At 41.5% G+C, this 243,793-nt stretch overlaps 2 long non-coding RNA genes across 4 annotated transcripts; both read left to right on the top strand.

The window, feature by feature from the left end:
• Positions 1–2,664: 2,664 nt before the first annotated feature.
• Positions 2,665–132,380, top strand: LOC116965917. 3 transcript variants are annotated; one of them, XR_004409806.2, is made up of 12 exons: positions 2,665–2,825; positions 25,315–25,468; positions 36,045–36,428; positions 94,818–94,917; positions 97,487–97,722; positions 98,243–98,499; positions 98,590–98,722; positions 106,045–106,127; positions 106,615–106,715; positions 117,979–118,370; positions 120,933–121,120; positions 127,964–132,380. It is a non-coding gene; the product is annotated as an uncharacterized LOC116965917 (long non-coding RNA). The 3 variants fall into 3 exon arrangements; XR_004409804.2 differs by lacking the exon at positions 25,315–25,468; XR_004409805.2 differs by lacking the exons at positions 25,315–25,468; positions 106,045–106,127; positions 106,615–106,715 and adding an exon at positions 101,008–101,038.
• A 46,734-nt stretch (positions 132,381–179,114) lies between these two features.
• LOC116965918 lies at positions 179,115–203,120 on the top strand. Its single transcript, XR_004409807.1, has 5 exons — positions 179,115–179,258; positions 180,289–180,344; positions 190,161–190,255; positions 191,766–191,860; positions 202,941–203,120. It is a non-coding gene; the product is annotated as an uncharacterized LOC116965918 (long non-coding RNA).
• Positions 203,121–243,793: the final 40,673 nt, after the last annotated feature.

The raw sequence follows: 243,793 nt of genomic DNA, 5'->3' as shown, positions 1-243,793 counted from the left end.
TGCTTTAAGTACGCGATGGTACTTCTGGGGCTTGCAGGGATAAAAGACTGAAGGCCCGGAGGAGGCTCGGAGACGGAGCGGGCGAGTGTGCAGAGCAGCCGCGGTCACAGCGCAGCGGTTGGCTTTCAGCTGGGGCAGGGGAGGAATGTGGGACGGTTCCCACAGCATCTCCTGGCTTCGGGAGCCTCTTCCCTTCCAGCGCCGCGTGTGCCGCGCTGCCTCCGAGGGCACGGTTGGATGTTTGCTTGAGAAACAGCTGTGGTGGTTTAACAAGTTTCTGCTTGATCAGCTATTTGTTTCTGCTCCCCTCTGCTGAGGTGCAGTAACTGAATCCGTGGGCTCTTCCAGGCTGTTGCAGCACAGAGAGGAACAGGCTTTGCTTCAACTGTTTGCAGGTACGGACAGTTGCCCCGTCTGAGCCATGGGGGCAGCGATAAATAGTTAAGGGGCAGCGACTTTTTAAGCAGAGACAGCTGTCTCCCAAACAAACGTCTGACTGTGCCATAAAAGACACTCAACACCATTAAACATTGGGCTGTCAGCAATAATTACAGAATGTGTTCACACTGTTTAAAAAAGCAAAAACTACAGAGAGAAGAGAAGTGACATGAAAATTCAAATGTGAAGAAACTAAATAACTACACTTGGAAAAATAAAGTGTTGCTTATGTGACTAGAAAGTGTTGTTCCAAAAAACCACAATTTAGGAGCAAATTCTGTCAGTGAGCCTTTCATGTAGGAAGTGGGAATGATGAAGAGAAAAACTGCTTGGCCCTTTTGCTGCTTGCCCCTTTCTTTCTCTTTCTGGGACTAGAAAGGTAGATAATCTCCACTGCAGTTTTGTAGTGCTGATAGTTTAATGTACATAAAGTAACGTATCAGGCATATATAACCTCACCTGTGCACTTCAGTGTACATATGAGAAATTGTATATCTACACTGTGGAAGCTGAACAATCTGAAGTCCATCACTGTATCTCGTTGTAAATGAGGGAACATCTTCAGTAAAAGAGTCACACTTTAGGCAACATGTGGCTTTTTACTTATGGTTGTCACAAATAATGTCTCCAAGGCTTCCCAGTCAAAGAAACCAGTGAAAAAGTGTGGATTCTCAACTGGTTTATGCTAGGTGTTTGCTTTCATTCAAAGTCAGCTTTGAGTTTCTTCATCCTTGTCACTTTGCCTTGTCTGTATGACTCTTTAAATCAATGGGAACGTGTGATTGTAAAATCATGGGCCCTTCCAGTGGACACAGGAGGGGGTGTAGTGCTGCAGATGTATTCTGTTTAAATGATTAGATTTAAAACTGCTTCTGGCTCTCCAAACAGAGCATCCTTTTGATGCTCTACAGCATTCTAGTTCAAGTAATAGTAAAAAACCCCAAAACATTTCTAGACGTATGTGTAAAATGTTATGGAAGTGCTATTCATATCCTTTGGTTTACTGGCTTGTGTAGAAGCAGTTTAGAAACACTTTTTGAGCCTTGAATTCTTGTGTTTCTGTGAACCCTTTGTGGAGCCATTTGGGACTACCTGTGACCATGCTTCTTGCCCAGCACCTTGGTTTTGGCACCTCTGTCATCGTCTGACACGCTCCAACTGTTTTTTAACACATTCACATGAGCTTCAGTAAGGTAACAGGTATTCACTTTGGCCACATTGTGCCAGGTACCAGCACCAGGCACCCGCTCTCTCTGTACCAAACACACCTGGAGTAGAGCAGCCATGCATTGGCAGGACTGACAGTGCAAGCTGTTACAAATGCTTCTGGCATTAAACCCTATGTGGTTACCTGCCTATGCCTGCCAGTGCCCTGCAGCCTCCCATCATCTCTTGCAAATATAGTTTAGACTCTCTCAGAAGGACTCTTGGCTTCCCCTACGCGCAGCAGCAAGGATTTGGGAACAAACCCTTGCTGTTGTTTGGAGCAGGGTGTCTTGACTGGGAAACACGACTGAAGGCTTCATGCAAATTGTCTAGAAAGTGGTAAATCAGTTCACTAACCCATTTACAAAATCAATATATCACACAAGGAGCTGAACAAAACTTGGCAGCTCTGCTTATATCCCCTTTGCACCTGAGGGACTACTGACTGAAAAAATAAGAGCCCCTTCACTCGGCCTTTAACATTATAGGGTATCCATGGACCTCACCAGGATCTGCAGAGCAAGCCGTGCTTGGTAAATTAGGACTTGTGAACTTTCGTGCATAAGATGAAGGAAGATTTTTCTTTAGTGGTACCGGATCTTCATGTAGAAGTAGATTGATCTTCCCGAGCCCCTAAGTGACATGGGTCCCAGAGCCCAGGGTTACATAGGGTCAGTCCTCCTGGTAGTTCCAGCCACAACAGAGAGGTAAGAGAGGTATATCTGTTATCAATTCTCAAGTATTTCATCTGCTTTCTTTTGTATTAACCATGAGATTAAAAAATTACATCACAGGATAACCTGTGCTTCACAAACGCCATCATCATTTTGTTGTGTGGAATGGCTGGTTGAAACGTGGAGCTGGAAAAGCACAACCCCCCATTTAGTGGTTGGTAGGCTCCTCTAGGTATTAAGCATTGACGTTAGAGGATATGTCTTTCCTGCTGACTTCAGCGAGAGGTAGGGCTGTTTAAACAGTTTTCCCTGGCATTGCTTTAGTCATACGCTTTTCCATGTGCAGCAAGGTTAAAAGACTTGGTGCGCCTCCTGACTCTGTGCTTCACCCCGGTGTTTGAAAGCAGTGGCAGGGGGAGGCGAGGGGAAAAGGAAGACATCAGTACACAAGGAGAAGCTGAAACCAAAAGACCAGCCCGTGCTGCACGTTCCCACTTCTCGGCAACTGTGAGTCACACGTAAAACACATTTGCGCACCGGTTGTGCGACTTGTCCCTAGAATGCTTCAGACTTTTTATAGCTGCTCCCACTTGCTGCAGTGTCACCTGCTGGTGAGATCAAAGTACTCAATAGCACGCTCCCCCGCGCCACGCTAAACAAAGTCACCGAAGCCCTTGAAAACACCTACAGATGTTTCCTCTCTGAAGACAAAAGGATATTTTTCTCCCCTCCCTTCCTCCTTCACACCAAAGAACAAATCCTATGCCTCGCTGAGTTTGTACCACCTCAGATTAATTGGCACTAATGCAAATGTTCGTGGCTGTGTGGGGGGATGTTGCTGAGAGCATAATGGTTGTCGTATTTGCTTGCATGTGGTTACTCCACTTCAGCTGTGTAATTCATTGCTTTATAAAGTGCTTTACAATGCACTACAGCACAGGAAGCTAATCATATGCTATGGCAGACAATACAGCAGAGATTCAGAGAGTTACTGCAGGTCTCCTAAGGCCCGTGCCCTGAAGTCCCCAGTCCTTTTTCATCAAAAGTCCCCCTCGAGTGTATATTTTGCCACCTGGAAAAAACTCTTAGAACCGCCAGAATGTCTGGAGCTTTTCTGCTGGCTCCCTGTGGGATTCCCTTTCATTCCTTTTTTGTCTAATTCCCCTTCCCTTCACTCCCACCCTGAGTTTCTCTCCTTCTTTTTAGGCATCTTATTGGCAGAGTACTCCAGGCATAGCAGTATGAAGGATGTACGAGTTTCCATTCTAAGGGGGTTATTTTGAGTTGCTTATGTTTCTGGCTGCAATTTTAAGCATTTGATATCAAGCCCAGAAGCAATTTTTTAATTGGAAACTGTAAGCTGAGATAGGTACAAGAAGAAAGATTTCTTAAAATATTAGACTTCCAACTGTGTAATTTTGACAGTTTTCGTGGATGTGGGGATGGATTGGCGTTTGGTTCTGAGGTATCTTTCAGCCATTCTGGTGCAACTGATTGTTTCTGGCTGATGTTCACAGGGTGTTTTCTGTGTATGCAGACTGTGCTCTCTAGGTACCAAACCATGCTGGTACCATGCTCTCATTTGTAGCTTAGGAAATCTCTCTCTTTGACCAACAAGGCACTGAGGAAGAAAGGTGAGCTCCTCCACTAGACAGTTACAATAGAAGAGCCATTGTGGAAGGAAGCAGTGAATTTGCCTGATTGGTTGCACAAGTTTTTGCCTTGGTTTAGTGTGTTGGCCTAGCAGAAGCTGAACCATGTAGAAGTTCATCATTTAATTTATTTTCTAAAAATGCACGAAATTCCATTAAAAGCCCTACATGACAAGACTATCAAATTGCAAACACTTAAAGGCTAAGGAAATGACAAAACTGAGCTCGCCTACCCAGCCTTTTTTCTGTTTCCTCGCTTGTATAGTTACAATAAAGTTTAATTAGATTGTTGCATATTATTTTGGGGAGGTGCTGGAGCTGGGCTTCTGCCTTATTCATTTTGCATGCTAATGCAGTGCAAGGCAGTTTTTCATGAAACACTGAGGGCCAGAGTACCTCACTTACTGCAGGGGCTGTATGATGTGTCATAAATAAGATTGGTGTTCGTAGCAGGCAGGAGCTGTATGGCACACTGTGGACGTACAATGATAATGAAGAGTTTAGATAGTGATGGGGTAACCACTTACTCCTTCACCCTGACAGCCACTGACTGCTATTCCAGTCCTTCCAGTCCACAGCTGAGGAATACCAAGCTGATACTTCCCTACCAGCTACCTTAGCATATATATATGCCCATGCTCCAATTGTCTGGGAGACATTCAGCAGATGTCAGGGTGTTATGAGTCCTAATTCAGAGACCAGTCCTGAGGGACACGCTGACCCTCTTAAGTGCCCCATGGTAAATTACTGCTGTGGGAATGACAACTGCTCCACATCTCACTGGGTCCTTTGCTTTAATGATTCTAATCTTGCTGTGTGGTTCTTCATAGCTAGAGAAGTTTCTTCATAAACACAGTAAGGACGCATTCTCTTTTCATTCTTAGGCAGTGGTAAACATGAAATTCAGTTTCATGCAATAGAGTTAATTCATATTCAGGCAGTCATTACTGTTCCCAGCAGATGAAAGGTTTATGGCCATTTATTTGAGGGGTCACCTATCAGTCTTCCCTGTTTGCAGTTAAGACTGGCAATTGCTCCTCTGATAAAGATTGTGTATTTCCTCCAAAATGTTTTTCTCTTTATTTCTGATTGGTTTTAAGTGCTGGAGTGAGTTTTCCTTTTAGCTACAAATGCTGCTCTTTGAAATCGGAGTGAATGACAGTAGGACTTAAGCATAATAACAGAAGGCATCTCTGCTCTTGTAATTTCACTTGCTTCCCTCCCATGTTCGTCTGCAACTGTAGCAAAATGCTGAATAGCTTCAGTATTTCATCCTCTGAAAGCTAGAAAATATAGCCAAGGACGCTGAGCCACACTGAAATGAGAAAGGGCTCCCAGAGCACTGAGAAATGTTCCAGTTCTTTTAGGTTCAGCCAGCCCTTTTCTGTTTGTTGCTTCAACTTATGTAAATTCCTAGAGTTCAAGTAGATTTAATATTTATCATCCAAGACAGGAAGGGTCAGCCCTCCTTTCTTCTGCATTCCCTTTACTGGAAAAGTGTAGTTTCAGTAAAATGTCACCATTTGTGATTTAAATACATTTCAGCAAGATTTGCAAATTGTTATTTCTGCTGTCCCTCCCCCAAAGTGTCTCCTATTTTTTCTCTCTCAAATAGTAAGATCTAAGGAATAAAACAAGATGATTACAGTTGCTACATAACAAGGCTTAAAGTCTGTTTCCTTTTTTAAAGCTCTTAAGGTTCTTGAGAGTCTTTGGACAAATTGCTGAATAAGGTACATCATGTTAATAATGGTAGTCTGTGAGTGTCCAGCAGGATCCCTCCATGAGATCCCCCTTTATAAGACAAGATCAACAGGTGAAGTAGCAAAATTATTTACTTGTTCGTATTTATTATTTGGAGACATCACCGTTTGCACTGAAAGAATGTATACGCTCCATTGTGTCACATGCTGAGCACCATGAACTCCTATGATCTCTCCTTATTTCAATGATACATAAGAACATTTAGCAACTTGTAAAGCTAGATGTGATGTCAATATAAGAGCCATACTAAAACCACATCCTTGATTTGCTTCCAAAAGACCAAATCTTGGACTGGCCTGGAACATAGTGTATTGTCATACCAGCATTTTCTGGTAGCATCATCAGTTCCTGCAGAATGTGGGCTTTTGTTAGAGCACTACCCCCTTCGGTTGCATAGATTACATTTTCTACAAAGCAGGTTCAGCACGCCTGCACAGGTCCAATTTGTAAAAAAGCAAGTTCTGTGTTATTTCACTCACTTTTCTGGCCTCCTCTTTTCAGGATCACCAGGGACTTGTCTTTCTTTTTCTCCGTGCCTCAGCTTTCAGAATATGTAGGGGGTTCTGGACATCCATGTATCCATGCCTAGCTTTTTAATGGCATCCTTCAGCTGCTCTCACATGGTTTTATTGTGCAGGTTTTGTCCTGATGTTCATTCCTCATAGTCATGGCTTCTCAGAGGACCACAGGACCTGTTTCCTGAGCACCTTTCCTGGTTCTTGCTGTCTTGCAGGTTAGTCCCTGCCTGACAAGTCCTCCAGGGCTCTGCACTTACACTCTCTCCAGGACAGAGAAGTTCATTAATGCACTTCTCACCTTGTATTAGCCTCCATTTCCTTCTGTCATTCATGATGCTCATGTAATCAAGACTTATTTTTTTTTATTGCAAAATGACAGGTGTGTTTATCCTATGGCTTACATTTTTCTGGTCTTGGTACAGTTGTACTCTCACTGAAAACCTTATGTGGAGAAGACCTAGCTGTTACTGTTTCAAATAGCACTGTAAAATCTCATGCATCAGGTATGATACATATCACTGACTTTTTCGTTGTGTTTCCTATATCTCACTTCTTTGAGATATGGCACATAACTTGTAGCCTGCTTCCTGATGCTGGGTCTTGCATGTAGCTACTAGAGGAAAGGATCTTCAAGTCAGAACATTTGGCATGGGACAGGGGTCACGAAATAAGAGGCTCCAATAGTAAATACAGAGTGACTGGGACTGATCTAGCAGGCCGAAAGCCACGCTAGATGTTTTACCAGGTGTGGTCTGGCACTTTGGCAGGTGAGTTAGGTGACCTGGTACATGAGAGGACTTGGGGAATGTTATTCATTGGGAGAGAAGAAAGCTGAGACACCTGCCCTAGCCAAATTCATAATATATCACCATGACTCTTCTGGACAGTTGGTGGTGGGAAGAAAAATTTCACATTTCTTCCTCCCATTCAGCTCCTTAAAACAACACATTAGGGCCTTAGAACAACAGAAATGTTCAAAAACCCATTAGCTCCCCCACTAAGATTGATTTTTTTTTGTTTTGTTTTCTTAAGCTTTTTGTATTTTCATTTTGCTTGAACACTTCAGCTGCTCTCATCCGTTTCACTTTCAGTTCAGAGCCCCTCTCTGGTGCTCCTGCAGTGGGCTGAGCGCTGCGGTGTTTGCATTTCCAGGGCTGCAGAGGAAATGATTACCTTAAAAAACAAACAAAGCAGATGTTTTCTTCTGATAGGCATCATACTGTAAGAAAACTCCAGAGCGTGCGAAGAAATGAATATGAATGTACATGTGCAGTTGTCCCTCTCTGATCAGTCACAGCTTGTTGAGGGAAGGCTGTGCGTGAGGGAGAACTGATTGAGCTCAGTGCCACAGCTGGGCTGGCGAACTAGTGCCTGCAGGGGCAGCATGAGGGAAAGAATTAAAATCAATTGCAGACAAAATCTTACACTTCCTTTTTAACCCGCTGCAGCTGGGGAAGTCGGGGAATGGAGCTGGTGAGTAGAGTGAGGAGATGCACACCCAGGGTGCAGGAGGGAATGGTGTTTGGGAAGGGGAAGCTTTAGTTAAGGGCTGATGAAAATGGCAAAGGGCTGTAGGTTTATTCCTGGGTGGAGTCAGAGATTGAGGACACCACTCTCACCATCAGTGGAGAAGAGCAAAGTCTTCTGCCTCTTCCCAAGAGCTGTTTGGAGAAAGTGGAGGAGATACAGAGGCAGAGCATGGTGGCTAATATGGGTAGGAGGCACTAGTGTAGGAAAGGGGCTGGAAAGACATGATGCTTTACAGCAGCCAAAGAAGAGGTATTTTCCAAGCTGGCTGCTCTAGTACAGTGAGATAGGGGGAAGGGTTGTCAACAGTTGTTGTATGTGGTTCACTCAAAAGCTGGGACGTTCTCTCCCTTTTGTTATCAGTACAAGTGGTCCAAAGCACTGCTTTCTTAAGACTGCACTCTTTTGAGCTGTAAGAAGACAAAGAATAAAACTAGTCATATGGTGGCTTTGAATTGCAATGAATCCATCCAACAGCTAAAAGAAGTACTGCAAATAAGAGCAACTAATTTATGAAGTGTACAGTATATGTTTGCAGAATGGCAGTTCCCCTTCCTCCTCTTTCCTCCACATTTTTCCCTTAAAATCTTGTATGTGACCATTACGAATATCTGTTAAATAAATGATAACCATTTGCTTATTGCTGGCTAGGAAATATGGTCATTACACTTGAGGACCCATTAGGAGTATACTGGTTTTGTGGAAGCAAATGCAAAATGTTACTGTGATTGCAAATTAACTGGGATCACCAAACACTTAACAAGTTTTCATGTTGGACTTAAGTGTCCTCCAGGGCCAGGTGGTCTTTCCTCTGAACTATGTGTACAGGGCTGGGAAGACGGAAGTTTGCACAGCTAGTGTAGTGGTTAAAAAACCCCTACACCCAAAATACGATCTGAGTTTAATTCACTCATTAGATGGTGTGTGTGAACATAGATACTAAAAGTCCTTTAGGTTAGATGTTATGCATATCTGACCTGAGAAGTTAGCCAAAGTTCAGGGTACTGCTGCTCTTTTATTCGGAGAAGAGATGGATGAGGCAATCAGGTGGTCTTGATGAAATCTTGTATTATGACAAAGAACGCACAAGGAACTACTCCCTTGAATCCATGGGGGATCAGGCAGGAGATAATCTCTACACACAGGGTCAGGTCTTTCTGCCCCAGCCCCTGCTCATCCAGATGCTTATTCTTTCCTGTTTTGTCAGAATAGTGACGGAATCCTTTTTAATCTTCCTCCTCAGCTTTTCTGGTCTTGCTGTTTCTGTCACGCACAATCCCTCACAACATAATTGCCTGTGAAACCTCTCTGTCCACATGTGTCTTTGTTTTGGGAGATGGCATGTAGTTATGTTTGGGGTGGAGATCATTATTGTTTCAAACATCTGGCTTCATAAAGAACCTTAATGGCTTCTCTGAATTTATTCTGAATGAAAGGATGAAGTGTTACACCCACCATCTTCCACTAACTTTTACCCAGCTCATAGCAATAAAATGACTGGAAGCTGCATAACCTGTCAGGCTGCTTATTAAAGGAGATGTCAGGAGAGGACTATTCAACTTCTCTACTCAGAGGGGCACATATGATGACGGACCTATGCAGCAACTCGTTTTGCTTTTTTGGAAAAACAAAGTTTAGGAAACAGTTTGTCTTACAGAAGGGGGTAGACACTGTTTAGATGGAGGAGCAGAGAGACATTGCCCTCAAGGCAATGGCAAGGATTGCCCTGAAAGGCCTGTGTTGCTGTGGCCTTGACTGCACTCCTCCCTGGCAGCAGACTGTGGGCACAAGGCTTGGAGGAAGCGGCCAGCACCATTCCTCCAAATCTGTGGAGGTTTCAGGCAGGATCATGGCAGCTTGACCTCTCCATGTGCACCGTGGGGTCATCTGTAAATCAAATCCCCTTTCCCTGAGAGGTGATGACTTTGTGTGGTGTGAATCAATATATGCCCTGTAAGAGTGGCCTTGAAAGATGTATCTCCTTAATGTGTGTGCAGATGGGGAATTATATCATGTAAATGCTAATTTACACACATCGGAGACACAACTGGGTAGTTAGTTCATCCCCTGACACAAGAGGAGAGTCTTGGATAGAAAGTACATGAGGTATTAAACAGACATAACACTTAACCTTAGCTGGTGATGCATGTGAGAGTGACACCATTACTGCTTTGATGACAGTGGGAGAACAAGACTCTCAGTGGTGCTTCTGAAGGTTTGCAATACAGTGCTAACAGGACGTGAGTGTCAAAGACCTTGTACCTCAGCCATGGGAGCCCTTTTACTGGATTGAAATTAAAGAATAGGAAACGTAGGAAAGCTGCTGTGAGGATAGCCGACTAAACCGAGATAAAAGATGATGGGTTCATGGGCGGCCATAGCCCTGCTTCTTATTTCCTTGCTGTAAGGCAGCGGTGTACTACCCTGCGGAGTCTTAATTTCTGGTTGTTTGTATGGAGGGTCTTAGCGGTTTCTGGCAAGTTGTTCTTTCCAAAGTGAGGCTGAGCCAGTGGAAGAGAGCTGCTCAGCAGCATGCTATAGAAATGCATTATACATGACACTGTACAGCAGGGCTCCTGACGGGAAACAAACAGAAGAAGTGGTGCCCCATTAATAGGAAAAATGGATAACAATATAGTTTTATAGGCCCTGTCATCCCTGGGTCTTACGAGATATTGTAGAGCGAGGCATTAGGTAAAATTAGATAATATGATGCAAGGATTATGGCCGTTTTACAAACAAAAGGTGCACTGAAGAGTTAAAGCAGTGTTTTCAAAAGCCTTTCTCTGTGCTCACTTTAGTATGTTCTTTAATCTTAATGGTTTTTTATTTGGAGAGTACCAAAAAGTGTGTGTGTATGTGAAAGTAAAATATTGTCCGGACTATCTACCAAGCACATCGGCAATATGGGATTTGCCACTGCCATTGTGTGCCCAACCCTCTTATGCTGTAAAAGTCAAAATTTTCTCCTCTGCAGCTACTGTTGAAGACATGGGAGACTTGAATCGACCAATGTTGAAAACTCAGGCTGAAGTCACAATAAATTTAGACCCCAAATGTGGCAACTGCATTTGAGAACAAAAAAAAAGCAGCATAAATGATGCCTTTTTCACTTCAAGGTGAAAGATGAGCACACTGCAATCAGAGTGAATACAGCAGTTTTAGCCTCTCCACATTGCTGCCCTAAATGTAAATTGTACCACCTCCCAGACAGATACCACTTTTGATTTTGTCAAATCACTTGATATAAACATTGATCCATCCATGGCTGAACATCTAATACTTTCCCTCGAACATTTTCCTGTGATGTGGAGTCACTTGCTGTGTTGTAATTCAGAGGTGTGCCATTCTTTTACAGATGTGTGAGTGTTCATGTTTGTTCCTGTGTTAAACCCTCTGTGCATCAGGTTTATGAGTCTAATGGTCTTCTCAAAAGAAACACCTCATCAGATGGAGCAAATTAAAAACCACCCTCGGCTTTGGAATATTTTTTATATTTCTGCGAACATCAGTTTTGCTATTTAAATTAATGTTCTATTGTGTTTTATTTTGTCCATAGTACAACAGAGACAAATTCTGCAATTTCCCAGAATAGTTCATTACAGATGACACTAATAATTGAACAGAGACATTGGAAAATATCTCTTCTCTTTCACAGCAAGCATGCACGATTGTCAGAAGGTTATACTGGATATAAAAAGTCACATTACAGTAAAAGAAGTGCATGAATCCTTAATCTGGATGATGGCAGAATGTTCCTGGCAGGAACAAAGGCCATTTTAGAGTCCCAAAGTCTAATGAGTGGTGGAAAGAGTAGAAACTAAAAAATAAGCCCCTGAACCTATGACAGTGCTATAGGTTTGGCTGAGATATTAGGCTACAAGTTACAGGGGTGTTTAATCTTATGTCTGGGGCCAAAAGACCTGAGGAATATTTACTGTTAGCACTCTTATATCTAGACTTCACCTTAGTATTTCTTTCTGATCTCATTTTTGGCAATTAATGTGTAAGAGAAGGACCACATTAATTTTCAATCCAGAAATATGTGGTACCTTTGTTCTAATATGCATAACTTCTGTGAAGCTGGAAAGATATGAAGGAGAAGGAGACTACCATAGGGAAGGGGGACAAAGTATTTTTGTAGGCAGGCTTTAAAATACCTTTTCCACTAAAGCTAAGAATTGCCATTTAGGCCACATTCACATTAAGAAATAAAATATAGTGTGTCTTCTGCAATTTAAAGTTGCCATTTCTTTCTCTCTGTCCTGCTATGAACTCTTAGAAGTTACCTAGTGTAGTAAGAGGAAGGAGAATTAACCTGTACTTTTTGCTTGAAGTTTGAAAGGCCCACATTAAAAAAAAAAAAAAAGCACAAAGGAATTACATCAGCAAAAATGTTGTTATGGGTAACATTTTCACAAGTGCCCATCTGGGATACCAGAAGTCCAGTAACAGCTCCTCTGCTTTTGAAGGTGTGTTGTTTTGCATCAGTCTGTCCTCAAGGTATGTGTATGGCTTCCACTGGCAGGAGCTGCAGCTGCATGGTGTAAATGAAGGCCTGTGTAATTTATTTCTTACTGACTATTAACAGTTGCAACCCCAAATTTACCTGCAATGACTTTTTAATTTTTCTAAGACACATAGCTTTTTCATGTGCAAATACTGGCACTGGAAATTTAAGGGATTTCAAAGCCATTTTTGCCTTGGCCACCATTTTGGGGGATATGGGCAAGCTACTTCTCTTGAATTTGTGCAGCCCCCCTTTAATGGGCATTGCAGTTATTTGCGTCCCAAAGATGTGTGACTTGTGAGCACCTGGGAAAGTATTTGGAGAGAAAAGACTACATATAAATGTCCTTTTCAAAATATTAATATATTCACCTTCAGAACAACTGAAATATGGGGAATTTGCTATATACTAAAATGAAAAATTAGAGTCGGTAATTCACCACTAGGACATCCTGCTTGTTCCAGGCTGTAATGGAGACAAGTCTCAGGCATCTTACTATCGCACACTTAAATTTTAAACAGATTTCAAAGGAAAATATGGTGGTAGAAATGTCCGATATGCTTTATGTGATACCCTTGTGTACAGCTAATTACAGATTTTGGAATTCCTTTTCCTGACACAGAATTTTGCAATGACAGCTCTCAAAGTGCTCCATAAAGTTCATGGCTCTTTTTCTGCATAAGTCACCTGGGGGTTCAGGGAGTGATGGTTGGAGAGAGCTCCTGCCTCCAGAATCCCAGGGGAGCTCTACCCAGAAGACTGTTTTGCCTCTCTGAACAGGAATTTGAAAACCTCTCCAATTAGCATTTGCCTGAGCCCTTCTTCTCAATCCTTTTCTACTTTCTTACAAGTGTTAATTTTGCTAACATTGTTCAATGATATCTTAAAAATATCTTTGGCACTGGAGGCATTTTTCACTTCACTGTTTTGTTGTCTTTCTCAAGTACTTGCAATGAGTCCTTCTCTTCCTGAGATAACAGCCTTGCTGAGGTCTAATAGTTCAATTCCTAAATATTACATCCCTTTTAAAAGACACACCAAAAAGAATACAAAATCCCATGTATAAAACAATATTTTGGAATATAAAGAAGCTTACTTGGATTAGTATTCCATAATAACATGATTATTTCTCACAAAAACAGTGCTACTTATGTTGTTTCCTATTTGAAATATCCTGCTTTGCATTTTTTTAAAATTTATGAAATAATTGGTTATGCACAGCGATATACAGCAAAAATATTCAGAGACCCCTGTGCATTTCTGCCTGATCTGCTACATATCCTCTCTCCAAAAGAAAAAGACCTTGGATGTTTTAGATACAGCAGTCAGCATCCTTCAAAAGACAAACTTAAAAATTGGCTCTGATGTGATATAACTAAAATGTTGATGGTTCAATTTCTAGATATTCAGGGTTGATGATAGTTGAAATAAACCAGTTACACAAGTAGAGCTTCTTTCAGGAACACATTCAAGCATATGCTTAAATTTGGGCATACATGTAAGGTCTAAGATTTTTAATATTTTCCTAAATTAGATCTTTAGTTTCCGGAGGGTATATGTACAAGAGATTTCCCTTAGCAATATGGGTATTTCTTTGAGCACTGCCCAGGCAAAGGGGGATGCAAGGCTAAAGTTTAGCAGGGGGACTCTCACTTCCAGTTTTCATGAGGTTTTGCCTGAAGCGTAGCTTCACTTCAGAAGGTTGCATCTTCTTCACTCTGGCGTTCTCTTGTTTGGTTTGGAAGATGTAGCTGTGTATTTCCTTAAGTCCTTATTAATGTGGAGAAACATTCTTTTCATGCTCTTAAAAAACAGACGCATCCCAGCCAGGCCCAGAACATATGTGACTGGTTCCATCCTCTTTACAACATATTGCTGTGTGAAATAAGGAACATGAGACAATCATCACTTTCCAGTCTCTCCGGACTGCGATGCCAGATAGAAGGCATCCATCCATTTTTTCCCTCATCCTTTTTTTAGTCCTTATTCTCCCATACTGATTAAATTTGAATAGCCATTTTATTGCCAATTCTGCTAGCTATGATCATGCCTTATTATGCTATTTAATGAAGTTAAATGAAAGTAGCAGAATCAGGCCCTTTGCTTGCTTCTTCTGGCCTGGAGGTTGAAATGCTTCACCATTCCCTTTCTTCTCTTGTTGTTAATAAATAAGACATGTAATTCTTTAATTTAATAATTTTGATCTTGAGGTTTGATGGTGACAATATTCTAAGAATCCAGAAGGAATTAGTCATTTTGCAGTGCCAAAGCTCACAGTGCATAGGAGGGTGTTACTAGTGATGTGAAAAAAAAAACAAACCACACAACAAGCCAGGCAGCAAAATTTTTACGCCTTTTTTTTTTTAATGCCTTTTTTTAGTTGTTTTAATATAAGGTGGTATATTGACTGTAAGTGATCATATCTCTGGCTGCACAGAAGAATGGACTCAGGTCTTCTCACATGAAAAAATCTCTGTGTAAAGATTCACACTTTTGCTGTTTAGTTTTCCTTTTTCTGTTTCTCTTTTTTCAAACAGAACAACACTTTAAAAAGCATTGGACAGGTGGACATACATAAACCCCACACCTAACTTGCATCCATAGTTTACCTTTTTAAATCATATTGTTATTTGCATATAGTTGACCAATTTACATGGACATATATAGGGCTCTGGTTCTGCACATTTAAAATGAATAGGAGGTTTGCCATTGAATCAGTGAGTATCAGGTAAAATCCTCTATGTACAGATTAGACATCCAATTTCTTGTGTCTTTCACATTTAGTGATCTTGAAAATACAAGCTCGACTTGGATGCACTGGACAGCTGAATGCATTATCCAATATTTGTCTGTGAGTGATCAGTCATTTTCTTATGCCAGGAGAAGATGTCTAGGTCTGGCACACTGACAGTAAAGAGAGAAAGAAATTTTTACCTTTTGTCTATTGGTTCAAGTCAGGGGTGAATGAATAAATTTGGTGAGGCACATAAAAGACAGAAGTTGAGAGGAATTAGGTTTGCATTATAGGAATGGGATACAACTTTGAAGAATCTGTTCTTTATTTCCCTCCCGTTCTTCATGATTTATTTACTGACTTCTGGGCAAAATTGTTTGCCATGTGGTGCAAATCGAATTGAAACCACTGAATTTCCCTGACTGCTCAGGGTACCTACTGTCAGAAAATCTGCAGAACTTTTAGAATTAGCAGACACACAAAATGTTTATCTCACTTATTAGGTTGGTAAAAGCCCACTGCCTTTCTGAAATCACAGCAGCGAGCTGTAAATGATGTGTGAAATGAAAAGGCTTTGCTCACCCAGCAAACACATAGAAAACATTGAGGAAGCTGTGCCATTGGACTGGGCTTGGTGAAAAGCAGGAAAACAGCTGTGATACAATAAGAATTAAGTCTAGAATATAGGGGCAAATGCAGAAAATAAATCAAGTTTGATGTAATTTTTTATTTTTCTATGCACTTTTTTTTTTTTTTTTTTTCCCTTTCTGTCTTGCTGTTTCTTTTTGTACAGAATGCTGCATCAAGGACTGTGCAAAGCTGAGTGGTTCTGGTTTGTGTGACTTGCATGAAGTTTTAAATTTGAAACGATCATTGATTTGTGCATTGTGTTCCAGTATGTTTTACTGCATCAGGCACTTTGTTTTGTTTCTGTCCATGTCTATGTGTTTTAGTGGGAAACAGCTTTAGCAGGGAGCCTGTGATAGAAAGCTGACTTGGAAAACAAGTGCCAGTTCAAGGGCAGGATCATCTGTCTTTCCTGCCTTCAACCTTCTGATGTTCTGGACAGGAAGGGGAAGCATGTGGGGGGTTAGAAACTTGAATGAGACTGAAGTTAAAGGATGGGCCACACTTTCAGGTTAGACAGAGGCATACACTTTAAAGAGCATACCCTTGCAGAGGAACCAGATGCAGAATCCGTTGTGGCTATCACCATCCTAATGGGAAAAGGAGCATAAAGGGGTCAGGTGAGAGCCATAGGATCTCCTCACCAGCGGGTGCTAGTGGGTGCCAGCAGGGATCACACATTTCTGGCCCTCCCAAAGTTTACTCTGTTTCCATACCATCTGCCATCCCTGCCCCGCATGCTTGTTGGCTTAACCCCATTGAGCACATGTGGCTCTGCGCTTGCTGGAATAAGTAGATACAGACCATTGTGTGACTGCTCCATTTAAACATTGATCCAGGGGAATATGAATACGTAACTAGAGTAGTAGCTGGGGCTTGACACCGTGTGAGTGTAGTAGCATGGCTTCTGGATGGGACATAGCTTGCACTGCCCTGTTCCAAGTGTGAGGAGAGCAGGTGTGTGGTAGTCTGTCAATGTAAATCTACTTTAAATAGTGCCTTGCTAGGTACTATTAGATTTCAAACCCTTTGTGTAAAGATGTTAAGTAGCTATACCTGTCCCAGGATCTGAGCTTTGAATTGGGACTTTTTGTTGTAATAACTTTTATTTACCAAAAAACCAAGATGCTCTGTTGCAACAGTTCCTAACAGTACAGTTTACAGTATTTTTTTTTTTTTTGCTGTGTTTTGGCTTGTTACTGTAAAATACTGTGACAGATGGAGCATCATCTGTCAACAATTCCTATCTGACACAGATAGAAATTATTGCTGTGATGAAATTATTGATCCTGTATCTTTACATTTAGGAGCAAGGAGGATCTTATACTAGACTGAATAAAATCAAAAGCAGTCTAGTTTAGGATCCAAAAAGGATTTTACTCTAGAAAGACCCTTAGTGACTGGAGGTGGAAAATATTTTAGTCTTGGCAGACACAGCTACATAAAAGCTAATTTCTCTTAGCTGTCTTACTGCTTTCTATGATATGTCAACACTAGTATGGATGTATCCATGAATCTTTTGTGTGTATTTTTCAGGCAGATAGGAACTAGGGAAGATTTAGGATTTTTTTTTTTCTTGTGTTCAGTGCGTTCTCTTTGCTGGGAGCCAACACACTTCTCTCTATAAGATCTCGAAGGGAGGAGAGAGCCTGACTAGACAGGCTTGAAGTCAGGAGAATCATGAGAGACAAAAGCATCATGAAAAACAATTAACAAAAAAGATTTGGGTTTCCAAGACTTGGCTGGCACAGATATGGATGTGGCACTAATGTGGCCTAATGTGGCAATAATTATAGTGCTAATGCCCTCTTATTAGTGCTTAAACCCAGGATGCCTCCTCCTTTTAATGACCAGTGGCTTTTATCACTGATTTGCTACATCATTTGCTAATACTCTTGCTGTAAGTAGTTATGCTGGAGAAACAAGAAAGGGCTAAGCTGAAATAATAATAAGGAAGGGAATGTGAGGATGTGGCTCTTGCCAGTGATGGTCCTTGTGCCCTAATGTAATTCCTTAAATTGACCCTAGTACTGGAGAGGAGAGATTGTCTGAGCACAGGCGAATGCAGCCAACATCAGCCAGTAGGTAAAATGTCTTGTTGGCAGTATCCTGAAATTGTTGGAAAGGTGAGTGCGAAGTCTCAGGCTGTTCTCCATGAATTTTTGCTCCATTTGTGTGATATTTAAGGGTCTATACAGGTTATAGTTGAATGAGCTCATTCCTTAAAGCAACGCTACCTAGTACTTATAGGAAGTGACCATTCTTATCCCTTCAGGAAATAGTGATGTCTCTTGGTGCTTCGTGTGATTATTCCCAAAGAAAATAGGCTGAACATCTTCAGCCTTGAGCTAAAGCACCTGCAAACCTTATTCTGTAAATCTTGACAACAAGGTTTTCTTAGGGCATTTCTTATTATGGCTTTTTGCAGAGTCAGGAATACAAAGAAATAATTAGTTTTTCTCTGCTTCTTATTCAAACTAGAAGGATACAAGCCATTTGCTTTCTACTGAAGAAAAGTCCAGCCACCTTTGTGGACAGTGATTTGGATTGGTTCTTATTTTTTTTTCCAAACCTTTCTGTGCATTCCCAACAATGAAAAGGAGACATTGTTCATTAGGTGATTAAAAAAAGTTTAGAGTGGCTTGGAACTGCACTGAGGTGGTTTTTCCTGCCAGAGAGTCTATTAGTAAATGCTTTTATGGGACTCTTCACTCCTCCAGAATGAGTAAGTCATGCATCCACAGTCTTGCAAAGCAATCATCTGTGAATTGTACATGAAATGTAGGGGAGGCATGTGTGGTGTGTGTTCCAATGGGACTATTCCCCAGCCACCACTTGCTTCAGAAATTGTATTAAAAAGTACAATTGTTGGTCATTAGGGTTAGCCTTGCAAAGCAGGCATGACAGCATTAGCAGGAAATGCTTCCTTGATTTCAATTATAATGCATAAATTATACTCTTCTTCTGTCTTATCCGTGAAATATTCAACAACAGCATTTCCATCTTGGTCTGGGGAATAGGATTTTGCACATGGTATAACTTCCATTGCCTTAAATACAGCCTCCCCAATTTTATCACTGAGCACTCACAATCTTCATTATTACAGTTCAGCCAGCAGAAATTAGTTGTATTTAGATCCCAGTAGGCCATAAGACACATGCAGCTTTGAGATTTGGCTTCCATTTAGCCTTGGGAAGCAGTCTTAAAGCTTGATGATTGAATTACAAGAACTACTCTCACCCCTCTGCCAACATTAGAGTATAAAGAAGAGCTGTCCTGAGGTGTGAGAAGCAGGGAAGGAGAAAGATGGGACTAATCATTCCTTGTTATAAGACTGAAGCATCTATGGGAAAATCCAGTTCCTTTGATTTGCTTTCATCTGGCAAAATCATTGCATGGAAAAAGAGATTGAGATAATTACATAGTGGTCAGTTTATTATTTACAGTGGTTTATTCATGAAACACAAGTATGTAGCTTGTTGATCTTGTTGTCCACACATGTGAGACTTTATCTGCCTTTATCTGAAACATTTATAGTCTTTCTCTGGTTGGTTTTGGTAGCACGAGCTGTGAAGCCTCCCTGAGCATGGTCTTCAACCATGCAAATATACATATAAGGACCGTGATGGGCTTGCACTACTCTCTCATGCTGTTGAAAAGTCACTTGTCTTAGTACCTAGACTAGTTACTCCTCCCTTTGCTATCATCCTACCTCCAGTTATAGTGCAAAACCAGCTCACAAGTACTAATGAGCATGAACTATTTAGCCTATCAATTGTGTAAAATCAGTATTTCCTTTAGCTTTGGGGTGTGTGTAGGGGGGGAGGGGTTGTGGTGTTGAAAAAATACAAGACCATGAATTTTCTTCCAAAGAAGATCACTTACCACTTACAACTCTACCATTCACATCGTTTGACTACATCATTAATTGGAATTTTTCCATATTTATGTTTTAATTAGTTCTTTCCTTATCAGAGGAAGAAGCCATTTTCCAAATTTGGTCCTGAAATTTTAAAGCCTTCATGTGCATTACAGAAATGGCTAATCCAGAGAAAACTGTTGTCTGCTTTTCTGTTTCCATATATTCACAATTTCATTGTTGGAGGAAATGCACGTAGCACTAGTGAAACATTAACACTGAAACCTTTGCACAGTGGAGCACTGATTTAAAATAATTTTAAGCTCTGTCATGAATAAAAAGTTAAAAAAGGATAAATACCTTGGAGTTCATATTATGAGTTTACCTTTTTGTTAACTAGGATAATAGAGACAAATATTCCTTGTGATCATGAATCCGAGAATCGTAGAATACCAGGTTGGAAGGGACCCCAAGGATCACCTGGTCCAAACTTTCTTGACAAAAGCACCATCTAGAAAAGATGGCCCGGCACCCTATCCAGCTGAATCTTAGAAGTGTCCAATGTTGGGGAATCCAACACTTCCCTGGGGAGAGTATTCCAATGGCTGATTGTACTCATTGCAAAACATTTTCCTCCTGTGTCCAGTTGGAATATTCCCAGGAGTAACTTGTACCCGTTACCCTTCAACTTTCCCGTGAAGGGATAGGAGATGCTGCATTCCCTTTACAATTTAGAAAGACAGAAATCTTAATTGTGCTGTGACATCCAACAGGTGGTGACCAATGGCCAGTACGTTAAGGATTGCCATGACTGAAACATTTTAATGCTAAAATAACCAAAATTGGCTTTTCATCCCCATTCTTCATAGACAGGCAGCCCTGTCTGAGTTGGCTTGGCTGCAAATCTCTGCCTTTCTGAATGTCCTTTTGCTACAGTAAAGAAGGAAGTTAATGCTGTGCACAAGGAGCGTGTTATCTACTGTATAATGTTATGGACCTTGCACAGAGTGGAGGAATAAAAAAAGCAATATTTTACATTCATAAAGCACCTTCTGTTTGTCTCAGCTCACTATGAAAACATGAACTCTGAATTAAGAAGCAGCACTATCATTATACCCAGCCTACTGATGGGTAAACTGAGTCAGTAAATGCTGTGAAATCATGAACTTGGCTAGGAACAAAATCCAGGAACAGGAAAAATCTGCACTCAGAAGACCAGAAACATTTCCCCTTGCCCATTTCACTGTATCAGTTGAATATATAAGAATGCAGCATTCTCCTCCCCTTGACAATTTCTGATATGGTAGACAAACCCGTGTGTCATAAAACAAGTTCAGACTTTTTTTTTTTAAATGTAGTTGAGTAGTAAATAATCATGTCAACATTTGAGGACATAAGCCTCTGGGCCTGGGAATATATTTGGTATCCCAAGTCTTCACAAAACCTTCCCCATGTGTGCAAAACAACTAGGGGCTTCTCCCTATTACCGTTTTCTTGCAGCTATTCCATCAAGCTTCCACTTGATGGCTACAATTGGTGTGACAAAGAGTGAAGTTACTCTACATTATGTGTTATTTACAAGTGGCTTGGGATATTACTTTGCACTTGAATGTTGTGTGTGTGCCTTCAGCTAATAAGCAAGTGTTTGTCTCTGAGAGGTCTTAATGCTTTTCACAACCAGCGACCATAAATAATGGTCGTTGATGCACAGAATCCAACTGTCTGCTTGGCTGTTTCCTTTTATTACGAACCTTGTATTTTCCATTCTGACTATGCAGAACATCTTTATGATTTTCAACACGCCTTGTTAATCTGGGAGCAGGAGTGTTGGAGAACCCAGGGTGGAGATAACCCCATACCCACAGCCCACATCTTGGAAACATAGAGAGTAAGTCCATCAATGCTGTAGTTGCAGGTTGCCTGGAACTGAGGTGACCTGCTGCTCTGCACTTTTTGAACTTTTTCTCCTTAAGTATTGGGCTAGATCAAGCCTGTAAACAAGGTATAGTATCTTACAGAAAAAGGCTGTGGCTATCCTGAAAATTATATGGGCAGCTGAAATGTTGCTCTATATCTTTCAGTAATGGGACTGTGCTGCTTATTCACTTTACCCATAATCCTGAAGCCTCATTCCTAAAACAATACTTCTCTTCCTTATTTCTTAACATTGCAGCATTATTCTAAGTTTTATAATCTCTCCCACCATTTCAGTCATACAGAATTCATGTGCTTTTGCCCACAATACACAGGATGGAAGACCTGGAATGAAAATGTAATTAAATCGTATGCAAATAAAAAATGCTGCAGCTGACTTCATAAGAAGGAGACTGTCATATCAAATACCGTATTGTATTTGATTTCAATATTAACTGATAGGATTAGCAGAGATGAAATTTACCTTAGAAAGGTGAGGCTGCCTAGAGTCACTGGTGAAAGGATTTCAGTGGTTTTGCAGCTTTTACACCCAAGAGCTTTTTTATTCCTTATCTTGGTGCACAGAAAGAGAGCTGTTTCATGGCAGCTGAAGATTTCACTGCCCGGGTGCTGCTGTACCTGTATTTCTGTCCAGTCTGGTCCAGCAGCTGGCCTGATGTCTGAATATGGCTGAGGGGACACGCCAGCCTGCTGCCTTTCCCGTGGCAGTGCCAGGGAAGGGCCAGGGAGTTTGATGCTTCTGCTAAAAGTGGGCTGTGGGATGGGCGGCCTGTGGCGACCGTGTGCCCCAAAACCTGGCTGCTGCCCAGGAGCTGCTGGCTGCAGTCGTGGGCTGCGTACCCTGGGGCAATTTTAGGGCGTCCTTGTCTTGCACCAACGCTGTACCCTGCAGATAAGGAACGGAGGAGGCACGAAATGCCTCTCCTCTCTCTCTGTTGGTCCTTGTGCGGCAGTTAACCAGCTCTCCTGTCGTCATCTCGCTCAAGCCTGTCTTTTACAAGGCCCTGAGAATACGCGGTGCGGCTCGCGAATGCCCTGCGCCTCACGTACCGGCCTGCACGCTGTGGCCCCGCTGGGCCCAGTGTCCCCTGGCTTTCCCCTCCCTGTGGGAGCGCAGAGCCTGGCCCCGTGGCGTGGGGACCCCTCAGCCAGGGCCTTCTGCTGCTGCTGCTGCGCGCCCAGCATTTACACCTTGGCTCAAGGCACGCTCTTATGACCTGCTGCGTTCATAAACACTTGAGTGGCTTTGCCTTCTGTGTGAATCGCCTTGGGAGCCCGGTATGAAAGGTGCTATGGAAATGTAGGTTTGATTTAATTTGGTTTGATTTACAGTTTGAAAAATGAAGATCTTTCTGCAAAGCTAAGACCCCTGCACAATTATTCCAGCTTGCTTCTGCGGCTTGCAAAGCTGCTCACATTCCCTTTTGGATCACTGGGGATTTCCTTGACACATTTACACTCCTGTTCTCAATAACTCCATACCCAGCCTCATGCTGACACTTTCTCCCTTTCTCTCTTTTTTTATTTATTAAAATTACCTGCTCCACAGGTATTAAACATAACCAAGTCAAGCAGAATAGAGGCCAGTCACAAAAACATAGATGACTACGTTTTCCCCTGTTATGATCTATGACAGACACTTATTCCTTTAAAAAACTTCTACACCTTCAGAACCTGGAGATCTGAAGACACCAATAGCATCAGAGGTTTAAAAAAACCTTACAGAAATTTCCTTTCAAATCCTCGTACTTCCCAAAATTTCTGTCCTTATTTTTGTACTATAGTGTCACTTTGCTTGATGCTGGGATCCTGTACTATCAGGCACTCTACAGACCCACAGAAGTTTCCTCTGAAACCACACGCTTAAGGAAACAAAAATACTGACAAGAAAACAGAAGTACAAGAGAGGTGATTTGTTCAAGGCCACAGAGCAGCTCACTGGCAAGGCTCACTGTGGAAGACAGGCTTTCTGGTGCCATATCCACTACAGTTACCTGCCCCTAAATCTCTGAATTCATCTTTTAATCCTCTGGCATTCATGAAGATTAAAAAAAAATTACTTTACTGGACTTGAAACCAGATGGTCCCTGAAGTCAAAAATATCAAAGAATACAACCAGCACTTGTAAAATTAAATTGGGTTATTTAATGTATTCTTAGCAGTTTGTACCTCTGTAAAGAAGTACAGTAACACTGTTTCTCTTGCCAGTATTTCCTAATGTGTGACAGACTTGTGGTGAAGGACAGGAAAAAAATGGAAATGATTTCACTTCTTACCACAAAGGTTTGCCAGTGCTTAATATATAGTAGTAAATGGTGAAACTACACTTAAGCCTTGTCAGATTGGGCACAACTTTGGAGTTAAAACAAGGAAGCTGTCTTGTAGGTTTAAACAGTAGAAAACTGTTTTGGGACAGAATATGACTTCTTGGTGATATAGTAACCAGAATAAAAAGCTCAGTAATTAATCTTGCAAAAATGGGGTGCAGTTTTGACACAGGCGGTTTTTCAACGGAAGCACTGCACTTCTCAGTACTGTTAACTAATCCATTCTCTGCTGGCTGATATAAACTAATGAGGCATAAAGATACAGCACGTGGTGGAACAGAGGACTGAGCTGGGTCATCCTTAGATGACACTGACATTGCTTTGAAAGAGTCCCTTTGGGAGGGATTAATCTCATCTGGTTTGTAACAGGCAACAGATCCAGGCTCGTGGTCTGAGGCCCCTCTACAGTGTCAGGGGGATTCTCTCTGTGCAGAGAGAGCCCCTTCAGAGGGTGATTCATCCCGTCTGTCTCAGGTACCCGCCTTAGGAAGGGTATATTCCCTGTCTGGAGGGATCACTCGCTCTCCACTGAGTATAAAGGCAGCCTGGCTTCCAGGGAGTTACAGCGAGGGGAGATCAGTCCCACGTCTTCATGTCCTCCTTCATGTTGCCATCAGAAATGGTAAAAGCTGCCAGGGGCAGGCTGACAGTCTGAGCTTGTGAGTGTTGCACACTCTAAGTTTTAGGAGTATGCCCTATGTCCCTCTCCCAGGTGACTCTGGAATGCTGTTGGCTTCATTCCTGTTGCATCCATGGGTTTCTTTAAAGCCTCAAGGCAGGCTGCTAGCTAGGGGGAATAATTTTTTATGTCAAAAAATGATTTCTTGGGGAAACGTAAAGAGGACACAGCTGCAACAAAACAGAGACAGGTGGGGATGCCTATTTATATGTTTAAAAACTGCAGATGTGTGTGTGTGTACATAGAACTGCTCAGGTGAGCCAAGATGCATGGATTAATTGAAACCTACACTTTTCAGAACTCAATTTGAGATGTACTTGGTTTGATGTTATATTTGTAACCAACACTATAGTGTTTTTTTTTTTTGTGTGTTGTTTTTGTTTTTTTTTTTTTCTGCTTGGGAAATTTCAAACATGGTGCTTGATTTTGTTTGGAATGAATGCAGGTTTTGGGGGACAGAATAATTTCTTGCAAAAGAAAATTTGGACTCTCAAAGGCTCCAAAACTCATGTAGATAGTTTTATCCTGCTGCTCTATTCCTGATGCACTATTTATCTTCCTTCTTTGTACGCTGTGCATGGCAGGATCCCATCCTCTTGTCATGCATGTGTCAGGGGAGCCTTGGTTCTGACGGGGAGCTGCAGATACCATCCCATTAAAATTAATAAACACGAACAGTGGAGGTTTCTGGAGAGACTATGATAAACATTTGACCAAACTTATTCTGGTTTAAATTGTGTCAGCCTTCAAAAACCAATGTCTTCACTATCTCATCCTTCATGCCTTTCTATCATGTCTCTGTCATGTGCTGAAGTTACCCATTCGCCTCTCAGCCCACTTTCCTCCCCTTGTCACACTTACAAGGTGGCTGACACCTTTGCTTGTCCTTCACCGACTGACGGCTCCGAAACCAGGCCTGGCTTTCTGTGCCTATCCCTGGGGGGGAACTGCTGGGTATTCTCGGAGTACACGTCGGGATGCAGGCATCCTATGCTCTGCAGGTGTCAAGTGGTGTCAGGTGGGTGTAGTGACTCAGAAGTAACCTCTTCAAAAAGAAATTATGCATTGTTCTTATTATTTTATTCAAAAAGAAAAATACACTTTTTTTTTTTTTTTTTACACAGTTTATAAAAGCATGTTGTTTGTAAAAGCAATAGAGGTCTATGTGTGTAGCTCTGCTCCTTAACCTTTAATCTTCCGTTGCAGGTTTCTGAAAGTTCTCAACCCCACCTTGGGCTAGCGTTCTCTCCCTGTTTCCACGTATTCCCTCACCTGCTGAGGAGCTGCATGTGACAGTATGTGAGCAATCCTCCTGATGACATCCAGTCTCCCCTGCTGTATTCCAGACTCAGGATCCTGCAGCGATTTAGCATCTTTGTTTCTAAGCTTAGCTTAGGAAAGATTAAACTGTTCTTAGCATGAAGACAGCCAGTCTCCGGCAAAGTCTTTTTTTTTTTTTTTTTGGGGGGGACTCTCATGTTTGCTACTGTTTAGTCCTTCCTGGTTGCTTCTTTTAACAAGCTGTTTGACTTTGCTGAATGTATTGAGGCAGGAGAATGTATGTTTACTGGATGCATGAGACTTACTAAAAACAAATACAGAAAGTCCCTACCTCCCATCTCCTCTCCTAGGGCAAATGGCTGGTAAACCAGGGGACGCTTTCATGGTGAAGTGAGTTGTGGTAGGTTCATCATTTCAGATGTTCCCCTTTGACAAACTCTAGTCCCTCCTTCTTGCCATCTTTCCTTGGAGCTTTCACCTTTCAGTTTAGTCCCCTGTTTTTGTAGGTAGTAGCCATGACTCCCCTTGCTGGAAATCCCATATACGGGGAAGTGAGTTTCCTTGTGCTATAACCACTTTCCCATATGTTCACCCACTGTCTCCTCATCATCCTCTCCCTTCCACAGTCTCTACCGCTGAAACCTTCTGACCTGAGAGAAGCCTGAAGGAGGCAAGTTACAACAGGATGTCCACGCTGGGGAACTGCCATGGTTTTGAGAAGTGCCTCTGCTGTGGTGGGAAGAGTTTGTAAAAGCTAACATGAGCCACATTTATGAAGGCCTTCTTCCCCTGGGAAGACCTTGGACCCAAGCTCCCTTGGGTTTTCAGACTGCCTGAAACAAGTCTCTGGAGAACCCAGTGGTGGGTGAGAGAAGGCCTGATGTGAAGCAGAAAGAGGAGGAGGTCTAAATCATTCACCTCTGAATGAGGTACCAAACAGACCTGAATCAGCAGCTGAGACTTTGGAGAAACCAGTCAAATGTATTGTTCCTTCTCTTGAGGAAAAAAAAGAAAAAAAGGTGAAAAAAATCAAGAGGAGCAAAACATTTCCTTTGCTTTGCATATTACAAAAGACACCAAATGTAGAAAAGAAGAGGAGCAACTAGGCTGATAAGAGATTTCATTTCATCCCCCTCAGGGTGCCAACTTACCAGTGGTAACCTCATGGTCTGCTGATGTCATTCACACAAAGCAGTTACTTCTGAAGAGACAGGTTTTCTCAGATTTTACCATCTGAGGAAAAAATAGAGGAAAAAATTGTTTGAAAGGGAAAAAAATGTTAAGGTGTCTGTGTTTTACCAAAAGCCTTTGTAGGAGGTTATTAACTTCAAAAGAAAACTAAATTTATCGTAACTTCTCTCCCTGCTCCCCGTGTTTCTGAAAAGAGCCCTTGCTGTGATTGTCTGAGCCATTAAGGGCTCCTGGAAGGGCAACCAAGACTTGCGCTCCCATGTCTGTGTGCTTACTGATTTATAAACCTCTCTGTAGGTAGACAGAAGAAGGTGAAATTTTCCCTTTGGTGGCAGATGGGCTCCAAAGGCTAAAATACAATTATTATGCAGACTCTCAACATGTACAAAATGGGAAGAAATATCTACCTCTAAGATCAGTATGAGGGAAACTTTCTTCTCAAGCTCACAAGGGAGCAGAGACTTCATCACCCCAAACTTTTTCTTCTTTTTGAACAATGCTTCTTGGAAAGAAAGACAAGGTTTAAAAGTAGTTTCCAGAGGTGAGCCATGGATGCCAACTCTTCATTTTGAATGTTAGCCTGGGATCCACACAAACTTGCTGCATTATCCATGTACCTGCGTGACATTTTGAAGAAAAACTTTTTAAAGTGTCTGCACTGTGGGACTGGCAGAAGGGAGATTTGTGTTTTCTCTGTAAAAAACCTGTAATCTGAAGGAGACAGAAAAGTAGCTGAACTGCTCACGCCATTGCTGGTGCAAGAGAGTTAATCTGTCATGAAGCAGAAAGTGGAGGATTTTATAAAAAGCTCCTGCCATGTGGTAGTGGTTTCTGGTGCCCAAGTATGCATTTCCTACCAGTGTGACATGTGCTGGCTTTATCTTCAGGTCCACTTGCTGCTCCGATCTATACGAACACAATCCTTACGTTCCCTGCCAATGCCACAGTTTGGCAAAGCTTGCCTCTTCCCATTCCAGCCCTTTTCTCCTTGCAGCAGGGAGGCTTGTGTTTGGCGGCCAGTGACCTTTTTGGGAGGTTCAGGATTAAGATTCCCCAGTCAGTGCTGACCAGCTCTGATGGAAGCAGTGCTGGGTTCACTGCTGGCAGGCAGGCAGGTTGTCCCGTGCGTTCTGTTCAGACTCGTGAGGGTGCTGTCAGCAAGGCTGGGTTTGGTGCTGTAGAGCCCCACGGTATGAGGTGAAACTTCAGGCAGTTTCAGGGCGAACAAACACTCAGCTGTGCCTGACGCGGCGAGCGCAGGGTGAGAAAATTCAGGAAACATTTTCTGGGGACAAGGGCGTTTCAGCTTGGACGGCGGCTGCCAGCCAGCGCCGTGAGCACCGCCAGCTACTCGGGAGAGGACGTGCAAGGGCAGGAGACCAAATTGGGAGAGGCTGGTGGAAAGCAGGTCCCGCGGCGGCGGCGGGGGAACGGCAGGGAAGCTTCTGGGGTACTCACCACCCGTGGGCACCCTGCAGCGGGCAGGGGAACAGCGGGGGGAGTGTGGGCAACAAAATAGACTCTGTGCACTGGTTTGTGGTTACCCCTGCTCCAGCGTGTGCCCCAAGTAATTCCAGCGGTGTTACTGGATGTGTACCGGTGCAAGTGACAGCCCAGCTGGACTTGCTGTTTTCTGTGCCTCTGAAGTAATAGCAGTGCTTAGGAAATGGGTAGTTAAAAAGCCCACATATCCCTGAAGTAACCTTAGCTGCAAAATAAGTCAATTAATTAGCATACAGTAGATACTTATTGTTAAGTGAGAATGCCATCCCCTCCTGCAGGGATTTGAGTTAAACATGATGATTGATAAATTGTTATATTCACACAGTGTCACTCAGTGATATAATCATGGCTTTTGTAAATATTTAGTCAAGAGAGCAATCCAGCTGTTCCCAGCCAGGTTTCATCCAGTGTCAGCCAATGTTCAGTGCTGCTGATTTATTTCATGTGTTGCTTAAGCCTTAGTAAGATCACATTTTTATGAGTCTCGAAATACCTATGGTAATAAATAGTGAGAGTGCCGGAGCTAATGACAACAGCAGAAATAATTATACGGAAAGATATTGCCCAGGGTCCAGAATATGGCCAAGCACTTAACTATTTGTAGTTTTTCAGGACAACTGCTTAGCATCTTTTGTCTAGATTTACGCAAGGCAGCCCCCACCGATGCCATTGAAAAGGGGAGCCGAGCAGGAGCCTTTTTTCAGAAGGATACCATCATGTCCCAAAGCTTGACTTAGCTGTTGACAGAGAGCTGAGGTTTAAATCAGTGTTAGTCAAAGTCTGGAAATTCTGTTTTCCAAAGGAATTTGAGATTTTGAAATTTACATTGAGTTCAATTTAGAATGAAAATCCCAAATTTTGAAATTACTCCTGACAGAGGAGGGTTCTAGGATGGATTCACTCTGCCTCAACTGTGCTGGTTTTGCTATGCAGTACGGTACTAGAATGTAAAATATACAAGTATATTTAAAATGAGAAGTCATTTTAAGATGAAACACTGACACTGTTAGCTCTGAAGGTGTCCAAACCTGACATATTCACAGTGTTGGAGCCTTCTTGTGTTTTTTCCCTAAAACACATTTCTGCAAAACTGACAATTTTGTGAGGCATTTCAGTTTTAATGAATCTACATTTTCTGATATCTCTTTTCTGACCATGTTCTTGTTTGAAGAAACACCCATGCAACTTTTCCTCACTCATCTGTCTCACTTTTATTTTGGGAACTCTTCAGGAATAGCTTTTGTTCTCATGTCAGTTCTTTGTTGAGGAACTGTCTGTCGTGATGTCCTACCCCCAAGACTTGGAAGTGATTCATAAAAAAAGAAAGATTAAAAAAGATGACACCCAGTTTGGGTTGTGTTGCGTATTTGAGATAGCATGCTTCACCCACAGGACAAGATGGTAGATGCTGAATTTAACTTATTCCCAGTAAAGAACCTCTTCAGTGACCCATATAGACACCTCTTACAGCAGAGGAACAAATTTTCTTTACTGCCAAAGTTTCACTTGCAAAAATATCAGCTTTTTGTTCCCTTTCCACAATTTACATTCTTTCTGGTTCAGAAGGAGGTCATAATTACAGGGTATTTCTACTTTTCCAGGGGACATGGACATTTTGAAAAGAAATAAAGTATTAACAGCAGTGGGGTGAGTGCCTACAAGAAGGTAAGCTTAGATCAATACACACACAGCCTTTTGCTAACGTGGATCTTAAAGAAGGGAGGGACACACGACACACTCCAGGAAGGGAAGCAAAGTCTAGGAGGTGCCTGAAAGCAAGTGTAGCTCACTGACAGAATGAGGTGAGGTCGTCCTATAGCACCGCAGACGGAGTGAAGCAGGGACTTTTTATTCATTGAGTGCATGGAAACATCTGAGGCAAAGGAAAAGCTATTTCAAATGGGCATTAGCATGCCTGTTGGCACTCTCGGGATGATATCAAGGGCGCCCTTGAGCTCAGAGCCAAGTGGAGGTACACCCCTTGAGAACCTGAGGTGACAAAGTGCAGGTGGAAGTGCTGTTCAAATGTATATTTAATGGACATGGGGATAAGCTGTGTTCCAGCCAGAGAAGGTAAAAAAAAAAAAAAAAGCACACAAAAACCCTCTAACAATATCTCATGGTCGATAGCACTAATGGGAAGTAGAACTTCGAAACCAATAGAATTACTCTAAATCCAACAAATTCAACTGCAGAAATGAGTGGACGACTAGCAATTTTTAAACCCACTGGCCAGTGGGTTGTGTGTGTTGCCCTTTGTGCCTGAAATGTGGGGGAGGTAGAGCAATTAGAGCCTTCTGCTTCAGAGTCCAGCTCAGGTTGTGTGGATTTGTTTGGTTTTTTTCCCTCTAGGTCTTCATTCTGATTTTCATGGTGGCTAAAGGGGAGTTACCCAAACCAGTAATGAAGTAGAAATGGCTCTTCCGCCATTTTCTGGCAATAATCACCATTTTCCAGTAACTGAAAGCTATAGGGAGAATACTTCAAACTTTCATTGTCAGCAAACGTATTTTAAATGCTCATGTTAGTTGCCTTAGCAATATTTATTTGGTTCTTATGAAGACCCCTTCATGCAGCTGTAGATGTTTCTGGGTATTATAAACCAGTTCTTGCTTCCGCGTAGAAGCTGAGAATTTGAGGTTTATGGTTTACTCTTTCTTATTCCCATCCAGCTGTGATGTGAAGTCTTCCCACTCACTTGTTTTTTGCGGGCTAATATTCACCGAGTTTGGCATTCATCTTGCCTAACAGTAGTTATTAAAAAATTACATGGTTATCTAAGCAAGTAGTCTGGGCCGCCTCTGTAGTCAGTGGTGAGACTCGGGCAGGGTGATTCATTCCATCCTCTCAGGTATCACCCTCTGGAGGTGCCCAAGTCTCCGCAGGGAGACAGATGGCTAAGGTTAGGTGAGGTGAACCTCAACCCCAGTGCTCAGCAATAACTGCTTGGCGCATGCCCAGGACACCTGGGGTTCCCTGGGGAAATCACCCATCCAAGCGCTAGTTAGAACTTGCACCTTTTAGCATCCAGAATTAAAGGAGTTTATGTGCTTTCTTTTGGTCCAGCGTACGTGTAGGTTTTGTGTGTAATAGGAAAGACTGCCCTATGTTTGACCTACATACTTAAAACACAAATACAGCCTTAAATTGCATATTCAATATTTTTATACATCTGCTGTCTGTGTGAACATGCACATATTTTCTGCATAATAATATTCAGATATATGGTTTTCTGACATTTTATTATTAAAGTGCTGGCAATATGCTCAAAGCTTTACAAAATACAGATAAAGGCAATTCCTGTCAGAAGGAGGTCATAACAAAGATGAACATTAGATTCATAGGGAGTGAGAGACCAGAAGATTCTGGCTTTACTGTTTGTTTTTTAACCTTCCTTAGAAAATGAGGCTTCTGTGTTGCACTGTGGGTGAGGTGTGGTGGGTAGCTGTCCTCTCAGTGACTTTTGGACTGGTTGACCAGCTGCAGCCAAATATAACCAAAGAGCAGGTTGTCTCAAGGGACAAAGCTCTCTGAAGAAAGGCAGCTATTTAGAAGAGAGCATGCCCTCACTGAGGAGAAGGTACAGTGTGATTCAGTATTAGGCACTAAGGGATCTGCATGGGAATCTTGTGTGGAAATCTGCATGTGGGAACAGCATCACCTGTCAATGATGTTGTGCTAATCCCTAGGCAGTCGGTCAAGGAGACCCATAGGAAGCAACACATTGCCAATTTTGTTGCTCAAGAAATGTATTTTATGCTAGCAGTGGCCTTTATCTTTGAATCTTCCTTAAGAATGGAAGATTTAAAGAGTTCTCCCAACCATGGGGACAAAGCTTATTAACTGGGGAAAGAAGCAGTGGAAGACAGAAAAGAGATGAAGCTGAGGGTTGGTAGAATGAAAGTGAAAACAAAGCAGAATTTAGTATTTCTACAGGCCTCTGCCATTTTCTATGTGCAGAAATATCTATCAATTCTATTCAATATTACATTAAAATTAAAAATATTTTTCTCTTAAGTACTGTGTTCTTGGCTATTCTTAGCTGGTGAGGGCATCTCCGATTAGCTGTCCGTTGTGGATTTCTACCTTGTTCCCTGTGATAGCTCCGAGTGACTTTGTGGGAAGGAGGAAACCTCCCTCATCTGCTCCGACATTTTTTAAGGTACAGCTTTATCAGCTTATGAGAAGAGGTGCTAGATACAACTGTCAGGAAAAGCAGAGGAAAGAATTTGTTGGCCAAATAGGTCAGTTCCTGGCCTGGATGTTCCTACAGGTACAGCTTTATCAATTTGCTTTATCAACAACAGGCAGTTCCAGGGTGCAAATCGTTTCCACCCCTGTCTGCTGATGGTAAAAATTAGGAGTATGTTTATGAGCTATGGAGCATTCCTCTGATGTACATGAGGTCTGTTTTGATTTTGATGCTGATGCAAACTTCTCTGTTAGCTTCTGACTATTCTGAAGATGAGAAGAGAGGGTCCAGGTTTCTAATTTGAGATTTTCTTACTACATTTCCTTGGTCTTTCTCAGCACAGGGACAGGTAGGCTTAGGTTGTTGAACTGGGTGGGATGAAGCAGGTGCTGTGCTTCTACCCCACACACAGCCTCAGCTGTCCCTTGGGGCTCTGGGTCATCCTGTGCAATGCATGTTGCTCAGGACTATGTGTGCAAGATGCTCTGTGGATCTCTTTCCAGCCCAGCTTGTGGACTTTTAGGCAGGCTATTTACTCTGTCTTGATGCTATTTTGGACTTGATCTTCCCAGGAAGCCTTTCCAGAGATAGCTGGAGGAGAAGGAAACACCCTGGGAGATAGCAGTGAGAGTGTTTTCAGTGTGCCTGCCCACCTGCCCCACAGCAGCCCCTGGAGTGGTGGAAACTTTCTGATCAGTGGAAGAACTGGCTGGGTTACAGACTGCAGGGAGTAGAAATGTCTGCTGCTTTCTTCTACATTTCCTCTTCCACCCTAGTCATATCTTGGGTGATTACCCAAGATCGTATCACCCAGGACATGCTGCGCTTGCAGTTGGTGAGGTGTATCCCTAATTTCCATCTTTCTCTAAAAAGTGAGGTACTGGCCACTAGATTTGATTTACAATTAAATAGCAAATCCTACAGTATATTCCCAGGACCTCAGGAGTGATAAGTCATTTGAGTTGTATTTTTAATAGATTGTTATAAATCATTTTTATATTGCTGTAATTGAATGAGGTGCTTCAGAGAAACAGAAGATTGTACATTTTCTGCCCCTAGGAGTTTTCTTGCTAAGTATATCTTGAGGTACAAAAGGTACTTTGTGTAATTTTATGCAGTGTGAGCCCTTGCTACTAATGACAGCGCTATAAATGTGGCCCATATCCTGAAACAACTTAATGTGTGCTTAACGTCGAGGATTTAGCGTGCCTCCGGATGAGTACGGTGATTCATGCAGGAGAATACAAAAGGCTGCCTTGTCGGCTGCACCACCTGCCCTCCCGCCGGAGATGGCTGCCCTGCCGGAGCGCCAACAGATGCAAGGGTGTGCTAGCTTCAGCGCCGCAGCAGCTCGCAGGCCAGCGTATTAGCTCAGGACTTAGGAACAGCCATGCTAGGTCAGCCCAAAGGTCCATCCAGCCTAGTGTCATCAGGTTTCTGACAGTGACCAGGGAAAGAGCAGAAGGAATAGGGCACACGCAAAGTGACCCGTCCTCTGGCATATCATCCCAGCTTCTGACAAAGAGCATTTTAGGGACTTTGTGAGCCAAAGTTTGTTTAATGGGCTGATGGACCTGTCTTCCATGAGTTTAAGCTTAAACTGAAATCGATATACTTGCAGTGTGGTCGTATTCCAGCCTGGTTAATTCCATTCTGCATTTTCAACTTCCCTTGATGCAACTTCAGATAAAGCATTTGTGACCTAAAGCTGTGGTGTAGTGTTTGCTAGTGCAATTTTGTAGCAGCTGCATTCCACCCCAAAGATCGGTGCATTTTGGCGGTAAGTGATCCTTAGATTTAAATAATCTATAATTCTTTGGAGCATGTTTTGGGCTTGTAAAAGGTGTTATACAAATCAATGAATAATTTTCACTCACCATTGTTTGTAATATATTCTTAGTTCTCAGCTGAAAATAAAATTTCTTTTTCTATTGATTTTCTTCTTTTATGTTTTGCCAAATTGATTTTTCTTTTTCCTAATGGAGCAGAAACTAACATATCTGGATTTCAGTTACTTCACCCTTTCTGCTTTAGCATCGTTTGGGATATCAGAAGGAATAAAAACAGCTCTAAGGAATAGTATTCATTCATTAACTTCAAGGGAGCTGACACTGTTTTAATCCATTTTAAGGGAGAGTGTATCTTTCGGGTTTTTAAATTTCATCAGTGGATTTGTAGGTGCTCTCTAAACAGGTATTAAAAAGACAAGTATAAATATGATGTTATGACTTGGGAGGGTGAAGTGGGAGAGTTAAGCAGAGTTTAAAGCAGGACAGATTGCTGGGTATCAGGAGAAAGGTTTGGAGCTCTCACTGAAAATGCGGACAGGGTTTTGCAGGGTTTTGAAGATGCACTTCCATTTATGCACACCACAGCCCTTCTCCATTCAGCCAGAACAGCAACAGGGTAAGTATTCTTATGGAATTTTCAGATCAGCTTTGATCAGGAAGAATCACAGTTGTCTTGAAATATGCCATTCCTGCCAAAGTATGAACCTCAACTTGGGGCTTGGTTTTGTAAAACGCCAAGCACTTCTTTCTGTTTAGGAGATTAAGGGGTGCCTTTGAACATCAGGTGGCTGAGAAACAACCTGAGAACTTCTGAAATGTTTAGCCTGAAAAGTTTGTGAAAGACTAGATTATTTCCCCAAAATAAATAGTATTATCTGAAGTAAATAGTGTTATCAGCTTCTGAACCAGTGTTCATTAAGAAGCTCAAGTGTGATTGGAGGCTTAATACAGCCAGTCACTGCAGGATAATAGCTCAGGCTACAGTAGAGAAAAATGAGATCAGAAAATACTGAGATAAACTAAATGTTTTTGAATTCATTTGGTCTAATGAAATTCAACCCAGGGTAGAGAGAGCCAGGGAACTGGATGAAACAATCCCAGAAAGTTTAGTGTTTATCTCCAGAAGTCATGGAGGACAGGGGAGGTTCTGGAGGACATAAAAAGTGAAGAGACAGTGTCTACCCATAACAAGGAGAAAAAGCTGAATCCAGGGATTTGTAGTCAAATCAGGTACCTGCCAATACATGGAATAAACAGTCAAACAATCAAACATAAGCACCTCAAAGGTAATGAGGATATGAGCAGAATAGCCAGCATGGATTTGTCAGTAGAAAATCATGTGAAACCAATCTCTTTGCCTTCTGAGACAAGGCAACAGACCTTGTGGGTAGGAAAAAAGCAGTGGGTGTCATGTGTCCTGATTTTAATAAAGTTTTTTATACTGTTTTACAAGACACCGTCATAAACAACCGGAGAAACCAGGATAAGAAGAAACTATTAGGTCAGTGCACAGCTGGTTGGCAAGCTGTAGTCAGAGAGCAGTTACCAATGATTAACTGTGAAACTGGAAGGGGATTTTGAGCAGGGTGCTTTGAGATCTGTGCTGGGCCAGTGTGTTGTGCTGTTTTCATTAACAGGTGGAAGAGTGGAAAGCAGAGGGTTCTTGTTCAGTTTGCAAGCTGCGACAGGCTGCGGGCCAGGTGGAGAGCAGGTTCGGAACGCAGAGTGGCCTGGAGAAGTCGGAGGAGTGGCCTGGACAGACTGGGATGTGGACGGCTGCAAGGCTCTCCTCTGTTGAGGTGGGAACACTCAACGGCGTTAATGCAAGGATAAGAGATGACTGGCTAAGAAGCTGTCCTGAAGAGAAGGATCTGTGTCTTGGAATGGATCGTCTTAGAAGAGGTTACATGTGAAATGTGGCTCAGTAGAGTGACACGCTTTAGAGCAACTAGAAACATGATTCAAGAGAGAAAATTGAACAAATTGGGATTGCCTAAACTAAAGAAGAGAGAAGCAGCATGGTAAGTCTTGAAAGGTGATTGAAAAGCAGAAAGAAATAATCTGTCCTCTTTGTCTACTGGGACAAGGGGTAATGGGCTTTAACCCCAGTGAGAGACATATCTTAGATGCCAGCAAGATCCTTCTACTAGTGATAATTGAAAAAAGGGGAAATAGGCTGCTTGGAAGCTTACCAAATGTCCACCCCTGGAGGTTAGACAGATATCAGTCCAGAATAATGTGGGTCTAATCCATCTTGCCTTTGGGAGATGGAGATGGACTAGATGACCTCCTGAGACAACTTTCAGACTCAGTTTATTTCTTGAACTTAAGAATCTTTTAATTTCATTTTAATTTATTTTCATTTTAGTCCAGATAAGCCCACCTAGTCTATGAAGAGTTAAGATTTTCTCTGTTCCTTGGTATCTTACAGAATATTGTTAGCATTTAGCATCAATTAAAATGGCAAAGTCTTATGATTCGCTCTCCACCTTTGCTCAGCCTTACCCATTACTCTTGAACCAGTTAAATAAATATGGTTTAACTGCAGTCTACTGAATAAATGTTCTCTCTTTCTTTCTCTGTATGTATGTCTGTACATATATAATATCTATATATATATATTTGAAATTATGATTCCATTTATCCTAAGTTTCTGGAATTTATTGATTTTTTTAACAGTGTTTAAATTACATCCACTTTTATGGAGACAAATCTGTTGGAGAATTAAACAGCAAAGTTTTCTCCAATCTATAAACATGACAGGGGGATGATTTCCTCTCATTTGCTAAATATACAGCTCCTTAGTCGGAGACATAAATAAGAATGTTGCCTAAGTAGGTCAGATTTGAGCTAGGGCTTTTCAAAAGACTTGAAAGCACCCACCGTGAATATATACTTCAAAGCCAGAACCCATTTTTTTGTGCACATTTTGTTCCCGAGAAGTTTTCCATCTGTTCTAATGTCATGGCTTTGCCACAGTGGCTTGTCCTCAGACTCTGTATCTCTGGCAACTCATATGCTTTACTTTTTAATGCGGCAGGTAAAGGAGATAATTGGAAGACCTTCAGAGCCAGGGTGGGGGGGTGGGCGGGAGGGAATGGGTAATCTTTCACTTCTAAATGGAGACGAAGGACAGACTTCCTCTGCTCCTTGTTGTTAGATAGCTAGTTTGATTGGATGCCAGGAGCTGAAAGGAGGGAGTGTGCATTTTGAAAGGCTTTTCGAGGAGCAAATCTGAAATTAAAAGACAGATAATATTTATAGAGGTTAGTGAAGTTCACTTCACCCCGCTCTCTGTAGCAGAGCAGTTCCAAATTCAAGATTCTTGATGGATTTAAACCCTTTTTCATCAGCAATAGTCCGACATGATCTGCCTGTCACTTTTTCAAACGATGCCTTTCTGACTTCTCCATGTAGCTCTGAAAGGGGAGGAAGCTTCCTCACTAATATGTCACTCAACCCACCCACCCAGACACCCACAGCTTGTTTGAAGCCAGCATAGGAAAAAAAAGCCCACCACACCACACGCCCTGGATTGTAGCCATGCTGAAGAAAGCGCTTCTTTAAATATCATTATCAGGGATCATTGGTCCTAGGGGTGAAGCCAGAAGTAAACCAGGTACTTACTCATATCTCAAGCCACCCCTCAGTCTTACGAAACAAACGGAGCTGTGCTTTTGCTATTTTACCTGCAAATCAGTGACAGCATTACTGTGTGTTATATTTGCACAAGACTTTTTATTTATTTGAAATGTAGAGTGCCCACCACTCACCCAGGAACTGCTGGATCACCGCTGGGTGCTGTGCAACTCATGTGTCGCCCTACTCAGCGCCCAGTTAGTGACACCTCTGTGAGGGCCTGAGGAACAGGGGAGATGTCCATGGCTCCGGGGCTGGCTCTGCAAGGAGCTGGCTGCTGTGCCATGGCTGATGCAGCAGCGCAGAAGATGACACAAAAGGCAGAGAATGGTTTGTGAAGGAACCAGATGCCAGCAGGACAGTGATTGCTGGGGTAACAGGAGGGCTGCAGACCTAAAGACCAGGTGCATGTGCCTGAGTAAGTCCATAGGGATGGACAAAAGGGCTGAGCTCAGCTGTGAAGGTCTGCAGGTCCCAGGACTGTGCCTGGAAGAAGACTTGCATGAGGCATAAAGAGCCCCTCTAGTGTCTTTGGCATATTGGCCAGGCTCAGTGCCCGGGGAGCAAAACCTCTTTCTAAATGTTTGAAGAAGGTCTTCTGGGGCTATCTGCATCTTCACACCCTGCAGCTGATAACATCCACCATTACCACCACCCTCGGTTGCAGACAACCCTGAGACAAATGAGTACATTTAGTACATCACCACTCACATATATAGCAACTCTTTGGGCAACGCTTGTATTTGCTGGTCTCTTAGGAAAAGGCAAATGACCTTTCTTCCTGCATCTCAAAGTGCCTTCCTGACACAGACCTAGCAAACCTGTGAAACAGTCAAGATTCAGAGCAGGATGGCCTGTCACCTGGTTCACAGCAACACCTGGCAGAGGGATATGTGAAAACATACTGTCATGTACAAAGAAGTTTATCTTTCACCCATTAGGAAAAGAAAGAACAGCGTAAGAATTTACTTCAAGAGACTGGGCAATTAGGAGCAGAATAAATATGAGTCATCTGTCCAGCAAAAGCTGTGCCAGATGCAGACACAAAGTAATTCTGCATGTTAATACCACTTACGCAATGCTGGTCCCGTGACAGGGAACATTTGCTGTCAGTTTGTGAGGTGGTACATGCACATGCATGCATACACATGAACTTTGGTGTAATTTAGGGTTGTTCAGTTTGCTGATCTGCCAGCTATTCATCATAGGACATTTTTAATATGTCTCAAAGTCAATTGGAAACTTACAAAATTGGCCTCTTAGCCCACAGTTTATCAATATAGACACTGAGCATAAAGCTGGCTAAAAAATGGGATTTCAGTTTGAAGGAAATGCCATTGTTTTGAAATGTGATGTGTATTAAAGCAAGCAAACGAAAGACTAAAGGAATTTCCAGCAGCTCTGCAGGCTCTACCACTGCTTAGTGGAACAGAGAGGATGGTGGAATGCAGCCCTGCCTGTGAGCCGCTGCTGGCAGCTCCCGAGACCCCTGGCTCCAGGGCAGCTCTGCAGAAAAGGAGACCCTGAGCGCTGAACCGGCATCCCAAGTCCCAAGGCTGACCTCCAAAAACTGGAGTGAGGTTCCCAGATTGCTGAGATGTTGGCTGAGTTTGGGAAAGCAGCAACTGTTCAGGAAGGAATGAATTGGTATTTTTTTGGTCAGAAAATATCTGACCAGCTTTGCTTCAAAAGGCTTTGGCGTTACTTATTTTATTTGTGTAATGGGAAAGCTGCTGAATCCTCTCTTTCTGGAATCGAAGTCCTTAAACAGTCTGGTCTCCATCTGAGCATCAGAGCCTTTGGAGGTTGAGTATGACAGGCAGTACTGCCGACGAGAAATAATGGCCAAAGTATCCTCTGTTCTGTCAGCTCTAGGCTTGCAGATGATTCCCCAGGTGATGTTTGTAGCCAGTCAGAGAGACCTTATCTTGCTTATAAAGAAGCCCAAAATGTGAAACTGGGGGCATTTACACACCTACCTCCTTCTGCCTTGCAGAAAAGTGGCTTGCTGGACATTGTGAGGGAGACATCGAGGTCCTGGAAGTCAGAATCGGGCTGTTTCAGTGCGGGTTAAACATGAGTTCTGTCCAAAGCACTGCTAAATATGTAAGTGTGGAGGTACTAAATGTACAAGGTGCCTCAGGCTGCTTTGAAGAAGGGTGGTAGTAGTGGCAGACTTTGTGGTGCTGTAATGTGATTTACTCAGCTGTTTCGCATGCTTACTGTGACTTCATTTACCCACAGTTCCTCCTAATGTTCAGGTTGTCCAGATTGGGAAATTTGTATACTTGGGTGTGGGTATGACTCTTGAATCATAGGTCCAGGGTCACATGGAACATGCACGGTGCTGTTTGGATTGTGATCAGTTATGAAAATGCAAGAGGATGAAAGGGTTTTTTTTTGCTGGCCTGCTAATGGATGCATGTGTCTCCTTCTTCATGCTATTACAATGAAAACACCTGAAAATGAACTGGGGGTTTGAGGATTCAGGGAAGGAAAATGAGCTGCCAGTGCTGAAGGCAGCTGAGTTGAGTAGCAGGAGACAGCAATATGCTACTGCTCGTAAGGCGCTGCTGGGAGATAGGGAAACAGGGGAGCACAGAGGTCAGTGCTATTAACTCTGTGTGTTGTATGTGTGAGTGAGAGTAGGGCTAGTTCAAACTCAGCTATTAAATTTGTACTGTATTTTGCTGATTTTTTAATCTTCATTTTTAATAAAGAAGATGCACTTTTGGTAAGGGCTTGCAAGCTGCCCTGAGAGGAACTGAGTGTCATCACACTGCTGGATCTAGTGCTGATCTTGCCAAATTCAAGGGGTTGGTCCTAGTGACAGGCTCAGGGGAATGGGAGCAGCCTCTTGGGGGTCCAGATCTGCCTGGCTACTTCGCTTGACTGCTCCACTTGCCTGTGAAATGCATGAACTGTAAGCACCCAGAACACCAAAGCATAAAATAAATTCAAACTCCTCAGATGCCCAGCTCTAAAAACTGCCAGCAGCAAAGCAGGGTGAGATGGTAATCAACTTCCACGACAGCAGCTCTGTTACTTCACTACACACTGGGTGCTGTGGGAGCTTTGGTGCAATGGACTGAAAGCGCTGCTGAGGGGGGCACAGGCTGGCAGCGGGGCCCCCAGGGCCGGCGAGCACGGTGGGGTGCTGGAGGCGAGCAGCTTTGTGGGGAGGAGGTAAATAAAAGGGCACTTTGGTGCCTTCTGTGTTCCTCCTGCACCTCCAAATGTCGCAGCTGCTCGGAGAGGCTGTGAAGTAAGAAGTTTGCTTCTCCTGAGTGTTGCTGTAAACAGTGCGTACAGCAGTGTTGATTATACATCAGCTTGCTGGGCTAACTATAGCACAGTAATTAAAGGGGTGAGAACATTTTGGAGTACTTTCCGCCACTTGTTGTCTGTGTAATCCCCCTGTGTTTGGCAATAAATAGAACTTTTAAGTTTAATTAATATACACTTGGCTGGCTATCCATTTAAAAGCGTGCTTCGGTGGCCCGAGACGTTATCCACTTAGGCGTAGCGTTGCTGGTGGAGCTGCTGCAACGCGGGAGAGGGAGCGCAGGGCCGGGGCGAGGGTTGCCGGCAAGCCCCAGAGCAGCAGGCTCGGCTCCGCGTCCCGGGGAATGTAGGTCAGTGGGCAATTCAGAGCGCGCTCTGACACAAGCACACAGGCACTGCAAGAGAAGACAAAGTAAACAAACAGCTTTTCTCCTGAATGCGGGGCAGCTTGGGCTATTTTTAAAATTTCGTTCTGAACGCTGGGTTTCGTAAGTGAGTTCCTCTCAGGCTGGGGTGTCAGAGGGTCAAATGAGTCTTGAGAGAGAAACGGGGTCTCGTGTCTCTCTTTCTCCCTCAAACTTCTTTTGTGTAGGCCAGTTCGAACCATTGATTTCTTTAATTTTCTTTTTTTTTTAGCAGAAACAACAACAAAAAAAATGGTTTGAAATAGATCAAATATACATTCCTTCCCTCCTTCTCCCCTCCTGGGATGAAGCAAACAAACAAATCATGCCGTTTAGCACCATTGTGTCATTTGCCCTGAAACGAGCCATTTCATTTTGTGCACTTTTTGAAAAGCAGAGACAAGGAGCAGCTAGAGTTTCATAAAAATGCCAGAGGACTTGGACTCCAGTCTCGGCTCCAGAGAGTGCCGAGTTATTTATCTGCAATAGCAGGGTGTCAGCAAGAGCTATTTCAGGCTCCTCTTCTGCTCCAGAATGCACCCCAGGTTGATATTTGGAGGGTTTTTCTGTGGGTGACGATGAGTCTGTGCAGATGAAGGAGTGAGCTGAGCTGCAATGGGTGCAGGAAATGAGCCACAGAAGAGCACAAGTGAGGGTCAGGGAGTGTGGGGAAAAAATTTAACTCTGAGTGGAAAGAGAAGGGTTCCGGAAAGAACCAGGTCTCCAATGCTGCAGCTTCTGCTTTTTTTTTTTTTTCAGTCTCTGATACTATTTTTCCACTGCTCTTCATGCCTCTCCTGGTCTTCTGCCCCATGCCTTCTCACCCCCTATTCCCAGCCCTTTTTTAGCTTCCCAGCCTTTCACCCTGGATCAGGTGCTTTGATCTGGGAAGTCAGGATGGTATGCCATGGTGTAAACTGATTACTTGCGCTTCTTAGCGGTGAGCGTACATATGATTGTGTGTCTTGAAGACCCAGTTGTATGTGATCAACTAATTTTCTCAGGGTTTTATGTATTTTTAAGTCTTTGTGTTGAAAAAAATGCTTCTTTTTGGACTTGCTCTGCTAGAGAGGATTCACTAGCCTATTCTGCAGGGTGGAGGCCATGAGAAATGTCCTTTCATCAGACTTCAGAGTGGAGTGAAACAGTCACTTGTTGGGTGCAAATAATTTGTCCTATTTTCCATCATTTCCAATAAGAGAGGAAGCTTCCCCAAGGAAAATGTTTCTCTGCATTATCTGTGAAGGAGCCCAGGGTGGTTGGCTCAGCTGCAGGCATTGGCCGTGTGGGTGTCCACCTGTGCCCTGAGGAGCTCCATGCTCTCTCTGCTCAGCCCGGCCAGTGGCAGTCGGACTAGTAACAGTGGGTCCAGAAATAAGCAGATTTAATAAAAAAAGCTTCATGGCACAGTGGTTGGGCCCGTGCTGTGTGACTAATTAACTTGCTAACCCTGTGAAAGCACTTCTAAAGACAAACTCCTGTCCTCCGCTCCTGCGCTTCCTGCATTCGGCTTCCTGCTCTGCTTCGGCTTCTGTCCCCTTCCCTGGGAGGACAGCATGGCAATGTCACACACTTTCTGCTGTGCATACAGGGGGACATGTCACATCTTGTGACTTTCCTGGGCTGTCACTGTGACCTTCTGCCATAGCTGAGAACATCAGCTGCCCCCCTCTGAAACAGGGCAGCTCTCTGCTGTAAGGAGACTTCTCCTTTCTTTAGGCTTCCCTGTTATATGCAGTAATTATCCACCAATAACTACATGTAAGGACAAGGTGATGGGTGCTTGTTTGAACCATGCTTCCTTTTCTTCATGGAAGGCAGAGTGTTACCCCCCTGCACATCAGTGACCAAAGGTATAGACGTACTTCTCTTTCACATTGTGAGATTTATTAGCTATGCATGCAAAACATGACTTCATTTTTTCTAAGTCTTTCTGTTTTCTCCATTCTCAAAAATATCTTGATTTTCATGATGTGGTTTGAAATGCTTGGCTCTGGCTTTTTGTACCTGCTTTGTAACAACCCTACTTGAGAGGTGAAAAAGGAGGCTCTAAAGCCCAATTCCTAGATTACGACCTGCACATTATTTTAATTTAAACTCACCTCCTGTTACAACAGAGAATCAAGGTGTAAGTGTGTAAAGAGCTTTGGGAGCCTTGTGATAAAAGGCCCTATAAAAATATAAATGTAAGCAGATGGCAGTCCCAACCTGCCTGGTAGAAGCAACACAGAAAAGGGTGCAAACTCAACCCCTTCCCAGGGTTATCTCATGTAATGATAAATTAAATCTTTGCCAGAGCTTGCTTGTTTCTAATGTAAACCCCCCTCTATTTCTCACCAAGTTGCCTTGGCCTCAGAAGCTAGCTAAATTATCTGAGTTGCAGCTCCAAGCATATTCAGACTTTGTGTGCCTGTCTGCAAAGAAGTTAATGACTGTGGCACAACACCAATGGCAAAGCCATGGCCATGGCTGTATCTCAACCACTTTGACATTGGTATCTTCAAGCAAGGAAATGCATAAAATGTCAAGTCCTTGGATGTGGTATCACCAGTTTGTAGTTAAGATCAGTCTGGGGCATGATGCACAGGAATGGTAAGAAGTGAAATCTAATGAGTGGAACATGCAGTGACACATGTTTGCTGAGGAAAAGGGAGAGCTGATCTTTTTCTACTGTTGCTTGTTCTTCTAAACACCATTTTTTCCAAAGGATGGATTTTCTCTTTATCTAACTTGGCTTTTTTCCCTGCTGTGAAATGTTTTGGGTCAGATGATATTTTTCTGGGCTTTAGAAAACTGCTAAGAATTAATTAATCTGTAATTAAATTGATGGGGAAAAGATGTACAGAACTGTTAATAGAATTACATCCTCAAAAGGAACAAAAATAAGACAGTTTCCTTTCATTTCTCTTTTTTACAGTTTGCAGTCTGACAGATTTCTGACCAAGTTCGAGTTTAGACAAAGTGCATGTGGCAAAACTTGGAAGTGTTGTAATGCTGCCTACTGTGATTTGTATAAACATTTAGGATCCCCTGGAGAGGAATGTAATCCAGGGTTCCCTGCTTACACAGAAGCGCTCAGAACAATATAATATTTGAAAGAAAAGAAACATTTTTAATTGGATTTGTACTGACTATTTTTGAAATACAAAGAAGACACTTTATCCAGTAAGCTACAGATTTTGTTTGCAGTCACAGGGAATCGGCAGGCCTCAAATTAGCTGCAGGACAGGCCTTGCTGTTGTTCCGTGAGCCCAACAAAATGCAGATGTTTGAAGGAAAAAGACTAATGATAAGAAAAGGCTATAAAATTCAAGTCACATTTTTCTCTAAGTTTATGTGAGTTAGGCTAAACTGATCATGTGATTTCCTCATGCATTCCTCAAATGATAAATAGTTGAAGGGCAAAATTGTCAAGTTGGTCTTCCATCTGACTAGAGATTTGCTCTGGGATGGGGCAGTTACTGATGTGTGCTCTGCATTGTTTACCTGGGGAGGTGCTGCCGAAGGGTGACCTTGGCTTGCTCCACAAGACCTGCCACCTCACTCTGAACCCCTTCTGCCTTGGGGGATGACCTTCCCTGCTCTTAGCAACCACCCCCCTCTAGCTAGCAAGAGAGGGGGCAGCTTGAGGCACTTCTCATGGTTCCATGCTGGGCTGTCCTGTCTCCCTTTCCTGTTTGTATTGAAGGCCGAGAGAGAAGAGTGCTGTGGTTTGATTACTTTCAAGCATAATGAGCAGCAACAAAGAAAATGAAATTGCACTCCAGAGAGTATATCCAGATTTACAACATCCCTTGGCTTTTGTAGTAATAGAGGGATGATATTAGAGGCTTTTAGTAAAGATATAAAGCCTGGCTTTATTTCTCTTTTTCTTCCCATTGTTATATTTTTTCCTTCTTTGCATTGATGATTGGTGAGGTTCATCAGTAATCTCAACAGGCTTGATTTTGTCAGATATGACACTCCCCTTAACATCAATAGCAGCTGAAGAATCACCAAATGTAAGGTGAAAATAGACTTCAGAGAAGATATATTGCCCTGAAGCAACTAAAAATTCTGTGCTTCTGTAGTTGCTTGTATTTATTATTTCCAAGTATTAAAAAAATGTTAAGATGTATTCCTATGAAAGGAAAAGATATAAGCTCAGGTTCACCCTGCCTATCTTTTGGCACTTAATGGATAACCCAAAACATGGAATATTGCCACTCAGTCTTCCTCTTATGTAACTAGTGAAAGAAGTGGGTATCTTCATGGGACAATTAAAACTGTGCAAGCTCTGAGAGCCCCTCTGGAGGCGACTCTTGCTTCACTGACTCAAGCGACTGCACACCTAACCTAGGTGTCTCATCCAAGTACTTATGGTTAGGAGGGATGAGTCTAGTCCATATTCACTGTGATAAGTGAAACATGAGACAGGACAATTTGTATGTGATAAGATCCCACAATTGCTGTTTAAGGAAGGTACACACTTGGATGGTTCCAGTAACTGCTTGGCAGAGCTGTGAACGCATTAAGTCAGGATTAATGTAGCCAACTGGGTAGGAATGATGTTTTGGAGGGACTTGAATAAGGAGGGCTCCTGGAGAATGGGATTTAAGGTGGGATAAGAGGAAACAGGATGGGAGAGAGGACTAAGAGTAAGGGCTTGGAAGTAGGGACAAGAAAGTTAGGCTGAATACACCCAGTAACGGGCAAATGCTTATGCTCATATTGCCTCTTCATTAAAGACTCCAAATGAAAGTTCTTAAAGAGGAAGACAATAGCTTCTCTTGTCCATGGATGACGGTCCCCTCCTTTCCAGGAGGGTGACAGTGACAACAAGGAGAAGCTAAGATGTGGAGGAATGCAAGGGAGGATGATTCTGAAAGACAGCCTTGGGGGGTGACCCTCATCTCATTTAATATTAGACATCTACAGGTGTAGGTGTCATGGATGAGCTAGTTGTCCTGAGCTTCCTCTTTAGTCAGGGGAGAGCAACTGCTGCTTTTGGGGTGCAGTTCAGCTGAGCTGAGCTATTTCAGGTCTGCTTAAAAGTGCGATGAATCTTACCTTGCCTGTTTCTATCGAAAAAGGAGTTGAGGGGATTTAACTTGGATGGGAATATTAGATACTGTCAAGTGATCTGTAAACTTTCATTCACCTCCAAACTGCTAACAAAATTGCCAAACATTGTTCTTTCTGGACAAGTCTTACTGTTGCATAATCCAAGCAGGACTTTCAGGTGGTAGAGGAGACTTACAAGGCTGATATATTTAAGAAAATGCTAAGTGAGATATTTTTGGTAAATTGCATTTCCTTATTAGTCATCACTTCCTTTTCATTCTGAGAAACTGCCCTCTTCAGTCATGTTCATTTTATTTGGCAGAAGTGCAGATAACTCCAGATGTTGCTGATTCTTTTTCAGTTCATTGCCTTAGGAAACTGCAGTTGCACCTGAGAGAAAATAGAAGCCAACCTGGAAGAAAAAGAAAAGAGATATATAATAACCTTGCTAGAGGAAGTGTAAAATCAGATTAATTTATATGCTCTAGAAGACCTCCAATTGTTTCCTTAAAGATGAATTAAAAGCCTTTTTATTCACAAAAACCTGAGTTCAGGGCCTTGTACATCTCTGATTAGAGTTGAAAACATCACTTATAGAGTTGCATTTTCTAGCTTCCCTTAAAGATCTGCTATTGCAATGGAAAAGAGAACACTAAATGGAGCAATTGGCAGGTAAGTAGAAGTGATAATAGGCTTTGATAGTGAGGAGCAATATCCTTGGTTAGTATAAATAGGTGTCACCTTCTGACTTCAGCAGAGCTGTCCTTTTTACCCCGGGTGAAGATGTGACTCCTGGATTCTTAGCTATGGACAGTTGCAATTTTAAGTCTGAAATATAATGTGTTATCTACCACGGCTTTCACATTTTTGAAGCTTGGCAGAGAATATTCTTACTGTTCTAATCTACTAAAGGATAAAGCCTGAGAAAACACTGGGCATTGAGTTTTTTTGTTCTTTGGGATAGCTTCTTTGTTTACATTCTCTGTTATGTCAACAGAGGGTGACGAGGTTAATGACATACAGACCTTTTCCCCTCCAGAGCAGCAGTTCATCTCTAGTTCATGCTGCTAGCTACTGAAAGTCATTTCACCTAATAATAAAAAAAAAAATCTCATCCAGCTCATGGCAGGTAAGAATTCACAAGGCTATGACCACTGAGAAGGAGCTTTCCTCATCACTAAGCAGAGTAAGCAGGCACGGAGGCTGAATAATGTGCCAAAGCGCTCCTCCATGACACCTCTGGAAAGCTCAGCAGACTTTTCTGTCCAGGGCTGGAAGACTCCGAGACTTCCAGGCTATTATCTTTCACCAGAATAACATCCAGTCAAAGATAACTTCTGTCTTCCCGTGAAAGTACTTCCGAATAAATAAGCAAAGGAGTGGTATTCTTTGGAAATCAGTCCGGTATCACTTCTGACAGATAACAGCGACTGTGATGACGAGTAAACGCCTCAGTCACAGGGTGATGCGAAGCACACTGATGCACACTGGAAGCAAAACCACAGAACCGCAGCTGAAGGCTGAATCACTGATGTATCTAATTAGGCACATCAGTTAAGATATGCAAGCCTCTGACTGCCTGAGAAGGGCTGAGATTGCTAATACCAATCTGTTATTGTCCTCACTGCTCAGAAGAGGTGATGGTTGATAAGATTAAAGAAATAGCATTTTTTGTTAGTGTGGTCAGTAGCTTTCTGGTTGCTTGTTGGGGGGAAGGTTTGGCAGGCAGTTAAGTGATGTTACATCATTTTCTGATTTGGCCCTCTGAATAATGTCAAGGTAAAGAAATAAATTGCTAGTATTTAAAGTGTTGGTGAATAACAGCAGCCTCTTGGTTTTCTAATGCGGTGTCATTTGAATTGTATATGTTATTGAATCAGACAAAATATGTATTTATGCATTAGGTTTCTTCAAAATTCCTAGTACATTTTTTAACAAGATGCAGGAAAAATAAACTGAAATGCCGATCTTTTATTCCTAGGTTGTTTGTGACAGAGCGTCAGCAATGCCCTGTGCTGAACATGATTCATGTAAGGCGCAGACAGCGGATACTGAGTTTGAAAGGGGCCTAATCAACAATCTTAGGAATAAAGAAGTATCTTAACTCAAAAATGTTGATGCACGAATGAATGTAATTCTCTGTGTGCTAAGTTACTGTTTAGGGGACACTTGTACTGTAGCAACCACACTGAATCACTTCAGTGCCATTCACAAGCAAATTAAGTTGTAAAATCTCACCGTATGTATATGCGTGTGTCTAAATATCTGTAGAGAAATTATTTATTTATTTTCCGCTTTGCTTAATTTTTTTCTCTTCCAGTGTATTCAGCATACCCCTGGAGTCACTCTATTGAAAGTAACAGTGGGGTTTCAAGGAGGTATTTTGCTCTTCTACTAAGTTTTTAAGCTAAAACTTTCTGAGATAAGACCACACACATCCGACAGGAGACTTGTCTGATCCAGGCAGGGGACTGATGGCAGGGCGGTGGAGGGAGGTCTGCTCCTCTGGCCTGGGGGACAGCACAGATCCAAGCTAGGTAGTGTGTGATAGAGCAAGGCAGCGATGCCGAAATGCTAAAGAAGGTGCATGTCCTGGCCCCTAGGCTTTTAGGGATGATGTGACAGAGGATGGTGGCAGATGCCCAGGGATAGTATCCCTTGTAAAGGTGATGAAGAGCAGTTGTGAGCCGGGAATGGTGCAGGGAAGGTCAGAAGACTGTGGCAGCTCATCTCACTGATGGCTGAATGGACAAGGAATCTTTATGTGACATTTCTCCTAAGCATTTTGTACTTGAAGATGAGGGATAAGGGGACACTGAAGAAGGAGGCTGATCAAATTACTCTCACTGTGAAGACAATGCTGTGGCTCTGTAATCTAGGTGGTGTTGAGTATTGCCAGTAGCATCTTTGTTGTGTAAATGAACGCAAAAATGTGGTGTCCTCTTGAGAATTAGGGTGCGGCTCCATGTTATGGATCCTTCATCAGTGGATCCAAAATACCCTCTCCCACCCATCTCTGCCCCTGTGCAAAGGGCTGCTGCCTCTGCTGCCATGCCTGTTCCACTGCTGGTGTGTCCAGGACTGGTGAAAATGAGATGGCTAAGAAAAAAATAAATTATAGCAGAAAGTCCATAGAAAAATAGGTGGTTAATAGGAAAAAATGCTTCTTCAGAACCAGATAATTTTATATTTCTGTGTTAGCTGAGCTGGGGCAAAGGAGAAGGGTAACCAACCCTTCTTGGGTACGGGAGGTGGCAGGGATGAGCAGAGGTGTTGGTGGCAGGGATGAAAACTTCTCAACCAACACTGCTGCCAAAGGATTGGAAACTTCATAACCCACTCTTAGTTAATAGGGATGTGGGGGGGGTTCATCTCATGTTGCTAAAACCCAGGTATGCATATGGACACTGGTTGTGTCTGGAGAGCAAGAGCCCTATCCTGTTCCATAAACCAGCTCTCCACTGCTGAGCTGCTCTTTTTGTCTTCTCTGAGGGAGTCCAGATGCCCAGCTGACCCAAGTGCCCGACTCTTAGATGGCTAAAGTGATCTCAGATGAGTGCTACCCTTACCCTTGAAATAATTCATGTATTGTCCAAGTTTACAAGTAAATCCATTAACTAGCTTGATTATAAACAGATTCTGTTAGCACCTAAAGTTAGACCTATTTTAATGATGGAAAAAACCTTGTCTGTAGGTTACATTGTTAAAGAAATATGCTCATCTTCCATTTTGTGTCATTATTTGCCAAATACAGTTTCTTGCCAACACTGAAAAATCATGTTCTGCTGGAGGAAATTCCTTAAAGACTTGCCATCTCTCAACATTGCTTCCCTCCTCTATTGTTTCTAGAAGGAATAAAACTCCAGAGTGCTTTAAGCAAAAACGACCACTGCTTCTCTTTGTCATTTGAACATGGCTTAACCTCTTCTCTAAGGACAGCTTGCCTTCACTCTTCAGTGGGGGATAAACTGAAGACGTGATATTGGAAATCTGGAAGACCTTGCCCAAAGAGTCATTTTATCTTATCTGGCACCATAATTGCTACAGTGACTTTACAATAATTTTATGTTTACTGGATATAATAACCATATGCAATGGATGTGCTACATGGTATACTGCATACAGTAAAACCAAGGCAGAGTTAAGGTTATTTAGGTACCCATTTGAATATAATTTGAAACTATTTCTTGGGTCTAGAATACTTGGTTTGGAGATAGTTAAACTACCATGTAAAAGACACTGTAAAAGATAAATATGTATTTAGCCATACAGCTATCCTGCTAGAGTTTTTGTCTGGCAATTGTTATAGTGTTGTAATACTGTTACTCAGCATTATGGTATGTAATATATTATTATTACCTGGCCATCGATCAGATGAACTGTTGGCTGCTTCTCCAAGCCAGCTGAAGCTGATATTGGTTTCCAAGCGAAATCAATGCAGCAAGTCCCCAGCTGACCAGAAGAGCTGTGTTTGATTTATCGTAGTTACAATAAGGGTGTCTGTTCATAACTAGGGGATTGCTTCTACTTTTCTTTATATCCTGTTTATAATCTAGATTAATTTCATTACCATTTTCTTACCTGAAACAACTACAGATGCCTTTATTGAGCTCTTAGTTGTTGCCTAACTCTTTTAATATCCTGGCTGCAGGGTTTGTGATCTCCTGCAGGTAGGGAAGAGAGGTATGTATTTAAAATAAGTCTGTATCATTTGTGTGCCACCATGTGAGACATTTTGGAAAGATTTGGTGTCCAGAAAGTGCGGATCTCCTGCCTTTTGATGAGCAGGCTTGTCAAAGTGTCCCAAGGTGAGTGTTTGAATCTCTTATGTTACCTCTGAAAAGATAAATTAATCTGAGATTACTGACTATTATTTAATTGCTCTGATTATTTTTTTTTTTTTTTTTTTTTTTTTTTCCTTACACTGTGCAGAATAAAAGGGAGAAACTCACCAGTTTCCATGTGCCTTTTTTGGAGTTTGAAACTTCTGGGTTTTGTTCCTTTCCCACCCTAGCATCAGCATAAACTGTGGTATGCAGGTTTCCCCCCTCTTTCTTTCCCATTAGTCGCTCTATTAAATATGTTAATTGTAGTGTCCCAGATTACTGGGAGCTCCTTAAATCAAAGCCATGAGACTTGGTAGCAAGGCGCTTAGCTATGAGCTTTGACAATGATAACTGCATCATATGAGTATTCATACAGAACTGATTAAGCCCCTGAGGCCAGATGCTAGAGCTGTTTTGTGCTGCTCTGGCACCATAAAGCAAACTTCAACAGAGTTTACAGGTCTGCTTGAAGCCTATTTCCAATTGAGGAAACCCTGCCACAGTGGCTTTGATGCTGTCTCGAGGCTGGTCTGTCTCTTGCAAAACCTATCCCTTGATGGAAGGAGGGAAACGAGGTTGAAAAATGCAGCCCAAATGATCTGGCTAGGAGGGTCAATTCCCTTCATTGTGCACTGAGCTGAAGGGAGCTCGGATGGTTTCAGTGGCTGCTATTGTTTTTAAAGTTACAGACTTGGAGAGGCCTGTGAGATGCTGTCATATAATAATAATAATAATAATAATAATAATAATAATAATAATAATAATAATAATAATAATAATAATAACAACAACAACAACAACAACAACAACAACAACAATAACAAGTAAAAATAAAGAAATTATTATTATTACTACTACACAGTCAGAATTGATGTCTCATGGTGCTTGGTACTGTGCAAACATATTGCATCTAAAGAAGCTTGCACTTACAGATTTAAAATTTCCCTTACTGTGCATCTCTGATCCTGCTTTTGGCTTTTCCTGAGGTATATTTGCTGAGATGGGCTGATACATGCTATGTCTTAAAGCAGGTACAAAAAAGCTTTATTTGTACTCCCTATCATTTCAAGCTGGAAGAATTCAGTATCTATTTCACTGCCTTTGCCATATGCAGTTGGGTTTTCTCCTTCCCCTCTGTAATTCTTCTGGGGACACTGCATAATAAAAGTCTCAACTTAATCAAGAAAAATTCAACATGTGGCATGGCAAGAGAGAGCGTCGGGATATAAAAGCAGCAAGCAAACAAACAAGCAGACCCTTGTGATGTCAGACTAATAACATGTTTGCTGCTGTGCTCTCCGGCTTTCTGGTGTGTGTACTGTTTCTCCTGTACAACATTGTTCTGGGCTTTGTTTCCTTTGGCTGCTCAGCCCGAGAGGGTTCGCTGCTGCCAGGGGGGCTGCTGGGACACCAGCAGGTGTCTGAATAATTGGAATCAAAATTCTTTTAGAAAGAAGCCATTCATGGAAAAGAAAACCCTGTTCTTAAATTAAAAAAGTAAAAAAAAAAAAAAAAATAATTTTCCAGGGCCATTAGCAGTGTCAAATCTTTCTCTCTCTTACTTAGAGATAAAATTAAGACACATGTGAAGGAGCAATTGTTCCAGATCAGAGCAGGCTCAGTGTAACGCATGATGTGGAGCGCCACGTCCTGTGAGCCTACGGGAAGCGGAGGCTATTCGTGGCGTAGGGACCAACATTTGACTCCTGAGCTGGCACCACACAACGAAGCTGTGATTTGTCACGCCTGGCAGCGCTGCCGTGTGGAAAGCCAGCACGGTACCGGTGGCCATCACTGCCCCCATTCCAGGCATAGTCATAACGTTTTCTAAAATCCCCATTTCCCATACCCTTTTCGACAGCGAAGATTGACTGCTACAGCAGAAACCAGCTGCTTGGGCACAGATGGGTGTGGGTGTCTTTTGCTGCTTGGGCACCCAGTAGCACTGGCTAGTCCAAAGGGCCGTCAGTGCTGCAGGCCAACATAGTAACTGGGGCCAGATGTCCTGGCTGGTGGGGATCCCTTGCCGCAGGGGTGGTGAACATCACTGACACCTTCTCCCTTTGGTCCAGGCTGCCTTGCTCTGCTGCTACTGCCATGCTTGCCTTCGCTGCTGGGTGTGTCTGGCCCAGCAGAAGGAGAGGGACTCTTTCCACTCAGTATAAAATGGATGTGGAGCTGAATGTGGGGTGGTGGATGTTGGGTATGTGTGTGCCCCAGGTTGTCTCACCTGCTCCCTCGAAGGCTTTGGGAAGAGAGCGAGGAGACGGCTGAGCTCACAGGTGTGGATGTGGTCTGGAACAGCTGAGGAGCAGCTGCCTACAGGGACTTTTGGTGCTGGGCCTGGAGGAAAGACCTGGATATCCCTATGGATCATGTAGTATGTCAGGCAGGAGCGTGCAGCTGTCTGGTGGCAGACCTACTGTGCTGGAAATGGGTGCTTGTGCCTCAGCCGCGAGAAAAGGCAGCCCGTCCCCCGCCACAGCAAGTAAGGTAGAAGAGTGGTGTGAGGGTCCAGACCTGGTCTGGGAGGCATCCTGGGACTGGTGGTGGGAGTGGGCTTTAGTGTCATCACCCCAGGTACCTTGCAGAGGAATAAGGACTGTACCCAGCATGTGTGCAAGGTTCCTTGGGTGCTGGCTCTCTGCGCTTCAATCCCAGGGACAAATTCAGGCTCTCTTGAATGTGACTTCTCCTTCAAGGCCATCTCAGAGTCCTTCACAGTGCGTAAAATACCAGGAGTCCCACCCCCATAAAAAGCAAGGTAACAGGATGAGCAATTGTTTAAAAAAAAATCCCTGTGGAAGGATAGCAAGAGGGCTGGGTCTTTGCATTTGCAATGGGACGGGGAGTAAAGGGCTTAGTGCTTGAGCGTGTAGGAGCCCCATAGCTTCTCAGATCATTTTGGCATTCAGCATGTTTATGAATAATGAAATGAACTGGTGTGACATGAGGGAATAAGCTGTAAAGTGTCACAAAGCACCAGAAACAAAATCCATCCAAAATGCTTCTTTTCTTCTTGAGGAAAACCTAAAACAACTTTTCTGATTACCTGACAGTCCATTTAATCCCCAGGAAACATTCCTTTGTTACAGTTTCAAGGAGAATTACTTGAAATAATCCTTTGTACAATGTGCTTCGTTCTATTTTAGTTTTAAATCATGTCCCTTTTCTTTTTTGATTTTTTTTTAAAAGGAAAAAGGAAAAAGACACCTAATCAATGCTTATGGAAGAGCTGAGGGCAAATCTAAGGCTTTCTGGTACAGGGATTGCCTTTGTGAGGAGACCCTTGCTAAAGAGACCAAGACTGCAGGGGCTGAACAAAAAATAATAATAAAAAAACCTCTGAAGACCAAAATGTAATTACACAGTGCAGACTTGGCCGTCACTGTGTCCTGGGCATGAGGAATGGTCCTTGGTGGGTCTGTGTCACACGCCAGTGCCTTCAGCAGGGCCTTGTGCTGCCAGTGACCCAGATTCAGGAGGAGACCTGGGGTCTCCAGTACAGAGATTTTCAAGGCTTTTGAGTGAAACATGGTCAAGGAGGAGAACTGGGCTTGTCTGTGGCTGCCACCATCTGCCTGCCCTCCAGCAAAGGTCACTTTCCAGGAAAGAGCCACCTCGCCCCTTGGAAAAATGTAGTGGCATGGTGAAGGGAGGGAAGTAAAAGGCAAAAATCTCATAAACAGCACGTATTTTGTTCTTTGCATTCTGGATGCCATGAGTTAGTAATTTTAACAATGGGAAAATGGTATAATCTGGAGGATATTGGGGTCTTTGAGTCTGGTATTTGAATGTTCTCAGCTTGTCTTCTCTCTCCCATTGACTTCTGGGATTCATTTTCTCTTCGTAATACTGACATAAATCTTATTCACCTCATAGAAATGTGTCAAAAATTACTGTATCCCTATTCCCAGAAATCTGAGGGCATTTTATATGTACAGTCTGAAGGATGCTTTCAGGTGGTGTGTCCTGGTGAAGGCCAAGGGATATGTTTTGGGGAAAGGGGGTCTGACCCTTCCTCCAGAGTGGGCTTGGAAGGTGGTAGCATTTTTCCCCTCCCCAGATCTCGTCCCTGAGTGGTCACACTGTTGGACATGGAGAGAAACTGTGTGCTACTGTCTGTGGTCAAGGTCTGTTTTTCCTCACATCATCCGTGACTCTGTTCTCGGCTGAGCCATGGAGCTCACTGTCATAGGGTAGTGCAGAAACCACGTGTTTAGTAATACTTCAGGAAAATCCAGGCCTGTTTCGTGGATGAGAGCTTTCAGAATTGCATTGAATAGGAAAAAAAAAAAAATCTCCCCCAAACTGATGAATGCCCTCATCATCCAAGAAAGGGGATCAGCACCATCTGAGCTGGATCAGGAACTTGAGCTTAGCCTGAAGTGGCCTGTGGGGTTTCTTGCACCTGGGTCTACAGCACCAGGTCCCAGGCACATCTGAGAGAAGATACTGGAGTACATGTGAGAGGTTGGAGAAGGCTGTTGAAAAATATTCACTCCCACTATGGTTCAGCAGAGATCGCACTGGAGGGAAGGATTAATAACTACTGCCTAGGTCACAGGTTATTCCCTCTTTTTTTCACTCTCATTTTTTTCACCTTTGCTTTCAGAAAATTCATTGCTTTTTTTTCCTCCTGGAGAAAGAAGCTCCTTTTGATCTATAAATAGCTCCACAAGTCAAAGCGATGGGGCAACCTTAAAAATATATTATGAAGACGTCAGTAGTGACTCTGTTGCTAAGGTTGTGTTGAGGTCTGAACTTAAAGCAGCACTAATGTTCCTTCTTTCACACTCCAGTGATTAGATACAGTGTCCAGATTTGGCACAGGAAGCTTTTAGAGGACGATTGCCTTTGCTGTGTATGACTTCAGGGAAACCTTGAACCTGAGCCGTTCTTACGGGTTTTGCTCATATGTTGACGTGTGAGTGTTGGGTACTGTTTGCTCACTTTTGGGCATACAGAGTGGCCTGTGTGAAAGATTCCCCTTCCCTAGAATGACAATCTTCTGCTACTGAGGAACTGCTTGTCCATGTGGGTTGCCTCCCCCCTCCAGTGCTGCGGGGCATTCCCCACCACCAGCTGCGCTGGCCCAGTGGAGGAGAGAGGGAGGTGGCAGCAGGCTGGGGCAGGGCAGGGGGACGGCGGGGGCTGCAGGGTGGAGTGGGGGACTTGGGTCAACTATCTGGAGCAGAGCGTCCAAAGAAAGAGGGAGAAGGGGAAAGAGGGAAGCTTTGTGTGGGAATGGTGCCTTCCCTCCCGGTGCAGGGAGCTGGAGGGGGCACGGGGGCAGGATGATGTAGGGGATGCAGGACTCGGCAAAAATCCAGAGTGATCTCATGAGCCGCAAACTTTCTGAAACGCCTTCTTTAAAAAAAAAGAAAAAGGCTCCCGTGAGAGGGAACGGCAGTAAGGACAATGTTATTCTTTAAACAAATATCTTTAGAAATAATATCCTATTTGGTTCAAACAGAGCAGGAAAAGAACAACTGAAAAGGCAGTTAATGTGGAATGCACTAAATGCTCATGTGAAGTTGCCAGCACATTATCCTTGTATCTTTAACCAGGGAGGACTTCACTTGCAGAAATGGCTCTTGACAAAGTTAAGTGGCCCTATATATTGTTTGGGAAATTGCCCTTATTTTGTGTGCTTCTTGTTCCAGTAATGGAACCCATGAGCAGAGGATAATTGCAGCAGTCTCATCTGTCAAATAATATTAGAAGTCAACAGCTATAATCTCAGCCACTTGCTTTACACAGCTTTTCTCTGCATTTTCTGTTCAAATTGTCAGTTGTTACATGTAAGTGTCCCCATTCCCTGTGGCTGATAAAAGTAAAAAGATTTAAGTAAATCAGGAGGAGTGCAGAGACAGGGCTTGGGCAATGGCTCTCAGTGCTAGCACAGTAAATCATATGAAAACAGCACACTGGATATGAAAAATTACAGTCTGAACGTAGTGTTACTTGTTACTATTATTGGCAGAGCAGTGCAGCACTGAATGGTTTGGCTTTGCAGGGATTCGGGGAAGCTACTGATTGGTTTTAGCTTGTGTGGGTTTGTGCTTTATGAGCTTGGATTCTAGCTTTGGGAGATGAATGGGTCCCTGAAAAATCAAAACAGAACTCAGCTGAAACCATCTTCTTATCTGCGGGTCAAATCAAAACCATTAGAAAATGAATTTGTCGAGGTGGTCATTCATCAACTCACTGCATTCACTGCAACTCAGGGCAGTTTCCCCAAAGCTCCCTTCACCTCATCATCCTTATTTTGCTTTTCTTTCCCCAACGCTAGGGAAAGAAATGTAGTTATGCTTACAGCGATACAGACTCCCCACACCACCACCTCCTGGCAAGGCTCTACCTTTGCTCCTACCTTGTAGGAAGGAGAGGGAATGTATCTCCCTCTGTGTCTCTGCTGCTCACAAAAGGGCACAATCACTGTTGCATTTTTGTGGACATTTTACAGCTCTGTTAGGAGCTGCATGGAGACTTCCAATGTATTTTTTATGGCCACTGAATAGTTATCAATTGGTTAAAGCTGGAACATGAATAGCCAAAGCCAAATTCATCCTCCTGGCTGGAGGGAAGGGGCTCTGTTTGTCATTACCAGACCTCTGCACAGCAGACAGGGCGATTGCTTCCACAAATAGCCCGAGCCATGTTTGGCAGCCTCTCCAAAGGCAACTCCTCCTGGTTTAACTTAGTGGCACAGTTTACACAAACTGCTACTGAAATACCGTGAGAAATATTGTCAAAAGGTAGATTTGAGGGCTATTGTGGTATAGATGTTAAACTCTAGCTCTCCATGTAGAAACATCTTCAACCCTCAGACTGCCTTGTGCCAGTTTACTCCATGTTGGACTGTCAGCTTCCAAAATGGCCAGAGCCATTGTACTCTGAATTCACACCCTCCCGTGGATCACAATAGTTTCCCTGTGTTGACAAGCCCTTAGCAGTCAGAGCCTTCTCTTATGTTGCTTTCTTATTGATTGCATCCTGGGGCTATCAAAAATCCTTGATGTAAAGCCATATGATAAGTCTCATGTAAAGCTCCAGATACAAAGCTGAGGTGTATTGTTGCCTGTGCTGTGTGACTGAGTTGTCATGGCTCAGGTGCTCTGATAGTGTCAGCTACCTCCTTCTGCTGAATTTTATCCCTCAGAGCTAGTGATAGGGTGATCCCACCAACCCCCTCAGATCTTCCTCTGATACATATTTCAGTATGCCTGTAGTAAGGTTTTTGGCTCTCTTCAGTGCAATATTTGTATGTACATCGCAATACAGGTCATGATTAATGGGCTCCGCAGTCTCCTTTTTTTAATGTCAGAATAATAAAATATCTGGCTCGTCAGATTGTTTGCCCTGATTGTTCAGCTAAACACATTTAGCACCAGAGGTAGAGCTAGCATATACGTACAAGAATACCATTCTGGCAATTATAGTCAGAAGTGACAGCTGATTGCAGGTATTGGAATGATGCAACTTGTTCAAACTTAATGTTATCTATTATGAACTCTACTTCATGATGATAATAGCTGGAAGGCATTGATTTTGTTTTCTGTTACTTATCTTGAGCCCATACATTTTGCTTGCATTATTGACTTTTCTGATCATTTCATGCATCATCTCTTCAGAAGATGTGTAAATCAATGTTGACTGTGCAATGTATGTTGTTTATTAAGCTGCCGCATAGGTTTATACCTTGAAGAGAATCATCAAATGCGGTCCACATCACATGTCTTGAATAATTGTTGAGCAGGCCTGGCAAGAGGGGGCAGCCTTGGAGCATGCTGGCGCTGGTGTGGAAGGGTTCAGTTAATTATTTATCTGGGCCACAGTATTTGCATGCCTATATGAATTTTTTATGAAGTTAATTAGCTTTTCAAGATGTCGAATCGGTTCAGCGCTGCAATGATTGCAGCCCGACACACTGGGCAAGTGGCTCAGAGAGAGACGCTTGAGTCACAGACAGGAAAACAGGGGGTGGGAATGCAAATGGATGGGGGTGCCTTTGAACACTTCCAACAGGTGGCCCTTAACACCGCAAAACCTATTGTGTTTGAGGTCAGCAATTTGAACACGTAATACAGGAAGGGGCTCAGATCGCACCTATGTCTCAGGCAACAGATTCAGACATTTAGGCTGAAATAAAACTCCACCCAAGTAAAACCCAAGAGGGTGGAATGAAGAGGGACTGGAGAAATCAAAACCCATCCCATGAGATGTCCCAGGCTACACAGCTGCTGCACAGGCTATTTGCTCAGAGCTGGTCATCCAGACATTGGATGGAAATAACCCGTTATCATCTCTCTGCACCAGCTGGGGCCACTGCAAAGTTCTAAAAACAGGCTGTGTGTGTCAGGACTCGGGGCTGGGAATTCAGCTCTACAGCTGTGCTGGGAAGTCAATCCCACTCACACATCAGGAGGCAAAGCCAGGTCTAGGAACTAGTGAGGACCCAGACTGCAGAGGCTGGTGCTATCGCACAATATCCGATGACTATTTCTTTTACTGCTCAGAGCAAGGCAGGGTGGACTGGTGGGAACTAAGATCTGCCCTAGGTTTGTTAGGGCTGCAGGTCTTTTGGTGCTTCTGTTGAGCCTACAGGCTGCATCAGGGTAGAGTATAATCCTTATGCTGCAGGTCTTCTTGTCTACCACAATTGCAAGGCTTTGTGACAGCCTTTAAGCGGGAATATGGGCATCTAAAGCAGTCTGTTGCTCCATGCACCTCACAAATGGGGCCTGACTGATAAGGAGCTTCCTAAGGAGCACCTCCTCCAAGAGGTAAACTCCCTCTCGAAGCCTTTGATCTGCTCACTGTTCTCCACTATTCCCATTCTCAACTATTTAGTGGTGAATGTACAAAATTTAGAAATGTTTGCATTCCTTTCATAGAGGTCTCTTTGCATTGAAACATTGCAGTGTCATGCACAGCAATGACATGCACACTGTGACAAAGATAATAATAATATAACACAAGACTGATAGCATTGTAAACAGTTACTATATAAAAGATGTACCCATGTCTGATCTTTTCACACATATGGTGATTTATTCAGAGAACAAATATTTTAGCATTTGGAAAGAGCCCTAGCTTTGAATAATATCTCAAATCCAACTAAAGAGAAAAGAATGTCAAATAGGCCACATAAATCCCATTGAACTAGTGTTTTCATAATCTATATTGAAAAAATCTGAGAATATATATATTTTTTTTTATAGTGTCTGAGGGTTAGTTATTGAGCTCATTTGGAGAAATGAAATTTTCACAGGTCTAGAAATGACAAAATATAATTGATATCCATGAAGATTAAATGAGATTTGGAGCCAAATATTGTTCATATTTAAAAGTTAAATAATAATTTGGCCTCCACATCATTAACAATAAGTTTCATCTCCATCTGATTTTATTGTTGGCTACATAGGTCATTCTCTGTTGAACAAAATGGGGAAGGAAGAGCCTTACTGGAAGCTGGGGGAATAGACCAGAAGGAGATGGGCAGATAAGTGAGAGATACTGTGTTGTTTTGGATGTGTTTGTGAGCATAATTTTTCCCTGAAATCCTCATGGAAATGATTTTGGGCCAAGAACTCAATCAGGGATACTGGTGCTCCAAACTGCAAAGCCCCCTCTACTTACTTGCATTCAGTACTTCATCTCTACTTTTGAGAATACATTTGTGTTCTTTGCGTATGCGATTTTGAGCTTTGTTGTTCTTCGTTTTTCCCTTTGAATGAACTCCTGGAAAATCTTCTTTATGAAAACCAAACAGAAGCCCCCACTAGGTGCTTCACAGAGCAGATCTGGTCCTGCCAACTGATGAGGGCCTCCATGTAGTATCTGTTTCTAACACATAGTTTCCTGCCTCTCACACTTCCATACCTAGAGATGGAGCTTTATTTAGCCACAGGGGTTCTTAGAGAAAAGTCTTCCCTTGTCCATTTTTTCCCATGCTGCAGACTGTGGTGAGAGGCTGGGATAGCTGCTTAACAAAACATCCTGCTCAAAATACTTGCTGGACTGGGTATTATTTAAACCAGTAAGTGAATATACATGTATGCATACATAGAGTAATTGGGCAGTTCTTGGGAGGTGCTGGACACCCAAGACTCTTGGTCTCATGTAACCTTCTCTCCCCTGCAGAATTTCCAGGGGATCAGTGGGTGGTGATGGTAATGTTTGATCCTTTGACTGTTATTTCTGTCCGTAGGTGCTCAGGATCTTTGCTGAAGGACTCAGGGAAAATTATCCAAAACATCTTTAATTTTACTCTTAAAGGGAAAAAGGATGACAGAAATGACTACTGGTTAACTAAATGAGGGAGCTCCTCAACCATGCTAATTGTGTTCATTTAAAACTATTTTGGTGAAATTCTGACCAGAAATCAGGATGACTGGTAAAAAAGACATTTTCCCATCTTTCATTAAAAAATTTAAATTCTCCTTTGAAACGTTCAAAAAACCCAATATTATTTTGATAGTCCCATAAACATATTTTGATGGGCCTTTCTACAAGCCAGTGACCACTTCCTATGATATGTACAATTTAGCACGGCTCATCAGTGATACACAGCAAATCCCAGAGTAAAATCTGAGCTTTGCTAGACAGAGGAGAGACTGTGATCCCTGGGTTTCCCACAGCACCCACGTCAGCTGTAATCGGGTAGCGGCGTGCAGCAGGAGGGAACCGCTGGCCTGTTCCTGGCAGCGTGCGCAGGCACACGGGGCCACACGCATGACCAGAACGCCTCTGGCACCGGTGGTCAGGGCTAGGCACAGTAAGCCCCGTGTCCTGTGAAATAAGCCGTGCTGCGATACGGCACTGGCTGGGCTGCACATGGAGGGAGAGTGGCATCAGCCGAGCGACGCGCGGCTCCCGGGGCGCTGCCGCGTAGCCTCGAACCACAGCTGGCATCGCCTGCGGAGCCGTGCTGACGAGCCAGCAGTGCTCTGCAAAGAAGCTTCTCCAGCAACAGAAAATGAGGTAACGACAGGAACGCTGTCTCTCAGAGTGCCCAGAAGTATATATAAAGCTTGCACTCATCCTTCAGCTATTAGCAGAGAAATAGTTTAAATACCTTGCAGCTGGGTCCCTCTCATCACATTTTTAAGTAGTAATAACTTTGCGTAGATATCTTGGAATAATAATTAACCATTAAAATGTAAAAATCGAAATGCTTGAACAAAAAAAATCAGCTAGTCATTTATCTAACGCCATCTCTCTAGATTTTAATTTTTGATAAAAGTAATGGTTTGAGAAACCCTGATCTTCCAAACAAACATATATTTAGTCGGAAAAACTCACTTTCTTCTGTAGTAATGCAATTTATATGAGTAGTAATTCTGGGCACATGCTGAAATATTTGTGGGACTGGGGACTAAATGTGTTAAAAAGAATCCAAAATGATGGCACACGTGCACCACAAGATTTCATACTTATTGCGTCCTGTGGACTAAACATCCCTGTGTGGAGCTGCACTGCAGAAAGCTGTGCTTGGCAGATGGCAAGTAGCCTGGAACATAATTCCCCCCACCCCCATGCACATGCCCTGCCTGGTAAAACGACACCAGTGTCCTACCTACTTCCACATCAAATGAATGTGATCACCCAGTAGAAATTTCAGCATCTTTCCCACCCCAGAAAGGTCTAACTGCAGATTGGAAAATGTTTTGACAGGAAGACAAAATAGGTTTAGTACCAGTCAGAAAGTCAAACACTAGGAAGCAAAATCTCTTCTTCCTTATGTTGCTTCTTTGACTGGTTTGTTTCCCTCCCGTTCTCAGTCCTGTCTGCTTTGGCTTGGGCTGCCTCTTCGTTCCAGGGCATGGAGAGTTCAGGAGGTCTTCTGCTCTGCGGCAGGTGAGATTGCTCTGATGTGCGTGTTCACCTGACGCCCTTCACATCCCCATGATGTCAGTCATGTATGCATGTATGTCATTAAAGATGTACAGAAGGTCAAAATGTTTTGCTGCTTATAAGTATAAAAGTATTACCTATTCATGACAGGTCATCTAACAAGTGAATGAGCCAGAGCAACACTATGCAATATCAGTATAGATTACAAGACAGAAAAAAATGTATAGGAAAATACATAATTCCTCAAATCTGTATCTGGATATAGATAAACAGAATAATCTCACAGACTCAGCAGTCAGAAAAGACGTAATCAAGGGAAATTATTTTCCTTGTGGATTGTCACACATTTTTCTGACCCGTCAAATATCAAATACCTGCTGTTTTCTGATAAGTAGTGAGCACACATCCTGATAGGGAGCAATGTTAAAATCTCTATTACTTTGCAATGATCTGTGTATAATATGACTTTGCCTCCCAGCCCAGAAGATTTGCTCCCACATGGAAATGGAAACACGGTGATTCACAACCCACCCAGCCCAATTTTGACACGGTATGGGTAGCTCAGTATTTCTGTAGTTTTCAGAGCAGACTTCATCCAACCTAGTAAAAGGCAAAGTTTCTTCAACTTCCCTTACCAATAACAAGGTTCTAAAATGCAAATAAACATCAATATAAATACATAAATGCGGGCAAATAACCTGATAGCTCAGCTCACAGGTCGGGTAGGTCCCAGTGTACCATCCTCCCTTCATGGAGTTAACCCTACGTACCATCCATACAAAGCTTCCCATGTCCCTCTGAGCATTCAGTAGCCAATTAAATATTAATTTGCAAATTAAATGATGGCTTAAAATATGGGAGCTAATCCAGTTCACACCACCCGAGGACTGTGCTCACTAACTGCCTGGAAAAGAGGGTAGGAATTAAAATAACAGGAAGCCCAAGTCACAGACTGTGAGTGTGGGCAGGGGGAGAAACATGGTGTCTGCAACCACATAGAGATTTGGATCTTTCTTTAGTTGCCTTCTTGTCTGAAAGCTCAAGATTAAGACCCTTACAATTCAGTGTTTATACGAACAGTGCTACAGGCATGCTATGGGCCCAACTGAGTTAATCAAGGACAGGCGGTTGGTGCCATTTGGGATGCCTGGCAGTGAGGGCTCTGGCTAGGACTCCAGAAGGGTAGAGATCTCCTATAGGTGATGGCTATCGGCTGCTCTCTGTGGATGTCTCAGGTACCCAGAGCTTCTCAGGCCACTTCGAACTCCAGACTGTAAGAAAAGTAGTTACCTCTCAGCCTAAATCCCCAACAAGCCTGCCTGTCTGTGTGTGCCTTAAAACCAGAAGCATTATCCTGCTGCCTACAGTACATTTGGTGAGAGGAATATTAAAACATTCACAGTAGGACTAATGAAAAATAAAAGTGCCACTGCTTTAAGTTGTGTGTGTTGGGCAAAAATATCAGACAGTTATGAGAACTAGTAAGCTGAGTGCCCTCCTTCCCATTTGGGTTTGCATTTGAGGAAGAAATAGAGGAGGTGGGAGAAAGTTTGAGGTCTTATACCTTTTGGGAGATAGGGTTTTGTAACCAGGATACCATTTCTTAAAATATATCTATTTAACTGAGAGAATATGAATATAAAAATTTACAGAAAAGTAACTAGTCTGACTCATGTCCTACTTATTTTAAGGACATTAAGGGCATTGTCCTTTGTCTCTAGTAATCACCTAAAATCAATAAATTATTTTGCATAAAGATTTTTACATTGTTGCAGGACAGGAAAGAGGTAGAGACCCTCACCAGGACTTAAATGCTGCTCAAAGCCTTGGATGTCTGAGACATCCATACAGACCTGGTAGATGTGACAAACAACCTATGAGATAGGGAAATGAAGATGACATTAGAGGTTAAATCCTGGTTGTACTGTTTTCAGTGGCAACTCTCACTCCTTTCCTTGGAGACCAGCACTGTGCAGACCATCTCAGTGTCTTCCAGTGCATCAAACAAGCTCGATAACCTCATGTGTGCTGCTGCTGAAGTTAACAGCAATAGAATATCTAACAATGAAGACAAACATTATCACGGATATGTTTATTTACTTAAATAGCTCACACTTCCATTATGAGCATTTTGTGCTTACTTGGATGTCACAACACTGGTCATGCTAGACTCACAGTTTGAAGTCCTGAGAGATTTTTCTCCTCAAAGTAATCCTAGATTTGGATTTGCAAAGTAGATAATCATCTTTTCACCTGCCTCCTGTTTGCAGGTTGTTGTTTTTAACTTGAGAGGATACATTCCTAACAGCAAAATTGCTTCCCAAGGTAGGGAAAAACCTTGTTTCTACATTCCTAGCAAATTATTCTGATCAGCAGGAAGAGTTGTCCAGAGATTTTGCCCCTTGCAGGAGCTATTGGCCAGGAAAATGACCTTGCTTTCCTGCAATCTATAAATTACCTTTTAACGTCATTTGCAATAACCATTAAAGAACAGAAGCAGTTATGGGAGAGATGTATAGGAAGGCAGGTAGCTCGGAAGTTGAGTCATCAGTAGACACTGTCCACAGTGCATTCTCAATTCTTTTTGTGTTAGTGGGAAATGAAATCTTTCTGCATAGGAAATAAAAGGAAAGGTAAGTTATGATTAAAAAATTAAAGTTCTACTTAATTAGCTTTACTCATCTTTAGTGACCACCGGAAATGGGAAGGTGGTGAGAGCAGGGGAGAGGAAAACTGCTAATTCTTCAAATGCAAGTGAGGAGCTGTGATAAAACCCAACCTTGTGGTAAGCATTTAAAGGGCCCTTTAATTAGCTTTTCTGGAAAGTTCACTGATGATATGCTGGAATAATGATCCCATATGTTCGAAAATGTCTAGTCATTAGCTGGCATGGTGGCTGAACATACTAATGCATTTGCCTTTTAGACATTTCGAGAGTGGCTGGTGCTGCTGTTGCCGCTGCTGGGGAGGTCAGCCCTTTGTTTCGCTAGATCACATGGCGGCTTTCAGGACTGAATCATTTTCTTAGTCACACTGTGAACATCAGTTCCTAGAACAGAGAGGAGCACGATCGTGTTCAGAGTGGAAAGGGCAGAGGGTTCAAGAGGGATGGGTTTTGTTTTGTTCTTTTTTGTTTTCTGTCCTGGCCCTGGACCACCAAAACGTGCAAGGATCTGGAGAAAATTAGCAGAACAAGTGTGAGACTGGCAGCCAACTGTCAATAAATTATTGATAGCATGAAAAATGTTTTTATTAACACTCAGTTACTAAAGTACCTCAGATTTGCAGACAGCTGCTCAGGTGTATTCTAAAATAAATGTTCTCACTCTGTCTTTTTGTAACAGTGATAAACCAGTATTCTAACAAAGATGGAGACTGGGACCTTGAGACTATGACTTGCTGAGGACAATAATCTCTTGGCTGATATCTCAGGTGTTAGGTTACCAACTTTCGATCATTAAGTCTGTGTTCTAGAGGACTTGAATAGTCTCTGAAATTTTTGATGTGAATTTGCCTGGTCCAGCTCAAGTCAAAGGGAAGACTTCTCACTGACTTCATTAGGATTGTATTAAGCTCAAGTTAAAAATAAGAAGCAGCGGTAGAGTTAAGGTAAGAAAAATTAACAGGAGAGGCATTTCTGCAGATGGGATTTTATAGAGGTAGGCTTGAAGGCAGAGAAACGTAGGAAGGTTGTTCCAGTTGATAGGAAAAAGACCTTGTGCCAGTAGTGATTAGACCACATGAAAATACAAATAAGTGAGTTTTGGACCAATAGAAGACATGGAGGGAAGAATAGTACAAGTAATTCCCACATTTTCAAAACAACCAAGAGATCTTCAGCAGACCTGATTTTTAGCAGGCAAGAAAAAAGTTGAAAAGAAAATATATTACAAAAAAGACTCTCAGGTTTAATATCCCAGAAAGAAGCATCTCAAATCAGATTTCACTGTAGTGTTGTTTTTTTTTTTTTTTTTTTTTTTCTTCTTACAATTTCTCTTTTAAAGTCTAGAGGACAGAAAAAAACCCAGAACCAATAAACACACAACAGTATCTTTTTATTGGTGTCTGTTGCAGTGTTTGATGGCATTACAGAAAAAAGGAAAGGTGTTTCTTAGGATAAAGTCTAACATGTTCTTCTTTTTAATCATAATGCCAAGCCAAGGCAGTGTGATTAACTATTCTCTTTGTCCCATGGATCTCTGGAATGAAGAGTCTGAGCTCCAAGGGACATTTTCCCCCACTTATGGTAGAAGAACCCACATCAAGTTCATTTTTTATGACTTCCATAGTCATGTGTGGATTGTGACAGTGTGGGAGCTGGAGTTAAATTGAACTGAATTGTGGCCTAGAAAATGTAGCTTCTTAATAAGCCTGAAGTATAAGTCAGTTCAGAATTTCCATTTCCAAAATTTGGAATTAGTTACTCATCTGTGAAGCTGACAACAGCTTCCATGTTTAAGTGCTAAACAGCTTTTATTGAGCCAACTTTTAGAAGGTGCTAATATCTAGATCCACATGTCTTCTATGGTTGCAATGGCGGATACTCAAAAAGAAGCACAATTTGGCTCAAAATGCATTGATATAACAAAAAAGTTTGCATTCTTCCTATGTCGCTGCTGCCTGAAACAGATACAGAGGCAATTTATTCAGAATAAATTATTGACAGTCTTAGCTAAAATAACTTGCTCTGTGAAATTTCCTCATGTATGTAACCAAAGGGAGCTGGCTTCTTACATCTGGTTTTGCACATCTTTCAGATATATCATACAAAATCCAGCGTTTGGGGATGTTGTGTAATCAGTGGCACTCTCTAGAGAACTCTGGGTTCATAAACCAATGAACAGATTACATCCATCCATATATGTGGTTTTTTCATCTGTGACAGATGCAATATTGATAATATTCTTCATTGTAATATTTAATGACAATCTTCATTTATTAATTGATGGCAGTATAATTTAATGCAAAAAGTTACTTATACACAGGAGGTTGAAAATTTGTTCTTCATCTTTCTTAACTGTTTAAGGACATCTTGAGAAGGAAGAAACAAGTGAAATTGCTTCTAAAAAAATTAAGAATATGGATTGGTCAGTTGAATTGTGATGGGGAATTATGCATATTTGGACATGTGAGTTAGGGACAGATCCAGGAAATCCAACATATCTGGATTGAACTTCCTCTGCTTTCAGCTCATTTATCAGTCCACCAGTTTTCTTTGAGGCACAAATGCACTAATTTGTTTCACTCTCCCACTTCTCAGAAGCATGTCCTCTGCCTAAATAACTCTCCAAAACTGTTGTTGCTCCTCTAGTGCCTCCCAGCTGGGCAACCCCACTGCAGGATCTCCAGTAATGACCTATGTTGTCTTGCCTTATCTTCTCTGCTCCTTCTCTGGCAGTTATGGAGGATAATGCACCCAGGTTTGCTTGTGCAGGAAGAGAAGAGGATATGTGAGACTGGGGATCTCCAAGCTCTCCATAGAGAGTAATAATAAGCTTTATGTCACTCTCTTTTTTTCTTTTATTTTTCCTGGAGGTGGCTTGGGTAGAAAATTGTCTGAGCTACATTGAAGGGACAGGGATAGAGCTACGTTTTTTTACTTTTCAGCTAGCTGGCTGTGCCTTTGCTCGCATTTCTGTCTAGTTTTGCAACAACATGAGCAGGGGTGTTTCCCCTTCTATTGCCCACATCCTTGTGCAGCGCTTACACCAATGTCATCCTGGCAGACTGACTCCAGGATGGAGCACCTTGCAAGCATGTGTGGGTGTTTTGAGAAATAAGTTTGTGTCTTCTTTCTTTCTGATAGTCTATTGCATACGTCTGACAGAGGTAGGAGAATTAATCAGTCTTCAAGTCTCTGCTCTTTTGGAAACATCAGACTTTTCAGATGTGGCCTTCTGCTGAGCCCACATGTTAGAATCAGGGAATGCAACAGAGGCATTCCTAGTGTATGCTGATGTAAATACCTGGTGAATGGGTTCTGGGGAATTTCAAGGCTTATTTGCAAGACAGACCAGAGCGGAGTAGTTTCCAGCAGGCAAGGTGTAGACTTTCAAAGTCATCGGTTGCAGAATCCAAAAATGACACCTTGTGTTTCTGTACAGTGCTTTACTAAATGAAAGATGATCTCAGATTCATCCTCAGCAGATGTACACTGTACCAGGGCTGACTTCTGCAAGGAGACTGTTACTCAATGAATCTTCTACATTTCATCTGAGCAGAGCTGTGGGAAACATCACATGAAAGTAATACAGCATATAAAAGATATTAAAAAGGTGAAAAATATACCTGTGGGAATTGTCTCATAATTTTATTATCCAAACCTCAAGAATTTGCCAAACTGGACTGGAAATCTCAGAAGACTGGCTAGCTCACAAAATTTCCACTGCTTGGCTAAGGGGAAAATAAGGCAAGTGCACATTTTAATTCTGAGCACTTTGTTTTTTTGGTTTCTAATCTGTAACTGAGGAAAGCAAGTGCAGAGGTATATGAAAATAAAACTGAAGAAGAAAAGGATCTGCTTTTCTAATCATCTTGGCACTTGGCCAGGTCTTTTAGGTGATGTAAATTGGGAAAGCTGTATGGCAGGCTAAGAAGCTGCTTTAGTTTACACCACATGAGAATCTGGCACATAGCATTTGACAGGTTTTAGGAATTCAGATTTTCAAGAGAGAAAAAATAAGGCTTTTATTTAAGTACTCAGGTACCCCAGCTCTCCTTAGTCGTCTGAGAATATCTAGCTCTTCACAAGCATGCTCAGAGAGTTAACGCACAAACTAGCCAGAGGCCCTCCCATGTCAACATTTTCTACACAGTCACACCTATCGTAGTCGTTCAATGATTGCCCCCATAGCCCCCTTTTTAATCTAAATTCAGCTATAACTGACTAATTAAGCAACTTTGAGATGTATTTCAGAACCTATTGACTAAAAAGCTATATTCTTTCAAAGCTGAAAGTGTTGCCTTAGGGGAATTAAGTTAGCCCTGTAAATTTTTTAGTAGCATAGCTTTCTGCTCAATAGGTTTTGAAATACATCTCAAAATCACTTAATTAGTTATAGTGTATTTTAGCCCTGGAAAGTGGTTGGTTTTCTCTAGGCCTGGACACTAACTCATAAGGCTTGCTGCAGGCATGCCACTTGCACACCAGTGTGCCACTGCTGTCGCAGGTGTGGTGAGGCAGATGTTGGTGGGGTGCAAGAAGCTGGCTATCACTACTGGAGACAGGGTGTAGGAGACTGGGCTGCCGGTTGAGGCACCTTGTGGAAGGGTTTACATGTGTGTTAGATGTCTAAGGTCCCCTCCTTAGCTCCCTTGGATGTCTTGACTAGCTCACCATCAGCAACAACGGAAGTCAAGGCAGTGCTGAGGAGATTCCATTGCCACGGTGGGTGTTTAAAGTAATTCTAGGCTTTGTGGGACATTCTTCTTGAGAAATGTGCAGGACCTCTACAGCTCCTGTATCATCTCTGACAGCCCTGTACAGATACTCTAGGCCAGCTCACATAGCAAGGCACCTATGTTTAGGCAATTTAATTTTTTGTCTGTCATGTCTGTACACACCTAAATTTAGTTTTGTTTTTTTTTTTTTTTTCAAATCTGGAGCTGAATTTTATGTAGCAAGCCTGCACTGTGTTGTGCCTAGGAACGCTGAGCTCCTTGAGCCACCCCTGCCTCAGGAGAGCACTCTGCAGGCGCCTGACCTGTGTGTCAGGCAGCAGAGAGTCCTACTGCTTCTGGGCTGGTAAATCTTTCCTCCTTTCACACAGCTGCAAAGGTGCTCTGCTAGACTCTTGGTCTCTTCTCTCTGTGCTCGCTGGGCTGAACCCGCAGTGGTGTTCTCCTTTGTCTTTGCAGAGGAGAACATTTAGACTAGTTTTAATGAGCTTCATGCTTAATTACCTGTAGATGCCACTTGAAACTTACTGTTTTTACACTAGAAGGGTGAACTCATATAATTCAGCAGCATCCTCTGTCACAAAAAATACTTAGAACAAATGTCCATAGATATCACATTGCCCTTCAAAATCAGATATCACTCTCTCTGCTTTTATCAGCACAGATAATTTGTTAATACATTAGCCAGTTATCTTACTAAAGACTATTATTAGTCAATAACATGCTCATTTTCTAATATTGTAAATTCAAACTTAACATGTATACTAGATTTATGGGTACTATTTTTTTCTGATCTTGTCTACTGTCTTCTTTTCTTCAGAGCTGTTTTTTCTTTTCTAAAACCATGCAGAGACATATTTTGAGAATGACTTTGACTAACACCTGTTTGACCTGCAGGTTGGAAGTCCCTTCTACTGGTTCTACGCTGCCAGACTGAAACAATATAAAAATACACACAGACCTGGATGATTACTTCTGAGTATTGATGTTAAGATTTTTTGAGCAGAATTTTAAATTCACCTTCTGAACCTAGGGCTAAAGCAGGGACATAATTGATCTGAGAACTTGCCAGAAATTACTGTCTTTTCTGTCACTGTTTCTGTTCTTTATTTTTCCCCTGAAGTTCTTTATTACGTTTTTGAGTGCTTTTGAAGCAAATCTGTGTTTGAGACTGTCCAGGTCTTGTGAATTTACTGTGATTTAAGGAATAATTAAAGTAAAACAAAAATTATTCTAAACTTTAATTCAAATTCAAGCAATGCCTGTTATAAATAATTCCATATAATTTCAATGCTCAGCAGTTTTTGAGCTGTTTAGAATCTGTGCAAAGTCATAGTAAGAGAGGAAGGCAACTCCCCCCTCACCCATTAATAAGGAAAATGACCTTAAAGGAAGATAAATTTCACAAAGTTATTATTTCAGTTACCCAAAACTAAACAAATACCAGTCTAATAAGTGTAACTGGAACAAAGCCAACATTAGCAAAAATGATATAATACTATACAAACCTTAGTCAATATTGAAAGCCATAACTGGTCATGAGGATGAAGTCAGAAAAAGCTCCCATTCATTCTTCTATGTACACTTGGTAGAGAAGTAGGTAGGAAGTTACCGATGAATAAGGCAGTGACAGTTCAAGACCAAATGACACTGAATGGACTAGTGTGCCTGTGTTAGGACATGTGCTTGTGCTAGGACAGATAAGAAGGACAGGGACCTGTTCAAGGGAGTCCAAAGGAGGCCCACGAAAATGATCAGTGGACCGGAGCACCTCCCCTATGAGGACAGGCTGACAGAGTTGGGGTTATTCAGCCTGGAGAAGAGAATGTTCTGGGGAGACCTTATAGCAGCCTTCCAGTACCTAAATTGGGCCTACAAGAAAATTGGAGAGTGACATTTTACAAGTGCATGTAGTGATGGGACAAGGGTTAATGGCTTTAAAATGAAAGAATGTATATTTAGATTAGATGTAAGAAAAAAATTTTTCACTGTGAGGGTGGTGAGGCACTGGCACATGTTTCCCAGAGCAGCTGTGGCTGCCCCCTCCCTGGAAGGGTTCCAGGCCAGGCTGGACGGGGCTTTGAGCAACCTGGGCTGGTGGAAGGGGTCCCTGCCTGTGGCAGGGGGGTTGGAAGGAGGTGATCTTTAAGGTCCCTTCCAAGACAAACTATTCTATGATTATATGATTCTATGATATTTAAATCTGAGCATGCCTGGAGTGTCCAAAGGCATTGGCAGCCTCTGATTGCCATGAGTGCTAGCTGGGTTACCTACCTGCGTTACATCATTGTTCTCATTGTTCTGACTCCTGAGCAGAGATGTCTGAATTACTTGCCAGGACTGGTTTTGTTTGATGATCTTAATTATTTTTTTTCTGCTTACAGCTTATCCACAAATAGCTTTGAGATTTGTTTAGATTTGTTAATATTTTTGTGGGCGTAAATAAACCATTAATGAAATAATTAGCTGCTATGATGAGTTGATGGTATATATTTATGACATAGGAATAGTCTCTGAACTCTAGCGATACTGTTCCTGCTCCATTTTTGGGAAGTCTGCAGTTTATATGCAGTGATCTCTGCCCTGTTTGGGCCATTCAGAAGTAGTTGTTACTGCTTGGGAAAGAAGTAATCATTTACAGCTCTAATAATGTTATTGATGCTTGTTCTAACCAATATTTATGAAGTTTTTGCTTTCCATTACTGATCCCACAGCTCTCAGAGTTGTGCCAAACTGCAGTGACACCAGTGAAACACGCCATTGGGCTTTATTTGGAAAAAAGGATTACATTTTTAAAAGCTGCTTTTGCTTTCTCTACTTCTTGTGAAATCAGACCACTTATGGGAAGATACTAGCCATCAGAGAAACAGAGACAATAAAGATAGGGCTATAGAGGTTACCTAAAACTCTAGGAAGAGGTAGTATTTATGGGTGGAAACCTTTACTATTTTCAAACATCTGTAATGTTGTGCACAGGCCTAGCAGGTCTTTGTTGTCTTTGGCCAGAGGCTGGCAGTCAACACAGTATTCTGAAGGACTGAATGAACTATTCCAAGTTAAAATGTAGTGAGCTTTTGCTGGGTTTTTTGGTTTGTTTGGTTGTTTTTTTTTTTGTTGTTGTGGTTTTTCTCCCCCCCCCCCCCCCCCCGAAAACCTGTTTTCACCAGTAAACGGGTCTTTTTTTTTTGTTGTTTTTTTTTTTGTTTGTTTGTTTGTTTTTGTTTTGTTTTTTGTTTTTTGTTTGTTTGTTTGTTTTCAGAAAACAAGGATTGATAATATTTCACACTTTACCAGATTTCACCCCCCCTTTTCTTTCAGTTTTGTTTAGGAAAAATTATTTCCATAAATTTTTAATGATTTTCATAATTTTCCTGAACAAACAACAATACCTTTTTCTTCTTTATGCTAATAAGTGGAACTTAGTTTTATTGAGGAAAAACAATATTTGTGTTGCAGCAGAGCAAAATTTTAGTCTTTTAGAATGATCTAGAAAGTCCAGTAAAATCAAATGGTCTTCCTTTTATTAATGAATTTTTTCAAATGAGCAGATCAGTTATCATGTGCAAATAGTTCTGTTGGGCTGTTTTGACTTTTTCTTGTCTTGATTTCTTCTTCTGGGTCTATGCAGTATATTAACATATTAATCTTTCGGTTCCTGAAATAATGTTCAAGAACATGAGCTGGATTTTGTAAACAAGACTGGGAGGGTTTTTTTAATTTTATCAAATAGTATTCTGGGCACAGAAGTGTGTTCAGACTGGCTAGATCTTGCCTCATTTCCTTAGAAACAGTACAGCAGGAAGCTGGGATATCATCACAATCTTTCCACTCTACCTCTTTTTTTCCAGGAATGGTGGTGAGTGGAATTACAACAACCCCACCATAAACAAACCATGTGCACTGAATCAAGGCATACATACCCAGTATCTGGCTTCCACATAACACATGGCATTGTTTTACCTTGTTCAGTTACTGTTGGATTTTTTTGGATTGGTAGCAATAACTAAACTACCACAGCAAAGTCAAAGTACAAATGTGGGAAACCTTACGTCACCTTGTTGTGGGATCTCCAGTCTGTTTTTTCCAGTTCACCAAATTCTCCTGCACTCTGCCCCTTTCGCGCTCATCAAGCTGCCCACCCACTCATCCTGCACTCCTGCGGGGAGCGGCACCAAGTTGTTGACAGCCTCTGGCAGACGTAAAATCACTGCCCTTCATCTGCAGCACTGGCCATGCCCTGCTAAGGGGGCAGCCGCAGCCCGCCGGTTTGGGGGCAGGGCACTGTCAGGGCAGCCCCGGGGGGAGATGCCTCCGCCACAGGTGGCCCTGGGGAGGTTGGCCACCACAGGCCACCCCTCGTGGTGGCAGGGGAGCCACCAGTGCTGTAGTGGAGCTGCCCTCAGCCCCGAGACTGTCAGGGCACCAGCTGCACCCCTGGTCTCTGGGCTTTCTCCCCACCACTTCTCCAGGTCTAGATCATAAGCAGCCTGAGTGTTCGACTACCTATGCTCTTAATGACATTGTTTTTAACCTTCCGCAAGTCCTATATAAATAAACCTAATTAGTTCTTTTACCTTTAAATGATGTGTCAAGTTTTCCTTTTGCTTTTCTTTTCCAGACAAAGGGGAAAGTGTGTACAAATTTTACGAGTTAGTACTAAATGGCTAAAGTAGATATAATTGGGAGCTGGGAGCCTTTTTGGACTAATTATAGGACATAGTGTTTCACTTCTTTCTAACCTGTTCAAATCCAGCCTGGATCAGTGGTAACAAAGAACTTGGGATGGCAACATGCCAGCGTTATGGAGTGTAAAATTAGTGGGCTGTTCCTTGTCCCTATTCCTCCTCATGGACGGATGTTCATACAAACACCCTCACCATCCTTCCCGACACCCACCGGCACCCTTGGCCAAGGCACCACCAGCCACGAGGGATGGCGACTCCCCTGATCCCCCCTTCCCCTCCTGGGCTGATCTCTCCCCTGTAGCCTTGTGGCCAAGTCTCAGGTTAGGAGAATTTTCCTGAGTGGGCTTTACAGAGAGTCAAAATGCACCACATTGCAATGTTAAATGCACTGAATAAAGTTCCCAGTCAGCACGATGCCTAAGGGTATGCCTGGTTTTAAATAAATTGTCCAGCAGACATCAGATTAGGCTCACTCTTTAGTACTGTGCTGCTTTCAGACTGGAAGGAGCAGTTTTAAGTAGTAGACATCTCAGTTGTCTGGGGAAGTAGATTTTTTTTTTTGGTTCTTGTGGGGTTTTTTTTTTTTTTTTTTTTTTTTTTTCCTCCTTTTGTAAAATGAGTAAGTAAATATCTTATTTGTTTGGAAAGATAATACCCTGGTTAGATAATCCATTGTTTTGAAGGATCTTGGTTTTATTAGGGAAAACAGTATTTGTATCTATCCAGCTTAGTTATTTGCAGGACACTTATCTCTGCAGTATCTGAGAGCCAAGCATGATCATTAAGACTTGCATGGAATGCTAACATCTTTAAATCCTAAATGAGAACCACATTATGGGATAAATTCAATTTCATGTCATAGTGGGAAAACTAGAGCTTTGCTGAAGATGAGCTGAGTATTGAATCCAAGCTGTATTAAGTTTGTGTGCCGGGATTTTTTTTTTCTCCCTTTTATCTTTGTGTTTATTAGAGGCTTTAGACCTTGATAGGTTATAAAACTTGAGGAGGGGGAAAAATGATATAGTAAAACCAAGCAGCATCAATAGAGTGGAGAGCAAGAACCACCTGCCACTCCACGAGCTACAGCCGATGAAGGGTACAAAAAGAAATGATTGACACCGGGATACAAACACATGCCCTGACTAGACACAGCAATATGGCTCAATAGAGAAGTTATAGCCTGTGACGAGATGAAAGAATACAGGTTTTAAAAGTAAAACACTTTGTGAACATAAACTCCCCATATATTGCAGCAAGTCCCCAAGGAGCAACAGTGTGCTCCGTGCCCCTCCTTCACTCCCGCTCACTACAGATCCGGCTCTGCAGGCAGCAGGCAGGTTCAAACAAGGTCAGAGTGTCTGGCTTCTTGGCAGGAGCTGTCCTTTCTGCAAACTTAATAAATGGAGTCCAGGTGCAGAAGATATTCTTTGCAAATACGTCCTCCACCATGCCTGCAATGTTTTCTATTGCCTGGGCTGTGGCTCCCAGGTTGTATTAGTCCCCTGCTGATCAGAAAGGGGTCTGACAATGGCCAGTTGCCAAGAAAAGAAACGTAGTCAAATTAGAACGTGTAAAAATTAACATGTTTCCGAAAAACATACCGAGAATTCAGAGCTGCATGCAGCTGCCTAGAGCAGAGGTCTTGAACACCCTGCCCATAGGCTGGAGTTTTACTTCTTTGTGGGCCATATGGCACACGAAGCTTGAAAACATGCTTACTTTAGAAATAAAATGCTGCTCACCCACCTGGCTACAAAGCCAACCTTTAAAAGCAAGATAAGCATAACAGATAAAGAGTTATCTTCCTTATGTGAAATGAGAGCTCTGGGAAAAATTAATTCCTTCCCACTTTTTCGTCCTTTGCACTGTACTGCACTGGGATGTGCACTCTGAAGCCTAATAATGATATAAATGTCTGTCAAAATGACTGATTTTTGTCAAATGAACTAGGGAACAAGAAAGAAATGTGAGACTGGAAGAGACGTCCTAAGTCAACAAATGCAGTTCTCTACTGTCACTGATAATAACTTTACTATAACATGACCAGTCAAACCTAGTTTGATAGTTGAGAAAGAAATGAACCTGCTGAAGGAAAAAGTGGGACTTGCTGATGGGAAGCAAATTAAGAAGCAAGAAAGTTAGGGCTGGAAGAAAGAAACAAACAAGAAAAAGTAAAAGGGGAAGGAAAAGAGTAGAAAAATAGAGAAACAGTGGGAGAAAGTAAGAGGGTACCAAAAAATGGGAACAAATGGCCAAAATACTTGAGGCATACTTTTGTGCTGGTGGTAATCAGTGTGACTTAAATGATTGCTGATGACAGCTATGAGCCTTGTTATTGCATATGAGACACATGACAATTCTGACTGTAGTATAGCTTACTCCATAATACCACTGCTATTGTAGAACAGATATCACTGCTATTGTACACTTAATGTAGCACAGGGTCATAAATTTCTGCTTCAGAGTTAAATTAATCTCCCTATTAATATAAGTATTTGTAGTCATATTACATATGAATTTTCATTTGATGGTGTTTGCTTCCTGGGAAAATGAAGAGTTTTACTTGTAGAATTACAAAAAAGTGTTCTATCTTGAGTTTTACTGAAAGCAATTTTTAACTGTACATTTGGAGACTGTACAATAAGTCACATGCAGGTTGTGTCTAGTTATGGACCATGAGTCCATAAGTGGTGTTATTTCTTTTCCTGACTAGATGAATCATGCAGCTAGCCAATATGGGTCAAATTCTAAACTGTAACATGCTGTGTTACTTGGCCTCTGTTTTGTCCAGTTAAAGACACAAAACCCCACCATGGGATTTAGATGGCTAGCCCACTCTGTATTCAACTGAGACATTTGCAGGATACAATTTAACTGGATTTTCATACCATTTGCAGCTTAAAATAAAACTTTATTATTGGCTTGCTCAAATGGCAAATACTTGGAAAGTTGTGAGTGACTTTGGACGAGGTAAATGAACCTAAAAAATTAGTCATCCAGCTGTGTTATGAAAACAGTTTTTTCCTGGAATGTTTGCTTTCAATTTGCCAATCAATGCTCCAGCTTTCTAAGGTTTTGGGGCAATTTTGAGCAGAGCCTGGCAACAGTGCCGAACTCACTGATTGCTTTGTTCTATGCAGAGTGGCTGGTAGGCTGGTCCTAGCAAGCTGAATTTCCTTTACAAATTGCTCAAGACTTGAAACTGCCTCCTGTCACTGCCCCTTATTTCACGTTAACCTTAACTGATACCCAGAAGGACCTAACTGCAGGGCACTGGAAACAAATGTACCAGAAATCCATCCTTCCACAGTTTTACCACCAGGCATTAGATATATCAGAGATCATTCTATTTAATTTATGAGGTGTGAGAATCAAATAACCTATATAAAAATTTATGTTGTGTCTCAAGATGTCCAATCGAGATTGAAATATGTCTGGTTAACTTCCAAATAAATTGACTCCTCCAGAGTTTTCTCTGAATTTTTCTCCCAGGCTAGAGTATGATTGAGTTTTATAGGTTTAACATTGTGAAGTAGCACCTTAGAGAGAGTAGAGTTGAGACATTTGCCCATACCATAGGCGTATGCTATTGTTTCAGCACCAGTGAGGGGGACTCACTTTAGAGGGGGTTTATGACTCTGCTTTGTGTTTAATTACTGATTAAAATGGTACCATAGCAATATTTAAAGACAATCAAGCCTGATCTACTAAGGGATAGAGCCAGTGTTGCGGGAAGTATTTGTGGACAAACCCATGCTCTTTAGCCAGCAGAAATTCAGCCACCATTGTCAGGTTAACTGGGATGGGAGGAGATGTAATTACACTTTTGAGTCACATTCTCTCAGAGAGGTGAATGTGGGATGCTGACACGTGTGTATCCAGCCAGCCAGAGACCCCTCTGCTCAAAAACATAAGCAAAACATCTATGAAGGCAAATTGAGGCCCCGAGTGTGCCCCTCACAGGGAGTCCTGCAAGCTCAGAGCTCTCAAGCTGGGCCATGCACCAAGGAAATGCTGGCTTGGTGGGATCCATGGGTGTTCCCTCATGGCTGGGGTCAGTGGATCAGGCTGCACTGGGCTTTCGTTTCTCTCGCCTGCAGCACAAGTGTCAGAGCTCAATGCAGGAAAGCTTGGACCAGCATGGAGAGGCAGGCGTACTAAGTAGAAACCAACAGTCCTTCTGGAAATGGGTGTATGTTCCTCCTTTGGTGCCTCTTTTTGATATATCACCATGCCTTGAAATGTATATGGGTAGCTCTATTTATGGGTGGAAAGATGGATTTTTGCCTTGATGTGCGTATGATATTGTTGAAATGAGGACAATATGGAGGAGAGCAGATCCAACACAGGCAATGCTTTGGTAGCAATGGGGAGACGAGCTGTATTGATAGGGGGACAACTTCAGCATCTCCTGATGGGAAGATATTAAGCAGAAATCTGTTGCAAACTAAGCAGAAATCCATTGCAAATTCCTCAGTATTGCTGAGCCTAAACCCAGCATTTTTAACACTTTTTCCATCCCTAGTGTCCTGGTTGGGGCTGGCTTAGAGTTCCCGTTGGTTCGGCATCGGGAGGAGTGCTGCAGCACCCTGAGACCCCAGGGGCTCCCCAGGTCCCAGTGCCCTCACCTGTGTGCGGGGGCGGGGGGAGCACAGCTGGAGGGCTGGGCCCGGATTGGCCGATAGTCCATGTCACGTGACACTGTGCTCACTATATAAAGGCAGGAGGGGGCTGGGAGGGGCTGCCGCTTCTGGGGGTGTTGTTGTGGTGCACCTTTGTGTTTGGGATCACCAGCTGGGAGCAGGTAGGTGTTGGTCCATGGGTGGTGAGCAGCTGTATGGTACATTACCTGTTGATACTGCTGTCAGCGTATTATTCTGTCACTGTTATTAAACTGTTTTTATCTCAACCCCCGAGTCTCCCTTTGCCCCTCCGATTCCCTCCCCGTTCCCAAGTGGGGGGAGGGTGGGTGAGCAACTGCGTGGCATTTAGCTGCTGAGTAGGCTCCAATGACAACACCTAGCAAACACTTAGGGTAATGTCAATCACACCTTAATAGCTGGCAAAGGAATTTATGCAAAGACTGCACCACCTTCTGCATTACTTTTTCTTATGGAAATGGCAGAAACAAGACTGGAGAGTTGGAAGAACTGTGGTCTCACAACCTGTTATTTTTTACCTCGAACTCTTTCATTTGCTCTTTGGTAAATCTGTGGCAGAACTTGCATTTTACACGGCTGGGAAGGAGAGCAGGGGAACAGTGGAGCAGCTCTGCCTTACCTTTCACATTGTGCACCATTTCAGGCTTTGGTTTGATGATTTTAATGAACTTTGAGTGTGCAAAACAGCAAAACAGAAACATCTAAACCTCTATTCTTTTTTTGTAAAAATTAACACTGGTGAAATGATTATACTTCCTCAGGGCTGCTAAATCCTGTGGGTGCTCTTGAAAATTATAACCGATTTCATTGACTGTGTGTAGCAAATTTAACGTATAATTCCACCTATGTTTTCCTTCAGTTTGTTTTAATTCCTGCCCCTCCACTTCATTCCTTCCATCAGCTCTTGTTTAACTTTGTCCTGCCCTTGATTTTTTGCTGGAATAATCTAGCTATCTGGGGATCAGCCTTTGTTAGAAAGGAAAAAAAGTTACCTAACATGTTTTACCTAACAGCCCTGTTTTTTCCAGTAAAGGTGAGAAAGGTGGTTTTCTTTTCAGGCCTGCCAATTCTTGTCCTTTCTTCTGAGATTGCTTACCAGCATGGAGATAGCTTTGTGTTGTGAATTCCTCTTTCACAGTTCTGCTCAGAACTGGGTTATGACCCCCTTGTGGCACCTAGGTCTCTGCTGCCCTAGCCATTCAGAAAGATTTCCAGTGACAGCAAGCAGTGTATTTTGCTTTGAAGTGTTGATAACAGCTATTGTTGGGTTCTTCCTGTCCTGGGTGAGTTTACATAAATGATTGTGTATGTGTGTGAGATAGCAAAGGGGGAAGAAAACAGATGGAAGAGAAGTATAGTAGCACTGGGGAGTGAATAAGCACGTGGGTAAGGGAAATGCTGGGAGAAATAATTAGTGCTGTAATCTGGTTTGCTAATAATCCATTTATAAAACAGTTATGATATATACTTGTAGGAATGTGACTGATCATAAGGACAAATGATATTACTTCCTCCCCTCCCACTCTGTATTAAGGAACCTTAATTACTTGATGGCTCAAGACTTTGTGGGTGACTCATGCTACAAAGAGTCAGATGCACATAGTACATAATGGAGCTCTTGAAAAGCTTTCAGAATGATGGCGGGCTTGTGCTACCTCCCTCCCATACATCCCTCTTTGCCAAAGAGTTATTAGGTAATTTAAAATAATTAAAAAGGAAATAATTAAAAGATTTTACACACACAGAAATAGCACTTGCAGCTAATTATGTAAGTCTATCACTTCTAACACTGGAACACTATTACCATTATCAGAGAATTGTGTTTGAATTGTGACGGATAATCCTCTAGTCCCATGTTACGTTCTTGCAAGTGGGAGCTGGTTGTCTAGGTTTTTACAGAAGGAAAGAGTTGTATGAAACCCATACTCCAGCCATGGCTCTGTCGTAAGAGGTTTCTGGTCAGCTTTGTTCCCTACAGATTTTTACCTAATTAAATCATAGCAGGGAATGAAAAGTCCTTAATCTAATCTTAATGTGTTTGCACAGGGTGTTTTGCTAAATGTGCGGGAGTTCCTGCATGTCTGCAGCTCCTTGTAGGCTTGGGGTATTAGAGTAACTACCTGACAGGGGGACTGTAGGCATGGGTCATGTCAACTGAAGTAAATGACAAAATTATCCTATGGTCTTGCTATCAGTAGGGTGGACATCACCTCTATAAATATGGGGATGGTGGCATGAGGTAATAATTTATTTCATCGATCAGCAACATAGAGCTACCTTTCGTGTGGATAATGGCAGCTGTTTAACGATGCAAAAAAAATTACATTGTAATTTTATGGCAAGAAGCTAATATCTTACCGAAATAAAGCCTTTGACACGTTAGGCATTCAAAATCTAATTAGAGTGAAATTTGGCCAAAAAAAGTGAGGCAAACCTCCTTCCATCTTTTAAAAATACCTGCAATACATAACTGCTACTAATCAGAATGCCCCTACCACCGGACAGTCAGTAATAACGTAATGCTAATCCAAAGGATATGGCCAAACTGTGAAATAGCATCAGAAAGTAACAGTGGTCATTGGATTTTTGGATCTCTTACCTTTTTATTTTTTCCTTTTTTTTAACTGTAAAACTGTTGAAAATTGTCTTACTATTTGTAGTATGACCAGTCTTATGTGAAGAAGATACCAAATGGATACTGGCCACCAGAAGATACTTCTGATTCAAACAAGTATATCTTTCCATGTATTTTTTTCCTGTCTGAGGCAGTGTCTCCGAAACTGAGTGAAACTGTGGCTGTGACTTTCAAAAAGAGGTTTCTTATTTTGGCTGTCTTCACCTATGATTGACTGTCCCCCATAACACCCTTTTGGGAGCTGGCCTGAATTTCAGTGGGCGCTGTGGGCACACCATACATCTGAAAACATGGAGCGCTCAGAACAAAAGGTTGTTTGAAACGGTGGGCTTAGCTCACAGATTAGCAAGCCACCTCCATCTCGAGGTGCAGAGGCAAGATGGGACTGCACAGCTATTTGTGTGCCCCAGTCAGGCACAAAGCCTCAGGGGGAGCGACCGCCAGCTGTGCCCCTACGCCTGGCAAGGATAGCAACGGGGGACAGAAAAGCACTTGGTCACAAGGCAGTGGCAGATATGCCTTTCCATGGTTCCAGCTAGTCTGAATAGCTGCTCCAGGTCTGCAGCTAATATTCACGCGGTTGCTGCCAGGCAGTTCCATAATGGTTCAGGATCTTCCAGATTTGAGAGAGGGCTGAGGAGGTCTGGTGGCAGTGGCCTGTAAATTTCTTAGGCACTTTCAGTTTATTACCTGGGCAATAAAAGAGATATTAATGTAAGAAGCTAATGGGTATGTGGGAGAGAAACCCAGCAACTGGGATCTATACACATTCATTTTGATTTGGTTTTGACCTCTCCTTCTCAGTTTCCAGTGGCAGGGACTGGAGTCAAAGCTGGCTTTTTGTGTCTGTGAAGTCCTGGTCCCAATGGGTGTGCAAGAGCACCCACCTGGGAAAACTGGGTAGCGCCAGTTTTGGTGCTTTTTTCCTCCTACCTGCCTGTTCTTCATCCACACCGTGTCACATATAAAACCACTGTGCTGTGGGGCAGATAATGTCTGAGGAATTTGTTCACTGAAGAGGCTTAACAGGAGGTTGTGTAGAAGGAGACAGGAAGGACTGAGCAGTTTGGAGTACTTCTGGGCTGGATGATATCAGCCTTTGGACCAGTGGATGGGGATGGGGTTTCTCTGACCCCCTCAAACCGAGTAGATCACAAACCCCATCAGTTTCTGTCTGTGCATTCCAGGCTGTGGCCAATGGGCCACTGGTGATCCAGGCAGACCCACACAGTGCTCTGTGCAGACATATCGAACAGGGTGTTTCACATCATCATTATATGGCTTTTTATTGGAAACTGGGAAGTAAAAGCTTCAGTTTTTCATCTGGGAAAAATACTGAGTATTTGCGCAAAACTGAACTGGGAAATTAATTCCTTCTTGTCGATACACAAATTTCCCAACACAGAAGACTGCCCACACCCTAAGCTGGGAGAGAGACCTGCAGTATGCTCCACCTGGCAAAGGGTGGACTGAGCTTGGTTTGGGTCCCAGTTCCCCTGTGTCAAGGTTGCTTCAAAGTGTGTTTGCCAGAATCTTCCTGACTCCCTGTAGAGAGGGTGGGGTCCCCTAAAGGTCTGTTCAAAATAGAAAGCTCATTTTGTCACTCCAAAATGGGCTCTAGAGAAGTTTGTATCTCTCTGTCCCTTGACTGTGGATGAAGCACAGGGAAAGGAGCACACGTACCATTTGCCTCTTTCATTGTAACATGGGGCAACAGCATTTTCCTGACACATGAAATGCTTTTTGAGTTATGGATAGATTGTGCTTTCTAAAAGCTAAGCATTATTATGATCATGCAGTACTTTAGAAGTGGTGTAAGGAGAGGTTTTATTAAATACCATCATTAATGATCTAAAAGAAAAAAGTGAGAAGAGCATGATTACAAAATTCAGAGGATATTGAATTAGGAGGACTAGAGAGAAAATGAGATAATAAAAAGAGACCTAAAGAGATTATAAAGGTAGGCAGGGGTTTTTATAGAAACTGATATTCATCCCGGAAAACTGCAGGATAATAAATCTGAGGGAAAATAATCTGAAACACATATCTCCAAGAGGAAGAAGAAACCTGGGAAGCAGTAATTCTAAAAGAAGTAAGATGATAATGGATAGCCAACCAAGCCTGAATTTGCAATATCATAAAACTGCAAAATGTCCAATGTAATTTTAAGTTGCAAATGCCAAACTATCATGTTACAAGACCAATAATCTTTTTTTGCAAACAGTTTATTATGACAATGCAGAACAGCCCAAGTAGTTTTCAACCCTGAGCAGCGAGTTTTGATCTATTTAGTCAATGTGCAGGGTCCTCACTACAACCAATATTTACTTTTTATGTTTCAAGGTATGGGCCTAAAACTGGTGAGGTGCCATTTTGTTCGTACTACTGTGCATGTCACACAGACTCACCATGGTCTTCAATTGCTGTCCACTCAGTTGTGTGAAGCTATGTTGATAGCAACCATCACACACTTCCTTTTTTGATTTTCTTCTTGAGGGAATGGATTGTATGTGTGGATGGAGGCTGAAGGGGAAAGAAGGGAAAGATCCTTGCATAATGTTTTACTGAAATGTTCAAGGAGCTGTTACTGGCAATGGGTAGGTTGAAAATCTGCCCTTTACCTGGTCTGGGGAGTGGGGAACAAGTGGTGGGATTCATGGCAGTTTAAATTAGAAAGTTTCAGCCTGCAATTGAGATGGGCTCTGAGCGCACAGGCAGGCTATTACTACACCTTGTCTGAGGAATGAAAACTCATAAATTTGCAGTGGTTGATGACTTTTGCATTGCCCTCATCACACCGTCAGTTCCTCAGCCCTGGACCAGCAGCTCTCTGTTCTATTTCCATTGAGCCAGAGCAGAGCAGAAGACAGCAAAACTTGTTCCTGAAAAGTAACATGATCCTTTACATATCCGGGGCTGAGACTACTGGGCATTTTGCAGATGAATAATGACATAATGAACCTGCTGCAATAGGCAGTGAGAAGCCAGCACAGTAAGCAGAGGACAGTTTTGATATGTTCCCAGTAATGAATATTGCCGAGGAGGAACTCAGTGGATCAGCTGAGGAACTGTGTTGCTGCATTTGGTTGCCGTTGTATTTTTTTAGCCACTGAAGTTTTCAGACCCAGGTAGATTATATTTACAATCTCCCTATTAAATCATCATAAACTTTTAATGCTGGGAATATGACCTGTTCACAAAACCAAATGTAAATAGCAAAGGTTTGGAGTGGTTATTGAAATTGCTGTCAGTGTGAATCATACAGTCTTACCCAAGAAATAAGCTGCTGGATTTAATAAGGCAGAAGTTGTGAAAATGAATATCTCCTCCAAATAAAGCAAAACTAACATTTTACCATCTTCTGATGGTTGAAATTTATGGTGGCAGCTAAGATATGAATGAAAGTTAAATAGTCCTATTAATTTGATTACTTGTTTCCAGAGCCATTAGACATGTGGAAAGTAATATCATGTGGGAAGTGGTGTAAGATTTACACTCGCCTGAGAGAAATCACTGCTCCGTCTATCAGATTTGATAGGTGTCAGAGGGCCTTTTGAAAATGAATAATAAGAGGACTGAATAATAAGAAAGACGCTTAGCTGTTTAAAACTTTTAAACATTTGGATGAATTTTTAAACTAATTAAAACAAAAGTTTAAGTGGAAGTTTTGACATATATCTGGAATATGGTAGAACTGCTCAGCTGAATGTGTGAATTATCTCACACTCACTGGCATTTGTGAGGGGGATTTTTAAGGTGCAAAATATTTTAGGGCCATTCAAATCAGAGGAAATTTGATTTGAGTTTGTGCCTGTATCTTTTTATGCTTTCACAATAAAAGAAATCTCAACCAGATCAGAACCCTCCTGTCCAAGCCTTCATACAGACCCAAGCCATTTTATATATACAACAATCCTCATAGATTAAGTCCCTTCAATTTACTTTACATTAAAATTTGCTAAGCAATTAAATGTGAGAGTCCTCTTGTCCAGGGCAGTGCAATGCGCCCCAACTGCTGTAGTGGTGGTCACAAAACTGTGCTGATGAAAGACCTGTTTCTTGCTTTGTTGATGCGGATGGCAGAACTCCTCGTTGATTTCAATGGGAGTGGTGTTGAACTGTAAAGGTGGCTTAAAAAGAAATAACTGACCAGAACTGGTCAATGGGCACTTGTTGTGTTTCATCTTTGTGCCTTCTTCTGTTAGGGGGAATCCTTTTCCTGACCAGCCCGTGGAAGTCATGTCTTGCAATGAGGAGCTCCAGGGCACCATGGTGCGAGAACTGCCTGGGGTGCAGAGTGATGTAAAACAAAGCCCTGTTCAGAGCCTGCCTTTCCCATGAAACAGCAGCAGTTGCTGTTCAGCCTGGCACAGAGCAGGGCTGGATTAATCTCTTTTTCTTCATTTGAAAGGCTCTGTATTAAAAGACTGAGGTTTAGGATTTTACATCCATTTAACACCTGGCTAAGAATTGGGGGTATGTATTCAGATATTAATGTGACTAAAAAGATATATGCTCGGGTTAAGGTTATTTCAAAAAAAGAAGCTCTGTCATTAATAATTTTTGGTCAGGAGCTCTGCCCGTCATCAGGAGATAAATCATCTTGCAGCAGCTGTGACAGCTCTTTAAGTCTGAGGTCTGAACAGCTTAATTGGGGAAATGATCAATTCTAAGATGCATAGTCAAGATGACATCCTTGGTGCAGTAAATTCTTTCAGGAATGAACATGAATAAAATGAATATATTTATGGAACAGTGATGTAATTCAGAATCTTGGCTGTTAGGGAGCCTATGCATCTTCATTCCTTCTCTGCCCTGTAGCAATTTTCCAAGGCTCCAACCTCAGATAACTGTGAATGGTCTGAAAACTGCCCTAGGTGAATGCGGATTTTATAAGAATGAAGAGTCTTTCCAAATACTATGAATGAATAAAAAGTCTGCATTTCCCAGTGAGTATGCTGTGGCTTAACCCCAGCCAGCAGCTCAGCGCCACCCAGCTGCTCGTTCTCTCCCCTCCCATAGGATGGGGGAGAGAATGGGAAGGGCAAAAGTTAGAAAACTTGTGGGTTGAGATAAAAATAGTTTAATAGGTAAAGCAAAACAAGGAATTCATTCACCACTCCCCATGGTCAGGCAGATGCTCATCCATCCCCAGGACAGCCGGGCTCCATCATGTTTAACGGTGACTCAGGAAGACAAACACCGAACTCCAAACATCCACCCCTTTTCTCTGCTTCCCCCAGCTTTATATACTGAGCATGATGTCATATGGTATGGGGTATCTGTTTGGTCAGTTGGGGTCAGCTGTACCAGTTGTGTCCTCTCTCAGCTTTTGGTGTACCCCCAGCCCAGTGGCTGGTGGGGTGGGATGGGAAGCTGAAAAGGCCTTGGCTCTGTGTAAGCTCTGCTTTGTATTATCAATACTGTTTTTAGCACAAATCCAGAACATGGCCCCCCTACCAACTACTTTGAAGAAAATTAACTTTATCTTAGCCAAAACCAGAACAAAGTGTTATGAGTTGACTGTACTTATTCTTTCTACACATACGGTAAACACAAGTCCTCAAAAACTGTAACCTGTGAGTTGCTGGAAAATACTGCTATTTCACAGTGACAATTATGTGCACTGTCCCCATCCATAGTAATGTAGATCCTATAAGCAGATACAGGCATTTGTCTACTTCATGTGCCTGAACAGCATTTGAAAATCCCGTGGCTTAGCCTTTGTGTCTTTCTTGAATTAATGATTTATTCAGCTGAGGTCACTTTGAAAAAGAAATAAAGATTCACCTTTGGGGAAAAATGTACTTGCTTCAAGGCCCTACCAGCAGTGCCTCCCTCTCTGCTCATCTTTCCATCAAGGAGAGCCCCTTGCGGTACATAGTACTGCTGCCTGTAAGTACCTTGCACAACAAGGTAAATTTGCTTGGCCAGTCATGTCTAGGCTGAATTGTGTGAATAATGAAAACAATTTAATCACATGATTTATTTAAAGGATGCATGGAATTCCTCACCAGAGAATTTGGATGAGCATCTTGGGGCTCTGTGGTGAAACCCCAGGACTGGTCTCTGGTTAGGGACCTCTGCCCGGTGGTTGGGGTCCGGGGAGGGTGGCAGGGACAATACGAGAGGGATGTGTTCAGCAGCAGATCAGGCAAGTCCTGAGGTGGACAATGGATGTAGGAGAAGGGTCCTGCCTGTGCATAAATGGCATGATAAACAGACTCATATGTGGTGCTGAGGATGTTGAAAAAGAAAAATATATGTATGGAGTGGCTGGACTGACCCTTCTGTCCTGCTGTCCCAGGGGCCTCGCTGGGATTTCTGCAGTTTACGTGGTGCCCTGCTATGGCACCCAGGGTGTTTCAAAGGGGTGTGATTTCTTACATGGAACAACTGATGATCTGGCAAGTTTTCCTCTGGACGCTGTCATTATGTTATTCAGACACTAGTAGCATTGGCTGCTGGCTGGAATTTACTTTGCAAGGGAGGATGGCTCCCATCTGCTTATGTATATTGCTGTAATTTCAAATCCTGCCTGCATCGAGTGCTTTTTTTCCCCTGAAGAGAGTTAATTGGCATGAGACACACCAGCAGCCCTGGATGGGTGCCGCGGCTGTGCCCCACTGCCTGCTCTCAGAGGCAGGGCTCATGTAAGGAGGCAGTCAGGGCAGGGACCAGACATGGGGGAACTGCTGCTGCCCCGGGAGGCTGTGGGTGGGCTGGAAGTGGTTGCCCACAGTTCAGTTCTGCTGCTGGTGCAGTAGAAGACCAGGTGCTTTGCAAGCTGCTGGTGTTGCTTTTGGCAGGGCAGCATGCTGAGAACCCACCACAGAAATGGGCTCTGGAGCCTGCCAGGGGTGTATCAAGTAATTTTGGTTTTAAATTAGATTATTTTCATTCTTACAATGTGCCATGTGCCTGCAGGTATGACAAAACGCTACAGTAGCCATCCCTAAGTTATCATTGGTGACTTTGTGCAGAAGAAATGACTTCAGGTAATGTGAAGAGCATCCATTCATACACAGGTTATGATTAACCCTGCAGGTTCCCACTGAGTTGTTACAGTGAATAAAGCAAGAAGCCACATGAAAAGCACTTTCATATTGACACAAAGTAGAGCAGACCAAGTGCTCTTACTGTGTATTTTGTCAAAATAATTTTCATGCCGAAGTTTAAGCCGCATAGCATAAATATTTCCCAGCTAGCAGGCAGTGATCATGAAGCACATACTGGAGTGCCTGAGTCAGGCCATCAAAAGAAAAGCTTTAACCATGAACTATGTGAACTCGAAGGAAAAACCTCCGGTTGAGCTAATATAATGTATTGGAAGTGACTTGGATACCTTCCCATCTGTGGTGCACTTTAATGAAATCTGTCCTCTCCCACTCTGAATGTATGTGTGTGTAAGTGTGTACTTAATAGATACAGTGCAGCAAACTCCCCAGGATTAGCTAATGAAAATAGCACTGTAAAATGAATTGAGCAAATCAATACAGCTAGAATTTTGAACACTGTGACGAATACACCATCCCCAAACTCCCCTCTCCCATTGCAGCCAATATTTTATGTGCAAGTATGTGCTACAAACTTCTAAAATGAGACTGCTATTTGTAAATTAAAATTGACTCAGGCCAGATGTGAGTGCTAAGGGAAGCAAAGAAGAAGGAGGAGCTCTTCAAGTAGTGGAAGATGGGGCTGCCCTTGAGAGAGATCTGGGTCATACTTGACATTAGAAGGAAGTCCAAAGAGACCCTCCTGAGCGATGCTGGTGTGAGGGTTCTAGGTTCAAATGTGTGAAATAACACAGGGACTGAAGGACCTGGGGAATTTTTCTGGGGTCCTTATTGACCTCTGAATATTCCAGTCCAGCTGTGAGGGTGCTGGGGCAGGAGGGAAAGTTACCTGTAAAAAGAAAAGGTTGTGGATGGGCAAAAAAAAAAAAAAACCAAAACAAACCAACCTGGTTGTCTCATGTAGTTTCACCTTCTGGGACTTCATAAACACATCCCCCTGTTCCATCCAACACTGCAGGAAATCCCTTTGGGGAATGCAGAGGAAGTTTAAACTTGCTCTATTTCAGGAGGAATTTTTCATCTTTCACAGAGGATAAGTGAAACATAATTTGAAATGTGAATGTCATAATTAAGTCTAATTATTTTACTGTACTTTTGCCTTCATTAGACATTGTATTTGTAATAATTGCTTGTCCTGGGTTGAGTGAGTGGTAGAGTTTTTTTGGTGGCAGGGGAGGGGGTTATAAGGGTGGCCCCTTGTGAGAAGCTTCTTGGCTTCTTGAAGCTCCCCCAGCTCCAAGTCAGCTCCACCTCTGCACCAAAAACTGATCCAATCAGCTGCGCCTCTGTGATAATGTATTTAAGAAGGGACGTGGTGACGTGCAGTCAGACTTGTGAGGAGGAGTTGCTGCAACTGCATGAACACCAAGGTCAGTGGAGGAATGGAGGAAGAAAGGAGGGGGGAGGTGTGCCGGAGCAGAGACCCCCCTGTATCCTGTAGTGAGATGGCAGGGCGGCCCCCCCCTGCCACCCATGAAGATCTACGGTGGAGCAGACATTGATTTATGGCCTGTGTTTCTTGCCTGGATGATCAAGGTGCTGTGCCTGAAGAAGGCCGGGGTCTTGTGGGAAAAGGTAGCCCCGCTGTTGTAGTTCAGCACTGGGAGGATTGCAGTGTGTGGGGGTGTCCCACACCGGAGCAGCTCGGGAAGGGCTGCAGCCTGTGGGATGGAATCCAGTCAGAGAAAGTTAGTGACCCATGATGGAGCAGTGTGGGGAATGCTGCGGCCCGTGGGAGGAACTCACTTCAGAGAAATTTTGTGGAGGACTGTCTCCTGTGAGAGGGGGACCACGATGGAGCAGGGGGAACAAGTTCCAGAAGCTCCCCCCACTGAAGATGGAAGTATCAGCAGCACTGACTGCACCCCCCATTCCCTGCCCCTCTGCCACTGGGGGGAGGAGGTAGAGATATTGGGAGCAGAACTGAGCCTGGGAAGAAGTGAGCGGTGGGGGGAAGGTGTTCTCAAGATGTGGCAATGCTTCTCACTGTCCTACTCTGTTAAGTGTTGTTAGTGTCGGTAATAAATGTATGTTCTTTTTTTCCTTCCCCTAATGAGTCTGCCTTTTGCTCGTGACCATAAAGGGTGATTTTCCTCCATCCCAGTCTTATCTTGAACCCCAAGCCTGGCTCTCTGTCTCTTCTTATTGCTGGAAGGGAAGGGAGAGAGAGTGACTGCGTGGTGGTTGGCTGCCGACCAGTCTCAAACCACTACATTGCTGTAGTCAACCATATGGTTAGTATTAACTCCTTAACTACATGAGGGTAGATGATCCTTGCATGAGGAATAGATGACTTCCAGGTCTGGAGGTGTCATGCTGAGTCCCATCACCCCAGAGAGCAGCAGGGGTTTGGCTCTCCTTCACCTCTCACAAATGAGTGTGAGGTCAAGGTTTCAGACACTTCACATAGCTGAGTAGGTTCAGAGAACATGTAAGCCCCAAACCTGTGCTTTGGATATGTCTGGCTGTTACCTCTGCAGTGCCACAAAATGCATCCTTGTGGGTGCTCCTCATTCCCAGGGAGCAAGGCTAGGGATCTGGCTGATTTGGGGCATCTTCCCTGGGCAGTTCCTTCTGGCCTAAAGCTGGCCACTTTTCTTAGGAAGACTGTCATGGTTCTACAGAAGGATGAAGTGAGTCTGTAGAAAAACTTCTCCTCTGTGCATTAGCGCTTCTGTTTATCCACAGCACCAGCTTCAACCTTGTACCATCAGCTGTAATTTCAAGGAGCCACTACTAGCATCTGAGTGTGTAATAATGGTATCTACCAACTAATTCTTTTTTCCCTGGCTTGTTAATGATTCTGTCGTCTTGTTGCTAATGATTCCACTCTCAAATAATTTTGTACAGTTATATTATTAAAAAAAAAAATCCAGATTAAGTACACTGTAATTGCTGAGGATTGTAGGATATAAGTTAATTTTTCTTTTTTTTAGTGTGCCAGGCTGCCAGAATCAGTTAATCAAGTGTTTTATCTTTCTACATAACATTTGCAATGTACAATACTTTCTGAGTAACATCTCACCTGACCTGCTATTAAGTGCCTTGTATTTTCACTGATGTCACCATAAGTGGATTTTGGTTGGCTATAGGGCAAATCATAGGGCAAAATCTATTCTTACTGTTATTTTCCGCTCACAAGTTTAACCCATATGTTGATTTCTTCATTCAGTTTCCTTTCTTCTTTTTCCAAAATTGCAAAGAAATGTATTCACTCATAGAGCCAACAGTGATGATGATCAGAGCTAATCCATGACCTCTTCAAAAACTTCTTTAGTGGAGATGCAGCAGGTTTGTTCAAAAGCTTTCTCAGCTTCATGGTGGAATTGGTGGTGAAACCCAGAAAGAGAAGGGGTGGAAAATGATCCCAGTCCTGACTGACCTTAGCCGAAGTTTGGTTAGGTCCAGCCAGAGAGCCCTTACCCTGAATAGCCAGTGCCTGCTGGGTATCCCTCTCACCAGCGATGAGGGGACAAGGATGCTGTCCTTGTGCTGATGAGCACCTAACTGCCATGCATGTTTGGCTGGCATTCATAAGGAATGATTTTAAGCTTTGCACATTGAACCTGGACTTCAGACAGATACTGGAGGTGAGGTGATGGGCCCTTTGTTACAAGGGAGGGATCCTTGTCTCCCTTGTGATTTGTTTCCTTCCCTTATACATTTGATGCAGGCATGGGAAAGTTTCAAATTTCTGGGAAGTGAAAACTTCCTCTTGCTTGCCTCTTGTTCCTGTGGCACAAGCTGAGACTGCCCTGAGCTGCAGGAGGTGACAACGCATGATCCCATCAAACGATGCTTCTTTTGTACCAATGGAAAGGGCTTGCAGGGAGGGATTCAGCTTATCACAAGGATGAGTTGGGATGTTATCTTTCCAATAGGTTAACAGTTTGCTCCCTTGGTGGCCTTGTTCCTTTCCAAGCTTGGGGAGGCAGGGGCCAGCACAGAGAAGGTTACCTATCTGAAAGGTGTCTACATGCATCCTCTCTTTCAGTTAATGACAGTGGCACTAGCATTTGGGGCAGATGAATTAATTATTTAAAGAAACTTTGACAGACCTTCTGCAGAATTAAAACTGATGATTTCCAAGACGTTTTGACATGGACATATGCTAGTTTTTTCTTCTGGGTAATTCCTTGAGAAAAAGGAGGGTGGAGAGGGCTTTTTGGTGTCTGCTGTAAATAGGCTGCTTCCCAAATCCCTTCTTTGTGACTGATTGTGATTTTTAAGGAGAGTAAGTGGGACCTGCATCCACTGTAGGAAGGAAAATGGAGGATTTTTTTTTGTAATGGCTACAGTATAGAGGATATATTATTACTCCTAATTTCAAAGGTAGTAAGTGGAATGGGGACATATTTTCTTGGGGCCACAAATGGGGAAGGTGCTTTATCAGGTGTGTCAAGATAAAACCTCAAACAGAGACAGTCTGAAAAGCATCAGAAAATCTGTGGCAGGATGCTCACAGGGCTTGTGCAGCCTTTGGAAGCAGTCTTGTGTCTTGCAAAACATACAAAGCCCTACCAAGCATGGAATATCCACTTCATCATTTTAAATGAGGGTTATAAAAAATTACAGTCAGCACATAATAAGTGTTTTGCATCTCTGCTAAGTACTGCCAAGAAAATAGTTACCTAAGTAAATCAATAAAGTATTATTCCCTCCCAAGGTCTTCCTGTCCCAGTCCCTGAACTTCTATTTTGGAGGAGTACTGAAACCTGTTCAAGATTTATTTTGATGAAAGTATGTATCTCTGCATTATCAGGCAGTAAAGAAGTTGTTTACTACTACTTCAGGAGTGTTGAAAAATCCCTTTGAATACATACTTGCATTGTAGCTATAATAAAAATGTCTACCAGCTATTGGAGCCCCCAAATTGATTTTTTTTTTCCTTTCCAGAAAACAAAGAGTTCAGCCTGAGACCTAGAAATTGCTTCATAAGAAAACCATCTGTGTTGAGAGAGATGGACTGAGGTATCCTGTCACATACACTGTTCAAGTTTCGTATAAAACATTTCTATTCATATTCTGTAAGCAAATAAGCCTGGGCTGAGGTAGCAGCACCTGTTCTGGGTTCGTTTCCTATAAATCAGTCTAGATGTTTAATATGTTCCTCATTACCGGAGCGTTTGAAAACCAGCAATACACCTGAAAACCAATTTGCTGGCATAAACGTTCCAACAAAGTGGTGAATTTTCAGCTCACACTGTCAATTATTGGCAGGAAGCAAATTTTGACTTGGCCCTTGTCAAGGTTAATACAATTTGCAGTCATAGTGCTCCAATCAAGCTATGAAAATGCAGTGTGCAGAATACACCATTGCAAGAGCTGGAATTCCAAATTTTTAACACATGCAACAAAATCTTTGCACAGACACTTCATATATAAAATGATTTTATGAAAAATTTCAAATAGCAAAGACACTGAAGAAAATCTTCGTCTGCAAAACGTGTGAACGGGAGAGAAGCTGACTCAGCTCCTGGCTTTGAAAGGCTTGCCCTGCTCTGGGTGATATTATGCCAAGTAGTTGGCAGAGCAATGCTGCAAAGGGGAAAATGCCTCTCACTCTGGGGATTTGCCCCAGAAACAAACCAGTGTGGTATCCCCTACTCTGCTCTTAGACTTAAAACAGTTTGGGGGAGTAAGAAGACAAAGAGGAGGAGTACTGACCTGCGTGGCTTAGGGGAGTGGCAGACAGGTTTCACATCCCTTTCTCACCTCCTGGCACTCATGAGCTCCTGAGGGGAGACACCAAGTGACCAGGCTTTGTGGACCTCCTAGCATCTTAATAGATCTTTGGCGGCTGCAGGAGTTCTCCTGTTGGGGGACTGAGCATTTAGGATGAGATTCAGCCTTGTTTTAGTCATCTAAAAGTTATGTGTCTATCTGAAGCTACTTATTTAAGTAGCTCCCTGCAGACAGCAACTTCTTAAGCCTTGACCTGAAGCCTTGACTTTGTCTGGGTGGGTTTTCTCAAGATCCCAATCAAAAAATGTGATTTTGTGGGGAAAACCAGATTTCTATAAGTCTGAAATAATTCATATTCTAGCCTGTGTGGACACTCTTGGGCAAGGGGGAAAAAACTTGCAGCACTTGTTGGAACATGATGAAGGAAGGAGTGGAAAAACCATGCTCATCGTTGGAAGAAGGCATGCACTGTTTTTGTGTGCCTTGTGCCTGTGAGTGGAATGGGTCAGTTTATAGCATCAGATGCTGCGAGCATCAGGTAATGGGGGAAATTCAAAAGATCCAGGGCAGCTTTTTTGTCTGGGTCTGGGAGGTCCTGCTACTAGAGAGAGGAGGGTAATGGGGAGATGAAAGAGTCAGGAAGGAGAAGATTTGCCATAGGAATTGAGAGTGACTGATATACAGCCTTTCACTCATACAGTTGGTGATTCTCTTTCCCAGATGTGGCACAACACTGACTCTTTGCTATTATCTCCTTGTCCCAGATGGAAAGCATCATTATCCATATTCCTGCATTGCCTGAGTGTGGTCTCTTTTTTAGTAAACTGGAATATTGGGTTCAGAGCAAATGTTAGTGTGGATTTTTATGTTCTATGTCTCTTGTTTAACTCCAGGTTCCTCATTTTTTTTTGCTAAACTTACAATAAACTCAGTATTTTTAGTTAAGTTCTTAATTTTCATATCTTGAGTAAGCCTCTCTCATTGATATCTGCCTTTATGTTTCTATGTACAAATCTATCAAGACCATCAAGAAATGGTTTCCCAAACAGAATTTACTGCAAAGCTGATTATGTATTAATATATACAAATGACAAATCTAAAACACAATGTCAAAAAGCAAGAAAATGCAATCAAGAATTTATTATTCTCCTATTACTATTCATCTGGGAAAATAGCTGCCCTGCTTTACCAGAATAACTTCCCCCTCCCAAACCTCACACCCAAACTGGGTTTTCTAAGTAAGTGTCACAGAATTATTTGTAATAAAATATTTTAATATATAATAATATCAGAAGTTCACTGTAATTTATCCACCTACTTTTCTCATGTATGTTCCATGTAGGCTTATTATAAAAATTTATTGTCACACATATACATTGTATACACCTGTGTGTGTCTCTAAACTTACTGGTCCATTTTACAGATGGAATAAGCATCTTCTGCATTTCATAACCTTGTATCTTTTTCTCTTTTGTATCATTTTTTCAATGCTGTAGATAAGGTTTATCCTAGAAAATATTCACACAAGTTCTTTTCCCAGGATTTGCCTTATCCAAAGCCACAATTAAACATTTTTTGTGGTAATAAAAAACCAGTAATTTGAATAAAATGCATTTGAGAAAAAAATTTAATGCAACGGTTTTTCCCCTTGGAAGGTGACATTATGACAATGCCTCATCTAACACACAGTCCAATTTTATACCTCAGGGAATAACTGTTCATCAGGCCTTTTTCAACTGAAGGATTCATTGTCCTGGCCATTTTGTTACCCCTCATGTTGTGAGATATTAGGAGGTATGGGAAAAGAATTACATTTTGCAATGTCTTTGGTTAGCAACATCACTGCACATTATATTGACACCGTTATATTTCCTTGCCAGGTATTGCTAATTATGGATGTATTTTGGATCTGGCTACTCCTATGTGCCCACATAGCAACTGATGGAATGCCTCTCATTTTTGGTGGAAAAGTGTTTACTTTTGAGAAGTCCATGGCAGCTGTAGCCCTATTTTTGTCACCAGAAGCTGGTTCACTGCCATATCGTCTGAAGGAATATGGTGGTTCTGGAGAAGAGGAACAATGGGAGGAAGATGGTTGATACACACACGTGCACAAGTGTACGCACACACATACACACAAACACATATGCAAATTGTATAGCATACATCATACCATACTTATATATAGTGCTATCTGTTAGTGACATATATGTGCGCGTGTGCATGTGTATTTGTGCACATACACACATACACTTATGACTGAACCCTGTGGAGCATCCTGGGCATAATACAGAAATGATCTCTCTGTTTCACACAGAAGCAATCACTCTACAAGCACATACAAGAAGTCATTATAATAGTTATGCTATTTATAGAGAAATGTGTAGCTAAAATGTAGGAAAATTATTGTTCTCCATATTCTCACTTTTTTATTGAAGAAACAAATCACACAGTAAATTACATCTGATTTGCATGAAATGTTGCATGCACCTAGAGCTCAGCATGAACCTGGGAAAAGACATTGTTTTAATTCTGTAGCCTATATAGTGGTTTGTTTGGTGTTTTTTTTTGTTTTTTTTTTTTTAATATAAATTTCTGAGCTATAATTCTTATTTGCCTTCTCTTGTATTTGATAGGCCCTCCTGGGTATAATTTAACGTCTGCAGATTTCCACGGTGGGTGAAGAAAGAGTAATGCCCACTGCCCAAGAGGATGTGGAGGAGAAGCAGAAGGGAGTACATACTTGCCCTGTGGCAATGATGGATGCTGTCCATGCTGGGAGCTGCTGCTACTTGCTGTGGAGATGCTCAGAGGAAGGGAGGCTCCCGGGCTGGGTCTTGAAACAACGTGCTTGCATCAACTGTTTACCCTGGGCCAACCAAACATGTTGAAGGTTTTGGCCTCCCCTTTTCCTCCAGCTTTCCCCCCTTTATCTGTCTGGATGTCACCAGTGAGCTGAAGCACACTTATTTCCCCATCACAGGTCCCCTGGGGTGTCTGGAAGCTGCAGAGCAGCCGCCACGTGCACTTCGGCTGGAGGACACACCTGGGCCAGGTCTGGAAAAGGGCAGTTGGGGTTGGCGTGGTGGTGCACTGGTGCTCTCTGACTCCGCAGGGTAAAGAGTCCTTGCATATACAGCCTGAAGGGATTTGTTGAAAGCCCGGTCTGAGAGCTGTCAACAAGACCTGAGTAGGTCTGAGTGAAAATTTGCAGTCTTATGGAAAATAGGATTTTTGATAAAGTACCCTTCTATTTTTTGCAATAAGTGTGTACTTTCCATAGAAATCCCAGTGTTTCCTCTAAGAAGACTGTGCTTAAATATAGAAACATTTTTGGTGGAGATACTCCACCCTGTTCATGTAGTCATAACTGAACAGGATGGTTTAGCCTTGCTTGCTCCTCTCTGCTGGGACATGCCTTTTGCCTCGAGTCATGCAATAGGGGATGTCCCCGTGTCACTGGCATCCAAGTTGGGAAGATGTGGTACATCAGACATACCACGATGCGTGTGTACATGCACACATTGACACAAACTCTTTTGCAGAGCTGTTGCATTGTGCTCAGCTTCTCTTTACAGCCAGAGGAGCCAGCGAGGGGCTTCAACAGTGTGCAACAACAAGGGGGTGTGAGACGTCAGCACGAGGGTGGGACAGGAGGCAGTAGGGGAAGGGCAGAAGAGGGAAAAGGCAGAAGCCAGTAGGGCAGTAAAACCCCTTTAGCCTCTGTTACCATCTTTGTGTCTTTCTTCCCCCTTAAGTCCACATCTGACAGTGCTTCCTGGGGGGTGGAAGTCAGTTGATTTTCATTTTCTCCTGTCAGCTAAGCTGTTTCCTCGCGTTGCCTAAGGTTGCTGTGATTCACCACTCATTCTCTTGAAAAAAGCCCAATACCTCAGGAATCTCCCATGATTGGAGGCACAATCTGATGAGAGAGCTCATGCTGTAGAAGAGAAGGGAAGTGTGTGGTATTAGGCCTGTGCTCCATATTACAATATTTTGGGTCTGGGTCACAGTTCTCCCATAGTTAATTGTTGCTACAAGATCCCAGTTTTCTAGACAACAGGATCTCCAGAAAAAGTGTTTGAAGGAGTACAGCAGGAAAACAGAAGTGGACAAAAGTATTTCAGCTAAGCTGGTTAAATAAGCAGTGATATGAAGGGCAAATTGGGAGGATGTAAATACAGGAGAAGGATGATTTTGTTTTTCTAATTCAGAGAAGTACTTAAATGGAAGTCTCAGATGATATCCTGGATGAGACTCTTGGTAAGGTATATAAGACATACAATTGCAGGATAAAACTGAATAAATAAATAGCTTCTCAAAGAGCCTTTCTCTTGGGGTTTTCAAAAAAGGACTGCTTATATCATAACCCTTACAAAAACAAAAAACCAGCTTGTACACGTTAATAATTATGTTTCAGGTCTCTGTTTTTTTTTTTTCCGGGGATGGTCCATGGAGAGTGCAAGTTTCCCTGGCTTAGCAAGTGAGCACTTGCTTTCTGACTTAACTCTGTCTGGCAGCAGGCTCAGCCCCTGTGCGACTGTCAGCACAGCTGCATGCTTCAGCCCTCCTGACGGGGACGGGCCACTGTGGCACCGGTGCTGCAGCTGTTTCTCCGTGTACTGTTGTGTCAGGAGGCCACATCTGTCCCACGTCTGGTCCTGGTGATGCAATGGAGGTACAGCGGGCAATACCTCACAGTCAGCAAAATTTTAAACAACTAACTCTTTTCTCTTTCATATGGATTTTATCCAAGGGAGCTTATATACTTGGTCTGCATGTGAAAGTCTTAAGCTCATTTTCGTGTGCCTGTGTGTGCATGTGTGTAAGAGAGAGACAATACCTCCCCATCTAACCTTAAATGTTTTTAACCAGGTAGTCTATACTTCCTTCTTTTATGTTGCTGAAAGCATACTGTATCTTGCTAGAAAAACTATTTAGTATGCTTAAGGACTCAGAAACTAATCTCAAAGTCTAGCCTTGAAGGGTGTGATCTACTGCAATTAGAAATGTATTGCTTTGCAATTACTATTACCACTTGCTTTTACCTGCAGGCATAGAAATAAGTACCTGTTGCCTGTGGATATTTATACCCTCTAAATTCCTGCAAAGAAGCCAGTCCTAATTTCAGCAGCTCTGCTTGGGGGAAGCTGATGCCTCTAAGTATCCCTTGCATCTGCTGAAAAGTACCTCAAGCAACCACATCTGGGTCGTAACTATGATCATGTAATTATTGTCACCTGTCTGTAGTAAAAAGTTAGAAAATAAGCATATTTAGAACACCAATATGATCTGGAAAGTCTAGCAGTTGCTGCAATAACCTAGTTTTGGACATATTATGTGATTTCTTCACCTGGAGAATATTAATGCCCAGACATCTTTTTCATTATTCTCTTTTTAGCATTTCTGGAGAACGACATCAGAGTTATTGTGTATGTACCATCCCTTACTCTTGTATGTGATTACCGACTGTCATCAGTACTGTATTTGTGGGTATATCAGAAATTATTAAATATCAATTAATTAATAGATAAATATGATGGCATCAGTGTTCAGGTGCATGCTGGCTCAGGAGTGGTGAAACACTCAAACCTCTTCTTTGCTGGACACTCCGTGTGGCATGTCCAGAGTGTGGTTTAACAAGGCTGCTATGGCAGACCCATCACCATAGCCCTGTCCTGATCCAGCAGAAGCAAAGACTGCAGGAACAAGGAGTAATTGGTACGAACTCTGCCCTAAGTAGTAGCTTGGTGGGGAGGAGTCCAAGGAGGTCTATACACTAAAGACACTAAAGCCAGGTCTACACAGGACCCTTGACAGAGTGAAAGCAAATTATTCATATAAAGTTCGTAAAGTGTGTTTGTGCATCTTTGCTGTTCTGCTATCAGTTTCTCCGTGAACTGAATGGAGTTTTGAGTTTATAGGCTGAAATGAGGGGACAAAACTGATCTAGGTTCAAAATATTCCCCACTCTGCCTCATTTTTTGCAAACCCATGTAAACTCATCATCCCAGGTCACCATGTGCTCCCCCACACTGTCAGTGCAATTTAGAGGATGAGGGCCTGTGCATGGGGACGCAGAAGAAGCATTGGCCTCTCTGTTCTCCCAGAGGAAGCCACCATGGATCAGACTCTTCCCTCTTCCACTCGTGTAATGTAGAGCAAGTCTATCACAGTAGGCAAAGGCTGGCATAGCGGAAAGCTCACACTGTCTTGTGTCAGAAACTGCAGGACTTGACAGCAATTTTCAGACCTGATGCAGGGGTTGCTTAACCACCTAAAAACAGATGGTGGCATTCACTGAGGTCTGCGTGTTAAGTGAAATGACTCTCTCAGCCCCTGCCTGGACTGACTGCTGTCAGATGAGACTGGAAACAGCACAGTGGTACTTATTGGGATTTGTTTGTGGGAACAAAACCTGGCATTATGAAGCACATGTTGGGAGTAGATGCTGGGAATCGAAGTGTCTTTTGAGCTATTTGTTTGCTCAGAAATGATGGAGTTCACCTTTAAAACAAGATATAAAGGGGGGAGAATTTGCTTTGCTACTTATAGTGAGTTAAGGGGGATGGCATCTCCTGACTGTTGCTTGCTAACCAGAAACCACAAGGAAATGAAATTGAGCAAGGGACTGCTGTGTGCACCATATACTTGTCAGGTTAGTGTGTGATGCTGGATTGAGGAGCAGCTGAATGCAGCTTTTCACCACAGAAACATTCTGAAGGGGTTACTCAATGAATTTCAGCACCTCATCTAGACATTCTGTCTTGTAGTTACAAACTCTCAAACAAAACCTTTGAACTACAGCTAAGAATAGCAACATATTTTTAATAATAATAATTAAAAAAAAAACCAAATAGGGTTTTTATAGTAAAATTTGATATTGTATCCTTTGCAAACCTATTGCTTGAGTGGGCTGTAGGCCTTAGTGGAACCTTGTTCAGCTTTTACTATTTATGTGTTTAGGATGATGACTGGTAACAAGGGACAAACCCAGGTGCTTCTCAAATGGTGCCTTATAAATCCCACAGATATAAAAATATATATCTCTTCCTATTAGACTTTGCAGACATATATATGCTTCCACTACGGTGTTGCTTGGATCCTGTATAGCAATATAGTTTAGGAGAGTTTATGTCATTGTTTGAGGAAGGATCATAGTGCTGTAAGCCATACATACTACAAAGCAGACTGAAATTTCTTTTGTACAGTAGCAAGAGAGATTTCCTGCTGGTAGGTGAATGTAGGAGATATGAATACAAGAGCAAGGTTAATGTTGGTGATACACACACTTCCACCCTTCTTGCTCAGTTAATCAGATCTCAGTGGCTTTTCCAAGGGGGCTGAAGCTTTCCACAAGCCATCCCTTAAAGTGGCCTGCTGTACTGTGGGTTCTCAATGCCCTCCACAAATAGAGAGAGGGAGGGAAAATCCCTGCTCGACTTAAGAGGTGGGAGCACAAGGGAAAGGTAAAGTCCATCTCCTTCTTGCTCTGCTCTTCCCTCTATCCCATTTTTCTCCTCCCTTCTGAATGACGCAAAATTACCTCCTGACCCATGCAAGGGGAGGGGATTGCTATGCATTGCTGCAACCACCCATCACTCCCAGCAGTGCTGTTTACTTGACACATACACATACAGTATAGCTGTACGGATTGCAGCTATGTAATGCTTGCAACATTACTCATCAGCAAAGAGAAAAATCTGCCACATATTCTACAATGCTGAAATCTGCTCCTTGGTTTTGTATAAACAATTCTCACGTTATTGCATCCTCTCACACATGATTGTCTGAAGCACTTAAGTAATGTGAAATTATCATCAATATAGCTGTCACAAGTGAAAAAAGCCTGCAGTATGTTTATGATGCAGTTCAAGATAGTCATTGATTCTGGACATACTGTCGCCCTTCAGGGCATATCTTAAAGTCAAGTGATGTCCTTCAGAGCTGACTTTTGTATCAGGACTTCTGAATGAAGTGGAAGAAGTGTTTTAAAACCTTTGCATGACCTGACTCACAAGTTTGATTTCTCCCATGGAGGGTAATGCGTAAGTCCGATGCAAACAGGTGGTTCTGATATACCATGAGCTTGGGTATCTGAAGACCATATAAATAGACTGTATATCAGGGACTGTCTTAGATACTAGGATGTGATGAACTGGGGCATGCTCTACCCTCGCCCAGTTTGCCAGAGCACACACTTCTCTGAAGTTATTTCCCTTTAGGCAGGGGAGCTCAGTAGAATTGCAGAGTCACACATTTTTGAAAAAAGGTACTGTATTGGCATCACTGCTAGTTCTTAGACTTGCAGGCACATAAAGTTAGTCTGCCAGGTGGTGCCAGCAATACCTGGATCTCCTGCTGGGCTCAGTCTGGGGAAATTGCTAAGTGTTTCTTGCTAACGGGAAAATTACTGTAATCCACAGCTTTTTGGTGTGGAATTGGAGCTGTAAGATGTGAATTGGCAAGTCGAAGTCACCCAATCCTACCCTGGACAATAATTTTGGAACATAGGCCAATCAGTTCTCTAGCTCTTGGGCAAAACTGTGCCTCTTCTTATTTGGGAATCTGACTATAGTACTGAGGTCTTGGTAGATGAACACTGGGACTTGTCATGTCCTCCAAGTACCAGCAAAATGTTACCCAAGATTGGAACAATGTAGGATTTGTTGACTATTCTTGTTCTGGCTGAAAATCCCAATCATATTTCTGTTCCTTCCAACTTGGAAAGGCTTCTTCCAGTGGAAGCAGTTTCCAGGAGACATAACTTCTTTTGTAGCAGGGAAAATGTCAGTGGATGCTTCCTTCACCCATCCCTGAAAACTCTGTCTGTGGATAAGGTTTTATGGACAGCAAATAATGGCAGAAATTAAGAAAGAGGGATAGTATTCCCTGCTCTATGACTGACTCCAGTGCACTGCTTTTCTTCTCTGTGCTTCAACAGCTTCATTTGTAGAAGGGGGACCAAATTATTCTGAACGACCTCTGTAAAGTATTTTGAGATCCTTAGCTGCATTGTTTCTAATCCTCTGACACTAAACTGTGAAAGGGAAATCCTTGACTACACAAAGATAGCTACATTTTCAGTGGACATATGGACTCCATCCTTTCGTTCAGAATGGAGAAAAATTATTCTCTTAATGGGATTGCTAGGAAACATACAGCTCACACTTTGTCCTCAGTTACAGGCTTTGAAGTGAAACTCTGGTTTAATTCTTTCCTAGTCTGGAGAACGCATACTATGATCAGAGCTGCCCAGAAAGAGGTAAAGTGTATAGCATAAATATTTTTAAAAAATGTCAGCTTCTTAAAATTATGTACAAAGAAAATGAAAGCTGGTTTGTTTTAGCTTTTGGGTGTTCATTAATTCTTTTTCTTACCACTTTTTGAGCATTTTTAAATGTTAGTTTTATCTACCCATTTTCCTTGCTCCTATGGATTAAAAATGGAGAGGAGAAAGAAATAGAGAAGACCAAAAACCGGAAAAGTGAAAAATTGTTTTACTTGACAAACCCAAAAAATTATAAAATGAAAAATGTACAAGAAATAATTTATTTCTGGGGACACAGTAATTTTTCATGTTAAAAAGTTTCAGTTAAACTTTGGCTTGCTCTAATGATATCTAAAGCACTGAAACCCATCCCTCAAGTCACAGCATGGGAGTACACAGAGCTTTCCAGTATCATTTCTGCAGGATAATTAGCATTCTGCGTAACAGAAGCCAGAGTGGTGAGGTCAGGTTTCAAAGTGGGAAACAAGGGTAGGCCCCCGGAATTGTGTATATGGGTTAGCTGTAACCAGCCTAGCAAGATATATGGTTCTGTTATTCCTTTAACCCTTTACTGATTAGTGAATTTAGCTCATTCAAGAGGTAAAATGACCATTTTGGAACAGACTGCAACAGTTGCCTATTTTTCCTGTTTCCACTGGTTTCAAAACAGATTCTGTGTTGGCTCTGCCACTAGTAGTCAAGTAGACATAAATGAACAGTACTGTACTCTGTGTATGTATCTGTAGATTTCTGTATTTATTTTAAGACACTGTGGGGTTTTCCCTTCTTTAACTCTTAAGAAATACCTATTTTTTTAAATGGTCTTGCTTTTGCTGCAAAGCAAGGTCTTGTTCCCAGTGTCTCTCTGCTGCTGTATCATTCTCATGCTCCTCCCTTGGAGAAGGTTTGTGGTAACTGGTATCACCATTAGAAAAGAAAGTTGTTTTAATGTTAAGTAGTTAATTTGCTGTTCTGGCAAGAAATACTCTATTTCTCATTCCACCACAGATTTAGTGTGTGACCATGAGTAAACACTTTGGTCCAGACTGACACAAATCTACTGAAGCAGCTAACACCTGCAAAGGTCTGTCTTTGTCTCTCAGTTCCTCTTAGGCTAAGCAGTATGTAAGCACATAAAGAATTTTTATTAAAATGCATGCGTTACAGGCAGCAATGACATCAGGTAATGCTGTGTTGGGGAGTCAGAGGAGCTGAAATTTGTCCTCCTGAGCTCTGATGTCAGGGTGCAGGTTTGTATGAGCATTTTCAACTTTCTCAGTGCCTCCAGATGGTGAAACGGTGTGGAGCACAGTTAGGAAAAGGGGTTAGTTTCCTGATGTCGTGTTTGTTATGCATTCTCCTGGCCATTTCCTAACCAGTCAGCAGTTTTGGTTTGGACTGTAAAAGCTTATAGTTAGTAGAGAAATTCCGCTGATAATCATCGTACTTTCAAGAGATATATTCCTAGAAGCAGCAATGATGGGGTGGGGGTGTGGGGTAAATTACAAATGAACATCAGAGGCTCTGTTAGAGTTGCACAAAATTAACAGAAATTAGATCTCTAGTTACTGAAGAGAATCTTCAGTACTGAGATAGCTATTAAAATAATACAATCAGAGATTATGGTACATGAGAGCCTTTTTAATTGTTAATTTGCCCACTTCAAAATGACCATACAGTGAAATCTCTGTCTTTTTAAATAACAATATTTTCCTTAAAATTGGTTTCCTTTTTCAGTGTTATCTTTCTGAGAGCACTGTGGTGATATTGTTGGGAATTATCTATCCCACACTGAGGGGAGCCTATCTGAAGCTAACACAGTCCTTGCAAAGTGCAAGGTAATTAACCATTCTCCTCCCACTATTTATCTTGATTTTTGCTTCCATCTAGTTGTTTTTCACGCTTGTAAAGTATAATTTGCATAGAGTTTTAGCACTTTCTTCCTACACAGCCCCTCACTCTCCGCTTTCTCCCTCCATAACGTTGCAGTGATCTGAGTGCGAATTATCTCAGAGTAAGGGTGGGTGAACTGTTCTGCCTGAGCACAGCAACACTGAAGACAATGGAGCGCAGCATCAGAGATTGACACAATTCTTTCTTATAGAGATGTTTTATATGCTAATGAACCTCTGACGGCAAGACCAGACTTTTTTGCTGCTAATTCGGGCAGTATCTATCTCTGATGGGAACCTAATTTCCACCCACAAGGATCTTCAGAGTAAAGGAGTGAGCAAGGAATGATGCTGAGTACTGATGTGACTCTCCTCTTGGCTTCACTCCTATGTTTGCCCACAGCCAGGAAAATAGAGCCTCTAGACCAAAGCACTTGGCACCTGGTGTTTCCTTTCAAGTGCTTCTATGAGCCAGGCTTCTTTCACCACTGGATTCCTCACAGGAACTTCTCTTTAAAGCAGTCACTGCTTCCTTTGTAATTAACCCACAAGGCACATCAGTATAGCCAGGAAACATTGACCTAGTATGTCTAAGTGGTGATGGTCAAGACCAAGCAGCTACCATGAAATGATAATGTTCAAGACTAGTAAGAAGGGGCTTTGTTGCATTTTTTGTGCTTTATGCAATGTAAAGTGAAGGAAACACAGAGGTACAGTGGGATTCAGATAACTGTATTTACACACTTGGTATCACATGTAAGGCATGACTTTGCTGAGTAGCTTTGCAGAAGGTCAAACACTCAGAGCAGTTGTTCCCAGCCTGCTCTTAGCTTGAAGTCTGTGGCTTTCATTTCAGACCCAAAGAAGGGCTTATGAGAACCATAGTTTGTCTGTTTTTCCCAACTAGGTCAGCTGGTTTAATTAGAGGCTCTGTGTCTCCCTCCATGGTTTACTTCCCTAGGCTACTCAACTGTTTGAATAGATAATCCCAATTCCTAATAATTACAGCTGCAATATTATATATTTTGCAGAGATAACTCCTTCAACTGGAAATTTAGATCTGCCAGTTACATCCTGTTGTATTAGTCCCATGTCACTAGGCGTAGCCTGGCTTTTCTTTTCTTCCCTTCCGGTGTGCCACACAGTTTTTCCTACCACTGCCAAAGGAGGTGCTACCACACCACTACAGAGGTGTGATTCTACACCAAACCAGCCAGGCTGGTGGGACTACTGTGGGCATTCGTGCATTTTTATTTAAAAATCAGGTTATGGCAGTTTGACCGGTGGCTCTACATTTGCAGGTGCAAGTTAATCTGATATTAGCCAGGTTTCGACTGATTTAATAATGTTCACACCCATAGATGGTTTAATTAATTTGGATTTAGACCAGGGCATAAGAGGGGACATGTTGGTTTGGTTATTAATCAAAGGAGTAGGAGCCAGCAGATCTATCGCTCCTCCATTTCAAGCTCTCCAATAGATTAGTGATGTGACCTTGGGTGAAATCTCCTGGCATGTGTTTGCCTTACTCTCCTCAGCCTGGATATAATCAATTTCTCAGAATAGATGCAATAGTGAACTCACAGGCATCTGTGAAACTTAATTCCCTGCATGCGGAAAGGGTTTTGGCAGCTGTCAGGGAGTGCAGCTGTGTGGGGAAGGGGCAGGGCTTGCCTGCTGCCTGGTTCAGCTCCTTGCAGAGGGATGGCTATTGGTAGTTGTAGGTGCTGCCATCCGTCCCAGCAATGGTATCTTGCTCTAACCCTAAATTGAAAACTGCATGGAAGTTCCTTTGAGATGTCTGGGATGGTCCTAACCAGGGGTTTGTTCTCCGTTTGCCAATATTAATGGGAAGTCCATCCGATGGATTATTTTATTTTGGATGGGGGAAAAATAACCCCTCCGGGAAAGGAACTTTTCCCTGTTTTGCCTCTCTGTGTAGAACAGCTGTAACACTATGCCTGGCACTTGCAGGGAGCAAAGGCTGGAGAAATTGCCGCTCTGCTAAATAACAGCAAGTGCTACCCTCAGACAAGCACAGGTAGGGCTGCTCTGTGCTCCTGCTGTGGGCAGGGCTGTGCACAGCCATCTGCCTCCCCACCGCCCACGCCTCTGCCCCTGAGAACACCTCCTGCTGAAGGCCTGCACACTGCTCTGCCTGGGAAGTACGGTCTTGGTGACTTCTTGGCCAACACTGTTTGGCTGTCTGCTGCTGTTCTTGACTGGTCCAGCCTTGCTCCCTTCCCTTTTCACAGTCAATCCATCATGGAAAATGTAAAAGTCCTCAGTAACTATCTGTTCATCTGTGTCCTGGTGTGGCTTTGCAGGGTACTGCTGCTTCACATTTCCATTTCTGCTCACTGTTACTCTGGTTTACACTCTTCGGTTTGTTTCTCTCAGACAAACTGTGGCTTTGAAAGTAAGGGAAGGGACTTACAGGCTCACAGTAATTACCATGGTTTCATTAGGGTCATGTTTTGGTGCACACAAGTACTGTGTCATCAGTCTTGTTTTGACACATCAGAAGGAATCTAGGGAGAACAATTGCAGTGCCTTTCATTTTTTTTCTCCTCAGAACTGATAGTGAGAAGAGATTCTCATTTCTTAATTGTCTGCACAGGTCCTGCATGAGCTTCTTGATCAGAACCCTTCGATAAATCAGATACTCTAGCTTCATGCAGGAGTGCTCCAAAAGAGTAGGGAAGTGAGAAAACTAAGATACAACTGTGTGCTCAGAGCCCACTTACGGGTTTATTTAATAGATGGGACTTTGCACACAATTAACTAATTATGAGCAAAAGTCAGTGCTTGGGGTGAAGATCAGGCCTTCGAAAATAAGTACTCAGGCTCATTTGAAGGGCAAACACTTGACACTCAACATGAACTTAAGCAGGAACTGACTTTCAAAGGGAAAAATCTCACATTTAAGTCTACACACATATTCTCTTCAATATTTGGGATTCTAAGGCCTTTGAAGGTAGTCTCTTCACTTCCCCACAAAGCACTTTTTTGTTCACCTTCACAGTAATTTTCTCTCTTCCCTCTCCCCCCTCATCCCCAATCCCCTTAATGTTACAGAGGAATTTGCTTCTGGGATGAGATTTTGCTTGCTGAGTTTCAGCCCCAAATTATATTTTACAGATGACTTTGAAATTCCCTGTAAGTGTGCTCTCATTATTGGATATCTTTGATACAACTTTAAATACAACTGTGCAGACATCTCTGCTATTAGAGCTAGGAAAATATAAAACCTACACAGAGAAAGCAATAGTCAGAGCCAAAAAACCCTGTGATAGATGAAAGTAGGGGTATGTTTCAGATATGGGACCCCGGCTTCGTAAACATTGTGAAGCTCTCTGAATTAGTCACTTCACACAATATTCTTAGGGGAGTTTTAATCAGACTGTCTTGTGCAGGGGTTCATCCTGAATGTATTTAGCCTGGGGAAATTACCCTACTCTGGTGTGTCTTTTTTTTTTTTCTTTCTTTTTTTTTGACATTCCTCTCTCTTGGAGATCAGTACAGCAAAAGAAGAGAAGATACCAAGCAAGAGCAGACCAATCAAAGCAGCATTATGCTCAAAAAGAGACACGCTTGAAGCCTGTTGACTACAAGCTACTGCAAACCACATACATTTTTCAGCAGACTGGAGGACCAGTTCACAGTTGGAGGGAAATGCTGGGCATGCAAAGAGAATGTGGACATTGCAATTCAGAGTAGAAATTCCCCATCACTAATGTTTCTTCCAACAAGTCAAGCCTTTTTGTATTTTTCGGATGGCTCAAACACCTCTTCCCAGGGGCCAAAGTGAACAGGCTAAACTCAGAGGCAGAATCTACTGACTCAGCAGTTACACCAGGATGGATGACTCATCCTCCCTCACCTTTACAGACAGAAGCCCTACATATTTGGAGGTGTGCACAGGTTTCCTCTGTAGCCAGGGCAGAAGGGTGCAGCAGAAACCGCCCAATGCCTCCACGCACCCTGCCACAACTCGTGACAAATGCTGCTCTGCCTGGGGCTGGGGGGGCTCTGCTGGGAGAAGCTGCTGAACTGGTGGATGGCTGGTCTCACAAGATCAGGAGAGCACTGCCAGAGCTGTTGTTTGCTGCCCTAGTTTTGCTCCAGAATGGAAATGGGAAGTTTCTGTTTTCGCTCTTTTTTTTGCATGCTATAAAACTTTATTTGTTGTGTATGGGAATATGTATCATATCCCTCATCGTTTCAGAGTATCCTCATATAAGAGGTGCTTCGAGATCATGATTCCAGCATGGAGAATAAGAAAAGTAGCAAACTTTGAGAGGAGTTTCTTATAGAGTTTTATGAATAGAGATTTATGAGTAGCAAATACTTCCAGTAGGTTGGAAATTTCTGTGGTGTGCATGTGCAAAAGGGCCTGTTAAAAATTCAGTTTCTTTACATGAAGCTCTTAGCTGATTTGCTCTATCAACAGGGTACGTTGTATTGATCCTCAAGGAGCAGGAGGAGCTAAGTGTTTCTGAAATCCTCCCGCCGTGCCATTTTGAAAAGTGGCATTCATGTAATGTGTACCCTGTATCTCTTATCATTGAGCCATTGTTCTGAATATTTCTGAAATCCACATGCTGTGTTGTTTTGAGAAGAGGTATTCATGTACCATAGATCACTTAGTGCTGAGCCATTGCTTTGCCATGTCAGAGATGACAGAAAGAAGCAGCTGACAAGATGACTAGCACTGGTGGAGAGAATGTTATTAAAACTCATCAGAAGCAGGATCGAGGGGCCCTTATTGAGATATTACTTGATCGACTGGGATGCACATGTATTAACAGAAAGATGATCCTGTCTTAATAAGCTGATGATATTTTTATTTTAAGGCAAGAGCACAAAGAACTGACAAGAGGAAGATGGAGATATAATTTACACAGATTTCATGATGCTTTTGCAGCAGCAACAGACACAAAAAGGCTAATGCGTGGGGTCAGCAGTATGGCACAGGGGGTGACGTGTTTGAGTGGATTAAGGGGTGGTCTCAATATAGACTGCAGAGAGATCATACTGCTTTGGTATGACCTGAGTGGAGGAGCAGAGAATTATATGGTTGAGAACTGGACTAGATTTGCTCCTCTTATTCATACTATTTCTCTGAGGCCTGAGGAAGATGAAAATACTATAAAGCAAAAATATTTGCAGATAATGCAGGAATAGGGAGCGCTGCCAGTACAAAGAAGCTACATGTGTGTATGGAAAGATGAATGACCTAGATAAAAATAAAGTAATGAGGAGCTGGACAAAACAGAGGACCAGACTCTGAAAGATCATGCTATGCAGAAATACAATTCAGGAAAACGTAGTTCATAGGTAGCAGAAAAAATGTGAAATAGAAGGATTAAAATAGGTGCATACACGTGCAGATATTTACAGAGATATTTGCAAATTTTACATAAATAGTGGATTTAAGTATCAAGATATTACCCCCTCTTAGTACCTCAGAGAGCATACCTATACTATCATCCTCATTTATTATCACCTGTTTTTAAAGAATTTTTATAGTGATAGGCAAAGATATAGCAAGAGCAAGCAGAATAATGAAGGGATTGGGTGACACTAGTTGTGCCAAATAAACCAAAGAAATTAGGGCTGTACTCTGTGAAAGAGGAGACTGAGAGGTGAGATCATTTTGCTCAATGAAGCTCTTGAGGGAATAGGAAGAATGGTTGATGTAAGATAGCTTGAATTTGTGTCAAATACAAGAAGCAAAGGGCACAAATTAAAGTTTTGCATTATATGGAGGGAGTTCCCACAAGGAATTTAGTTTAGAATTCCTTTATGCAGGGAGCAGATGATATACAAGATGCTGAAAAGTGCACTCTGCTATACAAAAAGCCCAATGGGAACACAAATTTTTACTGCTGTGTTCCCCAAAGCCACATCTCTGTCTGGAGTGCTTTAAAGACAGTGCCATTCTTCTAGAGAATACAGGAGAGGGCTATAAGAAAAAATAACCTCTCTCATCCTCATGAGAATACTCAAAGCGTTTCTCCTGGATTATTGGTAGCTTTTTTTGGAGAGGCTGGATGTCTGAACCCTTTTGGAAATTTCAGCTGTGAAGGAATTGTTTCCTGGAAGAATCAGTGAAGTAGCTTTGAAATTACACAGGAATGGAGCTGAAATTATGAGACCTCTTTGGGATGTAGGATTGAGGAGACTCAATTTTTGCTTTGACGTAGTTTTTGAAAGTTTTAAAGGATTAATAATACTGCAACAATGGAGATAAAGGCACATGGCAAAGTCTGTAAGACACAAATGAAATGTGGCATTATTTGAATGAGTCTAAAAAAATAATTCAGATGATACAGATGAAAAATATTTATTGGGGATAGACCTGATGGTGAAATGGATGCAGATGAATTTACCTGTTCCTCTGGTACTTAGCTGAAGGGTGTATGAAAGTCTGAAGTTCAATAAGAGGAAAGTCCTGAGTGCCCCCAGCTGCCCTTTTCCTTCCCTCTCTTTTCTATTAGTTAAGTGAAATGAATCTGCAGAGTATTGGCTTATTGAAAATAAACAGATTCTTAGCTTTTTTCTCCACTAAATTGTGTCAAGAATTTTGTATGCGAAGCAAACACTTGTAAAAGCTCTGACTCAAAGAAATGTGTTTGGCTTCTCTTCTGCCCCTTTTCATTAGGGGCTCTGTGGGCTTCCAGCATCTGAAGGACTCCTTGACCTGTCAGTGACATCTGCTAGCACATTACATCTCAGCCTTGCACACAAACTGCTTGCAAGACAGTCTGAATCCAAACCTCTGAAGCAGAGTAGCAGTTGTAAATGAGTCTTTCATACAAAATAGGAAAGAACTAACCCTATTACTGTACGCATCAAAAAAATGTAGCCTGTAACCCTTTGATGTCTGCAACTCAATTTTCCCTTTCTTCCCTTAGTGAGTGCACCACTGAGCATCACTTGCTGACACCAAGAGATTTAAATGCACACAGAAAGACAAACAGAAAAGCACCTGATCCAATCATTTATGGCATAGAGTATATACGGCTGTACCGGGAATTATTTTTACGTAGGTAATTAATAATAGAGAAACAATGTAGTGACAGTGTGAGTCCCAGGGGAGAAAATTGTCAGCCTATTTATTCATTTATTTTTTTCTAACTAAATTGATGGGATAGTCTGATGCCTTTCTGGATTCCACATGGATGATGAAACTGCAAACAAGTTGCATTTAAATAACAGGCAAATCTTCCAATTAGTCAAAGCTTACTTCTTATTCCTTGAAATGATTAACTGCACATACTGTGGCCTCTGTCAGTCTGAAGGGGAAGAAGCTGCCCACCAAAACCCCAAAGACATTGATCTGAACATTTTGGGCACCAATTCAAATACATTAATCTAGTGTGATTTGCCAAGATTCTGCAACTGTCTTCTGGATTCCTAGATTCATGTTAAATGGGATATCGTTAATTCTTTCATATAAACTCATTTTTAGCTATTAGGGAGTTAAAGGGAACTAAAACACAGTTCTTGGGAGTATGCAGAGGGTAGCACCAGATTCTGCTCTCTAATGCATGGCTGTGTCCAGTCTTGCGTGTGGTTGATGCTTTCAGAAATTACACCCTGCATAGCAGCAGAAATCCTAGTTTCAATAGGGGAAGGATTTTGATAATAGCAGTGTGCTACTAATCTGAAAAGAAGATAATGGCAAAGAACTCAAACACAAAACAAATATCCCATGGCTATTTCTGTTATGAGGTAGGTATTCCTTCAGGTAAAAAGTAAGCTCTCAGAATACATTTTTTAAAGTGAAAAAGGTTGTAATTTTTTTCTGGCTTAACCTTTCCCTCAGATTTTATGTCTTTACTTTTGCACCTGATTGTTTTCCCATCTTTCTAAGTTAAGGATCAGCTTTACTTCAATGTTCTTGCACTTTTTAAATGCAAGATGTTGGCTAGCATGCATGTGGAGCAAGAATCCCCAGAGCGCAGTGAATAAAGAATGATTTTTGCAATAACTAGCTACAGCTGAATCATGATAAATCATACTATTTCATTGAATTTATCTTCTGAATATTAAATTTAAGAAGTTGTGTCATGTTGAAATATTGAAATATCTCCAATGTAATCCACTGTAATCTATTGTTGGGAGTTCTGAGGGGGAAAGGGCAGTGAGAGAAAAGGTTGGCTGCATTAGATAACCAATAATCTGTACAGGCTCTTGGAACTGGCAGCAGAGCCACAGTCTCAACACTAGTTTCAGACTGGCAGCGATTGACACTCCCTGTACCAGTTATTTGGCTGGAACTTAAATATGTCACTTGGCAGTGAGTGTTGATAAAAGTCCTGTTATTTTCCAGGCTGAGAGCTGAACAAGACCACAGCCTTCCTAAGCCATTACACAGTGCTTATAAGGAATTGTTGGTTTATGTGAAGTAATTTAATCAACCTGATTATTAGATGATTTTAGTACTTCCACACTTTATTATAATTGTGTTTGTTTATATGCATATTACACTTTTGCCCAGTTATTTAGTTCTAATTAATATATTGGAAACAACCATGCTATGAATGTCTGCTTCCCGAAGAGCACCTTCCTGAAATGGAGAGGCCTGCAGGGAAAACAAGCAGGATAGAAAGATCAGAGGGTGTTCTGCAGACCTGTCCTTGCAGACCGCTGAAATCTGGGGCCTAAGCTGGAAAATCCACTGTCCGTTGAAGGCCTGGCATCTAAAGTTAATGCATTTTCTCTCATAAGTCTGTGTATGCTGCATCTCTTTCCTCTGCATTATTTACAGGGAGATTGTTAACATTTGGGACATAGGTGCTGTTGAGAACAGTTAAACATTTACTGTTAATCTAAAAGAATATGTCAAGGAGGCCTAACGTGCCCCTTTGCGGTATCTGTTCTCAGGGTCCTTTTCTTTCCTTGTTCCGCTGTTGCAGGACTCTCTGTGGTTGCACTGTCCATCACATCCCACTTCATTTACAAGCCAGCGGATAAAGTGAGCCCCTCCTGCAGAGCAGCACTGGAGCTCATGGTATAAAGGTTTTGCAGTGAATGCTGCAAACTCAAGCATTTTTTTTTTTTTTAGGAAAAAGCATTTTTTTTCTAGACTAGGTCTTTTCAGGTTGAAAGAAATAATCTTATATTTGTTCTATTAATGTACCTTTTATATGCACGCATCTTTTGTCATTTTCCCAAGTAGGGAGATATCCTGTAACTTAGAGACAAACTGAATGTTGTCATCTCTCTCTATTGACAAACGAGTAGCATTTTATATGCCATGTATTGAAGAAAGACTGCTGCTTGGCACAGCTTTGCAGTGCAGTGGTCTTCTTTAGCTGCTGTCAGTAGGAAGGTGCTGACTTTGAAGGAAGCCAGACTGGGGCTTCAATGCACAAGAGGAGAAGCTTCACACTGCAGGGATACATTACTAAATATGATCAAGAGAAGACTTCCTCCAAGTTTTCAAGAGTGTGTACTTCCCCACACCTTCTTTTGTGTTGGGATGAAGTAAAAAGCTTTTGAACCAAAAATCTGAGATGCTACACATAGACACAGTCTTTGGAAATAGCACCTGGTCCTTGAGATTCTCCCCCAGAAAATACCCAAGAGAAGTGCACCTGGGAACAATGTATTTTAAGCTTATTTAATTTGGAGAAAAAGATGACTGTGGCAGGGAATGGTGTCAGTCATAGAAGAAGAGGTTATATGGAAGCTGGAGCAGCAAAGTTCTTGCAGAAGAACAGGAAAGGAAAGGCAACATATAGGTCAAGAGATCTGAAAAGGAAAGGGAAGATGAGCTCATGAAAAACTGTCCATGCATTCAAAATGTTGAACTAAAATATAGTCTGCACTAGAACATAAATTGTGCACCCACCTCTGGATTTTAGTGACTTGAGAGCTTAAGGAGTTAATTTTTTTTTATGCATTGTTTACTATTTTTCTGCCCCACTATGGATTAATTTTTTAATGTCAGATCTACATTGACACTCATATCAGAAAGTCTGTGATTTAACTTGATAGATCAACTACTGTGAGGGGGTAGGGGTGAGTAACTGACCTGAATATTGAGATATATGATGCTTATTTGGAGAAATAGCATATGTTCTTCATGAGATGCACAGTCATAAACTGCACACTTTTCATTCAAGGTTACAAAAAAGGAGTAAAAGAAGCTAGGTTTATTCTTCTGCCCTCATTTCTTTTATTTAAGATAGAAAATACAGTGTTTTCTGCATTAGAATTACTATTTACTGTGGGTGAGTGAGAGAACAGATGAACTCTGATACCATTTAACATTTATATGGGAACAGTTCAGCAGGGATAATAGTTTTAGTTAGCTGGTGGTGGAATTTGGGGTTCTGTTTTTTGTCTACACAAATACAACTTCAGTTCATACATTCAGAGGAAAAGATGTCACTCCTGCAATTAGGAGATTCCCCACTACTTCTTGCAATATTTCATAAAGGTGATTTGTGGGAAATAATACTCTTCTGATGTGTTTGGATGATTATAGTTATTTGAAAGACAGTCAAGAAAGAGATCCATAGGCTCCAATAATACCTTAAACAGGTGAAAAGACAATGGAAGGGCTTCCTAAACCATATATGAAGATAAATTGTAGGTGCTAAAACTCACCTGCAGAGGGACATTCTTCAGTGTGGTTGGATAGAAATTCTTCATTAACTTTTTCAATGAAAAATGCTGATTTGCTAAAAGATTTTCAGAAAATGAGCTGGTTTATTTCAGTGAATTATTTGTTAATATATCACACATTCAATAAACAATACCTACTTTACTATTTACAAAAATTATAAACATTGAATTTTTTTTCAGTCATAAAACTTTTTCTTTTAAAATTTAATTTAATTTGCATAGAAAAGAGAAACTAGGTCAAATGAAACATTTCAGTTGAATGAAAACCATTTTTTTGACTGTTTCATTCTGAAGAAAGAGGTTCTTTGCAATCTACACTATTCTCTGATTCTATGAGATTTCATTTTTGAGGCTGGAAAAATAATTGAAATATCAAATCTTTATGGATATGAAAACTATTTTCTGCCTAGCCCTGCTTTCTAATAATGTCTTGATATCTCTCTCAGAAAGCTTACAAATAAGCAAATTTCTCTGCATTTCTTTATGACAGAGAGAAACTTGGTAACCTGACTAAAGATATGTAATTTGTTTGGTGATTTTTTTTTTTTTCTTCTTCCCCCCTCAGGTCCTTTGTGAAGAACTGTGGCATGATGTTTAACTTACAGTTTTCAGCAGCAAAGAAAAGAACAAATGCTGGAAATATGCATTAAACCTCTCCATGATAGCTGAAAAAGAGTGTGAAAAAGCTGTAGCCCAGTCTGCTTTCCATTTGTGACTACTTTGTATATTTTTTTTTACTTTTGTCTATTTATGACAGTTTTTAAATGGCTCATGTGAAAAGTCTTCTTTAAATCCCTTGCCTTTTACTAGATCAAAGTCTCCAGACCATCACAAAATGGATTATTTTGGGAGGAGTTCTTAATGAACTGAAAATTGAAAGCTAGGCCATTAATCCTTAACATCAAGTGGAAATTCTTCACATTACTCTTTATTGTCTTAGTGTCACTGGAAATTAAGGTAGGAGAATCTTTCAAGGAAAGCATCAAAGACACACATAGCAAGAAAAAATGAAACTAAGAAAAGATGTTTGGGTACTGGAAAGCTAGAGTAATGAGCAATCTCCATCAGGGTTTGGGATTTGGGTGAGACTACTTATGTAAATCAGGTACTGAGAAAGAATTAATTTTTTTCTGAAAGAACAGACTCTAACAGCATTTTTTTTGGTCTCCGGTTAATCCTTCACACTTACCCAAGCTGAGTGAAGAGATTTTGACTATTTCTGGTAGTAATTGAATCTACTTCTGGTTGACCACCATTCTCAAAAACTTCAAAAAAGCTCTTGAGGGATTAGAAACCTACAGAAGGTTCTAGAGTTAGTAGATACTAGTTTCTGTATTTTTTGTTGTTTGGTTAGTTTGGTTGTTTTGGTTTGGTTTGGTTTGGTTTTTTTTTCCTCCTCCTTGATATTAAGATGGTACATTCAACCATATTGTTTAGATAGAAACAGCTGATTTCCTTCAAGGAATGATATGCTAATAAGTTATTACTGAATTATGCAGCCATTACACCAGGCCACTGGAGGGAGTAACTCCGATTTCAGTGTAGCTTGCCAGTGTGACTGAACTAAACAAGGGGATTTAGAACAGGTTGGTGTGGCCTCCTCTAAAATTACTCAGGTCATTTACAAGTCCATTGCAGTTCACTACCTATGGTTATTCATTAATCAGATACTTATAAATATGCAAAAAATGGAAAGGGAGCTTCAATCTGTAAGCAACCCATCTGCAAGAACCTATAATTAGGGCTACCATATTTCTGAAAGATGTCAGACCTGCTGAGCATGTGTACCCCAGGCGGATGTGTGTTAGACTTACCAGATGACTGCAAACCCTAGGCAAATGTAGAAAAATCCTGAAATATGTCCAGGACAAACAGAGCATGTCCGGGAAAACCCATTTATCTATAGTGGCTCTAACAACAATGCTTCACATGGGGAAATTATAAGCAAAACCAATAGTATTGTCATGAGAATATATGTGGGGTTTCAGTCTGCATACAAGACTGACCAAATGTCTGGGTCTATCCACGAGAAACTGAGATTTTTGAATCCTACTATTTCTTGCAACAAGACAAGGAGGACTTGTGAATCACCTGAGTCATTGCTGTCATGTGTGAATTTGAATTGGTCACATTAGCCACTGGAGGCAATCACCTGGATTAACAAGAAACCATGTTGCGAGTTCCATGATGAGACTTACATCTAGACAGTGAGAACAAAGAAATGCCCTGGATTGTGTCTGGTTTAAATTTTTTATTTGCAAAAATGAAAATGACCTGTCAAAACTTAACAGTAACTTTTAATGTTCATTTTACCCCCAAACTGATGCTAATTGTGACTGCTTAACAGGTATATGTCATATTAATTTCATGCTTCTGAACTTGCTTTGAATGTCTGTATTGTAGACAATGTTGAATAGGTTGTATTTTGGTTTTTATATTTAAGTCCCCTTTCTGATTCTTCAGCAGAACAGAAATTGGGCTTGCGGTCTCTTCCACAGTGCTTCTGCAATACAGTTGTTATTACAAATGATGCCACTTTAGGCAGGATAGACACAAGAAAACCGTAAGCTCAGAATTGCCCATTGTAATCAAATTGGCTATTTTCCAAACAATTCACAGTCTCTCTCCCAGTGTGACCTTTCAGAGCCCTGCACTCAGCAAAATAGGGGTATATTACCTTTCATGCACTACTGTTCATTTTCAGGAGAAAGCCAGGATTATTGTTCAAATTCTGTACAATTACACCTGAGCACCTTACTGCTTTTAGGGGGAGGGTACAGATGAGTTGGGCTGGCATTTAGTACAGAGATATTACACACAGCAGGGTGGGAAACAGAAAGGGTTAAAAGCACACTGTAATAAATATGAGACAAACTGAATGCTTATGAAGAGAATGGATGCTATTGTCCCGTTAGTCCAGTTATTCTCACATAGCCTTGATGGTGGTTTCCAGATGTGTAATTTGACATAATGTATATGTTGAGCAGGAGTTGGGGGCGGAGGGGGCAGAGAAGGTAACTTGTTTAACATGTTTACCTGTTACCTAAAGAGGTAAAACAGCAAATGAGATCTGGAGTTAGGGATCCTTTAGGTTGGGGTACTTAGGCTCTAGGCTGTTTCCACTTTCCTGTTTTCTCCCCCAGTGTTATAGCTGCTCTTAGAAATCTCTGGGTTTATATGGATACTTACAAAAAAAAAATCAAAGAACGATAGATTGCCCAGCAGAAAATTATTTACATGAAAACTCCTGCCTAAGCATAATTTTTCTTGAGATGACATCTGCTTTGAAAGTACAACACAATTTCATCTCAGATGTAATAGTAACACCCTCCCCCTTATTTTTTTATTTTTTGCTGACAAGAGATACATAACTTGCTGACTGTACGTGGCTGATAGCTGTATCAGTCAATCCTAAATAGTCTATAAATCCATGTACAGTGTAAAATATCATTGATCTGTGTAATTGGGAATTTTTAGCAATACAATTTTGTGTAATTATGTTTGTTTTTCCCTATCCAGAACTGTCTTCCCTGGTGAATCTGGAAGCAGTCTCTGATTGTACAGAGCCACTACTTATTCCGCCCTCGTGCTTCCCTTGAGTATAAGTTATGATATATCAGCATTGTCTTTGAGGTCTACTGCATGTGGATATGCAATACACTGAAGAGTGGAGACGAAATGAAGTTGAAAGGATTCATGAATAAAATGTAAGTGGATGATACTTCAAACTAAAGCACAAATACTGCATTGCCTAAATGGAGAGAAATTGCTCCTTTTGCTCAAGTAGGAGCAGCAGCAGTAACAATAAGCTAGGATTATTGTGGCCTTTGGTCTCAGGCTCAGTTGTTATCTGAGAGTGGCACACAGCAGTTACTGGAATACTTTCTTTCCACATGATGGTCTCAGCTGAACTTTGGTGAGGAAAATAAATACCTTACTGGGTACAGAGTCTTATAGATCTGTGAGAGAAGCTTTGCCAACTTTGAGAGATCCCCCACAACCTGCAGCATTTACAAAAATAAATAAGGCTTTTCAATCCAAAATTCTTGATAAATGGAAAGCACTGTTCTGCCCCTGGCATTGTCAATTTTTTCTCCTTTTTCAGTGAACCTGATTATTCACACTCAGTATATAAACATACTGCATGAGGTAAATAGGCACCAAGGCTAGTGCAGTTTTTGAACGTAGATCATAATTTTACTTACTCCCTTACATCATTTAACTCTGTTCTGGTGACCCTGGGACCTGGTAATACACACTGCAACCAATAACCATAACTCTGTGATCCGTATAGAATATGTGAAGGATGGTGGCAAGTATATAATTTATTACCTTCTGTAGTGCTGTGTTATTATTATGTGACTGTTATAGCATTCATAGTTTGACAGCTTCCTATTAGCCAGTCAGTCAGAGTATGTAGTGTATTATTTTACCAATACCTGATGCATATCAATAAAGTTGGTGAACACTGCTATAAAAGAACAGCTGAATTGGCTTGGATGGCATAATCTCCCATCCTGAGTTCTCACCTGAAACATCAGTTTAAGTTGATGGATACTTTTGTAAGTATGAGAAAAGTCTACGTAACTTTCTCCCCTCCTTGTCCTGAATCCCTGAAAGGAAGTGTCAAAATAGTACAATAGCTTATTTTCATCGTATTCCCATTCCAACAGCAGAAGCAAAAATTACAAGAAATCTTGTACTGAGAGACAACCTGTTCTCACAAGATTTCCAGCCCATTAACTCAAGAATCAGATTGTTTGGATTAGGTTTGCACAAACAGCCAAGCTTTTCAGGTGCTTATCCAAAAGGCATTGAACCAAATCTTTTGAGGTTTCCCCACACACTTTATATATTATGCAAATATTGACTATTTGTGGAGACAAGAGCAAGATGGGAAAAAAATCTCCTTGTCCAGGACAAGCAGAATCAGTCCTTGCTGGACAAGTAAAGCTGTCATGCTTTCTGTGGGCTGGACAAAAACAGCAAGAGGGAGTAGAGGTAAAGGTTGGCAATGCTGTGGCACTAAGGTTGACCAAGGGGCTGAAGAAGACTGGAGTTAGAAAACAGTGAGCTGCTGGATGGTGGGAAGAGGAGACAAAGCTGCATATAGTCATGAAACAGTCTGTCAAATTATGGGAAATACAGAGATTATATAAGAAAAGGATATGACTAGGGGCAGCTATGGTGCTGGGGAGGGGAGCTGGGTAATAGAGCCGCAACGCCAGCATGTGGCCAGAGCTCAGCTCACAGCTACTGGCCTCAGTGGGGGCCATAGTGGAGCTGAGCATGGGGGTGTCAGTCCTCTGAGGGATGGATGCTGCTGCATTTCTCCTGGAGGCAGAGTAGATGGCTGGAGCCTGTTAAATCTCGGTTTGTACGCTTCATCTTCCTGCATTTATAGAAGAGAGAAATAGTAGGTCAGCCTGTAATGTTTATTTCAGGATAGTGAGGTATAATACTCTGATTAGGTGAAATACGTTTAAAGAACATCAATCAAAATTTAAGAAACTACATAGAGAAAAACGCAAGTTATCCAGAGTTTCCTGTAGTTTCCCTTGCACGGGCAACCTGACACAACATGCTGTATGTAATTTGACCATGCTGTCAGCTTTTTTACTAGGAATGTAATCCATGTGATCAAACAGATTTTAATCAAGGTGTCTGAAACAAAGTATTCGATACTGTATAGATTCTTACCTAATGCATTACAACAATATGTTAACAAGATGATATGAAGTGTAAATCTTTAAGTCGAAGCAGCCTGACCTAAAAGACCACAAATCCTGCCTCATCCAGTGCATGATTGGCAGTAACACAGCGAGAAGGGTTTGTATAGAAGGTAGTCCTATTGATCCTGCTTCTGAGTGCTAATATAATAAGAAAGTACTGGCACAGCTGTGTCTGTTCATGATTTCATGAATGGTCAAGCAAATAAAGCATGATACTTTATGTTGTTTCATGATGAACTGCTAAGCAAAGATGTAATCATCAAGGGTTAAAGAGGATCCTTTTTGACTCGACTAAAGGAAAATTCTGCAGACACTCAAATAGCTGGTGGAAAGAGCAGAGCTGTACAAAGTCATACTATAAGGGAATCAAAATGCTACTTGCAATTCTGGTTAGCTGACCTGAGCTAAGACAGAGTGTGAGCTTCTCTTCATCGAGCTTTAGACATTTATGTGGTAAGCATTTAGGGATTACAGTCACCTTAGGTTCCCTTCATAGTCTATGAAGAGAAATAGGCATTTTTAGGGAAGGTTTTCTTTTGACTGGTTTTAGGCTTCTTGTTTAGGGTAAGATGATTTATGACCTCATAGTTATTATTCTTATCAATGTCTATAAGGTTCAGCAAAAGCAACTACACTTACAGTGATGTTTAGACAGAAGAGTATCTCCCTCTCCCTCAGCACAAATGTTAACTGTTTTTGTTGTATTTTGCATCAGTTACGGCATCACAAGATGTTGTGAGTGAAGGTACTCATATTTTTGAAATAAATTTACAAGAGATGCTTTGTTTTCTACAATGAGAAGCATGGCCAACTATTTCACAGGTTACCTAAGGAAAAGGGTCATGTTTTGATAAGCTCTGCCAAGCTGGGGAGACTAGCAGAAATTACGTAAGTTACCCTGTCTTCTTCCACGGGGTGTTTAAACATCTGTTTGAGAGGCATATGAGTGGGATGCTCCTCTGTGTAACTCTGTTCCTCATCTTTGATGCCAATTAAAACCTTGTTCCTCACTAGCACACCATTGGTTTTGTATTTTGATACCCCAACAGAAAGACTGATGGGATATGTGGAGAGAAGATTAGACGATCACTAATGCAGTGTCTCCAGTGAATCCCTGTGTGAGCTGAGGCACTGCTGGGTGGGACAGTGCTGTGAATGGGATCAGTAATGCCACTCCAGAGTGGTTGCCCTGCCTCTGCCATAGACAAGGTAACTCACAGATGTTACTTTCAGAAGGGATTTTAGCACAGACTATCTACTGGAGTAGATATTTAGAGTCCCTGGAAGACCTGTATGATGAATAGCTTCAGTGATAACTCTGCTATTTATATGGAGCTTGCTGGGTTCTAGCTGTCTCTTCTGCAGCTGTGCCTCCACAGGCAACCAAGGCATACCCTTCAACAGTGAAGCTGAGCTAGATAGCTCACATGCGTGTGGTGCTCTTGAATAAGTAGGTGGAGAGTCTTTAAAGTAGTTATGTTTGGCCCAGTAATGTGTTGTTGATATTAATCTAAGTGTGTCTCAGGAAGCACAAGACCACAGTAAGTAGGAAGAGGGTCTGCTGCATCACTGAATGCAGTTCTCTGAAATCTCAGAAAATCACATATTATAATCCTTGCATTAGAAGAACTGGTTCTATCTTAAAAGTATGTTCTTCTGCTGCTTTCTGCTTTATTTTTTTTTGTGCACAGAAGATATAGGTGCCTGTAAAGAGTCAGCAGAAAGTGCAGATACTCAGCAGATTTCCCACTTCTAGCTCATGATCCCTAAATCTCACTACTGTTGAGTGCTTAGAGGAGCCCCTCAGGTCTGGGTTCACTCTAGCTGGAAGCACATAATTTAAGCAACCTTAAGACACCACACATCCTCAGACAAACAGCAGATATGCCCCCTCTTACTATTTCTTACAGACCACTTTTATTCAAGTCCCCACTCGGCACTAGGCTTTTGAGTATCAGTTTGGAGATGCCCAGATCTCTTAACTGACTGTATGGAGATGGTTTTTGTTTTGCTTTGTTTTGTTTTGTTTTGTTTTGTTTTGTTTTTCTCCCACAAGGAAGTTTCTGTGTATAACAGCTCAGCTAAAACCGAAACTTTACATTTGCTGAAGGAGCCAGCAATATTTATTCTGAGTCAGTACAACAACAGCTCTTCTCTCATGGGAAGGATTCAGGGCCAAATGTCATGTCCATGATACGATGCTGAGTAGGAATTACAGGGCTGTGGCTCACATAACATACCCTTTCCACCAACCAAAATGAAACATGTCAGTGTGGGAAGGATAAATGGCAATCTTTGGCTGTCGTGCACTAGGATCTTATTATAGACACAGAGATAATGAAACTAATGTATCCTGAGGCAGTGTTACTTAAAAGACTATCAGAACAGGAGAATGTGCACTGAATTTCATTTACTGTGACTTTTTTCTGATGTGTTTGGGGCTAAGTTTCAGCAACCAATTCAGAGCTGTGGTCCTTCAGAAGTGAAGTGATGTTTGGACAGTTGGCAACAGGATAAGTCTATACAGGGTTTGTCCACTTATTTGTGAAGCTTTTTTTGTCAGGAAATGTATGCATATTTATGTGACACTTTTTATTACTCAATCAATCCTTCACTGAGATAAACAAAGTGGAAGGTAGTCTGGGAAGAACCGAAACCCATACAAGTTTTCCACAAAATGTTTATATCTGTTAAGCAAGTGGTAGAGAGGATGGGAACATCTGATCCAGAAACTAATAAGGTCAACTGATGTAATCTTTGAAGATGATCAGATATGACAGACATGAATCTCCTCTTATAACTTATTCAGAGTATTTATGTTTGGTTTTAGGTACATTCTTGGATATGAGATATTGCTTTATACCTGTTCTCTCCTGACAGACTAGTGTTTTCACGGTGCCAGTTAGGACACCTGCATTTATTTAATGACTCCATGTATAAGTAATCTTTAGGCTGCACTTTAATGTCTGAGTGAGTACACCATTTCTCTCCAGCTGCTGACATAACCTATTGTTATGTACAGGAAACATGTTAATCCTCATAATTGACACAATTCTTGGGTCAATGCAGGTGAAGAGATTTCATACACCTTTTAAGTGCACTCATAGTATTTTCTTCATTTTCTCTCCACCTTTATTTTGTTTTCTCTCACAATAGCTACACGGCATAACTTCCTCCTTATGCCTCAAATGCTGTGCTGTCACTGGTGGTTATAAAAGGGAACAAAACAATCTGAAAGGAAAATTTCCATATGGGAAACCTTTCCTAGCAGGGTATGCTTTTATTTGATTGGATCCAAGAAAGTAGTTTGAGACATTTAGATGTAGAACTACCTTATTCTATTGAAACTTTGAAGTTTTTATGATCCCAAGAGTTAACAAAAACTTGTATAAAGCCCCATGCACATTGGTCTATGTGACATTTACTATCTGTATTAAACTACTACTCAGAAACCTTGACAAGGACTGAGTTCTGTCATGCTGGACACACTTCAAAGATATAAAAGGTGACTCCTCTCTCCAGAGTTTAAGCTTTCAATCTGACTGGCTTACTAGCACATTATAATAGTCCCGTCTCTGGCATGCTGATTTGTAGCCTTTTACTTGCTTAAAAAAAAAATTACTCCTGCACTTGAATACATGATGTCAATAGAGCCACTCATACATGCAGAGGAGGTGTATAAGACTGGAACTTTAGGCCATGAAAACAACATCCTCTTCTTGAGAAGCCTCATGTTCCCAGCTGTATCACTCTGTACCTCTCTCAGGCATGACTATTCTCCTTTATATTCTGGTTGAACTCCTTGGGTAAGAGCTTCTCGATCCATTTAAATCTAAATGAGTTGTTCTAAAAATCCCCCCCACCTCTGAACCTAGTGTTTAATCTACCTATTTCTTTTGGGCTGATTCAGATTTGGGAGAAAGCAAAAAGTGAGTTCAGGTAGCAGATCTGACTGGGTGACATACTTGATCAGGTGGCACAGTTGACAGCCAGGTTGGAGCAGGGTGAGCTGAAAACCTTTGAAGTCAACTTATCTGTACCTAGAGAGGCTGTGAACATACTGCCTTAATACTTTTATTTCTGGAGTTTGAGCTACATACTTGGCACTGAAAACTAAAGGATGCTGGTTCTTGTCTGTACAGAGTGATACCCTTAAAAATTTTAGAGATGTGTAATATAAACACAATGAGTCTTCCAGACGAAAGGTCAAAAGTGGCCTACTGCAGTCATCTCTATGTTGTTGTTAAAAATTATCTCAAGAAAGGAGGATATTTGGGTAAAGGTGAGGAGCAGAGTAGTGGGTGCAGAAGGAAGAATTGAAAATGTGAGGAGCAGAATAGTGGGTGCAGAAGGAAGAATTGGAAACGTAAGGAGCAAATGAAAAAAACCATTTGGTTTGAGTAGCAAATGCTCACCTAGAATGAGCAGCAGTGAAAATGACAACTGTGAAAGACAATGTTAAGTTTGATGAAAAAGGAATGTTGGTGATGGGAAGATGTGGGCCATGGAGCAAGACATGACTGCAGCAGCTGAGCTGTGAATAAGGTGAAGAGGAGGAAGAGTGCTGCCATGAATCCTGGGTGGAAGAGAAGGTTGTAGTGTCAGAGCTCTGGACAAGCCTCTGGGTACGAATGCATAAACGTTTAGAAATGGGAGAAGGAAAGATGGAATAGGAATCACTGAGCACTTGGATGTTGAAGAAAGTAAGAATACCATAATAAGTACAAATAATCTTGCTTTGTTAGGAAAGGCTTCTCAAAAATACACCTGTCCAGACATTTGATAGTTACTTATATACTTCATCTCTGTGTTTTTCAGTGTCTGCCATGTAACCCATTTTTCTTCACAACCCAGAGAAGACCTGATTTCTTCAGCAGTTCAGCAAGGATTGAAAGAGACCTCTGAAGACACAGGCTAAAACTGTCTCCTATAAACTTCAACACAATATGTACCTATAGGCACCTCTCATCCTTCACAGATATTTGTCTAATTGCACTCATTTATTGATCTGAAATGTAAAGTGTCCAAGAAGACATTGGACATCCCCAATTTAAGCTTTTCTCTCAACCTTCCCTGAAGGTCCATCCAGAAGAAACCCTGAATGTTTGTCATTTGTCAAGGATTCAATAATTGGCAGGAAAGGATGGCTTTGGGCACATATGTCCCTTCCCTCCCTCCCTCTCCCAAACATTGTGATCTTGTTTAGCTTTGTACTGTCATGTTAGCTTCTTCTGTACTTGCCAGGGTTCAACTTGTATCTTGTGATGGCGCTGCAGAAGCTTGTCACCTTGAGCACTTTCCACAATTTCCTCATGCTGATTGCTGTTTCCATGGAAGTCTGTGATGTGTTTTATTCAAAGTATAATTTGTAGAATGTTTGCTTAGAACAGAGGAAGGGAAAAATAACTTCTTCAAGACAGAGTGAAAGAAAATATACTCTAAATTTTAAAAAAACATTAACCCCTCCTCTAAACCTTAATCCCTGGCTCTGCTGAATCCCCAATTAATACCAGTTCTCTTTAGGACAGAAGTGTTCAATGACAACATGAAGGAAGACATGTCAGGTCACAGACGCAGAGCATGAAATATCTCTACTCTTGTTAATTATGACCCAGCCTTACCAAAAAACAGATGGAACTTCTTTCAAAGCTTTGTGTGTATGCCTGTGTGTGCGCACATATGCATGTCTGTCTTACGAATGGCTAATTCAAATCAAACTTGGGATTCTAGTCAAGACAACATCTTCACTGCCTGAACTGGTTTGTTTCTGTACTCTTATCATTACCAAAAAGAAGGAAAACTACAATCAAGTTTAATTCAACTCCAAAGAGAAAGAATATATTCCACACTTTCCATTAACAGCCCACTATGCAATACTTTCCTATATGACACACACGACAAAGCACAGGCTCTGGGCCTGATTCTGCTTGAAATTTCACAACTAACTATAGCATCTGCAGCTTGAGTAGTGCAGCTAAAACCCCAATCAACCTCTCCTCTTTCCCCTTCTCTGGATTACAGGGCTACAGGGTTAAACTTTACTTATGCATAATAGGAAGAGAGATACATCTGCTTATGCAGGGATGTGCAACACTAGCTATAGGTGCTCAGGAGCACCACTGTGCTCCACATCCTTACCAGATACAGTGGATTATCCAAAAGGCAGTGGTGCCTGCACCCCTTCCTTCAGCTCAACCATGCCCAAGAGTGTTTTAAGTATTACTGGAACCTAACTCTGGTCTTAAACTGACTCTTTTGCAAGACCTTGCAGTGCAGTTCATTACTATGAAGTGTCAAGAATTCAAAGGGAGGAACACGTGAGAACAGAATTAGCTGCCTCCAGACTGGAACAGCAATGCTGCTAATTGGGACACTTACAAAACAGTGTCATATGTGTCATTGCTTTTTACTATCCCCCAGAAACACCTCCAGAAAAATATAAAATGTTAATCTGACTTTTTTTCCCAGCATACAGTTGCTTTACAGGAGGCTGCCTCTCTTGTCCCTTGGAATGGATATTGTTCAGAAGTATTTACAGGCAAAAACTACCTTCTAGGACCACTGATACTGGGACACAGGCATTAAGCAAAAATTAAGCAAATCCCAGTTGCAAGGGAATGAACAGTTAAAAGGCAGGAAGGTAACATATGTGCTTCTATGCTTTGCCCCAACTGGGTGACACTCTAATAAGTTTCTTATTCTGCTTTCTTCTGCTGAGAGACTGGAAGACATATGTCACTTTTCCACCTTAACTGTGCATTTTCTAGTTTGTTTGGATTTATGTCATAACCTTAATGGGATTTAAATGGAATTTTTATATGTGAATAATACTGTGCATTAATGCAAGAACTTTAGGTTGCCGTGCTACCAGCCTGATTTGCATAAAGGTTTTTAAATATGGAAGATGAATAGCCAGGCTATTGTAGATGGCAAAGTGAAAAAAAAGACACTGGCATAATAGTAAGAGGAGGAGACAACCGCTCCAAAACATTGGCTTGTGAAAGGGTTAACTCTCTGACTCTTAGGTACAACCAGGTGTGAGAGAAAAGCCTGGGGGTCATGCTAGTCATGAATATTTAGATGCTAGAGGGTCAAGGCTGGATTAAATGGTGAAGTAGACAGGTCAATGTCATAGTTTTATACTTCATCATAAAACATTCTCTGTTCTACTGTACTGTCTGTGATCTGCAAATGTAAATTGTCTGTGTCAGTGCTTAGCTCACATGACAGTTACACACACACCCCCACATTGGTGTGCAGAAGTGGCTGTTTCCTGTAAGTATATGCTATACTGTAGATTTAGGGAGATTATCTGTAAATAATAAAACCAATAAGGTGTCCGTGTCTTACATTAAAAAAAAAATGTGTTATTGTGCAATTACGTACTACTTATGTTTAATGTACAGTGTGTTGTCTCTCTATTTCCAAATCCTTGTTTACCCTTGAGTATGTCAAGTAGGAGTAGGAGAATACTTCCCCCTTTTGTACTATTATTTTATTCGGAAGGGGAATTTGGGGCACAGTTCCAAAGATTTGTCTTGATAAATTTTTTGTGGCAGCACTGAGAGTAGCACTGCAGGTTTTCTGACTCTTGATCCTTTGCCTTAAACAAAATATCATCCTTTTGGTTTTCCAAGCCTGAATTGCGTGTGAGCAGCTCCAAGTTACTGATGGTAGTGCAGTCAGTGAACTTTCCTGCTGGCATGTTTTTCATTCTTAGTGCACCATTATTATTTTTAAATGAATTATGTATATAACACGCTTGGTGTACAGACTACTCTGCATGTGAATAATAAAGCACAGTCTCTGCTCTGAGGAACTGACAGTCTAAGGGCTTGATCCAGTAAACACTTATTCCTGGGTGATTTGCTTAGCCTACTATCATGAGTAATCTGTTGATCTGGCCCCAAACTAATTAGGTAACTTGACAAATAAGCACAATAGGACACACTAGGTAGTGAAGGAGGAAAGGGATGAGACACAACAGTACATAAAGATTTAGGAAGAAAGAGGATAAACACAAGCTGGTTTGGATTTGATTTATTTCTCTGTGGCAATGTCTGCACGGAAATGCTGTAAAGGATGAAGCTTGGGCTCTGGAATGAAGTGTGTTGGATTTCATCCAAGCCTTACACCTTGCTCTGCATTCAGCTTGCCCTCATGACAGGTGATAGCCTTGTCTTGACCTAATTATTTTCCTTTATGATCCATCTCTGCAATCAGTCCCAGAGGAGTCTTCATGATGGTCTTTTAAAAGTAGGTGAGATTGAATATACGTGCATAGGTCTGAAGAGCATTGGAGTGGGATGAGTTAAACCATGCTGTTGGTGAGCCATTGGCTGACTGTCCAGGATGGTCCCATGATCAAGGCTTAAGTTTCTTGCAAATGAGTTAGCTCCCTACATGTGGGGAACAGAACAGCAGCAGCGGTGTATGTATGACCTTCTTGTGAAAAAATCATCAGGTGATGATACTACTTTGGAGTCAAGTCTTGGCTCTCTTTATCTCTTGCAGAAGCAGAATATGCAGTGCCATGGTGCCAGGACACTGGTCTGTACTCTTGCTTGGGAGTCCTGCAGGGTGAGGGACCAAACACTGAATTTCAGTTCTGAGATTTCACGTGTTGGTACAAATGAGCTTAAAGCACTTTATCAGTGTTGAGGCACTGTTTGAGTATGGTTATTTTCTGCTGAATAGTAGTATTTAGTTTATGCTTAAAGATCCTGTTTTTACTGCTGTAAGTGATGCTTGGACTTGTAGGGGCCACCACTGACCTTGTTTGCATGGGTTCTGCATTTAAGGCTGCATTAAAGTATGAAGACCTTGTCAGGAAAAAAAATCCATGCATTTTTGTCTGAGAGGTGACCCAGGGCAGATCATCAGTGGAACTGGGGCTGTGAAGGGCAGAATGGAAGTACCTATATCTGGCTTTGAAAGCCCTTGACTGATGGACTTAGTAACATACTGCTTATAGGCACCCTTGAAGCAGTTTCCTGGTACCTGGCTTCTGTCTGAATTTTCTACAAGATCTAGGCTAAGGGATCTTGAAAAGAAAAGTCCACTTGTAAGCATGGACAAAATGATTGTCTCAAATGATTGTCCAAGGTACTAATTTCACCATCTGGTGCTGTTTGCAACATGCAAAGGGTCACAGGTGGCTCAGGAATAATAAAGTTGTATTTATTCAGCTGACTACTGTGCTGGAAAAGGGTAGATATATTTCACTGACTTGGTCCCAGAGGGAAAACTTTTCTTTAATGCAGAGGTGGGTCAATTCTATACTTTAATGTAGAAGTAAGTGGGAAAACAAAACAAAGTTTGGAAAAATACCAAGGTGTTAAGCAAAATAAAACCTCAATTGTAAAAATCTCAACACAAAGCTTGTTTTCCATCTTAATCTTTTTCTCTCTCATGTCTAGTGCTTGTAAGAAAGTATTTCTTCATTCTCTTACATCAAATGAAACTAAAACATCCCACTACAAGTGTCTATTTTATTTCCTTTCTTTTTTTTTTTTTTTTTTTTAAAAAAAAAAGGGAAATATATATATCTCAAAATCTTCAGGGATAAAAGTTTAATTATGTCTTAGTTGCTTGCTATGGTTTTGAAATCAGTGCTTTAGTCTGAGTAAGCACTTGGTGGGTTATAAAATGACATGATGAATATTTCTATTTCTCATGTTAAAATCTAGTTTTTGTAAGGTAATTGGCAATAATGGAGTTGACACTGGATTAACAGAGATGACCTAAAGCTGGTATCAAGACAAGGATTTTTTAAAGAAATGAATTAATGAAATGAAAAAAAATAAAGGTCCATGCTGTGGAAGAAAATATACTTGCAGCAGTAAGGATTCATCCACTCATGTTTTGCATGTCAATAGAGCTGCAGATAAAGATATGTGAATATGCTAAAACCCATATAAGCATTTTTTATCCTGGTAGAATTTTATGAAGACTAGGTTGTTGGTCTATGTAGAAATACTGGTTTCTATAAAAAATAAACTGATACAGAAATTAGGCACAGCTCATGTGAATAGATCAGCCCTAAGAACAATAGTCATTACTCCCTGATGAAAATGACAGATGAAGGTGGATGTGAACACAGAAATTCCGAGGAGTTTCTGGACCATGGCAGAGAGAGACAGAAAGCAGGGACATCTCAAAGGAGAGACAGTGATATTGCTAATGGGTGGTGATTGGACAGATAAAATGGGTCCTGATGCAGGTGATTTGGGTAGAAATTGGCTTGGGGAGTCTCAGTGGAGCTTACTTTTTGGTAGACAAGGTTTTGATGGCAGAGTCTACCTCTAAAAGTGTTGTTTATGGCCTCCCAGTTGGTCTGTTGTTTAGACTATACATGTATGTGTTTCTGCCATATCATATGTTTGCATTGTTCCACAGTGCACCCAAATCCTGTAGAGTGCCTCCACTTCTACTGCCAAATCCTCAATTAATTAATAGGTCTTTCTCTGAATATGAATTTTTTAAAGGTTGCTTCTGAGCTTGTGACTAGGCCACTTACATTGCCTCCATTGCAGATACCCTCCTCAGAGAGACAGAAATAGGAATGAGCATATTCAGAAAGATTTCTTTACCCTGAGAGATTGTACTTCCATGTCAGCAGTCAGACAAGCTTTTTTCCCCACAAGTTCCCAGTCCTCTTTCAGCCCTGGACATAACTAGAAAAGTACTTTAAAGATGGAAGTAATCTCTGACTCCAGAGTCTGAAAAGCAGAGTCTCTACAAACCAAGCTAGGGACCACTGCCCAGAAAGGATGGGAATCATCTATACCATGCACTGCAAGTCTTGTCCCAGCTGCAGAAAAAAAGCTGGAGAAATGCACAGGCTTCACATACATTAGCATAGCCATTCGCTTTGTCTCTGATTCTCCATCAGAGCAACTGGCATTTCGCACATGTCTCTTAGTGCGTGCATTCCTATTATACAGGTTGACTCAGATAGACTGGGAAATGCAAAGATCGAAGGCTGTGAGACTTGCTTATGACCAGAAAGCTTTTAGAGTTTAGCTTCCTGCTGAGTAATTCTGATATATGAAGAATCAATTTTGCTAACTGCTTTAGGGGAAAATATCTAATCACTACCTTGAAACATTTCCCTCTTGACTGGGGTAGAGTCTTTCTTGTAAAAACTGGAGGAGAAAACAGGAGGGGAAGTAAGATAATAACACTCAGAAAGCATTTTAAAGAGAAGACTTGTTTGCTAGTTGTGGTAAATACTGTAATACTTTTCTCAGATCTCTGTAACTCTTCTGTGACACAAACAAACTCAACTTTAAATCCATCTCAGCTAGATGGAAACCAGTTTCCTTGTAATGTCCTGTGTGTCTGATCTCCAGTTTATTTATATGAACAGATTTTTATCTTGCATCTTCTATTTTGATCTTTAGGATTCACTGACAACCATTTATTTAATGAGTGTGTATGAGCCACGTAGTACAACATTCATGGCCGGCTGATAAGGGTGGCAGTCATAATGGTGTGTGGGTATCCATCCTGCCACTCTGTACAATGTAATAAGTGACAAAGTGAATAAGCCAAGCTCTCTTTTGTTAAGACATTTTTATATATAAAGATATTGCTATTAAGCAGCTTTACAATAACAATAATAGATTATTTTGGGAAGGGTTTGGTGAAGATATAGAAATGAAATGAGTAGAAATAGGAGAGTGTTGTGGGATCCCAGGACCACTTGACTGCTAGCATAGAAATATACAGTTGGCTCATCTGCCAGTGCAAAGTGACTTCAGTCAAGCAATGATAATTTGTGCCAGCTGGGGATTTCTTACTTCCTGGTTGCGTTTTGTTTTCAGTTGTGCATTTACATATTTGGCTTTTGTGTGTCTACTGAATCGTGTATGGGAGGATGCATAAACTGGGCAAAGAAGAAGAGAAATCACTTGATCAGGGCCGTGGGAGGGGGCATCACAGAGGGTCACAGAGCAGTTTTCAGCTCTGCTTGCTTTTTCTCGCAGCATCCTCTTACAGTTCTTTGCCTCCTTGCTGGTTTCTCTGGTTGAGCTGTAGATTTATAATGTCTATTTTAGGGCTGATTAAGTGATAGCAACAGGAAGTTTTGTGTGCTTGTGGAGTTTGAATGAATCTTGGGATTTCATGCAGAATTACTATAACAACCATAAAGAGAAAATATCATAAATAATATATTCAGCACAGTTCATAGGTCAGTCTAAAAAATATGATTCTCTTTTTCATCAGTTGCTCTAGATGCTGGTAGAAAGGTCTTAAGGTGGAAAAAAACTCTTTCCAGTTGACCAGTGGGTTATGGCCAGATTTCTTTCTGGTTTAGTATTTCAGTGCCATACAAAATGATAGAGTCATTGTTAATTAGTTTGCATTGACTTCTCTTACTTCAACTCTTCTTTGTTTCTGGCATGTTATATGGTCTCCTGACTAACACATCGGTGAAACAGCAGACATGTATTGGAGTTTTGAATAATTTTTATGAGATCAATGATTACATTATGATCTTAGAAATGGATATATTAAGAATAGAGAAATAAAAATAGATGCATTGAGAAAGCAAAGGCAAATACAAATGGAAGAGCAGAGTCATTTTGACACTGAAGAATGGAGAGCTATATTTTCTGGAGTATATTTGATAGTTTGATTTGAGCATGGATTGTTTGAACACAGGATTTTCTTACCTGATTACTCTGAATTGGTCCTGAAAGAAGTGGGATAAACAGTTTCCCCATGGGATGGTGAATATGGTGGTGTTTACAGAACTTTTAATAAGGATGCAATTCAGGCCTCAGTGGGTGCATACATAAGAGGTGAAGTATGGTGAATGTTAATCTGTTTGGCCCTTCTAATGAGTTCAGGTTAACTAAGGTTCTTGTGCCTCTAAAAGGAACTTTGGGCCAAATGGTGTGCAATGACATACACTATTGTGGTATGTCTTGGATCAAATGATTCCTGTGGTTTACAATCAGTATTAATTCAGATGGTTGGTGGTTTTTTAAGTATGTAATTCTTGTATTTGGGATTTTTGTGAAGCTTAAAATGGGAAAAAACATTCAGACAAAATCTCTGAGTTCGAGGAAAGTTTTGTACAGCTTTAGTTAAAACCTCACAGCACGTTGAATTATAAAGTTAAATAAAGAATGCTTTGGTCAGGGCATATTTTTGTGGACAAAACCAATAGAAAAAAATGCTTTCATAACTAAAATAGCAGTTAAATGGGTAGTGGAAGAAGTCATAGCTTATGTTTGAAATCTGGTAACCATGTATCAAAAGGATAGGTCTCATGTTGCTGATCAAAATTAATGAAGGAATATATCTTTTCCTCAAATTCCTAGAAGTAAATTATGTGATTTCTTACAATCATGTCAGGTACTGTTACAGAAAGCTGAGCTCTTGTGACTGTTCCAGACCTGTTTGATGTTACTGGGCAACCTGCCAAAGTCTCCTTTCTGTACGCCAAGATGGTAATTATTGACACTTCATAGTGAAAGGGTTTCAAGGAACTCACATCAATATTTCTTCCACAGTCAGAAACTGGAAATGCCACTACTGCAAAGAGATCCTGAAATCCTTGGGGATTATATTCCTGGACTGAGTGAAGACTAGAGAGCACTAAGAAAGTTAACCTCAGGCAGACAAAACAAGGCTAATGTGCAGATGCCTGGAGTGGAACTTGGGCAGAACTATTTGAAGAGAATAAATCTGGTGAGGAGGAGTGGGAGTGGGTGAGAAAACTTTATAAGTGCAACATGTTGCATTTTAGGATTGAAGGTGTATTATGAATCAAAACTAGTGCTCAGGAAGGGACTGAGGCTCAGCTCTACATCTCAGGAGTAAGCCACAGAGCTGAAGGGAGATGGTACCATGCACTGGGATGGTTGAAGCCATCACTTTGTGTGCTTTCAAGGTTTTATACAACGTCAGTCTGTGCCATTTGCTTATCCTGGGTTTTCCTCACAATCTCGGGAGCCAAATTAATTTGGTTTTGTAGATGAGATTTTTAGGGTGAAGGAGGGATGTCTCACAGAGTGAGCAGATTTTAGATCAGGATGTGAAGTTTCTGGTCATTCTGTTGCCTTTCAGATGTGAATTTTAGCACTGGCACTAGCTGTTATGCTGGGCTCCTCTTCTGCTTGTGTGAAACTTGTGTGCTTCACTACCAAGACTGACAGCTTCACAGAGGGGTGTGGAATTTTATGTAGATATCCATTAAGAGTTCATACTTGGCCAGGCATGAGCCACAGTGATTATGATTTCTCTCCTGCACTGTTATTTGAATGCTTTAGATATTTGCATGTGGTTATTGCATCCTGCCCCTGCTCGCTGCTTTGTCAAGCTCCATGTGCTTAAGAAGATTCTTAACTCTTGTTAATGTTTCTTCATGTATCTTGATGTGTGACACTTGTAATGCTAGCAAGTAATTCGATAAAAAGCAGAAGTTACAAAGTTTGAATTCCTACTGGTTTTTGTTTTGCATTTGGGTCTGCTGGTTTCTATTAAAAATTGAACTCTTATTTCAGTCCTTTTCTTGTTTAGGACTTCAAGAAGATCTCTATTAACTTGCCTGCCAAGTCCCAAAGATGTTTACACAATTTTCAAATTTGTTTGAAGTTGCTCAGTATGTTTAAAAGTTACTGAAGAGGGGAAACAGACTGACAGACAGACAGACAGGAGGATGAAGAAAGCCAATGAGTTGTGTAAGTCTTATTTCTTTAAGAAACCTATAAAAAAGTTAGAAGGAAACATTTATATGGTAACTGTTACGTAGTTACATTTATATGAGAGCTGTTACATTCTCTGTCTCCCTGCACAACATTTCAAGTTTTGCCATAGGTTCATCTTCACTGCAGTGCTAGCTTGAGTAGCCACTCTGAAGCCTTACCCTTTCAAGACAGTTTAGCGCAAAGCTCAGACCAAGCAATAAGAAAGGCTCAATATAAATAATTAACAACTCCTTGTTTTAAGAGAAGCTAAGACTGGTGATGATTTAGTGCAGAAAGTGTGCCTTTGCCCGCAGCGGCTCAGGAGCTGAGCGCCGTGCAGCTCAGGTGCCTGCGCAGTGTGACGGGGAGGGTCAGCCAGGGACAGGCACCCTGTCGACACCCAAGCCAAGCCATCCCCTGCCTCTGCAGCCATATGCCAGCAGCTCCGGTTGCGTGCTGTCAGCAGGAGCGTTTGTATTAGCACAGGATAGTCAAGTCTTCATTGCTTTATGAGCTGGAAGGTCAGCTACACTTGAGCTTCAATCTACCATCCCCTGCCCTCCATTAAGTTAGCTGCCTGGAGCTTAAAGCACAGTTTAATCTGTGATAGAAACTTATGGGAGTCTGCTCAGGGGCAATGCTCAAGCTATACCTCAAACTAATTCAACAATCCCCATGAGACAGCAGGAGTTTCTTAAGGAAGGTACCAGATGCCAAGAATGTGTCTATGCAGCCCGGAATAGCTCTTTATAGTGCCATAGTAGGAAGCTGAAAAATTCATAGGACTAGCCCAGGGATGTCTGTGATGGAAGGAAATTGGCTTAATGAAAGGGCCTATGCATATTGTTATTTGAATGTAACACACGAGTGTGTAGTAATCATTCTTATTAATACTAATAACAACTATATTACTGTAGTTTAAAAGCCTTGTTCACCAGTTCTGTGAAAAACTCTTGCAAAAAAGTAGATGGGGGGAGAGAAAGGTGATGATGGTGTCACTGCAGAAATGATGCCTAAGGGGACAAAAGCCTGTGATATCCATAGTGCATGTCTGGCTTGGTACTGAGCCCAGGGGTTGACTTGACAATAGCTGCTTGGCTGGCCTCTGGTCCACGCTGAAGATCGGACAGTTGCCTTCTCAGTGAGGAGGTAGTAATAAAGAGCTCCTTAAGCCACTGCTCAGCTATTAGTTACAATCTTATGCTCCCCTTTATTCAGCCTGACACCTAACAGGCTGGTTTTGGTCCTTGGTGAAGGCCTAATCAACCTGTTTGACTTCTCACCAAAACAAGGGAAGGGCTAGCACCCAATCTGGTGAAGTGGAGAAAGTATTTCAGAAGGTGCTTTCTGCTCAGCTTTCAGACTGCCCTTGAACGTTTGCTCATGCTGCAGCAGGGCCTCAGCTTCACCCTGCTTCCCTGGGAGCTCCAAGGGCTGCCAAATTCCAGAAGGAGGAATTTTGGTGTGATGGGCATTGAGTTACTGTGCGAGCCTAAACCAAGTCCCTGCCCAGGGTGGCACGGGACATGTCTCACTCTGTGCCATGCCGCCCACTCCTCCCTCCTTCTGATTTTTCCACTGTCCTTTAAAATACACTAGCTTGGTTTTCTGAGCACAGAGTAGCAAAATATTTCTGCTCTTATGTCCTTCTTAGACTCCTTACTTTGCACTGAGTTTAGTCAGAAGTCCATAGCCTAATGAAGAGACAGAGGCCTAAGTATTTTGTCTGGTTTGGAACTTCATGTTTGTGAGCTACTACCAACCACAGTAAAACCTAGTGCTGTTACGTGCTCTATATTGCATTGTCATGCTGTTCTCGTTAAAGTAATTAAAAGTGTTTGCACATTAAACAAACAAATAATAATAAAAAAAAAGGTGCTAATCAGCTTTATTTCCAAAAAAGTTGAAAGAAAAATGATGCTGTCTAAATGGTTTGAAATAGTCAGGCCTATTCTATTATATGTCTCTAGCAGCAGGATATAACAAAGGTAAAGATTTAAGGCAATTTTGACACCTTAAAGCAGAACTGTTAGCACTGCATAGACTTTCAAATCCAAAGAGGATTCAGCCTGCTCACTTACTGCCTTCCACATCTTCAAAGGACCATGGCTCTTTTTTAATCTTTCCGCTTTGCTGTGAAGCCATGGGAAGTTATTGACTTTACAGGCAGTTTTAGTACACAATCAAGTAAGAAAAAAATGCTGGTGTACTCTGAGGCTGTGAGTTCAAACCCTCATCTCTTTGTGTCACTCCCCTCTCTGTGCTGAGAGAGAATTTAAAAGTGCAGAACAAATGGTGAGCTGTTATACAAGGTTTTGTTTTTTGACCCCCTTGTTGAGCCAAAATTCTCCGAAGACTTTCAGGGAGGCTTTGGCTATCTCACACATCTTCCAAATGTAGTTGAAAGAAGTCTTCCACAATAACGTTGCTTGATTATAATTAGATATAGTTTGAACTCTGGATCTGAACTCCAACATTGCTCTTCTTGGAACAGCTCTGGGGTAAGTGGAAACTGGAGGGCTTCCAGGGAGCGTGTGTTTGCTCATTGGTCAGTGTCTGGATAGAGTGCTGCCTGCTTTCTTTTCAGGCCAAGTGTAAGAGCACTTAAATCCCCCTTTGCTTAATGCCAGAAGGTGCTATTAGAACTGATGCTTAAATCACCAACCAGCTTGTCAAAATGGGAAGAAGAGCTGAGACCATGTGTTTGAATGGGTTTTCCCTGAGCTCTGGAAGCACAGACTTTTCCCCAGTTTCACTGGGGTGAAGAGCTTAAGTTTCTCTATCCACCAAAAAAGACAGAGAAGGCAAACAGAAACAGAAAACCAAAACAGGAAGGGAACTGTTGGGACTGATCTCAAGTGCTCCTGGAGGCCCTTCTGCCCACAGTGGGCCTTGAGCTGAGGCTAAAGTTGTCCTCCACCATGCAACTTGTGTAGAGGGAAGGAGGACTTTGTGTTCATCCCTCACAATTACATCTGTATGAAACAAGCTGTCACCAATGTCTCTTCCTCAGAAACCCTGAATATTAGCAAACAGTTTGGGCAAATGTCCAAATAATGGACATTACAAAATAATGTAGAATAAACATGATGAAGAGACATGAAAATCCTATAGCAAACTATGTAAAGATCAGGAATTCAGATTTGCATCCCGATCCTGACCATATTTTGGCAATACAAGAAATCAGCTTGCCTGTGTCCTGCATTGGACAAACTTTCCTCTCAAGACCACACAGTTCTTCAACTGTATGAGATGCCACAAGATCCTTCCAGAAGAAAGAGTTAAACTGGACATCTAGTTTTCTCACTGTTTTATTTGTTTTCTCCTACTCCTAGCTCCTGAATTATTTCTTGCAGAAAGCCTTAAATGTTATCCCTAAATGGACAGAATTGCTGCCCTGTAGCAGAAATTTCTGATGAAGCCAAAATAGTAAGACAGAAAGGTACAGTAACTTAATTTGAAGGCATAAGGTACTGAAAATATAGGATTGTTGACAAGTAATTTTGCATGTCCCCATTTTGGGACCTAACATGAGACCTTTAGAAAAGTCTTGATTTTATAGATGTGCTAGGTGATCTTGTAAAATTTATGTAGTGAGGAGCTTAAGGATGAAAATATGTTAAGCCCCTCATTATTTGGAAAGTCTTGACTATTGATTTGCTGAATTTACGAATTACTGAATAACTGAGGAGTAAGGATTCTATGTTATCTAGGTCTTATTTAGCATTTGTCTTCTCTGTTTAGAAGTAAGGACAAACAGCATTAACTACATTTCCAAAAGCTTCTAAATTTGGAACACTTGTGTATACCAGTTGAAAATAATATGAATGAAGGACTGAAAACCTGTCTAAATATGTTCAAGGGATAAAAGTGTTAGTATCTACCTGAGCATTAGTTAATGTAGGAGAAAAATCATGACGAAATTGAAGAAGGCTTTTCCTTCTAATGGAAAGGAGGCACTTGGAAAACACAGATACTTACAGGATCTACTGGTGATAGCTCTGTTTTCATTGCCTGAAATTATATTCTGCCCTCTATAAAAATGAAGAAAGTCCTAACAGTGTAACAAGAAGACAGAACATTTATTCTGCTGAGAGCTAACCACTGCAATGGGAAGTTTTAAGAAGAAAGTTTGATACACAGCTGAATTGGGCCAAAGGACTTGCTGTATTCTCAAGGGCAATTGCAATCTTATTTTCTGGGATTCTCTGACATGCCACAAGAAACTCAGAGGAAGGAGTTCAGTTAGGCCTTTTGTTTTCTCTCTCTTGTAATTTTTCACCTGTTAAATGTGTGAGCTTCAGAGGAGTGAATTCATAAGGAGGATTTGAATGAGAACAGACTAGTGCTCAGTTTTATAAGGTTAAAGAGATTGCATTTATTGAGCTGCAAATTAAACAGTTTGTCATATGAGATGGTAATCAAAAATACTGTGTTAAATGTCATCAGGATGGATGCAGGCTCAGTCTGAATGAAGTAGGAAGCTGTATGGCTGTGTTATTGCCACCATATTGTGGACAGGGAGCACATACGTGAAAGCTATTGAACACTGTTAAATGGAGGTGGGAATAGGGTCTCATTTGTCCCATGGTAAATACTTATTTGTTTACTTGTATTTTCATAGTTTTCTTACAGACCAGGACATGATTTCTTCCAGCCTAATGATCCTCTGCATCACATCTTTAGATATCTGGGATTTCTGGAGTCCAGTTGTCAAAAAAAATAAATAACTTTTCCCCCTTCATTGGAGGCAGCAGAAGCTAGGAGTCTAATACAATATGCTCGTGTTTGGATTTCTGGTAATTCAATTTAGGACATTAAACTTTATCAGCCTTTACCATCCTGTGAAGAGAGGGCACCAGCTGTGTGCTTCTGCCCTCTTTCACTGTTAGCCTTGCATCTTAGTGCTCATCTTGCTTGCATCCATTCCATCATCCTCCTGCATGACCCACTCTGGGTCGAGCTGGTCAGATTTTGCATTTATTGATAGAAATCTAGTTTGTGTCTTTAACTTTTCAGAGAGAGACCTGGGGAGAATTCATTTAGTTCAGCTGGGGTGTTAGCAGCCTCCTCTCTGACAGCCATTACACTGTCATGACCTGTCCTATTCATGGTTTTCTTATCAGCATGCTGGGCAGGTTTTTATGCTAAATCATCTTTCTTCACTGGTCCCTACTTATACTGCAGCAAATAAAAAGGCTTAGATTAGTGCAACGGGGAAATGGGTCTCTTTATGTCCTACCTTTTCAATGTAATTTTCTGAGTGAATTAAATGGATGGACTAGCAAAGCTGGCCCTGAGACAGACACATGCTGTGGGGATGCTATCCTACAGAGGGATTCTTATTCTGCCAAATTGTTTGGTGCTTTGTGATATTGACGAATTGAGGTCAGTGAAATAACTTCCACCGGTGACGATAAGCAATGTTTGAACATAAGGCACCAGAGGTAAAAGATTGCCTAAGCCAGCAGCCAGCCCAACAGCCTGACTGAAACCCTCAGTACGGCAGGTAGGAAGATCCTCAGCGAGGCCCAGGCCTGGTTATCACGTGCCGTCTGTGGGAGCAGAGCACCCATGGGCACGAGCCTCAGCCGGGCACCCTGGGCTGCGGCGGCTGCGCGAGCAGGGAGCAGCAAGGCAGTCCTGCCTCTGAGCAGCTTACAGGGATAAGCAGGGAAACAACAGATGGAGACAGGCAGACGGAGGAACACCAGGAAACACAGAAAATATTAGTCAGCATCATAGGCAGTGACCTCAGCATACCAGAAGTCTAAATGTTGTCAAGTCTTTTGTAGACATCCCAGAAAAGGAGAGCTTTAAAGAGCATGTTAAAGGAAGGAAGATAATTAATTGTTTTGTAGAAATTTACAGAGAGTGGCTCCTGAGCATATGGGAGAGTGGAAAGCAAAGCATGAATGTGTTTGAAAATTCATTCTGAGAACGTTTCAAGCTGCCTAGTGGAAGATTTTATGGATGGCAGTTTCTTAAGAGGCTTACTGTTGGTGCAGAGTAAGAATAGATGGTAGAAGACCAGGGGATAATCCGTGAAGAGCCTTCCTCTAAAAATGAAAGAGATGACCTTTAGAGCATCTGTCTGGATAGATATGGGTGAGGAAAATGCTGTGTGTGAGGGCTAGAGGAAAAAGAGATACAATTTTTGGAAATACGGGAAGGGAAGGGAAGGGAAGGGAAGGGAAGGGAAGGGAAGGGAATGTGTCATAGGTCTTACTGGTGAAAAAACATGGGGACCTGCTGTATGGACAGTCAGAAGGTACTACCTGAGCAGCTCAGCGTTTCTCCTGGCACACACAGTTCAGATCATGAATGTGCTCTGTTGTTTTAATTAGAAGGGAAAGCAGAGAAGATGATTGCCTTGTAGTTATATACAACCCAGACAGAGTTAATGTCCTGTCCAAGTGAAAGAAAGAGAAAAATTGCTCAGAGATACTGACACAGCTGACAGTTTTCCTCACTGGCTGAAAAAGAATTGTAAGTCCTGGAAAAAGTGGGTGGCAGCGTGCATTTCCAAGGGACTGGTGGATGATGTTGAAAGACACCTGGAAATAACAGAGAACAAGAGCAGAGTTTGGGGAATCTTGGGCCAAGAGGGAAGACTGGTGTAGGTGATAGAAACATAGAGGGAGAGAAGTAAAAGTAACTTATTGGTAGCCCCATTCAAAGGAGAAAGAGTGGGAAAAGAGAAACAGCTAGAAATGTAAGCAGAGATGATCTCAGTGAGGATTGAAGCAGGTGAGACTGTGGACAAAGCAGCAGTAGACACTGAGACATCCCTGTTATGGTCTAGAGGGAAAGAAATGTGGAAGATAAGGAAGAGATGTACTTCAGAGACAGTAGTGGCTGGGCGTGAGGATAGAGAAGAACTGATATGAGATGAGGGATGACAGAATGGCAAAAAATAATAGCAGTGATGGCATGTGAGAGTAAGGAGTGAGGATAGGCAAGCATTGTGGATGTGGATGTGGGCAGGCCAGTAAAACCAATGCACCTTTTGGTTCAGTTTCAGTTTGAAATCTGTGGCAACAAAACCAATTCTGGTTTGATACTCTTTTGAGCTCAATAACATTTCAAAATAGTTATGTAGGCTCAGCTGCTATTAAAAAAACCCCAAAATATTCAGACCAATTTATTTCTAGTGTTAATTCAGCTTTCTGGAGGTGAAATTGATGTGTTGCTCCAAGAAGCTGGTGTTAGAGAAGGGTGCTGATAAAATAAATGGGGAAATGGAGGCAAGAGAGGGAGAGGGATAAAAATGGAAAGGAGAGGATGAGGCTGAGATTACATCCTTGGGAGGTAGTAAATAGATTGGGCTAAAAAAGAAGGAAGATGAAAAAACCTTAAAAAAAATTGTTATGAAGACCTAAAATAAATAATGCTTGGAAAAAATCCCATTCACAAAGAGTGCAAGGGATGTATGCACCTATTATGCAGCCAAGCAAAATGCAAAACAATGGAGCTGAAAATCAAGTCTGAGAAAAAAGAAAAGCAACTCCTGGAAGAATTGTTAAATAGAAGAGCACAAAAAAGCAAATGTCATCACGGATAAAGTCACAAAGGTAAAAGTGGCAGAGTTGCTAGTTCAAGCAAACACAGGCTCTTATTTTTACATATTTTGTAATTTAATATAACCTAATGATGTCTCAAACTCAAAACAATTCAGATAATTCAAAGCTAATCCTTTGAAGACTGCAGGAATACAGTATATACATACATTCTCCCAAGCATTCATTTGGCAGGAAGCCTAGAAAACGCTGGTGTTCTGTGAATGCTCACATGTAGCAGTGTGCTGCCAAAATTTCAACAAGATGGTCTGTCACAAATTTGCCATTGAATTGATGGCACACCTAGTTGGCAGGCAGGATTGTTTGGAAAAAAGGATTTATTTTCAACAGGGAATTCTGAAAAAAAACCCAAGCCCCTCAAACCCAACACCTTTTACTCAGATTTTCTCACAATTTAAGTAAGTGAAGAAACAAAACCTTGAACTAAGAGCTAAAGTGTTTGGGGATTTTGAGAAACAAATTTTGTTTATATTCCCAGTTTTTTATTAGTGTGGGTGTGAGTGGTGTTCCCCTTTTTCTCCTGAAACATGTGATGAAGAAAAGTCAAGGTGCAGGGCCTGACACCTTAAATCCGGAAACCAGATGAGCTTTTGATGTTTCAGGTTTCTGACTTATTTCTATTCTTTTTACTTACTGTCTTGAAAATTTTTATTTAATATTTCAAGCATCCAACTGAATTATGGCCACTGAACAAGTTCCGCAAGTCCTGTGCTTCAGAGGCAGGGTAGGGGGTGGATGACAAAGGCAGAAGAGGATTTTATGGGGTTAGAGAGAAGCTGGCTCTTGGAGGGAGGGCAAGACAGCTCCTGGATGAGCTGCTGTAAATTATTTTCAATTTGAAATCTATAGGGTTTTATCTTCTTGTGAGATATTTTGAGCCGGCGGCTAAGTTTGGCATGTCAGAAATCTTCATTAGACAAGACGGAGATTTATGAGTTCAGCTGGATATTGACATATATTAGGAAAAAAATACTGTGTATGGTTGGTTTGACTGGGTTATCACAGTGGAATAAAAGGTACTTTTCTACTACTGGCTTTAGAAAGACAAAAAATTTGTGTAGCTCTCTTTCCTAATTCCCTTGCTTTGTTTATTTCCTTAATTTTTCAAAAAATGTTGCATGCTCAAGAGACACCTGCATTCCCTTCATGCATGGCAGATGCCTGTTAGTTGGTTCTTCTGGAGAAATGCAAGGTAGTGTCTGAAAAACATCACTCGGGACAAGTGGATGGCCTGATGATCTTACCAGGATCCATGGGGTTGGCTCCAAAGGCAATGTCATGGAAGAAACTGCTGGTGGACGTCTCTCCCTGGTAAGTCAGGGGTGGGGAGGTAGCAAGCTACAGGCTGTGGTTTTGAAATACTGGTAAAAGAGCTGTGTCCAACCTCCAAACCAAAGTGTTATCACTTCTGAAGGGTAATGTAAAACACTTTGAGGAGGCTCTATAGATCTTAGTGGATTCAAGACTGAGAAGCTATTCATATTTTCATACTATAAATAATGTAGAATATTTAACAACTCCTTAATATTGATGTTGGTGGCACACTGGTAAGCATTACTTAGCAAGTCAATGAGAATAATGTCAGACAAAGAGGTAGAAATCTTTTATCACAGATATATAATAATATTTTGCTATCATAGTTGAGGGCTCTTGCTAGCCTCTAGAAGACAAGTTATTTTCCATGCTGATTTCCTCAGGATTAGTGTCAAGTGTTGTTATTGTCTTGTATCTCTACATATACTTATGCAAGTAGATGTGTTAATACAGTATTACATCGTATTGTTCAAAAATGTATAGAAATGCCATCTGGTCCAGCTGCTGTGTGGGCCAGTAACTGTTGTATTGCTTTATTTATATCATTTTGAGACACGCTTGCTGTTAGAATTTGGGGCTAATCATGTGTTTGAGAATGGAAAAGTTTAGCTGGCTAGAAACATCTTGGATAGGAACTGGGCGATGAGATGTGGAAATGTTAATTTTCTATATTGATGTCACATTCTGTTTAACACCTTGGGCTAGAAAGCTCCCCCAGGTGTTCTGTGTTTTCTGTGATTTTGATAGTATTTTCTTCAACTTAGTTCTAACCTCATTAGCCTTTACTTTTTAAGATATTTCACTAGACTGACGTATTAAGAAAAATGTTGAATTCCCCTCTATTCCAAGCAAATTTTTTGGAGGATTGTAGGTACATGTTTCAGAACTATAAGTGTATACACATTCGCTCATGTGACACACATCACTGACTTGGTAATGTATTGATGCTTGTGGATGTATCCACCCAGACAGTCTGTCCCTTCTTTCAGTGCAAAGGTAATGGGCGGGCCAAAGAGTTGCAGCTTGAAAGAGGAATCAAGGGAACTGGGTCCTGTTTAGTGCAGAGCTACTGATCAGGGTCAAATTGTTCAGTCTCTTCCCCTTCTCATTTGTTGCCAACATGTTCAGCTAGACTGTAAACTGAGGCAACTGTCTCCTACCATGTGTTTCTGCAAAGTATATCACAACAAGAACGCTATCTTTAGTTTGGGCCTCTGGGCATGTCGTGGTTTGAGCATGGTCGGAAGCCAAACACCATGCAACCACTCTCTCCCCCTTCTCTTCCAGTAATAAGAAGGGACAGAGAGGCAGGCTTGGGGTTAGAGATAGGACTGGGATGGGAAAATCACCCATTATGGTCATGAGCAAAAGGCAGACTCATTAGGGGAAGAAAAAAAAAGAACATACATTTCTTACAGACACTAACAACAATACTTAACAGAGTAGGACAGTGAGAAGCATTGCCACATCTTGAGAACACCTTCCCCCCACCTGTCCCTTCTTCCTGGGCTCAGTTCTGCTCCCGATATCTCTACCTCCTCCCCCCAGCGGTGCAGGGGCAGGGAATGGGGGGTGCAGTCAGTGCTGCTGATACTTCCATCTTCAGTGGGGGGGAGCTTCTGTAACTTGTTCCCCCTGCTCCATCGTGGTCCCCTTCTCACAGGAGACAATCCTTCACACACTTTCTCCAACATGAGTTCCTCCCACAGGCTGCAGCGTTCCGCACACTGCTCCGTCATGGGTCACCAATTTTCTCCAACTGGAGTCCCTCCCACGGCTGCAGCCCTTCCCAAGCTGCTCCAGCGTGGGACACCCCCGCATGCTGCAATCCTCCCAGCGCTGAATTACAGCAGTGGGTCTACCTTTTCCCACAAGACCCCGGCCTTCTTCAGGCACAGCACCTTGATCAACCATGCGAAAAACACAGGCCATAAATCAATGTCTGCTCCACCGTAGATCTTCATGGGTGACAGGGGGAGGTCCGCCCTGCCGTCTCACTACAGGATACAGGGGGGTCTCTGCTCTGGCACACCTCCCCCCTCCTTTCTTCCTCCATTCCTTCACTGACCTTGGTGTTCATGCAGCTGCAGCAACTCCTCCTCACAAGTCTGACTGCTCGTCACCACGTCTCTTCTTAAATACATTATTGCAGAGGCACAGCTGATTGGATCAGTTTTTGGTGCAGAGGTGGAGCTGACTTGGAGCTGGGGGAGCTTTGAGAAGCTTCTCACAGAGGGCCACCCCTACAACCCCCTCCCTTGCTACCAAAAAACCCCATCACTCACTCAAACCCAGGACAGGGCACTACCATATTATAGATAATTAAATATACTTCATGTTTTTAAATTATTTCTAATAAAGTTTTGTATTTAAAACTTGTTATGAAATCAGACTGTGTGGGGATGATTATTACTTAAAATTATACCTGATATTATTCATACAGAAGACAGGCATTTATGTTGGTGTCACAGAGCTTACTAGGTTGTTTCATATTAGCTTTTCATAATCATTTTAAAGAAAGGGTGATTTGGAAATTAAATAGGAAACCTCCATTTTAAAGTAGGAGATTTCGATATTAGGTCATCTATGCTGTATGGGCAGGGATGTAACTGAAACTCCATTCATATCTACTACAGATGAGCTATCTCTATCAACAAACCCTCTTCCTTTCAAAACTTTCTCTTCTCCAGAGTAAAATGGAGTTAGAACGTCAGAAAGGACCATGGTGATATCTCACCCCTCTCCACTGGAATGGGTCATATCTGTAAGAATAAAAAGAGCCTTTATTAACAGATATAAGCACTGTCAAACATCAGAAGCTTGTGATTGTTTTTAAAGGACAGTGGTGATCAAGTACTTTCCCTGCACAGTCACAATCATGACCTGAGACAGACCAAATACTCTGGAATTTCTCTAAGGTGCTTTTTGTATTAGTAGTTCTTCTGAGACCTGAAGGCCCTTCTGAACATGTCCAGACATTGCAACATGTCCTGTGCAGGGCAATCGCTTGGAAAACTGGGGTTGGCTGCTATGAAGAGGGCTACAGTCCTGCACAGACAAACACAGGCGAGAAGAGCTGTGCAGCAACTAAAATGCAAGATTTTTCACCCATATATCATAGAAGGGAGCCATTTATGTTGCACCATTGTCTACCTACAGGTAGATAAAATCTTCCACATTTGGATTCTACTGTGTGAATTTACAGCTTCTTTCTCAGTTTCACAGTGCTGTTGTTTTCTTCATTTTAACAATAAAATGTAAATTGCTCCTACTGCAAAGCGACCCTGACTCTACCAGGCACCACCTTTTGTCTAAAGTTTGTATAATAAAACCTCACATTTTTGAAAAAAAAAAAAAAAAAACAACAAAAAAACCCAAAAAACTTATCTCAACTTACTCTGTGGGAGTACAAATGTGTTCTTCAGGCAGTTGATAGGCAAAGTCCTGATTCAATGGGATTGCAGAAGATGATTATGGAAGAAGACAATATGGATCACATGTATCCAGTAGAAGACAAATTGACTTCAAACTGAGGCTGAAGGCTTGCAGTTCAGGTTTTCTGAAGGAGGATATTCAGACTCAGAGTCAGAAAAGAACCGAGGTGTTTATTATCCACTGTTCCTCTCATGAAAACATGCTCGGTGGAAGGTAATGAATGCTACTGACCGTCAGGTGTAGAGTTGTTGGAGAAGACTTCCTCCGTGGATGTTTTGCCTGCATGAAACCAAAAGCCAGGGTTGTATTCTTCCCTGTTAATATGAACTGGATTCTTGTGGAAAAGAAGGTTCAGTGCTCACAAGTGCAAGGTGCACAGCCCCAGCATGGAGCAGGATTCAGCCCTGTGCATCACACTTCGTGTGCATGTTATTAACAGCTCTGAATGAAGGAGCAAATAAACAGTGTTTCAGAACTAATGTTCTCAGCCCCTTTGTATCTCTTCTCCTTTCAAGCACTTTACCTAGCGATGAAAGTGCCATTTATATCTGAATCAAAGAGTTTCAGAAGAGCGCTTTGGAAAGCAATGAACTCACACTTACTCAAGATGATTGGACAACACTAGCCCTACTTTCCCCATCCTTTAGACTTCAGTCTAATAGGAATAATTGTATTTCCTAACTGTTTGGGTTTTTTTGGATGGAGACGGAAGAATGAGATGACATTGTTAGTAGACATGTGGCTTGTAGTAGTGGAAAAAATGTCAGTGTTTTCTTGACATATTTTTATTTTTTAAGAAAAGATTCACTCTAAAAATTGCATGGATTTTTAGTGGAGACCTGATTCTTACAGTTTTCTTTTTATTTGTGCTTGAGGAACATGCCCTTTAGTGTGATTAAGGAATAATTGGATTCATTTTGAATTGTGGTAAATGGCATGGCATTCTTTTCATGGAGTTTCTGGTTCTGCAATTACATTTCTGCAGCACCGTCTAGCAGTCACGAAAGATTAGCTGTGTTTTCTTCTTCTGCCACGCAGTTCTCTAATCTGTCTGGAACAAAAATAGATCAAGAAGTGCAGCTTTGTAGATTGTATCAAATGCTTTTGTGTGTTGCTTTGTGACTGTTGGGTCATTCTTGGATACATAGGGTTGACATACATCTCTATAAGAATTATTTCCGGAAAATATGTACTGTGCACTGTCAGAGGGGTGTTCTTTTTCTTCCTTTTAAGTTCAAATTTCATAATTAGAACAAGATGAACAATAGCATCCTCTCACAGAAGAATAAAGATGTGCTCGACTCCCTTTCTACTGCCTTTGAAAGATGAATAAATGGTATTTTCTGCAGCCTTGCTTAATCTTCTGTTCCTCTTCACACCTTGCTCCATTTTTAAGTATTTCAATAGGGATGCAGGAACTGCTTAGATAAGAGCCAATTCCAGAAAGAGCTTCAAAAGAAAAAAGATGAGGCCAGGCAGCCCAGAGAATTCCTTTGCAACACAAAATGCGGGTGTATTTGGTACAAGATATTGGTGATGACCTTTGTTTTATTATAATTTTACTTTTCTATGCATTCACCTTCCTTCCTTGCTTCCCTGTTTTACCCCTTCTTGCCCTTCCCTCCTTCCTCTCTTTTTTGTTCTTTCCCATGTTCCCTTCCCTCCAGGAGGGTGGATGATCATTTAAGATGCATGGATCATGCAACTGTGACAGAAGAAGCTGTTTCCCTTCTATCTTATGTCTATACATGTTCAGAGGAATACAAACTTCCACACTACTTACACAGTTGTTTCCATTCTGGAGCATGGGGGATTTAGCAGAGTGACTCTTGCTGATGTTAATGGGATTTGTTCAGCTAAAATCTTGTGCAAGCCAAGCCTTTTCAAAAGAGAGAATTTCTTTAGAAGTACAGATAGACCTGGTTAAAGATTCTTTTGATGAGATATAAGGCAAGATCTTAGAGCATAGCTAACAATTAAAGAACGTGGAAAACTTTTCACCAGTTAAAAGCATTAACCTCACCATTATAGCCATATTTCCATTTGGCTAATTACTTCCTGCTGTGTAAAATTATTTCTATAATTTCACTTCAAGGTATTTTTAGGTTTGTCTAGAATGACTATGCAATGTTATTGCATGATTTTTAAAGCTGAGCTCCTCAGTTATCAGAAAAAATATTTGCCAAGTAAATGTTTCTATGAAAATCGTCATTATCCATCAAGTGATTTATTCCATGAGCAGTATTTGTAGAGCTAAGCAGCTGGTTGATTACTACAAAAAGAAAAATTACTCTAATAAATTAGTTGAGAAAAAAGGTAAAAATTAATTAAGATAATGTATATGTTGGATAATATTTGTCCAGCTGTTGTTTGAAGGCTATCACCTTTCATTTTTGTGGGCTTACATACCGTCAAAACAATCCCTATATAAATAGTTCTGAGTTTATCCTGTGATCTGCCATCCTTACTTGAAAAATGCTGTATAAATGATCATTATTATGATTGTAAATCAAACCCTATTTTCATTTAGAGTAAAATATAATGGCATTTGAACAAGCAAGGCAGTGGGGCTGTAGATGAATTGAGTGCCATGTGGCTTGATGTGTGCACTTTGAGATAAAGCCTAGGTTGTTCAGAGCCCGGGAATAAGTGCCTGGACTGCTGGAGGCAATTGTTTGCGTGTTCTTTTTCTAAAACCCCTAAGTTTCTCTAAAATTAGACATAGTGCAAATACAAATCATTACATGGAATTTAGCAAGTTCAGTGAACAATATTTTCAACCATCACATCACTCAGGACTTATTTTTTAGTGATGTTTGTTGCATTGGCCACAATAAAAAATAGATTACAAGACTTCTGTTCATCCTGTCCTAAAACATACTATATAACTTATTTTATCACAATTAAATAGTGCAGTTTTCAACCCAAACAAAATGAAAGATTTTGCTCTAAGTCTTCAGCAGTTTTTCCAATTACAAATGAGTAGGAATTGGAATGTAACTGGACATTCTTTTATGTAAACTTAAGCATATGTTTATTGTTCTTTTAAAAATCAGATTCAAAGTACTCAGCACCTTCAGGGATCATAGCACCACCACAACATCACAAATACTGCAGACATATGAGCTGGAAGTTGTTGAAAAATGCTGAGTTTATTTAATACAGAAACAAGTGTTACCTATTCAGTGATCTTGAATCTTCTCTTCCTTAGGTCTTTTGAAGGGGAGCAGTGAAACTTTTGGGAAGACTTTTTTAAGCCTAAATGGGCAAAGGTGAAAGGAAAGGAAACGTAGAAGAAAAAAGAACTTGTGGAGAGGAGAACAAAAAGAGTAACCACGCACACAAATTTCAGGCCTTTTTCTTTTCTTAGAAACTTGTTTGAAACAATTGACCCAAAACAGTAGTGAGGTGATTAAATTGAGAGATGTCACAGACATTAATGTCTGTTTGTATTAAAGGGGAATTATTCAGAGACCTTACAAATATGCAGGTAATCAGAAGAGAAACAGCTGAATTTCAGGGTTGATAAATGCAAGACAGAGCACATTTGAATGTTCACAGACAGTGCTGGAGTCACAACCATCACTTGGGAATCATCGTAGACAGCCCAGTAAAATATCTGCTTAGTGTGATGTGATAGCTGGAAATGCAGATAAAACATCAGATTAATACAGAAAAATGTAAACCCATTGTAGGTGTCAGTGGTATGTTCTCAGCTGGGCTATTACATTCATTTCTTGTCATCCCATTTGAGAAAGGTAACAGAAGAAGCTTAGACGAAATATAGACAAAGCAAATTTACAACAAATTAACAAATGAACAGAAAATATGAAAATGCTGAAATGTTTTTAAAGGAACAAAATTATTTGAAACTGCACCTTGTGATTTTGGAATTAAGTGCATGTTAAAAGAAAACCAAACATCTAATCAGTCAGCTGACAACAGCAGTGATTGCAAAACTGGAGCATCTGAATGGCTAAGTGCTTTGTCGAGTGAGAGTATGAGGACTGTTAGCAGTCCTCAGGTATTTATGAAGCCTCTGGTTTTTCTTTTCAAAGCAAAGCAAAAGCAACAAAGAATAAAGAACCTCTACTGCAAATATAATTCACTTGCTGTTTTCTCCTATGTGCCCTGACGTGTATTACAGGAGGCTGTTCTCCTAAAACACTGCAACATTCAGCTTGCTGGAGGCTGGGCCACAACCACAGCAAGACATACTCTTTTTCCTACAGACTGATGAAAACCTGATGAAGAACATTTTCCATAAAGCTTCTACTGTCCCTTGTCCCTTATGTGCAGATGTCAGGAAAACTAGGAGCTGAAATATCTTCCTATGATAACAGATAATAGCAAATTTTTTTTTCTCTCTACTTACACTTGGACTTGATCCCACTCCAACCGATTGCAGTTACGTGCTTGCAGATGACTGAAATAGGAATAAATTCTGTCTGTTGAACAAAACTTTTTCATCAATGTGAAATTCTCTAATGACAGAACTTCATGAAATTATATGGGAGTTATACTAGCAGAAAATTTTACTCCAAATCTGTGAATTCATCAGCCTGTTGTTTGCCTCTTCTGACAGTAAAGGGCTGAAGGATTTTTGTGTGCTATTTACTCTTGCATTTGGTAACTCATTTTCTTTCTGTAGGGAAATTAACTGTAACGGTTTGTGTGTTTGTTTGTTTCATAGCTAATACATTAACACTTGTCTCAGCATCACCAACCTTTTATAAGGGAGACAACATCTTCTCAAGTATTGAAATGTTAATTCATGGGTAACACCAGGTACTAATATGAAATAGAGTTTAGGCATAGAATTTTCTGCCACCCTTACTCCTGATTGGAGTTATAGACTCTTGCTCCAAGGGCCTGACACAGCAGTGCTGATGGGAATATTTCAAAATTTCCATCATAAAATATGAAACTTCTGTATTTGAATGATGTCTCCCAAGGATTCAAGTCTGGTGGCATGAAAGCTTATCTCCCAAAAGTTAAAGCATGTGCTAAATAGATTCTACTAAGCAGCTATTAAAAATATATTAGGAATAATTGTTTAGAGTTGTAATGTTTTTTGAAAGGTTTGTTTTGGAATTATTGTTCCCTCGCTTATCACTCACCCTTAAAACATTCAAAACCACCAGATCCTGGTGAAGGCTATAAAATAAGATAGCTCAATTCAAAGTGGAACAGATATGAAAAGGATGGGAAGAACCAGGATGTAGGAGGTGGTGGTTTTTGTTTGTTTGTTTTATTTTTTTGTTTTGTTTTGTTTTGTGTGTGTGGGTTTGTGTGTGTGTTTGGTTGGGGTTTTTTTTGTGGTTGGAGTTTTTTGTTGGGTTTTTTACTCTCCATTTTGGGCATATATTTGACAGGATAAATTCAGTTTACTAAACACAAAGAAGAATTACTTGTGCACCAGCCATTCTATTATTGCACCGTTCTCAAAAATGAGTCTCTGGTAGAAGATATCTTTTTATACAGTCTGATTTTCTATGGCACAACTACAGTATCATTGTGTCTCTAGGCTACTGCTTTATCACTAACACATTAATCCTACCAAATGTCTGTTATATATTGTGCTATGGAAACTCTGATGAGAGCAAATATACTGAGTACAACTTTTTACATCCTTTTTCCAAGCTCTTGACCCTCATAGCCTATGAGTTAGTTGAAATGATTGAAACATACAGGTAAAAGAAATCAAGATTCTGAGCATCTCCTGAGGGCTGGTGGTAAGACACACAACCTTTTATTTTCAGTTAAAATCCAGACTATTGTAGAAGTTTTCTTATAAGCTACTAAATAAGTGGTGATATATGAAAGGTCCAAAACCCATTTAACAGAATTTATACACACAATTTCCTTGAAAACAGCTAAACTAGTGTCTGGATGAGGGAGGAAGCCTTCTGCATCCTGTCCATAAAGACTCTGGTGATGGCATGGTCAAAGAGAGAGTGATGGAATCACCAGGCAAAAGGGTGCACCTCAGATGCTACCCTTTGGGTTCCAGTTTCTTCTCTCAGTCAGATGTATAATGGTGGTTATTTTGTCCCATCCATATTTCCTTCTTACTATATTTAGTGAAGCTGAAGTCGTGGTGGGTAGTGCAGGGGCCACTGGGCAGCTGTGTGCCACTGTGGGGATGCCCTTGTGTAGGTGGGACTCTCCTGGGGCCATGGTCACAGCAGCGCGCCGCTGCCAGCGATGAAGAGAGGGGCTGCTCCTCGTCCCAGGACTCAGCTATATGGTATATGGAATGCTACAGTTTGACAAAGGGAGCTGCTGTTCCTTGTTTTCTGTGGTGACAAAACCCCTTGAATTTATTTTACACACACACACATGCAGAAAAAAAAAGCTCTTCAGTAAGGAGGTGCTTGAGGAAACAGCTGCAGGGCTGTCAGGAGTCCCTTACAGCCAAACTGAAAGATGAGTAGGTGTTTTCTCTGCTTCTGAGGGTGCTTGCTCTCCTTTCTGAATCCTGCTAAATCTTCCTGTCTTATAATGAATATTTCCCCTGGAGACCATAAAGACACTTCAGAACAGAGTGCTTCTCTGCCCGCCCCCCCCCCCCCCTTTTTGAATGCAGTAGATTTCACCAAGGATGAGGAATTTTCTAAAGACCTTCTCTCTTTTTACATTCAAATTACACAGGAGTTGAACTGTGCACTGTGCTAGCAATATAGCCCGTGTGTTTTGCTTTCAGATAGAAAGTGTAGCTTTCCAGCAAGAACATTCTGTTTATTTGTCAAGTGGAATTGCTCCTTCCTAGCCTAGGGGTATAAGAAAACATTTTTGTTTAAATGGGGAAACAAATGAATAGTTTTCATAGCCCTTAACTCACAGAATCCCAGTTTAAGGTTTAGCACAAATGTATAGGGAAAGTGGTGTTTACTGAATGTCCCTTGTTAAAACATTGGCAGCTCATCACAAATTCAGGAATATGCCAGATGTCTTACTTAGTGTAAAAACACAGTGAGTCTGAGAACTATGGATAATTTCCAGCATGAGCTGTTAGACATAGAGATATTATTATTATGATTATTATTACTATTATTATTATTATTGCTGCTTTATTTTTTACTAAAGTGTTCCTTTAAAAAATTAGAAATAAAGATACAGAAAGAAGCTTGAAACTGAGGTTATCTTCCTCTGCTTGTTATTTTCCCCTTTAAAAACAGTACACACTGATTTTTAGTCCCTTCAGAAGTCAGGGATGCACTTTTCACTTCTGGGAAGTGGCATTCCCATTTATATATGATCTGAAAGGCAGATCTGAATTCAGTCCCTTGCTATGTATGCAATGAAGCTTTCCACAAGTACAGCTTCAGATTCCTCCTGCATGGGAAAACTCATGTTTTGGTAAAACTGACCCTGTAACATCCATCATGGTTGATACCCACTGACCAGGGCACCGTGTATTAACCCAAGGTTGGAAGAAAGGCAAAGCACAGGTACATTCTTTGTGATTTTTTTGTTCAGCTATTTCCTATCAAGGTAGTTGTAACCAATGTAAGCTTAAGCAATCTCAGGACTGACAGGTTTTTCAGAGATCAAGGTGATGTTATTCTACCACTGACTCTTTCATCAGGGTCTGGTACTACTGAACTTCAACCTGACTCAAGGGAATATGCAAACATTTTGCTACTGAACCCGAGTGTGGTCAGGAAAACAGATCTTGCAAATTGGTGTGTATATCTATATCTGCACTGAGAGTACAAAAGAGTATATCTGAACTAAAAGATAAATTTGGGGACTTTTCAATGGTAGAAATGCTATAAAATAACACATAAAATTGGAAAGCATTTTGAAGTGGACTGATATGAGCTACATAATGTCACAGGTCTGGCTGGGTTACTCTGGACAAAATTGTTTTGTCTCATATTTACAGAACACTGATTTGAAGAAAAATCATTATCAATAATTTCTTGTAGGCTTTATTTTTCTTTTTTTTTTTTTTTTTTTTTAGTGGATATTACCGTTTTGGCTGCTAGGTAGGTAACTGAGAGCTAATAGTTAGGATACTGCCTAGTTAAGCCATTCTGCCTGTGAATGTGCTTATTCTATTAATGTGACTTCAGTGAACAGAGAGCCAAACACCTGCAGCTTTAAGGGACTTACTGGTTTTCCTTTGGAGAAGGAAAAGGGACTCTGGTAATGTCATTAATGTGGTTTTCACGGAATTTTTTTACACTATGATTTTAAGTGTTCTATGTCTGGCTTTTGAGAGAGGTTTCACATTGGGCAGCAAGCGTATGAAAACTGTGCACAGAAAGTTATTTGGCATTACTGTTGTCTACTCATACCTCAAAAAGTTGTGTTTTTTTTGTAGCTCAAATACTTCCAGACCTGTCTTTGGAAAAGTCTCAGATGCTTTTGTGTGGTGCAATGGTCACACCCAGTGGCCAGTTGGGTTAATCACATATGTGTATTCCCTATGGGTATCTGAGGGAGTTTGTTCCAGGAATTTCTTCTTATATACTACAACAGCTTGGAATCTAACTCGATAGCAGGAAAGTAATGTATGTCCACCTTCACCTCGAGGTTCATTCCCAAAAGTCACTGGCTGATCAAAACAAAGGTCTGGACCATTCATGAAATGAATAGCAAAGAACCAATGAAACCCCCATTCTGACATTCTTAAAATTAGAACCTTTGACTGTAATGATCTGGTGTTTTAAAAGAATGATTCAAGGACAAGCTAAAACAAAAAACCCGTGTACTTTTCCTTGGTTTAAATTCAGCTTTCTTTTAACTGTGGAAAGCCTGAAACATTTGAACATGTGCCTGATTCTTCTTTTTTTTTGGCATTATCAAGGTAATTTTTAAAAAAAGACCATTTTTCTTTCCTATAAATGAAAAATGTATGGAAGTGCCATGGATAAATCAAAAGAGGTGCACACACATAACCCCCCCTCCCTTCCTTCCCAGTCTAACTATAGCATCCTCTATTAGCATCACAATGACACTAATGTTTTCTTTCTCTCAATGTAGACCGTTTTTGTCAAGGTCCCTGTTTTCAATTAGTGTCAGCAAATGACACATGGGTGGGAATACTACAAGCACGTTCAGTGAAGGTAGCATTGTGGACCTGATTTTGGGGTGGGGGATGGGAAAGCCAAGTTTCAATGAGGAAAAGAGGGAGGGACTGCTCTCCATATAAACCCTTGCTTTAGTGCTCCCAAGGACACAGATGTTAGTTTCCTTCTGCACATCACACATGCGAAAGTGGTCTCCTCTAAAGCACTGCATGGCATGGTAGGGTTCATCTGCACAGAGTGTAGATGTAACAATCAAATAGCTAAATCTGCATTATGTAGCTTTGTCAGTCTTGCCCCAATTGTTTTAAAGCATTGCCTCAAAGCCATAAATGAGTGAGGTTTTTTTCAGCCTCTTAGCAATTCCTTCACCTTCTTTGGAACAGGCAATACCTGTAAACATCTACACATTTCTCTTTTATCTACAGCATCTGCTACTCAATTCTGCTTGCATTTTTTTCCCCCAGGAACTGGAGAAGTTTTGCTTATGCAAAAGTTCTGCTATATGAAAAGTTCTGCTCCAGCTTCAGCATTGTTGACTGGGTGCTGGGTTTTGGCACCTGCAGGAACTGGACCAAGGCTTTTATGATCTTTTTCTACTGAGAAGTTTCTATACATTTTCTGGTCCAGATGCAGACTTTGGATACTGGATTTGAATGCACTGACAATAGTCTTGCTTTACTTGCTTCTCCCTCATGCAACTTTCACATATAGTCCATGGACTCCCAGGGCTCCCCAGGCCACATGTTAGACAAAGCAGAAAAATCATTCATCACAGATATTTTTTGAAGGACTTAGAATTCCTTTTCCTTGGTGAAACTTCCCTCTGTGCTTAGTTCACTGAAAAAATCCCAGCATGTGACACAGTGGACATTCAGTGTGACGCCACAATTTCTAATTTCAGCTGAGACAGTCAATCTGGAATCAACATAGGATGAATTCTGGGGTGTCTGCATTAAGTTGAGAGGTTTTATGCCAGGCACGTCCCTCAAAAACCCATGTACTAAGACATTACAGCTGTTTCTGTACTGGATTTTCTTGAACCCCACAGCCTGAAGATACTCAATGAAGAAATTTGTGTTTGCTTTTAATTTTTGCATTTCAGGTCACATTTAAATGAAACTTCCACACTAGATCAAGCCTGACAAAACCCAACAATTATACCTTAAAGAACATTGGTCTACTTTTTGTTTCAGTTCTCTTGTTGCTTGTTTCAAGATGTATGTGATAGAAAGGGACACTGTCAAGTCCTCTTTGCCTCCAAATTCAGATTGCATTCAAGAGTAAACAAAACATTTAGGAAAACTCCCCCCCCTCTAAATTTAGTGAAAGTTTTTGTGATTTAGTAAAAATAAGACAACTTAAGTCAAAATAATTCAGATGCAAATCATTTCCTGTGCTGCAAAGTAGTGCTGGTACATGTGAATCACATAGGAAAACTCTGTATAAACAAAATGAAACCATCGATGATTCTTTCTCTGGCTAAACTGAGGAAAGTTAAAAAAACGTTTCTCTACTTCTACTATAATGATATTATCCCATTTAAAGCTCCAGCTGATATGTAGATCTATTTATGTGAAGTGTCAACTCTTATTTAATGATTAATAAGCAATAGCAAAAAATGAAATGATTTGTAAATTTCTTACTAGTTTCAATGACCTCATGTAGGAGTAAATAAATAAAAAAATTAGTAAATAGGAGATATTCTTGTGCGTGTTGCACAGTTAAATAAAGTCTCTTTTGCTTTATGTTCCCAAAATAGTTATGATATGTTGTTTTGAATGGGGCTGACCCATTCCTATTGCAAGTGTGAAATCAGCTTTAGTGGAGAAATATTCAGTTACCCAAGGCCTCCTGCTTCACAATGGAGATGGAACAAAGAGTATCTCTGAGCTGCCCCTGTTTTCAGCTACAACAAGGTCCAGCAGGTGACAAAGGAATGAGTGAAGCCCAGCACTTCATCTGTTGTAAGAGGAGCATGTTTGCTGCACACCCTCTAATATCTGGGGTCAGTACATGGAGCTGTGTATACCCCTAGTTTTCATCTCCTTTCCCTGTGCCCACCCCAAAATAATCCTTCCTTTTAGGGACGAGTTGCTGGACCAGGAGTCCTACAGCTCATGTTTCTGCAGGGCTGACAGTGAGCACAAGGAGTTATTGCCCATGCAGAGATTCCCCAGCATGGACTTTCTGCATGTGCAGTGACAGGATCGATGCTGTTATGGTCTGTGAAGCTGAAGGTCCACCAATAATGAGACTGTATTACTTCTGCTGAGAGCATAGCCATCGTGATTGCAGCGGGGATTAAAATCCTGTCAGGTCTGAATCCAGAATGAGGTCAGTGGGAGATTTCTGAGGCATACCCTTCGATCCATGCTTCAAGGTCTGTCGAGGGTGCAGTCAGGTGTGTCGAGGCTTGATGCACTCTGGTGCCTCCTGAAGTAGCTATGCCACTGCAAAGGACCACTGTGATGGTATTAAATATCCCATCTGGAAGCAGGTCTGCCACCTCATCCCCAGAATTATACAGGGTACAAAGAATGCAGCACAGGGGTTGTAGCAAGCTATAAGAAGACAAGACCTTAATATAAGCATTGAGTCTCTAACTTAAATGTCACTGGAAAAGCCTGGGCAATTTACTTTAGTCCTCTCTGCCACTCAGGCCAGGCTCATCATTTTTGTGCTAAGGGCATGACAGTGCATCACTTGCATTAATGGTGTCAAATGTGTGATGTGATGAATAAGTGTGATTGCATGAAGTAATGAAATGGCAACTTCCTGAACTCAGTTAGCTTTTTCCTCTGCAATACATTCATAAATAAATGTTGCACTATATGCATGCAGAACCTTCAGCTGAGGTTCCAAATCAAACCAAACCAAGTGACCTTCCTCCCACCAAAAAGTAATTAAGCCACATGAAGCCCTTGTGCTGTTTGTTACACAGCAGCTTCTCTTACTTGGATCAAGTTTGTTCCTATCACTTTGAATGCAAAAAGCAGTTGATCATTTCATCCATGTGACTACAAGGGTGACTGTCACAGCTTGCAAAGCATATGGTAGTTCTTGCAATATCAATAATAATCTCTAAGTAATGCAACTTCGGGTTGTAGTCATCTTTTATTATCACTCCAGTCTTCCAGTTGCTTCCTCCTGTCTCTCTCTTTTAGAATTTTTGTCTTTCATTACTAAATGAAACCTTCTATACCCAGTGATTACATTATCAAGGATTACCTGCTGAAAGGGATCAAAACTGATCAAAATAAAGGCTGTGTTATTCTGAATAAATTTACTTATTTTGAGGGACTTCATCAAATTAATTAGAGGATGAAATTAAACAATAAACAAATAATGTAGTAGGCGTTTTGCAGATGGGGACACTGAAATTTAAAGAGGAAAAACCACTTGTCACAGGTTTGCTGTAGGAACTGAAACAGAACTGGAATTTTCTCCTTGAAGGCTAAGTGCATCTCTTACAGATTCCAAGTGGAGTGGAGCTTATAAAATGTTTATTTAAAATCTGTGGATGGGAATGAAATACATTTGATTGTCATTTTAAAGTAAAATTCTATTCAATAAGGAATAAAGTCCACTGTAACTATAGCAGGTAATTTTTCTTTAAACATATCAAAGTACTCAGTTCCCACACTGAAGTGAATTCAATACTGAGCATATTCACAGCATTCCTTACAATTTCTGTAAGATCTATATAAATCATTCTTTCTTCTAAATGAGATTCCTTGTATACTCTCTGCCTGTTGAGGGGTATTGAAAACATCTGTTTTCTAATCTGAGAGAAACATCCAATGACACCAGACAATGTGACAGATTTGAATGGCTGTCATGTTAAGTCAGGTGGCAGAGTGACTGACTGGTCAGCTAATGAAAATAACATGGGTTTACAGGCAAAATGAAACAGGATGGCAGCAAATGCGGGGAAATGACTACTTATAATGCATGTTATTCTGGAAATGAAAGAGTGAACTTAAAGGTACAGAAAGTGTTGTAATATATTAATGTTTTTGTTCAGTGACTCAGAAGCTGAGTTTTTGAGTCTCTGTGTAGAGCGATTTCCTTGAGTTGTACAAGGAAAGGGTAGAGTGCTGCCGTATTTAACTAGTGAAGCCCTTCCCGTTTGTTTCTTGGACAGGTGAGTTTTATGGCCTTGTGTCTAGTTGTGCATTGCTGGTAGGGATGCAGACCTTGCATTCTGCAGCCTGGCAGGGACTGTAATCAGAGTATTTTTGCCATAAAAGAACAAGATTAAAACCATCTCCAAGGGAGGTTCTCTGGTCTGCTCTCAAGTGTGCCCATCAATGCAAAAATCTCACTCTTAGCTCACCATGGTAGTCCTAGTACAACACAATGGCACAGTGGATGCGTTGGAAGGGAAATGATACAGTTTTCTTAGGGCTGGTGAAAGAAAAGGGTTCTTCTTTCTGTCTAATCACACGGGGAGTCTGTGTGAGCCTGGAAAAGCTGACTGTGAGGGGAGCCCACACTCTCCTTTGCAAGGGAAGGGGAGGGATCCTTTACCTCTGTATGATCTTTCAGGCTAGTAGCAGAATACAACTGGACAAAACTGCACTTCTGGCTAAAATAACTTCTAAAGAAGGACTCTGATTGTGCCTGGCTCTTGTGTAGGTACAGAATGAGGAGGGAAGGCATAATGTGCTTTCTCTGTGCTCTTCCCACAGAATCAGACTTATTGCATCTCACTTGGTTATCTCAAAGCGATGTCTGTTCAGATCTGAAAAAGTTATCTTGAGCTCCTTTTATAGTCAATGTAAATAAATTAGAGGGTGTTTTTCTCCTTCAGATGAAGCATATCATCTTAACAGGTGGTCTAAGATGGGCAAAACAAATTACCCTGTGAAGTTGCATCCTTCTTGCCATTAAGTGTAAAGACTAGAGTAACTCAGATTTAGGTAACTAATTTTTAAGCACAAAAGTTAGGTAAAATATATACCAGGAATAAGGACCAACTTTTGTCCTGCTTCATTATTCTGGAAGATGGAGGCCTCCAGAAAGGCTCATTTCAATGGAATAATATTTCCTAACCTGTACTGTATTTTTATTGATAGGTACCTGGCCCACAGTCCAATGGATATATCTTCACTGTTGGTAGGTGAGTTGAGACATAGGTCAACAAAGTAAAGTGTGTAGGCTTGCAGATGTTGCTTGGATTCAATGGAAAATATGCCCAGTAAGTCTGAACCCAACTGTCATGTGGTCATGAATCCAGCTCTTGTTCATTTTTAAATATTTCCAGTAATACCAAAGTGATTTTTAAAGCTAAACTGAGTCAGAAAAGCTTCCTTATGTAACTGAGAAGAGATAACACAACTGAATTCATAGAGCCCCATAATATTTGTCTACCTAGAAAAGACACATTTCTTAGCCCAACTTTAAAAATAGGTACTAAGAAAAGATACCCATCTCTTCTTTTATTTTTTTCCCCCTTGCTATTGTTCACTCGTGAATATGTAACACAGCATAACATTCTCAAACTATAATCTGTTCAACATTATCTAATTGCATCTGTCATTTTACTCTGCAATAAAATACTTCTGGGGAAAAAGAAATATGGAACTTAGCACTTGAGCTACTTTTTTAAAAATTGCTTCTGATTTTAAACATGTAGCAATGACATTTACCTGCTAAAATTTAAAAAGCAAAAACAATCTGCATGTTATCAAGCTCATATGTAGTTATCATCTGTAGCTCATATGCTACAGTGTGGGTATACCTTGTTCAAGTTATTTGTAGGGCAGAGAGGCTCTCATACAAGAACTGAGCTAGGGTCTGTATCTTTATTTTTGACATATGCTTTAATCAGTCTATGGACTGCCTGTTTGGTATTGTTTAATTATTGTTCCTCTGAATGTGCTAATTGCACTTTGGCTGTATAACTTGTAAATGGGAGGGATGCCAACATAGTCACTAAGTAACATCTTTGTGCTATCCATGCCAGCTTCCCAGAAAATACATCCAAGATGGTTATTGATCCTTTTTCTTGTGCTTTTACAGCTTAATCCCCTTCATTCTTTTTCCTTTTTTTCTGATTCTCAAGCTGATACTCCATGAAAGTGATTTCCTTCAGCAGATCCCACGCCAGCAGTGTGCCAGCTTCTTGCAGCCTTCCATGTCACTTGCAGTCTTTGCTTTCTCACCTTTCTTTTCCTCTGTCCTTTCTCCTTCATACAGCTGCTTCCTGCTACAACTGAATGAGGATAGAAAAAGTCTATTACTGCTTGATGGTTGGCATTCTTGAGTTGCACAGAAAGTATTAGGCGTGCATTTGTTACTGCCTTCAAAAAACATTGGAGCCTCTACACAGACTTGTCTCCTAAAATTTAAGTACAAAGACAGTCTTGCCTTGTATGTGCTTACATAAAAAGCAAACAGCAGGGATTAATTACTTTAGACAGCTAAATAAATATTTATTTCCCCATAATAGTCTTCAAAAATATCTGTCACTGTTTCACTACCTAACAATGGCTGGTAGTGACAAGTGGGATCTTTTTCAATGAAAGTTGCTTTTTAATGAGTGTTTTTAGAGTAGGAGGTTTAATCTGATGCTGCTTTTGGAGCAATGCCTGGCCTATCCCAGTACAAACTCCCTCTGATTAACAAAAGGCCTAATTTTTAAACTGATCTAGCTCAGCTGATGCTAGTTGATTCTTTTATTTAACTCAGGCTTGTTTATGAGTCAATTAGCATTCAAACTGAGCTCCCAGCCTTCATATAAACTCTCAGCCACCTAAACCAAACAAAACAGCTCTTTCTCCTGCTTTTAGGAGCCGCTAAGCACCTATACAATATCCTGCTGTATCATTCTTACGTTGCCAGGGTTTAGGGAATTCATCTTGTGTTTTTGGCTGAGATTCATCCAGACCAAAATTAGACTAGGTACCTTCCTCAGAGAGTTGCCTGCACTTCCACTTTCCTCTCAGTGTTCCTGCTGCCTTCCCTGGGAGACACTTCCTACAGGGAGTGGTGGGGCAGACGGTGAGCCACAGTGCACCTAAAATGTCCTGAAAGTGCTGAAATCAGCCCACTCATATATCTTTCTGAGGTGACTCTCCTCTTTCTACTGTGTTATGCAGTAAATTCCTTTTTATTTCCACTTGAACTCTCTATCTGTGCTCTTTCATGTGGTTGCTGTCCCCTGAGATGCCAGGTCTGGTGTTGAGCACCTCTGGCAGGTGGGGTGGACACCGTGCCTCCAGGGTGGTACTAGCATCAGTGCCATACCTTAAGGATGCCAAGGGCTTGCACTGCTGTGGTGTGGGTCTGGCAGTGAGAACTGTTGCAGTATTGCCATGAAGCGGATGTCAAACACCTGAAGAAGCTGAGATGCAGTGGCCCAATGTGGCAGGCACTAAGCAGAGAGAGGGAAGAAGAAAGTAGAGAGTGAGGGTGTCCAGTTAAGGTCCTTTGTGTAGGTTGGCTGTGGAAATCATTCCAAGATAGGCTGGCGGGGACTGTCCCTGGTCCATGAGTAGAAATGGGTGTGACGTGCAAGATTAATGGATTTTTAAAGTGTTTATGAAGAAAGCACTCATCTCTACTTGTGGTAAAGTATTACCTGGGCCTCGTCTGGAGTTTCACACCTGGGCTGTGGAACTTTTTGTAGATTTTATGTCTACAAAATGGATCTGTGGCCCACAAATTGGAGTCATTACCTGTGACATTCATGGGCCCATGTTGTGTGATGTTGTTTCCACATATGTTTAAGACTAGGATTAAAGATGTTATTAACTGTGAGAAATGAGCTTTCAAGCAGAAACCGTGTACAGTTCAATTCTGGTCCCCAGGCCACAGGCGAAGTGCATAAATTGTGTTTATTTTTCAGTGGCTCTGGCTCTTCCCAGGTGCCAAGATCCTCACACATACCTAGAAGATGATGGTAACACTGCTGGCATGTGGAAGGATGTTCCTGTACTAGATATTATCCCAGGCTTTGATGTGAGGACTAAATTTTGTGGTGATTGCTTCACTGGTGAGGCAGAGACCTGAACAGCAGACTGCTAGTCTTGGACTGTGTTGTTTAGGTAGTGCCTTCCTAATCCTTCCACCATATTGTATGGAGACAGTAGGTATGGAGATGTATGTTTCTGTTCCCAGATTTTCCTAACCTGCATGTACCTTCTTTCATTCCATCTCTTCATAGTACTTTCCTGCTCCCTTGTCTGGGCTATGTGTTAACTGTTCCTGGCGTGCATCAAACACGGTATAATCAGCTGGTCAAAAGAGGTGATTATGCCACTGTATTCAGTGTTGTGGAGGCCTCACCTTGAGTACTGTGTGCAGTTCTGGACCACACAATTTAAGAATAATATGAAGGTCCTTGAATGTGTCCAAAGGAATGTGTGCAACCCCCTGGTGAAAGGGCTGGAAGAAATGTCCTATGAGGAGCAGCTAAGGACTTTGGGCTTGTCTAGTTTGAAGAAAAGGAGGCTGAGAAGTGACTTCATTGCTCTGTACAACTTTTAGAGGAAGGGAAGTGGAGAGGGAGGTGCTGATCTCTTCTCCCTGGGATCCAGTGCCAGGACACATGAGAATGGTTCAAAGCTGTACCAGGGGAGGTTTAGTCTGGACATTAGGAAGCATTTCTTTACCAAGAGGGTAGGCAAACACTGGAGTGAGATTCCTAAAGAGGTGGTCAATGCCCCAAGCCTGTCAGTGTTTAAGAGGCATTTGGACAATACCCTTAACAACATGCTTTGATTTGGCCAGGCAGTTGGACTAGATGTTCGCTGTAGGTACCTTCCAACTGAAATAGTCTATTCTATTAATTTCAAACTCCTGTCTACACACAGTGTCCCTAACTATACCTCCTAAGCCCTACCTCTGTCTCCTTCCAGTGCTTATCTAATTTATTCCATTGGCATACTAAACTGATTTGACTTGGTGTTCCGACAGAAAATCTAATATCTCGCATTGTCCCTCCTTCCTTCTGGTGTTACCTAGCAGATGGGCATTGGAAAAGTGTGCAGGAGATGATGTTTCATTCACTGAAGGTGCCCAGCTAGTGCAGTCATGGTTCTGTCATGGAGATGGTGAAAATGAAACCAACAACAAGAAACAAATTACAAAAGGTCCTAGATAACGAGGCTTTCCCATACAGCTGCATGAGGGGCAATATAGATGCTTTTCCTGTGCCTGGTCAAGCAAATGCAGTTGCCTGGTGAGCAAAGATGCCTCTCAAGCTTTTGAAGTTCTGTGTGAGGAGAAAGGAGAAGTAGATGAAACGGCTGATAGCCAAACACTATATATCTGAAACAATACTATACAAAATTTCAGTTGGCTGAATCACACCCTTGAAGAACTGAAAAATATGTGAGTCTTAAAATGGAGGTAAGAAAATTATTGATTTGGGGTGTGGTTAATTAAACAGCAGCTGGTATGCGTTGCTATTTTACGGGATTAATAAAAAGGAAGCTCTGATGACTCTGAGAAGTTGGGCCATAATCAAAGAACTTAAACTAAACAAAAATTGTTTATGATATTTTACAGTGAACAAGAAATTAACTTCTGCCTTTGTTCTGAGGTGATGTGAAGTATGAGTGGTGGCCACCAGCTGCAAAGGACAGAGAATGGAGGCTGTTCTTCCAACAGATAACGTGCCACATTGTACTTCATGTGAATCTTTCAGAAATCTTTCAAATCTCTTGCTTCAAATTAGCAGTAGAGATTTGAAGAGAGTTCATCTAATGCTGGCAACAGTCCTGATTTCAGAGGAGGTTGGGCTCGACGACCTTCAGAGCTTCCAACCAATATCTCTTTGGTAACATAAAACATTCAATATTTAATGCCCTGGCTTCTAGGTCACTGCAAGCATTGAAAGCCCAGCCTACATTTGTTGGGACAACAAGGCTCTTCTTAGGCCATGGATAAAACTCAGCTGCTGAAAATTCTGCAAGGCTTATTTGGTACAAGTTTTCTCATGCATTAGTAGGAGAAGGTGATGCCAGCTTGAAAGCTGCATAAAAGACATAGCAGGGAATGAGACCACAGCTCATGTCACCAGAAAGTGCCCAGACACCTTCTGCTTCTGGTAGAAGGACTTGCCCAGAAAGGGAGGGTGCTTTGGCTTGTCCCATGCTCTCACAACAGCCCCCTGCTTTCCTACGGGCAGGCCTGGGTCATGTCTTCCTGGGACAGAGGTGGAAGATGGAGATGGAGGGAGGGAGCGTGAGGAAGCAGAGAGGGGTGGCATGGGGAAACGAGAGAAAAAAGGTGTCAGAGAGCCAATGTCAAAGGGAGTCTGGGGCAGGGGAGGAACTGCCATGTGGAAAGGGCGAGTAAGGAGAATAGGGAGAGTAGGGAGAAAGCGGTGGTGCCTCCTTCTCCCCTTGGTCTCAAGGGAGAGAGTGTGTTATGGGGGAAAGGAATGCATGTGCTACAGGATGGGGCACTACACAGAGATATGGGGCTGAGAGAGGAGGTGGGACAGAGGAGGCAGGGGCGGTTGTGGGGAATCCCTGGAGCAGGGAGTGGGCAGAGAGATTGGCAGGGATCTTGTTGCGTGGTGCATGATGAGCAGCGTATCTTGCATTCAGACCTATGGAAGCAGCGAAGTATGTGCTCACAGGGTGCTCCAGGGAAGGCAGGATGAGTGTGTGTTGTAGTTGTGTAGCCTGCCACCTTCCCCAGCTTTGGGCAAGGGGCAGGCAGAGGAGAGGGTTTTCAGGATAAAGGGATCTAATTCGAGTCACCTCTCTTCATCTCCCTTCCCCCTATTCTTTATGTTTATTTGTACAGTCAGGTACTTGATAGGTGGTTTAATATATTAATTTTCTGTATGTCAAGGTAACTCTATCCCTGATTGAACTCCATTGAATCTAGATCATTATTAGAAAATTGCTTTATAAATAAGCTTGGACCGAGAGACACTTTCCATGTTAAATACGAAGCATCCTGCTTCTAAGCTGCTGCATGTTTTCTTGAAGTGCAAACACAGGCAGCAGGCACATCATTGTTAAACTAATTAAAGTTTAAAGAGAGACCTTTATACATAGTAGTCTAGCTAATTTGTTGTCACAGGATCATAATTCATTAAATACATTTTCCATTGTTAGTTAAATTAATAATAAACAAAACAGAGCATATGGAATGTGTCAGCTGATAAGTCAAGATGGAAGGAAATATTTTTACTGAGTCTTTAAGTCGTGCCTTCTTCTAGACAGTTTCCTTTCTGGATAAATAGCTAGAAGGTAGCACTCTAAATAAATATAATGGACTTTGCCTGCAGACACCCTGCTGTGCTGAGCTGCGGTACTTCCCTTCCATTTTACAAAACCACTGAAAAGAGATGTTAAAGCAACTACTGCTTAATGGAAATTCAGACCTCTGTATTTGAGACAAAATTTGGAGATGATGTAAATAGAGGAGAAGTTGACCAGATGTCTGGGAAAGTGTTGTGTAACTTGCAACAGTTTGATTTAAAATAGATGCGTGAAATGATTCACCCCAGGACACCATAGCTGTTTTCATCTCTACATGTCTGCCCCATTCTTCTTGCAGGGGTGGCTCAGCTGCTCCAGGAGCATCAACTGAACTGCTTATTAAAACATGGTATATAGAGAAAGGCCAAAACCAATGCCAGCTGTACTGCTCCACCCCAGATACTGCTTCATGAACCTAGGAACCGCCTATGCACTGGCAGCAGAAATACCTAAAACAGAGGCAGGGCAGATTGCTGAAGGCAGAAGCCACGGTGCAGTAGCAGGATTAGGTGCCCCCACAGGTGAATCAGAGTCGTTAGGCTAATGTGACATCCTTGAGCATTAAATTCAGTTCTGGCAGTAGTTTATTGGTTGTTATTGGCTGTGTCAGCCTGCTGCATTGGGGAAATGTTTCTTGGTGCACTGTATCTGTTAAGTTTCCTGGGAACTAGATGGGATTCTGCCCTGGGACTGGAAGAAAATGAAAATGATCACCCTGTGAGTACAGATTTTTTGAAAGTGTTTTTTATTCTTACACAAAGTCAAGCAGTCAGTGAAAAGCTATCTGATGGGTACTGTGTAACAATACTTCAGCGAGCACTGGTATGGCATGGGTTTGGAGGAAGCTGAGGCTCCAGAGTTTTCTGGTATTCCTACTTCACCTCTGGCCAACCTATTGCCTTTTCCTTGGCATTAGCAATTATCTGGATTCCTTCACAGATTCTTGCTCTTGAGTTTGAATTCCTGCCTGTGGCAAGGAAGTAGACTTTCAGAGTCTAAATGCTCTTGGTTCCAGCCAGGAAAGCCTCATGATTTCTCCATGACCCAGGCTGAATGAAGCTAACTGTACTCTTCTGAGCATTTACTTGATAAGGGGACTCTCCCTGAGCCATCATTTCGGAGCATGTAGCTGCCTATCTCACCTCCTTTCCTTATCACGTTAAAACAAGTGGTTCTGTGATTGTGGCGCTAATCAAGATGAGGGTCCTTGTGGATTTGTGCTCAACAACTCATGCTCACTCTCTCTTTGCAACAGCCCTGGCTGTCCTTCCCATGCCCCTTCTGCCACTGTTACTGCAGTCAGTGTTTTAGGGCCTCCCAACACCTTCTAAATGCCCTTCAGCTCCTTGCCTCCTTCTCATGGTCTTAAGCAATCTCTCCCATCCAGTCATCCACATTGCCTCCATTTCTATCCCATATTTATTCCCACACCCTTGGGGCTGTGCAGGATTTGACAGCTTCAGCGGTTGGACTGCAATATGGTGATTGCCTGCCGCCCACAGAGCACTGCCAGCCAAACTGGCTGCCAAACAACAAAAATAATGGACAAGATCTGCCTATTTTCCATCAGCAGAAGGGTGGATATGACCTCTTTTCTTCCACCAACTTCTGAATTTCCCAAAGCTATAAGAATTAAATATGTTTTTGTTAAAGCCTCTTTGTCAAATTTGGCTGGGATCAGGCATGTCCTCTCACGTTTCTCACAGAAAGGTAGGCACATAGGCAGCAGGGAAGCATGAGTGTTTAAGATTCTGTGTCTCTGGGCTGTCTAAGACTTTGGACTACATAAGAGCATCACTTCTTTCTCCTACTGGTATTTAGTATTTCCCACCAGTGTTTTGCCAGTGTCCAGAAATCCTAATCAAGTCACAGAGGACTCAGTGTTATATTCCTGAGATGTCCAAGAATTTGTGTTTTTCTTCCCAATCCCTCTTTCTGATAATCTTCTGCTGAAATGATCTTGGCCAAATCATGTCTTTCTATATGGGAAAAACTTGTGGAAAATTTAGAAAATAAAATAATTGATAAGGCCACCAAGGAGAGCCTTGTTTTCTCAGCCTGAATTGTATTTTCTCTGCTCAGTGAATGGGTCTCTGTATTTTAACTGAGAGTAGACATTGACCCCAACATATCTATCTAGTAACTGTTGGCATTTTGTGCTAAATAAAAGAAGTTGTTTAAAGAGCTAGCAAGTAGTGGAACAAGTAAAGCAATGACTTCATTGTATTGCAGTTTAGTTTCTCAAGTGCAGTTAGAAATACAACATGATTATAAATAGCCAAAATTGTGGGTTATAAAAGTTGGAATAAATGTGATGATGACTCTTCAAGGATCTGGGAGAGTGTACTATCAGAGCTGGAAGCTGTCAGTGAAAAGAACCCTTTTTTGACTAAAAAGATGTAAAAGGTATACTAAAGAGAATGTCTGATTCCCGATACTGATAGTACTGTCACATGTGTACATGATGGATGTGATTAGTACTGTCAAATATAGACACTGGTTAATGCTGTCTTTAATTAGCATTGAAGTATGCCTCACATTAGCATGAATGAGAGCTATGCCTTGTAGAGAGAGAGGAGCAGAAGATGGCCAAATGGAGGCTGTAAAAGTATATCCAGCAGTAGAAGAACCATCTCACTGCTTTTAATATACTTGAACAATAAAATACCATGGGATCCCCTGTGGCTTGTGTATCCTAGTAAGTTGGGAGAAATGAGGAAAAGAGCTCTAGTCAGATGAAGGATACTATTACCTTGCATTGGTAAATTAGTCACCTCATGTTGGAGGAACAGGATAGGCAAGGAGACTTGAATTTTAGCTTTACATTGAAGAAGCAAGCATGAATGTCAGTTGTCAACCGAGGTAATAATCCAAGTTTCACAGTCTTTGTTCTTTTGTCTGCTTTAAGCATGCCAACTTAGCCAACCAGAGCAACTTCATCCAGGTGATGTCCCAACAGACCTTCTGTGGTGCCACGGTGCCAGCTGTGATGCCCGCGGCGCTGGCCTCACTGTGCTGGAGAGCAGCTCTGTGCCACCAACTCAGCTTACTGCTCTACTGTTGTCACAGGGATTTTGCCTATCTCAAGGTTTCTGTCTACCTCTTTCTAGGACCCAGTGCTGCCTTCTGGGCATGCAGCAGTCATCTCCTATCTATCTATTTCATGGGTTCTAGTTTAAAGCCACCATTCAATGGAGCTAAAACAACCATTCAATGGGAGCACAGTTTGAATAAACACTCTCTGCCACTGCCAGACTCACAACACCTCTTACTTTTTAGATAAAATTGGTTGAAAAACTTTATACAAACTATTTTGCATGACATTTAAGAGTAAACAGATACAGTTGGAATATAAAGCTGAAGCAAACCAAGAAATGTAAATTGAAACTTAACTTACTTTTCCTGTAGACCTTGCCACTGAAAAATGAAAAGAAAAAGTAATTAAGTTATATTTTCCCATGAAAAAGCATTTTCTGACAAAACCTCATTCTTCAGAGAAAATGATTTTTCACCCAACATTTTTGACCAGCCGAAGTTTCAAAATAAAAACAAAAATATACGGGCTTAGAGTTATTATTTAGTGCCCAGTAATATATACTTCAAACGAAGAGTGAGAGCAACCAGCAGCATGTAGAGTAGAGGGATGGAAGAAAAAACAGAAGGAACTGACAGACACAGGTTGAAGAATAATTCATCATTCAGCAGCATAAACTGACAGATTTGCTCTGTAGCTTAGTAGTATCCAAAGCCTTTTGTATCTCCATTTTCACCCAGAGTCTTGCATTCCGGATGTTGCAAACTGGTATTTTAAAATTATTGTTCTGCCTATTTTGAAATATTTGCTAATAGAAATTAGTGTTTCTGGCACTTGTGAGAGACTTGGAAGGTCACAGAGTGATTTCATGGTCCCCCATGACTCATGATACAGTTACAGAGGTGTTTTACATATTCAAATCAGTGAGGTTATGTTTCACTACAGAGGGGCGATCAAAAAAGGACATAACCCTGAAAAAGAACACCATTTATTAAAGAGTTGTTCCTTAAGTCAACAGATAGTTCTTTTTTTTTTTTATTTTCTGAAGTTATATTACAGTTAAAAACATCATGATCTATTTCAATATTAAAATTCACTTTCATTAGTTTATAATGTACATGAGTAACATTGGCTTAAAATACAGGAGAGAAACTCTTTTTGCCTGTTCCTCTCCAAAACATAGGCTACTCTGTACCACCAGGACTAAAGGTACAACACATGTGCAATGCTAGCTCAGAAGGAGAAGATAAAAATTACTGCAGCTAGCTGTGACTTCTCAGAAATTCAGAGCAGTGTAAAAGAATCTCCAGGCAACTATTTCGTTAAAAGAGCAAACCCTGAAGCTGCTTCTGCATGTAAGGCTGAAATGTCACATCTGTTGTTCGTTGATTAGCAGCCAAAGAAAGATGCCGAGCTCACTCTTTTTCCTTTTCAAGCCCTTTTGTATAGTGGTTGCTTACCTACCATATGAATGGCTTATATTTTATAAACTCCCATAGAGTCCTTTATTAACCATCATCTCAGAATAGAATATGGAACAAGAGATGGAAGGAAGAGAAAAAAGAGAAGGAGAAAGACATGGAGAAGAAGGAGAAGACAAAGTAGCAAAAGGCTAATACAGAACTAAGAACTCCAAAACAGCTTAAGCTCTCAGAAACAGAACAAAAGAAGAGGCCCAAAAAAAGATGTATCCATTTCATGATGGCAGGTAGAAGAGAGAGGTGAACAACATGTTGCTATGTGTTCAATACAGCAAAGTGGGAGAGCTGAGAATTTTTTAAAAACTCACAGTTGATTTAGGTATAGCAACATGCTGAAAAAGGTTAACCGCTAGGGAGCATGAGGCTTCTGAGAGATCAGATACATGTAAATGAAAAGAATAATAGTTCTGAAGTGTTCACAACAGAATTGAGATTGAGTCAAAAATAGTGTTTTGGAGGCCCATGCTATCCTTGTTTTGAGACAAGATTACAGTGGTATCAGAGGCCTCTGGCTGAAAGATCTCAACATGAATCTAGAAAAAATTGTTTGCATTTTACCTAACTGCAGAAAAGAACCAGACCAGACTTCAGAATATGAAAATGAAAATGAGCAAAATGCTTTTGCAAACCATGGGTCAATAGCAACATGCAGATGTGGAGAAAAATGAAAACACAGGAAATATACTCCACAAAATTCTAGTGGAGTGAGTTTATAAGAAGTCACACAATTAAGTATGAATGATGTGAAAGAAAACATAAAATTAATCATTGTTTTGTTCTAAGACAGAGCTGGTATATTTCCATAGATCAGAACCTTTTTGGAAAAAAATACCTGTGCCTACAAAAAATACACATATTGTCAATGTAAGAATCTGTTTCAGTGATTTGTACAAGAGACAGCTACCTCCTGACACAATAATATTGTCTTGATCAGAAATCAGCTTCTCACTGCTCTTAATCTAGAGACATGAAAACCTCCTAAACTAGATAGGGAATGCAATAACCAAAGCTTCAAGAAACTGTTTGAAAATAAATGTTAGTTGTGTTGAGCAGGCACCTATAACTTCTGTTCCATAGGTGAGGAAACAGTGCTTTTTCACTGTGGGCTTGATGTAAACAGCAATTCTAACAGATACATTTTATGACTGCTGTCACAAATGGAGTACCTACACTCGTGCTGCAAACATCTCCGACCTACTGACTGTTGACGGAGTACATTCCTTGGAAGGACAGCAGCTCATAAGCTGGGAGATTGTTTTCCAGATGTTTTTAATGTTGTCAAAGAAAGCCAACAAAAACATAAAGTAAGAATGACTGAATCAGTTGTCCTGTCATAGATGTTCCTAGAAATCTCTCTCTGGAGCTGAAATGAAAACTTGGAAGAGATATTTTGGCCAAGTTAGATACAATGGAAACTATCAGAGAGCTTCCAAGATTAGTTTATTCCACAATAATTATGAAAAAGAAAGACGAGTACTTCCCCATGGCTGGCAGTCTGAGCAACAAACAAAGCATGTAAAAACGGGAAAAAAATCCCTAGCCAGGGAATGGTTTCTGGGGACCACTAGATGCTTCAGCTGTGTTCTGACAGGGTCCTCTAGAAAAAAAAAGCTCACATCTGTGGAATTTTAATGCACCATTTAGAAGGCTCCAGTTTACCATGTTATTTGGAAAATGCTTTTTAAAATATCAAGTATTTCCCACAAATACACAATAGATGATATGAAACCATGAGGAGAAGATGAGGAGAAAAATAATAGAAAAATGTTGCAATCCAGGACTCTGGTAAGCTCCTGGAAGGGATTCAAATCAGGAGGTTGAAATGCAGAAAACAAAAATGTGAGTTCAAGGTTAAAGAAATAATCAATCTAGGAAAACGTAGCAGGGAAAAAAGAAGAAAAAGAACTTATCAGAGCATACAAATAGGTCTGATTAGTAATATGTCTCCATACATACATAAAGAAAACATATAGCAACTTAAAGAAAAGGCAGATTTTGTTGGAGAATTTATATTCAAACAGCTCTAAACCATTTAAACTGCTATCTGAAGGTCTTTAGTGTGTAAAAATGCATAATGGGGATGGACTGGTAATCACAATAGGGACTTGCTGAATCTCAAATAGTTGATAAAGAAGGAACCTGTCCTCTGAGTGTATGATAATAAGCACCAAACAAAGCTGGCAGTTGATGCTTCTAAGCAAGGCCTTGGGGCAACACTTTTAACAAGGAATGGTGATCACTGGAGACCCATGGCATATGCTTCTGGAGACCTAACTGGAACAGCATGTCAGCATGCACAAAAAGAATCTGAGGCTCTGTCTTTAGTCCATGCATGCAAAAAATGTTCATTGTTTTTATATGGAATACCAGTGCTAGCAGGAACTGATCACAAGCCATTAGAGGCAATTGCTGAAAAGGGCTTTGCAGGCAGATCTCCTAGATTGCAAAGTCTGGTATGATTTACAACACAAATATAAATCTGGAAAAGACTTACAGGGAGCAGACATTCTGTCCAGAGCGTTCAATAGAACTGAAGTAGTACAGACACAGAGGCTCATGTGCATGCAAAAATTGTTAAGAGATTTTTTTCTTCTCAGACAAGACGTCACTGTGGAGACCTGTCACTGCAGAAAACCAAAATACTAGATTAAAACATGGCAGAAAGTAGTACGAGCTACGAGTCTGACTAACTGGACAGCACTTACTTGTCCTTAAACAATTTTGCAATAGTATTCTACATAATATGGAGTATATGTTCTGAGCATGCTAAACCACTTCCAAAAACTTTGAATCCAGTGCTAGTAAACAGAATGCTTGCATGATATCTGTGCATGAAGAAAATGCAAAATGTATTATATTGTATTTATAAATATTAACTATTGATCAGTGTGGGCAAAATAGCCAAAGAATTAAACAAAACAGTTATTTTCAGAAATGTTGGTAAATTTAAAAAAAACAGCAATGATAGTAATTCTAGAAACTTAAGATTCATGCTCCACAGCTGAAAGGAATTTATTTATGTTTTCTGTAAAAAAATATATTTTTTTTTTCAGGTTATTATTCCTGCTATCCAGAAATAACATTGCTGCAGAAGTCATCTGTTGAATGTGTGATCTCACATATAAAGATGGTATTTGTCTGCCGCAGCGCACAACCCATAGTTATGTCAGATAATGGACCACAATTTGATTATTAGGAATTTGAACATTTTCTAAAAGAGTTTTAAACACATTACTTTTGATTCAGAATAACCAGTCTGATGGCAGTGTGGGAAGATTGCTTAAACAATCTGTTAAATTCTGCTCATATCCTATTCAAGAATTAATTCCAGAGCAGTGCTCTGGATGCTGAAACATGTTCAGCAGCAAACTTAGATTAAGACTGTCCAACAGTGTAGTCAATGACATTAAAGTGAGGGATGTTTAACTGCTGTGAAAAAATCAAACAGAGAATGTACTGTATTAACGAATGGCAGGAACAAAATCTTTGCAATCCAAGACAGCTAGACTGCATTTAATGGAAATATATTTAGTGGCACAAAAGACTGCTGTCATGAGGAGTTGCTCTTCTCTCTGATGAGGCAATTACTGAGCAAACATGGATCTGCTGGACAAAGAGGAGGCATTGCGCCTTCTTCCCTTGGTGGGAAGAGATGGACAGCAAATCTTAAAAGCAAGTAAAAAGGAGCCGTGAGCCAGACAACATCAATGGAACAGACACAACAGAGACGCAGAGAGGGTAAAACCATGGGATGTCTCAAAGAGGCATGAGCTAAAGGAGGCCAGCTCAGATACTGATTGATAACTGTGGATGTATGTGTTGTACTTTAAGAAGTCACTTTTTTTTTTTTTTTTTTTTTTGGTAGAGGAATAAAAATGAAGGTAACTGATCCTTGATGAGTTTGCAGTGTAACATGCCCTGGAGGACTCTGATTGGGAGTAGCAGTTGTTATCTGCCTATGAGCTGGAGAGAGAAAGTGGAAGAGGCAGAGACAGATCAGTTTTAATCGTTTTAGAAAAGACCCATCACATGATAAACTCTGACACAGAGTGGCTGTGCACATACTACTAGAATTATGCCTGTTAATCTCCAATGAGATTATTAATAGCAGGAAGAACTAACACTAGTAATGTGTTTTTCAGGTTTACACTGGACAGAAAGGTATCAAAACAACATTTGATCTCCTTGGTTGTAGAAGATAAAAAACTTCCCTGGACTTCAGCTGATGCGTGATCCGGAAATCTGGAGTGAGCAGATTTGTGGAAACAGACTTGACGTTCTGCGAGAAGAGAGAGAGGGTAGAACAAAGAGATCAAAATATACTGGAAGAAAGGGCAATTTTGAGGGAAACTTTGAGAAATGATGGGGATTTTTACGTCGATCTGTGCTGGGCTGCAATCCAGCAAAGTTAAACTCCAAGTCCTTGAGAAATAGCAAGGACATAACTAAAAGCAACTCAGGTGGCCTTTTGTGTTTTGGAGCAACTGTTATGAGGTGGGAAGGCATTAGTAATCCGTACCCATAGCTTTCTTTTTATCTTTAGGAAACTTGTAGAAGGCAGCAGTCTGGATGCATCTCTAGAGACAGCTTAGCTTTCACAATGAACAATTTAACAGAAGTGACAGCTTAGGTAAAATAGTGGGGGAAAATAAACCCAGGAAGGAAAGTGTCTGCATTTTGTGGGTGGGAAAGAGCACAGAATTTTCCCAGTGTCTGTGAATGTCTCTTCTAGCCACAAAACATCTACAGTCATTGGTGTTTTGCCTTCAAATCAGTGGATTTTTCTCTTTTGTCAGGCAGGTTTTAACCTCCCGGTTTTAGTGGCATTGCTTCTGATTTACAGAGATATAGGAAGACAGAGGAGGCACTTCCCTGACTCACTCCTGGTTGATAATGTAGAAAAACAGTCTATATCATGGCCACCAAACAGAAGAAGAATTTTTTAGTAATACTGCTTCTTCTCTAAATTATGACAAATAAGAATGGCCAGAGCTTTTCAGAACTTTTCATATAGGTATAGCACATTTATTTATTTATTTTTTAAAAAGTATTTTATGCCTTAGGGTGTAATTTGTTATTTCTAATCAGAGAAAGGAAAAATAAGTGAACTTATTTTGAGGTGCTTGTTGGGCTAAGAAAACTTTTCATATGGAGATGATATAGCACTGCTGGGAAACATTTAGTAACTCAACAGAAAACCTGGGCTGTTGTTGTGCATGGAACTTTGTGTATGAGCAATTTAGTGTGTATGTGCATATACATATATAAAGGTGTGTCTGTGTACCTATCTATTTTGCTTTGCTTATATTACTCTTCTGTTTTTTATAGTTAAATGGAAGTGGTACACCCTATGTGATATTTCCTGGTAATGCCTACAAACAATGGTAAGCAAATCTCGGGGCTATTGTGTTGCATGGAATGGCTTAATTTCCATTTCTTTCTGCCATAGCTTTCAGTTTCTTCATGTGTTTTAATGAAATCCTACCCCTTAAAAATAGTTTCACCTACATGAGATGCTAGATTAAGCCTCAGTGCTTGCAGTCATGCTCCTTTGACCAAAGTGTATCTCCTTATCATAATTAAATATTTTGCATAACGTTTTCCAGGAGAGGCAACTGGACACATCTGTTCCTCACACACAAAAATACTAATATTTCTTGCTCCAATACTGGGATCTCTAAAAAACAACTTTCACTGTCAAGAATAGTGCAGTGATAAAATGGTTCATCATCTCTTAATTTGTGTGTCCAAATAAGGTGCAAAGGTACCAAAAAGCACAGAGAAGATGGTAACATATACCTCCGTTCTGTTTTCTTCTGAAAGTGGCAGACAAACTTTGTTGCTCTCATCTACAGTTCAAGAAGGAGATATTCCAGGCCCCACCTGAAAATTAAAAAAGTGTAATCCTGTGATGGAGGAGAGCAGAAGCACGCCTGTCCTTGCTGCTAAGATATATGAAAAGGCTGTATTTAGCATCTTCCTGCCTACTGTGATGTTCCTTGCAGTCTCTAAACAGTAATTTTGGAAGAGGAAAATAGAAGCCTTTTTTGGAGTCTTAATGTGTGTCTTTCTTCTGTCCACAGAGCAGCTCTCTGCATGCTAACTAATGCCATGAAGGAGGTGGGGGCTTTGTAAAGATCATTCTGGTTTCTATTGTTCTCTGTAGTCACAGGAAAATGAACACAGCCTCTCAAAAATTTCCCTCCCACGGGAAGATACTCAAGGAGAGAAAATTGCTATGAATTTGCCCTCTACTTCAGACACTTACTTGCTCACACAGTTCTAAAGTTGTCAAATGTATTTATACATATAAAATAGCAAGTGTTTGATAGTGCCTTTTGCCCCTTGGGACAAGATCATCTGCATATTGCCAACGGGGCTTTAGGCACTGTGTAGGCACGAGTGCTACATGACAACAGCAGGCACATCTGTTGAGCACTGGACCCGAGCAGGTTAGTTCACGTGCGATAGGATGGACTCAGACAGAGCTACAAGTTCATGGCCAGCAGCCGGATGCCTGAACTGCTCCACAGATGTTATGGTCTGAGGCATTTCGGGAGCTGCTGCCCCCTGCTCTGGATTCTGGGACTGGCTTCTAGAAAGCCAGCACAGCAGTGCCTGTCTTTCCAGGGGAAGTAAGTGCAAAAAATCATCTTTGCGTTCTGTTTCCAAGAGACCAGAGAAAGGAGAGAGTTAATTTTCTGCTCATCTTTTTTTTTTTTTTTATACTTCTCTGAAACTAACATAGCATACTTAGAAACTGACTGGGCAAAGAAACACCTCTTAAAATTACAATTTGATGATGTGGGAGAAAGGGAAACATATTTTCAAAAAGCTCTTCCCCTTCCTATTTCCACTATGGCCCAACATTTCTCTCTAAAGCTATAGGCAAGCTGTAGAAGGACTCACTAGTCATGCTGCTTTGTGTGTCACACCTATGTGGTAGGTACCCTGCCACCATGGGGAATTCAGAGATCTGCCACAGGCTCCTGGTTCTGCTCATGCACTTGAAGAGAGAGGTCCACCAAGGAGAAGAGTTGAGGAGGTAGCCCTGGCACCAATCCCATGACATCCTAGGGGTGGCTGGACAGGAACTTTCCTTTTAAACACAGCAGGAAACTGAGCGTCTCCATATGGTATTAACAAGGACCAGAGCCCTTTGCAGAACTAAATCAGCATAGCTTAGTTAAATTCAGTATTCCTATCTTGATTTTCAGCAGAAATTTTAGCCCTGGAAAGTATTTTATTGTACTTGGATCAAGGCTAAAATAAAATATTCTTTGTGCCTCAGATCAGGCCTTGAAGAAATATGAAGGAAATAAAGAGGAAAGGCTGGATTATAGGATTCTACAAAGGATAAATTTGCACCTAGAAAAAAAATTAAAACCCAGGAGTCCATGATAAAGCAAACGCCTGCATAACAGAAGTGTGCTGAAGAAAGATGTATTAAGCAGCATCAAGTCCATTGCTGAAGCCCAAAACAAGAAGAAGCAAAAACCTCAGCCCTCACTGGCAGCAAATAAAAGGTTGTTAACCACATGGTGATCTGTCTTTGGGTACTGCCAAATTGAAAACTGAATGGAACACAATTTTCAAGATTATAACTGGAGAGATGATTAGAGGCATGGGGGGAGCTTTTTCAAGGACTTACTAAGGAAATAGGATTGTAATTAGAAAAGGAAATGGAATCAAGAGAAGATTTCTAAAAGGTGAACAGAAAACACTTTTGTAAATAATAAAAACACATGTTAAGAAGCCAAATTGACAACACAATATTGGTGTGAGTTCACTTGTAATTTTTAGCCTAAAATGGTAGAGAAGTGCATTTTAAATCTAATTACTTGAAAATTTGTTTCCTTTTTACAGCTCTCAGAAATGGCGTGTAAGATTCCACTCTTGCCATGAGAAAATGGAAATGATCTCTCAGCCCTAGAGTGGTCTGATCCAGCCAATATTGCAGATGTGCTTAGTTCCACATGTGCATTTCCCCACTGATTTCACAGATTTGAATATGAACTCTGGCAAGACTGGAACACGGAACGAGCACTGAGTTCTCTTTGAAGTCCTGTTTTCTCCCATAAACGCAATTTAAAGAGAATAAAACATATCTGAGACTCTGATATTAATTTATTTATTTGTAATTAAATATTGTGAACATAGATCCTTAGACAACAGCCACCCAGAACACCAGGTGGCCCTGAACGGTCTAAACAGAGAGGTAATGAAGAGAAAAGGGGGCGAACCATAGATCCTGATCTGTTTAAGAGCTGGTCTTGCATGAGGACTCCATCAGTTGGGTAGTGCAGGCCCTCTCCGCCCTGGAGCTTCCCAGCTGAGGGGAAAAACAGACCATAGGGAACACTGAGGCTGAAATCACCACTGTCACTTCGAGTGCAACAGAGCCCCCAGCCAGCCCTGTCCCGTGTGAGCCTTGGGTTGTTCCACCTGTCCCTTCTAGTCTGTGATAGAGACCAGCAGCTTGAAGAATAGAAAGCTGACCCTCAAATTTGTCTGGATAGCAACGAGAAAAAAAAAAGAGCAAATGGATTTCCATGACTCTGCCCTGGTGAATTTTACTTCTGGAAAGGCACTTTAGCAGTCCATGGAGTCTGTGTGGGGTGCCTCTTCAGGGATCTGCAAGATGGACAATTACTGACTTTACCCCTAAAGAAGTCAGTGACTGCAGTCCATGTTCTTGTGAAGGCTGGGTCCGGTACTGGTTATGATAGAGCTTGTTAGAGGGACACCACACTGAAAGCAAGAAGTAAAGGCAAGTAAACCCCATCAGTCAAATCCCAAGAGCATCTCCAGTTCGTACTTGGTGAAATCCCATGGCCTCACCTCAAACTTGGCTTTTCAGATAATGCTGGTGCAACGTTTCTTATCAGAGAGCAAATCAGTATTATTCATAGAGGTACATCTTGCAGAATCCTTTCCCCCAGGCAGACGTAGAAACCTGTTGTTTCATTGCACAATGAAAAGGTGGCAGGAGAAGAGGATTTTATGCTTTCTGGCTTCAGCTGACGTCTCCGTATCAGCTCACTGCAGATTATTAAGGTACACTTGGGATAAATTAAGCGACTGGAGTGAAGTGTGTAAACCCATCCACAGCAAATACATTGCCTTGTGGGGTGTATTTGCAGAGAATATGATTATTGTTTGAGTTAAAAAAAAAAAAAAAAAGTGCTTTTGTATCTGCTGTATCCTGCTTTTGGGGTGGGGAAATTTTGTAATCCAGCGAGGTGAACACAAGAACAAATCTTGGGAGGTTTAGGATCTAGGTGGCCTTACCAGTGGCCTATTTTGGGCATGTCTGGACATGAACGCTAACCTTGGATGGTCATATCAGAGCAGCTCTGAACAGGCTGCATGTCTACATCGTCTCCTGCTGTACCTCACAGAGATACTAATTGGGTCCTGGAAGCAATATAGGTATGGCAGCATGTTGCTGCATCAAGCTAATTAGCAGTGCTTCTAACGAGCGCAGGTGCAGTAGCAGGTTGACATGGCTCTGGTGCTCCCTGTTTAGAGCTAGCCTGGCTGCCTCTGCCCAGGGCTCTGCATAATGGCATAGCTATCACCTTTCTCGCACTGGGAAGCATTGTTAACCTCTCTGGGAAAATATGAGCTGAATTTGAAGCAAGTGGAAGGTTTTGTTATATACATATATGCAACGGCTGAGATTCTCCATCTGTGAAGTTGGGCATAATGACACACATCTGCCTTTGCAAATCACTGAAAAACTACAATACAAAGTGCTGCACGATGTCAGTGTTAGGACACCTTTGAATACTTATTCTTCATTATAATTCTTTTCCTTGTTATACAATATATACACTGAGACATAAGTCACAAATTTCAACCTGCCAAAAAAACCCAAAAAAGATGCAAGGTGGAAAAACATTGGAAGGAGAAGTAAAAAGCTACTGAGAACTGAACAAAATATGAGTTGAGTTTGTATTATTTATACAGGTTTGTATTCTGCTTATTGATGAGAACATGAAAGTTGAATATTACCTGTGCTTTAGAACAGGGAGAAAGTAACAGCGGAAAATGAAGCAGGATGGTTGGAAGTACAGGTGGGAGAATAATTTATAATGCATAATTTATTCAACAAATTTTTCATCTTATCTCTTCACAAATTAGTCTAAAACAGATTGCTGTTTTCTCAAATTCACTTGTTATGTGAAATTATTTACTGAGCAATTCTTTTAAGTTGTTTGTGAATTTAAATTGTAGAAAGTTGATATGCTTTTGATTTGACAAAAAAGCTCCACAGAGCACGCTTCGCTGGGCTGACTGGAAGGATGCTGCCTTCCCTGGTTCCCACCTGCCTCCACAGAGCTCCATGAAGGTTTGGGTCCTTCTCCAGTGGGGCAGCTTCTCAGAAAGGAGCTAAATCAGCATTTTTGGCACCAAGTCCAAATTCCTGACCATGTTGTTTCTTAATGTTCTGCTAACCCAGGGGGAAAAATGTTCTTTTAACCTTCATGAGAGCAACACCAAAAGCCTCCTGCCTGAAAGATTGTGTATTTTTCCAGCCATTTCATCTGCTCTGACAGAAGTGTAACCTTCCTTTCCCCACCCTGTGCCTTCCCAAAGCCCTTCAGCCTTTGCAGCCACACCATCCCTGGTCATTCTGCTCTCCCTCATCAACCCTTTACCCTTATTGTGAATAATTGTTTGGGGAGGTTTCTGAGACCCTTGGGGACCAGATACTGGTTTGAGTTGGATATAGGAGTTACTGAACATGCTGGTCTTGTGATCCTGGAGAAAGCATTTGAATAAAAAGTTTTTCCTCCCTGTCAGCTGAACTGAAGTTGTTCCTTCCCTTATGGTACAATATGAAGAGAAGTTGCTGTAGCGGAGGCACTAACCATGTGGGTAGCCCACGTGCCAGGTGGCTATTTTGTCACCGCGCCATCAGCGCTCATGTCCCTTTCCCCTAAAAACAAGAACAGTTGTGCCTGTGCTGGCCTGAGGACGAACCCTATTTTCAGCAGTTGCAGGGAGGGGTAGAAAGGTTTTCCTGTGTACGCGCAATTAGCCTTCCGTCTGCAGAACCTGCCAGCTGCTTTCCTTTGCGTAGGATGGTAAGAGATCAATTAGAGCAAGAAAGTTCACAGCCCACTTAAGAAGCAATATTCCCCTTTTATCTTAACTCCTTCTCAGGTTTCTACCCTTTTACAGCTGTGTGGCTGGCGTGCTAAATGCTAATGTGGAAGTACTTTATCCAGTGCCAAGCAGACATTCTTGTGGAAATGAATTCTCCCTTCTCACATTCGTTTCCTACTTTCTCACCTCCCAGCTCGGTTGATCAGATCGTCCCTTGGTATTTAGGGACAATCCTTGAGGTACTTGGCCAGCTGCCCAGGTCTCCAGACAGCCTGATGCTTTACTTGCTTAGTTGAGAGCAGGTTTGCTGCAGTCTCTTTATTTTTCCAGGCAGGCAAGGAATTAAATAGTCTCTTTGTGATCACACACACACACAAAAAAAAAAAAAAAAAAAAAAAAAGAGGTGTTTGGTATTTGATCAGCAGCTTAAATGACTGGATAGATTTTGCTGGATAAAATATTCAGCAGTTTGTTTTGGGTGGTGTTTTGTTTTGTTTTGTTTTGTTTTTTTTTCCTTTCAGTCATTCACATTTGTTTGTGATTTCCCTCTGCCCTTTTAAACTAGCTCTTCTTGGTGATTATTGGTCTAATTGTATCTAGTCTATTTAGGTTCTTAAGCTCATCACCGTGGTGTCTGAACATCAGATCAATGCCATGTAATTACAGTCACACAGAGCACAATCAAAAATTATCAGTGATCACTTTTCAGATCTTGCAACAAAGACATGCTATCTGAGACATTGCTGCAGGATTTCAGATTTCCAAATATTTGCACTTTTAATTAAGCAGATGGAAGACCTGCTGGTAATGAGAAAGCAGGTCTCAGAACTTCTTCCATAGCTAACTTCTGCTCAGACCAAAATAAATTATGCTGCAACAATTCTTTTCCAAGGTAAATAACACAATACACCATTTGGCAAAGTGCCTCACAACAACAAAAAAACCCAGAGAAGTGTTTAAAGGTATTGCACTCAGTGGGAGATTTTCACACCACAGTAATAAATGCAACACAGCAAAAACCTACAGCTAGCAGAAGGGAATGCCTTCTTATCTAACTGCTCTGGAGGATATTTGCTGATCAATCCTATGAAAGGATGATATGCTTCTGTGTGTGTCCAGGGGATGAAATAACAAGCCTGAAGGCAATAATGCTCTCATATCATGTTTGAGAATTTTACAAATACAGCATGAGGCTCTGTGACTCAGTCTGAATGGAATTTTTCTTAGCACATGAATTTTACATGATATTTCGATACTAGCTCTTTTGGGCAGTTTTCCTAACACAGTGCGATGTAAGTTTTTAGATGTTTTTTTATCGTATTTGTAAATACCGTGACACATTTTGTGAAATGTGTGAGGAAGGCTAGCAAACCTGAAAGTTTAAAAATTACAAGGATATTTGATTTGTCTCTTTTTTACTTTTGCAAACTTTCTGATGCTTTTTTCTCTTGGAAGGTAGAAATTAAAAGCACCAAAGAAAAAAGAATTCAGTGCATGTGTTTTGTTTTTACCTTTTTTATTTTTTTTTTCCTCCCATGGTCTCTCCTTAGCCTTTACATTCTGCCTCTGGTTGAACAAATATCCTTACATTCCAGATTAATTAAAAAAAAAAATCAAATAAGTAGGTAGCTCTTATGATTTTTAGCAGTAACAAAAATCCATTTCTTTTTGTTGTTTCCAAATCTCTAAAAGCAACAATTCTTGTAATTATCAAATTTCCATATAGAAAACTGGTATGCATGTGGGGGTGTAACAGCACAATCTGATATTCTTGTAACACCAGTTTTCTATAAATAGGGAAATCTGTTATTTATCATTGGAACTATTCATTAAAATTAAAAAAAATATATATACAGTATGGGCATCTGTTCCTAGACCTTTAGTTGACTGACAGTTTTTAATCCATTTAGCTAATGCTAAGTGGAACTTGCTGGAATCTCAGCCTTTTCAAGAGGTCTTTTCAACTTAGTCTTGATGTGTTTTTATGCCCTTTCTGATGATCTTTGGAAACTTACTTGTTTTTAATAGTTTGACTCCTGGAGTCAGGTGTGTACATGAAAATTGCAGTGTTTATTAAAAAAAAAAAAAAAAGGTTTTCACTGTACAGAAGAAAACTGAAAATGAGATTCTCTTAGGGTTCAAAAGGAGTGTAAGCAGAATACAAAAAATGTTTTGCTTTGTTTTTAAATAAAGACATGATTTTTAAGGTATTCCCATGACTTCAGGGGATCTGGCCAAAGATTTTTGAATATTTTGATTTTGTAACAATTTTAATAATATGTTATTTTTTTATATCGATAGTACTGTTGGAATCTTACTGACCTATGCCGTAGCATTACATATTATTAGCTCTTTATGACAGGGGCTAGATTGCTTCAGCATGTTTACCACCCTGTTATTTTAAGCATAAAGCATTCACTCTTAGCAATGAAGGTACGTAAGGTCAGTGTGCATAGGACATCGGTGTGATTGCATTTGTGTTTTACTTCCACATCTTAAATCCTCATATTAATATTTTGCCTGGGATTTTCATTGCTGCTGTCTCAAAAGAATAGCCAAAATCTCACCAGTGGAGCGGCACTTACGTGGCAGCCAAATCCAGGTGAAAACTAGCAAAATGTTATCAAATACTTTTATACACTGCAATTATTTGTCACCTCTTGATACTTTTAAGGCTTTCACCCTACATTTGTTGTGTTAGTTCCTTCAATGAAGGTTTCTAAAACTGCCTGGACTAATGCTGGTATTCACTGGTGTGAATTTGCAGACAGACTGGGAGAGAATTTGTCTCTCTGCCTCTCTCCTGCTGATTTACGTGGATGTGGGTTTGATCGCTTTCTGTTGTCAGCATTTGTTTTCTTTTCTACTTGAGGCATATATTATGTGTAGAGTAATAAATAACATAATTCCAGCTCTTATGGCTTCAGATGGCACAGTGCCCTCTGCTCGAACTCTTTGGAGAGGGAAATATTCCAGCTTACCGTCAGAGTTTCATTTGCAAGCTTTACTTTACCTTAGCCTTATTTTAAAAATTTCAAAGCTTTGCCTCCACAAATCAGGTTAAACTGTACATTACAAGGGAACTGCTTGACCTTGAAGCAATCCTTTCTGAGGCAGAGGTGACGAAGGGGTTGGCAGGCGGGATTTATTGTGCTCTGAGGAATGCAGAGGGAGCACATGAACATAAATATACAGAGAAACAGGAGTGGGAATCACAGATGGATCTGGCAGATAAGACTTGGGCCTGTATCTGTAAGTAGGTCAAAAGTGTGATGGTATCATCTCCAATGGAAATACAATTCAAAATCTTGTTTGGATGGTATATGATGCCAGACAAGCTCCATTGGACAGATAAAACATTATCACCATTATTCTGGTAAGACTGCAGAGTAAGTAGGATGCTCAACATATATTATAGGCTTGAGAGGTTTGGGGCAAAATGTGTAAGGTAACTGGAAATGTTGCACAAAACCCACTTCTACTGAACAGTTCCCAAGCTGTGGGGGGCTGTGGGATAAAGGACTTGAAGGGCTGCTCACTGAGGCCAGTGGCAGTAAAAGGACACTGGTGGTAGGGTTGCTTGCCCACTTAAGAATATGTGGATGTGACACATCTGGGCTGATTACCTTGGTTCTCATTCCTCAAAGATGCTATTAGCTGATAGTCTACCCCCAGGGAAACAAAGTATGAGTCACAGTGGCCTACATCTGTAAAAAAAAGGTGAAAGTCTTCTTGTTAAGGATGAGTGGGAGATGTGCTTGCATGCATGTTTAGGAAAATAACTATGTTTGCTGGATATGTTTTTCCAGTGCATTCCTTGGACTGATTATCTTGGCATTATTGTGATCAACTCTTTCATCACTCTAGCACTTTTCTTGCTTGGATGAATGCAGTGGAAGTCAGAATCTTTGTTTTTATTTTTCCCAGTAAGCTGTTGTTTTTTAATAAGTTATTGACAGGTAGAAACCCCAAACAAGCCCTCCCCACTTCATTGTGATTCTACCCCCATGTGCTGGCAGCCCACCTCTGCCTTCTGGAACTTTCTGATCCTCTTTGGTCTATAGCTCTATCATCCTTCTTTCAAGGTCTTCAGGGCTTCAGCTGGCCCAGAGAGAAGTGGGAACAAAAAACCATGCTGAAAACATTGAAAGAGAGGACTAGAGGAGAGAAATGAAAGGAGGTGAGTAGGCGTGGGAAAAAGAGACAGAACAAGCACAGCTGAAGAGTCAGAACAGACTACATATTTATTTTCTTTAAAAAGGTAAGTGGTTATGTTTTGAAAAGCTTGTGCTGTTGTTCCTTCCAGCAGTAAAGCCTTTTACTTGAGCTTTTTTCATTCTCCTGACTCTTTTTTTTCCTTTCTTTCACTCTCTGTATTAAAGGTTTAGGATGTGACCCTTCATAAGATGGCTGTTGGATTTTTGGGCCCTTGGATGATAGTGGCTTATTATGTACATATTTGCATAATGAGTTAATTAGGCATAATATGTGGTTAAAACTAACTACACTGCACTCTTTTTATAGAAAGTCAGCACAGTTTTCTGCCAAAGTGTCTCCTTAGGCACCCTCTCGGGGGCCAGTTAGGATTCCCTGCCCTCTTTCAGATGTCACTAACTTCTGGTGATTAATTTGTGAGCTCTGATACATTACATATGCAGTTTATAAATACACACCCCCCACTCTGGAATTTTAGGATTATGTAACAATCTCATTTTATATTTATTAAAGAGAGGGAAAGAGAAATCCAAAACCCCATGATTATAATGAAGAATTTGAGAATGTCGTCAACATCCATCCAACATGTTCAGAAATTAAAAAAAAAAAAACAACCAAAAAATTTTATTATTAATGGTGCACTGCACATAATGTCTTCTATTCAACTTCTGTGAGAGCCATGTTTATTGTCCTTTCCATTTGGAGATGCAATGCCACTGTGAGTGACATTCAATCTGGCTGAGTTGTTTCTTACATCTATGCCTAATCTGTGATGTCTATCAATCTGTGTAACATCTATCTTTGTGGATGTGTGGTCCTCAAAGTGCTTCATGTTGACCTTCTTAGCTCTTCCCAAGCACGGTGAGGTTGATTGCTGATACCATGTTCACTGGATAAGACAGGATGCAACTGATTGCCTAATCTTTAACATTACTTCTGTCCTTTGAAGTTGACTCTGCTTTGAGCAGAAGACTAGGCCACAGACCTCTGGAGGTCCCTTCACACCTTAATTATTCTATAAATCTCTGGTTATTTGTCCTGTGGTATGATGGTGAGTATTGATGCTCCAGCCATTTCAGCAATTGTTGATAGGAAGTAGGCAGTAGACCTAGATTCTCTGAACCACAGCTAAAGCTCCTATATCACAGTTCCTTGTTCCTCTTAAGCATGGTGGTCTTTTTTTTTTACCTTGGAGGACAATCTAGAACAGCAGATTTTGCTGTCTTTTCAGATATGCAGGATTATTCCAAGTTTCTGATAATATTATGCAGGCATATTCCGACCTCTCCCTGATGGCATTGCATTTCCAGTGGTCTGTGTGCCATGACTTTACACTACATGCACCTGCAATTATATTGCTTGCTTCAGGTGATGTAAGGAGAGCTGTGAGTAGGAGGAAATGACTTTAGCTGTGTGTCCTTTCTTCTTCGTGATCATACACCTTGCTAATTTCCTACCACCCCTTTTTCTTGCAGGCATGTAAAGTTCCTCTTGAAAGCACTGGCCACTACCCAAGACAGGATACTAGACTAGATGGAGTGACAGCCTAATACATTTAAACAAGATCTAGGTAAGATCTGAATCCAAAGCAGAATTTAGAAAGCAGCCCTAAGGGCACACTTGGATTTTTCTCTATTAAAATCCAGAAAAGGAAAACCTGCTTTTAGTTAGATCTCAGTGTTCAATGTTTTGCACAGCAGGAGAAATAAATGACTAGTGACTAGTGCTGGTATGTGCCACAAAGGGTCACAAACACAATTATATATGTTTATTTATACAGCAACTGCTTTCCACAAGCCACTCTCTGGCCTCAGAACCAAAGGTGGATGAATTACATTGTTTCAATACAGTGAAATAATTAAAAAAATATAAACTGAATTACAGTTTTTCTTTAAAGAGTATATCTCTATAGTTCTTATCCCCAAAAATGGAACATATGTATGTCTTCTGAGTGAAAATACATAGACAAAAGCACTGGCCATTGAAAAATAATATGTAGTTGCATAAAAATTAAGTATTTTCCATTCATCTTTGTATAAATTACATTATGCTAACTTTGCATCATAGACCCCTTACAGACAGATTAAAAGGTATGGTCATTGAGCTGTAGAGTTAGTTTTTTAGACAATCATAGAAAAATTTCACAAGTGGGATGGGAAGAGAGAAAATATCAGATCATTCTGCAATGGCCATGAGCAAAATGGATGATTTTTATATGCCTGCTATGTTTAAAACAGTGGTCAAGATTTACAGATTTTACTCAAAAAATTATGACTGGTGGGCTTGGGGATTAGGAATTTGTTTCTGAAGAATGGCATGGCTACTGGGTGAAGCAAAGACTTTCTGCTTTTCTACATGGGAGAAAGTCCAAAGATGAAAAGGAGGTGTAAGATGTGTATAAATTGAATAATTCCAGCAGAGTACATTGGGGAAGAGTACTCCATGAACTTTCCATGGAAAGCAAATGCACTGTTGGCAGGGTCAGCAAACGGCTGGAAAATTTCCGACAAAAGTGTTTTTCATTAAAATGTGTAGATGGATTGAGATGGACATCTTTGGTGGAATTGTACTGCTTCTGATAAAACTTCCACTGCATAAGATTTCCAACAGCAGAGTGGAATTTTTTGGTCTCTTTTTCACACTGGGGTGATAGAAATAATTCCTCCTGCCCTCCTCAGCATGTGTGCTATTAGGGCTCTCATCTGGTACAGGTTCCTACTCTGCCTAATTCCCACCTCGGTTGTAAACTTTGGTTGCCGGTTTCACAAACGATTAAAAGCAGGTCTTCTGCCAGGGCAGTTCCATGTTCCACTTCAAAAAGGGGGGAAGAACGGAGTATAGATCAGCGTTTATACAGTTAGTGATTAATTTGATTCCTTGTTCTCCTGTTTCCTAGCTACTATTATTATTACAGAAACCTAGGAGATTTCTGGTTTATCTCAGATATTTTCACTGGGCATGAAAGGGAATTTTTTATCCATTAACTCTTCAAGAAATTTCAGAGACATGTTGATTGAACAGGATGTCCCAGTGTCCTTTCCTCAGTCCTCTATATAAAAACATAACTACTCAAGAAAGCCTCTCTGTCCCTTAGAAAAAGAAAGGGAAAGAGAACAACTTGATAACATGGATTTAGGTACACACATACCTCTTTATAGTTATTTGAAACTGTTCAGGAAATTGTGTACTTGAGAGAGACAGAGGTGCAGTGTAGTCAACCGTATCATAGGGAGACAACCCAGAAGAGACATTTATGAAGGAAAAAACTGCAAGTAAGAAAAGCAGTTTTGCAGAAATCAACATGGAAACAGAACCTGCTATAATCATCCTGAAAGGGACAGATGTTGGCGTTCCACCCTCAGCTCGTCTGGCCTATTAGGTCTCTGAATACTGAAGCTCACAATGCTTTTTTTCCTCCAATTTCAGAAGTGTCAGACAGGAGACATAGTGCCAGTGAAAAACCTTATACTGATCTCTTGTTAGCTAACCGCGGTGTTTTGTTCCACAGTTACATGTCTGCACAAGCCGTCATTGTGTCAGTCATAATTACCACCTATTCAGTGGCTCCCTTCAGGTTTCATCACCTTTGCAGTATTAAGCAGCCAGCTGCAGGAAGCAGAGTCGGCTGCCCTGGAGCAGCAACCGTCAGCCTCTGGATTTCAGGGTATTATTGCTGCCTGAGCACAAACATCTCTCTCCTCCCTGCTTAAAACACCCAATCTGCTCCTGTCTTTGGCAGAGATTAGAGCCCCATCAAATGCACTTTTTGCCCAGGACAGTTGCTCTTTCTTCTGCAGGGGCAACTCAGTGTGGATGTTGGGCTGTACAGTTAATGTGACTGTGCCACCATGTGCCACCACATGAAAATGTGGCCTGGTACTCCTTATTGGAAAGGGGGTTCACCTTTCCTGTAGATGCCTTTTTATCTGTGAAAGATATGAGCTACCTCTGGCATGGAAGTCTAACTATAAAATCCTAGATGTCCCCCAGAAGTGGGGACTTCTCCTGAGTAAAAATCTGAAGTAACCCCATCTAAACTTGACTCACTCTTCCAGAACTATGCTCTCCTGGAAGGGCAGGTAGATGCGTCTTCATCTGGGCCAGCTAGGCAGAAAGAAATGGAAATGCAAAAGTGGGAGGCAGTTGCACTGCATTCCTATCAGCCTGGTGCATGGCTTCAAATGCCAATTGCCTTTCCCCTCTTCCTATCCCATTTACTGTTTTTTATAAATTCAGCTTTGGCTGCATGGCCCAGAGCAGCAGGCCTGCCAACAATCATGTTGCATTTTGTTAACTGCTTATGACTTCTGCACAGTGTGCTGCTGTGATTGTCACACTCTTTCACTTAAACATATGGCACATGGAGACATAAATTACTCCAGCATGCAGCTTTCCATGATAGATTTTTACATGCAAATTGTAGATACTGTTTGAGGCTGCTGAGACTGGCGTGGTCCAATCCTGGAAGCAGTGAAAAACCTCTGCTCTGAGAAGTACCTGGCACACTGGGTTTCTTAGGCTCAATTAGGAAAGCCAAAGACGCTGTCAGACTTTTCTCAATCCAATAGAAATGCTACCAAGCTGGGGTTAAGTATGTGTATCACGTTGGAGAGACAAGAATGAAAATAAAAGCTTTAAAGTAGTGGGAGTAAGAAGTGTTGAGAGGCTAACTGATGAAAAAAGCTATGTCATTTGTATCAGGAACGAGGAGGAATTTAGAGATTCATAAGTTTTGCCTGATTAAGATCCCCACATTGGGATGTTTGTAGCATATTTGTCAATACAGCATATTTGAGTGGGAAATTTTCTGAGGTCCTCCTTGCATATGAGACTTTCTGAGCTAATTTCAAGACCAAGTCACTACAAGAAAACATAAAACTGTTGAAAACTAAAACTAATGTTCAACAAAACTAAATATTCAAATAAGCAAATGGATAGCATAACCCCCACAAATATCTGCAAATGGTCCTTCGAAGATGCACAGCTCATTTATGTGCTGAGGGACAGTCATGAAGAGAAATGTTCTTCATTTCCTTCCTTTCTGTAAGTTGATTCTTCTTGAGTTTTGAGTCTGAATCAGAGAAAAAGATTTTAAGGGATTTTACATTATTTTCTTGCTACAAAACTCTGAATTGACATCCAACATTGACATGGCCTGACAAGAAGGAGCTGGATAACAATCATTGTCCCATTGTTTTGATGAAGCAGAACATAGCACAAATCTGAAGGAGGGAAAACCTGGAGGAGAAACAGATTCAAATTTTATGGAGACATGTTGCACTCTACAAACTCACATATTTTCCACCAGACTTGCTGGATTTGAAAAGATGAGAGAAATACAGTAATAAAAATACCTAACTTCACCAAACTCTTTAATGAAGAAGAGTTAATCATGAATCTTCAAGTAGAAAATCTGAGCAGCTGTTACATTTCACCAACTGCTGCTTTCACTTGTAATAGGGTTTCATATGGCTAAATCTCACTGTAGTGCATTGGCATGAGTAACATTAGTTTCGGATCCACTAGAATCTGAGTTATGGGAAATGTCTAAAATATCTTGGTGTTTTAAGCTTCTGAAGTACTGTGATCCACCAGGATGTGTTGTCATATGGAAAGGGGTATGTATGTAAATGGTCACCAGTGACACCATTTTTCTTCATTTTCCTTGGCTTCTTGACCTACCTTCAGTCCTGAAACTCTCTCCTTTCCTCGTCTTCCTTGCTTACTACTGTATGTTTTTCTTGATTTCTTTTGAAAGTCCTTTAAAACAAGTGTAACTTAATTTCCTAATGTGACTGCAAAGAACTCTTCTGGCCTAAATTTACCTCTTCACAGCCAGCTGGTCTCCTGCCATCTATCCCATGCAAGTACAGTGATATCCTATTGTCTCACTTTGCTCCCAACTTAGGAACAAGCTATGAGCTTGTTCATGAATGTTATTTCTCTTGTGAAGTTAGTGGACCGGTGTAGGAATTGCCTCAGTACATTGATAGAAGTGGAATGGACTAGAAAAGAAGAAATTAGTGATTAACAATTGCTACGGTGCCCAACTGATCTAAGTACATTTCATAGTTGAAGAGCCTTGAGCTAAGTATGTCCCAGAATCCCAGTTGTGAATAATCTGGAAATGTAGGAAAGCTCAAATCTAAATCAAGACTTTGTTGTCTGCCCTTTTCTTTAAATCTATAAAATCCACTCAGTGCAACAACAAATACACATAAAACATTTGTAACTTCTGTCATAGGACAGCAGGAAACTGTAATTGAATATTTCCAAGGATCTTCTTACCTAGCAGTTGGTCTGGAATGGGTAGGATACATACACACAAAACATTAAGCATTTTTTACTTGCTCTTACCAAGACCACTGTTATAAAGTCCAGTCTGGCTCTGGATGAAGAGAAAGTGTTTGGAAACAGCTGGTTGTTAGTGAGCCAAACCAAACCTGGACACTGTGGGCTTGACTGTGTGATGTGACTGCGTTTTCACTAAAATCTCACCAGGATGCTGTGTCAGGCAAATGCTCTCCTAGAGTACAGGTGGCAGGAAAGGCTTGGCCGTATGGAGAAATATTGCTGTTTCTGTCACTGCCAAAAGCTGTACTAGATGCCCCACAAAACAGAAAGGATTTGCTACAGTCTAAGGGGCTTGTTAACTCTGTTGGACATAATGTATATGAAAACAAAAATGTTTTCCTTCATTAGAAAGAGTAGAAACAGAGTGGTGTTAGGAAAATGGTGGTCAGTATTAAGTGGATGATGCAGTTACATCAAGAAGGAACTACAGGGAAGCCTTATCAGTATTGCAGCCATGATAAAGTACTTGCTACTGAGCTTCTGTCCCTCTGTCTTCTCTGAGCATATGCCCTGGTTTGGGCTGAAGTACAGGTAATATTCCTTTTCAGGGACTAGGTGAGTGCTGTGTTTTGGATTTAGCTTTGGGCTTGGTATGGGAAGAATGCTGATAGCACACTGATGTTTTGAGCTGCTACCGAGACTTCAAGGACTCTCTGACTCCTCATGTTCTGCCCGTGCGCAACGGCACAGGGAGCAGGGAGGGAGCACGGATAGAGCACCAGACCCAAACTGGCCAATGAAATATTCCATATCATGGAACGTCATGCTCACTATATAGAGGAGGCGTGGTTGGGAAGGAGCTCTCTAGCTTCTGGGATTGCGATTGTGGGATCTTGGTATCTCGGGGTCGCCAGCCAGGAACGGGCTGGGTATTGGTTAGCGGGTGGTGAGCAATTACACTGTGCATTGCCTGTTTATATATTTTTTTTTCCTATTATTGTCATTGTTCTTGCTTTATTGCCATTATTAAATTGTTCCTACCTCAGCCTGCGAGTCTCCCTTTACCCCTCTAATTCCCTCTCTCATTCCCAGGTGAGGGGGGGGGGGAAGGGAGGGTGACCAGCTGCGGTGGTTGGTTGCCGACCAGGCTCAAACCACAACAGCATATCACCAGCAAGATCATGCCTATTGTCACTCTTACCATGAGCTATGTGATTCTCTCACTTTTGAACTGGGCTCTGGCCTGTGATGCCCTCTGTGTCACTCACAGTTACACAGTAACTGAATGAATTTGTATCTGCAGGCACGGCAATGAAGACAGTGACCTGCCAGCTTTCCAATTCTACCCCCAATCAAAGATGAATTTATTTCCTGATAAGAGTGAAAAATTTAGAGAAAATGGAGTTTAAGGCTTAAGATAGTTGCTTGATGTCATCCTAACTCTAAACCACACACGAAAGATAGGCAGACCCACCCCAGACATCCCTCATGTGGTACCACTGCACAGCAGATAACTTTCATCAGAGGAAGAAAGTCCATTTTTAAACCTTTCAGAATATGTGGCAGGAATTTCCTGCTCAGTCAAAGTTGTCGAGGGAGCTGAAAGGGAAGTGGGATAATCCTCCCAGAGCCCACGACTCTGCCACCCTGTGCCCACCGTTGTGCCCACCCCAGTGCCCTGAGGGAAGGTGGCTTGCTGGGAGCAGGCAAGAGTGCCTCACAGCCTCTCCACGTAGGTGTGATGAGTTTTCAGATTGACAGATGTAACCAGCTCATTGCTGCTTAGGCCCCAGACTGTGTATCTTGGCTTAGCCCAACTGAGCTGTAGTTCTTCCAAAGAAATCTGTTCACCGACACTATGACTAAACTGCTGGTGAGCTATTTTGGCATGTATAAATGCTGTGAGCTTTGGTAGCAGTTACAGCTGTGGAGTTTCAAGAGACCATCTAGACTGGTCCCACTACACCTGAACTATCCTTGAAAGATATTTGTGCAGCCTGTTCTTAAGAGCCACCAGAAGTAAAGACTTCACATCCCCTTCAGCAATGGATTTCTGTGCTAACCTCTCTCTACTGGTTCCTCAAGGTACTTTAAAATGCTCAATCTAAATCCTTAAGCCAATAATAGCCACATGGAGAGAATCCAAAAATATCACTGACAATGGGTGTTAATACCAGTTCAGAAACCTTAAACTCTAAATTGTCTGTGTACAACTGTTTGGTGGTCACAGCAGACTGGACGGGTACTGGGACAGTGCAAGTAGCCACTTGCAGGCACAATTATGCCATGGTTTTCCAGGAGAAGTACAGCTTCCCACCACTCCTATGTATGCCTAGAAGCTTCTTGGGTAAGAGCATGGACAGAAAAAGTTATTTTCCTCACAGCAGTCCACACAGTAATTTTTGGATTGTGTTGCAGCTCAAGGCAATGATAAAGGGATGTCTTGGGCATCCTCTGAGCCCTGCACCAAACAGCAGAGGGGAAAGACATTGTTTGCCAGGAAGGCTGGCTACTTTGAGGGGGAAAGTTGTCCTGAAGTGGGAATAATGCTTCTGGTGATTGAATTACTTCACCTACAGCTCAGTAGCATGTCTCTACAGGGCACTGTGTAGGACCATGTAGATGGAGGTGTTTAGTGATGTCAGTGTTTTCTGAATCATCAACCAACGCAGTGGTTTAATCCAAGGAACCTAATTTCCTTGCTAGACATAAACACAACCCAAATATCATTAGAATTAACTAGGTGAAGTCTGAGCTATTTTCTTCACCTCCATGTCATTTTCCTGTATGTCCCATAAAGTGGCTCAAGTGTGGTTCCTCTCCCAAGCATTTCCGGGCTGGCAGTCATGCAAGAGTCTTTCATGTGCTTTGCAAAGCGTCCCTCTTCCATCTATTTGGGAATATGAGGAAAACAGACTGTCTCAAAATAGACTTCTACTTTCCATTCTGAACAAAACCACAACATGTTTGGAAGATGGCATTTCCCCCACTCACCTCAAGAATGGCTTTTTGAGAGCTCTGATTCTGCAGTGATTTGTATTCAGCTTGGCTGAAGCACAGCACAGGGACAATATTTAATTCTTCCTTGCTATTTTCTCTAGCTTTGATTCACTGCAGTGTAATTTTGGAAACTTAATCTGGTTTCATCAGCCATGACTGGAGCTAGAAAACAGGGCAAGTTATCAGAAGATACAGCAGGGAGATAACTAAAAGAAGTTTCAATTGGCACAAATTATCAGGAAATCCTCCCAAAATCAAGCCATCAAGGAAATGATGGAAGTACCTGATTTCACTGAAAATGAACACACGCATACACCACAACACACACAAACAGAAATACACAGCCCCTTTTATTTATCTGAAAGTCAGTTTTGGTTTGTTTTTTTTTTTTTTTTTTTCTGGGGCTACTACAAATATTTTAACGTATCCTGGCTCCAGTCCAATCATCTGCAATTGCTGGCAGCCATTTTACATCATCCCTGTCATAAGTTTCACTGTTGCAGTGATTTGTGCTTTGATTTTATTATGCCCCGATCCAAGCACAGCACTCTGGAGCAGTTCAGAGTCTACACCCAGGTCTGAGTGCAGCAGCTGGCACCTCTGCCCTGAACGGGTCTTTATTATTTATTGCCTGTGCTGCAGGAGTCCCCAGAAGCTGCGTCCCCAGGAGGGCTGTGCTCCTGGGGAGCAGTTTGTGCTGCCAGCAGCTTATGCAGCAAAAGCAAAGCCAACTCATGCCTGGGGATCAACAGGAGCAGCACTCAGGGAAGTTGGGGTATAAGGTGGCAGTTACCAGTAATAAGTTTGCAACATGATTGCCCATGAGCATTGAAACTGCTTGATGGTTTTCCAGCCCTCAGAGGGCTGAGTGCCCGCAGCCCTCCCCACAGAAGCCAAGGTCACTTTGCAAGGGGTGCACTGTGGGGATCAGGCCGAAGACACTGACTCCATCTCCAGTTTGTCTGTGGTTTAGTAGGATATAATTTCTGGCACACCTCAGTGCATCTAATTGTTGTCACTCTTAGAGCACAAGGACAAATTGCTGACAAAGAGGGCTGCATAAAAATGCACTTGGGTGCAATAGCTGTGGCAATATTTCAAACAGCTTCCTATTGTACATCTTCAAGAGAGATGCAAGCACTTGTGCTTTATGATTGTGCAACCATATCATTGAATATGGATAGCGTTTACAAGTGCTGTGTAACGTGTTGACAACTCTGCACACATAAATATGTATTGTTTTTCAGGCACCACCCAGACAAAGGGAAAAGTGGATTTTTTATTTTAATTTCTTTTGCAATGTCTGAGCAAACTGCTACAAGACTTATAAATTGGGAATCCTAATGACTTAACCAGCAATTCAAGACAAAGCACTGCAGATCTCTAAGTTCAGCTCCCTAAAACATTTCTATCTTTTGCTTAGATCCCACCAATTATTCCTCTTTTTTTTAATGGCTATTAGCTCTTGAACTCCCTGGTTTGTTCTCTACCTCTTTTCGGTGACTTTTCAAAATTCAGATCATTCCAAAGTAAAGGCTTTAGCTGTCCTTTAAACCAAGATTCCTCTTTCTTTCCGACATCAAGAATTCTCTCTTTGATAACTTCAAATGTTTCTTCCTCTCTGCAGTGAGTACTTAATTCTCACCAATGGTTTTGCTTTTCTATCAAACATAGCACTAGCACCCTGAATGTTGTTTATCTGCTTTGGTCATTGCTTGCTTTCTTTGCTGTTTTTTTTTTTTTTTGTTTGTTTGTTTGTTTTAACTTTTCAACTAAATTGATACAAACAACACCACTATTTTTTCAGCATTGTTGTGGGCATTTGTTTTTTCCTAATTATGTAAAAATACACTTGCTTTTTATACTCAATTAAAGCTTCCTTTATGTGTTAGCAGAGCTGCACAACAGAGGTTTTCATCCTGCGCACTGCTTTCTCTGACTGTGAAACAAATAAAAGCCAGGCTTTTGCATTTCATAACCTTGAAGTTCTCTGAGTAGTTTCACCTCCAGGGCTGGGTAACTGAATGTTTTCAAGCAGCTTAGAGAGAAAAATGGGGAGGGGGGTGTGTGTGAGATTGAGGAGAAGGTGGCAGTAAACAAGAATATATTTTCAGATTTTCATGATTTAAACTAAACTGAATAGCAGCAGCAACAAAAGTAGAGACTGTATATATAGATGATGGAATAGTTTTATAATTTAAAATACACATTGTGTTAGACTTTCAACATGAAAGGGCTAATGCATTTCTCATAACATCCCACATTTTGTTAGTGCTTTCCACCCCATACTGGTACAAATGATATTTGAGTACTGACAGACTGAAGGGAACATGTATAGACCATGTTATCCATTGCTGGGTCATGGCTGTACATGTGGTATAATGTGACAACTGTTCTAATAGTGCTCTGCATTGCTATGCAGCAATTTCAGGACAGACCTGGGAGAGTTTTACTGGAAAAGCAAATACACTAGAATGGATGTAGTGACTCATGAATGGTGGTGAGCTGTGCAGAACTGCTAGATCATGGGGCAAGAAGAATGTGATTGCTCACATTAAATCATCACTGCCTCCTCTACATCCCTGGAGGCTTTTTTATTACCACAAGTAGCCAAAACCCCCTTTGTTTTCTAATTATTCTAACTACTGTGTCCTCCAGTGGCACATTGACTTTTCACACTGCCCTGACTCACTTGCTCTATCAGTACCAAATCAAAAAAGGCCTATCACATCTAGAATTACCAGTACTGCTCTCTCTACTAGCCAAGTTTACCTTAAAGGCTGTTTCTTCAACAGCTGACCTTGTCTGACCTTGCTTAGCTTGTGCTATCTATAGAATTGCAGAAAAGTGTATACAGAAGTCAATAGGATACAGCTTTTCAGAAAAAAATGGGAGCTATTTACACCTTCTATACAAAAACTCCAGCCTAGACATGCAGATAGTCCCTGATTTGATATGACACTTATTTCTGAGTTTGTAGAAGAAAGGCTGTGGATTAGGAAAAAAAAATTTAAAAATCAGACTTTGTTATATAGTGAAGCCAGAATGTTCTTTAAGTATACCATGTATTAGGTGCTGCATGGAACGGAGAGAATGTAGGTATTCCTGGTGACAGAACAGAGGTGAGATATTGCTTCCATGGTTGGAATAAACTCCTAACATGCTGCATGGTATTTACTGTCTGTATTAAACAAAATCTCTTTTGACACTTATAATTTGAAATAATTTCTTCAGATTCTAAACCAATTTGTTAATGACTGTCTTCATATATTGAAGTTGGTGGAAGGTGGATGTATATTATTATTCTTGTTTCTACAGAAAGTGTTTTTTTTTTTCCTCATATTACATGTCTACAGGATAGTGCAGTTACAGATGTAATCTGCAAAATATCAATTTGCAAGAAGAAACTTCAAGCTGCACAAGGACACAAGGCTCTTTCTGTTACTTTCAAACACAAGTCTACTCTTCAAAGAGCTTGAGAAGAAAGTGGATGCTAATAGGACAAGCAGTTCATTATTTTTTGCAATTTCATGTATACACACTGGAAATCATTGGCCCGTGAAATGTACCCTGTGTAGTCCAGAGTTCTTACCTTATTTATCTCTAGCACATTTATGCACATGAATATGCACTATTACATTCATTTACAGCTCCAGGACAAGAAGGCATCCTGAGATTTACAAGATTTGGCTGATGTGCTGTGGCCAGTCTCCTATTTCCTTCAGGAGTTCAGCACATCAGGACAAAGCAAAACAAGGAATAAATTTTATAGTTGGGATTTACATGCAAATGGACGGTTTCTGGTAACTGATCTGGAAGATGATGTCTGCTCACAGGTAGGATGGGCCAGTCTCCTGTTGGAGAATGGCTCAGAGACAAGGGTCCTGAGCCCACCGAGCAATTGTATGATCAGAGCCTGCTCTAGCTGCTGATGCTGGGCCTCACTAGGGTTTGCCTGCAGCTGCTTGCAGCTGCTGATACAGGAGGAATGTCAAGGACGCTTCAGCCCTGTGTACTGTGGTGTGTCGAAAACAGGCTAAGGGGAATTAGGAATAGTGGTCTGAGAAACCTAGTGTTATGATAACGGTGGTCTGAGAATCATTGTGTTACGGTACTGTCGTGTATTGAAAACAAGTCAACAGGAATCAGAAATAGTAGCATGAGAAACTTAGTGTTATGAGAAGCTTGGGCTGTAAGCTAACTGCAAGTAGGTGGACCGTGCAAATACGACCTTTAGAGCTTAAGCCAATCAGCTAGTGACTAGTAGGCATAATAATTATCATTGTCTGTATAAATATATGTACCCTGGACCAATAAAGACACACGTTGATTGATGCTCTATCACCCACACTGAACCCGTCTCGGCGTGTCGTTCGTCCGCGGCTCCGCAGTCTCCCTCACCAAAGACATCATAATTGTTTCCCTTTTTTAAAATTCCATAGCCCATGACTTTTCACAAGAGGAAGAATGAGGACTGGGAACCAGTCTTATTTTTGTTAATAATCTTGGCAGAAAAACTAAAGGTGTGCTAATGTATTTTGTTGCTGGTATGAGGCTGAGGGGCATTGTGAACACACGTAAGGTTTAGATGATAGCATAGAAGAAACTGAGGACTTTGGTGGTCTGGCAGAAAGAAATGGGGTGATATTTATAGTGCAAAAAGAAGGATCACTTACTTTAGAAGTAACACAGAAAATTTCTTATATAGGAGGCTATTGGTTACAAATGACAGAGGGAAAGAAAAACCTCTGTGCACTAGGTAGTTTGCTATGAGTGTGTGATGCAGTATAGCTAAGGAAAGGCAAATGTTGTACAGGATGTATTTCTGATAAGAAAGTGCAAGGTACCTAACACTGTATCTACTTTTAATGAATCTGAATCTGAATCAGAGCCAGTACATATCTCTTAGGATCATCGGAACTTATAAAGCCCAGTTTGTAAGAGGAACCAAGTTGTCTATGTACTAGACCAATTTGTGAAGTACTTTACATAATGCCCCTGCCCATTACTTTAAGAAATGGGCTCAGTGAGGAAAGAGACCCTTTCCACAACTTTTTTCTTTTAATAGTACTGACCTCATGTTCGATCAGAGATATCAGCTAGGTTCTTAATTTGTTGATTAACTGGGATGAACTTTTAAATAAACTGAAAGTATTTGCTTACATCAGCTGTGGCAAATCTACTATTTCTGCAGAAGTAAGCCGCACATGCTTCACACCCTGGGATGAACTTGGCGGCGCACTGCCCCATGCCCAGACCATCCCTCTCACACAGGCTGCTATGGCTGGTCCCCATTCCTCCCAGTGCAGTGGGGCTCTCTCCCCTGTGGTGGCCCCAACAGAACACAGCCCAGCAGGGAGGCTCTTGGCTATGAGAAACTCGAGTTGCTCTGTCACATACCTATATCTCCAGGACTCCCTAACATAGCTGTGATAAGAGCAACCTTGGAGGCAAACGACAAATACAGTGCTAATGACATATTCTTCCCATACTAAACCCAGAAATTCTGCACTGAAGACAATGTCCAGCACCTGTAGACAGAAGGAAGAAGAAGAAAAAAGGAAAGCATTATTATTAAGCCACACTTCTGTGAAATGCTGTGGTTTTGCAGCGATGATCTAAGAATTAAGACAAGCTAACGAGATACCTGTCCTTGAATAGTGGATGTTAAGCGTGATTTATGTTAAGTGCAAAGCACAGTGGTACCCCTGTAAAGGTAAGAGTAGGAACAATGTTTATTATCTTCAAACCATTTAATCTGTATTTAGTGAATGATGATTATAAAGGGTGCCCATTCAGTAATGAGATTCAGACTCTCTTAGTTAATTGATATATGGCAGATAACATTGAAAGAGATCTTCAGTTCAATGCCACTTTATACTATAGTTGTACCAACTTAAGTAAAGTTTTCTCTGAGCGTTCATATGCTGTAAAAAAATTAGTTTGTTTGAATTGTAAGTTTTCAATGGGAGGAGAAACTGGGCTTATGGAGTTTGTTAGAAGTGATGAAGTTTTTTAAGACACATGCCTGTAAACATTTATATCATGATCTACTGTGATGCTGTTGTCTCAAGGTGCTTTCCTAGCAGAAAAAAAATCCCTATATTGCCATGTTTTAGTTCTAGCATGAAGTTCATTTGGAATAATGAATTCTCAGACTTTCTAAGAACACAGAGCATGTGTCAGGAATAAAAAACGAAAGGAAAGTATAACAAAACAGTTTCTTATGTAATCCTTACTTATTTGCAGGATGAGTATTTACGCTTGCTTTTTCTTTCCCTGCACGTATGAATGATGAATTTAACATGCACAAAAGCACAGGTGATTGAGAGTACTCCATGCTGATGGTGGGTATTCATGTGCAGATGACAGCTGTTAGATGTAGAGATGATATTAATATTGCTTCACTTTTCCCAGCCCCAACTCCACTCCCTCTCTCTCCCTCACTCCCTCACTCCCTCACTCCCTCACTCACTCACTCACTCACTCACTCACTCACTCACTCACTCACTCACTCACTCACTCACTCACTCTCCTTTAGCCTGTGTCTGCAGTACACAGGCTGCAGTTTATCAAGTGGTCCTCCACTCTCTGAGGGAAAGCTATGAATTTGCTGGGGTATGAAGGGGTACCAGAGGCATTTTCTTTTGACATAATTGTAAAACTATGGTCCAATTTATCTAAACAGCAGGTTTTTGAAACTGTCTTGTTTTGCTCCTATCATGCAACAATTCCTTAGAGATGCCATTTTCCCCAAGCAGGAGGTATCCCAGGACCTCAGAGCAGTGGTTTGCCTAATCCCAGCAGCTGATGTGTCTCTGAACACAGAGATTGAGTACAAACAACAGTCCCATTGCTGTGCCTGTTGCTAGTGTCCAGACATGAAATAGGATGAAGAAATAGCCACTGTTTAATGGAGCTGGATGAGAGCTTCAGCTGTCTGGGAAGCAGAGGAACAAGGCCCAGGTATAAGAGAGCAAGCTTGGGACAGACTAGAAGAGAAAGGGGCACAAGTGAGTCTGCACTCATGAGCTCCATGAGCATATATATACTCCCTTAAAAATCTGGAGCAACTCAAAGTACTGCAGTCTTATCCTTCCTCTCTTTTTTTGCAAATACCTGTGAAGCTCACTGGCACCCTTATATGCCTCTTTTCTGTCCCGCACCTGTCTCACAGAGGGACAGTAGCCTACTGTTCCCAGGCATCCCACTAGCTCCAGGGTTGAAGGCTAGTGTAGGGATATTGCTTCATTAATATGGTGTCAGAGGATGGAAATTCACTTCCTCTCCTCTCCTTACCTCTCCTCTCTAAAAAACTGCACACTGAAAATAAATTAAATTAAAAGGAACATGAAGACTGAGAAAAATCAATTACTCCAAATTAGCAAATACAGTTCTGAAGGTTGTTAAACCTTAGATCACCCTCTTTCGGTGCATGCTTTCAATGCTGTTTTCACTTATGTCATGACAAGGAATCTAAAACTGCCACCTTAGCAGCAGCAAAGGGCTTAGTGGAGCCACAGTCATCTTTACATTCTTGCTGACAGTGAATCATTGGATTCAGCCAGCTGAAATCCCCAAGTTCTGTAAAAGGAACCTTTCTTGTGCTTCAAACAAGGGAAAAATGTCAGGCTGTTGTAGTTTCAGGCAGAAAATTTTAACAAGGAGAACAGCATTAAATTTGTCTAAAATCCTGCTGACCTGGTCCTTAGTCCTCCCCAGGAAATAAAATTGTATATAACCTTTCCCCCGTCCTGCCCCCCCAGATGTTTAAAATTGTTCAGTTAACATTTTTAATATGAATTTTTAATTCCTTCCTGTTTCTAGAAAAGCAGCCAGAGTTAATGAATCTCTCTATGTCCTGTGGAAAAAGCTGTCAGAGATTAAGTCTTGTTTCTCATATTGGCTGAAATTACAGCAATGTCCGAGGGTGCTCAGTAAATTCACAGCCCAATGTACTAAATGCTATGAAGACACAGCAGATATTGCCCCTTGCTAAGGAACACTCATCTTTTCCACCTCATGAGCTTTGACTTCCTGACTCACAAGATACTATAAAAGGACTTCTAATATAAATAATGCACCGTCCCAAACTGAAATCTAATCAGCAGAAATGAATTTGAATATTAATGCACGAGACGTGTATGTTCATCTCTATTAGCTGTCTAGAGCTGTCCCATTTTGATGAGATCCCACTGGCCCATACTTTCCCCTGCACCACAGAATGGGAGGACATCAGGGATGCATTGCTGCAATGAAAGTAGTCTTAATCACAATATATACACATTACCTGGGGAGTTATACTGGAGAACATCAAATCTGGATGCTCTCCTGCATCCCCTCTCCCAGCACCTGCACTGTTTACACCCACTTTCTGTCTATGACAAAATCCCTTCTGGACTGAGGGAGTTTATCCAGGTCACCATTGCTACAAAGGAAGGATCGAGCTCACTTTCTGTGATGCTAGTTGAATGAATGTTGGATCCAACCACACCTACATCACTGTCTTTATGCCAAAGAAAAAACTATGCTGCTGAAAGGCAGATCCTCCTGGAAGCCTGAACCTCATTTTTCAGAGGACATATTATTCCAGTTGCAGAGAGTCAAACACGACCTGTTTAGTTTGGTTGTGTGAAAAGCTGGCTCTATATAAAAGCTATGGATAGTATGCAATACAAAACTGAAAATAAAGATCTTGTTTTTAATATACATGTATGAACATCCCTGCCATAGACTTGTACAGCATCAGCCTTGATTGGAAAAATCACCACATCAGACGTTTTGTGTAAACTGCCCAATCTGTTGCTCTCACATTCCTCACACAATCATAAAGCCAGTTACCTCCCCAAGGCCATAATTGTGATGCTGCTGGACAGAATATCCTGAACAATGAAACGAAAACCCTACAGTAAAAAACAAAGCTAAGGTTGGGGATTCATGACAGTAAATCTGGGGCAAAGTCATTCAAACGGTTGTTGTAATTATTCTCTGAAAAACAGCACAAACCCAGCCATTTAGAGGGAAAGTCCCACAGAGCTCTAACACTGCTATTGAAAAACCCAAACAGTATTGCCCCTAAGAGATAAAAATATCTACTTGTGCAAAAATCAGGTTACCCTATCACTGTAGATTGATTATGTAAAAGCAGCTATCACCACTGCTGGCTAAATGCAGAAATAATACTCAGCTCCTGAAAGAAAAGGAGTCACTTTGTTCAGTTTAGTATGCTACTCAGAGAGATATTTTCTAATGATGCTGAGAAAGTTGAGGACACAAATCTCACTTAGTTTGTGGCTGGAGGTAAACCTAAGATGGGGTTTACAGTCTGAGTCAATATTCTTCCTCTGTCTTCCTCAGTCTTCCTAAATCAGCAAAGACAGAGACTATCAAGAACATATGGGGTGCCAACCAGGACATAATCAGCAAAACATGGGAAATTCTGAGCATACAAGGCAGACGATCACTCAGAAAGATGTTGATGTCCTTATGCCTATTCATTTATCTACTTGAATCAAAGGAATGGAGGAGGAGGGGGAATGAATATTAGGAAAGGAGGAGGGAGTCTAGGCATGATTAACAATAGGTGCGAGACAGGAAGAACTAGATTAAACTGATCCATATGCAAATGATCTGAGTCTGATTGCATCAAACCATGCACAGTTTAATGAGTATGGTAAGATGCCTTTATCTCTTGGATGTGTTCCGAAAAGAAGGACTGCTCTAAGATTAACCACAGTTTAATAAGAAGGTTTTTCATTATGGGGTCGATCTGCATTTGCATTTCTCTCTCTGAGCCACACAGCTTTTCTCAACCTCCATTCCTTTTCAAGAGATTAGTCAGTAAGCACTTATGTATTGTTGACATACACCTTAGGGCATTGCATACTTAACATGCGTGTGAGTTTTAGCCTCGTCCTTCATGACCTGGATTAGACATTTCAAAATGAAGACTAAGTGGCAAACACTTATTTTTCTGCTTATCTACTGAGCACTCTTTGCCCTTCTGTTATTTTGAAGCTTTGTAAAATCTTTTCAGTATTCATACACTGATACAGAGACAGAACTTAGCGTGGGTATTTACAGCATCATGGGCCAGACTCAGAACTGCATCACTGCTGTGAGATGGTGATAACTCCAGCTTCTGTGGAGCTAATCTGATTTTATGCTACTGTAGCTGAGGTCTAGCACCACTATTTTAGAAGTGTGTGTTGGTTTCTTCCAAGTGGCTGCCTTTGTACACTGAACAAAGTAGCCAGGCATGGCCTCAGCTTCACCTGTCTTAGGCTTTGCTTACTGTTACAGGTGCAGGTGAAATAAAATAGAGGCAACCTTTTCCTTTTTGTGCAAGCAAGACAGTGGGAAACTTCCAAGGCTCTGAGGAAGATCATAGAAAAGAGAGCTGACCAATGCATTAGCCACTGCCCAGGCTCCAGCAGCCATGTGGTATAGTAAGCACTAACCTTCTCATGCAGCTATGATTAAAGCTGTGGTTAGCAAAATCACTGAATCAGAGCAAGCTGGGAATACCTTATTTTCACTCCAAGGCACGGCAAGTGGTTTAAGTACCTTCATCTTGAAGAGGTCTGAACCGGCTGTCACATTTTTTAGAGGACATTTTTAGATACCACGTTTTTCCTCACTCAGGGCAAAATTTTTGCATTTAAGTGCTGTGTTCTTCTCTGAAGTCTATGTGCACACTAACATGTGTATTCACACACAACATATTTACACAAGTAGTCATCTTGCTGCAGATAGAAAGTATTTCAATCTCAAAGGGTTGATGATGAACATTAACTCTCCAAGTAATGGAGGCAAATAAATACCAATGACCATCCAAATGCCTTCATGAAGAAATCCCTTTTCACAGCACCTATAATTTGTCTGTGCAACAAGGATCTGTTGAACTAGGCTAGTTAACAATCTACCTTCTCCACCTCAGCTTCAACTGATCACCTTCATCCTTATATCATGAAGATAAGACATTTTAATAGAAACAAGGCACTTGAACAAAAACATTTCCATTGATTTCAATAGAAATAATCACAGGCCTAAGTGCCTTGCAGATTGGGAATCCAGACCTGTTATTGCATAGTCCATCATTATTAACATGATTGCTTCTTTTTCATCACTGGGCTGCTTCATGTCTTTAGAGATTTCTGGTTTTATATTCCTTTGAATACAATGTCTGCTTATATCATATGTTTCGGTTACTTTGATTCGAGTTTCTCTTCTGTATCTTTTAGCTTTTTTGACTCTCTGTTGAGGTGTTTGCAGCCTTTTTGCCTTTCATCGTTAATTCTGGTTCAGTAACTATGAAGTGCTTTTTTATCTCAGATTATAGGTTTTTCCCTGTATGTGTTCCTTTATATTTAATACTACAGCCACACAATCTCTCCTCATAGAACAAGGGTGCCACAACAGTAGAAGGCTGAAGCTTGTTAACCCAGTCATAAAACATAGTTGTACCAGCACTTAGAAGAGTCCTACCTCTGCCCTAGTTTACTGTTATTTATTATTATTATGGTACAACAATGCTGAGGGTTCAGGAGCAGGCAGGGTAGCAGAACAACTCAGTTACAGGTGTCAGTGAACTTACATACCCCTGTGCCTGGTGAGAGGGTGCACTCTCGAGGCCAGGTGTGAATGAGGTAGGTTGGAAGCAGACACACACCTCCTTACCTCTTGGCATGGCCTAGAGCCCAACAGATTCATAGAATCATTTAGGTTGCAAAAGACCTTTAAGGTCATTGCATCCAACTGTAGACCTAACACTGCTAAGTCCCTAACTGCCACATCTACAAATTTTTTAAATACTTCCAGAGATGGTGACTCAACCACTTCCCTGGGCAGCCTGTTCCAATGCTTGACAACCCTTTTGGTTAAGAAATTTTTCCTAATACCCAATATAAACCTCTCCTGGTGCAACCTGAGGCTGTTTCCTCTTGTCCTATCGCTTGTTACTTGGGAGAAGAGACTGACAACCACTTCACTACAACCTCCTTCCAGGTAGTTGTAGAGAGCAATAAGGTCTCGCCTCAGCCTCTGTTTCTCCAGGATAAGCAACCCAATTAAGGATAGATGTGAAACAAATACAGGACAAAAAGATGGTGCTTGTCTCAAAGAGCTTATCCTTGAATTAAAAGTAAATACTGACACATGAGGAATGCAATGAGTTAATGGGGGAACGTTCATTGGGTTTAACTTTTGAGAACTAACTTATGTGCCAATGTAATAAGTACAGCTGCACTGACAGAATTTACAGTTAGGCTCCTATGGAGGCAGTTCAGAGCCCTCCTAATCATCCCTCAAAAGATCCTGTCTCTATGGATTAAACAGAGAAATCAGCTTGCAAACATGGTGACTTAAAGTTGGATGCTTAAAATTAATCCATGTGAATGTTGCCTTTCCTCCACTCCCAGCTTCAGTGGCAATGGGCATGAGTCTTCAGGTGGCAGTGCCAAAGGGCTGCCAAGCTTAATTTGAAAGGAAGCATTTTTAAGGTCAGATTTGAAGACAGAGAAGAATGCAGCTTTGTGACTGTAACAAGGAGCATAAGTGAAATCAGAGATAGGTATTGAGAAGTGTAGTGAGTGGCTGGTGGAGGCTGGCATCACCACAGCTAGTTGAAGCAGGATATGGACTGGCCATAAGAGATTGTTCCTACACGTCAAGCATAGTTCTTGGAAATCTCTGCTCTTAGACTTAATCTGGATTGGTTCACACTGACATCCTTTCTCCTGTGTCTATTGGAAGTAACAAATTAATCACCTTGCAGTGAAACACTTGGGGTGAAATCCTGATGCCTTTGTAAACCCCTAGTTCACCTTTGGTTTCAGTGACATCAAGGTCCAATGATTCAGTTCTAAACATTTTCACATTTTCACCTAGGTGGACATTCCAGTTCCAGTGGTTGTCTGGCATTTCCTTTCCCTCACAGGTAGGAAGGATGAGTCTGTCTGATTTCAGTCAGGTCTCTTAGCAGCTACTGAACACAACTATTAACCTCCCTTCAGTCTTTTCAGTTGCCCAGGTTAAATTTTCCCATTATAAACAGAGGTACTGCCATTCACAATCACTCCAGAGCTGGCGTAAGTACTTAAAACCTTGGTAACTTTTCGAGTGCCAGTTGTGGAATAGGTCTCATGACTATGATCTGGGATGAGTAAGGACTTCTTGGACTCTGCCCATGAATTAACAGTGGGAAGAAAATCCGTCACATACATCTGCTGTTAATGTCATCAGTGTTTTGCTTCTACCTTATATGTGTAATTTTATTCTGACATCTTAGTCCCACATTGTCATTTGTACTTTTGCCCCTAGGATCAACACCAGAATCTGTATTGAAAGTTGAGAGCATGTATTTATGTAGGCTTTGAGCCATACCTAAATGATGTTTGATCTCAATGCCATTATCACAGCATAGCTGTCTCTTTCTTCTTTTCAGTTCTCTTTCATTCATAAGGCTGAAAGACCTTTTAATCTTTATGCAATTTCCTCTGCAAAGTCTAAATCACCTTGATATTTGACAACACTGATTCCGTCTTTCCCTTCTTGATTGCTCAATCTTAAGGAATTTCCCGAATAATAAAAATTATGTCCATATATGCAAATGTGGTCATAAGGCCTCTTTCAGCACCTTTGTTCTATTTATCATATTTAATTTCTAGAGGATTTATATTAGTCAAACTGTGTTCTTTAGAGGCCCAATCCAATTTCTGTTTAAGTCAATGACACTTTTGTGATAGATCTTAATGGTAGTGGGATTTAGCCCAAAGCCTGCTGTATTTAAACCAGTTTTAATCTGAAAGGTTTGTAATAAAACCGATGACTTTGATCTTCTTTTCTGGGAGTGCAACCGAGTCAAAGACATTAATTTTTCTTTTTTAACCTCAAGTAACTACATGTTAGATGAGTGACTCTGAGGACAGTCCTCTTCTGCAAAAGTTGTTCTTTAGATTTAGACTAAAGATTTAGATGTTGGACTTTGGACTAAGAAGGAAGTAATTTTCATAAAAGGCAAAACTGAGGATATGTTACACAGAAACCTAACTATAAAAATAAGTATCTATTTCTATTAAGGCCCTGTAATCATATGCATGTGCGTGTATATATATGTATATTTATGTATACATATAGGGGGTTGTATTAATGAATTAAGTTCAGTGATTTTTTCTAACAGGACAGTAAAGCAACACTTACCCTTTTCATTTTTACTATACTCTTTCTTGGGCTAGTCTTGACATCTTTTATAATCTGGGTTTCTTGAATAGAAGTTGTGATGGGATTCTTCCCTGACATGCTCATCTATCCAGTAGAAATTGAATGTAAATTACCAGTTACCAAGTGGTAACAACTTTCAGATGCTGTCAACATTGGCTTGATATGAACTGGTGAGCTAGAGGTGAAGGAATAACCTACTAACCATTCTTCTGAGCCATATATTCCCCATCAGTGACAATTTAAAAGAATTTCCAGAAAGCTCATCAATTACAATCACAAATCAGGTGGCCAATAACATCAATGTTTTAATCTTAATCTGCCCTTGCTTCTCCTCTCGCTTTCCCTTTTTCCTCTGTCCCCTAACACATACAAACACAGAGACTTTCCCCTTTTATAAATACAATGGATGCTGTTGTCAGTTCAGATAAGAGCAAATGCCAGATAGGATGGCAATATTTTCAGTCCTGGCAAATGCAATCATAAGTTCAGTTTATTAATATTGCAACAGTTGCACTAAATGAGATCACTTGGATAACAAAACATTTATCAACAAAACGCTGCCACCTACTGAAGTTTTGCAAACAGCCCAGATGATTGGATAAGATCACAAATTCACTCTGTCACAAGCTTATGGTCTTTGCTGAAATCATTCTGAGGGAAAAAAAGCAAGAATGATAACCAGCAGAACAAGACAAGACATCTCTTTCACGCAGTCTGTTCAGCAAGTGTCAGGGTAAATCCTGGAGAGCAACCTCCAAAGAGGAAAGGAGGTTTGGCTCTTTGTGCTCAGTATGTCATGGAGTTTTCAAGCACAGTGGCTAGGGAACGCTTCCTATCAGTGCTTTAGCTTGCAGCAGCCCATTATAAACTTCCAGTTTTCTTCTTGTGCTGACCTTCAAAGCTTTCATTCATCCCATAGCAAACCAATATTAAAACTTGTTAGCTTTTTGGGTTGCATCACCTCAGCTTATAAAGGCTTTGTAAATAAATATAAAAGAAGTCCAAGTGATTACAACAAATCTTGCGCATTTTCTGTTGCAAATTCTAAACCAATTTAAAATGTTCATTACTTCAGTATAGCTCCACTCCACACACCCATGAAACACAGATAAATCCTGCACACTATGCATAGGAAGAGCTTTACTTACCTATGCTTCATTGCTTTGGTGTGGATCAACAAATGATTAAGGCTGACAAGGCTTTGGATAGGAATTGTTGTGCCCATTTGAAACTGCAGGCAGCACTTCTAGAGTGCTATAACCTAAACTGGCTTTTAGGCAAGACTGTTGATCTCATTTCCTAGTGTTTTGAGAGAACTGCTGTGGAGATTTAGCTGCTAGTTATTAGTAGAAATATTTAAATGAAATACAAACAAAATTATTCATGGTGCAACTATTTTTTTACCCCATGAGTAGAAAGGAACATTTATGTTAATCAAGAAAAGCAAACTCAAAGATTCAAGGCATCATAGTTTAGGAATGACAATCTCATCGCAATTATTTCATACAATGGGTGACCCATCTTTTCCCTTGCAATACCATTCAGTTTCTTATTTGTAGTAATCACAAATACTTACCCCTGGAACGTTCTTGGATGCTAAAATTATAGACAACTTACAGGATCTGAAAAAGTGGCTGCTTTTTAAGACTGGAGTACAACTGAGCATTTAAACGTGCATAACTTTAAGCATGGGAGTGATTCAATTGAAATAAACAGGACTACTGAAACATTTCTGATTTTGCATGTGCTTCTGTGGTCTGCTAGCTTAGGGGAATGGATATGCTTATTTAATACACTGTTTATCTGCTAAGCCTACATTCAGCATTACTGATTCCTTCCCTTTCATCAGACAGAGACAAGGAGTTCTCCATTTTTCTAGCCTCCTTCTGGGCCAGTTTCAAACTTTGTTGTGCCTTCCCATACATTTACATTTTATATCTGATGTAGAAAATAGTGGCTATGAAACCAAAACCTTAGTCCTGAGGGATTGAAGTGGATGACTTGAAAGGAAACACTCAGAGGTTTGTCTAGATTAGGGGATGCAATCAATATTAGGCTGCGGCTGGCTCTTCCTGACCTAATTTTGGAGCTTTTTGCACTGGGAAGAAGGATCTCCTTTCTTCTTTGGATTTAGCTGTTTGAAATTGACCTTGGGTTCCCCTTCATGCCTGTGACCACATGTATTGACTAACCCTGGCCTCATTCTCTCTTCCTAATGCTGGACTTATCCTTACTGCTGTGATGTCATGTTTATTTAGTGCAGGCCTTTAACTTGAGTTGGCCACTATGATTAACTCTTCTGCAGTAAAATCTACAATATTTATTAGTCTTCAGTGTTTTTTTAAACCTGGGTTGTTTATGGTGGGCTAGTTATGCTGCTGTACCTGTTATGTGTATCCAGTGCCAGCTCCACCACCTTCCTTGTTGTGTGCAAACAGGGCAAATCTCTAAATCCCTTTGTGGGCCACCTGGAGCTGACATTGCCTGATATAAGCCCTGACTAGTTTAGGTAGGCTTGGGCTTTAAGGTGGTCTTTGCTACAGCTGTTCTTCAACACAAAGGAACATCAGAGGGTTTTGACTCCACTCAGGGACACCGAAGCCAACACATCAGCTAGCTCCTATGGAGATGAGAGTGAGTGTTTAACGCACGCCGTTGCCCTAACCAGTGTTCAGGTGCCATTTCTGGCTGGAGCACTTCGCACTGGCCTGTCTGTATTTAACTTTTTCTATCAGGCTTCATGGTTATTTCTGAGATCAGAGCTCCTCGCCTGGGCCTCAGTGACACCATTCCTCTAATAGCATCTGTAGGTTGCTTCTTCCCCTGGCACCATGGTGGCAGCTGTGGGATTTCCAGCATCAGGCTGACAGGGCGGACTGCATGCTGAGATTTACCTTCATTAGTTGAGCTAATAAAGTAAGATTCCTGGCTACTGAGGCAACATATTAACCTCAGCTTAAATTTCCTTTCACTTTTGTAAACTCCCAGCCTAGAATAAAGGTTTGAGGGACTGGGGACAAGTTGCCTCTTAGAAGGTCTCTGGGCTAATATCAGCAGGGTTCAAATACAGACAAAGCAGAAAGAGCAACAAACATGGGCAATGGCCAATGCACATGGGCTAAGGTGTCACTTCAGATGGGGGAAAAACCTGGTGGAAGAATGGAGAGGAAGTGAAAGGGCTTTGGTGGCCTGGAGATTTCTCAGCTTGCTTCAGCTCTGCCTGAGTTCTCATCTTCCCTCAGCCACTCACCCAGGGAAGGGGTGGGTGACATGTGCATGGGAAGATGAGGTTCTGGCTGAAGGAAAAGGCTGCAAATCCACAGCTCCCTATGTCTGATTGGTGGATCTGTGATCTCACAGGGATATAGAAGGTTTTCTGGTTAAAGACTATCAGCAAAGGAGGAGGACACATTGATTTTTGATGGCTATCTTTTGCTGTATCTTGCCTCTTGATGCGTACTAGATCTTGCCATACATATTAGTGAACTGCTGTGAGAAGGCACTCCTTTTGTGATAGAAAATGGTCCAGAGAAGAGCCAAGAGAATACAGATTTCTGAAGATAATCTGTTTGTAAAGCTAAGAAAATAACTCACTGAGTTAGGGCCAAAGTCCCACTGTAAGCTGCTGAGGGCACGCTTCCCAGCCCAGGGCAGAGCCATGTGAGCTGCCTCAGGAGCAAGGCAGCTGTGTCAGTGGGGCTTTCCAGCTGAGTTGCTCAACCCTCCTATGGAACACGGCTCATGACAACTGTGTTCCCTCATCAGGGGCTCCAGAGTGACCTACAGACCCACCCTGAGGTACGCGTGCCCACAGATATGTCTGGAAGCAAACAAACAAAAGTGTGTCTAGGTAGGTTTTCATGTGCATTCTGGAGCTAGGCAGGTTTTTCCCTTGCAGATTGGCATGTGCTTTAAGTCGGGATGGGAAGGCAGGGAGAGTTTTGACTAATCATTTTGTGCTGGAGACTGGGCGGGGGCACCAGGGTGGTGAGATGAGCTCCTACATCCTGTGATGAGAGAAGTCTCTCACACTGTTAGCAGAATCTGTGGCTCCCACACACAATTTTTAACATTTCTTTGATCACTGCTTTGCTTTTCTAAACCACTGGTGGGGTGGAAGAAGCAATCCTGTGGAGCTCCTCGCTGGGCAGCACTGTCCTGTTTCAGTGTTGTCAAGATAAATGTCTGTATAAGCTGCCAACTCTCTGGTTGGAGAAAATCACTGCATTGGTCCCTTGGTGGCAGCAGGTCTGATAACCTGGATGTGTAGGCACAGGCACAGTCTGGAGGAACAGCTATCATGTGTGGCCTGTTCAGGCTTCCACAAGGATTCCTGGTACCACACTTGCTTCTAACTTAAGAGATTTATGCACTCTGTAAATGAACATCTCTAGTATGTTGCTATTGATCTGGACATGAAGCCCTGAAAAAATTGTTTACTCAGCCCATCCAGCTGTGAGCTTATTCAGAAACTGCCTACTCGGTATCTCTTACTTGCTGGTCTGAGGTGAAGAAAAACTCTGGAAAAGTCACTACTGTCCACCTCTTGCTGCACAAACATTCAAATGAAATTTAATGTCAAAGAAACTAATTTTGAGTTTTAGTAGCTAGTCAAGAGAGTATATTTTAGGGGATTGTTTTACTCATCCTCAGTAGAAAGAGCTATTTCACATTTTAGTCCACCTAGATACAATTTTTCAAGGCACTGCATCTAGAGATTCTCTCTTGCATCTAACTTACTTAGATGTTTTACAGGTAAAACTTTCTGTATCTGTTAGATTTTCTAGTCACACCTATTAAAGGAGTTGTCCACTGTGTGATTAAATTAGCAGTGCTTGCTAGTTTGCATTTTTGTGGTCAATAGACCACATTTTACCAGTGAACACCAGAGCACAATCTTGTTTTGCATGTGGAGGTTTAGAATGGAGCTCACATGGAAGTACTGTGTGTATGTTTAGCAAAGAAGATCCTGAGATTTTCCAGAGTCGAGGCAGGGCTTGTGCTGGGGAGAGTTAGACATGAGAAGCTTGGCAGATTGTGGCTGGTATGAATAGCTCCTGGGTGACTGTTATTTGCAACCTGAGCAGAAGAGATTTGAAGTGTATAACTACTAAGCAATGTGAGGTTCTCACAAAACTGGCAAATAGGTAAAGTTCTGTGAAGGGTTTGAAATCCAAAAGCACTGTGACACTGCCATGACACCCAGCTTTCATGCGCCTCACTAGGGCATCATCGCCTGTTGGATCCCTAGTATCTCCATAAACTGGCTGCAGGAAATATGGTACCTACTGAGAAAAATCTTCCAAAAAAAAACCTACCTGAGGAACCACCTGAGCTATCCAGAAGCAAACCAGAAATGGCATAGGCAATGTTGATACATAAGAGGGTGTGCTTGAAAAGAGGTAGACTCCTAAGCAGGCCATGTGACATGTCTCTTCAGTGTGTCTCGCTGCTCCTCCCTCCCTCCCTCCCTCCCTTAGTTTTGCTTTTAAAGGCACACACAAGAACTTCTGTAAATGTTAACTCAAATTTAACATGTTAGAAAAGCAACAAAACCCTCTTACTGTATGGTCTATGACAGAAAAAGGAGATAATTATAATCTTTCATAAATTTTAAGATAAAGAATAAACTACATGCCATGGACATGACTTTTTACTTCTCATATTATGTGTTTTTCAGGTTCTTTAAGATGCTTTTAGAATGTATATAAATTAGCTCCAGCTATAATAACTACACATACTTTTTAGCTAATGCTTTGATCATGTTACTTAAAATTCCATTTTATTTATCATCAAAAAAATGAACAACATTTATACACCTTTGTTGCCCTTTGCACATTCTCATTTCTTTCTGAACGGAGAATAACAACAAACATGGATATTGATAATCAAAAGCCATTACAGACAAGATGTAGATCTCATTTCTGGAATCACATTACACCACTATAAGTTAATTTCACATTTTCCCTAGAAAGAATAACCAACATTAGCCTGGTCCACACACAATTGATTCAGTGTCACTCTATAACGAAATGATAGATATCCTTCTGCAGACTGTATCTGTTTCTGTTCATTCAGGTAGTCCCCCAGCTTTCATAATGCCAGGGAATGAGTGCCTAGGAGCATCTGAATGAAAGTGGCCAGTTTGGTAATCTGTGGGGAGGGAGACCTGCTTTTCTACCCCTTTCCTCAGAGAGTGCAGCAGTGCCCACCTTGCTGTCTGGGGAGGCGGGGAGCTGACTGCAAAAGCTCTGCCTGGAGTAAGTCAACACAGCACAACTGGCACGACACTGATTTGCACTGGCTGTCACACAGACTACCCTGCGCACAGGGTTGTGCGCGTACCAGTTGCAAATCCAATCCTTTCGGCTGGTTTTCCCATCTCTTCTGACTATAGATGTTCCAACTTAACCATACCAACATTTATATTACTTCAGTGAGGCTTTTTTATTTATATGAAACCCAGTTTTCTCCACTTGGCCCCAGATGTGTTTGTTCCCATTTCATGAAGCCAGAGCCTAAGTAATCTGTACGCCAGCACTGTAACTTCCCTGCTCTTTGGCATGTGTTTAAAAGTCACACTACACAGATTTAATGCTGGTGGATGGTAAAGAGATTAAATATTCAAGTGCCAACTCATCACATCAGGTTGACACAACTCCCACTGTGTTGCTGAATTTACTTGAGTCCTTTATTATGGGTGTGGGGAGAGATGGCTGAGGGGAATTTGAAAAAAATGGTTCCTTTACCAAGACAGCAAATAAGGAAATACATGTTTTAAAGTGTAAACTCTCTATTCTGAAAGGTTTGGCATTGTGCCTTGTGTGCTGTCTGCCCTGTCTGAAAATTACATAACTATGAGTGTAAACTATGTATGTGTGTGTGTATTTGTGGTTTTATTATAAGCGACTCAGAGTGATGCCTGGGAGAGCTGAAGACCAGTGGAATCTGCCGGGTGGAAATAATGTTTATGCACTTTCTTGATGATGAGTTAGTAAGCCACAGAAGTACCAGGAGCTCATTAATGTGGCACTCTCAGACTGTGGTTCATGAAGATGGGGAGAATGACGTGCATTTCTGTATATGTGCTCCCTTCCCAAAATAATGGCTCATGGTACAGGACCAAATCTCAGTTCACCATTTCTTGGGGACCACTAGAGGGATTCAACTGTTTTTTGTACTAGAAGCTTAAGGGATAAAAACCCCAACAACCCTACCCTCCATCCTCTGTCTTCCCCTGCTAACAGCTCACTGTTGGACCAGGGAAAGATGGTTAAAATGGTGGAGCTCCTCCAGTCCCCACTGAGAATACTGTGCTTAGACAGAGGACATGATATAAGGCTTTGACTGAGGAAAGCTGCCAGTCAAGTCTGGGTTCATAACTTGCAAATACCAAAGACAAATGTGCTAATAGATGCTCCAGCTCCTGCTATAAAGTCTACAGTATTTGTAAACAATGAAATACAATGCATGTATAACCTGATCCTTTATTAATTGGGAAAAAACAACATTAGAGAAAGCATCAGGGGCCCAGTTCTGCTTTCCAACATGTACGCACCATAACCCCCATTAATTTGAGATGGAGTCACGTGGGTGTATCCTGAGGGGGTGATTGCATCCTACATCAGCTACAAGTGACTGAAAAAGGGAAAATAATCGTCCTGATAGTGGTCATTTGGACAATGTGTATTTGATGTGTCAGAGTCGTTCCAACCTTCCAGTTACCAGATGTCCGTAAAAATTCATAGCAGGCTATTAAATTTAGCAGATCCTGTCTTAATTAGATTAGCTTCTGCTCAGCATGACAGCGGAGTATTTCACTGATGGAGGATTTATAAAGATTTCTGGTGGGAATTCTTTATGGAAGATGTAGTCTTTTATCCAGTGGGATTTACAAATGTAGAGGGGGGAGGGAAGAGAGGAAGCCCTGATAGGGACACACAAACATTGTCATGGCACGTTAAAACATAAATAGAGGCTTTTATTTTATGGATATTCTCTTTTTATTTCTCTTTTGCAATACGGATAGGTGGTGTGAACATTTTTTGTGTCCTTGCATTATCAGGCCCAGCTAACATAATGGCATACGGGTGGTGGAAAACTACAAGCAAATTCTTGTTGTCAAATTCCCTCCTAAAACTAGCACCAAAGGAGTACTCAATGTTCAGTTGCCTGTCAGGTCATGAGTTATTTTTTCACCTACAGGAAACAGAACTGTACAGTTTGTCTTGGGCTGGTTTTATGTGCTACAATCCAGCATCTATCCATCCATTGCCCTTCCTTCTTTAAGGTCACTGCAAATAAAAAAAAAAAAAAAAAACGAAACCCAACCAACAACAAACCCACTTTCTTAATTCTGTCTCTGCCCTGATGCCAAAAATTTCCTGGTTTTCTCTGCACAGGTTTTTATGGAAGATATATACCGTTAATGGTGACACTGGTGTCAGTAACAGAACATGAGCAGCAGTAATGCCTGTGCTCTATTCCCAGTGTGCAGATAACTTCATACAGAAAAAAGGTGGGTGGAGGGGAGATCTGGATAATTTTCCCTGTCATTTGATTCACCATTGAAAAGGTCACTCCCTGTAAGAAGAGACAGTCTTCCCTCTGAGATGTCTGGGGGAGGAGCAGAAATGGCAGACCCAAAATGGGGGGGACTCCTTGCCTCTGCGCAGCTTTTGTGAGGTGGCAGAGCCGCCCTTCCGAGCACAAGGGTGTGCAACACCCAGAGTATGCATGCTGGCGGCTGATAAAAACAGAAAGGGACCATCCTTTGCTCACGCTGCAGGCTGATAGCATTCACATCATACACCGTTTGTTACTAGGCAACTGATTAAATATACGTGCCGGTCCTTCAAGCAGTGCTTGCAATTAATTAACCAAACCATTTTCATTTTGACTGTCTTCCGCCCTCCCCTCCCCACCACCAACCACCTTCCCAAATGCTGACATTTGACACAAGTGTGAGTGATTTGATGCTCCTCCTGACCTATGGCGTAATAAAATAAAGAATGGACTCTTTGCATAGTGGATGTGGTCTACACCCGGGCAGTGGACACCTCTGAGCATCCCTGGTGCTGGCACACAGAACAGACATTTTGCTTTGCTTTGCCAGGGCCAGTGTAAACTGAACTGTGAAAACTGCAGGGCAAAGTCCAAAGGAAGTTCTCCTGGCAAATCTATTTGCTGTGCAGTTTTACTGAAAGATGGAGGATGGGTCTTCTTTTTTGGCTTTAAAACTGGGATTCCTCACCCCTAAAGTACTCATTCTCAAATTTAAAACCACTATGGAGCATGTTTGCATGAGTATACATATAGATACATATATAGTGTAATAAATATTTATATAGCTATGAATATATATGAGTGGTGTTAACTTCCAGGTGTCACCTACCCTAAGAGTACACTCCTCTGTGCTAGCTGTTACATGGGGACCCCAAACCAGGCAGTCCCTGCTCTTCTTAGCTCACAGTCTAAATAGTAATGGCAGGCAAAGCGGAAGAAGGGATCTAGATATCAAAGGTTGTTCAAGGTCATACAGGGGGTCAGTAGCAGGGCTGGGAATAGAAAATGGCTTTTGTTTTGAGATCAGAGTTTATAATAAAAAAACCCAGTGAGTCATCTACCCCAAATCCTCCCTCTAATTTTGTAATACAGTTGTCATATTAAACTTGTATGAAATAGACTGGAATTACACATGGAAAATGGGTAACTACAAGGATCCTGGAAGATCTGACTGTTCCTATTACACTTGATCAAATGCAACTGTCAGCTGCTTTGGCAGAGATCACCTTTGATGATTAAAAGGAGAGGACTACATTACAAGAGGGTTTGAGCATGAAACCACTCGCTGCAATCCACAATTAAACAGGAGAGGCTATTGTTCTGTTTCTGACTGGGAACAGAGTTAAAAATTTATTGGAGTTCACAGGCTTGCTGCAGAGCTTGTCTTTAACAAAATTGTAGCCCCATTCTGTATCAGAGCTTCCTACTCCGCTCAAAACCTTGAGTGCATTAAAGAAGCAATTTAGGGTTTATTTGAAGGGGGAAAAATAGAATGTCGAGTTGGGTTTCTTTCTTCCTTCCTCCCACTGGCTTTTCTGCTGGGGAGGGAGGGATTTGAATCAGCATTCTCAATGGCACTGTCACCTATCAGAGCTGGTACAGAATCACTAGAAATGGGTAAGAAGCAAATAATGAAGCACAGACTGACTGAAAATTTGAGGCTTTTTTTTTAACACTCTGGCCAGCAGCTGATTTGGTGTGAACCATCACAGAGCCATGCTGCTTTACGCTGCCTGTGCCTTTGAGTCAGAACTGGAATGGTGCCTCTGAAAAAAGCGCTCTTTGGGTCTGTGATTCTTTTGAATGAGCCAAGGCCATTTTCCACTCCTAATGGGACTAGGTTACCTTAGTCTGCTTTGGTTTGACTCTGGCCTGTCATTTTTTGGCCTTTACTCTGGTTTGAATAAAGAAGGGTTTGTGGCTTTTTACCAGCCTTGTGTGAGTGGGGCAAATCTGCTCTGTGGCAAAAGCAGCCCCTCAGCTGCCATCCTGCCTGCCACACATACTCACGGCCTGTGGTGGTGATGGCCACGCTGCAGGTAGAGGAGCAGGCACAGGTTGCCCTTTATGAGAAATCAGATTAACTCCCTCTTCTCCGAAGGTGGATGGCTGCTTCCAGCAGTCCCATTAGAGCCATGCACTCCTCCTCTTTAACTTTCACCGTGGCTTTGCTGACCTTTGAATGAGAAAAACATTAGTAAAGAGCAATTTTATGCCCTCATAAAGAGTTATGTGTTACTAGGCAGTAAGGGAAGCACAAACCAACCTGGCCAAAAGATCTCAGCCTCCTGTTTCTGCTTTCTTTAATGGTGCTTCTGCATCATTAATCTACCTTGTGCTCATCGATGGCTGGAAATCCCACTCAGCAGATGTGAAGATTCTTCACAGTGCCAGTATAGGCACTGCTCCTCAGTCCTGCTAATCCGCAGGGTGGAGGGAAAAAGTCAGAGAACACCTGTATTTCTTGCAGGTTTCTGCATGCAGCTCCTTTCTTCTTATCCCTGTAATGATTTATATTTAATTGCCTTGTAATTATACCCACTTTTTTTTTTTTTTCCTTCTAGTTCATCTTGGTTGTTCCATACCCATATATGGTTTGTCACTAGCCTCTATTTTTTTCCACCACAATGAGGCAATAAATCCAGTGGGGCTGGACAGGAAATCCAGCTTGCCAAGGAGAGACAGGATGAATATCTCCTAGAGGCAGCCAGAGGTTTGATTGCGTATTGTCCATACAATGTATTTCAAGGAGCGCCCAGGGCAAGCCTGGAAAAACTTTCATGTCTGCAACAGTATTTCTCTCTGGAAAAACAGATTTCAAAAAAAGCCCACTGTGTATTTCTTGCTTGTTTTATGTGTGTGGAATCCATGATATATAGAAGATGACTTGTTTCAAAATTTCAGCTAGGGCCCATTTTTTAGAGGCAGAAGATAATCACATAGAAACGTCTCCTTTAGAAAATGTTTGCTGTCACTGCTGTCTTCAGCTGACTCTACATGGATGTGTGCTTATTCTTCAAGTTGGAGATGACTTCCATGGTCTTACCACTCCAAACACCTTAATTAGAAACACTGAGCAAGTTTTTAAATACTTTCTTGGGTTTCCAAGAATGTCTAGGCTCATTCATGTTTGTGCTTCACTGCAAACACTAGTGAACTCTCTGATCACACATTCCACCCAGCTGCTTGTTCCTATAAACGCAGAAGAGATCCTGAGACACTGGGATATTGTATCAAAACTCATATTAACTCAATAAAATGGTGATAGATAGCACACTAATGACACAGTCACTACTCTGCACAGTCTGTATGAAAATGTACATTCCAGATCCTTTTTTAAGGGATCACTGAATTATACAGGCTAACTTTACAAGCTAGTTCTACAAGGATTAGCTTGGGGACTGGAATTAGTCTAACAGTAGTAGAAGGATACATTAGCTTGCATGGCTGAGTTAGCCTGTCTGGCTACCACTATGATTAGATGGCTTCTGACACCAAAGCTAAGTCATGAGAGCTATCTCGGGTCTTTCAACCTGATACGGCTGACCATGGCCCTCTCCTCCCCCAGCCCCAACCAGCACAGTGCACTTTGCAGACACAGGCTATACATACTTGCATTCAAGATCTGGATTCTTAACGGAGTGATCTGGCCCAGCTTCACTGTGGATGTCAGTGGCATAGCTACATTGATTTACATTGACAGACTTCCAGCCAAGATGTTTCGGTCTGTCATTTGTACTTACCATGCTCTACCAATCTGGGGGCAAGTCATACTCGTACTCCTTTTAATGATTCTGCTGCAGTCATCTTTTTTTGCTTGTTGCGGTTGAGGCCAGCAGGCACTATTATGGTCTTCTAGCTTGGTCTTGCAATGATTTTAGCTTTAAGGGATAATTTTGAATAGGACTGCAGAAGCCGCAGAAGCTTCCTTCCGCTGCCAGACATCAAGGCTCAATCCCTCACTCTGCTTCCCCCATGTTTCAACCTGCAGAGTGTTATGCTAATTTTGCTTGCAGCTTCAAGTCAGCTGAATTTCCGGCTGGCTTCAACTTAAGCTGTTTTTATTTCAAATAAGGTAAATTACCCACTTCAGTCCAGGGCTCGGTTTCCAAGCTTCCGTTCTGCTGGTTTTCAGGCTTCACTTCCAGCAGCTCTGCATAATCCCTGCGGAAGGCATGTCCTCCGCTCCTCCTGTGCCAGGGACACACCGCTCTGCTTGGCTGCTCCTGGGGCTGGAATCCTCCTCTTCCTCCTCCCTCTTCTCTTTGGACTTTTGGTCTGAAATCAACAGAAGTTATTTTTCACCATTATTGAAGAGACTTCTGCTAAGAGCAGTTTGCCAATCCCTAGACCCTCCTCCCTGTTTCTCGCCAGACTTTGCAGAACGTCTTGCTGCAGAAATGGAAAATGTGCCTGTGACAGTTGTCTCCATTAACAACTAGAAACTATTATGCGCTACACCTGATGGGGCTGAGAGGTCCCTAGTAGGCCAGTAGTCACCAGCTTGCCTTTCCTGAGGCTTAGTTGGCTTGTGAAAAATTCAGTAGTAACAAGGATGTGATAGTATGAAGGTAATCTTAATCCCAGACTGGGAGAATGCAAAACCAGGAGCATCTGTGGAGGCAAACCTCAGTGGTTTGCTATGGGACCCAACTTCACACCCAGACTCCTCTAGCCATGGAGAAATAGGACCACAGGGAGGTCAATAGCTCTTAGACCTCCAGCCACCACAGCTCCCTGCAGTACACTGCCTGTGTGTTTCTCAGCAACCACTCACTTCCTAACACACCAGAGAAGTCAGCCACCTCTGCCATCATGCCTAAAAAACATGAGACAGTCTCTCTCTGAAGGGATTACATCCAAATTAATAATCCAGATGGGTGAAGATAAAGAGGAGAAAATAAAGTACAGAGAGGTGGGTCACAGAGCAGATCAAAGCTGGGACATTAGTCTCCCTCACTACACTGATCCCACTAAGTGCCATGGCCCTGTAGAGCAGGTTAGTGTATGCTCCAGCTTCAGAAACTTCAGGAAGCCAAATATACACCAAGAAATACCTACCTTCAAGAAAACTGAATGAGGCATCATATTATAGCATAAAAGAATAGCATTTCTTTGCTTGCCTCATAGAAAGATGACATTTTCGGTGCTGTGCGTTGGCATTTCCTGTGATATTGCCACAGGCACAGGACTCAGAAGAATTGCTCAGGAGCACATTAAATACTGCTCCATAGATATAACTTTGGACAGGAATCTGTTCTATGCATATGGGATGGATAGGCAAAGTGTCATCTGATACAGAGATCGTTAGAATCAGCAAAATATTATTGAGGTGCTCTGCAGAAAGCTCCACTCAATATAGGTAACCCAACCCTCATTTCTCTATGATTTACTCAAAAGTCTGCATTTTGGCAGTGTTTTACTCCCATTTAATGAAGCTAACATTTGACTTTGTTCCCCTTTTGTATGTGTAGCTGTTTTGTTTAGGAACATAAGATAACTGCTTTTGTGGTGGGCTGACCCTGTCCAGCAGCCAGGCTCCCACACAGCTGCAGGATGGGGGACATAAAAAACAAAAGCGAGAAAACTTGTTAAATTGGTGAAGGCAAGAAAAAAGGAAAACTGCGAGCAATCAACCACTACCTCCCACAAGAAGAACAGCCAGTCTCCAAGCACTGGCCACCTTGGAAAACAAAAAATTCCTGCTTCTTCCTCTACCTCTGTTTTCATTGCTGAGCATGACACTGTATGGCATGCAGTACCCCTTTGGCCAATTCAGGCCAGCTGTTGTGGCTGTGTCCCCTCACAGTCTCTGGTTCACCTCTTACCTATTCGTTACAGGAAGTGGGGACAGAGTGGGGAAAAAATAAAGCTTTGATGCTGTGCAGGCACTGTTCAGTGACAGCTAAAATATTGGTGTGTTTTCAACACTGTTTTAGACACAAATCTAAAGCACAACACCATACAGGCTGCTATGAAGAAAGTTAACTCTATCCCAGACTGAACCAGTACAGGTACCTTGCTTAAGGAACCCTACTTCAGATGAGGTTGTAAGTGCCTCTGAGTCAACTGAGGGGATTATACAGGGAATGTAGGATTCATAGGCACCACCAGAGGATGGTCCCTTGGATGCGGGTTTGTCTCTCTTCTTTCACTAGAGAAGCATTTCAATACCTAGCTTTTAAATCACTGTCGTGAACTGAGATGACCTTCATTCTTCAGTTACCAACCCTGAATCTTTCTCCTGTTCTCTCTGTTTTGGCTATTATGCAATACCTATCCACGTGGTTATCTGTCCCATAAAAGGTTTGATGTAGCTTATCATTTTACCTTTAAATACAGTAACCAAATATAATTTTAAATCTCATTCTCTTCAGCACTGAGTTCCAGAGGTTAGTAACATATATTTTGACACAGTAGTGTGCATTTTTACTGAGTAAGCCCTGACTGTGGATGCTTCCTGGCTGTGGATCCTATCTTCTCAGATGCAGAGAGCAGCTTCTCTGCCTACTGTTAAAAATGACCAAAAGCCTGAGACTTAGCAAAAGCTCTAACCTGTGATAACTGTCAGCCCCAAATAAATATTGATTTTAAGTGTCAATTCTTACTAAAGATAGATGTCAAAGCCCAACAAACCCAATTATAGTGCAGTAAAATATATTTCATAACTCTAGTTTAAATGTGTGCCAAAGCTTTTATAGCGTAACATGGAAAGACAGAGAATCCACCTGGCCTTCTTGGTACAATATATCTAGAGAGGTATTTATTAAATTTATCTGATATATATTGTATCAGTATAGCCAAGCGTGTTGTATTTCTGCCATAGTTTACTTCTCTCTTCACTTTTCTGGCTGTTTTTAATGAACTTTTAGTGCTGCTTTCTTCAGTTCAGCTTCAAAACGGCTGTCCCTACACATGTGTGTGTCTGTGCATTTCTGCCTTCACTGTGGCCAGTAACCCTTGAAATAGCTGGTCATTTTTAACTTCTTTGGAAGCAAAAATATCTCAAATACACTAACTTCCCAGAATTTCAATCAAACCAGGCAGCTGTTAGTGGCCTGTTGACAGGAAACACTGTTGTATGAGCTCAGCTCTTCCAGATAACAGAGAATCCACATGCAAGAGAGCTGTGCTGGCTACCTTTGGCTCAGAAAAGACTCTGCTGGAGCCCACACCTTTCCAGCCCCTGGAGAACCTGAGTATGAGGGGCAGAGCCAGAAGAAATCCAGCCTCACCGGATCCTATGGCAGAACTGTTTCCTTGTTTCTCCTTTGTACAAGGTAGGCTGAACCTGAATGTAATGGCCAAGGCAAAAATAGATCATGCTGTCTGCTAATATGGTACTACAGAATTATACGATTTTCTTTTTTTTTTTTTTTTTTTTTTTTTTTGTTTTGTTTTTTTTAAAACTCTTTTTCATAAAGACTGATGCTTTCTTTCTCAACCACCACTGCATGGTCAGAAGCCAGTTTCCTTGAGTTGTCTGTACTGGTGCCTGATGTGTTTTGGGATGTTTAAAAGAAATTCAAAACCTCCTCATGTGCATAAGTAGTTTGCAGTGTTCTCTACACATCATTCTTCTCTTGAGTATGTTTAATTTCATCCACTATCTCAGTTTTCTTCATTTTTTCATCTGCAATTCTCATTCTTCTCAATCTGACCCATCTACCTAATTTTGAATGATGCAAACTTTGTCACCTTTGCTCTTCACCGCAGTCTTCAAATAATTAACAGGCAGCCCAAGCACACCTCTTATTTTTAATCCCTGGGGCACCCTATCCATAACCCCTTTCCTTGCTGAGGTGGACCATTTGTTCCTCCTCTTTGTTTCCACTCTCTCAACTGTGGGCTTTTCTTTTCCGCCCTATCCACACAGGACTTAACCTCTCACCTTGTGGTTACTAAGTTTCCTTTATAGACTCTTCTCAGGAACTTTATCAAAAGCCTTTTGAAAATCTAAATAAAATATAGCCATTGGTTGTCCTTTATCCACTATTTTGTTAACTCTTTTAAAGGCCTTGGACAGGTTTGAAGTTTCTTCTAAGATGGAGATCATGCTGGCTTGTCCCTATAATATCACCCTCATCTACTGCTCCTGCTTTATAACAATCTTTAATAATTTCCCTATACCAGGAATGTGTTGCTTAAGAACAGAAAGCAGAGGGAGATACTTGTCTGTGGAGACTTTCCCTAACAGCCTTCTAGCTGGTTGGTTTATGTAGCCTTTAAGCCCTGAGGTAAGGAAACAGGAAAACAGATTAATAGACATAGCAATCTCCCCCAAGATACTTTTAGATAAACACAGCCTTGGGCATTTAGAAAGTCGGATTTATTACACCTTAAAAAAGGTTTCTGAAAACCACAGCTGTTTTTATTTTAAAGTATGCAGCCAAAGGCATGCACTTCTTTAATCTTTGCCACTCTTCCCTGATAGACAACCAAAAGCACAGGTCCCAGGGTTTAGAAACAGTTGTGTATAAACTGGAAACAATCTCAGCAAGCCTTTACAACAATGAAGATCTCTTTGGGGGCACTGAAGTGGATTTGAACTGAAGCCAAAACACATTTCCAGTGCACAAGCTGTACAGAAACAGACACAAATGCACAATTGATATTGGTAGGGTAATATAATTGCCAACATTTTCCTGGAAAAATGAGAATGCAGACAGTGATCTTTAAGGTAGGTGTTTTTTATGCTCAAAATAGCACTGAAGAGGAAACCCAGGCCTCTGCTCAGCTTGCACTGGAGGTCTGGGATCCCAGCTGTGACCCCTGTTGCCTGCAAAGCAGCGTTACCAGTGTGTTAGGTTTTCACCACTGGTTGTCCGCGTCCCGAGGTCACAACACCTGCTCTGTACTGTTGGTGGGTGTATCTCATGTGCCCAACTCAGGTAACTCATTGGTATTTACTTTTGGGGGCCACTGGAATTTTTCATTCATTTTATCTGAGCTAAAAATCTCTGAAAACGTGGCTTTGCCATTCAACATTCATCTCTTTCTTAAGAGACTTCCACAAAGGCAGGAACATGTATATGTTGATTTGCTTCTGACGTGAGAAAGAAAGACTCATATTACTAGACAATCTCATCTTGTAATTATTCTTTGTTCCCGAGTGATCCCATTCACTCCCTCCACTCAGTTCCCAACAGGTAAGCACCAATATGAATTTCTCTGACTCCTCAAAAGGCTCATTTCCATTAGAGTTTGTGGTCTATGGCATTTTTTACAGATTGATGCACAAATTCAAGGGGGTTACTTTGTTACTTGGGAAGAGAAGCAGGACTAAGTTCAGCTCTCAAGGTTGCCATGCGGGTGTGTTTTTTTTTTTTGTTTTTTTTTTTTAATATTACAATATCCTCGAGAGTGGTTTCAATTCTGCAAGGAACTGCTGGTCCCTCTGGAGATGCTGAGAGCTGCTGGAGAACTATAAAACCAGCACTGTTCATAGTCAGAATTGCTAAAATGAGTACATAGTTCTTGGACTGCAGCACTGGGCTGCGATTTATAGGATCTCCTTTTTGTAAGCTGGTTCCTGCCTCAGATACACCCACCTGCACGCATAAAGGGCACCCACACATGAAAAAATAAGCTGCTGATATGGTGTGTTAAGGACTGGGGCTAGCACTTTATTTTGTTTTCCCTTCCAGTGTGTCTACACAAGCCTCCCTGGGTACACCTTGTCCCCAGCGTTTGGATTTGTCTTTTTCTGTGCTTCCTGAAGCACAGTTTGCTCAAGCTCAGGTGGTTTACTAAAGGCTGCATAACTGCTTGGAAATATGCAAGGCTGTTTTTGCCAGTGCTGGTGTAGGTATTTCAGTGCCCTACCTCAGATTGATAGTGTTACTCAGGGAAGAGAAGGCAGCTCTGGAAAATGTTTGAGTTCTAAAGTAAGAAGAATCTCTTTAATCACTCAGGCTCTCAGGAAACCCAAGACCCAGTGGGACAGTCTCCTCATAGTCGAGACTGTCCCAGAAAATCAGTGGCATTTGAAAGCAAGATCACAGCCAAGGAAGGCGCTGCAGTGCTGCAGAGGGCCCCAGCCAGTGTGAGCGAAACAGCTACTGCCTCTGCTGCAGCCAAAAATTGGCATGGAGACTTGGGGTTCAGTATTTCAGAAAGAACAGCGTATTTAGCAATGTCACCTTTTCTGTTTGAAATATCTGGGAGTATTTGGATCAGAAAATCAGCTTCTAAAGCCAGTGTAGATCAAGGATCTATTTCAAGTCTCCTCGGATTATATTCAGGGCCTGATCCTGCAATTTCTTGCTTGCTTTCTTCCCTCTCTCCCCCTCTCTAAATATACATATCCTGACTGACTCCTATGAGATTAATTCACACAGAGCAACTTCTGGATTAAACCTTAATCCCTTTTCCATCCATTTAAATCATCCTGAATGGTGAGGGATTGTGGTGTGTTCCAGAGCTGGCCTAAAACTCGATTTATTCTGGCATCTTTTTGTTATTTTGCATCTGTTTTCTGTCCTTTTTTTTTTTTTTTTTTTTTTTTCTTTGGCAAATTCTCCAGCTTCAGTTGCATTTGTAACTTGCAATTTTACCAATATGGTCTGGCAATGGTATCTGTCTTGGGGGATCACTTTTCCCTCCCTTTTGCTCTGCAACAGCCAGTTGATACTTATGAAACATCCCTCTCCCATCCACTTGGCTTTGCTCTGCAGCTTCACGGGGTGTGAACTTGAAAGAATCAACTCAGATTATTCACATTTATAATTTACTTTTGCCAGCAGTGCCCCCCCACACCAGTCACTAGGTCCCACGTACAATGAAGAGACAGCACTGCCCGAAGAGCAGAGGGTGGGCTGTGGTCTAGAAAAAAAAGTACACAGAAAACTCTTTGATATGGGAGTTTCCTCAAGAGAAGTGAAGGTCACCTCCCGGCCACCAAACCCTCCGGGTATCTGCCCTTAATCTCGGAAACAAATTTAACAGGGCTGTCAGTTTCAACCCAGGACACAGGGCTCACCTCCCTGCACAACCCACACCCCCACGGCGGTGGGGAGGTGCACACACCGACCCACAGCCCGTGGACAGAGCAGCCCGGCAGCGTCACCACCCCACTTTCGGCCCAAAACGCCGCGCAGAGGCGTAAACCCGGCCACGGAGGCCCGCGGGCCGCTGTTTGGAGCTGGGGTGAGGCGGGAGGCGGGCGGGATGGGGGCGAGGCTCCGGGGGCCCGGGCGGCAGGGAGGCTCCGCCGACCGCGGCGGGAGAGGGGCGGCGGTGCCGCGGGGTGGGGTGGGGAGGGGAGCCTCGCCGGCGGCTGTGGGCGCTGCGAGGGGCGAAATGCCCGAGGAAGCGGGCGGGGGCGGCGAGGCCCTGGGGGTTGGGGGGCGGCCGGGCCGGGCCGGGCCGGGCCGCGCCGCCCGCCCGAGCGCGGGGTCGTGACGCCCTCTGGTGGGGGCGGCGCGCGGCGCGGCCCGGCCCGGCATGGATCCGTGGGTGTGGGCTGAGGTTTTGGGGGTGGTGTTATTCGTGTGCGGGGGCAAGTGCGGGCGTGTGTGTGCCAGCGCCTCTCAGCCCGGAGTTCCTCTGTGTCAGCTGCGCTGTGGTGCAGAAGTAAATGCAGCCCATGCTGTGTCTTAGCCCGGAGGATAAACCAGCACCCCCTGTCTCTTAGAGCCCCCACGGCCTCGTGGGTCCCTCTGGGGTTAGAAGTAAGGGCTCGTGTAATACAGGTTTGGCAGTTTTGGCAATCCAGGTTCCCAGCTGGTGTCAAGTAGCCTGTGGCCGCGCTCAGCACAAGCACAGGTCCCAGCAGGGCGTCCTCCAGGGGTAAGGGATGATGTTGTGACTTCGGCTCCCCCGTGGGTCCCCCGTGACCCAGGCGGACCAGGCACCAAAAGTCTCGTCACAGCACATTGCTTCACGAGCCACCTTGGGAGGGTCTGCCCAGGGCTCCTTGTGCTTCCAGGCTGGAGGACAACATGGCGTGAGAGCAGGACAGGTGCCACCAATATCCTGGAACCCCTGTTAGCAGACAATTTAGTAATTAAAACTCCCAGATCACTGCCCTGAGAGGAGATACCTTCAGTTTCCCCCTCCTTCTCTCACACATGCCCTGCCTAGGTTTGGTGTGCTTTTGTTTTGTTGTGTCCTGCTTTTGTTTTGTGCTGTTCTCCTGAAGAAGTCTAGTAGAAGCTGAAAGGATTGAAATGCGGGTTGTTGACCTCAAAATTTTAGCTGGTTCAGATCTGCCTCTTGTGCATTACTGAGCTAGGTTTGTTCATGCTTAAACACAGTTTTGGATTACCTGGGTCAGCAGGAACCACCCATATGTCACTGTTTGAGATAAATACAGTGGATTTCTTTTCTGGGGGGCTGCAGAAGAGAAATGTCGTGTTGGCCCTTCCAGCCACATGCGGGAGGTAGTTGTGGATTTCAGAGCAGAAAGCCTTTCTAGCAAGGAGTTCCTGAAGTAGGGAGAGTGCTCTTTGCTATCTGGCGTCAAACATGTTTTGAAAAGTGTTGTTTGCTCATTGTCATTGGTGCCAGCCCAGATCTCCGTTTGCCAGTGCTGGTGGTTTGGCATCACTGATCTAGAGTGAGATCAAACAAGGGGGAATACGGAGCCAGAGCCTCAGTTTATTTACCCTAGTGTGAGTGAATGGAGAGATGCCAGTGTTAAATGTAGGTAAGCAAATACATAATCTGTCACTTGGACTCATTTTGACACTTAGTAAGAATAACTCACAATGCATCCTGTTGGGCTACACTAAAAAAGCAAAGACTTGTGCATCTACTTTATCCATACGCTTCTAACTAAAGAGGAGGTTTGTAATTCATTAGCAAAGTGAAACATGAATGTTTCCTAACTCCATATCCCTGTCACCCAGGGTAATTTGCACCTCTGTAATTTCCCTTCTGTGGAATGTGCGCTTCCCTTCGACAGGAAGAATAACAGGTAGTATATGAAATAACTTAATTCTCTTAAATTGTTTATAAGTGTCAAGTAGATATTGGACATAACCAAAATAATGTCTTAAAATACATTTCAATACACCAAGTGGACCATTGAACAATATAGAACAGCCTAAGACTATACATATTTTCAATATTCTGTTATTGCGCATAAGATTTTGTTGTTACATGCTGACAGTGTGCTTAGTAGGTTGGCACAACTTAATTTTTTCTGGGGAACGTTTATAGAGGGCAGGCAAGCAACTCAGTCCATTGCGGAAGCTGGGAGCACCGAACTTTTGTTCCTGATGAGTGTGGTCAAGGTATATGGCATCGTATATTTCACCACTGCTGATTTATATCTGTAGCTTGGCCTCTGTTTCACAAACCAAATTGAATTAGGTAACTGAAGTTGTTCTGTGTTCAAAATTCCAGTTTTGTTAATTTGTATAACAGAAATAGTAGAATTAGTTTTGGATTTGAAGGAATGTCCTGTACAGTCTGCTGCAGGCAACTGGCAACTGTGTTTGCAAGTAGGCAAACATTACTTAACCCTCAGATAATGCTGTGTTTAAATGATTTAAATAGTTTGTTTGATTATTCATGTTTTTTTCTGCTGACTTTCACAAATAGTCTATTGAATGAATTTACTACGAGCTATTGAAACAGTAGCATTTAAGTAAATATTACACAGTATTTTCACAAGGCCATTTTCTGTTTCAAAAGCCTAAGCACTGAAGCAGAAACTTGATTGAAAATGTCTTATTTAGCTAATCAAGGAAAAGAAATATCTGATCTCTGTCTGGTGTTCTGAGTTTCAGCATTATTTTGACTAATCTTGCAATGAATTGCTGTGGACAATGAATAACTCAGACAATAATTTTAAATGAATAACTGAGAAACTCACAACAATGTCTGCAGATAAAAAAGAACATTTTAATTTAATAAGTTATTCACTGTGAACTATCTGCCCAGCCATAGCTGTGCAGTAGGGCTTGTTTGTATGGGGCTTTGAAAAACATTAGCACCTCACTTGTCTTCCATGCTTCTGCACAGCAGCCCTCCAGGATACATGTGGCTTGTTGCATTCAGACTGGTGTTTAGGTAAGACATCTACAGTGAATGGTTTCCAGGAGTTTCCTTCTAGGCCAACAGTTTGTAAACAGCCTTCCGAAATGCTGTGAAAATGGTTCCATTCCCCATTTGCCCCTGGATAATAAATAGCAAGAGTCCTGTACTTTGCTATGTCTCCTCCTCAGTTCTCCTGAAGGTTGAGTCCAGGGTTAGAAGCCAGTTTCTCTTGAATTTCCTTCATGGCTGAAATTTGTTAACAAGAACTTGATTACTGCAATGGCAGTAACTTGGGAGGTAATGGCTACTTCTGGCTATTTGCTGAAGTAATCAATTGCACTAATAGCATAGCAGCAATCCCCTGCTTCTACTTGAGGTGTTCCTCCTATTTCAATAGCACTTCCCCCCTGCAGAATGAAGGATCTGGCAACAAAAGGCACTGCATGCTCCAGCTGTTTTATCAGACTGTGGTTGGGTGATAGTAGCTTTGTTATGCTTCAGACATGTTCCGTGGGATATTTACAGCTTTCCTCAGCTTCAGAGCTGAATTCTAGCTCCGTCCACATATCTCTGACTCTTTGCTTGATTGGGATGCCCTGTGTGTGAATGTCATAAGCATGTTGAATACAACTGAATCAGGTCGTGCCAAGTGCCTTTGGCTGTTGAAGGTAACAAATCACACTTACTATTTTTAGGAGTCATGTTAGTGATCAGAGACCATGGCCAGAAATGGGACCATATTGTTGTACGAACTACACAATTATGAAATAAAAAGTCTCGTCCTGGTACTATGACTGTAGGCAACTAGTAGTCAGTTTAAATGAGGGGCAGGGTGGCAATAATCAAGACAATTTTTCATTTTAATACATGTCTTCCAGTTGGATAATTCTATGCACTTTTTTTTCCAAAATACCTTTAATTTTCTACTTCTTTATATTCTGTTGATGTTGTGTAGTATGAGTTGTACATTTCTGTCTCACCTTCCAGGTGCTGCCAAAGGCAAATGACCTTTGTCACCAGAATTTTCCCATGGTGAGCTTTGCCTGGAATTGGAGAAAAGAAAAAACTGAAATGAACAACTCAGTGTGACCGTGCAGCTTGAGCCACTTGAACCATGTCAGATGGTAAACTATATTCTTACTGGTCCTTCTGTGCAGCCAGCTTATCTTCCAAAGAGGAAATAAACCCTTTTTCTCAGGTAGGTGTTTCACCTTTCACCAAGAGGTTTGCTTGGCCTCTTTTGCTGCTCTGATGCACTTGTTCCCTCATGTTTTTCTTATATTCTCTGTGCCAGCAAAAGTACTGGATCTCACAGAATGAAGACAGTTAGGCAAACAAGGTAATCACTGAGGCTTTTATCAGTCAGTTCCTCAAAATTAAACTGAGCAACATTTATCCGGGAAAACATAGCATTGCTCTGCCTGGCGAATTTCCATTACTCTTGCATAATGTGGATACATTTGGCATAGACATACCATGAGGTTCAAGTCTCGGGAAAGGATGCCAAGTAGTCACATCTGCTGGCTTGGGTGCCAGAGCAAACACTCCGCATTGCCTGAGTCAGGGCTTATGCTTCTTTTGGAGTTCAAAAGACTAGTGGAGGGAAAATTGTCTGCATAAAGGAGTCTCTGCTGAATGTTCATATAGCTCCTGAATTTCTGATGCTCTGGGGTCTCAGCACTGATTATCACTCAGATAACTGTTCCCCCAACACCAGGATGGCCCTTTCAAGATCAGTGAGACACTATGACGGGAAAGAACTAGGCTGATAATTTAACGTGGGTTTTTATGAGAAAAAAGACATGAAATTCTTGTGTTATATCGCTTGCAAGATCCCACCTCTTCTTGAGTCATGGTACGTGCAAATTCTTCCTCAGATATCCAGAGAAGTTGAATTTCCTGAGTCCCAAGAATGCTTCCTCCAGTGGGAGGAAATGCTGGTAGGTTGCTCTCATTCACAAGCGCCTTGTTAAGCTCACGTAGACTCATATCCCAAGGAAAACCACCCACTTTTTCCCTCTTCCTTGGGAAAAAGAACCTGAGACAACCAATCATTCAACACTTAAATTCCCCTTCATAACTCCTGGGGAATGTCTTGCCTTATAGATAGTATCAACATGTTCCAAGGCTAAGTGGGGTCTCACATCTGTCCTGACTGCTGTTTAATGCATAAATGTAGTTGCAAAGTTCACTATGATAAACTTGGTGCGGAGAGTTGGCATCGAGAAAGTAGATAAATAGTTGTTTTCTTTGCCAGTGGGAGTAAAAGATACCCAGTGGTTGGAGGGTCTAGGATAATGTCAATACAGAACTGTATTCCTCTCCCACCCCAACAACAACAGAAGAATGTACAGAGGTAAGGCTGGAGGAAAGGTAAGGCTGGGCCAGTTGTCACAGTCCGAAATTGTAAGTACACAACACTCCCACAACTACCTCAAGGCACATGTATTGGGGATTACTTTTAAATTAGTGAGAGCAGTTGAATTTGTGTAAGGCCTCTGAAAACATAGCTGGCTGTAGGAGAGATATTAGGTAGATCACTATCCAACATCACTTTGCTGTAAGAGGGCTGCATTAAGATGCTAACTTTAGGAGAATGAGATAGAGCATGCACCCTACACAAAAGACCACATCACAAGCAGCAACATCACATTGTAGATTTTGGGAGAGTCAAGGAACATTTGAGCAATTTTCCCTGCAGGAGGACTTCCTTAGAATATTTTATGGACCTTAAGCTGCAGTTTTCCATTCTGCAAACCTACTTCTGCAATATTTTCTTTATCAGTTAAAGGCACTGATCTTTGTGGAGCGTAAGTTTCAGAATCATAAGCACATATTTATCTGAAACAGCCTGAAATTTGTATGTCTAAGTGTTCCTGGCAAAAATGGCTGAGTAGCCTTGGAACTGAAAATGAACAGTGCCATCTGAGTCAGTCAAACCTATCATAATTTCTGTGTGATCTAGATTTAACACTCACAAAGTACATTTTGGAACTGACACATGAGGTTTGTACCTCATTCAAAAATAATAATTAATTAATTAATTCACTCAGATATTTGATGGTATATATTACTAGGAGCAAGCAGAGTCTCCATCCATGTGATACATTATTTACTGAAAGCAATTTACGCAGATGTTATTGTTCTTTTCAAAAGGGAAGTCAGCAAGTATCTTCTGTGGGATATACTTTATTGTGACTCTCTTCAGCGGAGATCAGCACAGATCCCTGTTAGAGGCATTTGCCTGTTTAATTCAGGCTTTGTTGAACTAAAGGAAGGGATAGACGTGGTCAGTGCTTAGAGGCAGATGCAGCCAAGTCTTGGTGGGTGGGTGGGGGAACAATGCAGCCAGGCAGCAACTATTATGGTCAACTTGAGCTAATGGAGGCTGTGTTACTTTTCTGAATTCCTGTGCTCATTTCTGAGTAAGCAGATCTGTGGATGTTGCTTGGCTGACATCTTGCAAAACTTAGGAATGGGATCTGGATCTGGAGCATTGAGAACTTCCTTCTGAAGTGAAATACATGCTTAAAGATGCCCTGCTGAAACAGAGTATCAGTGAATGAACTATTTAAAGAAAAGTTTGTGTATTAGCCCCCAGCAGCCAAGTTAACTTTGCAATGAGCTCAGAGCAGGGTGCTTAGGGCTTCATCTGGCTGGATCTTGAAAACTTCAAAGGATGGAGGCTGCACAGCTTCTTCATTTCATGGAGAAATGACACTTGCAATAGTTCAGTTTGCCGCCACCAAAGGTAGAATCTCTGCACACCTTTAGCCAGGCTACTGCCTCTCTGGGACAACACTTCTTCCTGCAGACTGTGGAGTTTTCTCTTCATCAGTGGGATTCTAGGTGTTCAAACTGGTTTGTCACAGGAAAGAGAGATTCAGTAGAGTAGGGTAGAGATGCAGAGGGAACTGTGGACAGTTTTATCATCCAAATTTTACATGCTAAAGCTGCACCACTGAATTGTGCCGTCACACCTCTGGCAGCTGAGCCTGGTAATACAACTGTAAGAGTAATGTGGTGGTGTCTGTTGTCTATTCTGTCACTGTCCAGTCTGTGTCATGATTTTGAAAGACTGTAGATGTTAGCGTGAGGTATCGTGGACTGCATTTAGAAACTTGGAAGAACTACAGAGTTTTCTGTTCACTCCAACAATGTCCCACCTTTCCCATGTCCTGCAGAAACCCTGCAAACCCCCATGCTCACAAATAGTCTTTAAAATCAAACTATTTTGTAGTAATCCAGCAATAGTAAAAGTGCTTTTGTGTTTACTGTGTATCATTGCATTAACTAGGATTTAAGTTATTTCTTATATTCAGAATTACTATATTTACAAGAGTTCTACCAGACAGAAGACACTTATTTTACCACGTGGGTTGTTGTGGAGAAAGGGCAAACACAATCCTCCTGCAAAGCACCATTCTCAAAATAATCTTGCAATAAGCTACACTGTAAAACAGAAGCCCTAAAAGCAAAAGCCCCCACAAGAACTGTCCCTCAATCATTTCTCTGCGCCAGCCTCCTGAGTATGAAATGCCATCATGGCTGAGCACAGAGAAGTAAGTGATTTATAACAAAAATGAAGCCTGCAATGGCGAAAGGTCTATATGAGACTGGAGAGTTTGTTTGCTGAGTTACTATGCAAATTTAACAATTAAATCTTCTCTTAGCTCCTGAGGGAATAAGGGGGATTACTAAGGAGAAGGATTTTGACATGATTGAAAAAAAAAAAAAGAGATGCAAATGGAAGGATTCCCTGTAGTTGATCAGTTCTGTCCTGCACAGTAGGCATCACAGCAGTTAGTGAAAATTACTACAGAGATTTCCAGGAAGGTTTGTAAAAAACAGGGGAAATACAGTGAGGAAATGTAAAACCTCCAGTGTGTAAGTCAACTTCCATTTGTTTGTCTGTTTGCAAAACTGAATTATGAATTTATCTTCAAGGCCTCAAGTGAACTCCACGCTTCTTGCTTCTGCATCCAGCCAACTAAAAATAACTAAATAATCTCAGAAAAGGTTAAAAAAAAAAAAAAAGCTAACCAGGAAACAACAACTCTCTTTGGCTTGACTGATCTGAGCCTTTTTAATTTTTTTTTTTATTTAATTTTTTTTCACTATCTCCACTTCCTAAGCTTGGTAGTTTGAACAAGAGACTTCTGTTTTGACAGCCTGTCTCCTGGGTTCCCCACTGAAAAGGCCAAAGCTCCCAGTGAAGCAGCAGTAGCTGCCTTTAAACAGGAGACGAGCGCTTCTTGCTTTCCTGTACTGCATGCAAATAGAGAGGCTCAGCGCTACCCAGCTCTGCCAAGCTTCCCTCTAACGTGCCTTCTGCATGGCAATGGCCAGTACAAGTGATCATCCAGCAATGTGGCTTTGAGTGTGTTAATGTCTCTGACCCCGGTCCACTGATCACCCGCTTTGGCAGGGGACTCATCATCTGTACAAACAGCATTTACAGAGCCCGCAGCCTCCCAGCTGTACGTGACGGGGAGCACTGCTTTATGCTCTGGCTGTTCGGCAGAGCTTGGTGAAGGGCAGCTGCCCCTTCCATGCTTGTAAGTAACACTTCCATGACAACACCTTCAGCTCATTAGTTTTGTTTGTTTCTTTCTAGAATGGCAGTATATTTTCTAGTTTTTTAAGTGCACTAAAGAATGGGCCATCATATCTGTTACTAAGCTACCCACGAAGTAATTCAGGAAAAGGCTGGAGGTTTTAAAAACAGAGAAGAGATGATCACACAGCAGAAACTATATTTATTTCTCCAACCCCCACTTCACCACCTGATCCTCTGCTGTGGTGCCAGAACCAGAGCCTGATACGTACATTTGTAGTCACACATGCATGAAAATGTGTTTAATAAAGTGAGAAACTCTAAACCCCAAATTAACAAAACTTCCAGCAAAGGCAGTCAAGATGCTGCCTTCTACTTTGCTGTTTGTTTATTTATTTGATGAAGGAATAAATGATGGTGGCCTTTCCCTCTGCAAGTAGTCAGTAAACTGGAAAACAGTTAAAGGGGAGGTGAACTCTGTGGGAGTGGGTGAGCAGGTGGGTTATCAAGATATTTGAGAAGTGATCTTTGAGTTGACATGTGTAGTGATTTTCCTGGGGCCACGCAGCAGCTCTGGTCTGCCATGACTTGGGCTACCTTCCACATCTAATTTTTGACCTGGCTGTGTCCCTCTAACCAGGGATCCGAAGCTGTAAAATCCATGCCAGTATGACATATCAGCAGCATAGTTTAGGGAAAAACTCATAGCCAGTCGTCACCATGAAACATGCCCTAGATTTTCACCCTAGAAGCAAAGAAAAGATAGAAATATGCAGCATACATGTGAAGCCTCCTCTTAGTCATGTCAAAATCCTTTGCTGATTGCCCAACATATGTTTACATGTCCTTCTTTAAAACTGGCTCCAGACTGGGAATAAAAGGAGATTGTAACATGTGATGTAAATGTCTGGACTCCAGCTGAAGTGTTAGAGGAGGCCGATACACTCCCTAATCTGCACTAATGGGGAGAAAAGCCACAAGGAAACCATCATTTAGCTTTGTTGCTTCCTGTACAGACTGCCTTAGATTCAGGTGCACAAGATTGCATCACCTACCAGCTTAGGAAATATAGCAAACTGGCACCACTGGATAATGCTGACAGTCCTTTTTTTTTAAAAAAAAGCAAAGGAATTTCCTCTCCTTTCAAGCCAACACTGAAAGTGAAACTGTAAAGGGAGGACAGTCACCAAAGAGCTGCTGCTAACAGCTATTAAGAACTATCAATTGACATGTTCTTGGGAAAAAAATAAAAAAAAAGGATCTTATCATGCTATATAAAAGATTATTTTCATCCCTAAACCCTACAAAATCTGGTTAAATCTCCAAATCTCTATCCAGAGATTTTTGATAACTTTCACAACACAAATACTTCAAGGCACTGTTGTGTGGAAGATCATGCATGTGCACTGGAATTCCCATGTTTATGTTCTTATCTTGCCAAACCTGAATGGCCCTTTTTTGATCCTGCTATAAAGACTGGACCCTAACCGGAACATGTGGGTGGAGATGAGGAACAGCAACACAACTGGGTTTCTGTTTTCTTCTCCATCCCCCACATACCTACCGACAGAGAATACAGTCAACTAACACTGATGCTGTGAGCTGTGCACATGAGCAGCAGCCAGGCAGCAGATGCAGCAGGCCGGGGATAAGGATTCATCCAATGGACAAATGGAGCAGGACTGGTGCGGGGGTGAAGGAAGACAGAGGTGGCGGTGCACTTCAGCTGGCCCACAGAGAGCAGAGAGGAAAGGGTGTGCAATGTGCCACTGCCTCAAAAGGTACAGAGAACAGGAGGGGGAGAGAAAATAGGGGACCGAGCACAGGTGGTTGGTGAAAAAAACAAAAAGAAGAGAAAATGTCACCTTCAGGGAGGAGGTG

The sequence above is a fragment of the Tyto alba genome, unplaced genomic scaffold (genome assembly GCF_018691265.1).
Source record: "Tyto alba isolate M040663 unplaced genomic scaffold, T.alba_DEE_v4.0 Super-Scaffold_22, whole genome shotgun sequence".
NCBI lineage: Eukaryota > Metazoa > Chordata > Aves > Strigiformes > Tytonidae > Tyto > Tyto alba.
The sequence above is the reverse complement of the archived record's forward strand: the minus strand, read 5'-3'. Positions and strand labels throughout refer to the sequence as shown.